General features: G+C 47.8%; 2 protein-coding genes across 6 annotated transcripts; both read right to left on the bottom strand.

Moving 5' to 3' along the window:
• Positions 1-31,559: 31,559 nt before the first annotated feature.
• Positions 31,560-89,293, bottom strand: LOC147673149 (SURP and G-patch domain-containing protein 2-like). 2 transcript variants are annotated; one of them, XM_086946901.1, is made up of 11 exons: positions 89,122-89,293; positions 87,810-87,911; positions 86,223-87,632; positions 84,882-85,197; positions 84,241-84,707; positions 83,165-83,276; positions 61,016-61,422; positions 59,980-60,038; positions 58,637-58,692; positions 38,080-38,137; positions 31,560-31,776 (listed from the first exon to the last, which is right to left on the bottom strand). In XM_086946901.1, exons 2-10 carry the CDS (start codon positions 87,907-87,909, stop codon positions 38,104-38,106), a joined length of 2,961 nt encoding a protein of 986 aa, XP_086803027.1. In that variant the 5' UTR covers positions 87,910-87,911; positions 89,122-89,293; the 3' UTR covers positions 31,560-31,776; positions 38,080-38,103. The 2 variants fall into 2 exon arrangements, 1 of the variants encoding a protein (XP_086803027.1); XR_015302605.1 differs by lacking the exon at positions 59,980-60,038 and having other exon boundaries at positions 89,122-89,261.
• A 21,253-nt stretch (positions 89,294-110,546) lies between these two features.
• On the bottom strand, positions 110,547-240,465 carry LOC147673148 (SURP and G-patch domain-containing protein 2-like). 4 transcript variants are annotated; one of them, XM_086946905.1, is made up of 8 exons: positions 240,376-240,465; positions 208,515-208,557; positions 185,217-185,317; positions 181,878-183,374; positions 165,705-165,816; positions 155,120-155,400; positions 146,222-146,330; positions 110,547-111,750 (listed from the first exon to the last, which is right to left on the bottom strand). In XM_086946905.1, exons 3-8 carry the CDS (start codon positions 185,308-185,310, stop codon positions 111,369-111,371), a joined length of 2,475 nt encoding a protein of 824 aa, XP_086803031.1. In that variant the 5' UTR covers positions 185,311-185,317; positions 208,515-208,557; positions 240,376-240,465; the 3' UTR covers positions 110,547-111,368. The 4 variants fall into 4 exon arrangements, with proteins under 4 accessions (XP_086803031.1, XP_086803030.1, XP_086803033.1 ...); XM_086946904.1 differs by lacking the exon at positions 240,376-240,465 and adding an exon at positions 240,141-240,195; XM_086946907.1 differs by lacking the exon at positions 208,515-208,557 and having other exon boundaries at positions 240,376-240,397.
• Positions 240,466-288,358: the final 47,893 nt, after the last annotated feature.

Below are 288,358 nucleotides of genomic sequence, written 5' to 3'. Positions count from 1 at the left end.
CGAAGCGCCCGACCCGGAAGGACCTCCAGACGGAGCCGATCGGCCCGAAGGCGCCACGGGAACCGACTGAGGAGGGAGGGCCCTCATGGCCATGAGGTACCTCTCGACCTCCTCCTGCGACGCGCCGTGCCCAGGGACCCGAAGGTGTGGGGCAGGCGGCGACGCTTGCGACTCCCGCGGAGCCGCGTGGGCGGTGTCGCCCGAGTCCCCGGCCGCATCGAGCGAGCGTCGGGGCAGGTCGGAGGACCGATGGTGTCGTTCCGACCTCTCATGCCTCTTACCTGAGGACTTGGAACCAGACGATCGGTGTCCACTTCCGGAACGTCGATGACTCCGACCTCGCGACCTGTCCCTCGACCTCCCGTGGGACCGGGACCGGGACCTGGAGCGACGCGGGGCCGAGTGCCTCAGCTCGAGACGCTTGCGGGACCGCTCCCGCCTAGCCTTCGACGTCAGGGCCCGGTAGTCGACGCAGGTCCGATCGTCGTGGTCGAGGCCTAAGCACTTCAGGCACCGGCGATGGGGGTCCGTGACCGACATGAGTCGGCCGCACTTCGAACAAGGCTTGAACCCGGGCATCCCTGGCACCGATAGTCGAGACAGTCGACTAAAAGAGATCAAAAAGGATCAAAAACTTTTCAGTCAAAAAGTGACTGGGGGTAGAGCTTCTTCCGGATCTGCGCTAGCTGGCGCGGAAAAAAGAAGAACTGACGTCAGCGCGCATGGGCGCCGTCTAAGTACTCCGACGACGTCATCCCGGCGCTCACGACGCCGACGACGGACGCGGAGCCGCAGACGACGCCTACCAGCGCGCAGGGGTATTGCTACGCAAAAGTTTCCGGATCCAGTCTGACGCCTGGGGATATTCTAAGGTAAGGAATCTATCACTAACGTGTCTCTTTCAGATGCACAAATACAAGGCCCAACAGGCATCTTCTTTATTAGAGCAGACTTAAGTATTCATCGGATCTGGAGCATTATTATACCTCCTTTTTCAGATGTAGTCTCCAGTGACATGGTTCGTAAAATCAAACGGCTCACCAATGTCAAGAGTGTTATTTCAGATTGGTCCGAAGTCCCAACTTAAGGCGGCTTTTTCGAACTTCAAACACTGAGTTCAGGACTTTAATCAGTAGGTTCTCTCATAGAAGATTTTTTGCATTTTAAGTGTGATGTGAGCTTTTAGCCTTTTCTAGGCTACGCATCATTGCTAGCGGCTAGGAAGATCTTAAGTTTCGATATGGCACCTTACCGCTGCACACTTCAAGCAAAAAGGAACCCACATAGCCATTTGAGTACTGCATTTCCCACGTGCGGATGAATCCCGGTCTAATTTCCTATTTTTCTGTCCCTTTTATGTTCGCCTCAGAAAAAGATGGATTACCAGGTAGACAGGTGGGCTTTAGACCGCACCAAGATGCCTTGCGGCTACCGCGCACGGAATCTAATCAGACGATAACATGCACAGTATCCACATCTATCCAATGGAATTGTAGTGTCAGAGCAAAACCAATTGAATCTTAGGTCTTTGAATTCTAAATTTGGTATTACTAATCATGTGTATGGTCTTTTTTTATAGTTAGTTTTCACCTTTAATTACTGTACACATTGCTTTCACTTTTTACAGAGATTAGCTAGGCTTTGTGCTATCCAGCAGCTATGGCCTCTATATTAGTAGGCAATGCGATATTAGATATAAATACCCATAAGTTTGTACCCGTGATGAGATTTGCAGTCAGGATTCATGTTTTCACATGGTACATTATATTGATGTTTGTGTCTTGCACTATAATGTTTGAAAAACTTTTTCAAGTATTTAACCCCTTCGCCGCGGGAGTAATTCCCCCACGGCACGGGGTGGGGGGCAGGCCCACCTCGTCATGAGGAACAGTGGAGCTGTGCTCATGACGAGCTGGGCAAGACACGACCCCGCCCACTGGGTTGCGCAGGGGTGTGCGTGCGCGGGGTTGTGTGTGTGACAGTAATACTTAAAGCATCTCAAAATAAAGGAACACAGTTTGTGGAAAGAGAAAGCACGTTGTAAGTCAAACGGGCATAAGCAAAGCAATAACACCACAACATGTTCTTTGAACAAGAACATCAAAGGGGTGCCACAAAAGTGATCGCGGGCGAAAGTGAAAGTGATTGCGGGCGCTTAATGAGCATGACATGGTTTGCTCTGCTCCTAAGCGCACACATGCGCTGTAAGCTGTAGCCTGCGGTAGCATTTTTTGAAGCCCTTCTTACTTGAGATCTGGCCAGACCTGCGCAAGCGCTGGGTCAGGCAAGACCTAAGGAATATGCTACTTACCAGTATGCATCTGTTCTTGGCATAGAGGGCTGCAGAGTGGTACATTATGAATAAATCGCCATCTGGGGTTGGGCTCGGATGATTGCACTTGTTTTTCTCTTGGAGAGTCTTTGTAGACAGGTGACTCCTCCTTTGGTTGCTAGTGCGCATGGGCATCGGCTCCATCCTTAGATTGTTTTGCCATAGTAGGGTTAAATGGAGTAGTATGAGAGAATACAGATAGAAATGCCCATGTAAGTGTATCTAAATAAGATGGTGTTGGAACAGACACAGGTTTCCGGGGAGGCTGGGAGGGCATGTACCACTCTGCAGCCCTCTATGCCAAGAACAGATGCATACTGGTAAGTAGCATATTCCGTTCGAGGCATATGGGCTGCAGATGGTACATTATGAATAGACCATACAGCAGTTATCTCCCTAGCGGTGGTCACCCGTGTCTGTTGCAACAGTCTGAAATAAAGTCTTTAACACCTTGGCTGCTAGGCGTTTTCCCCCCCTGTGCTGGAAATTGCTCCTACTATGTATTCATGACGAGCTCAGCTCGTCATCAGCACAGCTCAACTGTGCATCATGACGAGCTGAGCTCGTCATCAGCATCGAAAGGGTTAATACAGCTTATCCCACTCTAGCTTGCTGTGTTGTGTGCACATCTACACAATAGTGTTTTGTGAAGGTATGCGGTGTAACCCAGGTAGCTGCTTTGCATATGTCATCTAGTGGAATATGTAGGAAGGTACATCCTGACTATGGTTGCCCCCAACTTTTTGCCCTGTGTTTTAGCTGGTTTTGGACATAGTCGACCTGGGACCCTGCCAATCAGGACCCCAGGCCTACTGCTCTCTCTTTAAAATGGATTCCATGTACCCTAGGTACATTTCCAATTGGTACTGGGCCACCCTATCAGACCCTGTAACTCAGGGCATGGGTGTACCCAGGGCTGCCAGGGGCTGCAGCATGTATTATGCCACCCCTGGCTGGCCTCTTAAATTTGACACAACTGGCTGCATGACAGCTGGGGCAAAGTCGTGTAATCACCCTTTGCTGTAGGTGTAGTATACCTATACCTAACCCTAAAATGGACACACAGATTCCTATCAGTCACTCCTATGGCAGGCCTTGACAATCCTGAAGGCAGAGTGCTTGGAATCGTGTGAGATGGTGCTCTGGCATGAGCTGAGCCTGTCTGCAGCTTGCGGAATCAAGTCCTAATAGCTGTTCCATGATATCGCATACCATATACTCTTAAGTGCATTATAATCCTCGCGGTTAAATGCTATCTTTGGTATTGCTTTATCAAAACATGTCGAGTAAGGTGTCATACGAATTGGAATACTAACCCCTCGCCAATTCTGGCGACGGGGTTAGCATTCCACCCTTCTAGAAGGACACGACATGTATGTAACTGTGAACCCCGGTTAAAGTTAACTGAAGCCTCAGCTCCACAAAATGGATGCTGCCACCACAGACACGAGTCTGACCCCCTGCAGCTGGGAGTCCTTCCAGCGAGGGGAGCCTGGACAAAGGGTTTCCTGTCAGGGGCGGTGCTAGCACCGTCCCAGACATGGTTTTGTGTATCCTGGGTAGGCAGGGCTTTACAGGAAGGTGACTGCTGAGTGGCACCCCGGTGCTCACTACGCATAGGCCGGTCTGAACCAGTTCCAGGGGCACACCAGCCCCTGGCCTGGGGAAGTCCGGCATGGCTGAGGGGTGTAACCACCCCCCACCTAGTCCCACCCATAGGCAGGACCTAGTCACCGGGTCAGCCCCCTTTTTTAGTATAAAGATGGGAGCGGGCCCCCTGTTAAAATTAGATCATCTTTGGAATCAAGATACCACTTTCTTCGAAAGGACTTCACGATTTCTTCTTCAAGATTCTCCCTTGTGGCTAAGGAGTAGTCACCCTGCATCAAGCGGGCACCATCCTAAAGAACACTGCGGTCTGCTGCAAGTCCTTCATCACGAATCCGACGACCCAGCTCGACGAGACCCGGCTTCCCTGGCACCTCTGACCTCTACTCACCTCTACAGCCAAGCTGAGAACCGTGAGTGCGACGAGACCTCAAGGGACCGACGATCGCCAAGACTGCACGACATCTTTACTGCAAGCCCACCGTGTCCTCCACTGGTGAGTGCTTTGGGGTCCGAGAAGCCCCGACCCTGCGCAGCTCCAGCACCCAAGATCAGCCCCCCTGCATCTCCACGATCGGCGTGGGGCCCTTCTGCTGTTTGCTGTGCACCGCGTTGTTTGGCTACTAGCCGGCTGGCTTGTGGCCTTCTGAACGACGCCCAACGACTTCACGACTGCTGGTCTGGTTGCTCCAGGCTGGCCCTTGCTTCCTTTTTCAAGAGAGGCACCCCGGACCCTCCTGGTCCACTCCAGACGCCATTTTAGGTCCACCGCGTGGGCTTGAATTTGCCAAGGCTTTGTTGCCCAATCCTGGGTCCAGCGACGCCGACAGCTTCCATCTTCGTGGGACAGCTCGATCCTCCATCCTGGTCGCCGACAACGCCTCCTGGTCCGTGAGATCTTCGAGTCAAGCGTCACCCACTCACCTAGTCGAGGTGGCTACCATCCGGCGCCCTCCTGGTGCCCACTGACTACTGGCTAGTAGTCTCGAACTTGGTCCCCTCTGCTTTCAGGTGTCATCTATCTTCGAGATCCAGGCTTGGATCCAACTGAACTTTCTTCACTGGTCACCGGCCAGCATCTTTTCTTCCGGCTCCTGGTCCGTCTACGAGGATTCCCGACGTCTTTTCAGACCTATGCAGCTGCAGCCCCTGGGCTAGGTAACTTCGGCATTTCGGTGCCCCAGCATAGCCTCACTATCCAAGGGTCAGAATCTACTTTCGTTTTCTCCCTACCAGGTCGGGTTCGCCCGAGAACACTAACTTTCTAATTCCTAGCTACCATAGACTTTTGTCCCGCATCTCGCGTGAGAGTGCACACACTGCACCCGAGTCCCCTAGGCCTCCTAGAAGTAATCTAACGATTCCCTAGTCAAGTCCTAGCGATTCCAAAAGCTATTAGTATTGTACTTACCTGCTAGGAATTTCGCATTCCACTTCCAGAGTATATGGTTTTCCGTGCCCCTCGGGCATTTGTATATACTGTGCTAACTTAAGTATTTTTGTAAGAGTTTTGGTTTGTGCTTAGTACCCTGTCCTCATAAAGAGTACAGGGCTGTTGTGATCTTTAAATAAATAACTGTTTATTTTCATAACACTTGTGTGGTGTCCTTTCACTTGGTATTCAAGGGGTATATGTGTGGTAAACAGCTGGCTTAACACGCCCTCTCGAGTCTTTAGCCTTAGACTGCTCGTATCCACGCTACTAGGATAGCTGGTCTATAAGGTTGACTTACAACCAATCATCAATAAGGGTTGCTGGACTGATACATAGTGTTCACTAGAATAGTGAGCACTGCATATCAGGCCACCTTCTCACATTGGTGAGCAGCGGTTGGGATTTGAGCTTGCTGTTTTGCCACACGTATCCTAAGAATATCTTGTTGAAAGATCACATAAGTACTGTTAGGTACATATAACTAAAGCTTAGAATACTCTGAGTTCTACTGAACCAGCTGTTGTAGCTCCTCAAGGCTTAGCACACCTTGGCTGCAACTCTAGCAAGGGACCAGTAGGTAACACATAGTGTAGGTAGGTGCATCACTTACACCACACTAGAAGCAGTATGTCGGTCACAGGAGGAAACACTGAGTCTCCCCTTGTGTCAGTTGACCCTCCACAGGTCATCCCTTCAAAATATACTGCTCTTAGCTTCCATGAGATGAGACAAGTGTGTACTCTCAGGAAACTAAAACAGGGGTCTAACCCCACCACTTCCTTTCTGATTGGTCTCTTAGAGGCCTATGATGCCAGTAGGGCTGGTAACCCAGACCCTTCTAATCCAGAAGGAAGTATGCCCTCCTTACAGGGTCCCTTTGATATCCATCCCCTCCATGAGGCAGATGATGCTGAGGAGGAGGATGAGTTGTCTGGGGATGAGGCAGATAAGGGACAGCTAGAAGTCAGTAGACTAAGCAGGTCCAACTTAAGCAGACATGAGCTTGGTACTGGGGGACTCCTGGGCCCACTCTCAGGTCAGCTTAACATTGGGAATGGACGAGTTAGGTCTCTATCAAGAGGCTCTAGCAGATCCTTTCGAACCAATGGCTCTCTCAACTCTTCTCACAGAGGAATGTCTTCCCCTAAGAGGAGAGTGTATGAAGCTGAAGAAAGGGCAGTCAAACTGAGGATTGAAAGGGAAGAACTTGCCCTGGCCAAAGAGAGACTTGCCCTTGCTAGAGAGCAAGAATTATGTGGGCTAGTTCCCACTGGTGGCAGCAATAAACCTAGCAATAGGGAAAGGAGTTTTGATAAAAAGCACCTGAATAAGATAGTGCCCCCCTTTAGGGAAGGGGATGACATCCACAAATGGATTACTGCTTTGGAGAGAGCCTGCACTGTGCAGGGTGTTCCCCCAAGTCAGTGGGCAGCTATCTTGTGGCTCTCCTTTGATGGTAAAGGTAGAGATAAGCTCCTCACCACAAGGGTGGAGGATGCTAACAATTACCAAGTCTTGAAGAATGTACTGGTTGATGGGTTTGGTTTAACCACTGAACAATACAGGATGCTGTTCAGAGACACCCAGAAAACTCAGACTCAGGATTGGACTGACTTTGTTGATTGTGCCACTAAGGCTTTTGAAGGCTGGCTACTGGGTAGTAAGGTTACTGATTTTAAAGGATTGTATAATCTAATTATGAGGGAGCAAATCTTAAGTAATTGTCAGAACCAGTTATTACACCAGCACCTGGTAGACTCTGAGTTGACCTCTCCACAGGAATTGGGTAAGAGGGCAGACAAATGGGTCAGAACCAGGGTTAGGCCTAAAAACCAGGGTGGTGACCAGAAAAAGGAATCAACCAAGCCTCAAGAGAAGGGTGGGGATAAATCCACAGAGAAGACTTCCCAAGGGCCCCAAAATTCCAACAAGGGTGGTGGGTCCCAGAACACTCCTTCAGAACAGAAGAAACCTTATTGCCATACCTGTAAACAGGTGGGTCATTACAAAAGTGATGCCAGTTGCCCTAAAAATGGTAATAAGGGAAATACACCCCCAGGTAATACTCCTAAACCTCCTGTTACCACTAGTGGTAATCCCCCAGGTGGTGGGAGTGCCCCCAAGAATGTGGTGGGCATTACTCTGGGCCAACAGGAGGACTATGGCTTAGCCAGGTCCCCTGACCACACTCTTGTCTGTGAGACTGGCATGGGGTTTGCCAACTTCACTACTGGACCCCACATTTTGGGCAAGTATAGACAAGAAGTTTTAGTGAATGGTCAGAAAGTTGAGGCATTCAGAGACACAGGGGCCAGCCTCACCATGGTGAGTGACCATCTGGTCCCCTCTGCTCAACTGACCCCTGGTTTTACTTATCAGGTGACAGACATTCATGGAATGAAGAGAAGGCATCCCATGGCAGTAGTCAAGCTCAGCTGGGGTAATGTCACAGGGCCCATGAGAGTGGCAGTGACAGATAACCTACCTGTAGATTGCTTACTGGGGAATGACCTAGAACTCTCAGCATGGGCTGAGGTGGAACAAGAAACTCATTCCAGAATGATAGGCCTATCCAGACAGGTTAGTGGGGCTGTAATAGCTACAGCCCCAGTCCAAGCACCATTCCTCCCTGAAAAGGTTGGAAGGGCAGTGGTAGCCACTGCCCAGGCTCAGACAGACTTTCCAGAGCAGGATAGGAGGGCTGTGACAGTCACAGCCCAAACACAGACTGAGTGCCCTCCTGACAAGGTGGGCAAGGTTGAAATGGTCTCAGCCTCTACTCAGACAGATAGTGAGGTTGTGAAGCCTGAGACAATGGATCACTCCACTCAAACAGAGAGCATTGAGGAGGAAGAAGAGTCTTCCCCCTCCCAGACACTAGGTGAGAGCCAGCCTCCTCAGGGAACTGACTCTACCCCTGTTGAAGGAACTGCCCCAGAGGTAGTCAGGCCTAGCCTGGCAGAGCCCCTGATGTCAGTGGACCCTTCCCAGGTGGGACCCAGTCTGGAGCAGGTAACCTGCACCTCTCTACCCTGCCTCAGTCAGCCCAGGGCTGAAGAGACCAGGGAGGCCAGTGGTGGACCCCAAAGGGCCCCCTGTCCAAAAGAACCTCCTAATCAGCAGATTAGGATCACTGAAGCTGGTAAACCTAGCCAAGTGAAAATAGAACAGACTCCTGAGGGATCCCCCTTAAAAGTAGTTAGGGAACTCCCACAGCTGGACACTGTTGGGCACAGCCAAACATGGGGCCTAAAAACCCCAGACCTGACCTGTCCCTCCAGTAAGCCAAACAGAGGGACTCAGCCTCCAGCTTTAGGTAGCCAGAGGCTGACCCTGAGAGCTCAGTGCATCTCAGCTAAAGAAAGAAAGGCACATATGATGGATGGTGATTGGAGGAAGTTGAGCCCAAAGGTAGAGGAGCCTCACTTCAGTACTCCATCCCAGCATCAGCCTTCTTCTTTCCCAAGACACACCAGAGACAGAGATTCCCTATGGTGGAGACCCTCAGATACCCTTAGGGTGAGGGGTTGCCTAGTGGACCATGACACAGGGGGAAACCAAGCCAGAGCTGGTCCTTCCTTATATGGCCACTTAGGTAATAGAGGCTTACCTGGACAAGGATAGCCTTATCTCCTTTCGTTTGGGGGGGGGTTGTGTAGGAAGGTACATCCTGACTATGGTTGCCCCCAACTTTTTGCCCTGTGTTTTAGCTGGTTTTGGACATAGTCGACCTGGGACCCTGCCAATCAGGACCCCAGGCCTACTGCTCTCTCTTTAAAATGGATTCCATGTACCCTAGGTACATTTCCAATTGGTACTGGGCCACCCTATCAGACCCTGTAACTCAGGGCATGGGTGTACCCAGGGCTGCCAGGGGCTGCAGCATGTATTATGCCACCCCTGGCTGGCCTCTTAAATTTGACACAACTGGCTGCATGACAGCTGGGGCAAAGTCGTGTAATCACCCTTTGCTGTAGGTGTAGTATACCTATACCTAACCCTAAAATGGACACACAGATTCCTATCAGTCACTCCTATGGCAGGCCTTGACAATCCTGAAGGCAGAGTGCTTGGAATCGTGTGAGATGGTGCTCTGGCATGAGCTGAGCCTGTCTGCAGCTTGCGGAATCAAGTCCTAATAGCTGTTCCATGATATCGCATACCATATACTCTTAAGTGCATTATAATCCTCGCGGTTAAATGCTATCTTTGGTATTGCTTTATCAAAACATGTCGAGTAAGGTGTCATACGAATTGGAATACTAACCCCTCGCCAATTCTGGCGACGGGGTTAGCATTCCACCCTTCTAGAAGGACACGACATGTATGTAACTGTGAACCCCGGTTAAAGTTAACTGAAGCCTCAGCTCCACAAAATGGATGCTGCCACCACAGACACGAGTCTGACCCCCTGCAGCTGGGAGTCCTTCCAGCGAGGGGAGCCTGGACAAAGGGTTTCCTGTCAGGGGCGGTGCTAGCACCGTCCCAGACATGGTTTTGTGTATCCTGGGTAGGCAGGGCTTTACAGGAAGGTGACTGCTGAGTGGCACCCCGGTGCTCACTACGCATAGGCCGGTCTGAACCAGTTCCAGGGGCACACCAGCCCCTGGCCTGGGGAAGTCCGGCATGGCTGAGGGGTGTAACCACCCCCCACCTAGTCCCACCCATAGGCAGGACCTAGTCACCGGGTCAGCCCCCTTTTTTAGTATAAAGATGGGAGCGGGCCCCCTGTTAAAATTAGATCATCTTTGGAATCAAGATACCACTTTCTTCGAAAGGACTTCACGATTTCTTCTTCAAGATTCTCCCTTGTGGCTAAGGAGTAGTCACCCTGCATCAAGCGGGCACCATCCTAAAGAACACTGCGGTCTGCTGCAAGTCCTTCATCACGAATCCGACGACCCAGCTCGACGAGACCCGGCTTCCCTGGCACCTCTGACCTCTACTCACCTCTACAGCCAAGCTGAGAACCGTGAGTGCGACGAGACCTCAAGGGACCGACGATCGCCAAGACTGCACGACCTCTTTACTGCAAGCCCACCGTGTCCTCCACTGGTGAGTGCTTTGGGGTCCGAGAAGCCCCGACCCTGCGCAGCTCCAGCACCCAAGATCAGCCCCCCTGCATCTCCACGATCGGCGTGGGGCCCTTCTGCTGTTTGCTGTGCACCGCGTTGTTTGGCTACTAGCCGGCTGGCTTGTGGCCTTCTGAACGACGCCCAACGACTTCACGACTGCTGGTCTGGTTGCTCCAGGCTGGCCCTTGCTTCCTTTTTCAAGAGAGGCACCCCGGACCCTCCTGGTCCACTCCAGACGCCATTTTAGGTCCACCGCGTGGGCTTGAATTTGCCAAGGCTTTGTTGCCCAATCCTGGGTCCAGCGACGCCGACAGCTTCCATCTTCGTGGGACAGCTCGATCCTCCATCCTGGTCGCCGACAACGCCTCCTGGTCCGTGAGATCTTCGAGTCAAGCGTCACCCACTCACCTAGTCGAGGTGGCTACCATCCGGCGCCCTCCTGGTGCCCACTGACTACTGGCTAGTAGTCTCGAACTTGGTCCCCTCTGCTTTCAGGTGTCATCTATCTTCGAGATCCAGGCTTGGATCCAACTGAACTTTCTTCACTGGTCACCGGCCAGCATCTTTTCTTCCGGCTCCTGGTCCGTCTACGAGGATTCCCGACGTCTTTTCAGACCTATGCAGCTGCAGCCCCTGGGCTAGGTAACTTCGGCATTTCGGTGCCCCAGCATAGCCTCACTATCCAAGGGTCAGAATCTACTTTCGTTTTCTCCCTACCAGGTCGGGTTCGCCCGAGAACACTAACTTTCTAATTCCTAGCTACCATAGACTTTTGTCCCGCATCTCGCGTGAGAGTGCACACACTGCACCCGAGTCCCCTAGGCCTCCTAGAAGTAATCTAACGATTCCCTAGTCAAGTCCTAGCGATTCCAAAAGCTATTAGTATTGTACTTACCTGCTAGGAATTTCGCATTCCACTTCCAGAGTATATGGTTTTCCGTGCCCCTCGGGCATTTGTATATACTGTGCTAACTTAAGTATTTTTGTAAGAGTTTTGGTTTGTGCTTAGTACCCTGTCCTCATAAAGAGTACAGGGCTGTTGTGATCTTTAAATAAATAACTGTTTATTTTCATAACACTTGTGTGGTGTCCTTTCACTTGGTATTCAAGGGGTATATGTGTGGTAAACAGCTGGCTTAACACGCCCTCTCGAGTCTTTAGCCTTAGACTGCTCGTATCCACGCTACTAGGATAGCTGGTCTATAAGGTTGACTTACAACCAATCATCAATAAGGGTTGCTGGACTGATACATAGTGTTCACTAGAATAGTGAGCACTGCATATCAGGCCACCTTCTCACATTGGTGAGCAGCGGTTGGGATTTGAGCTTGCTGTTTTGCCACACGTATCCTAAGAATATCTTGTTGAAAGATCACATAAGTACTGTTAGGTACATATAACTAAAGCTTAGAATACTCTGAGTTCTACTGAACCAGCTGTTGTAGCTCCTCAAGGCTTAGCACACCTTGGCTGCAACTCTAGCAAGGGACCAGTAGGTAACACATAGTGTAGGTAGGTGCATCACTTACACCACACTAGAAGCAGTATGTCGGTCACAGGAGGAAACACTGAGTCTCCCCTTGTGTCAGTTGACCCTCCACAGGTCATCCCTTCAAAATATACTGCTCTTAGCTTCCATGAGATGAGACAAGTGTGTACTCTCAGGAAACTAAAACAGGGGTCTAACCCCACCACTTCCTTTCTGATTGGTCTCTTAGAGGCCTATGATGCCAGTAGGGCTGGTAACCCAGACCCTTCTAATCCAGAAGGAAGTATGCCCTCCTTACAGGGTCCCTTTGATATCCATCCCCTCCATGAGGCAGATGATGCTGAGGAGGAGGATGAGTTGTCTGGGGATGAGGCAGATAAGGGACAGCTAGAAGTCAGTAGACTAAGCAGGTCCAACTTAAGCAGACATGAGCTTGGTACTGGGGGACTCCTGGGCCCACTCTCAGGTCAGCTTAACATTGGGAATGGACGAGTTAGGTCTCTATCAAGAGGCTCTAGCAGATCCTTTCGAACCAATGGCTCTCTCAACTCTTCTCACAGAGGAATGTCTTCCCCTAAGAGGAGAGTGTATGAAGCTGAAGAAAGGGCAGTCAAACTGAGGATTGAAAGGGAAGAACTTGCCCTGGCCAAAGAGAGACTTGCCCTTGCTAGAGAGCAAGAATTATGTGGGCTAGTTCCCACTGGTGGCAGCAATAAACCTAGCAATAGGGAAAGGAGTTTTGATAAAAAGCACCTGAATAAGATAGTGCCCCCCTTTAGGGAAGGGGATGACATCCACAAATGGATTACTGCTTTGGAGAGAGCCTGCACTGTGCAGGGTGTTCCCCCAAGTCAGTGGGCAGCTATCTTGTGGCTCTCCTTTGATGGTAAAGGTAGAGATAAGCTCCTCACCACAAGGGTGGAGGATGCTAACAATTACCAAGTCTTGAAGAATGTACTGGTTGATGGGTTTGGTTTAACCACTGAACAATACAGGATGCTGTTCAGAGACACCCAGAAAACTCAGACTCAGGATTGGACTGACTTTGTTGATTGTGCCACTAAGGCTTTTGAAGGCTGGCTACTGGGTAGTAAGGTTACTGATTTTAAAGGATTGTATAATCTAATTATGAGGGAGCAAATCTTAAGTAATTGTCAGAACCAGTTATTACACCAGCACCTGGTAGACTCTGAGTTGACCTCTCCACAGGAATTGGGTAAGAGGGCAGACAAATGGGTCAGAACCAGGGTTAGGCCTAAAAACCAGGGTGGTGACCAGAAAAAGGAATCAACCAAGCCTCAAGAGAAGGGTGGGGATAAATCCACAGAGAAGACTTCCCAAGGGCCCCAAAATTCCAACAAGGGTGGTGGGTCCCAGAACACTCCTTCAGAACAGAAGAAACCTTATTGCCATACCTGTAAACAGGTGGGTCATTACAAAAGTGATGCCAGTTGCCCTAAAAATGGTAATAAGGGAAATACACCCCCAGGTAATACTCCTAAACCTCCTGTTACCACTAGTGGTAATCCCCCAGGTGGTGGGAGTGCCCCCAAGAATGTGGTGGGCATTACTCTGGGCCAACAGGAGGACTATGGCTTAGCCAGGTCCCCTGACCACACTCTTGTCTGTGAGACTGGCATGGGGTTTGCCAACTTCACTACTGGACCCCACATTTTGGGCAAGTATAGACAAGAAGTTTTAGTGAATGGTCAGAAAGTTGAGGCATTCAGAGACACAGGGGCCAGCCTCACCATGGTGAGTGACCATCTGGTCCCCTCTGCTCAACTGACCCCTGGTTTTACTTATCAGGTGACAGACATTCATGGAATGAAGAGAAGGCATCCCATGGCAGTAGTCAAGCTCAGCTGGGGTAATGTCACAGGGCCCATGAGAGTGGCAGTGACAGATAACCTACCTGTAGATTGCTTACTGGGGAATGACCTAGAACTCTCAGCATGGGCTGAGGTGGAACAAGAAACTCATTCCAGAATGATAGGCCTATCCAGACAGGTTAGTGGGGCTGTAATAGCTACAGCCCCAGTCCAAGCACCATTCCTCCCTGAAAAGGTTGGAAGGGCAGTGGTAGCCACTGCCCAGGCTCAGACAGACTTTCCAGAGCAGGATAGGAGGGCTGTGACAGTCACAGCCCAAACACAGACTGAGTGCCCTCCTGACAAGGTGGGCAAGGTTGAAATGGTCTCAGCCTCTACTCAGACAGATAGTGAGGTTGTGAAGCCTGAGACAATGGATCACTCCACTCAAACAGAGAGCATTGAGGAGGAAGAAGAGTCTTCCCCCTCCCAGACACTAGGTGAGAGCCAGCCTCCTCAGGGAACTGACTCTACCCCTGTTGAAGGAACTGCCCCAGAGGTAGTCAGGCCTAGCCTGGCAGAGCCCCTGATGTCAGTGGACCCTTCCCAGGTGGGACCCAGTCTGGAGCAGGTAACCTGCACCTCTCTACCCTGCCTCAGTCAGCCCAGGGCTGAAGAGACCAGGGAGGCCAGTGGTGGACCCCAAAGGGCCCCCTGTCCAAAAGAACCTCCTAATCAGCAGATTAGGATCACTGAAGCTGGTAAACCTAGCCAAGTGAAAATAGAACAGACTCCTGAGGGATCCCCCTTAAAAGTAGTTAGGGAACTCCCACAGCTGGACACTGTTGGGCACAGCCAAACATGGGGCCTAAAAACCCCAGACCTGACCTGTCCCTCCAGTAAGCCAAACAGAGGGACTCAGCCTCCAGCTTTAGGTAGCCAGAGGCTGACCCTGAGAGCTCAGTGCATCTCAGCTAAAGAAAGAAAGGCACATATGATGGATGGTGATTGGAGGAAGTTGAGCCCAAAGGTAGAGGAGCCTCACTTCAGTACTCCATCCCAGCATCAGCCTTCTTCTTTCCCAAGACACACCAGAGACAGAGATTCCCTATGGTGGAGACCCTCAGATACCCTTAGGGTGAGGGGTTGCCTAGTGGACCATGACACAGGGGGAAACCAAGCCAGAGCTGGTCCTTCCTTATATGGCCACTTAGGTAATAGAGGCTTACCTGGACAAGGATAGCCTTATCTCCTTTCGTTTGGGGGGGGGTTGTGTAGGAAGGTACATCCTGACTATGGTTGCCCCCAACTTTTTGCCCTGTGTTTTAGCTGGTTTTGGACATAGTCGACCTGGGACCCTGCCAATCAGGACCCCAGGCCTACTGCTCTCTCTTTAAAATGGATTCCATGTACCCTAGGTACATTTCCAATTGGTACTGGGCCACCCTATCAGACCCTGTAACTCAGGGCATGGGTGTACCCAGGGCTGCCAGGGGCTGCAGCATGTATTATGCCACCCCTGGCTGGCCTCTTAAATTTGACACAACTGGCTGCATGACAGCTGGGGCAAAGTCGTGTAATCACCCTTTGCTGTAGGTGTAGTATACCTATACCTAACCCTAAAATGGACACACAGATTCCTATCAGTCACTCCTATGGCAGGCCTTGACAATCCTGAAGGCAGAGTGCTTGGAATCGTGTGAGATGGTGCTCTGGCATGAGCTGAGCCTGTCTGCAGCTTGCGGAATCAAGTCCTAATAGCTGTTCCATGATATCGCATACCATATACTCTTAAGTGCATTATAATCCTCGCGGTTAAATGCTATCTTTGGTATTGCTTTATCAAAACATGTCGAGTAAGGTGTCATACGAATTGGAATACTAACCCCTCGCCAATTCTGGCGACGGGGTTAGCATTCCACCCTTCTAGAAGGACACGACATGTATGTAACTGTGAACCCCGGTTAAAGTTAACTGAAGCCTCAGCTCCACAAAATGGATGCTGCCACCACAGACACGAGTCTGACCCCCTGCAGCTGGGAGTCCTTCCAGCGAGGGGAGCCTGGACAAAGGGTTTCCTGTCAGGGGCGGTGCTAGCACCGTCCCAGACATGGTTTTGTGTATCCTGGGTAGGCAGGGCTTTACAGGAAGGTGACTGCTGAGTGGCACCCCGGTGCTCACTACGCATAGGCCGGTCTGAACCAGTTCCAGGGGCACACCAGCCCCTGGCCTGGGGAAGTCCGGCATGGCTGAGGGGTGTAACCACCCCCCACCTAGTCCCACCCATAGGCAGGACCTAGTCACCGGGTCAGCCCCCTTTTTTAGTATAAAGATGGGAGCGGGCCCCCTGTTAAAATTAGATCATCTTTGGAATCAAGATACCACTTTCTTCGAAAGGACTTCACGATTTCTTCTTCAAGATTCTCCCTTGTGGCTAAGGAGTAGTCACCCTGCATCAAGCGGGCACCATCCTAAAGAACACTGCGGTCTGCTGCAAGTCCTTCATCACGAATCCGACGACCCAGCTCGACGAGACCCGGCTTCCCTGGCACCTCTGACCTCTACTCACCTCTACAGCCAAGCTGAGAACCGTGAGTGCGACGAGACCTCAAGGGACCGACGATCGCCAAGACTGCACGACCTCTTTACTGCAAGCCCACCGTGTCCTCCACTGGTGAGTGCTTTGGGGTCCGAGAAGCCCCGACCCTGCGCAGCTCCAGCACCCAAGATCAGCCCCCCTGCATCTCCACGATCGGCGTGGGGCCCTTCTGCTGTTTGCTGTGCACCGCGTTGTTTGGCTACTAGCCGGCTGGCTTGTGGCCTTCTGAACGACGCCCAACGACTTCACGACTGCTGGTCTGGTTGCTCCAGGCTGGCCCTTGCTTCCTTTTTCAAGAGAGGCACCCCGGACCCTCCTGGTCCACTCCAGACGCCATTTTAGGTCCACCGCGTGGGCTTGAATTTGCCAAGGCTTTGTTGCCCAATCCTGGGTCCAGCGACGCCGACAGCTTCCATCTTCGTGGGACAGCTCGATCCTCCATCCTGGTCGCCGACAACGCCTCCTGGTCCGTGAGATCTTCGAGTCAAGCGTCACCCACTCACCTAGTCGAGGTGGCTACCATCCGGCGCCCTCCTGGTGCCCACTGACTACTGGCTAGTAGTCTCGAACTTGGTCCCCTCTGCTTTCAGGTGTCATCTATCTTCGAGATCCAGGCTTGGATCCAACTGAACTTTCTTCACTGGTCACCGGCCAGCATCTTTTCTTCCGGCTCCTGGTCCGTCTACGAGGATTCCCGACGTCTTTTCAGACCTATGCAGCTGCAGCCCCTGGGCTAGGTAACTTCGGCATTTCGGTGCCCCAGCATAGCCTCACTATCCAAGGGTCAGAATCTACTTTCGTTTTCTCCCTACCAGGTCGGGTTCGCCCGAGAACACTAACTTTCTAATTCCTAGCTACCATAGACTTTTGTCCCGCATCTCGCGTGAGAGTGCACACACTGCACCCGAGTCCCCTAGGCCTCCTAGAAGTAATCTAACGATTCCCTAGTCAAGTCCTAGCGATTCCAAAAGCTATTAGTATTGTACTTACCTGCTAGGAATTTCGCATTCCACTTCCAGAGTATATGGTTTTCCGTGCCCCTCGGGCATTTGTATATACTGTGCTAACTTAAGTATTTTTGTAAGAGTTTTGGTTTGTGCTTAGTACCCTGTCCTCATAAAGAGTACAGGGCTGTTGTGATCTTTAAATAAATAACTGTTTATTTTCATAACACTTGTGTGGTGTCCTTTCACTTGGTATTCAAGGGGTATATGTGTGGTAAACAGCTGGCTTAACACGCCCTCTCGAGTCTTTAGCCTTAGACTGCTCGTATCCACGCTACTAGGATAGCTGGTCTATAAGGTTGACTTACAACCAATCATCAATAAGGGTTGCTGGACTGATACATAGTGTTCACTAGAATAGTGAGCACTGCATATCAGGCCACCTTCTCACAGAATATTTCCTAAGAATGCCATAGATGCTCCTAGTTTACGTGTAGAGTTAGCTCTAGGAGGAACAGTTAATGTCCTCTTTGCTTTTAAGTAGCATATTTGTATACATTTTACAATCCACCCGGCAATGCCTGCTTTAGAGATGGGATTGCCCTTATGTGTAGGAGAAAATGCTACAAATAGCTGTTTTGTTTTTCTGAAAGTTTGTGTTCTTTCTATGTAGTACAATATTGCCCTTCTGACATCTAATGTAAGTAGGGCCCTTTCTGCTACCGTCTGTGGTTTTGGAAAGAAGACCGGTAGTTTCACTGACTGATTGATGTGGAATGTCGAAATTACTTTAGGCAAGAATTTTGGGTTTGTTCTAAGAACCACTTTATTTTGGTGTAACTGCATAAATGATTCTTGTATTGTAAACGCTTGCAATTCACTTACTCTTCTGGGTGAAGTGATAGCTATGAGAAAGGCCACCTTCCATGTGAGGAATTGTATTTCACACCTATGCATAGGTTCAAAGAGTGGTCCCATTAGTCTGGTAAGTACTATGTTGAGATTCCAGACTGGGGAAGGTGGTAGTCTTGGTGGAATGACTCTTTTGAGGCCTTCCATGAAAGCTTTTATTGCTGGTACTTTAAACAGTGAAAGATGTTGTCTGTTTTGTAGGTACGCCGCTATAGCTGCGAGATGAACTCTGATAGAGGTGTATGCTAGGTTACATTGCTGCAAGTGTAGTAAATAGCAAATAATCTGTTTAGTGGATGCGTCCAGAGGGTTGATGTTATTACTGTTACAGTAAACAGCAAACCTTTTCCATGTTGCTGCATAGCAAGCTCTGGTGGTAAGACGTCTTGCTTGTTTAATGATTTCCATACATTCTGGAGGTCAATCTAAGTATCCAAACTCTATGACCTCAGGAGCCAGATCGCTAGGTTCAATTGTTTGGGATCTGGATGCATTATTTCTCCATGGTTCTGTGTAAGGTGTGTGAGAAGGTGGCCTGATATGCAGTGCTCACTATTCTAGTGAACACTATGTATCAGTCCAGCAACCCTTATTGATGATTGGTTGTAAGTCAACCTTATAGACCAGCTATCCTAGTAGCGTGGATACAAGCAGTCTAAGGCTAAAGACTCGAGAGGGCGTGTTAAGCCAGCTGTTATACCACATATACCCCTTGAACACCAAGTGAAAGGACACCACACAAGTGTTATGAAAATAAACAGTTATTTATTAAAGATCACAACAGCCCTGTACTCTTTATGAGGACAGGGTACTAAGCACAAACCAAAACTCTTACAAAAATACTTAAGTTAGCACAGTATATACAAATGCCCGAGGGGCACGGAAAACCATATACTTGAAAAGTGGAATGCGAAATTACTAGCAGGTAAGTACAGTACTAATAGGCTTTGGAATCGCTAGGACTTGACTATAGAATCGTTAGATTACTTCTAGGAGACCCAGGGGACTCGGGTGCAGTGTGTGCACTCTCACGCGAGATGCGGGACAAAGTCTATGGTAGCTAGAATTTGCAAAGTTAGTGTTCTCGGGCGAACCCGACCTGGTAGGGAGAAAACGAAAGTAGATTCTGACCCTTGGATAGTGAGGCTATGCTGGGGCACCGAAATGCCGAAGTTACCTAGCCCAGGGGCTGCAGCTGCATAGGACTCAAAAGACGTCGGGAATCCTCGTTGACGGACCAGGAGCCTGGAAGAAAGAAGTTGCTGGCAGGCGACCAGTGAAGAAAGTTCGGTGGATCCAAGCCTGGATCGATGGAAGATGACACCTGAAAGCAGAGGGGACCAAGTTCGAGACTACTAGCCAGTAGTCAGTGGGCACCAGGAGGGCACCGGATGGTAGCCACCTCGACAAGGCGTGTGGGTGACGCTGGGCTCAGAGATCTCACGGACCAGGAGGCGTTGTCGGCGACCAGGAAGGAGGATCGAGCTGTCCCACGAAGATAGAAGCTGTTGGCGTCGCTGGACCCAGGATTGGGCAACAAAGCCTTGGCAAATTCAAGCCCACGCGGTGGACCTAAAATGGCGTCTGGAGTGGACCAGGAGGGTCCGGGGTGCCTCTTCAAGAAGGAAGCAAGGGCCAGTCTGGAGCAACCAGACCAGCAGCAGTGATGTCGTCGGGCGTCGTTCAGAAGGCCACAAGCCAGCCGGCTAGTAGCCAAACAACGCGGTGCACAGCAAACAGCAGAAGGGCCCCACGCAGATCGTGGAGATGCAGGGAGGCTGATCTTGGGTGCTGGAGCTGCGCAGGGTCGGGGCTTCTCGGACCCCAAAGCACTCACCCGTGGAGGACACGGTGGGCTTGCAGTAAAGATGTTGTGCAGTCTTGGCGATCATCGGTCCCTCGAGGTCTCGTCGCACTCACGGTTCTCAGCTTGGCTGTAGAGGTGAGTAGAGGTCAGAGGTGCCAGGGAAGCCGGGTCTCGTCGAGCTGGGTCGTCGGATTCGTGATGAAGGACTTGCAGCAGACCGCAGTGTTCTTTAGGATGGTGCCTGCTTGATGCAGGGTGACTACTCCTTAGCCACAAGGGAGAATCTTGATGAAGAAATCGTGAAGTCCTTTCGCAGAAAGTCGTGTCTTGATTCCAAAGATGATCTAATTTGAACAGGGGGCCCGCTCCCATCTTTATACTAAAAAAGGGGGCTGACCCGGTGACTAGGTCCTGCCTATGGGTGTGACTAGGTGGGGGGTGGTTACACCCCTCTGCCATGCCGGACTTCCCCAGGCCAGGGGCTGGTGTGCCCCTGGAACTGGTTCAGACCGGCCTATGCGTAGTGAGCACCGGGGTGCCACTCAGCAGTCACCTTCCTGTAAAGCCCTGCCTACCCAGGATACACAAAACCATGTCTGGGACGGTGCTAGCACCGCCCCTGACAGGAAACCCTTTGTCCAGGCTCCCCTCGCTGGAAGGACTCCCAGCTGCAGGGGGTCAGACTCGTGTCTGTGGTGGCAGCATCCATTTTGTGGAGCTGAGGCTTCAGTTAACTTTAACCGGGGTTCACAGTTACGGACATGTCGTGTCCCTCTAGAAGGGTGGAATGCTAACCCCGTCGCCAGAATTGGCGAGGGGTTAGTATTCCAATTCGTATGACACCTTACTCGACATGTTTTGATAAAGCAATACCAAAGTTAGCATTTAACCGCGAGGATTATAATGCACTTAAGAGTATATGGTATGCGATATCATGGAACAGCTATTAGGACTTGGTTCCGCAAGCTGCAGACAGGCTCAGCTCATGCCAGAGCACCATCTCACACGATTCCAAGCACTCTGCCTTCAGGATTGTCAAGGCCTGCCATAGGAGTGACTGATAGGAATCTGTGTCCATTTTAGGGTTAGGTATAGGTATACTACACCTACAGCAAAGCGTGTTTACACGACTTTGCCCCAGCTGTCATGCAGCCAGTTGTGTCAAATTTAAGAGGCCAGCCAGTGGTGGCATAATACATGCTGCAGCCCCTGGCAGCCCTGGGTACACCCATGCCCTGAGTTACAGGGTCTGATAGGGTGGCCCAGTACCAATTGGAAATGCACCTAGGGTACATGGAATCCATTTTAAAGAGAGAGCAGTAGGCCTGGGGTCCTGATTGGCAGGATCCCAGGTCGACTATGTCCAAACCCAGCTAAAACACAGGGCAAAAAGTTGGGGGCAACCATAGTCAGGAGGTACCTTCCTACAAGGTGCATGGGTAATAATCTTAGCTTTTGATGTGGCACCTGTGAGAGTTGCAGTAGCGTGGTGAACCACGGCTGTCTTGCCCACGTGGGTGCTACTAGTATCATTGTCATTGAGTATTGTTGCAGTTTCCGAACCACTAATGGAATTAGTGGGAGAGGGGGAAAAGCATAAGCAAATTTGTTGGAGCAATTTATCCATATCGCATTGCCCTGGGACTGGTGGTGTGGGTACCTGGATGCGAAGTTTTGGCATTTTGCGTTTTGATGAGTGGCCAATAGATCTATCTCTGGTTGCACCCATCTTTGGAAGAATGGCTGCAGTATTTGGTCTTGCAGTTCCCATTCGTGTACTTGTTCTGACTCTCTGCTTAGGATGTCTGCTATCTGATTTTGAACTCCTGGTAGGTGTTCGGCTAACGGATAGATCGTTTGAGGAATGGCCCATCTCCAAATGTCCTGTGCTAGTCTGGATAGTTGGAGAAAGTGTCCCCCCCCCACCCCTCTACCCCCCTGTTTTTGAATGTAATACATTGCAGTCATGTTGTCTGTTCTGATCAGGACTGTCTTGTTGGGTATTTGCATTTGGAAAGCTTTTAATGCTAGAAATACTGCTAGTAGTTCCAGGTAATTGATGTGCAGTCTCTTTAGCTGTACACTCCATTTTCCCTGTACTGTGTATTTGTCCATATGTGCTCCCCATCCGGTGAGCGATGCGTCCGCTGTCAGTATCACTTGTAGAATCGGTTCTAGGAACGACCGTCCCTTGGAAATGTTTGTTGTGTTCCAACACTTCAGAGAGCGATGTGTGTGGTCGTCTACCAACACCAGATATGTAATCTGACCTTGAGCCTGATTCCACTGTGTCACTAGACACTTCTGCAGTGGACGCATTTGTAGTCTGGCATGTGGTATAAGCAGTATGCAGGAGGACATCATGCCTAACAGCTGCATGAACACTCGAGCTGGTAGTGAGTGTTGTGGTTGAAATTTTTGGATCAGCGTGATCATTGTTTGGATCCTGATTGGATTGGGGTATGCTTTGGCTCTTTCTGTGTCTATAGTAGCCCCTAGGTATTGTTGAATCTTGTTTGGTTGTAGGTGGGATTTTTTGTAGTTCACCGTAAACCCTAGCTGGTGCAGCAATTGAATGGTCTTCTGCGTGTTGTGAAGACATTCTTCCTGTGACTTGGCCTTTATTAGCCAATCGTCCAAGTAAGGGAAGACATGTATTTGTTGTCTTCTTAGGTGTGCTGCCACTACTGCTAGGCATTTTGTGAACACCCTTGGTGCCGTTGTGACACCAAACGGAAGGACTTTGAACTGATAATGTTGTCCTTCTACTACAAACCTGAGGTATTTTTTGTGAATTGGGATGTGAAAGTAAGCGTCTTTTAGATCCAGTGTAGAAAGAAAGTCCCCTTTCTTCAGTAAAGGAAGTACTTGTTGGAGCGTTACCATATGGAAATGTTCCGAGTTTATGTATGCATTGAGAGGTCTAAGATTGGCCTTAGAGACCCGTCCTTTTTGGGGATTAGGAAGTATAGAGTATAGTCCTGTCCCTTGCTGATGTCTTGGAACCTTCTCTATGGCATGCTTTTGTAACAGTGATAGTACTTCTTGTTTTAACAATGTCAGATGTTCTTGACTCATTGGACGCTGTCGGGGGGGGGGATGTTTGGTGGGGTAGCTGAGAGTTCTAGGCAATAACTGTAGGAGAGTAGGGTCTGCAATCCAATGATCACCCCAGATTTTTGCTTCGCTGGTTTACGACTTCTCTGGCTGTGGGCCTGCTAATCAGACCCACAGCCTTGCTGTTCTCTCACTAAATTGACACTTGTACCTTAGGTGCATTTACCAATTGGTACTGGGCCACCTTATCAGACCCTGTAACTCAGGGCATAGGTGTACCCAGGGCCTACCAGGGGCTGCAGCAAGTATTATGCCACCCCTGGCTGGCCATCTAAATCTGACACAACTGGCTGCACGACAGCTGGGGCAAGGTGGTGTAATCACCTTTTGCTTTAGATATAGTATACCTATATCTAACCCTAAAATTGACACACAGATTCCTATCAGTCACTCCTATGGCAGGCCTTGACAATCCTGAAGGCAGAGTGCTTGGAATCGTGTGAGATGGTGCTCTGGCATGAGCTGAGCCCGTTTGCAGCTTGCGGAACCAAGTCCTAATAGCTGTTCCATGATAACGCATACCATATACTCTTAAGTGCATTATAATCCTCGAGGTTATATGCTATCTCTGGTATCGCTTTATCAAAACATGTCGAGTAAGGTGTCATACAAATTGGAATACTAACCCCTCGCCAATTCTGGCGACGGGGTTAGCATTCCACCCTTCTAGAGGGACACGACATGGATGTAACTGTGAACCCCGGTTAAAGTTAACTCAAGCCTCAGCATCACAAAATGGATGCTGCCACCACAGACACAAGTCTGACCCCCTGCAGCTGGGAGTCCTTCCAGCGAGGGGAGCTTGGACAAAGGGTTTCCTGTCAGGGGCGGTGCTAGCACCATCCCAGACAGGGTTTTGTGTATCCTGGATAGGCAGGGCTTTAGAGGAAGGTGACTGCAAGTGGCACCCCGGTGCTCACTATGCATCTGCCGGCTAGAACCAGTTCCAGGGGCACATCAGCCCCTGAGCTGGGGAAAGTCCGGCATGGGAGAGGGGTGTAACCACCCCCCTTCCTGGTCCCACCCATGGGCAGGACCTAGTCGCGGGCCAGCCCCTTTTCCTAGTATAAAGATCGGAGCAGGCCCCCTTCCAAATTAGATCATCTTTGAATCCTGAAACTACTTTCTACGAAAGGAACTCTCGACTTCTTCTCAAGATTTCTCCTTTGTGACTAAGGAGTAGTCACCCTGCACCCGCAGGCACCATCCAAGAACACTGCGGTTTGCTGCACGTCCTTCCTCCGGAATCCGACTGACCAGCACGACGAGACCCGGCTTCCCTGGTACCTCTGACCTCTACCTACCTCTACTGCTAAGCTGAGAACCGTAGGTGCGACGAGACCTCGAGGGACCGGCCATCATCAGAACTGCACGACTTCTATCCAGCACGACCGCCGAGGGATCCTCGTGTGAGTGCTTTGGGGTCCGAGAAGCCCCAACCCTGAGCAGCTCCAGCACCGAAGTTCAGCCCTCCAGCATCCACCAGATCTGCGTGGGGCCTTTCTGCTTTTTGCTGCTCACCGCGTTGTCTGGCTACTAGCCCGCTGGCTTGTGGCCTTCCCGACGACGACCGACTACATCACCACTGCTAGTCTGGTTGCTCCAGACTGGCCCTTGCTCCCTTCCAAAAGAGGAGCACCCCGGACCCTCCTGGTCCACTCCAGACGCCATCTTGAGTCCACCGCGTGGGCTTGAATTTGCCAAGAATTGTTGCCCCAATCCTGGGTCCAGCGACGTCGACAGCAGCAACCATCGTGGGACAGCTCGCACCTCCATATTGGTCGCCGACAACGCCTCCTGGTCCGTGAGACCGCAGAGCCCAGCGTCGCCCACTCACCTGGTCGAGGTGACTTCAGCCGGTGCCATCCTGGTGCCCATCTAATCACTGGCTAGTGATTCAGAACTTGGTCCCCTCTGCTTACAGGTGTGAAATGCGTTACTTACCTGTAACAGCAGTTATCCAGTATTGGTGTCTTTCATAGATTCACATGCCTGAATCATTCCCCGTCGTCGAGACGGGAGCCTCCGGTACATAAAAAAGTAATGTCCTATAGACATACATAGAGAAAAAGGGTCTAAGGGCTGCCCCTTAGTAGCCTTTCCTTGTCCTTATGTAAAAAGGACCAAACTCTCACAGTCAGCCAATCAGCTCCTACCTCCCTCTAGAACCTTCCTGGGAGGAGATCCACCGAACAATCTTCACTGGTCGCCTGCCAGCAACAACTTCTTTCAGGCTCCATAGACTGCAACGAGGATTCCCGACGTCTTTCCAGACCTAAGCAGCCGCAGCCCCTGGGCTAGGTAACTTCGGCATTTCGGTGCCCCAACATAGCCTCATTATCCAAGGGTCCAGATCCTTTTTTCGTTTTCAGCCTAACTAGTCAGGTTCGCCCGAGAACACTAACTTTGTAAATTCTAGCATCCATAGACTTTGTCCCACATCCTGCGTGAGAGTGCACACTCTGCACCAGAGTCCCCTAGGCCTCCTGCTAGTAATCTGAAGGTTCAGTAGTCAAGTCCTAGCGATTCCAAAGCCTATTAGTACAGTACTTATCTGCTAGCAATTTCGCATTCCACTTTCATAGTGTATGGTTTTTCGTGCCCCTCGGGCATTTGTGTAAATTGTGCAACTTAAAGTATTTTCGTAAGAGTTTTGTTGTGTGCTTAGTACCCTGTCCTCATAAAGAGTACAGGGCTGTTGTGATCTGAATAAATACACTGTTTATTTTCATAACACTTGTGTGGTGTCCTTTCACTTGGTGTTCAAGGGGTATATGTGATGGTATCTTCTCACAATAACCATGTTGGATAATTTGTCTCACCCACTTGTCTGATGTGATGTTTTCCCAGACAGGTAGGAACTGTGATAGACGTCCCCCGACCGGTGTTGTGGTCTGGGGGGAGTTGTATTAAGTTACTGTTTTGGGGTTGGGGAGTTGCGGTTGTTATTATTTCCACGACCTCTACCCTTGTTGTTGTTACCTCTGGGTGATGTTGGTGTAAAAGAGGTAGATTGCTGACTTGTGCCTGTATTTTTTGAGCCCCCTCTATAGGTGGATCTACAAAAGGAACCCCTTTGAGTTGGCTGTTGTAATGCTCCCATTGACTTAGTCGTTTGTGTCCTTTTTTATCTTTTCTAAAGTCTCATCTGTACCCGAGCCGAAAAGTGTTTTTTGATCAAAAGGTTGGTTCAATAAAGATGTTTGTACTTCTTGTTTGAACCCTGAGACCCTAAGCCATGCATGTCTTCTTAGCACGATACTGGGGTTGATAGATCTTGCTGCAGTGTCAGCCGAATCTAAGGCGCACTTAATGGAAGTGTTGGTTATTATCTTTCCTTCCTGTATAAGCTGATCTGCCCTTTTTTGATGTTCCTTAGGAAGATGTGTGATGAGTTTTTCTAAATCATCATAATGCGCCCCATCATAGCGTGCAAGTAGCGCTTGTGTATTAGCTATGCGCCAGCTGTTTGCTGCTTGGGATGCTACTCTTTTGCCTGATGCATCTATTAACTTTGACTCCTTATCAGGAGGAGGGGCTTCTCCTGTAGATAATGAGTTAGCTCTTTTACGAGCGTTTGTAACTACAAGCGAGTCCAGAGGTACCTGTCCTTTGATAAATATTGGGTCCTTTGGGGCTGCCTTATATTTTTTATCAATTCTTGGGTTTAACACCCTAGCCCTCACTGGGTCTTTGAATATGTCTGTTGGGTGACTGAGAAGACCCTTTAGCATAGGTAGAGTGCCTGATGTTTGTGCAGCCGGTAATGTTTCTAATAGGAAATCTCTATTTGAGGTTCTGTATGTAGATCCACCTTATGGTATTTTGCTGCCCTATTAATCAACTGTACAAAACCTGTGTTATCATCAGGAGGTGAAGGTTTTGAGGGGTATAACTCTGGGTCGTTATCATCTGACCCTGCATCATAAGTCTCCCATGGGTCTTCCTCATCTGGGATAGTGTCATCATCCCCATGAGGTTCTCCCTCCCCTGTATCACTGTCTACATCTGTCTGAGGTGTAGATGGTCTTCGTGTAGAAGGTGGAGGAATAGCTGGCATAGTGTGAGGGATAGGAGAAGAGGGTGTGACTCTAGGTCGAGGAGGAGGAGTTGTATTCATCCCCATTGTTCTCTTTTTAGGAGGAAGAGCTTTGTCTAGCTGTTCATTCTTCCTCTTTTTCGGTGATTTTATCCTACTTTGCCAGTTTGTGGATCGATAAACAAAGTCTTTTGTTTTGGATCTGTTTGCTGCTCCTGTGTCGGTACCGAAGTCTTTGGTTCCGAAAGGTGCCTTTGCTTCTGACCGTCAATGTCTTGTGTTTTCGGCACCAAGGATCTGCTAGATTCCGATTTTTTCGGTGTAGAGTGAGTTTGATGTCGAAGTATGTTTCGGTTTCGACATGGAATGTTTCGATGCCGAGCTTTCCTTTGTATGAAGCTTCGGTGTCGAAGTAGATGTCGACCGTTTCTCGGATCCGACATGGTGGGAGGCCGAGAGTTTCGGTTTCGTTGCCGGGCCCAAAGGCGGGGCGTCGGAAACTTTCTTCGGTGGTCTGACCGGGCTCGAAGGCGGGGTCGGTACCACACTGGGTCGTTTTTTTGGTAAGGGGACGTAGTCACTCACGGTTTGTTGAACGGCGATTTCCTCTACATCAGACTCGTCCCCTTCCGACCCCGACTTGTCATGTTCCTCTTCTTCTTCGAGGTGTTGGTCTTCGAACACCTCCGGGATTGCCTCCGACTGCATTCTTGAAACCTCATGTCTTCGAGCTTGACGGTTTCTAATAGTCGACTTGGAGGAGAATGCTGCGCAGGCTTCGCAGTCCCTGGATTAGTGTTCAGGTGACAGGCAGAGATTGCACACCTCGTGTAGGTCCTTGTGTGGGAACTTCGCACCACACGTTGCACATTTCTTAAATGGAGTCCTTTCCATGGACTCCGGGCTGGACTATGTTGGAATCGAAACGCGTCGGAATGGAAATGAAGTCGCGTTCGATAACAGTACCGTCGAATTGGAAAGGGAATACGCGCCAAAATATCACTTCTTCTCGAAGTCTATCTGGAGCGCCTCAATCCTCATCCGAACCAGATGGCGGAAAAAAACAATCTAAGGATGGAGCCGATGCCCATTAGCAACCAAAGGAGGAGTCACCAGTCTACAAAGACTCTCCAAGAGAACAACAAGTGCAATCATCCGAGCCCAGCACCAGATGGCGATCTATTCATAATGTACCATCTGCAGCCCATATGCCTCGAACAAACAGTTATTGCCATCCTATGGGAGGATAAACATACACAGCACACATACTTGCAGTGTATGTACAGAGGTGTCCCCTATGATTTCACCTGCTTTGGTCCGAAGTACAACCTGTAGTTTGGGTTTATCTGCCCTGGGGTGTACAGGTGCTGGTCAGAATGGTAGCCTCTAGCTCCAAACAAATAGTCTATGGTACCTACAACAAAGGGGCTACATAGGGGGAACTTGGGGACAAGCCTGGGAGAACTCAAAGAGGGGTTTGGGTTGTGCCAAGGGCACACAGTCAGAAGTCATGAACTCAGGCTATGGGGGCACAGGTGCAAAGGTGTTTGGCTGGCTGGCCACTTGTATTTGAGGCTCTCATGGTTCTCGGGTCACCTGGAGATGGGAGCAAAAACATCCAGGCCCCTATCATCACGAGACTCATCGGTCCTGAAACCCTTATTGTGCAGGTCAGATTACACTGCAGTAGTCTCTGGGTAGAACACAAATAAGCCTTGATTGACGAGAGTGCCCTAGTGCACGGGGTAGTGGAGCAAGAGAGCTGCTGGAGTGCCTAACATCTCAAAACTTCAGAGGCACAGGGCTGACCTACAGTAACTAAGACTTACTCCTGACGTGCTGCTCCCTCAGTGGTCCAATGCCCAACATAGCATTGGATAAGTGAGCATATCAAAGGTAGCAGAAGCTTTGAAGCCTCTGGCCTAGATACGCTAAATTCACTAGCCACCATGCTTGATCACCTGCCAGGCAGGCATTGTTCCTGGCCGCCGGTGACCCATGCGGTCACCTGCAGGGAGTCAAACTATTCTGCGGGCAGCAGGCTGGACAATACCAGTCAGCCAACACACTAATTGACTAGTAGGGATAGAGCGAGCACCTCTATGGCGCCCTCTGGGTGCATGTCTTCATAAATGAGACACCAGCATCAGTATGGATTTATTAAGACAAGATGTTGGATACCAAACACCAGCATTCTCAGTGAAGCCATGACGTAGTTCGGTAATTCTAAATGACCAGGGCCCAGTATATACCTTTAATTGGTGGCGACTAAGCCCAACATGAGTACAAAGTAGTGCAGCTAGGTGGTTACAAAGCTAAACATGTGAGTAATAGACAGTTAATACACTGGTAGTTAGCAGCTCTATGTAACTTACGCTGTTGTCCAATGGAGAAGGCTTAGCAGGATACAGGTCAGGATCAGTCTGTGGGGGAATTGGTGTTATAATTTAACCAGGGGTCTGCGGGTATTGGCTCATTGTCCCCAGCCTAATCATCTTCAGGTGTATGTGGTGGCGAGTGCTCAGGAGAAATTAGTACGGGTTGAAACTGAGGAGGATTAGTTCCAACATTTTTCCTTTTTACAGGAATATGGTAGGCCTCTTCGGTCTCAGGTTTCTGTTTTGTCACTTTTGTGGTTATATGTCCAGTAGTTGGAAGGATACATAGCTCCCTTTGTTTCAGATCCGGTTATTAAGGTGCAGCATTGAAATGTTGTTCCTTAGATTGAATCTGGCACATCTGTTTCAGTGCAGACACTTTCGGATCCAAAGCGGTTCAGTGTTGAAGGGGTAGGGACGGAGCCTGTGACTTCGATCCCATAGCTTTCGGCTTGGTGCCCATTTTTGGACAGCTGTTAGGAGCTGGAAGGCTTTTGGATGTGTTTTGGTGCCAAGCCAGAATATGGGGAGTCGGAAACATGCTCTAGGTGCAGACCGTGGCCCAGAGGCGGGGTTGGACCGAAGCCTTCATGGGCGGAGGTAGACTTTGGGGGAGGGGAGTATCTATATTCCCTGTATGCTGCCCCACTGAGAGCCGTAGCCTGAGGTCGGGTCTAGTTCCTCCTCTGCTCCCATGGAGTCTCCAGACTCTAGTTCCGAATTTTCCCCCGAGAGGTCCGGAATGGACCTGGTGTTGGCTCTGCATGTTGCAACGTCAAGCCAGAAGGTTGCGAAGAGTCTCTCAATCTGAAAGCCTTACACATGTAGCAGTCCCGTTCTCTGTGCTCCGGACACAAGCAAAGGTTGCACACTTCATGAGTCGGTGTGCAGATACTTCACGTGCCACAGAGGGAAGAATTTTAAATGGAGGCAGGAGTATGCAAAGCATGTGATCTACAGCTCACATGCCTCGAACATTATTCTCCATCTTATTAGCCTCCCAACCTAATAACAATGATGCAGTTGTAAAATATGAATCAAGGTACACAGCCAGGGAGGCCAAATGCTCCATGCTGTTCAGTTTTAATGCACTTGACTTGAAATTTGCTAGAGAAAGCTTCAGGATCCAATCACATGGTGAGTCATGCTGAATATGGAAAAGTTACTTTCTTTTCAACTAATAGATCTGAAAGCTGAAACGGTTTAGAGGCTATGCTAAGGAAAGCATTCCAATCTGAATTAGTTTTCTGGGTTTAACCTGGCATCAGCATGAAAGGCGATAACCCCAAAGAGTAGTGCCCCACAACATAGCCTTTAACTTTGTAACTCCTGTACGCATATTGCACATGACCAGGCACCTAGATATATACCGTAATTGGGTTACATATAGGTGGTGTGTGATCTGGTGAAAGCCTTAATACCCTTCATGAAGAGTCAATTGTTGAAACACAAAATAAGGGGCATCCCATAGACTTCAAATATAAAGAGTAATAACATTCACTCTAATATGAAAGGCAACAAATATCAGACTTTCCCTTAGCGGATTGCTTAACCCCTTCCCAGCGGATGACAAAGCCAGCTCGTCATGGGCGTTACCTGCTCTGCGCGGATGACGAGCTGGCTTGGTCACGTTACGCGGGATTTTTAAAAATGCCGCGCACAGCGGGAAAAGCCGCCGCAGCGATGCGGTTAACAGCGCAGTTAATCTTGAACCAGATGCATATTTATTAATGGAAATAGACCCACAAAATGCTACCTATTTGCTCCCATGAACCCAACCACTACATGGTAGTATGAAGACTATGCAAACCTAATCCTTTTTAGTGGACATACTGTACTATGCATCAGCAGGTGGAAAAGCACTAGTAACACCACCTGAAGATGCTGAGGTTTTCAATTCTTGCTCTATGAGAACCACACCAGCAGTAGGAACTTTATGGCAGAAATCAGTTGCTCTCAATGTGACTAGCGTATGAAAAATGTAATTGGAAGAAAAAAAATAAGCTCACAATGTAATTGATGACAAGATTTATTATAGTTATGGACACAACTTTTTACACCCATTACAAGGATAGGTTTCTACTTAACAAAAACTTCCACAGACTATTCAAATACTTGTCATTTATTTAACAGAAATATAAAAAAAGTTAAACCAACAAAAGCGGACATTAAAATACATTTATTACACCATTGACGGAAGAACATTATTCAGAAGAAGTCTTCTTGCAGACTGAAAAAAAGAAAAAAGAAAAAGTAGTGTTAGTTAAAAATTACAACACATGCATTAAAAAAAATTGTTCTATTTAAAAACCAGAGAAAGCCAGTGAAAATGTATATTTTAGTAGGTGTGCTAAAAATATGCAATACTCCCGATTTTTCAATGTTTAATTATTCACCAGATAATGCTACCTCTCCCTAAAGAATTTTTTTTACCCCCGACTAGAGTCAGTCCGAGTCCTAACGGATTGTGGATCCCACCATATTCAATCTCCTCTAAAAAGAAATGAAGTCCATTTGCAGGTTATGTATATTAGATAAACCTTCGAATTCTTATTAAAAATGTGAAGCCTGGTACAAAAAAACCTATAAACTGAACAAGTTCGACTGATCGCTCCATTTACAACAAATTACTGCCAAAATCATTAGGGACCAATACACTATGGACCTCTTATCGCTTAGTGCAGGAGCAGATGTAAGAAGTTGTGGAGCTGCAGGATGACCTTTCACATACCAGTCGAAGAATTGGCAAACTGCTGGCTATATAAATATGGTGTGAACAGACTAATGGAAGGGTGAACACCCAACCTATATCAGACATGGACTTCCTAATGCAATCATTCACTTAGGCTGATTAGGTTTGCTGGAAAAACCTTCAAAATTAAAAATAAATAAAAAAGAAGGCAACACTTAGGGCAATGCTTTGGAGACTTGAGCGGATAGTCCAAACGAGTGAAAAGTCTTACTGATAAATGATTTTTAGTGCAATTAATTTGAGTTAAGCAACTATTTTGGCATGTTCAAGATTGACACATTTTGAATCATATCAGTCTTAAAAGCTTTTTTATAACTATCAGAAACCACAAGACCAAGAACACCACAAGACAAAGCAACTCAATGTATCAATCTCTTGTGATCTACGAGTTTATACTTTGTATTATCAACATGGTTACTACTATTGCAAGCCACCAGATACCAGCATTTCTTAAATGGTCCACAGTGTTTTTTTCCTTTTGACATGGAAGCTTTCTGCTATACCACCTTGGAAAGGATTACATTCCAAGCTATTCATGCCTGGGTAATGCAGATCCCCCTCAGAAGACAAGGTATAAATACCATGTTTGCATTCACTCTAAGCGACAATCAAGACATCGCCAGGAAAGAAACAGACCTCATGCTAGTACACCGATTAAGGACAACATGGTCCAGTCCTTTGATCTTTGGGAAGTGAAACTCCTGCCTGCTCCACGCAGGGATTTATAGTCCTTCACACTATTCCAGACTTAAGTGGTCACCCAGTCCATTGGGCATACGAGCAGTTATGCTGGGAACCTTCATACCTGACCAGTTCTAAAAGCAGAAAACCTACTGAAGGACACTAAACCTACCATTGAGCCAACCACAGCAGCTGCAAGACAAACTATGCTGTTAAGACTATTCTCTGGAGTATACACACAGAACAAAAATGGACCCCACTGGAGTTAACAATAAAGCAAACTTGATATGTTCCTGCTATAGCCTCGCTCCTCTATTGGCCCAAAAAACTTGCTGGGATCACATAGAAAAATATTGAAATGAAAAATGCATAGTCTATTGTGTGCCTAGGTTTGCTGAGGGACAGCAGTTATGGGACCCTGCAGTGCCCAGGCACTCAAAGGAATGAAATGAACGGCCCGATCCATCAGCACAAACTTATGGAAACAGGCTTTTTGCAGGTTACCACTTCACCTTTGTACGCCTAATTTGGCTTATAGGTACTGTTGTAATGACTGAAATGCCCCAATCCCAGCTAAATAAAGACTGTCTGAGCTCTAACCCTTCAAAAAAGGTGTCTGTTTAATTGGCCAAGACCCTATTGGTGTATCCTTTCTTGCAAGTCCCTAGTATCAACTACTTCTATATGGGGTTTAAAGCAGGATCAGCAAGGTATCAAAAGATTGAGTGCATTAAAAAGATTAAACCATCAAAGTTGCCAATTTAGTTGTTCAAGATTTCCAGTGTCCGTTTACAGACGTTTACATGGGATCTGTCCTGCAGAGAGCTTTCTGCCCTCTTGAGTATACATGCCAACAACTTCCAGGAAAAGTAACAATAGATGACTGTATGGGAGAGAGGAGTCCACTATCAGGAAAAGAGGCGAAGTAGCAGTTGAAGGGCAAATAGTAAACATTTGTGAGAGGGCTGCTCTATTGTTTAGAAACACAGCCTGGCACTGGGATGGGAAAGCCAGTTGTCAAACCACTTTTTATCCGGATGTTTAGCCCCCTTGGTAGCCACACCACTGGACTTCGGAGCTCTGGATGTAGACTGGTTACAAAGTAGCCAATTAGTTACCAACCATATTTACCCTAATAGGGAATGGGACCACAATGCGTTTTTAGGACACCAAAACAAGTAGTGGCGACGCCTGAACCTGCATAAAGAAGCTAACTGGGAGTCAAATCTGACTTCCAGATTATGCACAGGATCAACTGGGCATGGTGGTGCATCCACTGGCCTGGACCAGCCGGGCCGCCGAGGGACCAAATAGGTATCCCCGCAGAGGTCACTCTTAAAAAAAAAAATCATAAACGGGAGTTTCTCTACCCCGCGAAGAATAAAACAGTAGGTAAGGATTCCCAGAGGTATCGTTTAATATTCACCTTCATCCACATCACACGTTTGCACGACACCTGCTCCGCTGTAGTCAGGCGTAGAAGCTCAACCAGGCGGCATTCGGCTGCCTGGTTGGACCCCGATGATGAAGCATGACACCAACCAGGTTGGTGTGTGAGGGGTTTATAAACAAGACCCATCGGGTCCAGTCAGAATTCCATCGTTGAAAGTGACCTAGAATATCAGTGAATACTTCTATACATAGTGGGCCAGTCCGCATCCAATTGCAGGCCACCAATCATTCGAGCCAAAGAGAGATTCAGCAGAATGTGCTGTCCAGAAGCCACATTGTGTGGTATCCAAAACATTGGCAACAAGATGTTATGTTAATATTTGGTAGAGCGCGACAGCTGCCCCAGCAAAGAGGCGTCCCGGCGCTAAGGAACCACAAGGAGCTCTACAGAGGAAGAAGATGGAGAGGAGGCCTAAAGAGGGGAACAGGTGGGTTTTGATGGCTTTCCGGAAGGCGGACAGATTGTCCAAGGAGCGAATGTGTAGTGGCAAGGCGTTCCAGGGTTAAAAAGTAGTCTTACGCACCGGAAAATATGGTAATCATTTCAGAGAGAAAGAAGTTGATTCCAAGATAGAGAATTCAGCTTTTTTCTTTCATCTTATACCAAGGTCTAGTAGGGCCAATTCTAGTTGTGTGACTACCAATATATCACCTTAATTGTGAAAGGGATCGTCAGATCCGACCAGAGAGTAGAAAATGGGTCAGATGCCATCTACGAGCACATCATGCTGTTAACCGAAATGGTTACTGTACCTTGGAAAGTTGTTGTGCATCTCAAACTCTGTGCCTCATTCTGCCAGCTATTGGTTGAGCCCGGACTTTAATTCCTACCTTTTCCCAGATAGGTACCACCACCTCTATTACCAGGTTGTGTTGGGTCTCTCCACTAGTAATGTCAGAAGTAACCACTTCAGATGTTCCTGTGTGGTCACCATCTTCTGACTTTCTTTCCCCTTTGGTAACTTGCTCTTCCAGTTTTTCTCCTCTTGCTCCTTTGGCATCCCTGGTATGAAATGCACATTTATGGAGAAGACCTGTTGCATGTGAACCCAGAAACTCCAAGCTGTTAACCTTTTGCAGCACGAATCCTTCATTCACACGCGCTTTATTAATTTTACAGTGGTATTCTCTTAACAATGGGAGATGGATTTAAAAGACAGTTTGCAAACAAGTGCTTTAAAAACCTTCTGTCTCATCGGTGCTTCCTCAGACTTGAACGTCCATGCAAGTGTGTTTCGTGAAAGAGTATGAAGTAGCATGTTGCTACCTTGCTTATGTCCTGCAACAAGACGAATTGAAAGTTTTACTCCCTCCCTGTGGAAGGAGCCTGCGGCCTCTCCTGCACTGGTACACCTGCTTTCTTGCAAAGTCTGTATTACTAGTGCTAATCACTTCTAGTGAACCCCTGCTAGCTGCTGCAAAGGACAAGAACTGCGTTCAGTTCAGGATTGGTTTTTGTTTATGGTAAGTAGTACATTACCACCCTCGTTACATCTAAGGTGTGCAGGAACAATTGGTGTCCTTGGGTGTTGGGGAAAAACAGGGGTAGTTGGAAGGACTGATCAACATGAACATGCGAGACCTTGGAGAGAATGTGGGTTTGCTCTCTTCGCCACCCTGTCGTGAATTTGAAGGTAGGATTTCTCTATTGCCTGAGCTTGCAGATCATGGACTTTACACAGCAAGGTGATAGCCAGTATGAATAAAGTCTTTATTAATAGGTACGCAAGATGCATGGGTTCAGATGAGTACCAGATTTTAGTTCCACGTGGGTGAGGGTACTGCTCAAGGTGGAGCTATTCTCTCCATCTAGGAAATGTTTGATAAAGTATGTGGTAAATGGGATTCCACTTAATTTTCCCTTAGTTTAAAGGACCATGGCTACAAAGTACACCTTAACAGATGCCCAGGCTGGGTATTATTTCGCACCATCAGGATAAATGGAATTGGGGTGAAAAGTATGGTAGTTTCCTAGATCAGTTTATTGATAGGAGATTCCCATTTGACCAGTGGTGTGGGTACCTGGACGCAAAGTCTTGACTTTTCGCAATTTCTGGTTCTGTAATCAAGTCAATCATTGGCTTGCACCACTTTTGAAACAAATTCTAGCAGTTGTGGCATTTGTCTGGATGTTTTTGCCCTTGTGTGAGAAAGACCTTCAGCACCAGGAAAACATTCCTCTGTCCCAACCGATGTACTTTACCTTTTCTGTAGGACTCCAAGCCCCACCAACGTTTAGCTGGCCCATGGGACGTATCCATTGGAACGGTCACGGTTCGAGTTGGTGTCTTGAATGGTCTCCCTATTGGTACGTTTAATAATTTCCACTATTTATTAGTCTTTTGCACTACCTATGTGACAATCACTAGATCATCCAAAACTGTTGCTGGTGACCATTTGTTGGAAAGCCACTCCTGTATGGGATGTTTGACCAGTGGTATTGCAGGATGCCATAATGTCCTCTAGGTTTATTACTGTGCTCCCTGTCAGACAGGGAATCATGTAAAATCTTGGACTTCTGGTAGAGGAGAATTTGGTCTTCCAGAGTCAAGGCTCTTTTGTATACCAGGGTTGCCTGTGCCTCACTAGAGTTAAATTTGGTGCCAATGATGATTTTTCCATATTCATAGAGAACCTCAGTTTGTGCAATGCAAGTATGATCAGATGTCCATCGGACATTGCTTTCGCAAATTTACCTTTCCTAACCAGTCATCTAGGCAGGGGTATATATGAAACTCTCCACGTAAGTGGGCAGCCATCACTGCCAGCCACTCTGCATGCACTGGGGAAGACTACCGCAAAGGGCAATCCCCTGGTTTGGTAAAGAACATGGTCTATGATAAACCTCAGGAACTATTTGTGCTGGTGATTAATGGAGCTGTGCAGGTAGGATTCCTTTAATCCACCTTGGTTATTAAGTCTATTTAGCAGCGGTATGACCTACTGCTGCATAGTAATCTTGAAGCACCGTCTATGTACTTTTTCAGTACCAGTAACTTTGGTACTGTAAAGGGCTTCTCCCTACTCTCCCAAATCCAGTTGTATGGTGGTGAAAGATGGCCATTTTTGTAGTGTCCTGTGTCTTCGCTAGGCCAAGGGATTGTTCAGTCTTCGGCCCTGTAGCAAGCTTTTAATTGGTACATGATTTTAAGTCTTCAACCCGTAGGGTAGGTTTATCGGATTCAAGTTGAGACTTTTTTGACCCTTTGATAACAGTTTGTTTGGCTGGAATAAGAGCAGAGTGCTCGATTACCTAGTCCATACCCATATTTTGGGCATCAATGGTTTAGGTCTGGTTTTCATGAAGTGAAGACTTTTTTCCCCATTGTATCAGGAAAAGCTTGTGACCTTTCTTGCCCTCCAAAACGCATGTGCATGAGCAAACATGGTCGCATTTTTAAAGATTTAATAGAATTCTGAACCCATCTACTAGATGGCCAAATGCACACCATGTGACTCTAGAAAAGGTTCACGCCTCTTTTTTGCTAACCAATAAACAAAATACTACTTTTGTAAGTTAACTAAGATGTGCCCAGACACCAAAGCCCTCGAGAAATGTATCAAGGATATTAAAAAGTGTCACGTGGATTGGTGTTGTGTAAGCAACGCATCGAGAACAAGGACCCACAGCTTCATGCACGTAAATACCTTAGGTTGTAACTTAACGCATTCTCATTCATCCCCTTCATCTCCGGAGGCATCTCCCCTGTGAAGGAAATGTAAAGTTAGTAAATACCAGAACTAGCAATCAGTCATGCAAAAATCGCAGCTTGTTTGAACTAATGAATGCAACAGATTTGCACAGAGCTGAATGGCTCGGGAGCAGCCTTTTTTTTAGGTAAGCTGTGCTACATACTTAACACTATTCTCTGAATCGCACCTTATCTTTCGATTTTGTTGATTTCCAAAGAGATTAAGATTGACAGGTGGGGGATTTAGCAAGCCATGAATTGTTTTTCTATGGGAATGGTCATTATTAGTTGGAGCAGTAAAGGAGGGACAGTTCATAGTCCTAAAAAGCATGTGGGCTCCATTATTAAGCAATCAGATTGGTAAACTCTATGCAGAAAGCTATGAAATGTCATAATTGTTCTGAACTATCAGAGACCGGGGTCCAGTAAAAGTAAATATTCTCAAGAAATGCTATTTTCTGTTAAACTGTACTCAAAGTAGCTATGCCCTCAAGGAAGAAAAAGTTTTCCTCCACAAAGCTGTATGGTCTAGATTATACTGTCCTTCAAAAGGTAGTTTAGTTGTGGGCAAACTGTTGTGTTCGACAACTGAATACGATCCTGGTCTAGGATTGTATTATTGGACTTAAAGTAAGGCACTCCGTCAACTATTTGACGTCAATTTGATCAGGAGGTAAAATGCTTGATGTTTTTAGGCTAACGGCAGCTACCTAATAAAAACCAGCAGTTGATTCAAGGCCTAATTAACTGCGAGAACCAGAGGCCATATTTAAATTCCTGAGCAAATGTCCCAGGGTGGTATCTTGCGAACTGCTCCAATAATGACCATCAGTATGTTGTGCCAGACCTCACAGTAGAGACCTATTTATGAAATACATTTCTAATGTCATTTGTTAAATAAAAAAAGGAGCATCCATCATAGAAATGCTGTGCAGCTTTAGCATAAGCTTCCCCTCCTCAAGTCTTATATTACAACTCCACTGTAAGGATAAGTTACTTACCAGTAATCCTAGTTCTTTTCCAGGGGTATCCTCAAAGTCATAAGCACTGAATATTCCCGCCCATGTGCGGGACCCCAGAAACAATATTAAAATATATATGTAAAAAAACATATATCCAACACTACATATATGTAGGTACATATATTATTTTTCTCACACCAATGCAGCCCTAAAGAGGCTAAACCAATGTAAAACTTTGTACATGTACTGCAATTATGATGGAAACAAAACACACATTAAATCAAATAACCTTTGAATTTTGTGTTTTAATGAGTAAAACCACTCATCATTCCTGAAAATTGCTCATCAAAGACCTTGTTAGCCTTAAGTTGCATTGAAAAGCAATAACATAGAAAATGAAAGCATTTTCAACCAAAAAACTGGCACTGTGCCTTTAAGGCAGCCCTGAACTCCAGGCTTCCCATCATGCCTCAGGGGTGAGTCAGTTCTTTGCATAACCCTGATGTCAGGGCTAAACACAAATATAGACAACGTTAAGCTCTCATTTACCTGGGGAGGCGGGTGGGTTGCCTAGGACTTTGATGAGGATACCCCTGGAAGAGAACTAGGATTACAGGTAAGTAAGGAGTAGTTTGTCCTGTAACTCCAGTTCTGTAGTAGGGGTATCTCTGTTATAGCCCTAATCTAGTGAATAGTCCCGCCCATGTGCGTGGACCCCGGCAATCAAAAATAATCTCTTAAGTGGTCAAATCATGCAGACCCTGCAAGACACTCAAGAGAGAATTTAAAGACAAATAATGCAGCCTATATCCACAGGCTACACTGTCCAGTACTCCAACTAGAAATTCCACCAAACACCACACCCACAACACAGCCTGCCCAGTTTCTACCATAGAGAAACTTGCCTCTACCAGTAAAAGACTCTGGAATGATAGAGAGGAAGGCATGGACAGACAAGCCCCATAGGCTGCCATTATGTGGCTTAAATAGGATACTGTGCCTGTAAGAGAACTTTCCAGAACTTTCTCCCAGTATCCCAGAATGCACAGCAGGTCCCTTTTACTTTCAGTTCTTTTTTCCGGCTCCTGCAAACAGGACCCTGCCATTGAGCTCTCCCTTTTTTCAAGGGTTTATTAGATTTTTTGTCACTTTTTGGATAAGTGTTCGAGTTTATATTCCTTGGTGCTTCTCTTCTGTGTGTTTGTTCAGGCTTTTAGGGTTCTAAAATGCCTGGTCTTTTCGACAAATGCCCAACATGTGGAAGGAAGAAGGCCAAGAGTGATCCACACGACGTCTGCATAGTCTGTCTAACCTGAAGCACATGTCCCTGAAGACTGACATCTGCCAGCAACTGTCAGCAAGGAACCCGAGGGACAGGCTGAAGATTAGGCTCCAAGGCCTTGAAGAGAGAAGACTGCAGGCGGGTCTGGGCAGGCTGGGAAGGTTCCCTCTGCTGAGGCCTCTGGGGGGATCCCCAGAGGCAGGAAGACAGTCTTGGTCTCGTCGACTGGATAGACACGACGCTGAGGGAGGACGACGGTGTGTTCCCATTTCCCCGGGGCTCCGGGTCGAGACGGCGTGGGGATTAGACGTTGAAGGGCCTGGATAGTCCTCCGTCGAGACCACTGGCGACTCCATCTCCATAGTAGTAGTCGAAGTCAGCGTCGAGCTATCGACGAAGGAGCGACAGGCGTCTGCGCTCGCCGTCAAGGCGACACCGCCGGTCGGATCCTCGTCGTCGAGGACCTCTGAGTCGACGATGCCCGTCGTCGAGAATGGAACGGTCGACGTCGCGGAGGCGGCGTTCGACGCCAGAGTCGCAGAGGCGACATTAGACGCCGGATAAGCGACGCGCAGCGTCGAGAAAGAAGAGATCGGCGAACTCTCCTAAACGGCGCAGAAGGAGTTCTGGCGCCAAAAGGCAGGCTGGATCTAGTGGAGGGCACAGGAGAAAGCGATCACCTGCTTGAGGGGCAGGGTCGCAGTCCCCTCTCCCGAAGAAGTCACCTGGCTCGGTGTACTCGGGGGTATATACACCACCTCGGCCTAAGTCGCCCCCTCCTCCGGTACCTAAGGAGGACCTTCCCACCAGGACGACCACTACCACTGCATGGGCCCGCCCCTCGGTCGGAGATACCTCCTGTTCCTCCGCCAAGGTCGGCGTCACTACCTCCTCTTCCTACACCACCTAAGGGAACTCCTAGACCAAGGCCCCAGAATGTACCACGGAAGACACCCTCACGAACCTGCGGAGCGTCCACGTACCGGGAGGTCACGCTCTCGCTCCAGGAGGAAGGAGCGATCGCGCAACATGTCGTCCACGCGGTCGAGACACCACCATAGGAGGCACAGGTCTCGCACTCGCAGGAGGTCCTCGGACTACTCTCAGACTTGGTCGGGATCGCCGGACACAAGGGTGTCTCCGGTTGATGACCTGGTGGCATTTCATGATGTCCTACTGAGAGGCGCTACCACATTTTCTCAAGTGTCTTTGCAGTTTCTGCATGACAACGAGAGATTATTTTTGATTGCCGGGGTACACGCACATGGGCGGGACTATTCACTAGATTATGACTATATACAGAGATGCCCTACTACAGAACTTATCCTTCTCTTCCAGGGGATCCTCATCAATCGTCATAAGCACTGAATAGAATAGCAAGCCCAACAACCACCTGCAGGTAAATGAGAAGTACATTCTCTATCTTATAAGACCCAACATCACAGCCAAGACTGGCTGCTAAACAGATTCCGCAAGGAGGCTTGGCCTACTTGGGTATCTGCTCTCGTGTCAGAATCAAGACAATAATGTCTGGTAAATGTATGGACGGACCGCCAGGTCGCCGTCTTACAGATCTCAGACATGGGCACATTATTGGGAAAAGCCGCAGGGAGGCGTCCGTGATCAGCGTTTGCACAGGAGGAGGTTGATTGAACAGGACTCCCACCTGCATATTCTGAGCTTTTGTCTACCATGGAATAGAAGCTAGAGCTGCTTCTGAGATGATGTGATCGTCCCAGCGAGCCGATTGCTGGTCCCATTTGTCCTCCAGATCCTGCTGAAGAGGACGCATTCGAAGTCTGGCATTCGGGACCAGGAAGATGCAAGAGGCCATCGACCCTAGCAGGGAGGCAATCCTGCGCCCTTTCTAAACCCTGTCGCGAAGAATCAGCGGACACTTCTGGGCGATTGATGATTGTCTCTCCTCCGAAGGAAACACTTTTCCTGCTTCGGAGTCTAGCATAACTCCCAAGAAAATGGATCCTCTGAGTGGGCTGACTTCCTGAAGTTGACATGGAACCCTAGCCTCTGGCAGAGCTGTATACAAGTCTGGAATTGCTTCCTTACGCTGACTGGGGAAGGACCTTTCACCAGCCAATCGTCCAAGTATGGGACAACAAAGACCCCTCTGCGTCGAAGAGAAGCTGCCACCACTGCCACACACTTCGTGAACACCTGAGGAGCAGACCAACCCAAACGGTAGGACTTTGAACTGATAGTGGGAGGTCCCCACCCTGAACCGAAGAAATCTTCTGTGACTGGGGTGTATTGGAACATGAAAATAAGCATCTTGAAGATCCAGCGAACACATCCAATCCCCCTTCCTGAGATGTGGATACATTTGGTGAAGCGCCAACATGTGAAATCTCTCCTTTCGGACGTGCAGATTCAGCGATCGCAAGTCCAGAATGGGTCTGTATTCTGCCTTTTGCCATTTCTTCTTGACCAGAAAATAACAGGAGTACACCCCTTTTCTCCTCTGAGCGACTGGTACTCTCGATAGCCGACTTTGAGTAGAGTGGAGACTTCCCTTTGCAGCAGGTGCAGCTGATCAGTATGTTGACATTGGGGGAACCGGTGGAGGCAGATGATTGAAACGAAGACAGTATCCATTCTGAAGCGTAAACAACACCCATCTGTCTTTTGCGATGCTTTACCACTTTCAATTTTTTGCCAGGCTCCTCCCCCCGCTGGAGTGGTCCACGGCGCTGGGGGAAGAAAAGACTTATTGTTTGGATTGAGTCTTGACGGTGTTACCTTGGCATTGATCTTTTCCTCCCTTGTAATTACGCTTCCCTTTGTACTGGGACTTTTGCTGCCCCTGCTGATCTTGGCTCTTTTGCCAGTTCGGGGTTTGAACCCGCTGCTTTGCCGAGCCCTTGTTAAAGGAGCGAAATTTTCCCTTGAACTCCTTCTCAAGACCCACCGCCTTCAGGGGCCCCAGCTCTGCCTTCATGCGCTGCATCTCTTCGTCCGCACTTGTGCCGAACAACGATGTGCCAGAAAAAGGTAAGTTCAATATACGCGCTTGGGCTTCTGGTTTCAAAGCAGCAAGTCGCAACCATGAGGACCTCCTCGCCGTTACCCCATGAGCATATTTATTTATTTTATTTTATTTTTAAAGTTTTATATAGCGCGAACAAGATCTTTGCAGATAGAGCGCTTTACAAAGCAGGGATACAAACAGTAGAGTGAATAACAGGCCATTAGGCATAGCGTAGTTGTAGGTAATAAGTGGGGTGGGGTAGGTACATGAGGGAGCATAGTAAAACAGGTACATCAATAGTGATATTAGTACAAATAAATGGGAGCATCGACAGTCAGGTAAGTCAATAATACAAGTAATACAAATAATCAAAGGGAGCGAACAGATAATACAGATCAATGCAGAGTCTTTAAAAAAGACACAGTAATAGTTCAGGTATATTTTGCCATGAGGATAGCTTTTACTTCTTTCTTAAAAAGTGTAGTGGAGGAGATGAGCCTGGTTTCAGGAGGGAGTGAGTTCCAGATCCTGGGTGCCATTCCTGAGAAGGAGCGTTTATAAGTTCTCCTTCCGGAATCTTCGAGGTTTCAGCAGAAGATTGTTTGTGCCTCTAGTGTTTCTAGAGCCGCCAGAAATTGTCAGCTTCCGGGTGAGCTCAGGTGTATAGCCTTGTGTGTCATGCAGAGAATCCCACAGGGATCGGTCATACCACCCCAAAAGTGCTTCCGCATTAGAGTGCGAAAAGCCGCTGATGTATTGCAGACCCGTCTTCCTCACGAGTCTTGCATCTTACTGCCCTTATCCGGAGGAACAGTGGAGGATGAGGAGACTGCACTGGACTTCTTTGCCGCTACAATAATCACCCGGTCCGGGGGAGGATCAGCTCTGAGGAATAACAGATCGCCCTCTGGAGATTTGTACTTTTTCAGTATCCTCGCCGGAGCAGCCTTGGCCGTCGTTGGGGTTAAGAAGATGTCCATAACAGGCTCTATAACCCCCGGAGCCAAAGGCAGAAGAGGTTTGGGAGCAGACCTATGTTGCAGCGTTTCAAAAATTGAGGTCTTGACCTGCGGAGCTTTTAAGGTAACTCAGTTTAAGAGCACCCCTACCAAGTATGTCCTGAAACGTAAAGATATCATCAATCGGTGATACCCTCGTTGAAGGAGAGTCTGTTAGGGTAGGAGAGTAGTTTCTGTGAGAACGGGTAGAGGAAGAAGTAGTAGGAGTTCTTCGCTCTCTCCTTGTGCTCCTTGATCTTTACCTACGCCTGCTTGTTCGCACCCTGGAGCGTGAACTTTCCCTTTGCCGAACTGGGGATCATGATCTTCCTCCCTGTAACTGGAGAGCGTGACCTTTCTCTCCGACGAACTAGAGAGCGTGATCTTTCTCTCTGGCGAACTGGAGAGCGTGATCTTTCTCTTAGTCTCATCGGAGAGCGTGGGACCGCTCTAGGCCTAGAGAGAGTTGCGGCATCCGATACGCTGTTTCTTTGTCTTTAGCCCAGTGATGAAGTGGCCTATTCCATCTAGGTGAAAGCCTGATAATAGGCGACTTTGGTACTGGATCTTGCACTGGGGAGTGTGAAGGAGGCGTTGCATCCCTTTGCAAATGCCTGGATTCCTCGCTGGCAGACTTATAAATAATCATATCGGGACCAGAGTCTGAACCAGAGCCAGCCGCAGATCTGGAGCGACAGAGGATCTCTCTGTTCTGGAGATCTCTTCCGCTTGGCAGCGTGACTGACACTCACTTGCGAGCCCTGGTCATCCTATGCAGCTGAAGCGGATCCAGAAGACCTCCGAGACCGCTTCTCCACTGGTTGATGCTGAACCACTGGATTTCCATGCCTCGACGTCTACTTCGGAGGAGGTGAAGTCCATGAAGGCTTTTCCACCGTCAAATCTTGCTCCTCTCGAGGGTGAGTGTCCTACCGACACTTGCGAATGCCTCGACGTCAAGCGGTGTGACGCCGACGGAGGGTCCTTTGACGACGAGGAGTGCCTCGACGTCGAATTGATCGGAGTTTCGACGTCGATCGCCCATGACCTGGTGACGACGGAGGATGCCGTGACGTCGATAGCTTCTTTAGTGTCGATCGCCGATGACCTGGCGACAACGGAGGATGCTTAGACGTCGATCGCCGATGACCTGGCGTCGACGGATGCTGCTTAGACGTCGATCGCCGATGACCTGGCGACGACAGAGCATGCCTCGACGTCGAGGACCAGACGTCGACGGAGGCTGCCTAGACGCCGATGACTAGGCGACGGAGGCTTAGACGTCTCCCTGAGACTTCGACGACAGAGGTCTCTACATTGAGCCGCCCGGCTTCAACCGTGACCTTTCCCTCGACGCTGCACATCGCCCGGTTTGTGGCAGCGGATAGAGACCTAGACGCCGATGGAGAGCAGGTAGGGACTTTTTCGACGTTGACCGCTTCTTAAGTCTCTTTGGAGACCTACCTCTCTCTGAAAGTCCATAAATCCTGCTTCTTTCTCTGTCCTTGATAGTTCTGGATGACAAGGACTGGCAGTGGACACAAGTTGCTACCTCATGAGAGTCAGGTAGACAGCGAATACACACTGGATGTTTATCTGACGAAGCCTTCTTATGCCCACAGGCAGGGCAGGTGTCAGAGAGCTTTAGGCATTTTGACAAAAAAATGTACCTTTTTTGAGCCCAAAAAAGGTAGAACTATCTAGGGTAAAAACCCGTCTAGTGAAATCCAAAAATAGAAGAAAACACCAAATATTTCTGACAGAAAGTCAAAGAAAGGTGGGAGCTGTTAACCAGGGTCCTCCTGACAGAAGGAGCCGGAAAGAACTGACCCAACTGTCACCCCTGAGGCATGATGGGAAGCCTGGAGTTCAGGGCTGCCCTAAAGTCACAGTCCCAGTTTTTTGGTTGAAAATGCTTTCATTTTCTATGTTATTGCTTTTCAATACAGCTCGAGTCTAACAATGTCTTTTATGAGCAATTATTCAGGAATGATGAGTGGTTTTACTCATTAAAAACACAAAATTGAAAGGTTATTTGACTTAATGTGTTTTTTGTTTCCTTCATAATTGCAGTACATGTACAAAGTTTTACATTGGTTAAGCCTCTTTGGGGCTGCATTGGTGTGAGAAAAATAATATATGTACGTACATATATGTTATGTTGGATATATATGTTTTTACATATATATTTTTATATTGTTTCCGGGGTCCCGCACATGTGCTTATGACTTGACGAGGATCCCCAGGAAGAGAACCTCTAAGATTCAGATTCGGCCACAGTGGTGAAATCTGCAGAGAAAACCAAACAGGATCTCCAATCACATAGGTGACAATTGCAGATGTAAACAATCCATCTGAAAAGGTTAGCGTAACCCGCCATAGAGACAGGCCAGTCACAATGAGACCGCTTCACATGAATGATCCCATTAATTGTTAGTTAACATTGTGAGGGGTTAAAATAGTCCTACTGTGGCAGTGCCATCCTTCTATGAGTAAGGTGGTCATCTTAAGACCAATCATCCATTCATTATTTTAATTTTCTCCGGGTTCTTCATACCAGATCATCACTTTCCACAAACCTTGCCAGAATCTTCACAAATCGAATGTCCTTTTATGCTCCATTATAGGGATTTCTGAAAGTGGCATCTTGAGATCCAAACTGTATTTGAATGCTTTTGACAGTGTCACCTAAAGCATTTAGCAGTCTTATAGAAAGACCTATTTGGGCCATTACCAAAATCTGGTGCGGTGTGGGTTGACCCTTTGAGGGCTTGTTCATATTGCTCCTTTTGCAATGGCTCTGATTTATCCTCTGCTGGTAAATAGCTTCTTTATGATCCTTTAGAATAGAGGACTAGTGACTAGTAGTATCCTTCCACTTCCTAAACCTTTATTTTATTTTCAGCACACCAAGGAATGCATGTTCCTCCTCTTGCAGGTCTGCTCCATTCTTGCCATGCTGCTCAGTTAAAAAGTAGTATCACTGTTGATTTTCACATGGGATTATTATTAATTAATTTATTTATAACATTCATAGAGCGCGCGGTTACCAAACGGTGTCCTGGCGCTGTAATGAAAGCTCCCCTAGCCTAAACCAACTATTTAGGTAATGAACAGCCAAGTTTTCTTGCATGAGTAAGTTGCTAAGACAGTCACCTATGCTGTTTCACTACAGTTGCAACTTCAGTACAGGGCCGTCTGCTGCAAGGGTAACCACAAACCCATTCATGCGCATTTTCTAACTGTGGTGTGGAGCTTGACTCTGTGGTGCCCTTTTAAATCCTTTTTGCTTGCATCAGCTCCATGTCATTTTGAGATTAGTGGCTATCCCCAGGCCATTGCAGCAAGCAGATCCATTTCTGTAGCGACTTACAGTAGATCTTGAGTTTGTTTCACTTTCTGCTGTGATTACTCTGAAGTTCTGTTCCCAGTAACTCGTACAATATTTTATAAATAACTGCCATGCTCAAAGCTATAACATCTCAATGACACCCAACTGCTTTCTGTATAGTTGGCAAACTGAAATTATGGAGTATCTACTTCATGTCTAAACAAAGGCCTTTCTTGCATCTATATAAAACTAGGGCCACCGGCGTAGCTCAACCATGGAGGCAGAAGGTTTTATCTCCAGAGGACCACCGGTAATAAAGGCAAGGTGTCTACAAAGGATAAATTGGCAGGTCAATGGGTATCTTACGCAATACTTGGGAGACTTATAACATTCACTGGAACCTGTAACTACCATCAAATAGCATAAACAGACCACAAATTGTGTCTTGCATACGAGTCTTAAAAAGTCTGAATGTATTAAACCATCTACAATATTCAAAGAGACCGGATCTTATAGGAGACCCTTGTAGAGACCACTCCGTGAATTAGAAGCTCACCCAGCCCCCTCCGCTCTAGAACTCTATAAACCCAACATGACCTTTCACAAGAAGGCTCTCTATTTGTTGCTTCTACCCAATACAAAGGATTAGAACGTTTTTTTTAAAAAAAACATGCAGTTATTCACAGCTACAAAGCAATTATTAACGTACATCTATGGCTTCGAATTCAGCATGTGCTTCGCAGGTTACTAATACTCCATTACCTTATCTTACAGCTCCCTTCCTGAACCCCACAATGCAGCAAGACCGAGACTACCTCAGACTGAACTGCCTCCACAACACTGATAGGTCCTGGGTTGCAAGTCTCTAAAGCCTGTGATTAAACTTTTTCAACCCGAGGCTCCCTTGACCCACAGGCCATTGCCTGTTGCTCCCCACTGGTACTTTTTTGGGAGGACGGGGTGGATGTAAGCCCGGCCTCGGAAGTAGGTTCATTTTCTCCCTGAAAATAATTGGGATGAAGCGGACAAAGGCATTATAATCATATGCAGGGTGTTTCGTATTACTAAGTAAGGAGCCTCTAATAAAATATTCCTTGTTACACCTTTGCCATGCTTTCTTAAAAGTACCCTCTCAAACTTTATCCCACTTAAATTGCTAGATAGCACCCCTATGAATGTAGGGCTCATTGCTTAAGTGTTTGAGCTTGAAGAATATTTGCATGCACTTTCATTTCTACCCATGGCATACATGCCAACACACCTGCCTCAGCAGGATGGCTCACGATTTTTTAAACCACATGCAGCTTTTTAGCTATCTCCTTCCTAAAACTGTCTCCAAACCAAGGCAAGTAAAACAAATGCTGATTTTTTTTTAACATACCTTTTATCTTGCTTCCAAATGTTGGCATTATGCCATATATCTGATATGCTACTTACCAGTATGCATCTGTTCTTGGCATGTAGGGCTGCTGACATGCATAGATCGCCGCCTAGTGTTGGGTCCGGATGATCGCACATTGTTGTCCTGGAAGAGTCTTCGAAGTATCAAGAGATAGGTGGCTCCTCCCCTGGACTACAGTGCCCATGGGCATCGACTCTATCCCCAGATTGTTTTTAGCCATTGTGGCAAAGATGGAGTGAAACTTTGTGAATGATGACCATGCTAGAAGTATTCGTGAGTGCTGCAGCCTCTACAGGCGCCGGGGAGGAGGGCGGGCGATATGAATGTCAGCAGCCCTACATGCCAAGAACAGATGCATACTGGTAAGTAGCATATTCGGTTCGAGGCATGTGGGCTGCTGAATTCATATCTGTGCATAGAATACATAACAGTCCCTCCATTAATGGCGGCCACCTGTGCCAGCTACAGCAGTTTGGAAAAGAGTTTTTAGAACAGCCTGCCCTACAGCTGCCTGCTGTTTGGAGTGCACATCTACACAGTAGTGTTTTGTAAACCTGTGTGGTAGACCATGTGGCTGCTCTACATGTCTTCTAAAGGAATATTTCCAAGGAAAGCCATGGAGGCCCCCAACTTAACGATCCACCTGGCTATACCAGCCTTGGCAATGGGGTTGCCTTTGTGTTGTGGCGAAAAAAGGCAACAAATAGTTGTTTCGTCTTCCAAAAATCTTTGTTCCTATTAATGTAGTACATTAAGGCTCTTGAAGCCAAGCGTGTGGAGCATTCTCTCCGCAACTGAGTCAGGATTTTGGAAGAACACAGGTAGTTCTATAGTCTGGTTGATATGTAACTGTGAAACCACCTTAGGAAGGAACTTCGGGTTAGTGCAAAGCACCACCCTGTTGGAATGAATTTGAATAAAAGGCTCTTGGATAGTTAGTGCCTGGAGTTCACTAACTCGTCGTAGCGACTTAATCGCTATCAGGAAAGCCACTTTCCATGTTAAGAACTGAATCTTGCATGAATGCAGTGGCTCGAAATGGGGACCCATCAGTCTCGTGAGGACCACATTTAGGATCCATTCAGGAGCTGGTGGGGTCCGCAGAGGAATGACTCGTTTGAGTCCTTCCAGAAAGGCTTTGATAGCAGGCACTCTGAAAAGGGAGAGGTGCTGCCTGTTTTGCAGATAGGCCGCCATTGCGGATAGATGAATACGAATGGAAACATAGGCCAGATTACATTTGTACAGATGTAAGAGATAACAAATGATGTTCTGAATAGATGCGTCAAAGGGGTTAATGTGATCTGCACAATAAATGAAAAACCGCTTCCATTTCGCCGTATAGCATGCTCTGGTGGTGGGCTTTCTTGCCTCCCTGATTATGTCCATACAGTCAGGAGGTAAGTTGAGGTAGCCAAACTCGAAGACCTCAGGCGCCAGATCGCCAGGTTGAGCTGTTGCGGATCTGGATGCAGAATGTCGCCATGGCTCTGCGTCAAAAGCTTGGGTTTGAGGCACAGCCTTTGATGCGGTACCACGGATAGTTCCAGAAACGTGGTGTACCATGGTTGGCGTGCCCACGTCTGAGACACCAGGATGAGAGTCAGAGTGTTGCTTCAGCTTGCGTGCCACCAGCAGTATTAGAGGTGCTGGGGGAAAAGCGTACGCAAATTAGCCTGACCAGTTCATCCATATCGCATTGCCCTGCGACTGTGGGTGTGGAAACCTGGCGGCAAAGCTTCGGCATTTGGCGTTTTCCTTTGTGGCGAACAGGTCTATCTGGATGACCCCACCGTAGGAAGTACGGGTGGAGTACTGATGGATGTATCTCCCACTCGTGCATTTGGTGGCTGTACCTGCTGAGCAGGTCCGCCATCGGATTGTCCTTGCCCGGCAATTGCTCCGCCATGAGGAAGATGTTCCTCTGAATGGCCCACTTCCACATGCGATGAGACAACTGTGGAGTGTGTACCTCCCTGCTTCTGGATGTAGTACATGGCCGTCATGTTGTCCTTCCGGATCAACACGACCTTGTTGCACAGATGTACCTTGAATGCTTTCATTGCCATGAAGATAGCCATCAGTTCTAGAACGTTGATGTGCATCTTCCTTTGCTGTGGTGTCCATAGTCCCTGCACTGTGTAGTAGAGTACATGAGCTCCCCATCCCCGGAAAGATGCGTCCTTCGTCAGAATAATCTGTGGCACAGGCTCCTGGAACGTCGTCCCTTGCAAAGGTTTTGTGGATTCCGCCAATGCAGAGAGTTGTATGCACGACCGGTTATCAACACTAGGTCTTTTAACTGTCCGTGAGCCTGAGTCCACTGATGTGCTGAGCACTCCTGAAGCGGACGCATATGTAGTCTCGCGTGCGGGACTATGGAGATGCAGGAGGCCATCATGCCCATCAACTGCATGAACACTCGTGCTGGAAGAGAGTGTTGAGGTCTGAATTTCTGTATCAGAGATTGAATGCTGCTGACACTCACTGAATTTGGCTGTGCTGTGGCTGCTAGAGTGTTTATCGTCGCACCCAGATACTGCCGTATGTGGGCGGGCTGCAGGTGGGACTTTGGGTAATTCAGTGAGAATCCCAGATCGTGAAGAAGGTGAATGGTGTGGGACATGTGGGCGGCACACTGCTGGGCTGACTTTGCCTGGATTAGCCAATCGTCCAGATAAGGGTAGACGTGAATGTTCTGTCTCCTTAGGTGTGCTGCCACCGTCGCCAGGCACTTTTTTAACACCCTGGGTGCCCTGGTGACTACGAAAGGTAGAACCTTGAACTGGTAATGTTTGTTTTGGATGGTGAACCGGAGGTATTTTTTGTGTGACGGGTGAAGCGGAATATGAAAATAGGCGTCCTTCAGATCTAAGGTTGCCAGAAAATCCCCCTGACTGAGCAACGGTAGGACTTGCTGCAGTGTCCCGACAGAATGTACTGATTGAGGGGTCTGAGGTCCAGCATGGGTCTGAGGGACCAGTCCTTTTTTGGTATTAAGAAGTACAGTGAGTAAACTCCTGTGCCTCTTTCTTCCACAGGCACTAGCTCGATTGCCCCTTTTTGCAGCTGGACGAGTACCTCCTGCTGCAATAAGTGCAAATGCTCGGCGGACATAGGACGGTGTCTTGGGGGTATGTTGGGTGGAGTGGATGTTAACTCCAGATAATAACCGTACTGGATAAGCTGTGTGACCCACCCGTCTGTGGTGATGGACTTCCAGACTGGCAGGAACTGTTGAAGTCTCACCCCCGACAGGTGTTGCGTGGTCGGGGGGCAGTGACAAGGTGTCACTGTTAGTGGCAGAGGATCTGGAGTTGTTGTTTCCACGACCTCTGCCCTTGGCGCTGTTTCCACGATGTCCACCTCTTTGTTTGGTGTACGTGGTTTGCGCGCCGCCTTAATAGTAGTGTGTGTTCTGGGAATGCTGGCCTCTGGAAACACCTCTATTGCTTGAGCGACGAAAAGAACCACCCCTTAACTGCTGCGACTATAGAGCCCCCATAGACTGCAGTCTGTGTCTTTCTTGATTTTTTTCCAAGGTGGTGTCCACCTCTGGGCCAAATAGATGATCAGGGTTTACTGTCTGATTTAGAATGGGGGTCTGTATCTCTGGCTTGAACCCGGAGATTCTGAGCCAGGCATGTCGTCTCAGCATGACACTAGTGTTTACAGCTCTGGCCGCGGTGTCTGCTGTCGGTGTCGGCTGTCTTCGGCGCCGATTTGTTCGGGTCGACTGCCCTGACCTTTGCCTTCGGCATGCTAGACTTCGTCTAGACTCACTTGAGCGGTTTCTTAGGGTCAATAACGGTCTTCTGCTTTGTCGGTGCCGACAGGTCCGAGGACTTAGTGCCGACCAAAGCAATACGCACTTTTGGTTTCGATGTAGTCACCAGTGCTTTTGCTTGCGTCGATACCGGAGCTTTTACTTTCGGTTTTGCAGCTCCTTAGATATGTCCGAAGGCGGGACCGTAGAACTTATTGGAAGATCTTGGGTAAGACCTTGTGGCGATCCCTCGACCTGAGCCTTATGAAGCGTTTCGGCTCCAATGTCAGTTTGTGTGCATAGCTCCTCGCTCAAGCTATCTTCCATGGCCCCAAAGGCCCAGTCGTCGTCTCCTACCTCATCGATGACTTCTTTCGCTTCGAGCATCTTAACATCAGCGTCGTAGTTGGAGTCGACCTCCGCCTTATGAAGCGTTTCGGCTCCAATGTCAGTTTGTGTGCATAGCTCCTCGCTCAAGCTATCTTCCATGGCCCCAAAGGCCCAGTCGTAGTCTCCTACCTCATCGATGACTTCTTTCGCTTCGAGCATCTTAACATCAGCGTCGTAGTTGGAGTCGACCTCTGACACGGGATTAGACAGGTTCTCTCGAACCTCCCGGTCTGCTACTTCATCATCCCCGGTATCGAAGATGTCCACAGGCTCCGGGGCAGTCTGCTGGGCTTTTTTGCGCGCAGCGCGTCGTTGCAGAAGTGTCTTCTTGGATCGAAAACGGGAACAAGCCATGCAGCTGGCTTCATCATGATCCGGCGACTGACACTTGTTGCACACCAGGTGGACGTCGATGTGGGGATACTTGGAGTTGCACACGGGACATCTCTTGAAAGGGCTCCGTTCTATGATGGTTTGTCGATAAGGCCTCTGGCGTCGACCGGGCCTTCAGCATCGAAAAGCACGCTGCATATCCGGCTCGGAACTGAGCTGGAAAGAACTGGGCACCAACTAAAGGCCTTAAAAAAACCTTTATATCGATTCCAACTTGAGTGAACCAATATGCAGCCGAACCCAATGGCGGAAAAAAACAATCCGAGGATGGAGTCGATGCCCATGCACACTGAAGTCCAGGGGAGGAGCCACCTATCTCGTGATACTTCGAAGACTCTTCCAGGACAACAATGTGCGATCATCCGGACCCAACACTAGGCGGCGATCTATCAATCACGGCATTTGTATAGCGCGCTACTCACCCGGGAGGGTCTCATGGCGCTGGGGGAGGGGTAGGTTACTGCTCGAACAGCCAGGTCTTGAGCTGCTTCCTGAGGGAGAGATGGTCTTGGGTTCGTCCCAAGTCTTAACTGCCAGGTAGGAGAAGGATCTTCCTCCGGCGGTGGCTTTGCGGATACGTGGTACGGTGGAGAGTGCGTGGCTGGTCGATCGTAGCTGGCGGGTGGGCGTGTATAAGGTCGTTGAGGTACTTGGGGCCCAGGTTGTGGAGAGCCTTGTGGGTGAGGAGTCTGAACGTGATTCTCTTGCTGACGGGGAGCCAGTGCAGGTCTCAGGTGTCCGGTGATGTGGCTGTGTAGGGGGATGTCGAGGATGAGTCGTGCGGAGGCGTTCTGGATGCGTTGGGAGTCTTTTTTGAAGCTTGGCTGTGGTTCCGGCGTAGAGGGTGTTCCCGTAGTCTAGTCGGCTGGTGACGAGTGCCTGGGTGACGGTCTTCCTGGTTTCCATGGGGATCCATCTGAAGATCTTGCGGAGCATGCGCAGGGTGTTGAAGCACGAGGATGAGACGGGGTTGACTTGTCTGGTCATTGACAGGGAGGAGTCCAGGATGAAGCCCAGGTTTCGTGCGTGGTTCGTTTGTTTGGGAGCGGTGCCCAGGGCCGGGGGCCACCAGGAGTCGTCCCAGGCGGAGGGTGATGATCCCAGGATGAGGACTTCGGTCTTGTCTGAGTTCAGTTTAAGGTGGCTGTTTCTCATTCAGTCGGCGACGTCTTTCATCCCTTCGTGTAGGTTGGCTCTGGCGGTGGCGGGGTCGTTGGTGAGGGAGAGGATGAGCTGGGTGTCGTCGGCGTAGATGTTAATTGTGCTGGCGTGCGATGACAGCGAGGGGGCTCATGTAGACGTTGGAGGGTTGGGCTGAGTGAAGATCTTTGTGGTACGCCGCAGATGACTTCGGTGGCCTCGGATCTGAACGGAGGGAGGCGGACTCTCTGGGTTCTTCGGGTGAGGAACGAGATGATCCACTCCAGCGCTTTCTCTCGGATTCCGACGTTGCTGAGGCGCTTCACTAGGGTGCGGTGGCAGACTGTCGAATGCTGCGGAGAGGTCCAGGAGGATGAGGGCCGCTGTTTCCCCGTTGTCGATCAGGATTCTGATGTCGGTGGCGGCGATGAGGGCGGTCTCAGTGCTGTGGTTGGCCCGAAATCCAGACTGCGAGGGGGGTCGAGGGATCAGTTAGTTTCGAGGAAGGCGGCAAGCTGTTTGTTGACGGTCTTCTCGATGACTTTGGCCGGAAACGGAAAGAGTGAGATGGGACGGTAGTTCTTTAGGTCGGAGGGGTCCGCCGTTGGTTCTTCAGGAGGGCGGTCAGCTCGGCGTGCTTCCAGCTCTCCGGGAAGGTGGCAGTGTGGAAGGAGGAGTTGATGGTGTCTCTGAGATGGGGTGCGATGGTGGCGTCTGATGTTGAAGACGTGGTGTGGGCATGGGTCGGTTGGTGATCCGGAGTGGATGGAGTTCATTGTGCGGGTGGTGTCTTCGGTGTTGATCGGGGTCCAATTGCAGAGTGTGGTGGTGGCGGGCGCTGGTTTGGTGATAGGGTGCGTGGTCTGTGCGTCGAAGCGGTTGTGTATGTCGGCGATCTTGCGGTGGAAGAACGAGGCGAGTGAGTTACAGAGTTCTTGCGAGGGAGAGATGTAGTTTACGGCGCTGGGGTTGGGATCTATGCACAGATATGAATTCAGCAGCCCACATGCCTCGAACAGTGTTTTACTTCCCTGTGCTCAAGGAGAGAGCAGGCCTGCCTAGAAGTGTGTGTACTGAAAGAAATGTGGACTGGAATGACCTATGATTCAAGTACAAATATCAATACTTAATACTTTGTGTTTAATAGACAGGACAACTGTACTTTCCTGAAAACTTGCATTGGTGTAAAATGCATTTGGAACAAAACGAAACTACTGAGTCCAAAGTAAATCAGGCATCTTTTCTTACTTTGGGAGTGTTGGAACGTGGGGATGCAGTAAAATATGGAGGTCATTTCCCTAGACAGGTCACTTAAATAATCCACATCATGTGTTCAAGTCGAATTAGTTTAAGTTAAGTAAACAGACCCTTCAACATTAAGTGCATTTAAAAGTGCTTGGTGCGCGGTTCCCCAGGCTAGGTTGGACCGATCCCCCAGCGAGCCACAGTGCAGTTTGGGAACCACTGCCCTAAAGTAGTCGTCCACCCCCACCAGAATCCATGCACAGCTGTATCTGACTGTAAATCGGCTAGTCCAAGAACCTTTGAACAAGGACAGACCACAGAGGTAAGTTCATCTCCCTCAACCTGTTTTCAGAATGTATTACAGGGTGATCATGTCCAGCTCCACTAGGATTGCCATCTGTATTGCAGCCTAATGAAGGAGTCAGATGTGCTAATTTTTTTTGTGCCAAATTATGCTGTACATATATCATCCAGAACCGGCGAGTGTGCACCAAAGATGCACTGCACCATTGCAATACATTTGGTCAACATTCTTGGTGCCGAATATCAAGTAGCAACCATGAGCAAGTTGTCATTTGAAATGTACCAACATTATGTACGATCAAGTGGCCTGAAGTGAAGGAGACTACAGGATACAGTCCATACCCTCACTGGTGCTGCATTATGGGGATTTTTTGGAAATGGGGTGCAGAATCATTGGCCTGTCACTGTTTAGCAGCGGAGGTGGGCTATCCCAAGCCAATTCTACCTTGCCCGAGTCTCTTGTTATCGGTTTAGAATACATCTATGGCTCTGGATGGGTCCGTAATTTGTTTTTTCCAGCATGGGGTCAACCCCAAGGGCCGAAAAACACGATCCTTAACAAAAGGGACATTGAGATTGAACCAGTGCAACACAAGTCTGTGGAGAATTGTGCTGTTAAAGACCTAGGGAAGCACTTAAGGTGCTTTTCTTTCTGCCCCAGCCCCCCTCCTATCTATCTCCCTGTAGTATACAGGATGGTGGTTTGTAAGTTGTTCCATCTACGCCTAATGTTCTCATCATACCATGGGGAGACTAGAGTTGGTGATGCACCATTGTGTTGCTGCCCCATTAGCAAAACGTTACCCAGCACCAGCTCTTGTAGATTTAACTGAAAGGGGTATGTCACATATATCTTGCATACAGTGCACCACTACAGACTGGCGCAACCGGACCTCCACTGCACAGTGCCCTCAGAGGTTGCCTTGTATTTTTTTTCTCTGCCAACAGGGAATCCTGGTTTTCACTGGCTGCTCTCCTGCTGCACACTCAGTTATGCTTTTAAGCATATGCAGAAGCTGTGTAGACGGGGGAGGAGCCATGGTTGCGACTGGTGCAGGAGATGTTACACCATGCACCGGTTGTCTGACAGTTATCCCAGAGGATGCCTCCTCGATGGCCATCCTTTTCTTCAAAGGTGCCAGTGCCTGGCACCTGTAAAGGTGGATGACACAGGCTATGATCTTGCCTCTTTAACAGAGTATTAAAGCTCAGTGTCTGAATCCATAGAGAATAGTACTCTGTCCTTCAGTACTGTACCATCCAAAAGCCTTTTGGACATTTAAGACTTCAGCATCCTAGCAGGCGTGAACGTCTTCCTTAGAACAAAATATCCTCAACAAATGGAAGTTTAAAATTATTCAAGCCAAACCTCTACTGGTCTGGTTTTTCAACAAGGACAGAGTGATGCAGGGAATTTGGGTATACAAATAACTATGGTGGACACCCACTTCGCATATTATCATTTTGAAGCCAACCACGGGTCAATGGAATTAGATAAAGGATGTCAGATTTATTTCAGCTCCATAACTATGAAGGTTTTATGCTCTTAAGATGGTCCTGGGCAGTCTAATGTGTAATGATGCTGATGTTCTCTTTAATCAACTTTTGTCTTTATTTGTCTTCATGATATTTGATGGTTTTTGATTTTGTCAATTCTTCTCCCCAAAGTTTTGGAGCTCCATCACGGTTGATCCAGACCAAACAGCGGAAAAAAGAATCTTTAGATGGAGACCAGTGGGAGCTTCCGGGGGAAGCGCGTCTATGTAACGAAGGAAACCAAATGGTGGCATGTCAACCCCCACTTGGGACACACACAAAAAAAGGGAAGAAATACTGCAATTCCAGACCCAACAACTAGATTGCGGAATAATGCACAGCATTGTGAATCCAGAAAGATTCACGCTGCAAAACTTAGTCAACTAGTATAGCAAACACAGGGCTTCAGATCCAAGAAGCTCCTGTTGAGCAGTAGCATCACTATCAAACAAAAGACTGTTCGTCCATGGAGAAGTAGAGGATTTCTCTCCCCTGTGAAGCAGATTAGCTACTTAATGGCTCTACAAAGGTTCATTACTCCAGATTTGTTGAATGGATAGGAGTTAAGAGGCAGAGATTTAGACTACAAGGGGAAAATAGACCTTAAATTAAAGATCATCCAAAAGTTTCTACTCAAAGGCAGTGAGAGACAGGATTTCTGTTATGCAGCCAAATCATGGCAGCATATGGACATGGGAAAACAGATTCAAGCATTCCCATAAAAATGTACTTGATCGCAAAAATTCATAAATTACAACAAACAACTTTGGAATACTTACAGTTTAATACCATCATCTTCAGCACTTAATTCAGCTTCCTTTTGCTTGGTTTGTTTCTGCATGTAAGACGAGGGAAAATTAATCAAAAGGTTTAGATGCAGATTTACACTTAACTGAATTCAATGACAAAAGGATTAAATAGTCAGATTTCCGCATTATAGCAAACCTTTACGCAATGAGCAGCAAATCATGTTCTTTTAAAAATAAAAACTGGGAGAGAAAAAAAAAAAAAGGATAAAATGGGGCACAGACCACCAAGGTGGTTTTAGAAAGCTATTTGCAAAGAGGCAATTACTACCTAAAGAGGCGCACGGGTTAACTTTCCATGTGGTCCAGAACATTTTTCTTTTTAATTTGAAGATGTAACCGCTTCTCAATGTGTCAAAATGTTCAATATCTGGGCCATATCACTATTGCTACTCTAGACACAACTGCCACTGAAGACTCATGCCATCAAGGCAGAGCTGTTATGCGATTTGCATGCATAGACTGAAACCTGGCATACTGCTCTACTGCTCACATGATCTCATGCAACGATGATCGTCGCACTAAACTGGCCTGTCTTAATTCAGGCAGGTGAGGCATTTTAGGTGAATTAAGCAGCAGATATTGGGTAGGCATCACAGAACATGGAAAAACACCTTCCATAACCCAGCACTGGGATATTCCTCGCTGCACTGAAGGACGCTTGGTTTTGCAAGAGCTTGTAAAATGCAGAGCCACCGCAGCGCAAAGATTTGAGTGATGGTTCAAACCACATGGACCAACACATAAAAGCAGTTTTCATGGATGGAATTGGGAGCTGTTGGTGCAAATGGTCCAGGCTGAAAGTTAGGCAGGAGGCTTGGTCTCCATACATTGTGCAGTTTACTCAGGATGGTGTCAGTTCAGACCAGGCTGTAACTTGGCACACAGAAAAGTCAACAGAAGAACACAAGTGCATACTTGCGCCAGAGGGGGAAGGAGGTAAAACATAAGTATGTGTGCGGCACCACGGATAACACTGACCTGTATTACATGAGACAAACAAAACGCTGTATTCGAGTGGCTAATGCCAGAGATGGTGGCCTTGGCCTACCGCACCATGAATCAACTCTTAAGGCCTGAAGCCTCAACCCAGGCCTTAGTCTGGCTCAAAGCTTACATCACACTTACAAAGCAACCAACTAACAGAAAGTCTCTGCACCATAGAGCCGTCATACAGTGCACTGCATCACTGCAGAGCAAAGAGGCTTGAGTAATAGGATCCCTGGCTCCAGATGAAGCACAACAATGTTGAAGACTTTTCATGCCAGGGCTCTGACGTTTTGCCGAACAGAGGGGTGACATTTGTTCCACCTCACCTTCCTTAGAGCTGGTCGTCCACTTGGCTTTTCATTACCAACTCTGTTTGGTTCCTCAACTAAAAAGTTAAACCGAAGACATAATTAGGAAGGAAGAACATTCAATGACAACATTAACATTTCTCAATCATGAACAACCACACAATTCTCTGGCTTCAAGTCGGCTCTTTTGCTCGACTGGCGTGCGGTGCGAGGCCATGCAGGTTCACGGTTTGATTGCCCTGTATCTAAGTCTGTCGGGCACGCTTCAGAAGGTTCCTCACATCCCCAAGGGGAGGGGCGTTTAGAAAAGGAGAAGTGACCAGTGCACCAATCTAGTGCATGGACGCGGATACATAAGTGAGATTTTGGTTCGTCATTTAAGCACAATTGAGAACACCGTCGATATTTTCAAGGCAGGATATTGCATTGTGGCACAAGAACATCTTTGTGTTGGGGCCCCGTCACAGGTCCCCCCTACAGTAAACCACCCAAACACCAATTATCCCCAGGCTAGCACTGCTCTGGGGAGGGGTTCCTGAAGATTGTATCAAAGTACATTTCACCTAACTGGATTCTTCTTTGCACTTTCAAAAACTACAATTTGTTCATGTGAGCAACATACATTGAAACATTTAGGCTGCTAAAAGGTCCAATTTAATAAAAAGTTTGGTAATAAAATAGATCCCTGCCGCCAACAGGGAACAGAATTTAGTGATTTAACACCCAAAAAAACAATCCAATTCAGGATGCCAGGTCTCATTTCAGACCACCTTTGCATTCTGAACAATGCAAATGCCTTTGCAGTAGATGCTAAATTTGGGCAGTCAATTTGAAAAAAATCACGAATATGTACATAAAAATTGGTCTCGATTGTTTATAAAAACGCTTCGGACCGCAAGTTTGTAATTCGTTAAAATTACAACAGGACAAATGCTACTTACATTCTCAAACAGTGTTATGGCTGTAATGACTCAGAGTAGTTGAAATTTATTCCAATGAACCAGAAGCACAGCCTAACAAAAAGCTCTGTGGACACTGCAGCCTTAGTACTTACCTTTCGGCTCCTCTGCGGGACACGCCCTCTTTGCCAGGCCTCCCCGGCCACCCCTCATGGGTCTGCCCCTCTTGCGGGTTAGTGGGGAGCGGGCAGGGGTAGAAGTAGCACTTTGTGAGGCCCCATCAGAACCAGCGCTTTCCGTTGCATCGCACTCCATTTGATCTTCATTATCCTGAGATTCAGATACCTCTACTTCTAGCGCTTCAGAAACGTCAGATTTATCTTTTGATTTGGAGTCTTTCGTCTTTTGGGGCGAGGGGTCTGACTTTTCACTTTCAGAGTCTTTAGATTCAACATCAAGTTTGACAGAATCGGAAGACTCTGCCTTCTCAGGCGACTCACGAAATTCCGTGAGCTTGGTTTCATAGAATTTGAAAGCTGCACTTTCTTCCTCATTTAGAAACCTATAAAGGGAAACAAATTGTCAGAAATGAACAGGTTACAGAAGCAGTCAAAAAGGTAACAAGGTCGCAATATCGCCCCAACATGCAGCAGATAATTGTGCACGTAACATTTACGAAAAACTGAAGTTGGAAATAGGCCAGGTATAGAGAATATGGAAGAATTGTTTTATTGACAAGTAATTAAGTATACATTTGGATTTTGGCACTGTTGCAAACTCACCCTGTGCACCCCCCAACATTATGCTGACTGGAACTGGTGGTAACGGACTGACTGACCCTGGGCTCTGTTTAGCCAGTGCCAAGCTAAAAGGAACACATTATAATACAGTTAAGATATCCAACATACACTAGGCAGACCCCTCCAGCTTATCGCGATTTGCCACAAAAAAAAAAAAAAATCACGAAATTTGCATCTTTGTGCAAATCCCGCGATTTTTGGCAAACCGGCAGCGAAATCCGCCGATTGGACGGGACGGTAGCCAATACAAGTCTCTCCTCTCGTCCTTCTCTCCTTAAATTGCGGCGGCGCTTCCAGGATTTTGCGGCGGACATAGGACACAGAAGAAGCAGAAGAGAAGCAGCAAGGGAGCAGAGAAGACACCCACCCGATCAGCAGGAGGCAGGGGAGGGGAGCAAGTACCTGACCGGACACGACGAAGACGAATGAGACAAGTCGTCGAGACCCGATCAGGTACGCTAGCTGCTTCTGTGCTGTGGGGGCCCGCCGCAGAGCAGACGGCGGGCCCCGGGGGGCAAAATTGCCATCTGTTGCCTTTCCTGTGGGGTCCCGCCGCACAAGGGGCGGGCCCGAAGGGGGGGGGGGGTCATCATTTCATGTTTTTTTTGCTGCTGTGGGGGCCTGCCGCACACGGGGCACGCCAAAATTCTATGTGTTGCCTTTCCTGTGGGGGCCCGCCGCGGGCCCAAACCAGCAAAAATTCTTTAATTTTTACTTTGTTGTTGGGGCCCGCCGCACACTGGCCTGGTCTAGATTTGGAGGGCTCGGAATAACTGAACGTACATGGTCAAGATTAACATGCCTTTTAACCAAAACAAATGGGCTGAATTGTAAATAAACAAAATGTACATAGCTTCATGTTGTAAAATAACTCAAACAATAATATATGTTTGTAAAAAAAAAAAAAAAAAACACGCTATATCCTGGGGGGGTCTGACCAGAGTACACTATGGTATGGTGGGGGTACTCCTGTAATTGGCATGACCTACCCCATAAGCCTGAGGTCAGTTTAAAAGCTGCACTGGTTGCCAGGACAGCTTTTAAACCTTAAATTATGCCCAAACTCGACTTTGGGGGTAGGGGCCCTTAAAATTAAAAAACCTACCATGTTTTGCATATTAGGGACCCAGAGGGTCACTTCTAGGTATCCCAGGGGTGGAGGGTTTGTTATCTATAAGGTATGCCCTTATAAAAGGAATATGCTACTTACCAGTATGCATCTGTTCTTGGCATGTAGGGCTGCTGACATTCATATCTGTGCATAGATCGCCGCCTAGTGTTGGGTCTAGATGATTGCACTTTCGAAGTATCACGAGATAGGTGACTCCTCCCCTGGACTACAGTGCACATGGGCATCTTCTCCATCCTCAGATTGTTTTTCGCCATTGTGGCAGATATGGAGATAGTAAGGCCATGCTAGAGATAATGCTGCCGCTGCGACAGGCACCGGGGAGGAGGGCAGGCAATATGAATGTCAGCAGCCCTACATGGCAAGAACAGATGCGTACTGGTAAGTAGCATATTCCGTTCGAGGCATGTGGGCTGCTGAATTCATATCTTGTGCATAGACGGTTTAGCAGTATCTCCTCTAGCGGTGGCTACCTGTGCCAGCTGCAGCAGTTTGAAAAAGAGTTTTGAGGACAGCCTGGCCCAAAGCGGCTTGCTGTTATACTTGCAAGTCTACACAGTAGTGTTTTGTGAAAGTGTGTATGGTGGTCCATGAGGCTGCCTTACAGATGTCTTAAAGAGGAATATTTCCTAGGAAAGCCATGGATGCCCCCATTTTCCTTGTAGAGTGTGCTCTTGGGGGGGACGGTTAAAGTGCGTTTTGCCTTTTGATAACATATTTGAATGAACTTAACTATCCATCTGGCTATTCTTGACTTCGAAATAGGATTTCCCTTGTGTTGTGGTGCAAAAGCAACAAATAGTTTTGTTTTTCTAAATGATTTAGTTCTGTCCACATAATAAAGTACAGCTCCTTTTAAATCTAATGTGTGTAGGGCTCTCTCAGCTACTGACTGGATTTTGAAAGGAAACTGGCAGTTCTATTGATTGATATGGAAATTGGATACAACCTTAGGCATGAACTTCGTGTTGGTTCTAAGAACCACCCTGTTAGCATGTACCTGCATGAAAGGTTCTTGAATTGTTAGTGCTTGTAATTCGCTCACTCTTGTGAGTGAGGTAATTTGAACCAAGAATGCAACCTTCCACGTTAAGAATTGTAGTTCGCATGAGTGTAGAGGTTCGAAAGGAGGGCCCATAAGTCTGGTAAGTACTGTATTTAGATTTCAGAATGGGGGAAGGGGGTGTCTTGGAGGATCACCCTTTTCAAACCCTTCATGAAGGCTTTGATTGCTGGTACTCCAAACAGTGAAAGGTGTTGCCTGTTTTGAAGGTATGCTACTATAGCAGCGAGTTGTAGTCGTATAGAAGAGTATGCTAAGTTACATCTTTGTAGATGCAGCAGGTAACAATGTTTTGTATTGAAGCGTCTAAGGGGTTGATTTGATTGTTGCAGTAAATAACAAATCTCTTCCATTTAGCTGCATAGCACGCTCGTGTAGTTGGTCGTCGTGCCTCCCTAATGATGTTCATGCAATCTGGGGGCAAGTTTAGGTATCCAAACTCTAAGACCTCAGGAGCCAGATCGGTAAGTTCATTTGATTTTGTTCTGGTTCCCAGTCCGGCCCTGCCCAGATCCCAAACAGCCCCCAAGGGGCAAAAACCGGCCCCAACCATGGGCCCACCGGGGGATCACCCGGTGCCCGCAACAGCCAGTCCAGGCCTGGATCTGGGTGTCTGATTTCTCCATGGTTTTGAGTTAGAAGATGGGGTGCAAGGCACAGTCTTTGACGAGGAACTACTGAAAGTTCCAGGAACGTTGTGTACCACGTTTGTCTCGCCCATGTGGGAGCAACTAGGATTAGCGTGAGTGTTGCCGCAGTTTGCATGCCACCAGCGGTGCTGGGGGAAAAGCGTACGCAAATCTGCCTGAACAGTTCATCCACATCGCATTGCCCTGTGACAACGGATGTGGGAATCTAGCGGCAAAGTATTGGAGTTTTCTTTTGTGGCAAACAGGTCTATTTCTGGGTGACCCACTCTTTCAAGATTGGCTGTAGAACTCGGGGGTGAATCTCCCAGATGGGACAGCTGTGGAGTGTGCGTTCCTGGATATAGTACATTGCAGTCATGTTGTCCGTCCGGATCAACACAGTCTTGCTGTACAAGTATTTCTGAAAGCTTTCAGGGCTAGGAATATCGCTAGCAATTCTAGTTGGTTGATTTTTTTGTTTGGTTGTCCAGAGCCCTTGTACTGTGTATTGAAGGAGATGGGCTCCCCAGCCAGTCAGCGATGCGTCCGCTGTTAGTACTAATTGTGGAACCGGCTCTTGGAACAGTCGCCCTTTGGAAAGGTTTTGTGGGTTCCACCACTGCAGAGTTGTGAGCGCGACTGTCTACCAACACTTAGTTGTCCTTGAGCCTGGTTCCATTGCCATGCTAGGCATTCCTGTAATGGGCGCATTTGAAGTCTGCCATGGGGGACACTGAATATGCAGGAGGCCATAATGCATATGAGCTGCATAAAGACTCAAGCTGGCAGAGAGTGTTGTGGCAGGAATTTGCGAACGAGTATCTGCATGCTGGCTATCCTTGCTGAGTTTGGATATGCCTTTGCCACTGAGGTGTTTATAGTGGCTCCCAGGTATTGCTGTGCATGGGATGGCTGCAGATGAGATTGTGTAGTTGATTGAAAATCCTAGGCTGTGTAGCAACTGAAGTGTTTGAGATGAGTGTGCTGCACACTGTTGGTACGATTTTGCTTGTATTAGCCAATCGTCCAGATTAGGCTACACATGGATGTGTCGCCTTCTGAGATGTGCTGCCACTGTCGCTAAGCATTTTGTAAACACTCTTGGAGCCGTGGTAACCCCGAAGGGCAAAACGGTAGTGTTGACCTTCTATTGTGAACCTGATGTATTTTCTGTGGGCTGGATGGATGGGTATGTGAAAATACGCATCTTTGAGGTCCAAGGAGATCTCCTTGTTGTAGCAACGGGAGCCCTTGTTGTAGTGTGATCATATGGAAGTGCTCCGACAGTATATATTGATTTAGGGGTCTGGAGGTCCAATATTGGTCTCAGGGAACCGTCCTTCTTTGGAATAAGGAAGTATAGGGAGTATACTCCTGTCCCTTGCTGGTGGAAAGGGACTTGCTCTATAGACCTTTTCCAGCATGCATTTCACCTCTTGTTGTAGCAGTGATGTGTTCCGTGGACATAGAACGATGCCTGGGTGGTATGTTTGGTGGTGTATAAGTCAGTTCTAGGCAATAACCAAACTGGATAATTTCTCTCACTAACCTGTCTGTGGTAATTGCGTGCCAGACAGGAAGGAACTGTTGGAGTCTGCCCCCGACCAGTGTTAGGTGGTCTGGAGGTAGCGTAATGAAGTCACTGTTTTGTGGCAGTGGAGGCTCTGGTGTTATTGCCTCCACGTCCTCTTCCCTTATTGTTGCCCCTAAAACCTTCTCTGTTTGTGTTTTTGTTGAAGGAACCTTGTGTGTTACTTTTGAATGAGGCAGATGTTGCGAGGTATTTCCTCGTGTAGTTGCTCTGTATGAGGAGCGTCGAATGAAGCCTCTAAGTTGCTGAAATTGCAATGCCCCCATTGATTTTGCGGTTTCTGTGATTTTTTTCATTTTATCCAAAATGGTGACGACAGCAGGCCCAAAAATAAAACCCTGATTGACAGGTTGGTTAAGAATGGTGGACTGCACCTCATTCTTAAAACTGGAAATATGCAGCCATGCATGTCTGCGTAGTAAGATGGTAGCGTTAATTGACCTAGCTGCGGTGTCTGCTGCGTCAAGTGCGCATTTGATGGAGGCGTTTTATGAATTTTCCCTCCTGAGATCAGATTGTGCTTTAAAAGGCTCAGGTAGGTGTTGCATTAGGCTTTTGAGCTGATCATAGTGCGCCCTGTCTAGACGAGCCAGTAGGGCTTGTGTATTAGCAATTCTCCATGAGTTGGAGGCTTGTGCTGCTACCCTTTTGCCTCCAGTATTTTTGACTCTTGATCAGGGGGAGGTGCTTCCCCGGTTTGGGAGTTGGCCCTTTTACGGGCATTAGCCGCTACCAGTGAGTCTAGTGGTAACCGCCCTTTGATGTAAATAGGGTCTGTAGGAGCTGCCCTATACTTTTCTATTCTGGGATCGATTACCCGTGCACTGGCTGAATCCTTAAATATGTCAGGTGCATGTTTTAGAACTCCCTTTAACATGGGAAGTGTTCTACACTTTTTTTGAAGTAGGGAAGTTGTCAAATAAGAAGTCTTCCTCAACAGGGTCATTATGCATGTCTACATTGTGCTGCCCTGTCTCCGAGTTGATTGAAGACTATGGTGTCATCAGTTGGTGACTGCTTAGTAGGATAAGAGGGTACATCAGGGATGGGATCGGTATTGTAAGGGTCTGTTGGGTACTCCCAAGGTTGCTCTTGTGGGAAATCATATTGAGGCTGTGGCTCATCCCCCATGTTACCCTCATTGTCCCCGTGGTGAGGAGAGTAAGGAGCAAAAAGATGTAGTAGGCATGATAGGCTGAAAAGGGATGAAGGGTGTAGAGGGAGAAGTTTTAAAGTCCTTTTTCTTTAATGGAATAGGGGAATGAGAGCCAAATTCAAAAGGCCTCTTTCTGTGCAGGATGGTAACTTTCAGTCTCTGGATTAATATACATCTTTGCCTGGAGGTCTGATGGATCTGGGTGGCAGAGTTCTTCCTCTACAGTCCTGGGTTGAGTGTTAGGAAGGTCTATGGGCGTGCGTTTGTAAAGCTCCCATTGATTTTGCCGTATCTGTATTTTTTCCAATGCACAGTCTACATTTGGACCGAAAGGATGTTGGTCAAATGGCTGGTTTAATATACTGGCTTGTACTTCTGGTTTAAACCCAGCCATGCATGTCTGCTAATCAGTACCCCTGTATTTACTACTCTAGATGCTGTGTCTGCAGTGTCTAGTGCGCATCTTATGGCGGTATTTGTTATTACTTTGCCCTCTTGTATTAAGTCCGCAGCCCTGGCCGTATATTGTTCTGGCAGGTGTTGCATGATAGACCAACTCATCATAATGAGCCCTGTCATAGCTTGCTAACAGAGCTTGAGAGTTAGCAATCCTCCATATATTTGCAGCTTGTGTGTTTCCATGAAGCATCCAAAAGCTTAAAGATTCTTTGTCAGGGGGTGGAGTATTCCCTGTTGTCTGAGAGTTGGCTCGTGTTCTCGCATTTGACACAACCAGTGCATCTAGTGGCAACTGTCCCTCAATATATGCTGGATCAGAGGGAGCCACTTTGTATTTCTTTTCCAATCTGGGGTTAATGAGCCTAAGGACCCAATAGCGCAGTTGGTCCCGACAAGCGCTGGAATCGACAAGTGGAACCTTTCGACACAGGCGACCGGAATCAGTGCAGAAGACTATATTGATGTTGTAGATTGATTTATGGATTCAAAAGGAGATCGGTAACGAACTGAGTTTTTATATGCCCGGGTAATGTGAAATTTTACATTTCACTCCCCACATTGTATTAAAGAGCTGCTCAAATTAGACTTTGAGGTTAGAAGAACTGGGTATGGAAGATCTACAATGTGGGCTGCTGAATTCATATCGAATATGCTACTTACCAGTATGCATCTGTTCTTGGCATGTAGGCCTGCTGACATTCATATCTGTGCATAGATCACCGCCTAGTGTTGGGCCCGGATGATTGCACATTGGTGTCCTGGAAGAGTCTTCGAAGTATCACAAGATAGGTGGCTCCTCCCCTGGACTACAGTGCGCATGGGCATCAACTCCATCCTCAGATTGTTTTTAGCCATTGTGACCAAGATGGAGTGAAACAAAGTGAATGATGACCATGCTAGAAGTATGTGTGAATTCTGCAGCCGCTACAAGCGCCGGGGAGGAGGGCGGGCGATAAGAATGTCAGCAGCCCTACATGCCAAGAACAGATGCATACTGGTAAGTAGCATATTCGGTTCGAGGTATGTGGGCTGCTGAATTCATATCTGTGCATAGGACTATCTGTGCATAGAATACATAGCAGTCCCTCCATTATCGGCAGTCGCCCGTGCCAGCTGCAGCAGTTTGGAAAAGTGTTTTTAGAACAGCCTGCCCTACAGCTGCCTGCTGTTTGGCGTGCACATCAACACAATAATGCTTTGTAAATGTGTGCGTGGTAGACCATGTGGCTGCTCTACATAGGTCTTCCAAAGGGATATTTCCAAGGAAAGCCATGGAGGCCCCCAACTTTCTGGTGGAGTGCCCGAGGTGGAATGGTGAGTAAGTTTGGCTTTCATATAGCAGCTCTGAATACATTTAACTATCCACCTAGCTATACCAGCTTTGGAAATGGGGCTACCTTTGTGTTGTGGCGCAAAGGCAACAAAGTTGTTTAGTTTTCTGAAAATCCATGGTCCTATTAATGTAATACATCAAGGCCTTTTTGACGTCAAAGGTGTGGAGCATTCAATCCACCAATGACTCCGGATTTTGGAAGAACACCGGTAATTCAATAGTTTGGTTAATATGGAATTGAGACACTACTTAAGGAAGGAATTTAGGGTTAGTGCGAAGCACCTCCCTGTTGGAATGAATTTGAATAAATGGCTCTTGTATAGTTAGTGCTTGGAGCTCACTAACTCGTCGCAGCGATGTAATCGCTATAAGGAACGCTACTTTCCATGTTAAGAATTGAATCTCGCAGGAATGCAGCGGTTCAAAGGGGGGACCCATCAGCCCGGTGAGGACCACATTGATGTTCCATTCCGGAGCTGGCGGAGTCCGCGGAGGAATAACTCGCTTGAGCCCTTCAAGAAAGGCTTTAATAGCAGGCACCCTGAAAAGGGAGAGGTGCTGCCTGTTTTGAAGATAAGCAGCCATCGCAGATAGATGTATGCGAATGGAAGCATAGGCCAAATTACATTTGTACAGATGGAAAAGATAACAAATGATGTTCTGAATAGACGCATCTAGCAGGTTAATGTTGTGGTCTGCACAATAAATGACAAACCGCTTCCACTTCGCCGCGTAGCATGCTCTAGTGGTGGGCTTCCTTGCCTCCCGGATGATGTCCATGCAGTCTGGTTTAGGTAGCCAAACTCGTTTGCGTGCCACCAGCGGTATCAGAGGTGCTGGGGGAAAAGCGTACGCAAATCTGCCTGACCAGTTCATCCATATCGCATGGCCCTGCGACTGTGGGTGTGGAAACCTGGCGGCGAAGCTTTGGCATTTTGCGTTCTCCCCTGTGGCGAACAGGTCTATCTCTGGATGACCCCACTTTTGGAAGTACGGGCGGAGTACTGATGGATGCAACTCCCACTCGTGCATTTGGTGGCTGTACCTGCTGAGCAGGTCAGCCATCAGATTGTCCTTGCCCGGGAGGTGTTCTGCCATGAGGAAGAAGTTCCTCTGAATGGCCCACTTCCACATGCTCTGAGACAACTGCGGAGAGTGGGTACCTTCCCGTTTCTGAATGTAGTACATGGCTGTCATGTTGTCCGTCCGGATCAACACAACCTTGTTGCACAGATGTACTTTGAAAGCTTTTAGTGCATGAAGATTGCCATCAGTTCCAGAACATTGATGTGCATCTTCCGCTGCGGTTGCGTCCATAGTCCATGCACAGTGTAATGGAGTACTTGAGCTCCCCATCCCTGGAGAGAAGCGTCCGTCGTCAGGATGATCTGTGGCACAGGCTCTTGGAACGGTCGTCCCTTGCAAAGGTTTTGTGGATTCCATCAATGCAGCGAGTTGTATGCACTACTGGTTATCAACACTAAGTCTTTTAACTGTCCGTGAGTCTGAGTCCACTGACGTGCTAAGCACTCCTGAAGCGGACGCATATGTAGTCTCGCGTGCGGGACCATGGAAATGCAGGAGGCCATCATGCCTATCAACTGCATGAACACTCTTGCCGGAAGAGAGTGTTGAGGTCTGAACTTCTATATCAGCAATTGAATGCTGCTGACCCTCACTGAATTTGGCTGTGCTGTGGCTGCCAGTGTTTATCGTCTCACCCAGATACTGCCGAACGTGGGCGGGCTGGAGGTGGGATTTTGGGTAATTCAGTGAGAATCCCAGATCGTGAAGGAGGTGAATGGTGTGGGAAACGTGAGCGGCACACTGCTGGGCTGACTTCGCCTGGATGAGCCAGTCGTCCAGATAAGGGTAGGCATGGATGTTCCGTCTCCTTAGGTGCGACGCCACTGTTGCCAGGCACTTGGTGAACACCTGGGTGCCGTGGTGACACCGAAAGGCAAAACCTTGAACTGGTAGTGTTGGTTTTGGATGGTGAACCGTAGGTACTTCCAGTGTGACGGGTGCAGGGGAATGTGAAAATACGCATCCTTTAGATCTAAAGTTGCGAGAAAATCCCCGACTGAGCAACGGGAGCACTTGCTGCAGGGTCAGCATATGGAAGTGCTCCGACAGGATGTACTGGTTGAATAGTCCGAGGTCCAGAATGGGCCGGAGGGACCCGTCCTTTTTTGGTATTAAGAAGTACAGGGAGTAGACCCCTGTGCCTTTTCCTGCACGGGCACGAGCTCTATTGCTCCTTTTTGCAGCATGACGATACCTCCTGCTGCAATAAGTGCAAATGGTCGGCAGACATAGGACGGTGTCTTGGTATGTTGGGTAGAGTGGATGTTAACTTCAGACAATAACCGTATTGTATACGTTTTTGACCCACCTGTCCGTGGTGATGGTTCTCCAGACCGGCAGGAACTGCTGGAGTCTCCCCCCGACCGGTGTTGCGTGGTCGGGGGGAGTGTTGCCTTTGTTGTACTGCGTGGTTTGGGAGAGCTGGCCTCTGGAAACGCCTCTAGTGCTTGAGCGACGAAAAGACCCACCCCGAAACTGCTGGGACTGTAAGGCACCAATGGATTTAGCAGTTTCCGTGTCCTTCTTAATCCTTTCTAAGGTGGTGTCAACCTCTGGGCCAAACAGGTGATCTGGATTCACTGTTTGATTAAGGATGGTGGTTTGTATCTCTGGCTTAAATCCAGAGATTCTCAGCCAGGCATGTCGTCGTAGCATAACACTGGTGTGGACAGCCCTGGCTGCGGTGTCGGCCGCGTCCAGAGCGCACTTAATTGAAGCATTAGAGATCAGCTTCCCTTCCTGAATAAGCATCTCAGCTGCCTCCATGTATTCATCAGGTAGGTGCTGCAACAGGGTCTCCAGCGTGTCATAGTGTGCCCGGTCATACCTCGCCAGAAACGCTTGTGTGTTAGAAATGTGCCACCCTTTTCCCTGATGCCTCAAAGACCTTAGATTCTTTGTCTGGGGGAGGAGCATCACCCGTTGTCTGAGAATTAGCCCTCTTCCGGGCATTCGAGACGACAAGAGAGTCCAGATGCAACTGTCCTTTGATGTAGGTAGGATCAGTAGGCGCTGACTTATACTTCTTTTCGATCCTAGGGTTCATCACCCTCGCCCTGGTAGGCTCTTTTAAAGATCTCTCCAGCATGTTTTAAGACACCTTTCAACATCGGCAAAGTCGACAGTTCTCTCAGACTGAGAAGGTATCAAAAAGGAAAATCAACGTCAATAGGGTCGGCATGGAGCTGGACGTCGTGATTTTTAGCTGCGATGAGGGCTTTGAATGCTGCAGAGACTTCTGTAGGAGACAGAATACAGTTGAGGGTCTTGTCCTGAATGAGGATCACCTGGGTCAGCAACAGCGGCCTAGGGTTCATTGGTATCCTCAGGGTCTGTACAGACGGGATAGCTGTACTCATCATCATCATCGCCCTCCCCAGCATCCACATCAGAGTAAGTGGGCGAAACATGAGTCTGTGGAGAAAGTTGTTCCACCAAGACAGGAGTGGAAGCAGAGTCCTTTTTCTTCAGAGGAATCTTGTAGGACTCCATTGGTTGTTCTGGGGCAATTTTCCGCTTGTGGAGGGAAAGCCTGCCCGTTTTGGCATCAATAAAGTGTTCTTGTTGCTCCTTTACTGAACGTTGTCAGGGCTTTGGGGTGGGGACAACCGTCGATGACTTCGGCACCGAGGAAACTCTCGGGGACGCTGGCGACCGCTTTAGGAGTGAAAGCCTTCGGCGCCACCTTTGGCAGCAACGTAAAGTGAATGAGCGTTTACGCCTTGAGGTTTCTCGACCGGCTTCGGAGGCTCCTTTGGTCCGACCGATGAGGCCTTCTCCCTGATGCACTGTAGGGAGTCCATCGCCTTCTTGGTGAAAGCGGCGGACGGGCGCGCCGGTTCGACGGGATCCTTCGAGGCCTCACCAGGAGTAGACTCTCTGGGTGCGCCGCTCTTGGCCCTGTCCTGTTGACACGGAGTCTCGAGAACCTTTGGGCCACTGATTCCTTTCTTCGGGTCACCAAGAGCTTTCTTCGGGTCGCCGAGTCCTTTGCCGGTGTCGACCGTCTTCGGCGCCGAAGTACTCGGCTTGACCACCTTGACCTTAGTCTTCGGCGCGGTAGACTTCGTCTCGACGCCCTTGTCTTGAGCCTTCGGCTCGACAACACCCTTCTGCTTCTTCAGCTCCGAGGCCTTGGATCAGACCAAAGTGACGCGCACTTTCGGCTTCGAAGGCAGCACCTGCGCAGTTTCTTGTATCGAGACCGTAGGTTTCACTTTCGGTTTCGATTTGCCAGGGTGTGGCTCAGCAGCAATGTCAGTGGCCGAGCCCAAAGGCGGGGCCGTAGAACCCATTGTAAGATCTTGGGTAAGGCCTAGTTGCGATCCCTCGACTGAGCCTTATGAATTGGTGCGGCCCCAGTGTCAGTTTGAGGAAGCTCTTAGTCCGAGCTATCCTCCATGGCCCCGAGGGCCCCGTCGTCGTCTCCTACCTCGTTGGTGACTTCTTCGGCTTCGAACATTTCCGCGTCGTAGTCGACGTCCGATGCGGGGTTCGACTCACTGAGGTCCCTGGTAGATTCTTCCTCGACATCCCCTGCATCGAAGATGTCCACAGGCGCCGGTGCAGCTTGCTGGGCCTCCTGGCGCGCAGCTCGTCGAAGCTTAATTGTCTTCTTGGACCTGAAGCGGGAACAAGCCATACACTTGTTATCTGTTTCCTTGAATTTCCCTGGCTTTGTTTTTACCAGTTGTGTTGTGTTGCTACTTGTCAGGTGCCAGGACGCTCCTTCGCTGGAGCAGCTGTGCGCCTAATAAATGAACTTAACATAACATCATGGTCCGGCGACAGACACTTGTTGCACACCGGGTGGACGTCGATGTGGGGATACTTAAAGTTGCAGACGGGACATCTCTTAAATGGACTACAGTCCATGATGAACAGTTGATAGGGTCTGAAGCGTCGACTGGGCCTTCTGCTCCGAAAGCACGCGGGTGTATGGAATCCGGCTCGGAACCGAGCTGGAAGAACTAAGCCCGAACGCAAGACTATACCGACGAAGAAAACTAAAGACCTTTTGGCCCTAAGAAAGTTTATCGATTCAGACTAGAGGGAACCCAAAGACATCCGAACCCAATGGCGGAAAAAAACAATATGAGGATGGAGTCGATGCCCATGCGCACTGTAGTCCAGGGGAGGAGCCACATATCTCGTGATACTTCGAAGACTTCCAGGACAACAATGTGCAATCATCCGGACCCAACACTCGGCGGCGATCTATGCACAGATATTAATTCAGCAGCCCACATGCCTCAAACCTTAGCATAGACTGTAGAGCAGTACCTGCATAAACAGTAAGAATCCAACTTTGAATAGAGAGTGTTCCCTACAGTGGTGGGGAGCACACAGTGTGTGTAAAAGACCCCTTACACACCAAAAAGACCCGTGGTGTCATGCTTAGTCATTGGGGTCTTTGCACCCCTCTACTGGATGCGGCGTGCTGCAACCTGTGGCTACACGGGAGCACTTGTGTGGTGCATGTGAGGGTTTAAAAAAAATACAATGTGCGGGAGTAGTGGGGTTATCAAGTGAGTGATAGTAAAGATTATAAAGGACCTGGCTCGTGGGGTAGACAAAAAATAATTTTTAATGGTCCCCCGGGCTGGGACCACTTTAAACGTGAAGTTGGAGGTATTTGTGCAATATAATGTGCATTACCTCCTGTGTGCGTCGACATGTTTTTGAGTGTAAACTCCTTCAGGACGGGGTGCACAAATCCCATACGCTACTCACCTATCTTTACAAAAAAAATTGTTTGAAAATTATAGAGAAGTGCAATGTAATGCAGGCTAAATGTACCTACGACTTGAAAGTCGATGGTTTCTGCCACTTACAAAACCTGAAATCAATCAATCAATACATTTATAGAGCACGCTACTCACCCGTGAGGGTCTCAAGGCGCTAAAGGCAGGGATTCGGTCATTGTTCGACTAGCCAGGTCTTGAGGTGCTTCCTGAAGGTGAGGTGGTCCTGGGTCAGTCGACGGTGCGCAGAGAGAGAGTTCCATGTCTTTGCAGTCAGGTAGGAGAAAGACCTTCCTCCAGCGGTGGTTCTTTGTATCAGTGGAACGGTGGCGAGGGTGAGGCAGGCTGAGCATAGCTGGCGGGTGGGGGTGTAGAACGAGAGGCGGTCGTTGAGGTAGATGGGTCCTTTGTCGTGGAGCGCTTTGTGTGCGTGGGTGAGGAGCCTGAACGTGATCCTCTTGTTGACGGAGAGCCTACATGTTTCTTAGGTGGGCGGATATGTGGCGGAGGCATTTTGTATGCGCTGAAGTAGTTTCCGTAGTCCAGTTGGCTGGTGAGGAGGGCCTGGGTGACGTCTTTCTGGTATCTGTGGGGAAGATTTCAGAGCATGCGCAGGGCGTTTAAGCAGGATGAGGATACGGCGTTGACTTGCCTGGTCAGCGAGAGGGAGGAGTCTAGGATGAATCCTAGGTTACGTGAGTGGTCCGTGGGAGTCTGCGCGGGGCCCAGCGCTGTAGGCCACTAGGTGTCATCCCAGGCGGTGAGGAATTGTCTGAGGATGAGGACCTCCGTCTTGTCCGAGTTCAGCTTCAGGCGGCTGACCTTCATCCATTCTGCGACTTTTCATTCCTTCCAAGAGGTTGATTTTGGTGGTGGCTGGGTCCTTGGTGAGGCAGAGTATCAGTTGGGTGTCGTCGGCGTAGAAGATGTTGGTGTTTGCGTGCGATTGCGGCTAGGGGATCATGTAGATATTGAAGAGGGCTGGGCTGAGTGAGGAGCCCTGGGGTACGCCGCAGATCTTGGTGGCTTCGGAGCAGAAGGGAGGGAGGCGGACTCTCTGGGTTCTGTCTGAGAGGAATGATGTGATCCAGTCCAGGGCCTTTCCTTGGATCCCAGTGTTGTAGAGGCGGGTTATTAGGGTGCGGTGGCAGACTGTGTCAAAGGCTGCCGAAAGGTCAAGGAGAATGCGGGCGGTTGTTTCTCTGTTGTCCATCATGGTCCTGATGTTGTCGGTGGCTGCGATGAGGTGTGGTTTGCTCGGAATCCGGACTGGGACGGGTCGAGCGAGTTGTTAGTCTCGAGGAAAGCGGTCAGCTGTTTGTTGGCGGTCTTCTCAATGACTTTGGCCGGATGGGAAGAAGAGAGATGGGGCGTCCAGGTCTTGAAGTCTCTGGGATCCGCCGTGGGTTTTTTCAGTAGGGCGTTGATCTCTGCATGCTTCCAGCTCTCCGGGAAGGTGGCTGACGTGAAGGAGCTGTTTAGGATTTTCCGGAGGTGGGGTGCGATGATGCAGTCTGCTTTGTTGAAGAGGTGGTGAGGGCATGGGTGCAAGGGGGATCCGGAGTGGATGGTGTTCATGACGTGGGTGGTGTCTTCCATGCTGATGGATGTCTATGCGTGGAGGGTGGTGGTAGGGGTCGTTGGTTCTGTGATTGGAGGCAGAATTTGGAGTCAGAGGCTGTTGTGTATGTCAGTTATCATACAGTGGAAGAATGTGGCGAGGGAGTTGGAGGTCCTGTGACGGAGTATTGTCGTGGTTGCTGGCGTTGGAGAGCTCTTGGACGATGCTGAAGAGTTCCTTGCTGTTGTGGGTGTGCTTGTCCAGTCGCTCTTTGAACGATGTCCTTTTGGTGGTGCGGATCAGCCGATTGTGTTGTCGGGTGGCGTTTTTGAGGGATGTCATGTTCTCTGAAGTTCTTTGAGGGTCCAGCAGGATTTCTTTGATGTTAAGGGTGTCTGTGAACCTTGATGTTTTCCTGTTGCCGGTCGTGTCATGGGCAGTGAGGCGAGGTTGTCGGCACAGTTGGTGATCAATTGTGTGAGGTTGTGTGCTGCGTTGTTAGGATCAGCGGAGTCGGCTGGCAGGTTCTGGCATAGTGATGAGAGGAGCTGGTCTGTGGTGATTTTGCTCCAGCATCTGCGAGGGATGTGTTGTGTGCGGTGGTGGGATGTACTCTTTTTGAAGGTTAAGTGGATGCATCTGTGGTCGGTCCAGTGTAGTTCTGTGGAGTGGCTGAAGGAGACGTGGTTGCTGGCGGAGAAGACGGGGTCGAGCGTGTGGCCTGCGTGGTGGGTGGGTGTCGACCTGTTGCTTGAGTCCGAAGTTTTTCTCCAAGTGGAAGTTCAGGTCCCCTAGGAGGATGTATTCGGGTGAGGCTAGGGCGTGCGGGCTGGTGAAGTCGGCGAGGGTGTCGCTGAATTGTGTGCGCGGGCCCGGGGGTTCTTTAGAGGAGGGTTCCTCTTAGGGTGGTCTTTGGGTCGGTGTGTATTTTGAAGTGTAAGTGTTCGGCGGTGGAGAGTGTCTTTGGCGTTGGTCGTGATGTTGATGGAGTTCTTGTAGATTAGGGAGATTCCTCCTCCGGATTGGTTGGTGCGGTCCTTCTGGGTTATCTTGCAGCCGTCAGGGATTGCTATGGCGATGTCGGGGCCGAGAACGTGTTCATCCAGGTCTCCGTGAGGAAGGAGAAGTCTGGTGTTGAGTCGAGGAGGTCCCACAGTTCGACAGCGTGCTTGTGGACGGAGCGGGTGTGGAGGAGGATGCACTTCAGGTGGTCGTCATTGTTGCTTGGCAGGCTGGGGGGGCGGGGTCAATGGCTGGTGAATTTACAGGGGTTGACAGGTGAAGGGTCCGTTGGTGCATTTCAGGGTGGCTCGGTAGCAGGCGGGTGGTAGTCTGGAGTGCGTGGAGCACAGCAGTCTTATTTCAGTCGGGTACCCTGGCTCCGGCGGGGGCCAGGATCTAGCGCTGGGCACGGTCCAGGCACAGACAGGCTTGCCTTTGGCGCGTGTCTGCTGTGAGGTCTCCATTAGAGGGGGTTGAGGGAGGGAGGAGCAGCAGGGAGGCGGGAGTGGGTTGTCGAATGGGGATGGCAGGGGCGGGGCCGCAGCGGCGGGGAGAAGGCACAGAGGGGATCGGGTGAGAGCGTGGGACAATGCGGGGAGTGGGTCACAAGGCAAGCAAGAATCACAAATACAATAACCACGGAGCGAGAGTCACAAAAATGAAATGAAAGCGGAGCAATAAAAATCCAATGCGGGGGGGGCCCTCACGCGGCAACCAGGCAGCGGGGTCGAAGGAAAAAAGTGGTCTGGTGATCCGTTCCCCATAGTTTGGGAGGTACAGTGACCTGTAAAAACTATATATGTTTATATATAGTGTGGGCTGCTATCACTAGACACATTGTGTCATACTATCCGTGATGTCGTGCCCCGTAAAAAAAACCACATGCATACAAAAAACATAAAAACACACGCTCTAATGGTGGAGGATAATTCAGTTTGTCATAATTATATCAGGGGTTTGATCTGATAAGTTGGTTAGACCATCTGGAATGCCTCACGAGCCTCTTATTGTAGGGGTTGTCGTGCCAAACTGGCACCTGTAAGGAATACGCATTTTTAGAATCCCAAATTACTCATAGTAGTCCTCCTTTGTTGTACTGCTACCATACTCACGATCTGGAGGAGATTCGCTCCTTCCTGCCCCGTACGCGGCTCCGCTGTGAGTACGGTGTCTGTACGTGGGCCTAGCACTTTTATTGGTTAGTTCATTAGCAGGGTAAATTGGTAGCCAGCCCATATTTGGGTAGTCTGGTTTTTGCTTGTGAAAGTGCAAACTAGTGGGCTCGCGCTGAGACGAGAGCCGCTGCTCTCCTGCCGGCGCACGTGTCAGTGCAAGATGCTTCCTTCTAGCGCGTGCGCTCAGAGACCCGTTGGGATCTGTAAATTGTTGGACTGGAGAGTGCGCCTGCGCGTACACAGTTAATACCATTACAGTGCTAGTTTCTTGGTAAAGAGGTCTTGACAGGATAGAAAAAGGTGTTCTCTAGAGATCCCCTGGTCTGCCTGTGTGTAGACTGAATACTATAAATAATGTTCGTGTTTTAGAGAGCACTTGGCATATAACAGGTCTATGACTATGAGTAATTTGATTATGCAAGGCATGTAGTGTATCAATTCTAAAGGCCCCAAGGGATCTCATGATTGAGGCCTATGACATGTGCACCAAAGCGAACACCCAGCGCTGTTCTCTCTCGAAAAGGCCTCTCTCACTCTGCAGTTCACATCACAGTCCATTTGAGGTCATTAATAGTGTTTAGCCTCTAAAAAATGGGTAGCCATTTTTGTGGTGTTTTTTTTGCAACGCACGTTGCTTTTATGTTCACTGAGTAGTGTTTTTACAGCTCGTGTGGTCATGCCTATATATTCTAGGCCACATGGGCAAATTACCATGTAAACTACATTTTTTGCCATTGCAATTAGTCAGTTTACGTTGGTCCCACTTGGTTCCGTTCCTGAATGTCAGCTGCTTACTTTTCTTTGTCAAATGGCAACTGCTGCAGTTGCCACATGGAAAATGCAGTTGTATTCCATGTAGAGATGGTGTGGCTAGGTGATTATCCAAATATTAACAATTCAAGAGCCAGCTCGCAAAGTTGAGACTTAGGATCTGGGATCTTGAGCCACGGTTCTACTGAGGAATACCAGAAGGGTGAGAGACTGCTGCTGAATCTTCCAAACCACAAACTGAAGTAGCTGGAGAGGAGGAGAAGCGTAAGCCAATATCACGGACCAACTCATTCATAGAGCATTGCTCCTGGACTGTGGGAACCTGTACCTGTAGGTGAAGTTTGGGCATTTGAAGTTTTCTGGTGTGGTGAAGGGGTCTATGTCTGGTTGACACCAGTGCCAGCCCGGCAAGTATTCTGCTGTGTCCGAGTGCCCACAGCCAGATGCTCAGGCTAAATAAGAGCGCTACGGTGATTTGGTGCCCCCTTGCTTCTGAAGGTAAAAGGAAAATGCTACTTACCAGTATGAATCTGTTCTTGACCTGTAGAGCTGTAGATCTGCATTCTTTTGCATAGGCCCACACTAGCTTGTTTTGCTTGCACAGCTACACAGAAGTGTTTTGTGAAAGTTGCGGCTTTGCAAATGTCATCCATGAGGATGTTTCCTAAGAATGCCATGGATGCCCCTAGTTTGTGTGTGAAATGCGCTCTAGGGGAAATGGATAATGTACGCTGCAAAGAGTGTATTCCCTCCTGTTTTTGTATATAATACATTGCTGTCATGTTGAGGACAGCTTAGCCTATGAGATGTTTCTGGAATTACTTTAAGGCGAGAAATATGGCCAGTAACTCTAGGTGACTGACGTGGATGGTGTGGCTTAAGAAATAAGCTCCCTAACCAGTGAGCGATGCATCAACCAGGTCGAAGAAAGGCAGCCCTTGAAAGATTTTGAGTGTTCCACCAATGCAGAGAGCGATATGTGCAGCTATCTACTAACACCAGTTCGGAAAGTTGACCCAGAGCCTGGTTCCATTGTTATGCTAGGCATTCCTGTAATGGGCGCATCTGGAGTCCTGCGTAAGGATGCAAGAGGCCATCATCCCCATCAGCTACATGAACACGAGCTGGTAGCGAGTGCTGTGGCCGAAATTTTGTTGCGAGGGTTTGCATACTGGCTAGCCTGGTTGGCTTAGGGTATGCAAGGGCTTTGGAAGGATCTATTGTCGCAACTAGATACTGTTGGGTGTAGGACCAGTCTGATTCCGTGACTTTTTTTATAAGCCAGTCGTCTATGTAAGGAAACATGAATTTGTGGTCTTTGTAAGTGGGCTGCTACGACCGCGAGGCATTTTGTAAAAACTGGATGCTGTTGGGACCCCGAATGCTAGGACCTTGAACTGGTAATGTGGTCTGTCCACAACAAACCGTAGATATTTCCTGTGAGCAGTGTGAATAGAGATGAGTAAGTAGGCTTCCTTGAGATCTAGAGTGGCAAGGAAATTGCCTTGTTGAAGCAGGGGGAGGATCGTTTTAGAGTGACCATGTGGACGTGGTCCGATTGTATGTACAGGTTTAGCGGTCTGAGGTCTAATATTGGCTTGAGAGTGCCGTCCTTTTTTGGAATGAGAAAATGAAGGGAGTAAATCACTGTGTTTTGATGATGTATAGGAACTGGTTCTATTGCTTGTTTTTGCAAGAGGGAGAGAACTTCTTGCTTGAAAGCGCAAGATATTCTGCGGACACATGATGCGGTTTAGGAGGTATATGGGTGGAGCTGGATAGTTTCTTACCCACCTCTCTGTGGTGAATGAATTCCACACAGGTGGGAACTGTGATAAGTCATCCCCAACTGGAGTGTAATGGTCTGGGAGAGTGGATGGAAATCACCGTTTGTGGCAGTGGAGGTGTGGGTATTAGAACCACACCTTCTCCCTCTGTTGCCTCTATAATTCCCTCTAAAATAACCTGTTAGGTGAAGTTTGAGAGGGGCTTTTATAAGTGAAAGAAGTTGATGTACCAGCGGTCTTGGAGGCGCCCCTTAAGAGGAGTGACGTTTCGGTGGTTTGTTGAAATTCTATCCACCTTTATCAAGACAAAGATTCAATTTCTGTCGTAGGATAGATACATACGTTCCTTATCCAGAGATTGGTCAGAGTTTTCAACTGTATGAGTCAGATTCGGTATCCCATGTGGTTCCTTCTGTCATGGCTTCTATTTTTGCCTTACCGATAAGACTACCTGTTCAGTTCGGAGGCAGTGTGATGCCAGACTTTGAGTTCACAGCGCTTTACTTTCAAACGCGTTGTGTGGGACCAGAGGCGCCTAAGGTCATGCCCCTGAGACGCGAGTCTTCGTTCCCTCTACGTCTGCTGGCGGCTGCACGCTTCTCTGGTCACAAACATTCATTGGATAAGGAACGTATGTATCTATCCTACGACAGAAATTGAATCTTTGTCTTAAGGTGGATAGAATTTCAACAAACCACCGAAACGCGCCGACGCCCTAGTACAGTGTGATTCTTGGTTCAAACACTGATGTTGACACATTATGATCGTAAGAGTGCATAACATCGGTGCCCCCAAAAAAATATTAGAACACACTTGTATTGCACAAACTGTGTCCTACTGTTTTTCTGTCTGTTCTTAGCAATATTGCAGGTCAATATTGAATGTGGGATTGTTATAATCATTTTAACCTGTGTTAAGCAGTTTACTTGGTTTCTGCTTTTTTAACTCTACTGTATACAATAAATTGTCAGTTTTTTAATCTGTAATAGTAATTGCTTTTTCCATTAATGGTGTTTATGTACATGACCTTGCTCAAGGGAATGGTTATTTTATATTCGTCCTAGACTCATCATTTACGAAAAAAGTTTGCCATATGGGAAACAAACCGGAACTATGCGCTTCTAGAGTTTAGCATGGTGGAGCTTGAATAGCCTATAGTGAGCCACTAATGAGGAGATTCTTCCTCAGACGGAGGCAGGCTTTTTAGCCAATGGCTTTTGTTTAGCAACAAGTTTGTCTCAAAGATGGGTGAAGGATAGGTGGATGAAGGATAGATGTAAGGATGAAAGGGTGGCCGGATGGATGAAAGGGTGGATGAATGGAAGGATGAAAGGGTGGACTGATGAAGGATGGATAAAAGGTTGCATGGATTAATGATGGATGTGTGAAAGGGTGGGGGAAGGGTGGATGTATTAGATGGACGGATGAAAGGATGGATGTGTGAAAGTGTGGGTGGATGAATGAATGTGATTAGGTCTAACAGGCGCATTTATGGTTGTCAAAAGATGAGGAGTACCAGTTTCTAGAAACTTTTGTCGGAAGGGGGTCCTTACCCCTAAAAAAGGTTTTACAAGGGGGTCTCAGCATCAAAAAGTTTGAAGACCTCTGAAGTAATGTCCAAATTAGTCTAAAAACTGAAGCTTGAAACAAACACAAATAACCGTGCTACCACTGCACCTCAACTATGCGTCTTGTCACAATGGGTTTGGAGATTGAGATTTTTTTCATTGTCCCCTTATTAGGTCTCACATGTGAATGCGCCGATTCGCTTCTGAGACCATTGCTGCAGCTTTCTGCTGTCCCCGGAGGCTTTCAGTTTTCCTCCCCCGACATGTGGCTGTCCCACGCACCGCTGGGGCGGCAGGGCTATCATGACACACCCCGTCCCGAGGGTGCCCGATTAAACCTACCAAGGGAGCGAGTAAAGCGAAAGGTAGAACAGTAGCGAGTAGTGGAGGAGCCTCTGGCAGCGACTGGGTTATTGAATATATTCACAGAAAATGAATAAACCACGTACCAGAACTCAGGATTACTAGTGAGGCTCTCCATGTTGAAGTCTTTCGCTCCTGTGCCCATCTGAACAATAAACCTTGCCAGATTCTCAGCAGTTTCCTTGGTTTTTGCATCAACTGAAAGAAAAGTATTTTCCTTTAAGAGTGCTTTTTGAAGCATCACAGTACAACCCTGCTGGTTTTTGTCCTACAAATTAACCAGCCAAGAAGCTAGAAACGACAACATAAACTTTCCACACATTTAAGAATTGTGCCACTAAGTTGATCTGGAATTAACCAAGACCTTTAAAATTCTCTCATCTCTCTTCATCCAGTCAATCGTTTCCACTCATTCACAAGGAGTAAATCTGCACACAACATTTTTTTGTTAAGTGCAATGGACTACTGTGGCAAGGTGTGCTTTTTGAGACCAAAGAGATCATTGCTTTTTGCCAATTTTTGTTATAATGGTGAGGGCCTGGAAGTTCCCACAAAGTTTTACAAAAATATCAAAACAAAACATGCACTGACAAAACCAAAAGGCTGACCACCAATCTCATACTTGTTGGCTTTGCCAATGGCCGTTTATGTTCATGTTTTCCCAAGTCGAAACTGATTGCACTAATTTCCCATTATGAATATTTTTTCACAGTACTTGTATACAAATTTTTCCTAGTTGCATTATGTTAACAGTTTAGTTTAAAAACAAAGAATCAATCTTGCTTTCAAGGTTTTGCAGATATTTGCATCTAGAGAGCATTCCGGGAGCATTGTAGGTATCACTAGAAAAGGTTTTGTATCCATGAACCGCAAGTTTAAATAGCAGTAACATGGATACAAATTCGACCTTCTATGCAGATAATTATCTTTCCTTATCCATAATGTGTAGTGCAAACTGGCAGCCAAAGGGTTTGTGCTGCAGGGGGGGTTGGGGCCTACTTGTCCCAAGGACAAAAACATGAAAACGTGTTGTCCTTGACCCCAAACAATATGTTCTGGAAGTCGAACTCCGAATTCCACACCCTTGTTCATACTCTATTAGTACCAATGCAATAGACCTAGGTAAGCTTTGGCACCCCATGGCAATGCGATGGCTGCTTACCTTCCTGAGAATCATTAGATTCGGTAGACGCGGCTGCCTTGGTTTTCTTGAGAATGCCCGTCAGGGCCTTCGTGGCAGCCTTCTTCTGCTTCTTTTGCTTTGCAGGGGTGACGGTCTTGGTAATTGTTTTCTTGACCGCTGGCTCCTTGGCAGCCTTCTCTGTCTTTTCAGATTTCTCGGCGGCTGCTTTTTCAGCAGCTGCTTTCTGGGCTGCCTTCTTCTCTGCTGCAGCTTTCTCGGCAGCCTCCTTCGCTGCGGCTTTCTCCGCTGCTTTCTTCTCGGCTGCAGCTTTCTCAGCTGCCTTCAGCTCTGCTGCTGCTTTTTCTGCTGCAGCTTTCTCGGCTGCCTTTAACTTCAGTTTTTCAGCCTTTAACTTCGCTTCTGCAGCATCACGCTTCAGTTTCTGAATTTCTGCAAGCTTTTGTTGGTAATATTTGAACTCTTGGCTCTCCTCGTCAAACAAAAACCTAGGAATTAACAATAGAACGGTTATAAAGTCAGTTAAATGAATTGTACAAGTAGCTGTAGAATGGAAGCACACTCTTGCAACAAACCACACAGGAATAATTTGAACTTAAACGGTGAAAACGCCACTCTTCGCATAGATGTAACCTGAATATGTAAATTGCAAATCTCCTTACCAAAAATCTGGCTTTTCTTTTTCAGGCTCCTTTTCAGTTTCAGTTTCCATCTCAGTTTCCTTCTCTTTATCAGTGTCGGATGTATCCTCCTCCTTTTCTTCGTCTTCCTTCACTTCAGCAGCAGCCTCCTTTTCGTCGCCATCATTTGCTTCTTTTTTGGGTTCTGCTTCCTTTACAGTCTTTTTTTCTGCTTCTTTTTTAAGTTCAGCTTCCTTTTCTGCTTTCTCTCGCATAGCCTCGTTCTCCTTCCATGCATTAACGGCATTCTCCAAGAGCGAATCTAATGTTTCTTTCACTTTAGGCTCTGGTTTCAGACCTACAAAATAAAGCAGGTTGTTAGTTGTTTATCCATTTCACGGAACGAATTCGAGTGTTGATAACGCAGTCTGGTCCAAGCGCAATGAAAATAGGTTGTTACTACAAAAGGTTAGATGGGTTGTGAATGGTTTCACATCTGAGACAACTCGCAAACATACTGGGACCTAAATACATGCAAACACGCTGAGCACAAACTCCAGACACCCAATAAACAGGGAGAAGGTAGACCTTAACTCTAATGGATGTGAAACCCTATGATTTACATCTGGTTTCAGGGTTCTTTTCAGACAACTAGTTTAATCGCCAGGACAGATAGTTTCAGAACGTTACAATAATGATCCCCAAAAGAAACCGAGTTAAAGGAAGCATCCTTTCAAGCATGGACACTTGTCACCAGGGATAAACAAAGTCCAATGCAATTGCCATGTGGGGCTGGGTGTGCTGTTTCTTGCAGATATAATAATGTTGCAGCCCATTCTACTATAGCATACAATTTGGACATCGGACTATACTAGCTTAATTCGTGCAATTACCTTGGATTGCCTTAAAGTGGGCTCGCCTTAACATATACCCTGGCTGACAGCCAACTTTTTTCCAGTGATCTGTGGTATCCTCATTACGAGAAGCCCAAATCTGAAGACTGACCACTGAAATATTAAACCCTAGCGTATTACAAAGACCATGCCACCCTAGCCACGTAAGAAATGCAGCCATATCTTGAATCCATTTTAAACTAGGCATAGATTTATCCTCACCTGCATTTAGATGGATACTTCTAGTTTGGTCCTCGTGAAATTAACGAATGGTCTGCAAAACTAATACATTGCCACTATGATACTCTGACGGCACAGGAAGCATGTAGTTCTTTTCTGCACATTTTATAGTAAATTATAAGACCGCTCAACTTCACAATGCTGCACTGTCAACCAACAATCTGACTAACATGGAGAGAGATATCCTGAAGTATGAAGTTTAGGACTAGTTTAAGCTGGAAAGAAAACATTTGAATAGCCGCCTGCTCACCTTTCTGCGGCACCACCTGGTCAGACTTGACCTTGATCTTGTGCTTGCTCTCCTCCAGCCAGGCCTTCAGACGGGTCATGTACTCTTTGCCGAACAGAAGCGAGTCGTCGAGGTTCGGGTAGTCGGACGGCTTTGGAGCTTCGTCGAGCAGACCCGCAGCTTCTAGGATCTTCTCCTGCCTGAAAGCTGTCACCACGGCAAAGGTCTGTCCCAGAAGCACCAGCCCCTTCCGGCACAGGGCGACGCTCTTCTCGATGGCAGTGACTTCCTCGGACGGAGTCTCCGCCGCCGCATCCTCGCCGGCCTTCTTCAGGTTGAGCTCGTGTTCATTGCAGGCCAGGAGAAGGGGGTGGGCGCTCTTCAGGAGATAGGTCTGAAAGATGGTCAAGTGTTTGTCGAGGGGGTTTATTGTCTTACTGAAAGAGAACTTGTCAGTCACGGCCCCTTTGTCCATCAGCAGCTGGAAGAAGTCTCCGTCTATCTTGGGCTTCTTCAGAGCGGAGTGGTTTAGAGTCCGGACAGCCAAGAAACAGAAATAGCGGAGCTCGGGCTTGAAGAAGCAGCGGAAAGAGGTCAGCGTGTTGATGCAGGTGTCCGTTTCCAGCGTGCTGTGAGCCGGGTTCTTGGGCGTGAACTCGGAGTCGCCCACGTCCAGGAAGCCTGCCCATCGGATCACTTGACTCTCGCAGTTGGACACGGCATCCGCCTTCTCCATCAGCGCCTTCAAACTCTGCTCCCGGACTGGCGCCTTCTCGTTGGCCGCGCCGCCTCGGCTGAACCCTTGCCTGCCTCCACGCCCCCTCTGAGTGATCGGCCTTCCTCCACGTGTCGGGAATCCTCTGCCTCTCGGAACAAAGGTCGTGCCGCGCCCTCGAGGTGGGAATGTTCCGCGACCCCGTAGGATGGGGCCGCTGCCGCGCAGCGATGGACCCTGGCTGGAGCCTCGGGCCCGTAGTCCCTGGCTGGGACCCCGGCTTCGTGGAGCCCGGGGATCATCTCGCGGGCTTGGCACCCACCCACGCTGGCTGTAGCCCCCGCCGCGCTCCCGCGGAGACACCAGGGCACGCTCCCTGTAGGCACCGTGATCCGCATAGTAGTCGGGCTCCTCGGCCCAGGACGCCTCGCGGGACCTGGAATAGGTGAAGTCGTGATCTCGGTGCTCGGGGTAGTAGCGATCCCTGCTGCGGGAGGGGCTCCCCGATCGTCGGCGGTCCGAGTAGGCATGGTGCGGGTCTTCTTCGTACTCGCGCCGGTGGGGCCCAGGATACGAAGACCTCCTCGACTCGGGGGCTCTGCTCCGGTAGTCATCCCGCGGGCTGCGTATGGTGGCTTCGCGATGATACCTTCCGTTGTCACGGTAATCCTCCTCGTACCTGTAGGACTGCGACCTCGGAGTGGATCTGGAAGGCCCTGTCGGGGAAAAATAAAATAAAAGTTATGGCTGCAATCAGCCCATGGGGAAAACTTGTGACTTTCACATCAAAACACTCCACATTTGACCCTCCCCTCCCCAGAATACCACCCTTCGAGCGAGTATCGTCTCCTAGCCATACTACGAGAGTAAAATAAATTAAATAAGATCCTTACCGGAACGTCGGGGTTCGTCGTAACGATCTCCACTGTAATTTCCAATCATTTCTTGCATCATAGCGTCAAAAATCTCGCGTGAAAGTTGCTCCTTTGCCATATCTGGGATACAAAGAAATTGTGAAAGACCTTAGCGCGTACAGTGCATAAAAGCTTACCATCACATTGAATCTCAACTACAAGCTAAACAAAGCCTCTGTGGAATCCCTGCAGCGTGCACATGAGCTGCTGCCAGTGACCCGTTCCATCTACTCTTACATTAGATACACGTTAACATAAATAACTCCATACACCCCATGCGCATCCAGGGCCTTCCTTGTGCTGTGGCAGAGTGGGATGCCAGTTTTACCAGAGAATTAGGCGGTTCGCAGCTCCACAGATCCCATCACAGAGTTAGGGGAAACGGGACTCGTAGTGTCCACCAGCAGAATCATGCGGGAACTGCATGAGAAAGGAGATGCGCGCAGGGGAATTGAGCATGCCCTCCCTCCCCCCTATCTGCGAGACAGACTCGCTACACCGGTCGCACCACTGCCAATGATTACATTAGACACAAACATTCCGTTTCAGAGCAAGTAACCTGCCGTCCTCGTGCTGTGGGGGGCAACGCAATAACACTAGCCAACATTTGATCAAATACCCTCTACAAATATAGCCAAGTCTGGCACTCTTCTGCTGTGTTGAATATTTCCCCCCCCCCCCCTGCGCAGTCTTGACCCCGACGATGGGAATCTAACACATAATTCGCATGAGCAGCAAAGTAATGCTAGACCGTGCAACAAAAGGCTGGCTTCCCCAGGTGGCATCTGCCTGACCTCAAGATGGCCGCCGGGGTCACGCGCACATGCCGGGACGGCAGGCACGAGCTCCCTCGGGATCTTCGCACCCAGCTCCAGACTCAAATCTAAGGCCTCGCGATCACCCAGGGGATTCCTTCCACTGCGGCTCGACGCCTTGGAAACTGTGACAGAGGCGTCGCGCGCTTCGCCGCCCTCTGGCGGCCATTTTGTGAGCGCGCGCGAACAGAGGCCGCCATTTCCCCGAGGCTTCCTGCGACGCGCATACCCTCCCCCGCCCCCCCAGCCGGTGAAAAGAGTGGAGGACTGTTGGCGGGCAAAATAATTGGTGCGGGGGCGCCATCCGCGCGCGTTAAGCACAGATGTCTGCTTACGTCAAAACATGCTTTCTTATTTCCGATAAACTGTACCCAATAGACATGGCGCTCACTGCACGTTAACCTCGTACGAGCCGACGGCGCAGCACAGACGAAGGGGCTCGTTATTTTGCTGCCCTCACGCCGACGGTAACTCACCGGGTTGGACGCAGCTGGAGAACGGTCCCGCTCACGGAGCCGCGCGCGCTCACTCAGTCCAGGCCGTCCTTCGACAACCTCCTCCGTGCAAATGCGACCGCGCGCGCCGCCTTTCCTTTAGAAGAAGCCAGCGAATGAGACTTGGCTACTTCCGGCGACGACGCCCGCACGCTTGCGTCACCTCCGCTTTCGCCCTAACCAATCATAGACAAGAGGCAGTTGTCCTTCCCCAGAGGCCTCAGTTAGTGTTTCAGACTGGTAGCATTCATGTTCCGTATAACAACTCAAACTTACACGATTTACAAAAATAAATGGATGAGTGTGTAAGACTTTAAATACAATTTAAAACAAGCATTTGCAATGCAATAGGTCTCGCACTAGGAAAGTTTGAGCTATTGGTACTGTAAATGACACATTTTTTATTTATGTGTTGGTTTTGAAAATAGCTAAATTAATAGCTTTGTCATTTACAATGCCAATAGTTTTAACTTTCGCAAATGTGACACCTATAGCATTTGTAATGCAATATGTGTTGTATTTATGTGACCTAGATGTATTGATATTACAAATAAAAATGGCTTTTCATTTTTTTAAGAATTAATACTTCAATAAAAGTTATTGTAATTTATAATGGCAATAGCTTTTGTAAATATTTAAAGATTATGTTCATTGTATTTTATTGTGACGGAAATCCAAGAACAGAAGTGAAATATGAACATCTTTTTTTGACATCTGGGTTGTGAAATAACAAATAAAATACACGTGCAACCAAGCGTACACATACAGACAGATGCGCGTGTGTGGAAACAGACACGAGAACAACAGAGGATGCAGAAGCATAGTTTGCGGCAGGAGTGGACAACGGACTCAAAGAATAAAAAAAAACAAGCAGACTGAACTCCTTTCGCCTGCATAGGGCATCATATTCAACAAAGGCCAAGGACTTAAATGCCTTGCACACTGTATGCAGAGGCTAGTAATGGATTGTGCACGGAGCAAGGGTGGCCTCATCTTTCCAGCAGAGAGGCCACCCACTGAATGGACACGACACCATCCTTGCAGCTAAAGAGACTATGGGCTGAATGTACACTGGATTCCTTGCCGTGCAAGTAATCCCTTCAGAGATTTATACGCAGCCTGCCCGTCGCTAGTGTTGAATAAAATGTCATCTTATTATTTTTTATGAGAATATTCGCCCACGAAATTGGTGCCTGCCTCGCGGGCGGGCTCGGGCGCAGTCTCGGCCTCTGTTTGCGCTCGGAGCTCTGACGGGCCTCTCTCTGCACGGGATCAGGTGTGACTGCAGCTAATAAGCTTTGGTCGCACCGACCTCGGTCCATCCCACCCCCCCGGCAGCCCATCTGTGCACCGCATATGAGGACGGCGCGTGGACACGGGCATCCCTGGCTAATGGAGGCAGAATTCCCCGGGAGTTGGCAGAGGCTGCGTTCATTTCAGTAACAGATTGGGAGCACCGTTTCCTTCCGTCAGAGTCAGACCATCAGCCTATCAATGTAACATGCTCTTTTCTTATAGCGCTTAATGCATTTGCTGTCTCACTTTGTAGCGCTGTGCATATTTTATTGACTTGTATCTACAGCCTCACACAACTATACAATCTATAGACACGACCCTTCTTTTCATGTAGGAAGCCCTTTCTGTTCTCTTCCCACTCTTACCTACACAGAAGTAAATATTTGACATTACCCAAGGCTGGAATTCACAATCGTTTGTAGAAGAACATACACAAGAAACCAGCAACTTATGGGCGTTTGCCTACTTTCAAGGCATCACATCACCTACTCCTTTCCACTGTGTGTAGATATTCACACACTTCAAATGACAGCATGCTCTCATAAGTGTACTAGTGAGTAAATCCATTTGTCTGTGTAAAGTCACATCTTTTAAATAATAAAATACATTTTATACTTGTACGAAGAGCAGCTGTGCATCTAAATTCAATTTAAGTGCGTTCACATGGTACAAGGAAGAGGCCTAATGTACATAATCCCAAATTAATTACGATATAGTAATGTACTTTTACAAATATGAGATGTGCAATTCAAAAGAAATCTGACGGAAATGAAGGAAGGGAGCACAGTTTTGAAGCGTCCCGACCTGTACCCTCTGGAAGTGTCCCTGCAAAGGTGGTTCACTGAATCTAAAGAAACATCCATAACAATTAATGTTGATTTGACCCATACTTTTCAATTAAACGTACTATTACACATGAACGCAGATGTTAAATTTTGTTTGCACCGGACTCGTTTTTTTTTTAATGGAAGATACAGTTCATTTTCCGAGTGTCTCCCCAGGCCCTGTCCTGCAGCCAGGCCAGGGTCTGTTCACACAGGCAGCAACAGGGGGGGGGCGGAGAGGGGGAATAGTCACATAAAGGCGTGCTGCTTAAGTAACTAGAACTGAGCACTTGTCTTTGCGCAATGATCTAATGTTTTCATACGAGTGCAGTCCTGTGGGAAAAACAGCTTGTTATTGTGCTGAAAACTGTCAGGAATCATAAGTGGGTGCACATTTAACACTAAATAGGAATCGAAATATTCTAGTTGAAACTTAATGTTTTCACCGAATTCAAAATAAATAATACTGAAAACTAAAAAGACGTGCATTAAACTTAATGTAGACAGATACTGACAGCATTGTTTAAAAATAAGAAAGTCCCATTAAACCGAGCGCAAATGCCCTTCTCAGTTATATAGCGCTCTGAGTCCTTTAGACGCTGATATGAATATAATACATCACTGCAGAGTCGGCCGTCAGCCACAGATCTACCGAACAGTCCGGAGAGCACAATCTATAGACGTGCTACTGCAGTGATGACTTTGTCAGAGACTGCGGCTCTCGAGGACATCTTGCTGTCTTGCTCCTCATGCTATTGAATGTAGGGAGCAGTTAACATACAGTAGCTATCTACGGGCTGGGAAGGGTTAGGAGATATTCAGAACATAATGTGTGCGCAGACAGAGGCATGATGGCCCAAGGCAGGCCTTGGACTCGCAGTCATCACTCCTGGTTCACATCACACTCGCATTTTACACGTTTACTTCATGCGAGTCCATGGCCTGCCCTGAGCAAACTTTGCTCCGGCTCGGGCACAGGGCATCTGACTGCGTGCAAGTAAGTACAATGCCACTGCGCGGCCCCGGATAGAAGGCTGCAAGAAAGGCTGGGGCCGGTGCAGGGCCTTTAACTTAACCCCGGAGGCCCGGACTTCAATTATATTCTTTCCCAGCCGGAGCTAATCTACCGCCGGTGACCATAACGCTGTGTCACGCTAGCCAGCACTCTCAAGAAGAAAACAAGTTGTAAAGCTCAATGCAATATTATAATTGTTTCATCATGGCTAGGACCAATAGGGCATTACTAACAAATGTGTCTTGCTTCAAACTTGTCTCCTGGGAAACGCTGAAATATTATCCAAAAATATGCATTTCTCATTTTAGCTCTGAATAGGCAATTTTGCTTTCTAATACTGAATAAACCACATAAATTATCACCGCCGACGGGCCCGTGATTCCAGAGGAAACGTTGTGCCCGCCTCCCTGCTCAGGGCCGCGCTGCCATTGGCGGACCCCTGAGGCAGGAAGCCAGGCAACGGGAGAGAAGACGTAGGCCGGGCCAGAAGAAAGAAGGAAGTCCCGCCTGCTGCTGGGCTATGATTGGCTGCCCGCCGGGATGGAGCAAAGAAGCCGAGTCCTCCCGCGGCCCGGGGCTCCCGTGAGCTAGGGAGAGACCCGGGGCCGCCCCAGAGAAGAGAAATCCTGCGTAGCCGGTGAGTGGGGTCCGGTGCTGGTGTGTGTGTATGTGTGTGATTGTGGCGGCGGGGGAGGGGGGTCTTTGTATGTGTGCGTGCGTTTGTGTGTAGGTGCGCTGGTGTGTGTGTGTGTAGGTGCGCTAGTGTGTGTGTAGGTGCGGGGGGGGGGGTGCCTGTGTATGCGTGTGGCTGTGATGTGCGCATGCGTGAGTGTGGGTGCGCCTGCACGCAGCTGAATCCAGCCTGAGAGAAGCGCGTGGCAGTTTCTTGTCCGTCATTCCACCGCGTCAGCTAGCTATAGTTCTCCACCTGGACCGCATCCTTCGGATGCGTGTTCCCAGGCTCGACCTAAAAATGGGGGAGGGGTGTTTTAATAGGAGTTTCAGTTGAGCACAATTATAGATTTAATTTTTTTGCGATTTTTTTTATTATTAAACGTACATCGGTTCAAAAAACATTACAGAGGACTCAAACCATCCAAGCACTACAATATACTGATTGAATTATGGTACACCATCACATGGAAAGGGAATGTCATGGGGAAAGTGGATCATCATGTTCAATACAGCGAGGTGGCGAACATATTTCTCCCCGGTACGTATTCCAAGGGCCTCAAACACGGGTCCACTTTTTGGGGCAACCCCTGGCCAAGCACACCATCTTCTCCCTGTACATACACCAGTCGAGATCTTTTTCCCAAGCTTCTATTGTGGGTGGTTGAGTTGCGCCACATAGCTATGCAATATTTTGTTTCGCAAGCATGAACCCCTGTGTGGCCCATTGTGTTGATACGTGTTCAGGTCAGGTGGCCCTCAAATGTTTAGCAAGCATCTGCACGCCTCGGGAGGAGACGAACAGAGAGCACTGAATTGATGGTGTTGTTTACCCTGCTTCAGAAGGAGCTTACGGAATCACACTCCTAGATTATGTGCATAAAAGTTCCTAAGTGCCCACAACACCTCCTGCACGCCCCACTGTCCGCCCTCCCCATATGTGTCACAATTATATTTTTGTTTTGATTGCTCGTTGTGTAAAAGCTTAGTCTATTGTTAGTATATGGGTTTGGGTACAGTGAACCCTAAAGTTTTACGATTCCGTTTAGTTCTACTGGAATTCTTTCTTCGAAGAACGACCTCCGTGTCATTCAAAAATAGACGCCAGAGAGTGAGATTTGTTTAATCCTTCTTCAGTAGCATTGCCAACGAGTATGATGTCAGTTGGACATGGACTTGGCAAGACGCTGCAGCATGGCCCTATTCACACACTCAAGTTATCATCTCATTCAGCAAGCATCCCATTTTGCATGCAACATAATATCAAATACATTCCATTTACTGAATATAGAACATCCTGAAAACAGCAATGAATCAAACTGGGATTCCAAGTGTGTATCTTTGTGTGACTAAACAATTAAACATTTCATACGTTTAGGCTAGCAAGATCGCCAAACTTGTCCACATAAGAAGCCATTTTTTTCCACTTTGTTCACAAATATTCAAATAGTGTTAAACTGTAGCACTCCTAAACCAACAAAGTGTTAATAATAATTCCAGATTTGTAAAGCACAACTTATCAGCCCCATGGGTATCCAGGAGCTGGGGGCCATCAGGGAGATTAAGTGAGCTAATGCACATAGGCACATAGTCACACGATTCTGAGCTGCCGCCGAGAATATAACTGTGAGCCCAGAGGTCCTGAGTCAGCCGCTCAGGAAGATCCTTAGTAAAAAAAAACTGCCGCAGGTGCAGTTAGAGAGGCTAGCTGAAGTAATCCCACGTCTGGAGAGGCAAGTTGGATAATGAGGGGGGGTGGATGCCGGGACACAGTCAGTTGGGTACTCCTAGTCCTGGGGGCTGCAGGTTTAGGGGTGTCTTTAGGCGTCCGGCTTTCCTCACCAGGTCCAGTTGAGGTCAGGGAGAACCCTTCAGGTTGAGACTGCAGGCTTCAAAGGGGAGGTCGTATAGCACTGGATTCCAGGTTAGAATCGCCAGGGAGACTACTCTGGGTTGGTGGGCCACCTGGACTCGGGCTGTAGGCATCAGGTGCTAGTGTCACACGGATCAACCTAGAGGGGTGGATTACCTAAGCCATAGGCAGTAGATTGTATACATGGCACACAGGGATGTGCGCCATGTCGACTCTTCACTTTGCTCTGCATCAAAGCACGCAGCCTGCAAAGGCAGTATGTGCGTCTGTGTTAAGGTACAGGCCTCTAAGGGTGCCCAATATGTGCTACAGTCCTTAGAGGTCTTCCCTGGTCACAGTGCCCTTGGTACCCATGGTAACTTTTACAAGGGTCTTACATGTGGCCATAGAGTGGCCAAATAGGGTTGCAACGGTACAGTTTTAGGGAAAGAACATAGGCCCTGGGTACCTGGATTACAGAAACTAAGGGCACACTTAATCAAAAAGCATCAACATCAGGCAAAAAGAGGGGTGGGGGGCCACATTGCAAAAAGGGACACTTTCTTACTAATACATAATGGGTATGAAAACATACATATGACCTAATAATCACACAATTCAAATTAATCCCATATTGTTATCAACCAGGCTCAAGGAAAAAAAGAAGTTTTTCCGTTTGTTTCACATTGAGTCTTTACTTCTGGCTGTATGAGTATGGAATAATTAAATAGTGCTTTACATAGTTATTTAGACAGGGTGTTTGCACATTTAAGGTCACTATCTAAAGCTGGTGGTATTGTGTTAGCACCTTGGGAAGAAATTATCAGAGGCACTGTTTGAAATGGGGTCTCTAATTAGTAATGGTTTGCACCTTTGTCCAAGTACGGACCCTTCCTTCTAGTCAGGATAAGGGAGTTACACTCCTAAAATAACACCTGCTCACCCCCTTGGTACGGGAAACCTCACCCGGCCCGGACACGGAAAGGATTGACAGATTGATAGCTCTTTCTCGATTCTGTGGGTGGTGGTGCATGGCCGTTCTTAGTTGGTGGAGCGATTTGTCTGGTTAATACCGATAACGAACGAGACTCCTCCATGCTAACTAGTTACGCGACCCCCAGCAAGAATCGCAGCATAATTGCATAAGCGAGAAACATGTTGACCTCACAGAACGCATTGTAGTCCTAGATCGTGATACGGAACCTTTATTTCTGGTGATCATAGGCTACCCACAGTTTTTAACATATAGCATGGGAACCACCAGAATAAATTGATCTCCGGTACCTCGTGCTATATTTTAACGCACCCACCTACACTATCCACCTCTTACCTGGCCCCTCACTTACACTTCACCCACAGGCTGTTGGAAAAAAGATCTCCGATAAAGAGCCCCTCCTAGAGGTGAGCCCGTTGGACATTGCACCGCCTGTCCAACGAGGAGCAACGGCCGATGATGAAGCATGACACTTGCAAGAGTGTGTGAGGCCATTAATTCCAACTAATGGGATGCCCTGGGTAGCCCTCCATTGAGCACTACCCCCTACTAATATTCTTCCCTCCTTGACCTTATTACTCTTCATCTATTTTTAGGAACAACTGAGTCCCTTTTTGTCAGGTATTGTGTTAGCACCTTGGGAAGAAATTATCAGAGGCACTGTTTGAAATGGGGTCTCTAATTAGTAATGGTTTGCACCTTTGTCCAAGTACGGACCCTTCCTTCTAGTCAGGATAAGGGAGTTACACTCCTAAAATAACACCTGCTCACCCCCTTGGTAGCTTGGCACGAGCAGTCAGGCTTATCTTAGAGGCGGTGTGTAAAGCATTTGCACATAACCAACAGTAATACAGTGTAAGCACTACAAAAGGACACCACACTAGTTTAGAAAAATATCCAATATTTTTATATACTTGAGACAAGAGCACAAATGATAAAAATCCACAATATAGTATTAAGAAATATTCAGTTATAACCATAACCTTGAAAGACATTTCCTTGAAGTCGATAGCTCTCTCTGGGGCTATCACAGTGTCAGGGGGCCACGGACGAAGTCGTCAGACGGGGTGAGGACTTCAACAACTGTTCGTTTCCACCCTGTCCACAGGACTCCTACGGTCCCTTTAACACTGCCTGGGCTTCCCCTGAGGAGGCGGAATCCACAATTTTGACATCACCCACCGCAAGCCAACCAGAGACTGAGGAGGAGGATAAGGAAACGCTGTTACTATCTGAGGGCACGAAAGTCTGAGTGGAGGAGTCCCAGCGAGAGGCGAGCCGGGAGGAGGTAGGAGGAAGAACGGATCAAGAAGGAGACGGCGTGGAGAAAACGACCGAGAAGCCAGGAGGCCCACAATACTGCGATTCGCCCCGCCACACTTCGGGAGAAGTGTAGCTGGAAAAGGTATGGAGTCGCATACGTAACTTCACTTTCTCACGGGGAGGGGCCGGGTAAAACTTTACGGGGAGGTCGCGGGCTGTATATGTGAACTTCTGGTACCTTTTTTCCACTCACCACTGATACCTATACCCTCAGGGTTAGTTTATTTTTTTTGTATGGTGGCAGCCTTCGGTGACTCCTCACCCCCGTTCCCCTTAAAGACTTAGGGTCCAGAAGCCCGGCATCTGAAACCTTTTTTTGTTTTCTGTTTCTTTCCTGTATCACCGGAGAGGAGACGAGACTGGCCCCCAAGAAGAAGAGTCAGTCGGAAGACCTTTGAGAATTTTTGAATTTCCCTTACCTACAACTCCCCTGAGGCTTTGAGCACCTCTAAGGACTCTTTAACCTTTGTTTTGAACAATAACCTTTGAGAATTAAACCCCCCCTCATCCAAGTGGTTCTTGTATGTTTCCTCGATAACCCCCGCACCCCGCTGACCAGTCTCATACACAGCATTGTGAACAAACAAATCGAAACAGTTCTAGCTGACCGCAGCGTCGCAGGCCAGCTACGGTGTCGGCAAGACCCACAAAACAGGGTATCAGCGACTTCTCGTTGAGCTGCCGAAAGCACATCGTCTGCAGGAGTCGGTTCCGGAGGTCGGTGCAGGAGTAGTCATACCCTTGAAGTCACATGCGTTGCAGATTGAACTCCTCGTGGTTGAACTTAGGAGCACTGGCGTCGGGTGCTGCGGTGCAGCGTGCAATGCCCTCAGGTCCTGGTGCAAGCCCCCGTTTATAAGCACTCTGGCCTCTGGTTCTTTATAAAAGGGCTTTAACTGCGCCAATTAATTGTTCTCCTATCCCTTTCCTGTGCATAGAGGCCCATAGAAGCTGCCAGGAGACCCTATCAAATGCTTTATCAGCATCTAGCAAAATTGCGGCCATAGGATCTCCTGACACCTGCCTCACATCAAACAACGTGATGATCTTTCTAATATGTTCTATGGGGCCTCTGCCCAGGATAAAGCCATGTTGTCTCGAAAAGACAACCCTATGGATAACCAGTGATAGACGAGAGGCAAGGGTTTTAGAGTAGATTTTCACATCCCCATTTATTAAGGTTATTGGTCAATAGGATCCCAATTCCTCGCTAGGTTTGATTTTCTTTGGAAAGACAATCTTTGCCATAGGGCGTAATGATGGTGGATTCATGCCTTCTGAGATCTGCAGAAACGGTCATCGTAATCTCCTTCAGTTGTTCCTGAAAAACCTTATAAAATTCTGTGGGGTTCAGGTCCGTTCGCCTTTCCTCTTGGCAAAATCGACATATCTACGACAATCTTGTTCCAACTTACTGAATGATCAAGCTGGTTCCTCTCTTCCACTGATAAAGACACTCCAGCAGCCTGCTGCAGATATTTCACTATTTGCTCTTCCATCTGACTCTTTCCCCCTGATCCTCTGTATATAGACCCTGATAGAACCTGAAACAGGCTGCTCGGATTTCACTTGCATCTGCGTTAATTTCACTCCGTGTGAGATCTTGCCTTGTCCTAACTGAGTAAATTGCAACCCTTTCACTGCACTCATGCATGTCCTCTTGATGCACTGTCACTCTATCTATGGCCTTCTTAAAGAATTCCCCCCCAATTGCTGCTTTATTAAGTGCTACATCTAGTTGAGCTTCCTCTACAACATCTTTCTGCTGAAGGGCCGTAATCAACTTGACTTCAGCCTGGGCCAAGCTTAGTTGTAAGGACCGAAGGCCCGCTTTCTCCATTTTGTTCTTTCTGATTGCTTATTGAATAGTATCCCTGTCTTTAATGTGTCCCAAACTATGTCCACAGAGGCTGTTCCTACATTTCTATGTATGAATTCCAGGATCCACTCCCTCATATGTCCTCGTCCACCAGCAGCGCTCTTTCAAAAGTCCAAGAGGAGGCCTTTTCCTGGAGGCCCCCACCATCTATCTCTAATACTAATGGACTATGATCTGAGAGATATCTGTGAAAGCTGTCAATTATACCCTTCTGTCTAATCCGATGTGACACAAAAAAGTAATCCAGCCTCACATGTTACTGGTGAGGGGCAGAGTAATGTGTGAAACCATGTTACATGGGTTTCATTGTAGCCCAAGCATTTGTCAAGCTGTGCACCTGACAAAGATTATATGTAGCTTGGAAAACTTGGTTTCCTTCCAGCGTAAGCTTCACCCTGTCCCCAACTACTAGCAAGATTGATATTAAAATCCCCACACATTACTATAGGAAATTGCCAATGTGATAATTCATTTGATAGCCACACTAATAAAGAAGGATCATCCACGTTGCTGCCATAGAGGGATCATAGTGAAAAACTAGGGAGGCCTGGGTTCTAAACTTGCAATAACCCAGCGCCCAGATGAATCTGTCAGAATTAGAGGAAACTGTATTGCTTTATTGCAGGCCAAAATTGCTCCCCCCACCCCCCCCCCCCCCTGTGCTGGTTCTTTGGGTTCTAGCTCCCAATATGCTATACCCTAGATATTTTAAAAGAACCTTTTGTTTACCCACATGGGTCTCTTGAAGGCAGACAATAGCTGCCTATAGCAAATGCAGCCCTTGGGATACCATCTGCCTCTTTTTCAGTTCATTCAAACCGCATATATTGATCGATGCAATTCTTAATTTACCCATCTTTTTAATTCTAAAGTGCTACACCACACTATAGGTCTACTCACTCCACAATACCCACCCATGCGCCTCCCAAGTGAAGACCTGTGCACACATACCACACTACCCAGTGCCTGCCCCCCCTTCTCTCCTCCCCCCACTCTTCCCAAAACACATAGGCAATCAGGCATAGCCTGAGCGATGTGCGTCTCACAAACTGCTCCACCGTCCCCCTGGATATAATAAAAATACCATATCAATATCGACTGCCCATACTCATTTGCTTTCTACATAGTCTTGCACAGTCCTACGGTGAGTAACCCATTCACTTCGGGGTCTCCCTCCCTTTTTCTTTCCTTGTTATTTCTTCCAGGAAGCCCTGTGCTTGGATCTTAGATGAAAAGTTAAATAAGGTACATTTATATTTAATTTTGAGTCTAGCCGGGTTCTGGAGAAAGACCTCTGTCCCTACTTTTTGAAAGGGAGAAATTAACTATCATGGACACCAACGTCATTCCACAGTTGCATGCGCAAAGTCCAGCTTAACAAAAAAAGTAGACTCAGTTATAAGACTTTGGAGCTGCAGCAGCCCGCGAAAGCGATGATTCTCGTAGGACGGCAAATGCGGGCACTCAGCGGCCACAGCTCCTCAGCTGTGGCGGCCCACAATAGCGATAATGAGGACTTTGGTAACACAGGCTAATGCAGGCTCTTAGCAGCAACAGCTCCTCCGCTGCGGCGGCCCACTATAGCTATAACAATGACTTTCAGCCCGCGTTCCCCGCAGTAGAACCAGAGGCTCTGGAATTCTCAACAGAGGCCTCACCTGCGAGGAGAATTCCCCTCAAATAGGAATCCGGATGGCTGATGGGTGAAGTCTAATGTCCCCGAGACTTCAGCAGGACGCAAGCTCAAATCAGGCCCTTGGGTAGTTGCTTCAGCAAGATGAATGAATGTTTCAAAGTCCTTTTCCTCTAGTTACACAGACAGAGGTTCGTCTTGGCATCCAGAAGTAACACGTTTTTCCTCCAGGAAAGAATTAAAATGTAGCACTCACAGGGCACAGGGAACCATAGTGCCAAAAGCAAAAGTCCTCAGCAATCAAGGGGGGCAATGCAGGGCCCATGGAGGCAAGTCCTCATGGCAGTTCCTCCTGGCCCCCCAGCAGCAGCATGCCCCCAGAAGGATAAGGAACAGCACATCATTCTAGAAGAGCACCATGGAACTGAACCATTTCATGGGGTCACAGTCCCTTTACTTATACCACCAAAAGACTTTGTTCTCAAAAGTCACAAGTCAATCAATCAAGTAATTTATAAAGTGCACTACATACCCGTAAGGGTTTCAAGGCGCTCAGGGAAGGTGGAGGTCTTGAAGGAGAGGTTGATGATTTTGTGCAGGTGGGGTGCGATGGAGTTGCTGGCTTTGTTGAAGATGTGGCGTGGGAGAGGGTCGGACGGGGATCCGGAGTGGATTGTGCTCATGGTCTTGATGGTGTCCTCGATGCTCACGTTGACCCAGGGTGTCCTGGGCGGTGGGGTGCAGTGGGTCCGGTGCGGCGAGGTCTGCATCGGTCGACCGGGGTTTGAAACGGTCATGGGGGTCAGTGATTTTCCGGTGAAAGAAGGTGGCGAGGGAGTCGCACAGGGCTTGCGATGGTGGGATGTCGATGGCACTGGAGCTGGGGTTGGAGAGTTCCTTCACGATTGTGAAGAGCTCCTTGCTGTTGTGTGCGTTGTTGTCAAGGCGGTCTGAGGAGGTCCTTTTGGCAGTCCTGATGAGGTGGTGGTGGTTGCGGATGGCGTCTTTGTGGGCAGCGCGGCTGTCTGGTGTCTTGTCATTGTGCCATATGTTCTCCAATTTCCGGCAGGTGCGTTTAGAGTCGAGGAGTTCTGGGGTGAACGTCAAGTCAAGTCATAAAATTTGTATAGCGCACTACATACCCAGAGGGTTTCAAGGCGCTTAGGAAGGGGAGGAGGATTATTTGTCAAATATCCACGTTTTAAGCTGCTTTCTGAACGCTAGGTGGTTCTGGGTGAGGCGAAGGTAAGCGGGGAGTGAGTTCCATGTTTTAGCAGCCAGGTATGAAAAGGATCTGCCTCCCATGGTGGTCTTGTTGATGCGAGGTACATTGGCGAGGGCTTGGCTGGAAGAACGTAGTTGGCGGGAGGGGGTGTAGAAGGACAGTCGAGAGTTGAGGCAGTCTGGTCCGATGTCGTAGAGTGATTTGTGTGCGTGGGTAAGCAGTCGGAAAGTGATCCTCTTATTGACGGGTAGCCAGTGGAGGTCTTTAAGGTGACCAGAGATGTGTTCGTTGCGTGGGATGTCTAGTATGAGCCTGGCTGAGGCGTTTTGGATTCGTTGGAGTTTCTTCTGGAGTTTAGCGGTGGTACCTGCGTAGAGGGTGTTTCCGTAGTCCAGTCGGCTCGTGACCAGAGCGTGGGTGACTGTTTTCCTTGTTTCGGAGGGGATCCAGCGAAATGTTTTTCTGAGCATGCGAAGAATGTTGAAGCAGGAAGAGGATACGGCGCTGACTTGTCTGTTAATTGAGAGTGAAGAATCCAGGATGACGCCAAGGTTCCGTGCGTGGTCTGTCGGGATGGGTGCTTTTCCGAGGGCTTCCGGCCACCAGGAGTCGTCCCAAGCAGAGGGTGATGTACCTAAGATGAGGACTTCTGTTTTGTCTGAGTTCAGTTTCAGACGGCTTAGTTTCATCCATTCGGCAACTTCTTTCATTCCTTCGTGTAGGTTAGTTTTGGCGGTGTTGGGGTCTTTGGTGAGTGATAGGATCAGTTGGGTGTCATCCGCGTAGGAGATGATGTTGAGGTTGTGTTGGCGTGCGATGGCCGTGAGGGGGCTCATGTATACGTTGAAGAGGGTGGGACTGAGTGAGGATCCTTGTGGTACGCCACAGATGACTTCGGTGGCCTCGGACTTGAATGGTGGGAGGCGGACTCTCTGTGTTCTTCCGGAGAGGAAGGAGGTGATCCATTCAAGTGCTTTTCCTTGTATTCCGATGTTTCTGAGGCGCTGTAGAAGGGTGCTGTGGCAGACTGTATCGAATGCTGCAGAGAGGTCGAGGAGGATGAGGGCGACTGTGTCTCCATTGTCCAGTAGAGTTCGAATGTCGTCTGTTGCTGCGATGAGGGCGGTCTCAGTGCTGTGTTTTGCTCGGAAGCCAGATTGTGAGGGGTCGAGGGATTTGTTGGCTTCGAGGAAGGCGGCGAGCTGGTTGTTGACGGCTTTCTCGATGACTTTGGCCGGGAATGGAAGAAGCGAGATGGGGCGGTAATTTTTGAGTTCGGTGGGGTCCGCTGTTGGTTTTTTCAGAAGGGCGGTGAGTTCAGCGTGTTTCCAGTCTTCTGGGAAGGTAGCGGAGTTGAAGGAGCAGTTGATGACGTCTCGAAGGTGCGGTGCTATGACGGAGTCTGCTTTGTTGAAGATGTGGTGAGGGCATGGGTCTGTGGGGGATCCTGAGTGGATGGAATTCATCAGGCGGATTGTGTCCTCAGTGGAGATTGGATTCCAGGCGTTAAGGGTGTTCACGGGGGGAAGATGGTCAGCAGATGGTAGGGTGGGTTGGTTTCCGGGTTGGTTGTCGAAGCTGTTGTGGATGTCTGCAATCTTGTTGTGGAAAAAAGAGGCTAGGGAGTCGCAGAGGGTTTGAGAGGGGGTGATGTCGTTGGAGTTGGCCGAGGGATTGGAAAATTCCTTGACGATGTTGAAAAGTTCCTTGCTGTTGTGGGCGTTGTTGTCAAGTCGATCCTTGAATGCTGTTTTCTTGGCTTTTCGGATCAGTTGGTGGTGAGTGCGGGTGGCGCTTTTGAAGGCGTCCTTGGTGCTGGTGGTTGGGTCTTTTTTCCAGGCCTTTTCAAGGGAGCGGCAGAGTTTCTTGGACTTCTTGAGATCATCGTTGAACCATGAGGCTTTCTTGCTGCCAGGTTTGCTTTGACGTTTTTTCAGTGGTGCTAAGGTGTCGGCGGTGTTGGATAACCATATGGTGAGGTTGGCGGCGGCTTCGTTGGCGTTAGAAGAGAGGGCTGGGGAGTTTCGAAGGAGCGATGCGGAGATTTGGTCCGTGGTGATTTTGTTCCAGTTTCTTTGCAGGGTAGGTTGGGAGTGGTTGATGGGTTTCGGCTTGTTGTAGGTGAAGTGAACGCAGCTGTGGTCGGTCCATAGGAGATCCGTAGTGTGGCTGAAGGAGACGTGGTTGCTGGAAGTGAAGATGGGGTCGAGTGTGTGACCTGCGATGAACCAGCTGACTTTTGCTGGTGTCTCTGTTGGTAGGTTTTTTCAGCGGGGCTACGGTGTTAGTGCAGTGGTTCATCCAGCGTTCAAGTCACTGAAACCAGCCAGAACCAGTTCGGTGTTGTCCTGGAGCACTTTGTTTACGAGGCTGCATCCTGCCTTTGAGGAAGAGGGGGTCTGCCATCAGCCGCACAGTTGGAGGTGGAGCCATCATTCACCCTGCCAGTCACATCCCTGCTCAGATCAAAGGGTCACCCCTCCCCATCTCTCTATTCTACCCCCTTCTGGCTCGGCCTGCCGTGTCCCTCCAAAAGCAGACATGCAATTTACATCAGGCAGGCAGACACATAGCACACAGAAATGGCAACTTCTAAAAGTGGCATTTCTCACATAGTCATAATAAATCTGCGCACACCATTGCGCAGCATTTATTCTCACCATTTCATACATACCAGACTTGACCATACTGCTACTATCATAACAGGAATTACCACTGACACACTGAGCAGGGAATACCTCATGCATTCCTATGAGAGGGCAGACCCCTCTCACTAAATGTACCTCATAGCGCACACACTTTACACTAGACCACAGGGCTAAAGTGCCCAGAGGCCTAAAACCACTACCACTACACAGAGAAAAAGGCTGGGAGGAATGCAAAAAGTTTAGGGGTGAACCTGCAAAAAGGACCAAGTCCAACATGCCCGTCCAGCCAGTATCTGCTTTTCCCACTCGTCCTCATTTTTCATCCAGCGAGACGCATGCTGCAACTGGGTGGCAAAGTAGTACAGGTAAAAGCGTGGGGGCCTCAAGCCCCCCTCTTCGTATCTACATGTCATAGTAAGGGCCACTCTACTGCGCATACCCGACACAGTAGTGAGATGAGTAGTGTTCAACTGCTTGAATATTTGTGTCAGAATTGTGCAGAGTGAGTTTTGAAGTGCTTTAATGCACCTCAGAGGCATTACCATCTTGGATACAGCGGGTCTGCCCATTAAGGACAGCGGTTGGGTGTTCCAGAGGGTCACTGATCGCTGCAAGGCCTCAGGACCCTATCTAAGTTTAGAGCTATTAACTGGGCACGGTCTAGCCCAATCTGGACTCCCAAGGCATCAGAAGTGTGCGTATTCCCATCTGAAATCCAAGTCTGGAACGCCCCACAAGGGTGTGGTGGTCATACATGCCGGAAGGAAGATCAGCGATTTATTACGGTTGAGTCCAGGCCAGAGACCTCACTAAATCTGTCCAGGTGGTTCAAAAGACAGGGTACGGCCATGCAGGGATATGCTAGGTAAAAGAGAGCGCCATCAGCGTATAGAGAAATTATGTGGGTCATGTCTCCAACCCGGATACCCCAGTGATCCAACTAGGCTCTCATCCACACTGCCAAAAGCTCAATGCCAGGGCAAAAAGGAGAGGCAAGAGCAGGCATCGCTGTCGGGTGCCTCGTCCCAGCAACCACTTCTCGGACCAAGCCCCTCCCTGTCTCACCAGAGTTCAAGGCTCAGTGTATAATATTTTGACCCACCAGCAGAAAATGGGTCCCAGCTCCACGTCACCGAGGACCTCTAGGTAACTCCAGTTGACTGTGTCGAACACCTTGGCTAGGTCTATAGACACGAGTATCATTTCCTCCTCCTGATGTTTCACTTCCTGCGTAGGCGGCGCAGGTTCATTGCTGTGTTGCGGCCCGGTATGAAGCCAAAATCCTCGTGTACGAGATGCGGCATATGGGGTCCCAGGCGGGAGGCTAGTAGTTTACATAGTATTTCCACGTCAGCATTGATGATGGTGATTGGGCAATAAGAAGAAGGTTCACAGATGTCCCCGCTCGGCTTCAGAATTATACATATTTCGCCCTGTCTCTTAGCAGGAGGGGGAATTCCCTTTTTAAAGGCCTCCTCATATACCTGCAAGAGGGTCCGGGTCTACCTGCCAGCGTAAGTCTGATAGAACCCAGGTGGGAATCAATCGTTACCTGGGGACTTAGCACCTGGGAGCAGTAGGGATGCAGACTGTACTTTCTCGATGAGTGGAGCCTCTAGTTCCTCCCTAGCCTGGTCAGGGAGTTTGGTCAGGTTCAGGGTTGCAAGTATGGAAGGTAAGCGTCTTCCCCCACTGACAGGTCCAATGTATAAACAGTCTGGAGGTGACACTGGAGCCCCTGTAGTATTGAGGACCTGGTGTGTGCCACTGCACCCGTGGGTGTACATAGGACCACTATTGGGGAAGGGGTTTGTTCCCTGCGGCGGATCCAAGCCAGTAAGCACCCTGAATTGCCCCTTCCATGTGAAGACGATGTCGATATTGGCTAAGGGTGTACTTACCTAGCCTGTCCCATATATGGCTCATGAGTGTCCGTATAGCCCATTCCATGGCCACTGATGCGTCCGTCCGGTCCCGGGTTTGTATCTCCGCCAACGCTGCCTCCGGTTCTTGCTGCAACTGCTTGCAGACCACACACGTCAGACTCAGGCATTTCCCTCTCACCACTGCTTTCAAGGCCTCCAAATTTGGGGCCCTGGATAGGTCTGAACCTTCTCAGTTGATTGTCATGTAGTCTGCCAGTGCTTCCCCTATATGTTGTTTCCCCACCGGGTCTTCCAATACGTCAGACTGCATCCGCCAGGCCCATGGATGGCGGATGGGAAGTTCCCAACAGACCGTACAAGTGACCGGGGAGTGATCGGAGAGGAAACAGGCCTGATGGGTCACCTCAATAGTCAGGTCGGGATCTGAGTTTGCTACCAACAATCTAGCCTGCTATGGGTGTTGTGAATGGGGGAGTAGCAAGTGTATATCTTCTGGGTGGGGTGGCTCTGCCACCAAATATCCTGCACCCCTAAGTTCCCCATTACCTCTTGGAGTTTCTCCGTCATTCGGGGTTTTGAACCTCTTCGAGTTGGGCACATATCTAACTCAGGGTCCAACATGCAATTAAAAACACCCACCCACATAATCGGCATCTCCACGTCCGAAACTAATAATTTCTGGAGGGAATAGTAGAAATCTGGGTTGTCTACATTTGGGGCGTATGTGTTCAGTATTACTAGTTCCCTGCCGTCTATCTTCGCCCTAAAAACTATGTATCTGCCATTGATGTACGCCTCCATATATATTGCAGAGCGAACAGTGTCCCCGGGGTGCACCACACGAGTACACCTCTGGCGTAAGTGGAATGTGATGAGTGAAAAAACATGCCCTATCCATTCTCTCGCCAGTCTCTGGGCTCCTGCCTCATCCAGGTGAGTTTCTTGTAGGCATAACAATGAGAAGACCCCATAGCGCTTGGTGCATGTGCCTAACCTTCTTACATTCCAGTTCATGAATTTCGTTCCCACTGTCATGGTAGTGTACTGTTCTGATGCGTCCGAGCCCTCATGCCCAATCATCCTGCCCATCGTATGCTGCATAGCAAAAATGTGAACGTAAAGTGTGAACATACCCTGAAAACGCCCACCCCACGAGCAAATGATCGGCAACAGTGCATGTGGTTAAGTCCTCCCCATGCTTGTGGCTGGACGTGCACAGCCTCCCCTCCAGTCCAAATGGGGCTATGAAACTTCCCCTGAACATTTTGGTCGCCAAACCAATGGAGCAAGAGAGCCAATCCTGCAGGCGCCCCCCTGAAAGAGGGGGTAGTCCCCTAGTGCGTATATGTATTCTAGTATGCTTCCCACTCATCCGCGGGCTCTCACCCCCACGATCACACCCCCAGGAGGCTCCCTCCCTTTTGCTCAGCTCCTGAAGCTCCTCCCCTCCCGGCCAAGCACTGCCAATACGGCTAGGTGACCTTTAGGGTGTCCGTTTGTGCCCCCCTATCGGCAAGGATCATACTTTTATTGAGACAACCTGTTCACCCAGGGCCTTGTGGAGACCAGGCTGAGTCTGTGATGGTCTCTGGGATCACTTCGTCTGTCAGGAGTAGTGTTGTAGGGACAGGTGCCGAGACTGGGCTCCTCTCCGTCACCTCGGGAGAGGAGAGACACGGGTCCAGGAATTCCACCTGCATAGTTCAATTGTCTCCCACAGTGATTCTCTTCTGCCTCGCCGGGTCGCTTTCCGTAGAGCGGTTCCTGTGACAGCCACCATGGGTCCTCGGAGGCCTTGTTCCCCACTCTTTCCTATGTCCTTTCTGCTCCCACAGGGCGGAGGAGCATCACCTTGGATCTCCAGCCACTCCCATATCTCCTTAGGGGTCTCGAAGAAGTGGGCCTTCCCCTGCGTCATCACCTTCAGCTTGGCTGGGCAGAGTAGCATGTACTGTAAGTGCAACTCCCGGAGCTTCTGCTTCACTCCCAGGAACGTTTTTCTTTGCTCCTGGAACTGACTGGTATAGTCAGGATATAAGGATACTTTACAATTATCATAGAATAGGTCCGGGGCCCCCTTGTGCTGCTTGCAGGATGCAGTCATGTCCAGGTAGTTCAGGATTTTGGCGATTATTGCCCGGGTGGGAGCCCCCAGCAGCAGGGGGGAAGGGCAAGGCCTGATGAGCCCTCTCCACCACAAACACATCGGACAGACCCATGGGACATAGCTTGGTACATATCCAGCTTTCTAAAAAGAGCTCGGTCTTGCCCTCCTCAGCTCGTTCCAGTATCCCCAGGACTCTGATATTACTGCGACATGAACAACCCTCTGCCCCCACAGCCCGGCACCCAAATGCACCTGTGGAGTTGGTCAAATGTGTCACCTGCTGGTTTAAAAGGGTAAGAAGTGCCTCCAAGGGAGTTTGTTCCAAAAAATATTTCAATATTTAAACAAAAATTTTGGGAAGGACAATTCAATGGTCCTAATAAAGATTAGTTTAGTCTATCATACGTATTGACTAAAGTAATCTTTATTCTGCCAGCGTTACCGGCCTCTCTCCATACAGGGGCTGCTCAGCCACCCAGCGCAGCCCCCTCACGTCTTCAGCTCGGGGCCCAGCAGCTCAAAGCGGGGCGATCCTTCTGTGGTTCGCCCACAAACAGGAACCTCCAGCAGTAACTGCCCGGGGCTCCCAGGCCCAAGTCAAGCCCCTCCGTTCCGGCCAGTCCGCAGGCCCACCGCAGCTGACCTCTCGTGTGTTTTCCGGCCTCGTCAGATCCCGGGTCACACGTTGATCCGGCAACGAGTACAGGGCAGCCTCAGAAGCGGCCAAGATCGGCCCTGTGGCTCAGCAGTCTACCACCATGCCCAGCAGAGCAGGCCGGCCACTGCACAAGATGTGCAACAGGATCCCCAGCCTCCGGGCCGGAGCGTGCTCACAGCCACCAGCCGACTCCTTGGTGCCTACGGTCAGACAACGCAAACCGGGTGGCCCCGGATGACCCCCGCTGCTCAGGTAAGGGCCGCTGCTCAGGTAATGGCCCCTCTTCAGCTAGTTCCCCCACAGTCAAGGGTCGTTGGCAGCAACACTTATGCCTCACATCGGCAGACTCAGGTTACGCACGCCTTGAACCAGGCTATTACCGTCCGCGTTGCCTCCCGCAGTAGGTGGTGACTCGTCCAGATGTCAGATGGTACCCAGGGGTGCCTACTTGCAGGAGCTCACGTCCTGTCGGCCATGTTGCGTGGCCACGACCCGTGGGATGCCATATTAACTTTAAGGGAAATTTGGAAAACACTGCCTCCATATCTTGAGAAGGAGGGGACCTGCTTCTGCTAAAACAGGTTATTTGGTTCATCTGAATGCACACCCAGAGAACTGAGGCTTAGTCTGTATTTATTTGCTTAGGTTTAATTATTTAAAAAATACCTATCATACATAACACATCAAGCTAGCCAGAACGAATTAAGAATACATTTTAAAGAACAACCCAAAACAATCCTCATTGAACTAGGGAATCATGATGATGAAGGTTTTATTTCTCAAGTGGCGGATCTGCATGCGGAGTGGTAAATTCCTGTGCCTCTCTTATGCTTCAGGTGCTCAGAGTCTGCAATGTGGAGTATAGCATAGCGCAGAAACATAAAGGCCGAGATCTTGGGTACAGGCACTCAGAGGACGAGCTGTTTGGTACGGTGTACGTTTTGGCTTGTCTTTGGGTACAGTTGGTTGGAGTCTGTACTGTTTGGCATTAGGCATTGTACCACACGGCCTGTGATCTTTGGCTACGTGCACTAGGAGTTTAGCGTGTTTGGAATGAGTCAAACAACGTGACCTGTGATCTTTGACTATAGGTGTTCAGAGCCTAGTGTTTAAGGCATCCTGTAGATAAACATAAGGCCAGTGATTGGTGGCTAGAGGCCCTTGGAATCTAGGGTGTTGTGCATGGCATTTGTTAGAAACATGAAAGCCGGGATTGATGGCTAGAGGAGCCCAAAGCCTAGCGTGCTGGGCGGGGCATAAATCACAAACACCTGCTGGACACTAAAGAGATCAAGAATTTTCTACCAATAACGAAAGAGAAGATGAGACCGCTATTCTGCTGTGTCAATCCCGAGACAGAAAAGTGCAATTGTAAGGACAAGACAGTCACAAAACTAGGTAAACAGTAAACATTTTAATCGAAATTTGAACTGTTTTATTCAAATATAAATAGAAACATTTTGAGCATGTACCCCTGCATCTTGGAACATCAGTGCTCTTAATTATTCTGAGATCCATCATGATAGTTAACACAGTGTGCAACATCACAAATTAGTGGTGCACAATGAACAATTCTTAGCTTTCCAAAAAATTAAAAAAACAAATCATTCTAAAGTCTTGCATTTTATTAACATGCTCTCAAATATGTTCTGAAGGAGATGTAGAAGGTAATTGTGTCAATATATAACCTACAAACCATACTTACCAGATGGTTCCTAGATGGACCCCTGCAATCATCTACGACATTTACCTTAACCGCGACCCATATCAAAAATTGCAGGTTTGAAGGTAAAATGTTCTCAGAACAGGGGCCGATAAAGTGGCAAATAATTTGCGAAGATCTCCAAAATTCACAACAGTTTAGGCAGCAAAGTGATCGACCTCACAGGAAAGTAAATAAATGAATATTTTCCATCGTGCCCCATGATGTGTAAAAACCTCTCAGTTTCCATTTTCCATTCCTTACATGGTCAGCCACAAATCTCTTAGCACACCGAAGGAGGCTATAGGTGTTTCTGGCACTTTAAAAGCATCTTAAAACATGGTGCGCTATAGCGCGCTGAAGCCATCGAGGGTAAACTTACAACTAACTTTGCACTTCAAATAAATTGGGAAAAAATCTTCTGGTCCAAAAAAATCCAGAACAGAAAAATATTGAAACATTGCTGAATTTCTAGTGCATAAGCATCCCTTTGCTGAGAATTAAGCAAACTGTATTTATAGCAACCTAATACCAGAACGCGAATCACGCCTGGAAGACGTCCACCTTGTGTCTCTAGATGCAGAATCAGTTTGTGACCGAGATTTATGGCGTCTACTGCTTTGATGCCTGCTGTTTTTAGACACCTTGTCTTCAGACTGTGAATCTTCCTCGTCCGAATCGTACAGCTCAGACAGCAGCAGCAGGGCACTTTGATGCTCAGTAGTTTGGCCAGTAGAAGTTTGGGATCCGGGGCTTGGAGAGTTTGTTTTGTCTGTGTCAGTATGCACAGGGGATTTTGGACTAGAAACATCATTTGGTGCTTGCTTGGCCTTGCTAAACTCTGTTAACTTCATTTGGTAGAATTTATATGCTGGGTGGTCTTTATGATTTAAAAACCTGTGAGACAAACACAAAATGTATTTAGAAATGACAAATATTGAGATTAATTCAAGCATTCCACCCCTTACTTTTTGAGTATTCACAAGCGTGATAGAAATGTCCAGAGATAGGCCTCACAGCTCACTGTGCCATGGGGCTTAAAAGCTGCACCTTATGAGATACCTCCAGCAAAGCAGAAACTGGTCAGAGAGGCTTTTGTCTCCCTCTGCACGTTGAATAGCTTGGGGCTATAGGAGTATTAGGACCTCCTGAGTGCTCCCTTCGAAGCCATGGCAGGGTGGTGGAGGTGCCTGGGTGTTTAGTGTAGTGTGCAGAGCTGGAAGACAGGAGGTTGAAGAGAGAAAAGTAAGCAACAGGGCAAGGGGAGAGCACGAGAAAGAGAAAAAGTGGGAGGGAGAGAGATATACTGACCAAATGTTGGCAGAAGTAAAAAGAGGAGGAAAATTAAGAAATGAGCGACTGCTGAAAATTACCACTCTATACGTAAGAGTTTAGCTTAGTTTTATTTTATTTTATTTGCATAGTTATAACAATCATTGCAATGCGATAAATCAACAAGATCATTTGTACATATAATATTAAATAAAACACATTTACTCATTCATATTTATTTTTTAAACAATGGCAACTGAGAAGTAGTTAATTGTAACCAACCTGTTTTTGCTTTAGCCCAAATTTTGAGGGAGCAATGTTCTCAGTTCCAGTCCACTACTTCCCATCGCGCTTGGTGCCAGATTTAAACAAAGTACTTCTTTAGTGCAAAAAGTGCTTACGTTTTTTTTTAAAGCGCTAATCACAAATTTCAACTCGGCATTATTTATTTGTCGTAGATGGTTTTATCAGGACTGATGTAATAAATGAAAGCTGCCCCCTTCCAAAAGCCTGATCTGCGTATATAAAATGAAGATGTTCCTAAGAAACTGTCCTTGGTCAGGTTCATGTCCTTGGTACTGGTATTTTTTTCCCCACCAGTCTCAAGAACTTCACTAGACGGCAATTCAGCTTTGGGTCACCAGGTGCAAAACAGGCCAGCACTGCTGGTCTTCGAGTGCCTATACCTAAGAGGGTGACTAACATGCAGTGCTTTACAAAACTGGTCAGTAGTATTTTCGTCGACATTACACATAGAGCCACCTACAAAAAAAGCTATCCACACAGAGCCACACACATACACAGAGCCACACACACACACACACAGAGCCCCACACACAGACAGAGCCCCACACACACACACAGCCACACACACACACAGACAGAGCCACACACAGACAGAGCCACACACACACACAGACAGAGCCACACACACACAGACAGAGCCACACACACACAGACAGAGCCACACACACACAGACAGAGCCACACACACACACAGACAGAGCCACACACACAGACATGCTGCACACCACTCCTGATGCTGTGTCACACACGCCAACCTAGCTTATTCTGCAGGGATGCATGTATGCCCCAGTGCAACGGAGTCCTCGACCTAAAAAGGGGGCACACACACGAGAATTCATTATGCCAGCCAGTTTAATGAGGTTAGGTACCACCACACTCTGCAGAAAAATCACTGAGACGCGTTTCGGCTGTGAACATCCTTTATCAATCAGCGAGTCATCAGATTAAACACTGCTTTTAAAACCACCCTGATCATGAAAATAAAAACCGTACTAACATTGATTTCACCGAATGAAAATAATGAACAGGAGGTGTAAAAATGAATACACTTTGCAATCATGCGTATAAATATTTTGCCTTGCATGTATATTGTAATACTGATTTTGAGCCACAGTGACCTTTCAATGAAATACCGTTGCCTAACGTGTAGCGCAATTGCAATAAACTCAATCCTGCCAATACTACAGTCCAAATGATCTAGATATATACAAACGGAAGATTTGTCATTACAGTCTGTTCGTGTGGCGTGCTCCACCAAAATTTGAAAAGTATTAAACATATATTTGCGCTCTTTCAAATGAATGTTTCTGTTGCGTGAAACGCAAGTAGCAAGTTACACAAACACTTCTTAGTACCTATGCATTGAAGCGCTATGCAGGAATAACTGTGAGTAACATAATGTTGCCACATTGTTGCCAATAGGATGCGAAGTTCTCAGAGAACACCAAATGCTGATCACAGCACAGCAAAGGAACAAACAGTAATATGTGGCATATGGTCTAACAGGAAGGGAGCAATTGAAGTCTTATGCCGGGCATGGAGGCACAGTCACCAACAGTATTGAAGCTGTGAATCCTCACCGTCAATCAACAATGTAGCACGTTGCCCAGCACCAGGGAATCCTCGGCACTTTAGAGTGAGGCAGCCAGCTCATAGTGGGAGGCAAGAACTATGCGCTGAAAACCTCCAGGGTTTCCTCACACTCAGTGTGTATGTGTATATATGTATATATATATATATATATATATATATATATATATATATATATATTATCCACCAAATTGTTAATTTTAGCAAGTGCACACTTTGCACGGCCGGTGCAGGACAGCGGAGATGAACATCCCCACAATTATATTTTCCACCAAGAAAAGATTAATGTTCGCACTCGCTCAATCCATTAACTTGGGTTTATTTAACAAGAGACTGCAAGCAATCCCCTTCACCTACGCGTTTCGACCACAGGTCTTGGTCACAGTGTTACACTGTGACCACGACCTGCGGTCGAAACGCGTAGGTGAAGGGGATTGCTTGCAGTCTCTTGTTAAATAAACCCAAGTTAATGGATTGAGCGAGTGCGGACATTAATCTTTTCTTGGTTGAAAATATATATATATATATATATACACGCATGCACGCGCACACACACGCACTATAATCAATATCAATATCAAAATACAAAAGTGCAGAATCAGAGTGCAGAATCAGAGTGCAGAATCAGAGTGCAGATTCAGGGTTTTTTCCATCTCTCAAAACTGAACATGCTGGAATAAATTAATCCTTTCTTGCAACTTTACGTGGATGTGGTAATTTTATCGGAGCGGAGTGCATTTGCAGAACGTGTTTTTGCTGTGAAACTTGTTATTGACACAGGACAACCTCTGATCCTGTTCCTTGCACCGCTGTCCCGGCAATTTCAGAGGAGGTGTATATATATATATATATATCTATATATCTATATATCTATATCTCTATATATATCTATATCTCTATATATATCTATATATATATCTATATCTCTCTCTCTCTATATATATATATATATATATATATATATATTCATTCCAAATGCCCACAAGGTAGGATTGCACACAAACAGCCGCCTGGATTCAGCGGGTAAAGGACCTCCGTGTGCGCCAATAACTGCAGCTCCCCTGTCCTGGATGAAAGCCTGACACGTTTCTGAGCCGTGTTGCTCGTCTTCAGAGGCTCGACCTGGGAAAGCGTTTCTAGGGACACACCCACGATTTGTAGTTAAGTCAATTTCCTGCCCCCAGATGGGCATACTCAAATGCGCATAACGCCAAGATTTGTGGGTAATGTAGTCCGTGTCCCTAGTCCATTGGGTACAGTAATACATTCAAAGCCCATAGATGGGCCTCAGCGCACAGGCGGTCCATTAATCCCTTGCTTCTGTTGCACGTGACAAAAGCCTGTGCCCCCCACTATGGAGTGGTGCAACCCTAGCGGCTGGACTGCCGCGTCAAAATGAATGCTCCAAATGCCCACAAGGTAGGATTGCACACAAACAGCCGCCTGGATTCAGCGGGTAAAGGACCTCCGTGTGCGCCAATAACTGCAGTTCCCCTGTCCTGGATGAAAGCCTGACGCGTTTCTGAGCCTAGTCCATTTGTCACGTGCAACAGAAGCAAGGGATTAATGGACCGCCTGTGCGCTGAGGCCCATCTATGGGCTTTGAATGTATTACTGTACTTTAGGAGTCGTTTGTAGGAAGGTATAGGACCAGGTGTTTATGAGCTGAATCGAGGTTTCTACTGGTAGTGGAATGAGGGCCAGTTTTGTGTATACAACTGATTGTTTTCAGGGCTGTTTTTTTATTTTATTTTTTAAACAAAATGTATTTGTTTGAACGCACATGCAATGCATAGCTCCGACATCCGGAGTCTGCTGCAAACATTAGTGGAACAACAATAGCATCTTCAGACTTTTACAGAGAACACAACCCCCCCCCCCCCCCCCCCCCCCAAACCCCCCCTATCCCTCCAAAAAAGACATGCCAAGTCCACTGAAACACATCATGGGTATTGCCAAAGATCCATCTGTTAAATTGTCGGGAGGGTGGCCCTCTCAGGTGGAGGGTCCAGGTCCAGTCCACGGTAGTCGGCCCACCTCTTCCAGATCTTAACGTGCTTACGGGGGCACCCCCTGGCCATGAATATAGGTTACTCTAGTCCCATGCAAAAGTCCATGCCATTCCTCCAGGCGGCCAACGGCGGGGCTTGGGGCGCCTTCCAAGCTTTGGCAATGTCTCGTTTGGCCAATGTATGGCCTAGTAGTAACAGATGACGCTTATACCTATTGCCCCCGACCCCCTCCATAACATTTAACAAAGCCAATTTTGGATCACGGGGAAGCTCCCAGGCCAACACCTCAGATAAGCACCTAAAAACCCCATTCCAAAATCTATGTAGCGCTGAGCACACCCAGATAGTGTGTAGAAGTTTACCCTCCTCTGATCCCCACCGGAGACAGTCGGGGCGATCATACCCGCCCTCCATAAGCGCTCTCGGGTGAAGTAGGTGCGATGTAGGTACTTAAATTGTATCAGTCGCAGGCGCGTGGAGATTGCTGCCCCCCTCGGACTCGCCAGGGCTTCTGTCCAATCCTCTTCCTCCAAGTCCCCCACATCCCTCTCCCACGCGGACTTAAGTCTGTGCAAGTCGGAGGAACAATGGTAGACCAATGTCTGATATATACGTGAGATTTTCTTATCCGGCAATTCCCCCATGAACAATTTGGCCTCTAGCGGACTAAATTCGGGAAGATCCTCTAGGTCATTCAAGAATGGCGCCAGTGCATGTCGAAACTGAAGGTATTTAAAAAACTGGAAGCGGGGCATCCCAAATTAGTCTTGTAAGTCCTGAAAGGACTTAAGGGAGCAGCCAACATCACGTCACCTAGGGAGGAGATTCCTTGAGTAAGCATGTTCAAAAACTCCATTCTGCGCAGTGTTTGCCTCCAGACGTTGAATACTACCTGTGTGGCAGAGGGAAGGCACCTCTGAAGCGATGCAGAGTACAGCAGCGTATATACGGACGCCAAGCCCATAAAATACCGCTCGACCGCGTAGGCCGGGTCGCCCCTATCGCCGTACCACCATTCGTTTAAGACCAACAGGTGTGCTGCTTGGTAATAAGAGAGCACATCTGATGTGGCCAGCCCCCCCGTATAGGAAGTTAAAGAGCATGTCCACTACGCCACGCGCGTGATTCCCCTCCCTCCCACAGAAACCCACCCAACGCCGAGTTGATTTGTTGGAACCAGCGGGGCGGAATCCGATGCGGATGATTTTGTAGTTGATACACTAGGCGAGGGAGCGCCACCATCTTAAAGATGGCTGACTGGATGGTTAATAGCATATGGGACCACACCTTCATGTCCTCGCACATGCGATCCCATACCGGGGTGAGGTTGTGATCCCGGGAGGCAGCCGCCTCCTCCGACAGATACACCCCAAATATTTCACCCCTCCTGACGCCAACTGAAGGCCCGACGCCCATGCTCCCACCCGACGCTGTCCGCCGAGTAGCCACAACGTTGACTTACCCGGATTCATATAAAGGCCAGAGGATTCGCCAAAAATCTGTAAAATACGCAACAGCCGCGGCCGATCCAGATCAGTGAGGAAAAACAAAACGTCGTCCGCGTATAACGCTTTTTTATCCGTAAGACCCGAGGACCACCAAAAGCCTTTGAGTTGGGCATCTATGCGCACCCACGCAGCCAGGGGCTCCATAGCGAGCGAGAATAGGTGGGGGAGAGGGGACAGCCTTGACGCTTCCCCCGCTGAACCGAAAATGATCTAGAGACCGCGTCCCCAACTCGTACCGATGCCGTAAGGTCAGTGTACAGCAGCTGTATATAAGCCAGGAAGCGCGGGCCCAAATTGAGGCGTCGCAATAGGGCAAACAAATATGTCCAGCTCAGGGAATCAAAAGCTAGGTCCATGTCCTCTAAAAACAGCGCTGCCTGTTCCCTCAAGCTCCTCCAGGCCGATATTGCAATGTGGGCACGCCGAATATTGTGTTGAGTCGCCCTCTGAGGCATAAAGCCCGCCTGGTCCGGGTGGACCAGATCCGTAATGTGGGACTTGAGCCTTAGCCAGGACCTTGGCCTCAGTATTGAGCAGCGAGATCAGGCGGTAGGACGCGTGACTCCCCGGGGGTCTACCCGTCTTCAGAAAGATCACCACCTCCGCGTGTCGCCAATCCGGAGGAGCACACCGCAGTCGCACGCCTCCTCCACGACCGTACCGGGATGCGGACCAAGCTGCACATAGAACCGCCGGAAATATTTGCACGGGAAGCCGTTGGGGCCCGGTGCCTTACCGGGATTCAGCTCACCCAGGGCCGTGACCAATTCGTTGTCAGGACTGGTTTGTTTTGGTAAAGTTTTCGCAAATACAGGCACATGTTGGTTATGGGTGGTAGAGAGTTCCTTGAAATTAATCCTCTTGTCAGCTGCCAGGAGGATCGGGGGCAGGAGGGGTCTCGGTGCATGGGTCCCAGTTGGAATTATATATACGTAATGCTTAGTTGGTCCCTTAGGTAGGAAGTCCGTTTTAGTTCCATTCATGCTGCTGCACTTGACTTCTTTCAGATGCATTTGATGCGGTTGATTTGCCTGGAGTGTTGTCCAGCTATCAGTGGATTTGCAGATGGCCTGCATACATTTGAGTGCTCATGTGTTTGACTAGCAGCGGTGCCAAACGCCATACATGGAAATTGAAATAAAGTCTTGAGACGGATGGTTATTGGGGTATGCCATGAGCTGTGCTGAAAATTTGGGAGCTCCTAGCCTTATGTTTGTTGACTGTTAGTGGAGATTGATTGTATCCATAAGAGATCGCTCCCAGTTTACCTGTACATTGCTCCAACCTTTCCAGTACAAAGGCGTGATTGAGGGTGTCAAAATCTGGAAGGTTCGGAGACGGGCTCTATCCTAATGTCCACAAAGACTGGCATATGTCACCCTTGCAGATCTGAATCCTGGCCAGAGGTCATGAATAAGATGCTTGACTCCAGCTCAGTCTTGTACCTGCATGGGGATGATTGCTAGTTGTTTATAACTGAGTCATAGGGCTTTATATTTTTTATTTAAAAAACGGAGGTACTCTGTGTTGTGATGTGCATTTAAAGGGGTTTTAGGGATTCATGGTAAATACAATATATGTGCATTTGAATTTCTTTGTTTCGTATTTTTATTTTTTTTAGTTTTATAAAGCGCGAACCATTCCTGAAGATATCGGGTATCAGAGCGATTTACATGAGCACCAGTTTCGTTACAGATGGACACATTCATTTTTGTTAGGCACAGGGAGATTAAATGATTTGCACAGTATCACAGGATATTGAGTCGTTGCTGAGACTCGAACCCGGTTCCCCAGCTGCGGGGTTGGCTGCTCTAGCCGTAAGGCTACATCCTTTCCATTATAACGTAGATTTCCTGTGTAGGCTTTTGTTGATTTTCAAAGGGTCTTTAGATAGCCTCGTCTATGATTTACACCAGTGATGATTTCAGCAATGTATTTTTAATACCACCAGATCATGGTTGAACCACCTCTTGATCACTGTGGTACTTTGTCTGTTTCTCTCCTTCTTGTTTGGCACCAGCTTTTCAAGAGCAATGGCAATGTTATGGTAACTGCTCCCAATTACCAAACTTGAATAGTTTTTCTGAGTTGTTTGGTGTTGTTGTTTCTCCATCGCTTTGTAAGGTATTGAGGTTGCTCACATGCCTGCTGGCTTTGGATGTTTAGTTCGTTCTTATGTGCGGGCCTGCCTGATAGGTTCAAGAGGAGTATAGAGAAGAATGCTTGGTTCAACCATTTTTGTGGGTGGGTCTGAAGGTTGGTATGTTTAGAGCTGTGTGTGAAAATTAGATCAAGTGCTTGTCCCATTTTTTGTGTGAGGCAGTTAACAACTTGAATTAGTAAAAATGCAGTCTTCTTTTTAGTTCAGCCTCGTAGAGGTCTGTTGTTTTGATCGTTAACCAAATATTGGCGTTATCGCTCGGCAGAATTTTAGATGCTAAAGTTTGCATGTGCACGGTCAGTCAAGCCTTTTGCCCAGGAATTTGGCAATATTTTCTTGCAGTCGGTATATCACTGCGGGAATGAAGGTGCTATTTAAATGCATTGTGTGTCTTGCTACCAAACCTTTGAATGTTGGATAGGATTGGGTGAGGGTTCCTTTAGTGAGGCAGAGTATATACTGGGATCCCACCTCTTCGTTTCCAGTTAAATGTTGGTCTTCATTTTGAATCCTGGGTAGATGAGATTTGAAAGGCTTACGGGTGATGCATTATAAAACCATGTCTTGGTGTGTTAAGTAACTGACAAGTTTCTAAATGGATGTCTGTAACTACATTTTGGTGGTCTGAGTGGAAAAAAAGGAAGTCTGTTCCTTTGATGAGTTTCGCACTCTAATCAGTGATGGGTATCTCCTGGAATTTTTAAACAGTTTATCGGAGTGCTTTTTTGTGTTTTTTTTCACTTTTTAGGTCGAGGTACTATCCGGTTCTGCCTTCGGCAGAACCGGAAGTAGAGAGATCTTATGTTTCTTAGAAGGTCTCTTTATCCCGCCTCTAATTTTGGCTCTATCCCATTGGCTGGCTTCCTAAACGGAGGCCAGCCATTGGAGGAGAGAGACGTCCCTCCGAATAGGCTCCGTCTTTTTCGGATTTGGGGGCGTCATTTTTGCTGTTCTTTAGCTCGTGACGTAGTCCGTCACTCAGGACAGCAAAACCACGCCCCCAAATCCGAAAAATATCGAAAGCTTGAGTCCGCCATTTTTCCCGCCATCTAGCCCCCTGTGAGGTCGCCTCTTCAGTCACCTTGTTTGCGTGTCCCCTGGGGGAGGGGAGGGGGGGCGCAATAAACAGGCTATGGCTGGTGCAGTACTCAAAGCGCCCTCTTCCGTCAGGATTTACTGGGACATTCCCGGTTTATAAGTTCTGTTCTGGTAAAGATAGCACAAGGGCCAGTTTTCAGAGAGGGTAGACTGAACGCAGAAGAAAATCGTTCATGTGCTCCAGTGTAGGATTAATAAGCAGCCCTTATCATAAATTGTCAGAAAGCAGTTTAATGAACTCATGACAATATGTGCAAACGCGTCCTTAATACCGCACGGCGGACAGTTGTCCGGTCAGGGTTTTGAATTTGCAACTTGCATGACGTCTGCTGCTAACAGTATCCTAATCCATAGTGAGCTGCAGAACTCGGACTGGAGCAGCTCGAGCCCTCGGGGTACACACGGATCCCTGGAGTGGAGAGACGCGCTCTCGCTCCCTCGCCCCACCCGCCTACTCCCCTTGTTGTGTCTAGAGATGCAGAGCTCGCGAAAGCCCTTGGCCGCCGAGGCTGCCCTTGCCGGCCCTGCCACTTAGGATTAAGTCTGGTGTGGCAACATCTGCTGCTTACGGCAGCCGCACAGGGCTGCGAGGGGAGCGGCAGCGACGCGGGCTGCGGGAGTCTCGCGGAACATGAAGTCAAGAGGCCACTCAATGTTATCTCCTGGTGATACTCGAAGTAGGGCCCTGCGGACGGTGAGTGTGTACAGTAGCGATATCTGCATAAGTGCTTGTGTAGGTTTTTGTCCATTGGTGTATCATTTCTGTGGGTGTCTGTGTTTGCCTGCTGTATTTCTTAAAGCCTTTGTGTTTTCATTTTGATACTTTAATGTTAGTATGTGTTGGAGCCGTTTGTTGTTTATCTGTCTTTAGGTCTCTGCTACAGAGAGTTTTGGCTCGAGCTGACTGTAGGCATACCTATTATTGCCAACGCAAAATATATACTTAGAGTGGACCTTGGGCCTGTCTGAGTTGTTGCTTTTGATCCATGGTTTTCCTCTCTATACATGTGTGTGCCTGGGCCAGGAGCATTCGGGTCTTCCAGTGTTGTGATTGGATGACGTGTATCTTTTCACTGTGTACTTAAAGGACTCTTTTTAGGTATCGCCGTCCAGACAGCGCACCTACCTGGTTGCAAAAGACCTATTGTGTTCTTTCCTTGGTTGGCTTTATTGTCACTCTCAGTTGCTCGCTTCTTCCTTGATCATGGCTTGCATTCTCATTCTTCTGCTTCTACCTCCCCATGACCACAGTCTCTTCCTCATCCTCTTGATTTGATTTCTTGTATCCTTCCACTGCTCACAGTAGGACATCTACTTTTTTTCTTTTTCTTTCAGTGCTCCATGGGTGTCCATGTGCTTTCTAGCTCCCTCGGTTGTGAGCTGCTTTCCTCATCCAAACAACCCCCCCCCTTCCACCCTCGGCGCTTGCGCTCTGTGTTGCTCTCTCCCTCTTGTGCAGGTCTTTCTTATGTGGCTCTTTCCATACACCTGCATTCCATATTGCTCTCTCCCTCGTGTGCTGCTCTCTATCTGCTTCTTCCCCACCACACTTCATATTGCTCTCTCCCTTGTGTGCTGCTCTCTATCTGCTTCACCGCCAACACCACACTTCATGTTTCTCCCTCCCTTGTGTGTGGCTCTCTATCTGCTTCTCCGCCCCACCACACTTCATGTTGGTCTCTCCCTCGTGTGCTGCTCTCTATGTGCTTCACCACCACACTTCGTGTTGCTCACTCCCTCGTGTGCTCATGGTCGGCTTTAGCACTGGCGGTGCTGGGTGCGACAATCATTTTTGGCACCTCCACACCATATGACCACCTCCTCGGACTCTCTCACTACTAATGGGTAAAAGTGCCCCTCGTCTCTCCAATCATAAGTTATTGCTAAAAGCAGCACCCCCCCTTGAGGTAAGCGCCAAGTGCAGCTACACCAGTTGCACTGCCCTAAAGCCAACCTTGCGTGTGTGTGCTGCTTTCAACCTGCTTCGCCACCACCACCACACTTTGTGTTGCTCTCTCCCTCGTTTGCTGCTCTCTATCTGCTTCTCCACCACCACCCCACTTCATGTTGCTCTCTCTCGTGAGCTGCTCTCTAACTGCTTCTCCACCACCACCACACTTTGTGTTGCTCTCTCCCTCGTGTGCTGCTCTCGATCTGCTTCTCCACCACCACCACCACACTTCGTGTTGCCGCTTCCCCTTCCAACAATGCCCTCTGCACACAGACGGTCTCTGCCACTTGAGTCTAGTCTTGAGCTCCGAGACACTTACTATACGTAGATCTAAGATGGGACAAAGGCAAGGGGGCAGTAGGGGCAGTGGCACCAGGGCTGGAGGGGCCCACTCTACACCAGTTATAGTGGTTTGTGGGGATGGGGGTGCATTCCCCTTGCATCCCGGTCTCGCCTCTGGACAGAGTTTGGCCTGTCTCCCTTGCTTTGACTCTGCGACCTACGGGTTACCGACACCAGTCTGGGCGAGAGTTGGAGCCGGTAACACAAGTAATTTCCCAGTTCCCTGATGTTCCATTCATGCAGCTTCTTTCAGCGAAGAGAAACGTTGCTCTCTTTTCAAATATTCCAGGAGAGTTGGAGCCGGTAACACAAGCCCCCACACTTTGTAATTTCCCAGTTCCCTTCGTAGTTTTCAATCTGTCACGGACTTTCCAGGACATCGGGTGCTACCAACATAATTAATATTTCAAAAACAAACAGTCTGCAGCTGGTGCACTCGGTTGTAGCGGGTGCCAGTGTCGAGGTCAGACCATGCCTCGTAGTTAATTTTCCAAACAAGCAAAAAAAACACTGCACTCCAGAAAACGATAAATGTTTAAGAAGCTTGTTTATTCAAGCATAAATTCCGCCACCATCCACCACCCACCAACACTTCGAACAAGAAATTTTCTTTATCACGGTTTCATGAGTCTGTTCTTTGTTTCACCCTCAAATAGTGTTTATCATTGCAACCAGTGAAGTGCATTCTGGAATTTGTATTTCCTAATAGAGTCACAGTTCAGTTCTTATTTGGTTCAAATTCTCTGTATTATTGGCACTTCAAAACGCTTGTCCTTGATTGGATTCTCGCGTTTGTTTTAGTTAGGGGCGTTCGTTAGGAGCACAATAGTGACTGCATTATTAAGATGTTTCAAAGTATTCCTGCAGATCTTTATTACTCGCGCTAGTCACACTGATTAATGCTTTTCTATCAAGTGATTTGTCTAGTAGTCACGCAACTAATTTATTGGAAGCGCTTATTCAGGTCTAGTATCATGCAGTGTGATTTGTATTTAAAAAGTAACAGTTGTGCTCGCATTGTCTCTTTATTCATTACGCGATATTGACAAACAACAGTTTTGAATTTTGATTTTGATATTGATTATAGTGCGTGTGTGCGCGTGCATGCGTGTGTGTGTGTATATATATATATATTCACTGAAAAAACTATAGGTTTCACACCAGTTATAGTTAGGAATTAGCATTTAAAAAACCTATTAAATTCACTGACAAAACCAGTTATAGTTAGCTGGAAATTTTACTGACATAAAACCATTGAAATTCCCACGTTCTAGTTAGTTGGACTCACTATAACTTGCGCGCCTGCAATGCTCTGCTGATGACGTCACATATTACATCACTCATGACATGGTCAGTGACATCACTCATGACATCACTGATGACACCATCCTTGTGACAGAGTGACAGACCTAATTTCAGTGTAATGTAACGCTTGAAACACACATTCAAAAATAGAAACAAACATTTTCAAAAAAATGGAGATACCCAAACCAGTAACAACAACCAATTCAGTAATTCCACCATCTATATACACATCCACTCATTCACCAACAGTTCTATATAGTCACTCATATATATATACTCACTCATCATATGTAGTGATACACCTATACATCCTGTTACACATCAGCAGTCATCCAAAAGTTACTCACACACATACTCACACATGCAAATAAACTATTGAACATCCATTTATTTGCATATACATTTATACACACACTACCACCTTACTTCTAAGGAAACTTACACATACTTACTCTCTTAAACAATCACTTATAGAAACACATACTTATTTAAACAGGAACTCCTACAATCTCTCACTATATATACTATACTCACTTATATACATCAATACTCACATATACTAGATTAAAACATATGTCGTTACTAATGAAGACACTAGTGAGACAGTCATTCACTCACTAACACACACATATACACACTCGTCCACCCATACAGTCCTGCACATATGCTGTCTTCAAAACACATACAAACAGTGAGTCAGTCACCAACCCCTGCAGCCACTTATACACAAAGAGAAACACTGATACAAACATTTAAATATTTAAACAATACTCGCTAATATATGTATTCACTAAGATACACTTAATAAGCCAGTTAACCAACCAATTTTTTTAAAAAAAAACATCCATTTACACACTTATTTAAACATTTATTCTTCCATCGACCTTTACAAATACATATATAAAACACATTTATTTTTCAGAAAGACACACATTCACTGGATGGTGTCATCAGTGATGTCATGAGTGATGTCACTGACCATGTCATGAGTGATGTAATATGTGACGTCATCAGCAGTGCATTGCAGGCGCGCAAGTTATAGTGAGTCCAACTAACTATAACGTGGGAATTTCAATGGTTTTATGTCAGTAAAATTTCCAGCTAACTATAACTGGTTTTGTCAGTGAATTTAATAGGTTTCTTAAATGCTAATTCCTAACTATAACTGGTGTGAAACCTATGGTTTTTTCAGTGAATTTCAAAGGTTTTTTAAATGCTAATTCCTAACTATAACTGGTGTGAAACCTATGTTTTTTTCAGTGAATTTCAAAGGTTTTTTTAATGCTAATTCCTAACTATATAAGACCTGAAAGCCCACCAGGAATCTCCAGTATGGGCCAGGGGACTGCATTGCAGAGAGGTGTAATGAAGCCACAACCCTTTTTACACCTCTCTGCAACGCAGCCCCCGTGCATGTTTGAAGAGGGGGAACTAATTCCCCTTGCATACTGGGGGCACCTGGGGGCCAATTAGCCCACCTGGAACCTCCAGTATGCGCCTGGGCTGCATTGCAGAGGTGTAATGAGACTATGCCCCTTGTTACACCTCTCTGCAACGCAGCCCACTGCCGCGTTTGCAGAGGGGGAACTAATTCCCCTTGCATACTGGGGGTCCCTGGGGTCAACTAGTCCACCAGGAGCCTCCAGTATGCGCGAGGGAGCTGCATTGCAGAGAAGTGTAATGAGGCCACACCCTTGTTACACCTCTCTGCAATGCAGGCCACTGGCGCGTTTGCAGAGGGGGGACTAATTCCCCTTGCATACTGGGGGTCTCTGGATCATATCTGCCCAAACACCGATATTCCGAACGATTGTAAATGACTTTTCTTGAGAAACATTTGGATTTGGATTATCATGTCCTATACTTTGGAATTTTTGAAAGACTGACTTTGAGGATGCTATAAATTACTCAAGTCTGCCCGAATTGTGTGGGTAAAATGGATACCTAGTCACTTTTAATAAGAATATACTTATGTCTCGTCTAACATTTGGAAGAAATATCTAGTTATATGACAACGGGATACCGACATAACTTGAAGGAAATAAGAACGCCCTGAAGAAGTTCTGTTGTACAGAACGAAACCTTTCGGCTGGCTGTGGTACATAAACTTAAGGAAAATAAAAGCATTTGAATATACACCAAGATTCAGCGCTTCAATAAGGACTCTAAGTGATATGATTTGATTGGACTCATTGTGAAAGTGGTGCTGTGCCAAACTTTGGAATATTCTCCACTACTCTCTACTACTTACTCTCTCCTACTCCACTACTCTCAAATACTCACTCTCTACTACTCATTCTCTACTACTCTACAACTCTCTACTACTCTCTCTCTACTACTCACTCCCTACTACTCGCTACTCACTACTCCCTACTACACACTCTCTACTACTCTCTACTACTCACTCTCTACTACTCACTCTCTACTACTAACTCTTTACTACTCACTACTACTCTCTACTACTCACTCTCTACTTCTCACTCTCTACTACTCTCTACTACTCACTCTCTACTGCTCTCTACTACTCACTCTACTACTTACTCTCTACTACTCTCTACTACTCACTCTCTACTACTCTCTACTACTCACTCTACTATTCACTCTACTACTCTCTACTACTCACTCTGCTACTCTCTCTACTGCTCTCTACTACTCTCTACTACTCACTCTCTATTACTCACTCTCTACTCTCTACCTCTCTACCTCTCTTCTCTCTCTACTAATCTCTACCTCTCTACCGCTACCTCTCTACCGCTACACCTCTACCTCTCTACACGCACACATATACACATATATGCATATATATATATGCATATGCATTTATATATATGTATGTGTATGTATAAAAAAAACAACAAAACATTTTTTTTTTAAACAGCTACTTTTAAAACTGTCATTCTTTTTCCCCATGGTGCGCTCCCTGGTACGCTCCCCGGTGCGCGTACCGGGCACTCCCCCCGCGAAAATAAAAAAAAAATTTTTTTTTTGCCCCGCGGGGCCCTTTTATGGCCCCCACATCAAACCTAGGGGGTCAAGGGGGGGTCTACTCTGCCCCCTTATGGTCATTTCCCTCTTTGTTTTGGCCACCTCTCGTGTCTCGATCCTACTGAGACACAAGATGGCAGCCGCTCCGGACTGTTTAGAATGTTTACAGACACCCCAGAGCCAATCAGCTTTCTGCGCGCAAGTCGCGGGCGCGCCCGGTGCGCGTACCGGAGCGCGGCTATAGATATATATATTCTTTTGAACCTTAATTACTCAAAATCCACTGGAGCACATATCTTGAGACATAGCAAAGGCACATCGGGCTACCAGTCCCTACAATTTTGCCAAGTTTGGTGGAAATCCATTCAGTCGTTCGGGCTAAAAGGGAAATCGACCGCCCTATGGAAATTAACGTGGGGAAAACGCGTTTTGGGACCCCCCTTTTATCTCGGCCCCCGCTTGACGAATCCCCCCCAAACTTTCAGGGAAGGACCGGAACGCCGCGAGGCCATTTTGAGAAAATTTTCAGGCAGATTCGTCAACCGGCGCCAAAGTTATTCCAAATAGAATTTTGAGATTTAACATTGAAATAAATCCTAACTATAACTACCTACTGGCGACCGCCAGTAGGATGGATGGATATATATATATATATATATACTCAACGGCAATGGGTTTTGTATCGACAGGGACTGCTTGCGCTCTACTAAGTTACTGACTACTTGTCAAGTTAGAGGTAGTGTTAAACAGTGGTGCCACAGGAAAAGGGAAACCCTCTGAACCCTTTATACGGTGTCCTAACAACACCTGGACTACATACAACGCAATTTCCTATGCACACAAAAATCAATTTAGGTACAAATTGTATTTTGAACAGACATCAATAAATTTCGTCCTAGAAAATAATTTTTTCCGCTTCTTTTGTTTGAGCAATATTCTGCTGTTTTATTGCCCAAAAACCTTTTCGCCAGCCGACACGTGTTTCGTCAGAGTACAGATTGCTCTGACTCTTCAGGGCTGGAAATAAAACAGAAATATATACAGTTTTTGTGAATCCTGTCACTTTACAGAGTGACTTAACATACACATGGCAACACTTGGAGAAGAGATTCTCCTTATATATCTGCACACACAATTGTGCTGTATTTGCATAGAATTAATAAACGAGTAGAGGTTTGTGAAGGGATAACGTATATTAGTTATCTCCTATTGACAAGAACCTCATTTCGTCATATTGTTCCGTCTTATAGGATTAACCTGGATATACTCTATGCCTCTAATAGTGACATGCACATGCTTGGAAAAGTGAAAGAAAAGTGACTGCGCAACAACGCCACGCTGTTCAATCAAAATTTCAATAAAAAATAGGAGTTCCAATGAGTATATACATTGACATTAGAAACGATACATTTCAGAGAACACTCTAAACAGTTTTCTTGGTAAAATAAACTTGAATTGTTTATAGGTGAAATTCATCAACAGTGTGCTCGGTGAGGGTGCAATTCCCCAGATGAATGTGCAAATTTGTTGCAATTTCCATAAGCCGCTGTAAAGAGAAAGACCCTCCACCTATAAGATAATACGTGACTAGTGCGCATATTCCTTCCTGAATCCATGCCAACACATACCTTTCTTGCAATGATGGCGAATATTGTAATCCCTATTGATAGGAGATATGTGGGATTGGTTATTAGAATGCGGAAAAAGACAACGAGTTGGAATAGAGACAACAGTCTTTATAAGTTAGTTTGAAATTCGCTGCCACACTCACCACTTAACCGGTGATAATTCCAACCCGGTAAGGGTATCATGTATGTTCAACGGTTGTAATTAATCCTCCCACGATTCTTCGGTAGCTTTAATTGGGACGCAGTCACAATATCTGAATGCCCATAGAATATACGAGGAAGGAAGAGTAGAAATACACAAAGTAAATGCGCTGAATATTCCTACACATGGCGCCTTAAGAGGCGATAAATGAATTCAGAATTAGCATTGTGGCACTTACATAGATAGGATTGTCATACAATGGGCGGGTCACTTTGGACAATAAGTTCACCATGCGTCCTTTTTACTAAAGGCTGAATGTTAGATGGACTTGGGGGTACAGTCCTAAAAAGGCACAGCAATTGACGTTAATGGATACATCGATTAAATTACGCTTGTCCGGTACCATGACTGTAACTTTACAATTGGCACAGTTGCATGATGCACCAATGGTACTGCATAGGAGCATATCTTTTACAACCCATTTAGGTTTTATGGCTAAGTGGTCTTCCATGTGTAGGAATATTCAGCGCATTTACTTTGTGTATTTCTACTCTTCCTTCCTCGTATATTCTATGGGCATTCAGATATTGTGACTGCGTCCCAATTAAAGCTACCGAAGAATCGTGGGAGGATTAATTACAACCGTTGAACATACATGATACCCTTACCGGGTTGGAATTATCACCGGTTAAGTGGGGAGTGTGGCAGCGAATTTCAAACTAACTTATAAAGACTGTTGTCTCTATTCCAACTCGTTGTCTTTTTCCGCATTCTAATAACCAATCCCACATATCTCCTATCAATAGGGATTACAATATTCGCCATCATTGCAAGAAAGGTATGTGTTGGCATGGATTCAGGAAGGAATATGCGCACTAGTCACGTATTATCTTATAGGTGGAGGGTCTTTCTCTTTACTGCGGCTTATGGAAATTGCAACAAATTTGCACATTCATCTGGGGAATTGCACCCTCACCGAGCACACTGTTGATGAATTTCACCTATAAACAATTCAAGTTTATTTTACCAAGAAAACTGTTTAGAGTGTTCTCTGAAATGTATCGTTTCTAATGTCAATGTATATACTCATTGGAACTCCTATTTTTTATTGAAATTTTGATTGAACAGCGTGGCGTTGTTTCGCAGTCACTTTTCTTTCACTTTTCCAAGCATGTGCATGTCACTATTAGAGGCATAGAGTATATCCAGGTTAATCCTATAAGACGGAACAATATGACGAAATGAGGTTCTTGTCTATAGGAGATAACTAAGATACGTTATCCCTTCACAAACCTCTACTCGTTTATTAATTCTATGCAAATACAGCCACAATTGTGTGTGCAGATATATAAGGAGAATCTCTTCTCCAAGTGTTGCCATGTGTATGTTAAGTCACTCTGTAAAGTGACAGGATTCACAAAAACTGTATATATTTCTGTTTTATTTCCAGCCCTGAAGAGTCAGAGCAATCTGTACTCTGACGAAACACGTGTCGGCTGGCGAAAAGGTTTTTGGGCAATAAAACAGCAGAATATTGCTCAAACAAAAAAAGCGGAAAAAATTATTTTCTAGGACGAAATTTATTGATGTCTGTTCAAAATACAATTTGTACCTAAATTGATTTTTGTGTGCATAGGAAATTGCGTTGTATATATATATATATATATATATATATATATATGCTCCAAATGCCCACAAGGTAGGATTGCACACAAACAGCCGCCTGGATTCAGCGGGTAAAGGACCTCCGTGTGCGCCAATAACTGCAGCTCCCCTGTCCTGGATGAAAGCCTGACGCAAGCCGTGTTGCTCGTCTTCAGAGGCTCGACCTGGGAAAGCGTTTCTAGGGACACACCCACGATTTGTAGTTAAGTCAATTTCCTGCCCCCAGATGGGCATCCTCAAATGTGCATAACGCCAAGATTTGTGGGTAATGTAGTCTGTGTCCCTAGTCCATTGGGTACAGTAATACATTCAAAGCCCATAGATGGGCCTACATCGCACCTACTTCACCCGAGAGCGCTTATGGAGGGCGGGTATGATTGCCCCGACTGTCTCCGGTGGGGATCAGAGGAGGGTAAACTTCTACACACTATCTGGGTGTGCTCAGCGCTACATAGATTTTGGAATGGGATTTTTAGGTGCTTATCTGAGGTGTTGGCCTGGGAGCTTCCCCGAGATCCAAAATTGGCTTTGTTACATGTTATGGAGGGGGTCGGGGGCAATAGGTATAAGCGTCATCTGTTACTACTACATTGGCCAAACGAGACATTGCCAAAGCTTGGAAGGCGCCCCAAGCCCCGCCGTTGGCCGCCTGGAGGAATGGCATGGACTTTTGCATGGGACTAGAGTAACCTATATTCATGGCCAGGGGGTGCCCCCGTAAGCACGTTAAGATCTGGAAGAGGTGGGCCGACTACCGTGGACTGGACCTGGACCCTCCACCTGAGAGGGCCACCCTCCCGACAATTTAACAGATGGATCTTTGGCAATACCCATGATGTGTTTCAGTGGACTTGGCATGTCTTTTTTGGAGGGATGAGGGGGGATGGGGTTGTGTTCTCTGTAAAAGTCTGAAGATGCTATTGTTGTTCCACTAATGTTTGCAGCAGACTCCGGATGTCGGAGCTATGCATTGCAACATGCGTTCAGACAAATACATTTTTTTTAAAAATAAAATAAAAAAACAGCCCTGAAAACAATCAGTCGTATACACAAAACTGACCCTCATTCCACTACCAGTAGAAACCTCGATTCAGCTCATAAACACCTGGTCCTATACCTTCCTACAAACAACTCCTAAAGTGCTTATTGAAGCGTCTGAGACATGGCTGCTGATCTTGGGTGTTTAGGCCTCAAACTGAGGAGCGCTCCAGGTCCAAAGACAACTACATCTATTTCAGGAAATATCTTAAACTGCACTTTGCGCTGTGCCTACTAGTACTATATGTTGTTATGCTACACTTATATCTGTACAATAGTGCTTTGAAGTTATCCAAAGATGATAACTAGCACTTTACAAAATACCTACATGAATAAATGTAAAAATACTGAAGTGACTGATTGCCTTGTAAAATCGACAAGAACCATGATGAAATGGTACTCTGTAAGAATATTCCTCAAAGCTGTATACAGTAAATGTTATGTTTTTATTATATATGAATTGTATCTTTTATGGTATTTTTATATGCCGAATAAAGATTTTCGACGACAACAAGAACCAGAGATCTATTTTTGTATCAAAAACCTTATTTCGATTTAGAAACGTATTACTTTTTTCAAATAGCAGTATGTTTATTCACAGCAGTAGTTTGAAAACTGTAAGGTCAGATAGCCTAAACTACACTGGAAATAACCCCAAAAATGTTGATTTAAAAAAAAGTCTTTTTTTATAACATTTATTGCCATTTTCCAAATTTTGTAAAAAAAAAGTTTTACTTGTCACAGCAGGCACCAATTGTATAAACTATTTAAGTGCTGGGTTTATACTTTGTTCCATCAACATACCATCTCAAAACTGACTGATTAAACAGGATGATTCGACAAGGACATCTTAGGCTATAAATATTTTGCACAATATTTGCAGCGGTTACACCCCCAAAGTCAGGAAAGGTTTGAGCAATATCCCTATCAGAGATTTAGATACCCAATTATGTCTGAACTGGATCAGGAGACAGATAGTGAGCATATAATGTGAGACTCTAAAACAGATATTAGAGATTGGGGTATTAGCATTATATGTCCAGACAGTGGTTTTAGGAGTTATTCACCAACTTGCTGCCGGGTCACTGTGCATGCCAAAATACCCTTTGCACAAGTAAAATGTAATTTATTTAATTTAGTAATCCAAATAGCGTCCAATGTTTTGCAATGGCTGAGCTGTAAAAGTATACAATCTAGAAATTCATCTTCCTTCATGACATCAGTTTTAAATGTTCACAGCGTTTTGTTTATTTTTAACAGCTTTAAGGAAACTTTATTTCCAGCTGACAATCCAAAAATCCCTTTGCTGCATCCAAAGGCAAAGCGAAATAAAAGGGGATGATGGACGGAGCGTTTGAGCAAATCAAACACTCACCCCCAGTCTGGGTTTAATCCATCACCATTCTTTAGCTCACTCAGCCACCCCAGTTCAGACATGGCCATATGCAAATCAGTCTGACCCTGTGCCTCATGGGAACAGTCCAGCCCAAACTGCAAGCCAGGTCTTTCCTGGACCGGAAACAAGCATCCTGAGACCGGTTTCGGATTCATAATCCTCATCAGCCAGGCTATCTTGAATCCAGTGGCCAAGTGAGCAAGGGACTCACGTCTGAGAATACCCTGCCAACTTAGGGCGAACAAAGCAAAACAAAAGGGGATGATGGACGGAGCGTTTGAGCAAATCAAACACTCACCCCCAGTCAACTGATCTGGGTTTAATCCATCACCATTCTTTAGCTCACTCAGCCACCCCAGTTCAGACATGGCCATATGCAAATCAGTCTGACCCTGTGCTTCATGGGAACAGTCCAGCCCAAACTGCCAAGCCATGTCTTCCCTGGACCGGAAACAAGCATCCTGGGACCGGTTTCGGATTCATAATCATCATCAGCCAGGCTATCTTGAATCCAGTGGCCAAGTAAGCATGTCTGAACTGGGGTGGTGTGGAGTGCCAAAAAAACGATGGATTTAGGCCCAGATCTCTGTACTGGGGTGAATGTATGACATTGTTCTGCATTCTGTTCATCAATTGTTGTTTTTGCATCCAAAGGCAGACATACTGAATTTCGGTTTGATTTGTAGAGCCTTTTACTCCATCCCCTTGTGGTGCTAGTTTGCCCAATTGTAAGATTTTTCCTTCAGGAAGGTCAGTGAAGCGGCACTGGTCAGATTAACACTGGTATCAATTATTTGACCTCTCTGGAGGGAGACGTGCACAACAGCAGCTTAATGTCAGCAGCCCTACATGCCAAGAACAGATGCATACTGGTAAGTAGCATTTTCCGTTCGAGGCATGTGGGCTGCTGAATTCATATCTTAGCATAGACTGTATAGCAGTTTCTCCCCTAGCGGTGGTCGCCTGTACCAGCTGCAGTGGTTTGAAAGAGAGTTTTAAGGACAGCCTGGCCTACAGCAGCTTGTTGCTTAGCTTGCACGTCAACACAGAAGTGTTTAGTGAAAGTGTGTATGGTAGACCATGTAGCTGCCCTACATATGTCTTCTAAGGGAATATTTCCTAGGAAAGCCATGGATGCCCCCATTTTGCGCATTGAGTGTGCCTTTGGGGGAACTGTTAAAGTGCGCTTCGCTTTTTGATAGCATATTTGAATGCATTTAACGTTCCATCTGGCTATTCCTGTCTTTGAAATGGGATTACCTTTATGTTGTGGTGAAAAGGCAACAAATAGTTGCTTTGTCTTTCTGAATGATTTTGTTCTGTCAACTAAATATAGCAGAGCCCTTTAAACGTCTAGTGTGTGTAGAGCTCTTTCAGCTACTGATTGCAGGTTTTGAAAGAAAACTGGCAATTCTATGGACTGATTGATGTGAAAAGATGAGATAACTTTTTGCATAAACTTAGGGTTTGTACGGAGTGCTACCTTATTGTGGTGTATTTGCATGAAAGGTTCCGGAATGGTTAGTGCAATTAAAAAAGCCACCTTCCATGTTCAGAATTGTAGTTCACATGAATGAAGTGGTTCGAAGGGAGGTCCCATGAGTCTGGTAAGTACTATGATCAGGTTCCAGACTGGAGAAGGTGGATGCTTTGGAGGGATAATTCTTTTAGGTTCCTCCATAAAAGCTTTGATAGGTGGTATTCTAAACAGAGAGACATGTTGTCTGTTTTGGAGATATGCTGCTATAGCAGCAAGGTGTAGTCTTATGGATGAGTATGCTAGGTTACATCTCTGAAGATGTAGCAGGTAACAAATTAGGTTTTGGATGGAGGCATCTAATGGATTGATTTGATTATTATTACAATAAATTACAAATCTTTTCCATTTAGCTGCGTAGCATGCTCTGGTAATGGGACGCCTTGCTTCCTTGATAATGTTCATGCAGTCTGGAGGCAAGTTAAGATATCCAATCTCTAAGCCCTCAGGAGCCAGATCGCTAAGTTCATCTGATTGGGATCTGGTTGCCTGATTTCTCCATGGTTCTGTGTTAGCAATTTTGGCGAAAGGCACAGCCTTTGGTGGGGGGACTACAGAGAGTTCCAGGAGTGTTGTGTACCATGGCTATCTTTCCCAATGTGGGAGCAACCAGGATCATTGTGAGTGACTGTTGCCTTAGTTTGCGTGCCACTAATGGAATCAGTGGGGTTGGTGGAAAGCGTACGCAAATCTGCCTGACCAGTTCATCCATATAGCATTGCCCTGTGACAACGGGTGTGGGAACCTGGAGGCAAAGGACTGGCATTTTGAGTTTTCTTTTGTGGCAAACAGATCTATGCCTGGATGTCCCCACTTTTGGAAGAATGGGTGGAGAACTTGAGAATGAATCTCCCATTCGTGTATTTGCTGATAGTGTCGGCTCAGTAGGTCTCCTGTCTGGTTGTCTATTCCTGGGAGGTGTTCCGCCAGGAGATAAATGTTTTGAGGAATTGCCCACTTCCATATGCTCTGTGCTAGGTGGGACAGTTGTAGAGAGTGTGTCCCTCCCTGTTTTTGGATGTAGTACATGGCTGTCATGTTGTCCGTCCGGATTAACACAGCTTTATTGCTCAAGTATTTCTGAAAAGCCCTCATTGCTAGGAATACTGCTAGTAACTCTAAGTAGTTTATATGTAGTGTCTTCTGTTTGACTGTCCAGAGACCTTGGACTGTATATTGAAGGAGATGGGCTCCCCAACCTGTCAGTGATGCGTCCGCTGTTAATACTACCTATGGAACTGGCTCTTGGAACAGTCGCCCCTTGGAAAGGTTTTGTGGGTTGCACCACTGCAGAGAGCGGTAAGTGCGACTGTCTATCAACACTAGGTCTTGCAAATGTCCTTGAGCTTCATTTAACTGGCGTGCTAGGCATTGTTGTAAGGGGTGCATGTGCAGCCGAGCGTGGGGGACGATGAATATGCAGGAGGCCATCATGCCTATGAGCTGCATGAACACTCGAGCTGGCAGGGAGTTTTGTGGCTGAAATTTGCATATGAGAGATTGTATGTTGGCTATCCTGTTTTCGTTTGGATATGCCCTTGCTACTGAGGTGTTGATTGTTGATCCCAGATATTGCTGTATGTGGGAGGGTTGTAGATGTGACTTTGGGTAGTTGATGGAAAATCCTAGCTCGTGTAGTAGCTGTATTGTGTGAGAAATGTGGCTGGCACACTGTGCGTATAAGTTGGCTTTTATGAGCCAATCGTCGAGGTAGGGGAACACGTGAATGTGTTGCCTCCGTAGGTATGCTGCTACTACTGCTAGGCATTTTGTGAACACTCTTGGTGCCGTAGTTACTCCAAAGGGGAGTACTTTGAATTGAAAATGCTGACCTTCTATTGTGAACCTGAGGTATTTCCTGTGAGCTGGTTGTACAGTAATGTGAAAGTATGCAACCTTGAGTTCTAGTGTGGCGAGGAAGTCGCCATGCTGGAGAAGTGGGAGTAATTGTTGTAGAGTGATCATATGGAAATTATCTGAGAGTATGTATTGGTTCAACGGTCTGAGGTCTAGTATTGGTCTGAGAGAGCCATCTTTTTTGGGAATGAGGAAGTATAGAGTATACTCCTGTCCCTTGATGTTGTAATGGGACTGGCTCTAAGGCACTTTTTTGGAGCATAGAGAGCACCTCTTGTTGTAACAGCGTAATGTGTTCTTTGGACATTGGACGGAGTCTGGGCGGTATGTAGGGTGGTGTAGAAGTGACTTCCAGCAAGTAACCATACTGGAAAATTCATCTCACCCACTTGTCTGTAGTGATAGCATTCCAGACTGGTAGGCATTGTGTTAACCTGCCTCCGACTGGTGTTAAATGGTCTGGAGGGAGTGTGAGCGAGTCACTGTTTGTTGGTGGCGGAGGCTCGGGTGTTACCACCACCCCGTCCTCTGCCCTTGTTGTTATTGCCTCTATAACCTCCTCTGTTGGCACTTTTACTAAAGGTGCTTTGGGTATTACCTTTGAATGAGGAGGAAGTTTGGGATGTGTTGCCTCTACCTGAGCCTCGAAAGGAGGAGCGACGAAAGGAACTCCTAGATTGTTGAAACTGAAGTGCATCCATGGACTTAGCGGTATCTGTATCTTTTTTCATCTTTTCGAAGATGGTATCTACCGCAGGGCCAAACAAGAAATCTTGGTTAATGGGCTGGTTGAGGATGGTTGATTGCACTTCATTCTTAAAGCCGGAAATGCGTAGCCATGCATGCAGGCAAAGTAATACGCTAGTGTCGATCGACCTGGCGGCTGTGTCAGCTGCGTCAAGGGCGCATTTGATGGAAGAGTTAGTGATAAATTTGCCTTCCTGTATTAGGTCGTTTGCTTTAGTTTTAAAAGGTTCTGGTAGGTGTTGTAGTAAACCCTCCAGTTGGTCATAGTGTGCTCCATCGTAACGTGCTAAGAGAGCTTGTGTGTTGGCAATTCTCCAGGTATTTGCTGCCTGGGAGGCTACTCTTTAACCTGAGGCTTCTAATATCTTTGACTCTTTGTCAGGAGGGGGAGCATCTCCTGTTTGCGAATTAGCTTGTTCTCTGGCATTCGATACAACTAGTGAGTCTCATGGTAATTGAGATTTAATATACGAAGGGTCTGTAGGGGCTGGTTTATATTTTTTCTCAATCCTGGGATTGAGAACACGCGCTCTGGCTGGGTCTTTAAATATGTCGGGCGCATGCTTTACTACCCCTTTTAACATAGGAAGTGTACGTCACTTTTCTCAGATGTTGGAAAGGTGTCTGTTGGACTTGGCCTTTTCCCCCGAAATTTTTCGCTTTTGACCCCCTTGTCTAGGATGTCTCCCCCATGGTAATAAACCTGTATAGGCCATGTGTGGTAGGAGTTGCCCTGTGTTAAAATGTAATGTTATGTAATGGTGTGAGCACTTGTAAATTTCCCCCCATTTTAGAAATGCACCTGACTAAAATGTTCTGTGTTTAAAATGGATGCCATGGCCATGGGTTTTGCCACTGGACTGCCATAGGTCAGCGGTCTAGATATTATTACCCAGCCACCCCTAGGTTTTGGAGGGAAAGCCTGGCACCCAGGGTGCTCACCCCCTCCCCTTGAGCCAGTTTAGGCCAGCTTTGCCAACATTCTAGAAGGTTCTGGCACTGCCTGGGAGGAGGGTATAAGTAAGGGGGATGTGCCACCAGAGAGTGAGTCAGAGGTGGGACAAGAAAGAGAGGGGACCTGCTGCGAGGTGCTACCGCCACATGGGCCTGTGAGCTGGGCCCTAAACCCCCCCCCTGCTGTCTCCCGGGCCCCTGACAAAGGAGGGCCTCTACCCAGGACACTGACGCTGTTTGGACCGGGTACCACGCCAGCACTGCGTGAAGAAGCGCCCAGGAGGTGAGGAGTGTGCCCCTGAGGAGCTGTTGTGGGACTGTCTGCCCCTCCCTCTGGGGAAGCTGTGGCCCCTTTGGAAGCGCTGGGCTGTGAGGTGCCTATGGTGAAGGGCTGTGGACTGCTGACTGGCGTAAACTGCAGTATTGCCCCCTAAGCGCTGCGAGTCCAAAGACTGTTGCTGCCTGTGGAGCTGCCCGGGGAGGATTGTGCCCCCGAGGTACTGTGGCATGCTAAAGTACTGTGCCCTGTGACTGGTGTGGCCCCCGAGGTGCTGGTGGCCCTGAGAACTGTGTGGGCCGAGGGAGGAGCTGTGCTCCGTGAATAGCGCCCTTTTTCTGAGTGGAATAGCGCCACGGGAGCTTACCCCGCGTTTTGGCCCCGTGATCGGGGCGGATGTCTACCCCGCAATATTAATAATTAAATAAAAGGGAGCCTACCCCTTATTGCCGCCAATATCACCGCCGCAGCCCGAGGAGTGTTGGCGCTGCCTTGCGCAGGTGGTAAATGGTCGAATATCACCGCCGCGGCCCGGCGCGGTCGTGGGACCCCCCCGCTGCGGTGGGCACCGTTGCAGCGGCCCCCGGTGCCAGGAGAGGGCCGCCGAAGTGGAGAGAGGGCCGCGCTAGGCCCTGAAGCCTTCCTCACCCCCATCACGTGACGGGGGCGCCTGGCCGAGTCATCGGCCCGCCCCAGCCACGCACGGATTGGCCTGCGCGGCCGTGCCCAGAAGGCCGCGCAGGGATTGGCTGCCGGCCGGGAAGGCAGGAAGAAGCAGAGCCTAAGCCCTGGGTCCCCGTGAGGGAGGGGGACCCAGGTGAAGCGCCGGTGCGGGGCCCTCTTGGTCGAAGGGGAGCCCTGAAGAGAGAGCGACCGGAGCGGGAGCCCAACCCGCCGGTCTGTGCCTCGGAGTGAAGGGCTGGCGGAAGAGGTGGGGCCGGGGCACACTGTTGGTGCCAACTCTGCTGCCGCCGGACCTGAGGAGCTCCGTGGTGATGAAGGAGCCGCCTCCTCCCACGAAGGAGTGGGAAGCTGTCCCAGAGCCCCGGGTCCCAGGTAGAGGCCCGGGTGAAGAGGGAGCCCGGCTGTCGAGAGGAGGGGGGCTGCAAGGCACGGGATCGGTGCCAGCCCTGTCTTTGCCTCAGAAGCCACGGTGAAGCGCTGCTGCTGGCGGGGCTCTCCTGAGCTGAAGAGAGCCTCGAACGCCCAGGCCAGCCGCAAGACTGTCCTGCCTGACTGTGTTCCCACGAGTCCGGAGCAGCCACTCTAGAGGCCCCGGGTCCCCGTGAGAGAGGAGGGGCCCGGGTAAAGCAGGAAGAGTTCCGGGACTCGAAGAGACATCCTCTGGACTGCCGGTGAGTGGGGCCACAAGTAGTCTGCGTGGGATGGGGGAGAAGGCAACGGGGCACAGGATCGGTGCTCGCCCCCCCTTTCTTTTTGGACACTGGGACTGGCCCTGCTGATCGAGGAAGTACACAGGAGAACCTTAGGCTGGGCAACCCCCCTCCACTGCGAGAATTGGAGGCCGGGTGTGTTTTCATAGGTAGAATTAAACCCGGGAGAGGGGACGGTAACGGTCTACCCCTGCTTACTGACATGGTGATCCCTGGTTAAGGAAATGCCGATTGCCTACAGTTAAGTGTGTTACCGAGATCACTGCTGACCGCCTGAAGTCCCAGGTCATCTCCTTGTGTTCCCGGCTGACTGCGATCTATGCTAACGCAAGTTACCCGGTGTGTTTGCCAATCTGCATGTCTAAGCCCCGGGGAGGGATTGCCCCATGTTGAGGCTCACAGGCCTAGAGTCAGGCACATGTTAAATGCATAAATGCCCCCAGGTTCAATGTGATTTGGGCCTAGAGTTAATGTGACTGCTACCTGTATGACCTCCCTGAGTTAGGGCCAAGACTTATGTTAATGCTGGGTTGATGTTTAGGCAGATGGTTTAGCGCCCAGTGTGCTGATGGCCTAGTATTAATGTCCCCGTTAATGGTGGGCATCCCCGTGCGTTAGGCTGTTGAGAAGACGCCCATAGGTCAGGCCTACTGCCCCTACGCGGAGGGTTGTCCTAAGGGTCGCGGAGGTGACAGGCACCAGGTTACTGCGCCCCCTGACCATAATTGGGTGCCCTGTGGCTAAGGTTACTGAGGCCCAGGTATACTGTGTTTGACACCTGATGAGTGATTGTATGCTTTTGTGCCCCCAGGGCAAGTGAATGTGCCTTTTCTTACAGGTTTGGGCCTGGTGAGCCCCTATGCTGGCCGGATGTGTTATTCCTGGCCCTTGTTATGCCCCATGTTATTAAGCAAGCCTTGCAGATTTATTACAGGTGCTCCGGTCTGTTAATATGTGCTGTGATATGATACCATGAAGTTCTTCCTTTACAGAGGTCGGGTTGGAGTTATTCTGCATGGGGTATCCTGATGCTAATGTTGTACTTTAATGGCCCCGCCATAGTGACCCCAGGTTTAATGACAAGTTTAATCACCTTCTTTATTACAGCCACGGACTTACAGACTCAGCCCTTCCTTCCCATGTAAATAATCCCCCCATATACACTTGGATCTGGTGCCAGTTGGTGCTGTGTTGTGATACCACTGTTGATGCATTTTGCCTTGCAGGTTGGAGATCTACTAAACTACTTATTGATTTTCCAACTCAAACTGGTGTCCTGCCTCTTTTGTGGTGTGCCTGGTGTGTCGTCTGTGGGTACTGCGTGAGTGCTTCACATGTCCTCCGAAGTTTGGCCTGCCCGCTTGGTTCCGTGCTACCCCCCTGGAGATTTGGTAACCCCATTTCTTACAGTGTCAAATAGGAAATCCTCTTCTATTGGGTCAGTGTGCATGTCTACACCATGATACTTAGCTGCTCTATCGACTAGCTGGTTAAAACGATAGTGTCGTCAGTAGGAGACAACTTTGTAGGGTATGAAGAGGTATAAGGGATGGGTTGTGGATCGTATGTATCGTAAGGATCATTATGGTCACTCCATGTGCTATCTTGGATACCCTGATCTTCAGGTTCTACAAAAGCATCCTGAGGATCCTCCGCTATGTTGCCAGTTTCATCATAACCTGAAGGTGTAGGAGAGTAAGGCACATAAGGCATGTCAGGAAAGAAAGGAGGAGGAGTAAAAGGCCTTGAAGGAGATGTTACAAAGTCTTTTTTCTTTGGAGGAACAGGAGAAGTGTCCGTGCCCAATGATCTTTTCTTCCTTACGTGTCGTGTTTCAGGGTCTATATACAGTTTAGTTTGTTCTTCGCTCACTGGATCAGGATGGAAAAGTTCTTCCTCAACTGTCCGTGGCTTTGGCGCTGATGTTTTTTGGCTTGGTCGCTTGTTTGTGGTGAGTCTTTGGCTCGAGGGCCTTAGGCTGTGGAGCTTTTTTCAGCTCAACTGGATTGGTCGGGTCGGGAACCTTTTTTGGTTCGACAACTCATTTTGGTTCGACGTCCTTTGTTGGCTGTACTGCATTTTTTGGCTTGACGACCTTCTTTGGTTCTACGACCTTTTTCGGATCGACCGATTTTTTCGGTTCAATAGTCTTTTTCGGTTGGACTCTTTTTTGGGCTCGACGACCTTTTTCGGCTCGAGGATCTTTGTAGACTCGACAGCCTTCTTCGAGTCGACAGGCTTTTTTGACTGATCTGCCTTCTTTAGATCAACACATTTTTTCGGCTCAACTGCCTTTTTCGGGTCGACTGTTTTTTTCGGATCGACGACCCTCTTTGGTTCAACGCCCTTTTTTGGATCGATGACCTTCTTTGGTTCGACAACCCTTTTTTGTTGTTCTGAAGGAGTCTGTCGATCTCGGCTAAGGCCTTTAGGCGATGCTTCGACCGGAGCCTTGTCTTGAGGTGGAAGCGGGGTAGGGGCTTTGGTACTCACGGTTTGCCCTGGTGTGATCTGGTCATCGGAGTCCGACTGGTCCTCTGCGGTGACTATTTCTAGGTCGCAGTCCGCCGCTTCTGGGAGTTCATGTTAGTTGTCGAAAATGTTCTCCGATTCTGGTGCCCGCCGCTGCATCTCTTGTCTAGTGGCCCTTCGGTTCCAGATAGTTTTCTTCGACCGGAACTGAGCACAAGCTGGACAGTTTTCCTTGTTGTGCTCCAGAGACAGGCACTTGTTGCACACTGTATGTTTATCAGTATGTGGGAATTTGGAGTGACATTGTGGACATCTTTTGAACGGGGTCCATTCCAACAGCAGGAGACCCACATGGTGTCGAAAAGGCCCAATGGCCCGCGTTGACGACCGGATCGAGATGGAAAGTATCATCAAGTGAAGGGGTACCGAACGTGAACAATACCGTCGAGGTAGAAGGCCTTTTGGCCTTAGAAAGTTGCAAACTTTCGGTTCCGAAGTTGAAGATGAGGAACAGCATCCGAACCCAATGGCGGAAAAAAACAATCTGAGGATGAAGAAGATGCCCATACGCACTGTAGTCCAGGGGAGGAGTCACCTATCTCGTGATACTTCGAAGACTCTTCCAAGACAACAAAGTGCAAACATCCGGAACAAACACTAGGCGGCGATCTATGCTAAGATATGAATTCAGCAGCCCACATGCCTCAAAAACAAAGTTTGGGCGAGCTCAGAGGAATCCTGGGTTAGTGTTTTTAAAAAGAGATAATATTTTTTCTGAGTTTAAGGATGGGCCAAATAAAAGCCTTGCTTCAGAGAATGCAATGACACTCTTCAGAATTAAAGGAGAAGGCATTTCAGAGTACCTTCAAGTAGCAATGATACCATCTGTAAATGAGGAAAGTTTGATAAACAAGAGAGTTTGCACCATGTTACATGAATCTTGGGAAAGGAAGGAGATAAGTGGCTTTGCAATGATGGATGTTAGATTGAACTCGAAGGGTGGTTGGTGATTATTTTGAAGCTAATATTCATGACTTTCTCAGAAGGAAGGTGACAAGGATAAAGGCAATTACATCTCATAATCCGGTACACAATTCAACCAAATTTTGATCGTAGAGGAAATAGCTCTTGCTGTTTACAGTTTAAGTTTATTTCAGGTAGATAGTAGAAGAATTTGCCTTGAATGATCAGAGTGGAGTTTCTATACTCCAAGAGTCGGGGAAGTTAAAATTCAGATTAGCTCGGTTCGCTTTTAGATTTGTTAATTTCAAAATAACATTTTTGCTTGACATTGCATGTTAGGGGTTTGTGAACTATTGGCAGTTCTGTTTCATCTACTTAAAGGATAATGTAGCCAAGATTCAACAGGCAACAGAGTAGAGCTCAGAGAGTACAGTCCCTGCTGTAAAGATGTGTAATACTGTGGTCCTAAGCTGTAGTGCCATTAGGGTTGTGCAAGGCCTCATTCAGAGTGTGGTGAAAGAAGTCAGCTGCTGGAACTTAGCAACTGTCCCTTTCTGCCTAGCATGTTTCTCCCTGCCTAATTTAGATTCAGTAGAACCAATGAATTTATGACAGCAGAGCCTCGACAGGTTCTACTGTCAGAAGCCGGTGGCCCTTCTGTCAGGAAGCCAAAGCCCAAGGTAAGCTTAATTAGGTCCAAGTAGATTACTCTTTAGTCTCGCATGACAACTCTCCTTCTCTTGACCCACTGGACATCCAGTTAGTGATACCCACAGCGCTACTACTTTCTTCAAATTTAGGCAGGGTATTGAAACTACTGGGATAATTACCCAGAGTTATGGGAGGGCTGCTAGTACCCATGAACCTTATGGCAGAACATCTTGTGGCCCACTAATTTTCCGGGTTCGAACAGAAGGATTATTTCTCTAACGCTGTTTATAGCAGAGGCCATCTTGGATCTTACGAGAGCAGGAAGACTTGCAACATCTCACTGAACAAGGGAACGGTCTCTCAAATCGAGGCATCACCCTGAAACGGATCACTAGTCAAAGTAGTAGTTTCACAGCGCAGCAGCATCAACATATATCTCCCAAAAAATACAACAATTTGAAGAGTCATCAAGAAGAACAAAAGCTTTCAAAACATATGTGCAGGTCTGAATGATTGCGAGGTAAGCACAGTAAGATTTTTTGTCTTCCAGGGAACGTCTGCACAAAGCTATTGCAAGGTAAATCTTTCAGGAAGAAAGAGATTTTCAACTGATGTGGTTTGTTCTTGTTAGCTAATAAGGAAGCATCAACTTTTTGAGTATTCGTGAACATATGTGAGCATTACAAACTGAGACCTTGTTCATGGGTGCGTAAGAATTATCAGTGGGCTGTGAAAATGATAAACTGTGTGGAGAAAGGATCTTGGAATTGCAGAGGTCGAAAACTAAGGAAGATCCCATTACCGAAGGATCGAGCAAACTCGAAAGCTAGTTACTTTCAGGCTGGCTGTTTGACACATTAAAGGACTCAACCGGAACACTCTCCCACTGGAGATTCCTAGAATTTTCTGTCGTTTTGTTTTTGTACATGAATATTTTATGTTACATAACATGTGATTTACTGTAGATGAGTGCATTGGGTAACCCCGTAATTCCTGTAGTTGGTAGTTCAGTCTACTTGATGTTGAGTGGTTCCAAGGGCTCTCCACTCACCCAGTTGCACCACCTGATATTAGCTAACTAGTATCCAGTGCGTTTAAATTAGGCTGTGCACCCGGGTGTATTTCTGACAATAAGCCTTTCGGGATCCTTATACTTTCAGTGACTATTAGCATTGAAGAGAGACTACGAGGATACTAACGCAAACATAGTTTCGCATAGCATCTATTCCCTTTCCAGTTTCAAACATGCATCACCCGATTCTCAACTTTAAGTCAATGCGTCCAATTAGGAGCCTTACTTAATACCAGATTCAGAAAGGAGAAATCTTGGATTAGGCTGTCAAGTGATCTGATCCCTCGTCAACAGAATCTATTCCCTGGCGCCCTCCCCTAGATTCCTACTATGCCCAATCATGCGTTTTTGTCACAGATTGCTATTTAGGAGCTCTCAATGGCTGCTGTATCACGATAGGGGTGGAGAGTGGTTGCATTCTGCAGCTATGTAAATAGATGGGTTCTGGCAACAGCTACCACTGATCCATCTGGTTTCAGGATCAGTCAAGTCACCCTACTAAGGGAGAGATTTTCAAAGATGATTTTTACTCTTTGCATCTATGACCAGGCACAAAGCCAAAATGTCCCTAATGCATAGAGGGACCACCTTCTGAAAGGCATTGCTTTTTTGATTTTTCAGAACCAAAGCCACACTTTGGGGGCTTACTTCTGAAAAAAATAAGAAGTGCAGAATGAGCCACCATGTCATGGAAAACCTTCTGACATTATAGTTTTTGGCAAAAGTGATCCTGCTGTGGCTGCAGCGGCACTTCTGGTAAAAAAAAAAAATCTTAGCCAGGATGACAGGGACTTATATATGTAGCTGTCTGAAGAAGCAGGGCCTCCGCTGCCTCAGCGGCATGGTGGCCAGCCCACCAGGGTCTAAATTAGGTCCATGTCTTTGATGCTTCCTAGGACAAAATAAACGTCTAATATTAACATTTAAGTAGCAACAGGGAATTCACTGTGTGTATAGAAAAGAGAAGCTCAAAATTATGATACTGCCTAATATAGGCCATATTTTATCATAAACCCCCCACTATTTGTCCATAAGGAATACATACCAAAATTCTGGCTTAGAAGCTTCAGCCATGGTAAATCGTTCCATTTCTGGTCCCATCGTAACAACGAACCGCGCCAATGTTTCTGCTGCGTCTCGTGTTTTCGCATCAACTAAAAAGAATTAAAAAAAAAAATAATCAAATATTTTTAAGTCTTTTCAAGGTGAACCAGCAGCAAAGTCAGGGGATTAGCCACCAGTCCCATGTGAAACTGTTCAGAAACCTGACACTGGTAAACAAGATACTGAAAGTACGAGGCTTTTACAAACGCTCATGCTCCTCAGCCTCTGAGCTGCGCTTCAACAAGGTGTAAGAGTGGTCTGCTTAATTCAGACACTCTGTTCATCACCACCCCCTTTTTTGAATCGTTTTTGTCCACCACAAGTGTGGCAGGGTATACTCAGACATGAGTCCCTTGCTCACTGCACCACCAGGATTCAAGCAAGCCGGGCCGACGACGGCTGAAATGCCAGAAACCGGTCCCCGGAAGCTTGTCTCCTTTCCGGTGAAGAATTGGCTTGGTAGTTTGGTCTGCCCTGTTCCCATGAGGCACTGGGTCAGACTAATTTGCATATAGCCAGGTTCTGAACTGGGGTGATGCAGTGAGCTTAATAACGGTGATGGATCAAGCCCTGATCTCTTGACTGGGTAAGAGTGGTCTGCTTAATTCAGACACTCTGTTCATCACCACCCCCTTTTTTGAATCGTTTTTGGCCACCACAAGTGTGGCAAAGTATACTCAGACATGAGTCTCTTGCTCACTGCACCACCAGGATTCAAGCAAGCCAGGCCGACGACGGCTGAAATGCCAGAAACCGGTCCCCGGAAGCTCGTCTCCTTTCCGGTGAAGAATTAGCTTGGTAGTTTGATCTGCCCTGTTCCCATGAGGCACTGGGTCAGACTAATTTGCATATGGCCAGGTTCTGAACTGGGGTGATGCAGTGAGCTAAATAACGGTGATGGATCAAGCCCTGATCTCTTGACTGGGTAAGAGTGGTCTGCTTAATTCAGACACTCTGTTCATCACCACCCCCTTTTTTGAATCGCGCTTCAACAAGGAGCTGCTGTACTCAGGCTGCCCAACTTCTGTAAGTGCTCACTGTAGTAACTGTTGAGTTATATTCCAGAGTCCCACCCTCCAGACTGGGGTTATCCAGTCTAGTAGGCCACAAGAAACAAATCAATACGTGCAGCAAACAAATCAAAGCCTGGCCCCTCTTAGCAGCCCAGGCTCCGAACCCCTGTACCACGATGTGCCTCTCACAGCTCCAGTCTCTCCTTCCTTCCAGAGTAGAGAGCAAAGGTCACTGAGACAAGCAGAGGAGTTTTGAGGAGAAAGGGGGTCTGAGATTACAAATAAAAAGGGTATTTGCTGTCATTGACTCATACTTACTGGTACATTCAGTACCCCTTCTTCAAAGCTGCAAATCAAATCTCACTGTAAGGCAGATAATATGTTCTACCATGTAAAAATTATCTCAAAGCATTACAAACGTACCAGTGTTGAACTCCAACTGCAAAGATACCTGTGGATGAGCTCGAAGCATAAAATTGCAGCAAAAGCAAGCGTGAGGAATAAAAAGAAAGGGAACCCAGAATCAGACAGAGATAAGTTAAGCGCTCCCATCTCCACCTTAAGGGCAGCACAAGAGAATCTTCTGAACTGGAAAGGGGTGCACAAAAACGTAAGCAAATTATCCCTCATACCACACTATGGGGTAGCGAGCATCAGGTGACCCAAGAACGTGGGACATATGAACTGGGTGTTCACTAAAAACACTGAGTCCAAGATAGTGGTTTCCTGTCAGGCTGTCTAAGGACTGGCAATTTGCACATTCTTTGTAACCCATCTTGAACTGTGCCCTGCTGTTTACTGACTACCGGACACCCAGTATCTCCATTAAGCAGATTTGAGACATAAGAACTTGCCTTTTGTTCCCAGGCCACTGATTGATCTGGGTGGGGGTCTTTGTTGTAGGAATACTCTTCTGATTTACTGTTTTTGTGTGCTTCTGCTGGGTACCAGACCGTAGGGTCTTCAAACTACTGAGTTTCCAAGTCTTGAACTCCGAGCTGCAGAAACATTGAGGCGGAGTGTAGTTGTGTCTTTTTCAACTGAATATAATATATATATTTTTTTTCTTTAGAGAGTTTGGCACCTTTGTCCCAATGACTGCATAAAAGCAAATAAACTGAATCAAAATCTGAAGAGCACCATGTGTTTCTATGAAGACGCAAGCATTTCTCCATATGTTAAAGTTGGCCATTGGGTTCCATGTTATAGAATATCTAGGGCCTAGCTCGTAAAGGTTATTTCTTAGTGGTCTCGCCATCCGTTTCTGGATGAGGTGTGTCATTTACATGGATACTTGATGTCTCAATTGTAGGAAGCTGGCTCTTTATATGGTATACCAAAAAGAGGTATACTGTGCAAAGAGTCCAGGTATTCCATAAGGAGTCGACGGGGCTTGATCTAGCAATCTGAAGGTGGTCTCTTAGGGGGCAGTGTGGTCGAGCAGCCTTAGGCTTATCAGAGAGGAGTGTTAGACATCTGTAAATACACATATAGCCAATCTATGATGCCACTACTTAAATAAGGAGATCCACACCAATTAATACAAATAAAATATATTTATATATATTTAGGCACCAGAATCAATTTGATCAGGTAAGAACATATCGAGAGAGAAATACTTTTACATTTTAAAAGTCGACACTTTTCAGAGGCTGCAATGTTATCCTATGGAGGAAAAACTAATATGGCATACATGTATAGTACTGCGACTTACAAGACCAATCTCCTGGACTTACAGTAAGTATGGTGAAAGGTCCAAGGCAGCACCAAGAGGTCACACTGGGAGGCACCGAGGCGGCTGGGATCAGAGATGCAATACAGCGTCTGGTGCCCAATGATAGTTTATGGGGATCGGTCGTCGGGAAAATAGACTGCAGGTTTGGAATGGGAAGCCAGGCGGGCTGATTCATCAGGAGGGCTCAGCCCTCGCAATGCTCATGGACAACTTTGGTCCTCTTCCCCCGCAGACCATGGACGATGTGTGTAGAGGAGTCTTTAGGTGTCAGGTTTTCATCACCAAGTGCACTAGAGGGGGCCTGCACACAGAGGCTGCAGGTGGCATTGGAAAGTCCACAGTGGGATTTGTCTCTGGAGAGCTGGGGGACCACGCTGGTGCCATTAAGCCACTTCAACTTGGGCGTGGAGCGACGGGTGCAGTGGTGCTTGCCCGGGTCGGGTTTCCATGGTCTTGGAGTCCTCTCAGGTCTTTCTTGGGTACCTGCAAGGCGCAGGGGAACAGCTCTGCTGATCCACTGGAGTTCAAAGCCTGGGAGGACTGGCAACACTTCTACCAAGACTCAAGGAGGCACAGCGGCCTGCAGGGTTAGTTGACTTTGGCGCAATTGTCAGGAACAGCAAACAGGCCAGCAGGGTTAGCACCAAGTCAGCTGCTTCTTCCACAATTCTTGCTTTTCACTGCTCTTTGGTCATTCTTATTCTTTTGGTTGGCAGGATCGGATTTCCAGGTGCCAGGGGCTCCCCTAAATACTAGATTTAGAGGTGTTAGGGGAGTGTAGGGTAGTACACCCACTATATGACCACTTTCTGTGGAAAGTGGGCATAACGCTGTTCCAGAGTTCCTACGTTTGCCATCCCCTAGATGGCGGACTCTGTAAAGTTGTATCCATTTCAGGTAGCCCACCTTAGGGATGGTACTAGCCTGAGGGTGGATACGTCTAGATGACTACTAATTTCCCAACCTGTCCCGGTGCCAAGGGTCTATGGACAAAGAGGGTCTGCATCCTCTCCTGTGAGGGAAGCCAAATTTGCATACCAAAGGCAGTGTAATGATAATTTGCAGGTCATCCTGTAGGAGGGGGTGTAAACACACTCTGCCCGAGCAGGCTTTGTTTCTGACCTCTGAGAGCAAATGCCATCACCCCTGGGTTCAGAAACTAGTCTGTGCTGGAAGGCTGGCTAAGACCAGTTAGTCAGCACACTAGTAATACGTAGGTTTTCAAGGGGCACCTCTAAGATGCCCTTTGTGTGCATGGATTAATAAATCAATCACTGGAATCAGTTTGGGTTTATTAATACGAGATGTTTGGTATCAAACATCCCTGATTTCAGTGAAGCCATCATGTAGCTGGGGAACTCGTGTTTATCAGTGTCAAGCACATGCTTTAAAATGGCTTACCTGATCATTTGTCCTGGAAGTGATGAGACTGACAAGCACATGGCCTATCTGCTCATGCAGGTATGTCCTCACATGTAATATGGGGAGAGGAGTTGGCCTAATGGCTAGGGCGGTCTACCTCGAATCTGGGGAACTGGGTAATGACGCTGGACATTCTGTGATTCTGGAAAAATCACGTAACCTCCCTGTGCCCAACATAAATTAATGTGTCCTTGTGGAATACAACTGGTATAATGTAAATCGCTCTGATACCCGATACCTATGGCTCAAGTTCACGGTATATAAAACTCTGTTAAAAAAATATATTTAATGCATAGGGCTGTATGGCCTACTGTGGGGAGTGGAGAAGTGTGGCTCACTGGTTAGAAGCGGCAGACGCTGAAGCAGAGATCAGGCCTGGGACCAGGGTTCAAATCCCGACGCGGCAGGGTCTTGGGCTCAATGTCCGCGTACTTGATAATTCTCGCCTCAGCGCCTACTCTAATTATGGGTCCGACGCTGCAACTCTGGGCAATAGCTTGCTTAATCTCCACAATGGCCCCAACAACACTGGGATGCCTGGCTTCACCTTGGGGGTGCCTAGGAGGGGCAACTCACAGGGAGAGCCAGGAAGGGTTCCACAGCGTTATACAGCGCCGGGACGCCCCGTTGCGGGGGCAGCTGTGCGCTTTACAACTGTACTACATTTACAAGTGTATAAGTGGGCGGGACTTACAAATGGGGATGCGTGTTGTATTTTCACTTTAGTGTGCACCAAAACACGCAGCCTGCAATGACAGTTTTGCATGAGTTAGGTTAGGGGGTCCCATAGGGTGGCACCATACATGCTGCAGCCCATAGGACTCTCTTAAGTAACTCAGGCCCTAGTTACCTGGGGTATTATTTACTAGGGACTTACAGAAAGTGCTAAAGGTATTGCCAATTGGGGTACAACTGCACAGTTTTTGGGAAAGAGGTCTGGCACTGGGGACCTGGTTAGCAGGAATCCAGTGCACTTTCAGTCAAAATCACATCATATACCAGACTGAAAGTGGGAGGGCTATGTCAAAAAGGGGCACCATCCTACATCAATCTGCAATGAAGCATGGCAGGGTTAAAGAAGGAAAGTCCAGGGTGAAGCTCTCTAACACGAACTACACTGTGTCCAACTTTCACAAGGAGGCTATCGTTGAGGATGTTTGGAAAGTAGCTTCCCGCCTCCATTTGTAGTCTCATGTTTTGGATTAGGGAGGCTGTATGGTTGCATGTGAAAATTTGAAGTATACCAACGCTGAAGAACTATAGCATCACAAAACTAGCGTTCACTCTTTTTTTTTTAACCTAATGCAAGTACAGTGTCCCAAAGTGGCATATTGTAATGTGCTAAATATAATGTAGGAAAGCGGCTCTATATATACTGGACCAAAGTAAGGTACAGTGTGTATAGAGGCCCCAGTCCCCAGAGGTTTGGCAGAGGCTAAGGTTAGATATAACCTTACTCTCTAAAGTGGTAGCTTGGTCAAGCAGTAAGGCAGTATCAGAGGACAGTGTAAAGCATTTTTTGTACACAATCAGTCAGCAAATGGTCTCATACACTCCAGAACTGAACTCTAGGCCAATTGTTTTGTATCAAAAGATATACTTGTTTCATTTTAGGTATCAAAATATACTTTCTCAGAATGAATTACTTTTGTTAAATGCTTTTCAAATAGGCATTAGACTTTTGGAATGCAATAGTCACAGGTGGTTGCAATAGGCAACACAATTTAAAACACAATGCAACATTGAGCTCAATGGTAATGTTCAGTTAAATGCAATAGATTACTTTGTGGATTACTTTTCTAACCACAAGAATGGATCCTAGATTCAGTCAGGGAACACGTCCTGTAAACAGTTAAGTAACAGCGTTTTGTTTATAGTAGTGATTTTTAAGGAATATTATTGTATTTTAAAAGTTGACACTTCGAAACCTTTTCAGTAGAAATTACCAATGTTATCCTATGGAAGGAAATTCAAGTTGCAGGTAAGGTATGTTTGCGTTACTTTTGTAATCCAGTTCTGGACTCCTAGGTTCAGCACTGGGACATCTATCTAAGGCAGGTAAATAATTAAGTTTTGGTAGTAAGATTTTTAAAGAATATTTGTAGTTTGCAAAAATCGACACTTAAAAAAAATTTCACAGAAAAGCAGACAATGGTTTCCTATGGAAGAAAATTCAGGTTACTGGTAAGTACGGTACAAATTACTTTTCCAGGTTTGTGCTGGGCTAAAAGATGCAGCACTAAGATCTCTCCTGATAACAGGTGAGTAAATCGAAATTCGTTGTTTGGCTGATTTTAGGTGAATATTTTAAAGTTCCAAAACTCCACACAGAAGAATGTCTGAGTGAAAACCAGTCAATGTTAGCCTATGGAAGAAAAGTGAGTTATTGGCTTTTAGGTAAGTGCTCGACTGGCAGACTTAAGGTTCTGGGCATAGACTCGGCGGTCTCCCAGGGTCAGGTAGGTACAGTTGGTACACCCTCAGGGGCGGCCGGGTGCAGAGGTAGTTAGGCCCAATGTTATCCAATGAGAGGCAGAGGGCCTTCGGTCGGTGGCTGCTGGCTTGCAGGCCAGGGGCTGGCTCCTGGTCACTTGCTCAGGACAAATTGGGAAGTAGGATAGGGCAAAGGCTGCACTGCCAATGGCACTCGGGCTGCAGGGTGCTTTTGAGCCGTCGGGCGCTCAATGTTATGCAATGGCAATCTTGGAAAGTGAACAAAGGCTACAGGCTCGGGACGGAGATGCTTCAGGTGCGACCACCAATTCGAGAGGTAAGTTGGGAAGCTGGAGGAGGGGTGGACACCCAGGAGTTGGGAACAGGAGGCCGTGGGGCGCAGGGGTGTCTTTTGGCGTCGGGAAATCTTACCCTCAGCTGGTCCCGGTTGGGAGTGTGGGGGGGTCCCTGGTTCCGAGGCTGCAGGCATTGTCTGGGTCATCGAGGAGGGTCCTTGGGGACTGGATTCCAGGTCAGAATCGCCGGGGGGAGGTCCTCAGGGTCTTTGTCTGCTTGGGCACAGGCGGGGCTCGGCAGGTGCAGAGTGGGCTGGGTTTGCGGTTCCTGGCTGGCACCAGAGGTATTGTTGTTTGAGCAGAGCCACTGCTCTTGGGAGTCCCAGTCTCAAAGAGGGTCAAGGCAGGCAGGTCCTTCGGGGATCTTGAGGTGAGACGCCGGGATGGAGCAGGAGCAGGTTCAAAGATCAACAGGCCGGTAGGGCTGGGGCCAAGTCAGTTGGTGTCGTCCTTTTGTTAGCAGCTGCACGGCAGGTCTGTCTTGGTCTTCCTTCTTGCTTCAAAAATCGGGATCTGAGGAAGAAAGGTTCAGGGTGCCCCTAAATAGTAAATTTAGGGGCGTTACAGGTAGGGTGAGGGCAGGGACCAATAGGTCCCTGCCCTGGGGTGGGTACACGCCCTAACCTGCTCTTCTCCTGTGGGAGGGGGGCAGGAGCCCAGCTGTGAGTGGGTAGGGCTCGCTATCCACAAGATGGCAGTAGCCCAGAGTTGTGCTTCACCTCCCCTCTCCCACCTGAGGGGTGGAATTGGCACAAGCTGGCACACCCCCTTTCCTGACGTAGGGTTTCCCGCCAGTCTTACTGCCAGAGTGGGGTTCAGAACTGGTGGGGGCCAGTTGCAGAGTACAGCAAGTGGCCTGGAGAAGCTCACAAAGGCGGCATGCCTTTGAAGCTTCCCTCCTGCCCATCCTGGGGGAGGAGATCTAGCACCTCGCCCAGGATATGCATTGTTGCAGGCCCTGGAGAGCGGGGGGCTCTCCACCCAGGGGTCCAGCAACATGTCTGCTGTGGGGCAGCCTAGGCAGCCTCTCATACAAGTCGTGGATTGTATGTTAGGTTTCAGTGGTCATCTCGAAGATGTCCTCTGCAGTGCATTTTACATTAAATCCCACACTGGCATCAGTGTGGGTTTAATGTGCTGAGAAATTTGATATCAAACTGGTCAGTCTTCAGTGTAGCCATTATGGTGCTGTGGAGTTCGTAATGATAACCTCCGAGCAGCATATACTCTTAATTGCATCACTGCACTTACAGTGCCCAGGAATGGCCTGGGTACTGTAGGGGCACATGGCCATGAACCTGTGCCCTCACCACTTGTATAGGTCACCCACCTAGAGGGGTGGCTGATGTACGCCAGGGCAGTGGGTTTGTGGGCATGGCACACAGGGATGTGTGCCATGTAGACTCTTTGTTTAGTTCTGCACCAGGACACTCAGCCTGCAAAGGAAGTGTGTGTGTCAGGGTACAGGGCCCATAAGGGTGGCACAAAAAGTGCTGCAGCCCTTAGGGATCTTCTCTGGTCACAATGCCCTGGGTACCATTTACTAGGGGCTGACATGTGGCCAGATATGCCAATTGGGTTTTAGTTTCAATACAGTTTTAGGGAAGGTACACAGGCCCTGGGCACCTGATTGGCAGGAGCCCAGGGCACACTCAGTCAAAGCACATCAGCAATTCAGCAAATGTGGGGGCATACCATGCAAGAAAGATGGCACTTTCACACATAAGCATACAGTAAGCATGCAGGAGTGGCACTACAAAGCAAAAGGGACATTATAAGCAGAATCTGGAGTCAGAAAGGAAAATACGGGACACACAAGTAATGTATCAACAGCAGAGGTGCACCAGGCATTCGTTTTGTTTCGGTATGGAAATACTTGCCTTTCAGGGTCTCGTCTTGAACAATCTTCTTGGTTGGTACAGGGAGATCATTCTGTCCTGATCTTCTTTTTCGTGGAGGTGGAAGGAGTGGGGCAGTGAAACAGTCTGTTGATAGGTTGTCAGATGACCCAGCGTCATTGTGAAATGGTTGTGAAGATGCCGGCTGTGATGGTTTGGTATCTTGTTGCTTGCCAGACTCAGAGGAGTTAAACATTTTTCTAAATTCAGCTAACTTTGTTTGATACAGAATGTAAGCTGGGCTCTGTTCTTCATTTAGGAACCTGTGAAACAAGCACATGGAAGATGTGTGTATATTTTTCTTTCATATGGTGCAAATCACATCGGTGTTTATGTGCGCTGTTCAGTAAAGCAAGTTGTTAGAAGTTACTTAACTAGAACACTCAAACAGTAAGTAAAGAAATACAACAAAAACAGATCATCACCTGAACTTCATGCCAGTGTAGAAGTTGGAACAAATTTAGATTAAAGCAATGGCCTCAAGTAAAGAGAATATGACGACAAACGAAACAGGGTCCTGCAAATCTCCTTTCTATAAAGTGAGAGGATAGCACATAGTTTGCAATAACAAATTTGAAAAACAAAAGTCTAGGTATATAGATGTTGCATATCAATGAACGTGGTGGATACCCTGTTTTCATTGGCATCAGATCAGAAGTGAGTTCTATACAGTTTGGAGGGAAAATAGGAGTTTCCACTGAAATCAGTATTACAAGAACTGCTTAGGTATGATCGCAGGTGCTTCTAGAGATAAATCCACCAGGTCAAATCAACTGGAATTTGTATCAAATGAAAGGCATGGAATTTGAGAATACCTCCCAAAAACTGGTGTGTTAACACAGACATATGTATGTGTTTCCCCATTCCATAGGAGCCCTATGAAGGCTTTCTCATACACCTGCCGTAATACTGCACCCTGGGGTTACTTATACCCAAAGAAACTGTAATGATGGTAACAAATGGGAAAGGAGTAACTACGTACGAAGATGTAGCTTGAATAACTGGCTCCACTAATCCTATTTCACTCCCGATTCCTGCTCTGAATAGGGGTCTTAAGGCAGATGGACTCAAATTGCCATTGAGAGAAGAATAGATTCTAGTGGGAGTATAGTAGCACTGTCATATGATGCCAGGACCATGGTCAGTATGCACATGCAATGCAGAGGTTGCATCTGCAAGATCTAAAATTATCCTTGGATGTAGAGATAAACAGATGTGCATTTTTCTGATGGGCAGGCTGATGGATGTGCCTGAAGCACCATACAAATTAAGAGTCTCTCTGGAATGAAGTATGGGTGAAGTGAGCATGGTCTGACTTAGTAAGCATGACTTGGTGGAGCTGGAATACCAGGACCTGTTTATGAAGCATGGGTGAAGTGAGCATGGTCGGACTTAGTAAGCATGACTTGGTGGAGCTGGAAACCCAGGACCTGTTTATGAAGTATGGGTGAAGTGAGCATGGTCGGACTTAGTAAGCATGACTTGGTGGAGCTGGAATACCAGGACCTGTTTCATTTTACTGGATCATTAGTTTCTCCTGGTAAACTCCAAGTCCACTTAAGGTCCTCAGTGACTTTGTGCAATGGTCAGAAGGGAGTGCATCCAAAATGCATTTTCACCCACAGTTAAGTGTGGCTAGGATATGGGATAAGCAGCTGCTTATATGCAGGGATTGAAGCCTTACTGGATGGACTTTCTGCTTTACTTTTCTGCAAAATAGCTCACTAAACTCCACTGTTCTGGTTACTTCGTTCAAATTAGAGAACTGTCTAAATGATACTTGCATAGTGAAATAAGTTTACTTTTTAACCTACTCTTTATACCATATAAGATGACTTATGTACATTATTTATTTTCTACGTTTTATATGAAAATGATATTCTATATCCTTAAAATGTTAATTGCAATTATATATCTTTATATATATGTATTTATTGCAAGTGTTTTCAATAAAAAATGTCGACACAAATTAGAGAACTGTTCTATATATGTTGGCTATAAAAATATGAATAAAAGGTTATGTGAACACACATCTGGCGCACTTCCAAGAGCAGATCAACTTAGTGCTGCACCAAAAACAAATGAATGTCCTCTTTTACTTAAAAGGGTATATTCTCATTCTTATGACTTTTTCCATATCCTAGCTTGAATTTAAATAAACTACTCTAAATACACTCACAGCTATAAAGTCAACCAGAAATGCATGTTATTTATTAATACAGCCAGCCAAAAACCATACAGTAATTATAACGATGCTCGCTAATTGCTGGTTTCTTTAGCTGATCCAGACAATCTCAAGCCTTTTCAATGTATGCAAATAGCCTTGCAGTGGCTGGAATTCTGCTTGGAAACTGAGTGATGTTGGAAAGTGGATTATTATTTGGGTGGAAAAGTATCCACCTCAAAGGATAAGGCCATCACTTGCTAGATGTCACACAACTTAAATCAACTAAACCTGTAATCAATCCTTGTTAACGTGACGAACAAGTTACTTACCTTCGGTAACGATATATCTGTAAGAAACATTAGTTAGTGTTAGATTCCTTACCTTAGAATATCCCCAGGCGTCAGTCTGGATCCGGAAACTTTTGCGTAGCAGTACCCCTGCGCGTCGGTAGGCGTCGTCTGCAGGCGTCCCCTGCGGCTCCGCGTCCGTCGTCGGCGTCGTGCGCCGTGATGACGTCGCTGGAGTATATAGACGCCGCCTCCGCGCGCTGACGTCAGTTCTTTGCACACAGCTTTTCCGCGCCAGGAGACGCAGAGCCATGAGAGAACCAACACTGGTGCCATGTAAAAGGGATGTCCTTAACCCTAGGTATCAGTTCGCAGAACGGGGAGGATGGGTGGGTTCGGTAAGGAATCTAACACTAACTAATGTTTCTTACAGATATATCGTTACCGAAGGTAAGTAACTTGTTCATCTGAAAGAAACACGTTAGATTCCTTACCTTAGAATACATACCCCAGCAATACCAACCCCGGTGGTGGGTCTGCGAACCAATACAAAACTACACCAGAAAGTCCTGGAGGACAGAACGGCCAAAGAAGCCATCCCTCCGGACTGGACTGTCCAGGCAGTAGTGCCTCGCAAATGTGTGCAGCGAGGCCCACGTAGCCGCCTGGCAAATGTCCTGCAAGGGGACTCCCCGGCCCAGGGCAGTGGTAGCCGCCGTGGCCCGAGTGGAATGGGCCCTCAGCCCAACAGGAGGCTCCTTCCGAGCCAAAGAGTAGCACGCTTTGATGCAGAGAACGACCCATCGAGAGATGGTCCGTTTACAGACCGCCCGTCCCTTCTTCGCACCCACGTAGCCAACAAACAGTTGGTCATCCACCCGGAACTGGCGTGTGCGATCCATGTAAAATGAAAGCGCACGTTTTGGGTCCAGACGGTGGAGCCGCTCTTCATCCTTTGAAGGATGCGGAGGCGGGAAGAAGGAAGGGAGGGTGATGGACTGCCCGATGTGAAAGGCCGAAACAACCTTGGGCAGGAAAGAAGGTCTAGTCCTCAGAACCACCTTGTCAGGATGGATGGACAGGAAAGGAGGTTGGACAGAAAGAGCCTGGAGCTCACTCACTCTCCTGGCAGAGGTGATGGCAACCAGGAAAGCCGTCTTTAAAGTCAGGAGACGGAGAGGACAAGAATGAAGGGGCTCAAAGGGAGCACACATCAGGAAAGTTAGAACCAGGTTCAAATCCCACTGAGGCATCACAAACGGAACAGGTGGAAACATGTGAGTGATGCCTTTCAAGAATCGAGTTACAATCGGGGGTTTGAACAAAGAAGGCTGATCAGGAAGCCTCAAAAAGGCTGAAAGGGCAGAAAGGTAGCCCTTGATAGTGCCCAGAGCAGAGCCCTGCTGGGCAAGAGAAAGAAGAAACAGAAGAACCTCCGAAAGAGGGGCAGAAAGAGGATCCACAGCCTTTGCTGTGCACCATGCCACAAATCTGTTCCACCGACAGGCGTATACCGACTTAGTGGAGGGACGCCTGGCTGCCAGAATAACATCACAGACTTCAGGAGGCAAGTCAAATGGCCTCAACTGCCGCCGCTCAATCTCCAAGCATGGAGGTGGAGACTGGACAGGTTCGGGTGAAGGACCGTCCCCTGCTGCTGCGACAGAAGGTCCTCCTGAAGGGGCAGGCGGATCGGGGGACCGACTGACATGCTGAGTAGCTCGGGATACCAGTACCTTCGAGCCCAGTCCGGAGCCACAAGGATAACTTGGGCCCGGTCGCGCCTGATCTTCTTCAGCACTCTGGGCAGAAGTGGTATAGGCGGAAAGGCGTATAACAGACCGCAACTCCACTCGCGCCGAAAGGCGTCGCCGTGCGAGTGCCGTCTTGGAAACTCCAACGCGCAGAACTGATGACATTGCGCGTTCTCTTCTGTGGCGAATAGATCTAACCAAGGCTCTCCCCATTGCAGAAAGATGCCTTGCGCCACGTCCGAGTTCAGACGCCATTCGTGATCCATCGAGCACCGACGGCTGAGTTCGTCCGCCCTGGCGTTCAGGGAACCTGCCAGGTGTTGAACCGTCAGAGTCACGCCCTGATGTTCCAGCCATTGCCAGAGGCGCAGAGCCTCCTGGCAAAGGGTCCACGACCCCACTCCGCCCTGTTTGTTGCAGTACCACATGGCGGTGGTGTTGTCGGTGAACACCTGCACTACACTCCCGTTGACAAAGGGGAGGAATGCCTTCAGTGCCAGACGAATCGCCCGCAGCTCCAACAGGTTGCTATGGAGCCGGGACTCCGCCGGAGACCAGATGCCTCTGATCTCTGCCTCTCCCAAGTGGCCACCCCAGCCCTGGAGGGACGCGTCCGTCACGACAACGTGCTCCGGTTGGGGAAGGGAGAGGGATCTGCCTCTGACCCAATCGCGGTCCGTAAGCCACCACTGCAGTTGTCTCGCAGTGCCCTCCGAGATCAAGACGTGGTCGGACAAGTTGCCCTGATGCTGGGCCCACTGAAACTTCAGGTCCCACTGCAGAGCCCGCATCCGCCACCGGGCGTGATGCACCAGAAGGATGCAGGAAGCCATCAGTCCCAGCAGCCGCAGCGTCAACCTGACCGAAACCCGGGATAGCGGCTGAAAGATGGGAATCAAAGCCTGAATATCCCGAACCCGCCGTTCCGGAGGATAAACCCGAAACTGCGCCGAGTCCAGAACCGCTCCGATGAAAAGGAGCTTTTGAGAGGGACACAGGTGTGATTTCGGCACATTGATGGAGAACCCCAGGTCGTGCAAGAGGTCTGCCGTCATCTGAAGGTGGTGGACGACTGTCTGGGGCGAGCCCGCCTTCAACAACCAGTCGTCTAGGTAGGGGAAGACTGAAACCCCCAACCTGCGCAGATGGGCTGCGACCACCGCCATCACCTTTGTGAACACCCGTGGGGCGCTGGTAAGGCCGAAGGGAAGCACGATAAACTGAAAGTGCTCCTGGCCTACCGTGAACCGCAGGTAACGCCGGCAGGACGGGGATGTGAAAATAGGCATCCTGCAAGTCCAACGCTACCATCCAGTCTTGTGGGTCTAGAGCAGCCAAGACCTGAGCTAACGTCAACATCTTGAACTTCTCCTTCCGGAGGAAGCCGTTGACGTTCCTTAGATCCAAGATAGGACGTAGGCCCCCCTTGTCCTTCTTGGGTACCAGAAAGTAGTGGGAATAACAACCACGCCCTACTTCTGGCCCAGGAACGCGCTCGATGGCCCCCTTGGCCAAGAGGGCCGTAACTTCCTCCTGCAGAAGTGTCAAGTGGTCCCCCGACACACGGTGGTTCTGCGGTGGCATGGCTGGAGGAGTGGTCTCGAAGGGGAGGGAGTAGCCCCTTCGGACGATTTGCAGCACCCACCTGTCCGAAGTGATCGTGCGCCAGTGAGCGTGGTGATGGCGAACCCTGCCACCCACTGGCGTCACATGGGGCCGAAAGCACGGACTAGGAGGATTTTGAGGCAGATGCTGCGGGGGGAGGTGTGGTCTGACCCCGCCGTTGTCCCCGACCGCCACCACGGCGGTTTCCACGGCCGCCACCGCGTTGAAAGGATTGTTGCGGCGCGTGGCTGGCAGCACGTGTGGGGGCGCCCCTTTCTTGGCCACGAAAGGGACGAAACGAACCCGTTTGCTGACGCTGGGTCGAGAGACCCAAGGACTTGGCCGTGACCCTGGAGTCCTTGAAGCGTTCCAGCGCGTGGTCCGCCTTGTCACCGAACAGGTGACAGCCATCGAACGGCATGTCCATCAATGTACTCTGGACATCGGCCGAAAAGTTGGCGGATCTCAGCCAGGCGTGGCGACGAATCGCCACCGTCGTTGACATAGCTCTGCCCAGCGAGTCGGTCGTATCAAGACCACACCGTATCGAATATTTCGCTGCATCTCGGCCCTCAGCCACAGCCTGACCGAGTTTAGCCCGCACCTCCATGGGGCATTCTGGCAGCAGTTCCGCGACCGTATCCCACACAGAGTGGGTGTAGCGGCCCAAGAGGCAAGCGGTGTTGCAAGACCGCAGGCCCAAACTAATGGACGAGAAGACCTTCTTGCCAAACTGGTCATACCTCTTGGATTCCCGGTCGGGCGGGGCCGACGGGAATGCGGACTGGGAGGTCGAGGCCTGGATCACCAGACTCTCAGGAGTGGGGTGGGTAGACAGGAACTTGGGGTCGTCCGGACAAGGACGGTGGCGCCTGGCCACGTTCCGATCAACAGGCGCACCTGAAGCGGGCCTGGACCACGTGCCCAACAGAACGTCTGACAAGGCTTCATTAAACGGCAGCAGTGGCTCCTGTGGGCATGACTGCGGTTTGAAGACCTCGGTGAGGATGTTAGGCCTCACGGCCGCGACGGGGAGCTCAAGGTGTAAGGCCTTGGCAGCCCTCATCAGCACCACAGAATAGGCAGCTCCCTCCACCGATGCCACGGAAGGAGGAGAGATCAAACCAGGGTTAGGAGAGTCGTCCAGACCACTGGCATCCCCCAAGTCACCTGTCCAGTCCGGGTCATACTGGCACTCGCGTGACAGAGGGTCCTCGGACCCCTCCCAACCTTCACCGAACTCTTCATCTTCTCCGTATTCGGAGTCAACGATGTAGACCGGCTCCTCGGGGTTCATGGGCCCCATCGGCGCCGGGACCGGCGTCGAGCGACGCCCGTCCGGCGCCGCGTCCGGCGTCGGTGAAGGTAAGGGGACGGCACCGCCCGGAGCCGGCGCCGGAACCCCGCCGCCGGCCGGAGCCGGCACCGGAGAACCGGCGCCGCGCGGGGGCGGCGTCGGGGGTAACCCCGATGGTAACGGCGCCGGGGAGGCCGGAAGACCAGCCGGCGCCGATCCCGAAGGCCCTTGCGGCGCCGGGGTCGGAGCCGTCGGCGGCGCCGGGGCCGGAGCACCCGACGGCGCCGAGGCAGGGACACCCGAACCGCCAGGGCCCCCAGACGGTAGCACTGGGCCCGAAGGCGCCGTAGGCCCCGTCGGAGAAGCGAGCGCCCTCATGGCCATGAGGAACGCCTCGATCTCCTCAGGCGTCGCGCCGTGCCCAGGGACCGGAGGGTATGAGGCAGGCCGCGCCGGCGACTCTCGCGGAGCCGCGGGGTTGGGGTCACCCGAGCCCCCGGCCGCATCGCGCGAACGTCGGGGGGGGAGTCGGGGGTACGATGACGACGCCCCGACTTCTTGTGCTTCTTACCTGATGAGCCTGACGAGTGGTGTCGACTTCCGGAACGCTCGGCGCGGCTCTGCGACCGCTCCCTCGAACGCTCTCTCGACCTCCGGCCGGACCGGGACCGCTCCCGGTCCCGACGTGGGGCCGACACCCGGAGCTCCAGTAGCTTGCGGGACCGCTCCCGCCTAGCCTTGTTGGTGAGGGCCCGGCAGTCGACACAGGAGTCCACGTCGTGGTCGGGGCCCACACATCGGAGACAGAGGCGGTGATGGTCTGTGACCGACATCGTGCGCTCACAGTCATCACAGTGCTTGAACCCAGGCATCCTATCAGGCACAATTAGAGAAATAACAATCGAAAAACTTGGTCAAAGACCGGAGTACTGCTCTTCAGATCTGCGTCCACTGGCGCGGAAAAAAGAAGAACTGACGTCAGCGCGCGGAGGCGGCGTCTATATACTCCAGCGACGTCATCACGGCGCACGACGCCGACGACGGACGCGGAGCCGCAGGGGACGCCTGCAGACGACGCCTACCGACGCGCAGGGGTACTGCTACGCAAAAGTTTCCGGATCCAGACTGACGCCTGGGGATATTCTAAGGTAAGGAATCTAACACTAACGTGTTTCTTTCAGATACAAAGCGGTCATGTCTAAATCAAAGACAGCGTGTAAAGTCTTGAAATAGTTCATACACAGCAAAAAAAAGTCACACAGAGCACACTAAAATCCTGCAACCAATTTCAAATAATGATAACAATGTTAGGGGTAAAATAGGTCAAAAACGACAAAAATCTAAAAAGGGGAACCAGAGATGTTAATTTGTAAAGGTTTTTGTTGAAATAGCGTACAAAAAGCACAAGATAGTCTATGGATGCAGGAGACTCAGACCTAGGCACAATTTGAGGCTACAGCGACAGAGCCCTGGTCAGATAATCAAGTGGATTGGTCCCAGTGAAAGTCAGAAAGTAGGAACACGTTTTAAAGTTCTAAACTAAAATGGGAAATAGCTTTTTTTTTGTTGTTGTTAAAGAAAAACATGTCTCCTTGTAAGACAAGCCTGAAACTGTAGCCGCCGCTATGGAATTGCTGATCGGATATGTACAGAAGGTTGGTTCTCTTAAAGCTCTGGAGCTCTTGAGGTTTTGTTTTCTAGTTCCAAAACAGAAAGGAACATTCTGGTGTTTCAGAGATGCTGGGACTTTTCAGGGAAAGAATCTGATATTCAATGTGATGCAGTGGAACTGCTGTTTGGGAACTTTTCAACGTAGTTCTTACTGGAGCAAAAATGTGTAAACTTTTTCCTGTCAGCCCAAGCACCCATGGGAGCACACTTCTAAGCACCCAGGTCCTCAGGGTGAGCATGCAGAGACTCCAATGGTGCTAGGCAGAGGTCACTGGCAAAGTCTAGTCTAAGTTTCAGTTGCTACTGGTCAGCTGGGAATTGTAGGGACAAAGGCCTCTTGCAACTATTTGTGACCCTTAAGCCACACAGTAGGTCTGCCAACGGACCATCGGAGTCCATTTCTTTGGCCGGGGTACGAAGGGGAGCAGTTTCAGTCCTTCCGAGCTACTCACAGGTCACAAACAGCAGGTCCAGTCCTCTTCTATTGTTCAGCAGGTCCAGAAAGTGTCCTGCTGAAGGCTCGGTGAGGGTTCACCAGCATGTGGGTGGTGGATACTCCGAGGTAGTATCTACTTACTGGGCTAAATGTTCACAGTGGCAACCATACCTAATTTCAGTATTCCCTGTATGCCCATCACTCCCAAAATCCAAGACTCGGAAACTTCTTGTTAAACTTCTTGTTTTGTGTGGAGCATGTGTGCCCACTGAGAGGTGCAAACGGGTTAATGAGCAGTTTAATTTCTTTGTAGCCACTCAAAACTGGTTCTGGGATAGCTTTGATCCTACTTGGTTTGGTGTTCGATTTATTATGGGGACAAAAGCTGGGGCCTTTTCAGATGCCACCTGCCTGCTGCAACAGAGGGTTTCAAGATATTGACAATTCTATCAGATTAGGCTTTAACTGTTTTTACTGTCACTCACAGCCAGATTGGGGCTGCATATAAATAGCTCACTCGCTTGTCCTCAAGATATTACCCCAGCGTTATACTCTGCTCCTCAGCCCATTACCTGCTAATGACCTTGAGAACCTACAACAAATCATGTGGCAATCGCAGGTTTTTAGTGCTTGGCGTAAAACTTGTAATCATCTTCTGGCTTATTTTATATGAACTCTCTCGCAAACCCTTTTAAGGAAAAAGCTGAAGTGATGGCTTTTTTGTGGTTCGCCCTCCCTACAGAGTCTCCGCTGTTGGATGTACTTTCACCTGAGTAATGAACAGAAGTGTTGTTAACATAAATAAATAACAACTCTTCAAGAGAGAAGTAGTTTCATACCCTTTTCCAGCTTCAAGTTAGGCCGCACGCTCCTGACCCTCTAGCTTGTCTTGATAGTGTTCGGAAATGTTTCTTCATGCAATGAAACCAATAAACCATCTACCATTAGATTTGCTCTCTTGATGCTGGTGTTTGTCCCGTGGGGATTGGCGTTATCTTTTGGATTTTTTTTTTTTTAACAGGGGCTTTCTACGTACCCTTGCTCCCTTTCCCAACCGGTTGACAAACATTTCACCACCTACAACAGCAGAGCTATTCAACCAGGTGCTGCTTTGCAGGCTGTGAAATGTCCGTCAAGAAGAAGGCAGCCTGAAGACTGCAAACCCTACAATTATACATAGAGCTACATAGAAAACCGGTTTCACACAAACTAATGATTAGCAAATATTTGTGGTCTAAACGGTTACTGCAAAGCTTGTAGCAGTGCTGAGATAAAAAAAATTGATTTAGAGCAGAATCCCTTACATACCTCAATAACTGATCACAAAGGCACGCAACACTGTCAACTTACCAAAAATTCGGATTGCTGGCCAATTTGTCAATGTTGAATGCTTCCATTTCGAGGCCCATCTCAGCCACAAATCGAGCGAGTTTCTCAATGGAAACCTGGGTTTTTGCATCTACTGTAGCTCATTAAAGGAGAGAAAAAAAAGAAAAATTACTTTCATCCTGTTTGGTGCCTTACCACCCCAAAAAAGCTAAATAATATGACAATTTATTTAAAGAAAGAAATTGTGGGCAATTGTTTTGTCAATGGTGCAAAGCACCTCCTAATAGGTGCACCCCCTTTCTCAAAGCACTTTGTTGTTGTTGCGTAAAACACACCAAATTATCCATCTTTTGTTTGAATCAATTAGGAATGGTTTACTTGATACAGTACACTGACATACTGATAAGGTGCACAGGGTCCTCAGTTGCACAGACAGCTCACAAGTTTACAAAAAGTGCTGTACTTTGAGACAACAGGACAAGACGCTTCTCCCACATAACACTGCTGCACAATTCAGCCTGACAGTGAAGGTCACTGTGCACTTTTTTCAGCGTACTTAATAGCGTATTGCTGGATCAGTGTGTCCAGCATAAATCCTGCAGAGCCAGATCCATGCCAGATGTTCAGGATACGTTCTGTCTATGTAATTTAGTTCCATTTAAAATTACTGTATGCACATTCATTATGACAACTGGAAAATCTGTCACTGGCAGGGTCCTTCTTAACATATTCTGAACAACCCGAGCCAGACGCATAATCCTACACTGCCTATTAACCTCCTTTCTATATTCTCTGCTTGACTACTGTGCTGCTAAATTCAGAATCCAGTAACTCTTGTCTTTTAGCATTGCTGATGGTTAATAAAATAAAGGTCTCCCATTTGTTTGGCCTACTTTTGGTGTTACTTGTGTCATCATCAGAGTTTCTGAGCCATGCTGCATCAATTTAATTCGGTTTACAATCTGTGTTGTCTTGGAGCCCTTTTTTGCTGTGTACAAGAAACGGTATGAGATTCACAGCAAGCTATCACCGTTATCACCATATTTATATTTGTCTCCTGTTCGTCTTCCCCAGAGGTAGCTTATTTGAACAGACCCTCCTGCAGCAGATATACTCTGCTATCAGACTGTGTCCATGATTACTTAAAAGGATTTTGTCATTATCCGAGGCTTTCATTAGAGAAGGCTGTCAATTTCTTTACGGTTAGTGCTATGCCGTGGCTTTTAGCATGCAGCTCTGAATCATTGGTCAGCCATATTGCAGTGTAGATCGATCCTGCCTCTGTCTTATCGGTCACTGGATGCCTACACTGACAGAAGCAATCAGCTTGCTCACAAAAAGGTTTTCATTTGCGAAGAATCTTAAGAGAATATGTACAGGTTCTTTGCCTATGTGTAGCTTAGGTTTTGCATGCTCATAATAGTTTCTGGGAAAATCAATGCAACCGTAAGCAATTCTCCCAATCACTCTGAATGATGCCTCGAGTTTCCTCTATGTAGGTTTCAAAGTACCACCTGTTCTGGTATACATTTGCATTTTATCACATTTTAAATAATTTCACTGTTTAGTTGTGCATGCATTGTAGATATGCCGGTACCATTACAATAATGGTTAATGAGCGCTGTACCTCACGATATAGGGGTTAGGTGTAAACCTCCGTCAGTGCCTTATAATACTGCTTTACGTAAGGGTGTGTGATTGGACCACTGGGTGGTTCCTGAGGGCTCAGGATATGCATTTATGTCTAGTTTTTTCACGACAACCAAGAATGAAACCTGGACTGACACCAAAAGGTCAGGAGTTGAAACCCTGGGGTTGCAACACTGGGTTCTTCCTGAAGAGAGGACAAAGAAGAATGATCACCCCTTCCCTCTGCAGATGGAGACCCCCAAAGGAGTAGGAGTTCTGCGTTTTGAAGCAGAATATGCACATGTTGCTGTACAGCCTCCCATTCTGAAAGAGGGACAGCAGTGATTGGAAAAATAGAAGGAGGTGAAGTCCTCTGGGGGAAAAAAGGTAGAATAAGGCTCCTACTTAAGCCTACTAGAGGAAAGGATATTAACTAAAAAGCTATTAGATCTCAAGTGAGGATACAAAAAAAATAGATTCTATGTCAGGACCGGAGGCTCAGATTATGGCTCCTACTTAAGCCTACTAGAGGAAAGGATATTAACTAAAAAGCTATTAGATCTCAAGTGAGGATACAAAAAAAATAGATTCTATGTCAGGACCGGAGGCTCAGATTATGCCATATCTCTCTTCGCTTTATTATTTATCAAATTTCATAGCAGCCCAAAACAACAAACTCAATCCAAAAAACATCAACTCTCATGAGCCATAGGGAGATCCAACAATATAGTCCTTCTACAGTGTCTATTCATTGTGTCATCGCCTCCTCTTCCTTTGTTGCTTCGCAGCCAGTTAAGTATGCTTACCTTGTTCTTCCATATAGAATTTGTGCCGTTTGTCTTTTCCGCAGAGGCGTGTTTAAAAGCGACCTCCGGGGAATGAGAATGAGTGTTTAATTGTTTAAATTGCTAATTTGTTCTTGGCAAAGTTTTTTCTTTTCAAGGTTCCCTGACCGCGGGAGCGCTTTTGCGCTCCTCATGCGGCCTCAGCCATTGTAATTGCGGTGCTCTGTAAGCCCGCTAGGCGGACTGTTCCATCTCGTTGCTCCCGCTGCACGCGTCTCTTCAAAATCGGAGAGACCGCGCTGCGGGAGATGCGCTGTCGGAGCCTTGTCCACCGCTGCACTGGACTAGGAATTTGTTGATTGTGTTGACTCCATTTACAGGGAGGTCCATGAGGTCGTGGGACCCATGGAGCAGCGCCTATCTGATAGAATTGTCAAGGAATGCGCAAAATTGGCACAGGCCCACACAGTATCCCCTGTTTCCCCCCCCATGTCCCCCCGTGGGGACAAAGCCCCGCCACCTAAGAGAAATGCGCAGAAGGAGTCGACAAGGATGCGTTTTTGCATCTTAAGAACGCTTTTTTGGTGCAAGGGAATCCCAATCCCCCCCCCCCCCACCTCATTCCTGTCGTTTCTCCGGAACTCCCTGGGACTCCTGACGCGGCTTCTCCCAAGCACATAACATATTTCTTGTGGACAAGCCCGATGGCAGCCGCTGGCCAGTCATCACTTTCCAGGACCTCAACTGGTGGGTGGTTTATCGCCACTTTAAAATGGAAGGAATCCACCTAAGGACATCCTACTCCTTTCGGACTGGATGATGCGTTTAGATTTAAAGGATGCCTATCTAGTGGGCCCAATACATCCTTCTCATAGGCGTTTTCTGCAGTTCTGTGGGAGGGATCGGATCTACGAGTTTACCACCCTTCCGTTCGTTCTTTCCTCGGCACCATGGTGTTTTACCAAGGTGCTCCACCCGGTGGTGGAATTTCTCAGAGCGCAGGGCTTTCGAATGATCGTATTCTTAGACTATGTTCTCCTCATGGCACAATGCCCCAGGACCCTAAACTCCTATCGTCATCATGCATTGAAACTTTTGCAGGGATTGGGGTTCGTCATCAACGAACCAAAGTCGGTCCTCATTCCCTCTCAGAAGTTAATTTTTCTGGGTTTTATGGTGGACTCGGTCCAAGCCTCTTTGAGACTTCCGTCCAGGAAGATGGCCAAAATCTGCTATGAGTTGCGACAGACTATGGCCAGACCTTGAACTCCCCTGAGGCAGATTGCACGGCTGGTGGGACTTCCTTCTTCCTCCATCCCGGCAATCCTCCCAGGCCTCCTACAATATCGGGCGCTTCAGCAGCTAAAGGCATATAATTTGCAGCAGGGTAGGTCTTATGCCTAGTCAGTGCTGCTTACTTCAGAAGCAAGAGAGGAAATAGCATGGTGGCAGACCCACATGGAGGCATGGAACGGCTGGGCGATTTCAGGCTCAGTTCCAGAACTCATCATAGAGATAGATGCCAGCAGAAGCGGATGGGGAGCTTGTTGTGGGGAGTTCTCCACCGGCCGAGTTAGGTCGTCAGACGAACAGGCCCTGCATATCAACTGCCTGGAGCTCCGGTGCTCCTCAAAATGGACAACAGGTCGGCTGTCCGATACGTCAACAATCTCGGGTAACCCCGATCCCGGGCCCTAGCGAACCTAGCAAAAGATTTCTGGGACTTTTGTCTAGCCCACCATGTCTTGGTGATGGCGGAGTACCTTTGGGCAGGCCAACCAGGTGGCAGATTGGCATTCGACAAACCTGCATGACTTCAGCCTGTGGAATTTGGCCCTCAGGTTTTCCAATGGCTGGCGGATCAGTGGGGTCCGTTTGACAGACCTTTTTGCATCACGACTCGATCATCAAGTGATGTGGTTTTTCAGTTGGAGGCCGGATCCGCTGGCCGTGGCCGCTTTTCTCCAGGATTGGAGTCAGGAGAACAGAGTTTTTCCTCCGTTCTCGATGATCACGTAGGCGGCGCCCCAGATTCGCTGACAGGAGGCGGAAGGGGTAATGGGTACTCCATTTTGGAGGTCTCAGGTCTGGTTTCTGGTTCTACTGGAACTTTCTTGGGATTCTCCAATCCGACTCCCCTGGTTTTCTCATCTTCTTCTGAACCCGGATCGGGTGCCGCATCATCTCACTGCTCAAGAGTCCCTGCGGTTGATGGCCTGGTGACTTTCAGTCAATGCTGGTTGCTCCCAGAACTATCGCAACCAGCTGAAAAATTCTTGTCAGAGGTGTGGGTAGACAGTATGGCCAGACACTATCGTTCTGCCTGGACAAGATGGGTTCATTGGTGACTTCAGAGGCACCTGGATCCCGTGACTGCAGACGTCGTTCAAATTCTGAATTTCTTGGCTGATCTGGCAACAGAAGGCTTGGCGTACCGTTCAATTAAAGCAATCAGGTCTGCAATTTCCGTGGGCCATTCTCCGGTAGATAGGATGCCCGTAGGGGAACATCCTTTTGGGAGTAGACTACTGCGAGGTATTTGCCTCTCCTTGCACCCAGAGCAGCATTACGCTTCCCTATGGGATGTCAATCAGGTCTTGAATCTCTTTCTATCTTGGCAACCGAATAGGTACCTCTCATTGAAAGAGCTCTCAGCTAAGCTGGCTATGCTATTGTGTTTGAACTCCTGCAGGAGAGTTTCGGATTTCAGAGCATTAGACGTTTCTGCAAGAGTTTTTCCCCCGAATGGAGGAATGGAGTTGTCTTCGCAGTGGGACGCCGCACCAAGTCGCTCACCAGCACGGTTTCTTATCCGGCTTTTCCAGACACTCCGAAATTGTGTGTTGTGAACTGCCTTAAGGCGTATAAAGATCTGACTCAAGTGCTACGTCCTCTGGGCGAATGCCAATTGCTGTTTGCTCTAAAAAAACCGCACAAAGCTGTTTCTTCTCCCCACTATAGCCAGGTCGGTGCGCTTGGTCATGCAGGAGGCGGGCATTGATACGAGGAAGTTTGGAGCCCACTCTGCTCGGGAGGCCATGGCCTTAAAAGCTTTTTCTTTGGGGGCTCGTATAGACGACTTGATGCGGGCAGCAGATAGTACTCAGACTCCACCTTCAAGAAGTTTTATTTCAAACCGGTAATAGACGTCGCTCAGTTAGTTAGCTTTAAATTAGTATAAACTGAGCCTCCGGTCCGGACACAATAGAACTTTGCCTGGCTCCGTAACAGTAAGTTTCAATTCTACTAAGGACACAGAAGTGAGGATTATCCCGCCGATGCACTTTCGGTGCAAAACTGTATGGTGGTAAGTAGCTGGTTTATGAGCTTTATAAATGTTCTACGATTACACACTTTCAGCTATAATTATAGTGATCTTGCAGTTTTGCTTGTGAAATGTAGATAACCGTTCAACTGGTTTGCTTTAGTGCCTCATGTGGTCTTTATTCTTCCTAGGAAACAATTGTTTGAAACAGGATCGATGATTGTGCCCTTGGCGTACTCCGTGCTAAGAAAAACAAGCATTTGCAATGCAATAGGACTCGCATTAGGAAAGTTTGAGCTATTGGTATTGTAACTGACAACATTTTTATTTATGTGTTGGTTTTGAAAATAGCGAAATTAATAGCTTTGTCATTTACAATGTCAATAGTTATACCTTTCGCAAATGTGACACCTATAGCATTTGTAATGCAATGTGTTGTATTTACGTGAGTTAGATGTATTAATATTACAAATAACAATGGTTTTTATTTCTTTTAAATAATCAATACTTAAATAAAGTTATTGTAATTTATAATGGCAATAGCTTAACTTTTGTAAATAACTTTTGTGAAGATAATGTTCAGTGTATTTTATTGTGACGAAAATCCAAGAACAGAAGTGAAATATTAACTTTTTTTGTGACATTTGTAATAAAGCTTGAAACATTGAGAGAACATATTTGAACCAGTTGTTGTTGAATGGTTGCACAGATTAATGCTGTGGTGGCGCTGAGTGATGTTGTGGTGACGAGTGGGGGCTAATGTGTGAGGGGGCAGTGTGTGAGGGTGCAGTGTGTGAGGGTGCGGGGTGTGATTGTGCTGTGTGCCCTAAAGTAGTGTGAGTGAGCAATGTGTGAGTGGGCAGAGTGTGAGTGGGCAGAGTGTGAGTGGGCAGAGTGTGAGTGGGCAGAGTGTGAGGGGGCAGAGTGTGAGGGGGCAGAGTGTGAGGGGGCAGAGTGTGAGGGGGCAGAGTGTGAGGGGGCAGAGTGTGAGGGGGCAGAGTGTGAGGGGGCAGAGTGTGAGGGGGCAGAGTGTGAGAGGGCAGAGTGTGAGGGGGCAGTTTGGAGTGGGCAGTATGTAAGGGGGCAGCCCTATAATACTGAGGTCTAAAGTAACTATTGTTTAGATGTACTACAGTTTATTTATAGTAGTAATTATTAGTTATGTATATTATCAAATACTTAACATTATGTTAGGACTGTCCAAAATAATATTTCAGCCCAATACTTTTCTATAGCGAGTTTTATTGGAGCCTCTTTACAACGTTGGCACGTTTAGCTATCAACAGTGCCCGACCCCTTCTCTTGTGCAGTGATCTCACCAGCATGCCAATTATTGAAAAGGAAGCCTAGTCACCACTGCAAACATCCAACAATTTCTATGCCAACTACCATCCAAGAGACATGTGACGCATCAGAGACTTGCAGTACAGGCTAGCATTCAGCTACTCCAGAAGAGGGAACCCCTTTATCCGATTAACATGACAGCAGGACCTCGGGACACTTAATGACAGCTGTGGAATCTTACATCCGATTACAAAAGAGGAAGTAGTTGTGGTGCTTTAGACCCACTTCAGTTACATTTTTTCTTATTAAGGACCCAATGCATGTGTAACATCGTAAGCCAGGTCTGCCATGCATTGCATCTCACCTCCTTAATAAGCGCGAGCCGGCAGTCCGGGGCTCACGCCCCCCACTTGCAGTCTTCGTCCAGCCAGTACTTCGCAGCGCTAGAGCCCAGCCCAGAGGCCTCCTCCGTCCTTGGGCCCCTACACTCACATCCACGGAGCACAGCGCAGCAGCAGTTTCAGGACACGTTTCCAGGTACATTCCTCCCTCTTCCTCTATCAGTCACCCCCGCCCCAAACCGGGAGCGCAAATGGTGTCTGAGAAAGTTGCGTAAGCGGAATGGAGGCCTTACGCATTTCAACTACCCTGCTTTCTAAACACCTGTACATCTTGAAAATACATACATGTAATGTGACTGTGTACCGCTTACATTTATAACCTTTGTCTATGTGCATAAAAACACAGGGTTCCACATACTAATAACAACGCTGGCAGTCACGCCATCGTGACATTTTTCCGTGATCCTTTTTCAAAACAGCCACGGGCACAGTGATAGTTCTCCCGCTGGCAGGGCCGCTTTCAGCACGGCACTACAAATCCATCCGTAATTACTCGGAGAATGCTGCTTTCACCTCTTCTTGCAGCGCGTTTTAAATCCCAGGCCTTTTGTTTGTTAATATAAAAATACACAGTCACCTACCAGTGCTGACATCAGCTGATTCGTGCATCAGGTGCCAGTACTGGCATCTCCCTTGCCAATGCACGGGAATTCCTGTTTTTACTTCCGGGAGAGGGCATAGCAGGGGCAATTGGAGTGCGCGTTCTGGCATAGAAAAGAAAAACCCTGCACCGACAGCTGTCTTATAAACCAATCTGCACTGGCAGAGGGGGGGTAGATGGGAGGTCGTAGCAGGAAGTTAGAGGTAGTAGGGTGGGCATGGATAAAAAAGGCTGCCGCATTAAAAGCACACACAAAACTCGAGGCACTTGTCTTTATGTTCAAACGGCTTGGAGTGTTTGTCATCACCGATTAGTCTTTTGTGGAGAAAGCTGGGACGACTGTACTATGCTCACGTTCAACCGTGTTTCACAAGAATTTGCTCAAATGCGTTCTAAACATACCAAACCATGTTTAGATTTGTTCCAGTGGAAATCCTTTTGATTATGTTATACACATTAGCGGGTGGGTAGCAATAGGGTGCTCCGGACAAGTGTTAAGTGCTCCAGTAGAAATGTCTGCCCCCTCTGTCTTCAAATATTCGTAACCCCACACTGCATGGAAGCTCTTATTAGTTTGTCCTTTGTGGGATGGGTGCTTGGGGGTATGTGTTCTTGTGTGACGTGTGACTGTGGGATGTGTTCTCGTGTGATGTGCGCTTGTGTGAAGTGTGTTCGTGACATGTGTGCTTGCGTGTCCTGCTCTATGATGGCCCTCTGCAGACATGTGGTGTAACACGTGCCTCTCCCTCCTGCCACCCCACACAAGCCCCTCTGCCGTGCTCACCAAGGACACCATGCCGCCGACCTACAAACGGAAGCGCTCCTGGTCCCGCGCCGTCTTCTCCAACCTGCAGCGGAAGTGGCAGGAGAAGGCTTCGAGATCCAGAAGTAAGTCACCAAGCCGGACCGGAAGTAGCTGGGGCTCACCGACGCGCAGGTGAGAGATTCTTGCTGCGTGGGGCGACCTGTGTGCGCCACACTGGAGAGAACGAGGGCCTCGCAAAGGTGACGCACTTTCTCTTTGGCCTTAGCACGCCACGCCCCCCCCCTCCACTCCCCACGGCCGAGGCTGAGCTCGGCCGCCAGAGCCGGAGCTGCTCGAGCCGCTTCCCCAGGCTCCCGCACCCTGGTGCCGCCTCCGCTGCTCCCAGGCCCCAGCATGGTGATGGCCGAGCCCCCGGGGCACCCCCAGCGCGGCCCGGTGTGGGTGGCCTTCTACAACATCGAGAGCACGCTGGGGAAGGGCAACTTCGCCTTTGTGAAGCTAGCGAGACACTGCATCACCAAGAGCGAGGTGAGTGCCTGTGACGACCTAGAGAGGGATTCCTATGCAAGCCGGGCCCCTGGATCACCGAGAGGGAGGGGAGTACACGTGGGGAGCGAAAGAAACAAAAGCGGACACTTTGGGGGAAATTAATAGACATGTGTGAAAGTTGCAGGAGGTGTGTGTGCGTGCGCGGGTGTCTGCGTGTGCACGTGTGTGTGCTTGCCTTCGGCCGGCCTGCGTCGGCGCGTCCACAGACCCTGGTCGGCTCGTGCACAGCTCTATCTCCCTTCAGAGCGAACTCGGTGACAATAGGTCTACGAGACCTAAAATAAGCATTTACAATGCAATGGTTTCGCCTTTGGAAAAGTTAGAGCTATTGGCATTGCTCATGACATTTCTTTTTTTTTTTTACTTATAAATAAATGGCATTGTTATTTACATCGCCAACAGCTCTCTCAGCCCTCACAGCTCTCTCAGCCCTCACAGCCCTCACAGCCCACACAGCCCACACAGCCCTCACAGCCCACACAGCCCACACAGCCCACACAGCCCACACAGCCCACACAGCCCACACAGCCCTCACAGCTCTCACAGCTCTCACAGCTCTCACAGCTCTCACAGCCCTCACAGCCCACACAGCCCACACAGCCCTCACAGCCCTCACAGCCCACACAGCTCTCACAGCCCACACAGCTCTCACAGCCCACACAGCCCACACAGCCCACACATCCCACACATCCCACACAGCTCTCACAGCCCACACAGCCCACACAGCTCTCACAGCCCACACAGCTCTCACAGCCCACACAGCTCTCACAGCTCTCACAGCCCACACAGCTCTGATGACCCATGGAATGATTCTACAAAAATTGACCCAGTTAAGAGTCCTCAAACATGCCCAAAATTCTCTTTCCAATTCTGTTTGAATGGAAGGCCTTAACCCAGAGAACCACTCTTTAGAAGATAGTCACGTGGTCAGCAATGGGCAATTTTGATGATTACAATTTGACAATGACTGAACTCAAAGAATGTTAAGTTCTATGAATAGGAGCAACGCCCGCAAAAATCGGAGCATGGCGACTGAGTAGCAAAATCGCTTAATTTTAATAGCACACCACCTCCTATTTTGCATTCATGCTATCTTGAAGCATAAAAATACAGGTTATGAAGATCTGCAAAGAACACAATATTGGCATTTAATACAATATTATTAGTCTTTGGAAAATGGTACCTTGAGCTTGACGAATCAGCTCAAAATATGTTTTTAATCTTTGGCTGACTTAAAATAAATAACCACGATGCACAATATAAAAAACTGAATCATCATACAGCTTGTTTAATAGTGAAGTAAGTTCGTAATTACCTGTCTAACACAGTCTGGGGCAGTCTCACACTCATGATTCCTGAAGATCGTCTTCTGATGCCAAATCCAGTTTGACTGTCAAAATTGTACTGTATAAGGATAAGACAGTGTGGCAAAAATCATTTGCTCTCCGGGGCAGATGAGGTTTCATGAACCTGGCAGCTGCAGGGTCATTCTCATTTTTAGGGTTAACATGGTCCGTTTCTTACTTTACCGCATAAAATGAGACGGATTCAGAAATAAAAAAGAAATAAGTTGCCTTCTCCGTACGAAAAAGGGGAGGGTGCTGTGTATTTCAAAGTTACTCTCCCATACTAAAAAAATAAATGCATGAAATAGTGGTGCTCTTCAATATTACACTCTTAACAACAAACCACAAACCCAACGTAACCTTTACGGCACTGTTTAGGAGTGGTCTTTATTGCTGGGAAGTGAAAAGCAAAGGTAAAACATAAATATCGGTTTTAGGAATCGCCTTAATGCTCAGTTTTACCCTGAACAAGAAATAGACATGCATTTATATAGATGTATGCAGGTTTATACCAAACACGTTGCCTACAGCCGTTTTACAAGTAAATAAATTAATAAAATTAACATATGTACATATCCAAGCCCTGCAGCTAAAATATTTACGCTTAAACCACTGAAATGGGACAGAATTCTCAAAGTACTTCTGAAAACTTTAACTCACGAAAATGCCTGGGTCCAATAAAAACATACGTGCTAAAATCCCTGAAAAACAACGTTATTTTACTTCCAAAAGTACCCGCTCATAACCAAGCTTCCAAATTACTGATGACAATATAACGACAATTCTATTTATATTTTTAGGCAAGCAAGAATACATTTGGCTATCTAGAAACGTTAGGTGCCCTTCAGCTGCTATCTACAAACTCCAGAATGGCAAAACCATTTCCTTTTTATTTCGCTCTACCCCCCATGCAGAGGGAGAAAAGGGAAGCCGCAGTGTCCCAGCTGACGCGTGTGCATCCTGTTTAAAAAAAAATAACACACAAATTGAATCTAGAACCGACCCACCCTCCTCTCCTCCCTGTAACCTCTCCCAACCACAATAACCCAGTGTTCAGGCCTTTAGAATCCCCAGCCTTTCCTAGTCCGGTATGCCTGGCCCAGTGGCTCCCCTCCCTGGCTCGCTCCCTCCCCCTCTAGCTCCCGTTAAACACACAACAGAGAACGAGGGAGAAAAAACGGAGGCAACGGCAGAAAACAGCACCCTCAAAAATCCCAGAACGTAAAAACGAAATCAAACCAAAAAGCAGCACAGGTTGTCCTTGCAGTCTCACCAGGTACATTGCTCCTCTTTGGGCATTTTTTCTCCTTTATTGTGTAGTGCAGACTGGGAAGATACAAAAAATCTCAGGGCTTTTTTTTGTTTTTGTTTGAGGCTGTCTCTCCCTCCCCTCTCTCTCTCTCTCGCTCGCGCTCAATCCCCTCCTCCTGGCTGCAGTTTCCCCTCCCCCTGGGTGAACACGACATCGAGGGGGACTGACCACGGCCTGGCATAAACACAAACCACACACTGCTAAAGGAGGAGGAGGAAGAGAGGCGGCCCCTGCCTTCTCTGTCAGCCAGAGCGGCATCCAGTGCTCTCTCCCCCTCCTGCTCCTTCCATCCCCTCCTCCTGCTTGTTTCTCCCTTCCAATCTCCGTCCTCTCTTCCATTCATAAAAGGGGCAGCAAAGAGTTTTAATTGAATAAAAGATTAGAATAGTTTGCCGAGGGTACTCAGTTGTGTCCGTGGGCTTTCTTCGCTGCTCTCTCTACCTCACTCGGACCGCACAATTAACAAAATAGACACCGAAAGTAGAAAGTCGTCACGAGGGACATTTTTTTTGTGTGGTGAGGGGTGGGGGCGTATGTATGCTAAACAAACAAGTGAACCAATGCTAACAGTCAAAACAATGGGTGTTGGGAAAGTAGACGCAACACATAACAAGCAACGGAGAGTGAAAGGGGAGGGGGGCGGGAACGGGCACACGGGGAGGGGGGCGGAACGGACCCGGACAGCGGGAGGGGGGCGGGAACGGGCACAGGACAGCGAGGGGGGGGGGGGGGGGAGGACAGGAACGGCGCACGGACAGCGAGGGGGGGGGGCGGGAACGGGCACAGGACAAAATGCATAAACTTACAAAGTGAAAACACATTTATAAACAAAATGCTCCCTACCTGATCGCCTCGTGGGAACTCGAATCTTGCAGCCAACTTCAACAACAGACACTTTTAAAAGGAACAAAACAGGCCGACTCGAAAAAAAAAAATAACACCCACCCACCGCCGTGATGACAACAGAAGTGGGTGGAGAGGGAAATAAATGCAGGAACGCCCACGAATCTGGTCCGGCCATGACGGACAGATCTCTGTTCCAATGGCTAGCCTCCATTTATGGAGCTAGCCAATGGAACAGAGGGCGTATTCAAGTCCCCCATACTGAAAACTAAAGATTTCTCCTGGGCTGGGGGCGGAGCTAAAGCTCTGTGCCCCAGGCGAAACCTAACAAGCATTTACAATGCAATGGTTTCGCCTTTGGAAAAGTAAGAGCTATTGGCATTGTAAATGACAAAATTTGTATTTATGTGTTGGTTTTGAAAACAGATAAATAAATGGCATTGTCATTTACATTGCCATTAGCTTTTGCACTGACTAACAGACTCACATGTCCACCCCTTGAATTAACAACTTATATTTCCCTATACTAATATACCACTAACCCTTTTTTGGGCTCCAGAGTAGCATGCTACTTGCTGAAAAAGCGCTACAACACCGGGTCAGGAGTAGTAAGCGCTACATGAATGCAATTAAAATTATATTTACCATACATGGCCAATTTATGCTGTTGCTAAGTACACATGTCCTGAATGATGGCTTGTCTATTCAGCATCACTGCTTACTTATCCTTCGGGGTGGACAGTGGAGCACTTTTAATGAGATCAGTGCTGTCTGGAGAGTTCTGAGAATCCTTGATTTCCAAAGGTTCCTAATATGAGCAGTCAAATACACATATATCTTCTCTATCTAGAAGTTGCAACTACGATACTAGTGACCTAGCTTGTAAAGCAGGTGTAACCAAGGTTATAACTGTGGACCTAGAATTGAGACTGAAAGATATCACACCTGAGGGATAGCTTTTGGTGTTTAAGGCCTGAACTTTTAAAAATGCTGTCACACAAAGAGACATGCATGATAGCTCCTTCGTGTCTATGAACTATGTTACCTGTAGAATAACACTTGTGTAAATGGTCTAAACATATTACCTGTTTACACCTTGATGAAAGACTATGCTTTCTGAAGTCTGCTTGTGTAATTCTTTTTGTAATCAGGATAGCTTTGCCCTGATGGTTGGACTCCAACCTAACTGAGCCTCTCGAGCTCTCAAGGAACTGCAGCCAACGTTGGAGCCTCTCAGGGCTCGAGAACAAGGTGGGGGGCAAGTGGAGCCCCTCTCGGGGGACTCAGCGTCACTGGAGGTAGGCGGAGCCTCTCTCGGGGGACTCGGAATCACTTGAGGCCTCACGGGCCTCTCAGCACAACGATACTCGCTCTGGAGGGGAGGGGCGGGCACCGGCAATGTGCCCCGACGCCCCTCCTCTCCCTCAACACACTCACCGGTTCTGCCGGTGCTCGGCGGCGGTTCTGCCTCTCGGGCGGCGGTAGCGCTTTGCGGGGCTCTCTCACTACATGAGAGCCCCGCCTTTCCCATGCGCCCGGCCGCTCTTCACCCGGTCCCCCATCTCGGGACCGGGACTCAATCAGGAGCCTTCGTGGCTCCTCGGGCAGTAGTTTCTCTCTCTCGCCGCGATGGGGCGGGACTTCCGGTTGGGGCCGCGCTGGGATTGGCCGGCTGCCCAACCGCTTCCGGGTCGTCGCAGGCAGCGCGGCGGCCCGGCGGGGACTTGAACAAACTCCTGGGCTGCGGCGGTGAATTAGAGGCACACGAGGGGTGGGCTTCCTCCCTAATTTAAATATGCCGCGAGGAAGGCACTCGCTCGGATGCGATCTGGCGGCAAATGCCGGGTGGGCTCCGGCTATGAACAAAACAGCTCTCCCAGGCGCTAGGTCAGCAATACATCACTCCCAGCGCTAGGGCAGATGGAAGTGAAAGTGGAGCGCTCCCAGCGCTTACAACAAACAACTAAAAAAAAAAAAACGAAACTCCGCCCGATGACGAGGCAAAAAGGGTGGAGAGGGAAAAAATCTTGGGAACGCCCACGAATCTGGTCCGGCCTTGACGGACAGATCCGGCTTCCAATGGCTAGCCTCCATTTATGGAGCTAGCCAATGGAAGAAGGGGCGGATTCAAGTCCCCCATACTGAAAACTAAAGATTTCTCCTGGGGGCGGAGCTAAAGCTCTGTGCCCCAGGCGAAACCTAAAAAGGAGAGGACACAATTAAAGGACTATATGAGAGTTAATGGACACTGTAGAAGGACTATATAGTTGGATCTCCCCATGGTTCATGGGAGTTGATTTTTTTTTAGGATTGAGTTTGTTGTTTTGAGCTGCTATGACATTTGTTAAATAATAAAGCGTAGAGAGATAAGGCATAATCTTCGCCTCCATGTCCTTAATAGAATTTAAACTTACAGTTACGGAGCTTGGCACATTTCTATTCCAGACCAAAAACCAATATGAAAAAAAACAGCAATATGAAGGAATTTCTTGCTTAGTGAGCAGAAAAAAAAAAACAACCTCACCGATCCAACTGTGCCTGATGCTTTAGGTGCTGCTTATAAAATTCCTAAAAGGCATGCTACTAGGCACATAAAAGCCTTTCCTGCTTTTTAATTAGGGAGGCTGTGTTTTGTTTTTATGATTTCAGACTAACATACAGTATTAGACTAACCAAATTTAAATGGCTATTAAAATAACAAACAATAAAGACATAAAATGTTACCTCCTCTAGGCCTGTTTTCCAGGTTCTTCAAATTCATTCCAAATTGTAACTGTATAGGGTCGTGTACACGTATGGAAATATTCTACTGTTTATAAATTCAGAGTGGGACAATTGAAGAAAAGTGTGGGGGAAAATAGTGCTGAAATCATGCCAGGGAAATGAGAACACAGGAGTGCGGGGAAGAAAGGAAGATCTGCCTTTCACATAAAGAGATGAAACAATCCACCTTTAAATTTGCTTGGAAGTGTCAGGTATGACAGCTGCAATATGGACAATGGTTTACAACCCACCATCTCCCTAAGTAAACATCATGATAGATGACCATGTTGTTAGATCAACTGAGAGAAACACCTGCAAGGCAGAGGATTTGTTGTACCCTGCTTTTCAAAACTTTGCTTTTCTTTTCACCAGAGCCCATAAATGTTGTTGCTAAAAGAGCAGCAACAAAGATTAGTGAAAGCGAATATATGTATTTGTTATGTGGAAAAGGAAAATTGTGGGTTCCTTGAAGTTTTGGTGTTTCTGATTCTTCTGTTATGCAAGCTGGAGACAGTACTTTCCGCTAGAATAATCAAAGTGGGACAATGATGATGCAGTAAACTAGCATATGGATGACCACAAAAAATTTCCTATTTTACATATGACCAGTTTGAAATTATTTAATTCTGGAGCATGCAAACTTTGTTTACCTTGTGGCTCAACGTCTTTTGAGTTGGCTTGGTGGGCTTCCTCATCTTTTCTGGACAGTAGACCCTTTTTCAAGAACAAATCAAGCTTGGCGATGTAGTCTTTCCCAAACAAACAACCACTGTCTAAATTTGGGGAGTGCGAAGGTTGGGGAGGCTTGCCATGTACGCCAAGAGCTTCCAGGACCCTTTCTTGCCTCAAAGATGAAATCAGACAAAAAATCTGCCCCAAGAGCACCAAGGAATGACGGCATGGTAAAACTGTAGTCCGAAGGTCAGGCTTGGGCGACGTGGCACTGCTTCCTGCTTCATATGCATTGCAGATCAAAAATAAAGGGATTGTGGCCTTCATAAGCAGGTACTGGATCTTTTCCAAGTCCTTATCAAGAGGGTTAATCTTTTTCAAGAACTCTCTGGCCTCTGAGTTGTTGCCCTTTTGACACAGTGCCAATAGCTCAATGTCCAAGCTGGGTCTCTGAAAGGCGGGGTGGCACAAGTCCTCTCCAACTTTAGAGAAGAAGTACTTATGATGCTCCGTGGTAGGTCTGCATTTAAATGCAGTTATGAGATTTTTGAAGGTTTCAGTGTATAGATTACCACGGACCATGTCACTTTTGATGTCGTGCTCTTTGGCTAATTCAACCCATTTAATCAGCTGCTCCCCACATATGAAAAGAAAATTTGGATCATCCAACTTATCTTTCAGAGTCTGGAAAATGTTATCTCCCTTTTCTGGTTTATTCTTATCCTCTGTTCTGGGTGCCAACGCTGCATCTCCCTTGCTCAAACTCCCCTCACCTTTCTGGTGGTCAGAAATTACATTCTTCTTTTTCTCAGATGAATGGCTAGCATGATCTTCTTTGCTTCTCTCCCGACTGCTCCTGGACTCCAAGCGGCTGCTCGTGGCTGGTTTCTTATTCTCAGTGGGGCTGCGAGATTGCTGGCGGTTGGAATGCCCTGTAGAATGATTATCTTTATTGTAATCCCTGCCCTTTAACCCTGAGCGGCTATCAGAGGTTTGTCCCTTACCCTCAACTGGGCTTCTAGATGGTCGATGGCCGACATGCTTTGGAGAGGAAGCATCTTTTCTCTGATCCGAGCTCGAAGTTATGGAACGGTTGTCTGAGGTTTGCTTCTTAATCTTGGAGGGGCTGCCAGATCGTCTCTGGTCGGTATGCTTTAGCGAAGAAGTCTCTTTTCTAGAATTCAAGCGTGAAGATCCCTTATTATTGTAAGTTTGTCCTTCACTCTTATTATGGCCGACAGATTCTTGACACTTGGAAAGCTCTGGTGAGATATTGTCTTTTGTGCAATTAGAGCTCTGTGACTTGGATTGCTTTGTGGGTGCTTTTTTAACACTGTCAGTGGGACTGGCCGATTTTTGAGAGTCATCATGTGTTGACAAGGAAGGGTGGTCTATTTGAGCATCCGGTTCACAGGCATACTGCTCTTCATCTGGAGAATCCGTTCGGTTTCGTTCAGCCTCTGGTCCAGCTAGATCTGATGGCAAAACAGAAAGAAGGATAGAAGGTTTGAGAATTTAAAAACGTTCATGCCTAGAAGGGAGTAAGCCACTATAGGGATGACATCTCTGCTAGTGAGCAAGTGATGGGCAGTTGCACTGCACTAAATGCCATGCACAAAGATGTAACAAAATCACAATGCATGTTGAGAACGAAGCCTCTGGGAAGGTGTGGTAGTTAAGACAGACACAAAAGTTTCTCTCCAGCAAGCAGAACCAGTAACCAAAATAAAAAATACACAACCCTTTGCAGTGGCAAGTAAGCACAGCAGCCATCCCCATTCTTTTACAAACTCTGAAATAATGTGTACATGGCCTAAAAGGCAATTGCTTGCACAATGTAAGCAAGTTCACTTTTTCATGGGCAGACACGGATGGACATAGATGTCTGATGTTGTGTTATACTGCAAGTACATTCACGTTTTTAGATACCCCAACAGTATCAATAATGGGCTATTTTTACTGGTCAACACCATGCAAGTGATGTTAGCTAAGAGGACAGGAGCAACTGAGGGCACCACACAGAAGCAGAGGCTGCATGGCAGGTTTGGTTTCCAAACTCTTTCACCACCCAGAGGGCAGCATATCTAATCCTTGGAGACATGCTACCAAGTGAAAAGATCACAGATGTCAGTTTGTCACCATTGAAGTGTAATGAAACACAACAGAGGAAAGACCAGCCTTTCGTTACATTAAATGGGATCAATTACTTGGTTCTATGAATTTATAGACATGTCCATTAACCCACAGGAAATGAGAACATTCTATTCAAAATATCAATACCCTTTGAGTCTAAAGAGAATAACTATCAGCAGCAAGCCTGTGTCTAAACAGATTAGGACAATTTGTTTTTGGCATTAATAGTCAATTTTATTGCAGAAATTAAAATGACGAAAGGGATTAAATAAAAACAAAAACATTCAAAAACTTTCTAAATACTTACTAATGTTCAGAGAAAATATCTACTGAGACTTTTAAGCTTCTGCTTAATCATGTTGCTGTATTTTCCAGATGTTTATATAATTTATAGTCTTGGAGGTGTCCCATGCCAAACTACAAAGCCAAAGATGTCAAATATCCAGTTTCCAAACGCAAAACACACTAACAAAAACAAACACATGAGCACATGAAAGCAGAAGGCTACAATACCAAATTTCAGCAACACCAGAGGGACCCATGCTTTAGAACTGCAGATTCATGTGAACTCATTAGTGCATACCAATCTGACAACGACCGCTCGCTATTGACCAAGCCCCGTTTTCCTCCTTTCACAGACCAGAAGCTGATCTCCCAAGTGTATAATCAGGTCAACCTTCTTCCCCATCCAGCCTCTACAGTCTTGCTCCATTCACCCACATGTACGCCCCACACCCGGAATAGATGGGATGGGAAGGGAGAAGAGGGGATGGGAAGAAGAGCATGGTATGGTCAGCTCAGATTAAAGAGCGATCTAAAGAGGAAGAGAGCCAGACACAAGAGTAAGATTTAATCATGCAGAAAGATCCAAACTGGTACCCACTTGAGCTGAGGGGAGGCCTGCCACACCTTCTCCTTTCTTTCTTTTTGCACTTGCTCATGCACAGACACAAAAACTGGATGTGAGAGGAAGAGGCAGTTGAGGCCAAGCAGATAGAGCAAGAAAGAAAGGGAGATAGGAAGCAGGGCCTCCAACATTAGCCCCTGGTGAAGGAGCTGCGCTTGTTTAGAGTAAATCTGGAGTTGTAACAGGCCAGTAATGTTTCTTGCCCATTTACACACCCTGTTACAAAATGCAATTGTCTTGCACAAGTGAGCTAATCAAGACCTGTAATGGACAGTACCTTGCAAGACAGAAGCAGCTATTGGGGGTCCTTTATATTTTCCAACCAGATCAAGCATCAAATCCGTGAAAATATCATTCGGAATAAAGTCCATTTTTCATCTGTGGAAAAAAACAAACTTTACTTACAAAATTCGTAACATTATCAATAATTAAATCACCTAGTATTACGAAGTATTTAACTTTAATACGTTTGTAATTGAGGAAGGATGTTTGATACACATGTCGTGGGGTATGGAATACTAATTAGGTACATTGCAATAATTGGAGCTATTTATGGCAAGTATACTAGTGCCACGGCCACAATCTGGGATATTGACAAAGAAAGGATGTTTCACTAATAAAGGAGATAATTACAGCACTCAGTACCTTCAGGGAAAACATTTACTAAAAAGATAATGCATCTAGGGGGACCAAATGGCACCTTTTCAACAAATTGAGCAACAATAAAAACTGTACAAAAATATGCGCCTTTACTACTATACATTGTCACCTTATACTCACAATAGGAGTGTCTGAGACAGCAGGGGAACGGACAAACAGAAAAGGAGTTTGTCAGCTGCTTTGATTTTCCACGCTTTTTTGATGAAGAAAGCTAGTCAGTGACAAGACAGGAGACTGTTTCAAACACTACTCGGGCAACTCAAATAACCCTCAAGACACTAGGCTAAAATTCCATTTCTTTTTCTGGAACCGAGGCTTCGTTTAGGCCTGTCTTTCTTTACTGTGAAATTCACAGCAAGCAATCCAAATAGTGAAAACATAAAAAAAACTACACATCCCATGTTACCATCTCATACTGTCACAAAATGTCACACATTACGCCACATATTTTGCTTTTGTTGATGAATAATTTAGACAATGCATCTGCTTAATTTGTGCCTACCTTGCGAATAATTCCAGTGCCCTTGCATAAAATGGACGAGCTACCTCTCTAAGTCACATTGAGGTGGGGGCTGTATTTTATAAGGGCTCACACCCACCACCCAGCCTCATGCCACTGATCTGCGTTGAGCAATATTTATTTTATTTTGATAATCTTTTTATTGATACGTAAGATTACTGAACTTACCGTATTTTCCGGCGTATAGGACGACCCGGCGTATAAGACGACCCCCTACTTTTCTTCATAAAATGTAGGTTTCATGCTATACTCGCCGTATAAGACTACCCCCACTTCCAGTGCAGTACTGTATTGCCGGCGGGAACTTTCTACAGTCCCCTTTCAATGCCCATGAACTGAGGAGATGACGTACGGCACTGACGCTCCTCTCCTTCCGATGAACGTGAGATTTATGGCCATATCGGAAGGAGAGAGAGACGCCAGATCAGCGCATGTGCCCGCTGTAGCTCTAGACTGAATACCTACGCGGTTCGAAAATACCGAAATGCCCCGTGAGATCCTGCTCCCATCGGCACTACAGGACTGTAAGAGACTGCGCACTATTGTCATTTTTGATTCATGTGCCGTAACTTAACGTAACGTTTGCTATTGTAATTTGTTCTGTTGTAATTATCTCCTCATGTATCATTACTAGTCCTATTGTGAAGCGCTCTGACACCTTCGGGTAAAGTCTGCGCTATATAAAATCGCATACGGTAAATAAAGTACCGTACCGTACAGCTAGAGGGGATTGTAGTATGACTCACATAAGCACGAATATGGTATGAGGGGGATCAGTAGCAGGGAGAGAGAGATTAGAGAGACGCCAGATCAGCGCAGAGAGAGACGCCAGATCAGCGCATGTACCCGCCCGCTGTGTCTCTAGACTGAGCACGCAGTTCGAACATACCGAAACGTTGCTTCCACTCCTAAAAATTTGGTACCCGGCGTATAAGACGACCCCCGACTTTGGAGAACATTTTAAGGGGTTAAAAAGTCGTCTTATACGCCGGAAAATACGGTACTAAAAGCATGTACATTGCATCTCCTATCTCTGTTTAAGGTTAGATCCATCCTGTAGCATATTACAATAATGCAATATTAACTAACAGTGAACAAAACATTACACGTTTTCCCATCTATTGGACTCAGTATGTCTGCCATGGCTTAGAGCAATATTTAACATCCTTACATTAGCCGTGGCACTGCACCTCCACCCACTAAGACCCTGAGCCCTAGGGCACCTGAAGAAGAGGTGTTGTGCCTCATGGGTCCAGGAGGCAGCGGTGCCCCAGCAGGGGTGCATACAAGGGTGCTAGAACATCCCAGGGAGAAATAGGACCCCCTCAAACGAGTCTAGGATTAGAGCTGTGCTTCCGTAGAGAGGCAGAACTTTAAACATGCCTATTTTAAAGTGGAATACTTTGCTAAAACATTTTCTATTGATTGAAGGCTGAAAATGAACGATTATGAGCAAAATAAAGTGCCGCAAAAATGCAGTTAAATTTCCATATTTGTGCCGCTAAATTTCCATATTTGTGCCGCTAAATTTGCTAATCCATGCCGCAATATCCTCGAGGGTCTGTACACCAATCACCATGGCACATTCCCTTGAAACGGCTTAAAAACCATCTTAATGCCTCTTTCTTTGCTGCTGCGGAAAAAGATAAGAGATGGCTCTCCCATTGCCCCTTTATTGGGCAATATGATCGTACCTTTTAATATATTTTATTATGTATTTTTTGGTTTTATTCATTGGGATAAATGTTCTGTTTATTTAACACATGCGCTCCTTGGTAGGCAACGTGTTTCTGTGTCACTTTTTGCAACAACCCGAAGCAGGTCATGAAACGGCGCGCGCATGCACGTGCTGGGACCATTGTACGGCCCAAGGCACATAGTCCTATTTCTGTCTCAATGCTTCAGAGTACTGTTGTACTCAGCGGCCCGATTAAAACACTAATGGGCATAGCGGCGGCACCCCACACCTGGTCACCGTCCTGGCTCTCACAAACTCAGACTACATAGTTTCTAGTTTATGGAAGAATTGAGGGCACAGTTTATTAGGCATTTATTAACTTACAAGCAGTCCTTCAACTACCATTGTTTTCCTTATCCTTAATAAGCCTGTGCTCGCCTCCCCTAGCCACAAACACTGTACCCTACATTCAGTGCTAGCCAGTCAGCCCAGGAGACCTACCACCTTAGGTGCAACCATTCGGTCCTTTTTAGAAAAAAATGTAAAACACTTTATTCACGACCGTACAGCGATATATTATCATCATATCTTTTTCACACATAATACATTACAGTCATTTTCTCGTTTTCTCCCCAGCCAAATATGTCGGTCATTTACTATGACAGCGTAGTATAAATGTCCTAGGTAAAGAAAAAACAGAAGTACAGAATACCATATCCTTTCCCAACCTGCGCATCTAAAAAGCGCTTGCACATTCATTAGTACGGTGTACAACGTCTTACCATCGTGCCTGGTTGCCACAAATAAAGTATCAAACCCCCGATCCTTCCTCCCACCCCACAACTCCCACCTATCCCCGTGTGTCTCCTAGTCCTGATGAGTCCAAAATGTGACACTCCGTTGCAAAGAAATCAGCCAGCCTCAGCATGTAAGAAGTGTACAGATACTACCCGTGTGGTTTTGAGGGCTTTTGGTCACCTATGTTGCATATACCTATAAACCGTGGATCATCCTCCCTTTTGCATCCCGTCTGCCTGCAGTGTCGCCACCTCCACCCCCTCCAGGTCTAACATCATAACCTCCCAATCCTGCGCTATGAGATGCTTCCTGTGTCCCCTCTCCTCTTCTCGCCTCAACACTGCGCCCTCCGCCCTGCCCCACTTCAGCATATCCGACTGCCACATGGATACACTGGGTGGTCTGGATGACTTCCACCTCATCGTTATAATTCTAATCGCTAGTAACAGGGCCAGATCTACAAACTTCAACCTAGCTTTTTGATTCTTAGAGCGTTAACGGAGTCCCATCAAACAATTTAGAGCCACCTCTGGGACCGGTAGGGAGGTCCCTGTACGCAGTCTGGCAGACCCCTCTCCAGTGACCACCCAATTGTGGCACGCCCACAACATATGGAGAAAGCCAGCTTCCTCCTCTTTGCAACGTGGGCAGCAGTGAGGGGAATCAGGAAACATTCTGTGTAATCTCGGAGGGGTGAGGTACGCCCTATGAAGCACCATGACCTATATGAATTTAAATGTAACATTCCTCGACACCCTCCTGGGATGTTCAAGAACGGTCTGCCAAGTCTTATCTGGAATCACCTCTCCCGTGTCCTGTGCCCACCCGTCTCAGAGTGCGGTGAGTGAGACTGCTGCGTGCTCTCTGACCCCCATGTACAGCCATTGCACCAGGTGCCCGCCCGTTCCCATGTAGTATATCAAGTGGACAAATTCATGTCTCGCAGGGCGACGTCTCTGTGGTGCCCAGGTACGCCGTATATAAATGGGACACTGCAGCATGTAGCAGATACAATCTCTGGGGAGCACCCGTGGCCTGCAGAAAGGAGTCATGGTCCAACAGAGTGTCATCCCCAAAGAAGGCGCCCACGTCCTCCACCCCAGTCTCCGCCCAAGGCCGTAATCTACACTGTGTGAGTCTGCCCTGAGTTGTAGGGATGCCTAACAGGGGAATGTTCTCCGCAAATGGCACTGTGGTCGAAGTGTATGCCAGCGCCTTCCTCCAACACGTCAGGGCCGTGTGCAAGAGGGGGTGGCAATCCAGGGGGAGCCTGCCCCCAGGCAACAACAAGGAATGCAATTCTCCCCGCGCCAGTCAGTCAACCGTGAACTCGATTTCGTGCAGGTTCCTTCCTGCTACCCATCGTCCAAGCCACTGGAGTTGACTGGTGTAGTAATACCCCTTATGATCAGGCACACCTAGTCCTCCCAGTCTAGTCCCCAATTGGAGCTTTCGGAGACTGATCCGTCAGCGTCCCATCCCCAGATGAGGCTTATCAATATCGTATTCAGTGTGTTAAATATCTGCTGTGGGAGAATGACTGGCAAATTGACAAAACAGTATAGCATGCGGGGGAGCAGGACCATCTTAGATATGGCTATTCTACCCATAACGGATAGGGGCAAGGACGTCAAAACCCAACACTGCTACGGAGGCTAGTGATGGCCCTTTTGACGTTACCTTCAATCTGGTCTACTGGGGTTCTATACACCTGTATGCCCAGGTATCTGAACGTATTCTGGGCCACTGGGACCGGATATCTCCCAAATTGGAGATCGGGAGGGTGCGGTAGGTCTTGAAAGTAGAAACCAGTGGACTTCCCCGGGTTTATGGCTAAGCTTGACACCGCTTCAAATCGGCTAAAAACGTCAGCCATGTCCGTGGGGTCCTCTTCAAGGTCACGGAAATATAGTAAAATATCAGTTGCATATATGGATATCAGGTGATGTGTATCCCCCACTGGAATGCCCCTCCGTGCTCCGTGGGCCCGAAGGGCTATGGCTAAAGGCTCCAGGGCTAACACAAACAAGATCGGAGATAGGGGACAACCCTGTCGGGTGCCTCTGTTTATTGGGTAGGTATCTAATATATATGACAACCCGTTCGTGCGCCAGCCGAGGGGTCTGTGTACAGTAGTTTAACCCATTTAAGAGGGAATCTGGAAAACCAAAGCACCGCAATGCTTTGAAATTAAACGTCCATGACAGGGAGTCGAATGCCTGCTTCAGGTCCAGTGCTATACAGCCCCCCTGGGGGTATTCCTGTGGTGTGGCAGCCATAAGGGCATGAAGGCGTCGCGTATTTTGGGATGTGCTCCTTCCCGGGAGGAAGCCACATTGGTGTGGGTGAACCAAAGCGGAAAGGTGGGGCTACTGAGGATTTTGTACTCCATGGAGAGCATGGACAGGGGTCTATAATTGTTCAATTCAAGCGCATCCCTCCCCGGTTTGGGTATAGATATAACCAGAGCTTGCATCGTTGATGTCGGCATTCGACCCTCTTCAAACGCCACCTTATATATCTTTTCTAGAACAGGTACCAGAGCATCAGAATAAGTCTGATAAAACTCTACTGGCAGCCCGTCCAGGCCTGGCGTCTTGTTTCGATTGAGGGACCGTATGGCAGCCCGTATTTCCGGTTGCGGTATGGGGCCATCAACTTCTTTCTGGGCTGCCGCAGATAGGGTCGGAAAGGGTACATCCTGAAGGAACTCTGCTACTCGTACTGGGTCCTCCATGGGGGGGAGGAGCGTATAATGCTTGCAGATGGGCATAGAACGCCCTGTTAATCTCGGACTGTGTGTGGACTATGCTACTCGATCCATCTCGTATCCGGGTAATCACCGGAGTGTCCGGACGGTCTCGCACTACGCGGGCCAACAAGGTGCCTGACCTGTCTGCTTCAGCGTGTTGCCGGCGTAGGTTTTCTCTGTGGTCAATGACCCTCAGCGTTTCCAGAATATCCGCGTGGTGTATATTCCCTGCCTGTAGATCACTCTGTTTCTCTGGGTCAATGCTTGCTTCCCTCTCCAGTGTTCTCAGTCGGGTCTCTACCTCACGTAGTCTTTTACGTATCTCTTGCCGGGCCCCTACCAGTCGCCCGATGGCGGCCCCGCAACCATTCTGTCCTGTTCTGAGCAAGCGTCTTCTTTTCACCCAGCTGGATGACCCTCACCTTCCAGCGTAACACTCGCTTTCCTTTTGGGCAAGCGTCTTCTTCCAGCCCAACTGGGTGACCTTTCACTTCCAGTGCAACCACATTTCCTTCCAGGCAAGCATCTGCTTCCAGCCTGCCGGGTGACTATTCACTTCCAGTGTAACTATCCATTTTCCAAGGGGCAAGCATATGCTTCCAGTCCATGAATGGATTGATATCCTGGGTGAAAGACTACACCGTTCCTTGCAAGGTGACCTGGTCACCTGTCCACTACCTCATCAGGACCACAGGCCCTGTCCTCGGTGGTTTCCTTCTGGTTCAACCAATAAGGCCATTGTGGTAGCCTGCCAGTCCCCCTGTGGCCGGTTTCCTTCCAACCACCTGCCAGGCCACGGATACCAAAAGGACCTCCTGTAGGTCACCTATGCCTCTGCAACAGATATTACTCAATGTACCTAACCTTTACTGCTTGCCTTCTCTTAGTATGGATGGGTGGGTCTTTTTGCCGAATTCCCAGAAGAAAGAGGGTCCCTTGCCAGGCACCTGGCAGTTCAATACCTTCCACTCCAAGGCCAAATTCCCATCAGTAAATTCACGACTGGGCTGAACCAGCACAGGGTCCCCTCCACTGCCCATACCTCTCTCCCGCTTCTTACCCCTGCCCAGTCTGGGTACCGTTCACAGTGGGTGGCCTCCTCTAAGGCCCATGGTCCAGCAATATCTCCCACCCCTTCCCGAACCAAGGGGCACACTCGCTGCCAGAAGAATTCGAGCAGTCTCTGTATGGGCGCTCGGATAAAACACACTCCGACAGGTAAAGCTTCCTTCACGCCCTTGAAGAACTCCCTTAGAATGTACCATATTTGAATACAAGATATTACTGAAGAGCCTGTTATATTGAGGACCTCAGTACACTACCACTAATATTTCTGTGGCATTATTTGGGGTAGTTCCCCACACTCTGAGTACTCCGGTACCATCCTACAATATGGTTACCCCTGGTTAATAAAGGGTGTTATTTACTACCATACTGTCCTAATTAGAGCTTAAGTATAGCACAGTCTGATCCCTATGGTGCAGAAAACTATGAGAAATTCTGCGATGGCCAATATTATATGGAGGAGAGTTTGGTGAAAGCATTTGATAAATCAGTACAACAACCTGTAAATAGAGCCTTGGCTGTTGAACACCAACCCTTCACCAGGCAGCTGAAGAGGTATGCTCAGAACATGACCAAGGAAGATACTGCAGCGAATTCTGCTATACAGCCCAGTGACGAGAGCCTAAAAAAGGTTATGCCCAGGCAAAAACAAATAAATGGCTGGATTCAGAAGCTCTGGATTAACTGTCTGAAGCATACCTCACAGACCAAAGGATAAACTACCGGGAATAAGGATGATGATGATTCAGACATTGGGTCTGATCATTCAACCCATTCTGATAACTGCCACTGGTATTACATAACCAACCCCTAAAAACGAAAGAAGGGATCACCCCTTTCCGGTGCAACTACTCCTTTGGTGGCACCTACAGACTCCTTGGTTTTGTTTGTTTGATCCAGATGGTATTGTACATCCCGGATCTTCCGATCGGTCCCCTTTACACAAGTGGCAAATTATGTTCAATTTTGATTGCATAAAGGCTTCAACAGAAAAGTGAGCAGTTTACTCAAAGCCAAAAGGACACTGTCCTCAATAGCAAGGTAGCTGAAACACTGGAGCTAGAACGTAACATGACAACTTTCCTAAAAAAGTAATGGACCAGTCCAGCGGGCCGGCCAAGATAAATTCTTAATCTCTAGGTCCACTATCACAAATCTTGGAAATGGCAGTGAATTCCAAGGACTCAGGTACATCCATAGTGTGTTGGCCAGTTGGGCACAACGAGCAATCGGTCAACTTGGAACTGCAGATCATGCTCTTGAACAAAGACAATTGGCTCGTATGTGGGCAGACTCAAAGTTCTGTGAAGTTGTAAAGGCAGAGACAGGACCAGTGGCTAATGGACTTTTATTTGGCGAACCCTTTGTCAAGGCTTTGGGGAAATTTGTGCATATATTTACTCTGTTAGATAAAGACCGAGTATCTTTAAAGAAAGCCTTCCAGTCTGCCCATTTTATAAAGGACGGACGATAGGGTACAATCATTGGGTTAATCCAATTACCAAGGTCCTCAAAGAGGTTTTTCAAACTGCAAACAAGGTAGCTGGTTCAATAATGCATGGGGAACCAGTGTTGAGAGTCAGAAATCGTACATCTGAATAATAGGTCAGTAGTACCTTTAAAGTCCTAAATAGGGCTTCTCAACACTGGGACTGGAAAACATCAATTACCACCACTTCTTCTAGGTCCTGAAGAAAGCCCCCAACCCTTCTGGGTGTCCAAAGGGGCTGAAACATGTCGACCACCTATCCGGACTAGTAAGTGCAGTGGACTCATAAACTAGCCAACTACGCACAACACTGTTTTTAACTCTCCCCCTGCTCCGAACTGAATAAAGTTGAAGTTTAGGCAGTATGAGGATTTTTTAAAACTCACTCCACTCGAGCACCCTCACTTTTTCTTTTATTACTGGAATAACCAGTGGTTCCCTCCTGGTGGAGGAAGCATAAAAAGAAACCCAATGATGATGCTATCACGTATCTAATTAAGGCGGAGAATCAAGATGTACTGCCTAACGACCTGTTTAGGCGAATGAGGGTTTTCAAGTTATGATGGCTTGAACTCCCGAACCCTGGTTACAAGTACAAGTGATCCATTCCCCATTGATATTAACTGATTACTAGGAAGCTGAATGGATCACAGCTCCTTCTACCTCCCCCATCCTTGATTTCAATAAGTGGGTGAAAGAAAAACATGAATGACAGGCCACAATCTAATAGACGAAATCTGGTTGGAAACTCCGCTAGAGAATTGCTATACACATAATTTTAATAAAATCAAAAGGTCTTGGATAAAACTAACAAAAAAGTCCATTGGTCTGCTATTGAGCCTAATGCCTTTGGGAAAGAAGGCAAGAAAGAAAGGAGGATGGCAAGAAAAAAAAGAAAAACGAAAAATAAGAAGAAAAGAAGCAAAGAAATCAAGAGGAAGGCGCGAACGAAGAAGGTGAGAAAGGTAAAATGGAAAGAAAGGCAGACAGGCTGGATAGCAAAGATAGAGCGCCCTCACAAGCTTAGATTCAGAGTTTATGTGAGCTGCTGGCATGGTGTTGAAAAAACCCCAGAAACAAAGGCCACTTCAAAATGAATTTACAACGGAATTGGAAGGAGTTCAATTCAGTTCATTCTTTATTAATGTTTAGACACAGTCTTTAAAACATAGTCCTTAAAAACAAGAAATGATATAATTATACCATATAAACAACAATTTATCATAATACACTAAAAACTCCAAACCCCTACTATAAGACACGAATCCAAACATTTTTAAGAAACTTAGCCAGTGCGCAAGCCACATCAAAAAATTCCATCCGTAAGAGAAGTTCTAGTGCATCACTTCGACAACTGATATTATATATTTTTTAAAGAGGTTTTTATATCAAGCAACGTGGCCTTTAAAAATGATGACAATCAATTAAAACATGAACGTTGAGGTTATGAAACAGCAGTCGACATGTGCAGTTATTCTCTTCAAATTTCTCGGCTCTTATATAACGCGCATTTAATCCAGGCCGGAACTTTAGTGGTAATCGTAACCAGGCATCTGGTAATGCCGCTAAATATGGGAATACATTTATATTTTCCTATGAATCTAACATGTATTTTACAGAGGGTATGTTCCTTACATATTTCAAGTCTGCCAATCTAGATTCTTTTTTACAGGCTGTTTTTAATTCTGGCTTAAAAATTGAGGCTTCAGCTTATTTTTTATTCTTGTTTTAAGGTTCCTGCAATGTCTTCCAATCTTTTCTTCACCTTCCTTGCCCACTGTAATTCACTTCTTTCGATTTGAGTATCACAGCAGGCTGATATCTTCTAAGTATTCGAGACCAATAATTTATACCAAAAACGCAGAGTTGATTAATAAGCTAGAAAGTCTTGCAATTTTGCTTCTATTCTTATTGCCTGGGACATTGCACCTTTGTGGAGGGACAATAGTTTCTTCAGACATTTGCTTTCACACCTGTCCCAACTTTCCTCCATACTAATGGTTAACATCTCGGCCCCATTGAGGCACTTGAATGAGACAGGAAGTGATACAGCTGGAATGTGCCCTGTGCTCTCATCTCGTAGAAAGCACTCAGCTATCACACCAGACTCCACAAACAAAGTTAACACTAAAGTAATAATAAAGTAAAAACAAAAACACTGGCAGTGAAAACAAGCATTTGCAATGCAATAGGTCTCGCATTATTAACGTTTGAGCTATTGGCATTGGTAAATAATGCAACACCAATAGCTCAAACTTTAATAATGCGAGACCTATTGCATTGCAAATGCTTTTTTTAAATGTGAATAAAATGTTAATGTGGCTTAAAGAGCGACTGTACGAATTAAGTTGACGAAAGCCTGCAGTTTTGGAGTCTTCACAAACACGGCCATGTAATGCAGTATTGCATTACTTCACACCTCCCCACCTGCTTCTGTTGTGTTATGGCTGTATGTCATGTGTGCATTTGTTAAATATTCACTGCCATTATTTCGGAGTGAAATTAAAAAATACACAAACAGGAAAAAAATCCAAACACGGGTACCAAATGTAGAGTGGGCTTTTAGCCAGCGTCGCTCTGTCCAGCACATCAGACTTACCATCACAAAAACGCACACAGTACGAACACAAGCAGCACACATTCCAACCTTGATGTCATGTTTACTCACAGCAAACTGCAGTTATCAAGAGCATAGATAGTGTTTTCGTACCACACCTCAAGCCTCGAAAATGTACATCCAGGCTAAGCGCATCGACAATATCAACCAAGCTGCTAGAAACAATTTTTTTGTTCTTTTTTTTTTTTTAAACAGAAATGCTGGAGCATTAATCCCAGATATTCGAGATAAACAGCCACTGAATAACCCTATTCCATTCAGAATCGCTGCCTGTAAATGAAATTTTAAGTGGTTATCATAGTGATCTGGCCCTCCTGGACATATCTTGCAGTGCTACAAGTCAAGTCAAGTCAAGTCAAGTCATAAAATTTGTATAGCGCACTACATACCCAGAGGGTTTCAAGGCGCTTAGGAAGGGGAGGAGGATTATTTGTCAAATATCCACGTCTTAAGCTGCTTTCTGAACGCTAGGTGGTTCTGGGTGAGGCGAAGGTAGGCGGGGAGTGAGTTCCATGTTTTAGCAGCCAGGTATGAAAAGGATCTGCCTCCCATGGTGGTCTTGTTGATGCGAGGTACAGTGGCGAGGGCTTGGCTGGAAGACCGTAGTTGGCGGGAGAGGGTGTAGAAGGATAGTCGAGAGTTGAGGCAATCTGGTCCGGTGTCGTAGAGTGATTTGTGTGCGTGGGTAAGCAGTCGGAAAGTGATCCTCTTATTGACGGGTAGCCAGTGGAGGTCTTTAAGGTGACCAGAGATGTGTTCGTTGCGTGGGATGTCTAATATGAGCCTGGCTGATGCGTTTTGGATTCGTTGGAGTTTCTTCTGGAGTTTTGCGGTAGTACCCGCGTAGAGGGTGTTTCCGTAGTCCAGTCGGCTCGTGACCAGAGCGTGGGTGACTGTTTTCCTTGTTTCGGAGGGTATCCAGCGAAATGTTTTTCTGAGCATGCGAAGAATGTTGAAGCAGGAAGAGGATACGGCGCTGACTTGTCTGTTCATTGAGAGTGAAGAATCCAGGATGACGCCTAGGTTCCGTGCGTGGTCTGTCGGGATGGGTGCCTTTCCGAGGGCATCCGGCCACCAGGAGTCGTCCCATGCAGAGGGGGAAGTACCTAAGATGAGGACTTCTGTTTTGTCTGAGTTCAGTTTCAGACGGCTTTGTTTCATCCATTCGGCAACTTCTTTCATTCCATCGTGTAGGTTAGTTTTGGCGGTGCTGGGGTCATTGGTGAGAGAGAGGATTAGTTGAGTGTCGTCCGCGTAGGAGATGATGTTGAGGTTGTGTTGGCGTGCGATGGCCGCGAGGGGGCTCATGTATACGTTGAAGAGGGTGGGACTGAGTGAGGATCCTTGAGGTACGCCGCAGATGACTTCAGAGGCCTCGGACTTGAATGGAGGAAGGCGGACTCTCTGGGTTCTTCCGGTGAGGAACGAGGTGATCCATTCAAGTGCTTTTCCTTGGATTCCGATGTTATTGAGGCGTTGTAGAAGGGTGCTGTGGCAGACTGTATCGAATGCTGCAGAGAGGTCGAGGAGGATGAGGGCGACTGTGTCTCCATTGTCCAGTAGCGTTCGAATGTCGTCTGTTGCTGCGATGAGGGCGGTCTCAGTGCTGTGTTTTGCTCGGAAGCCAGATTGTGAGGGGTCGAGGGATTGTTGGCTTCGAGGAAAGCGGCGAGCTGGTTGTTGACGGCTTTCTCGATGACTTTGGCCGGGATTGGAAGAAGCGAGATGGGGCGGTAATTTTTGAGTTCGGTGGGGTCCGCTGTTGGTTTTTTCAGAAGGGCGGTGAGTTCAGCGTGTTTCCAGTCTTCTGGGAAGGTAGCGGAGTTGAAGGAGCAGTTGATGACGTTTCGAAGGTGCGGTGCTATGACGGAGTCTGCTTTGTTGAAGATGTGGTGAGGGCATGGGTCTGTGGGGGATCCTGAGTGGATGGAATTCATCAGGCGGATGGTATCCTCAGTGGAGATTGAGGACCAAGCGTTGAGGGTGTTCACGGGGGGAAGATGGTTAGCAGATGGTAGGGTGGGTTGGTTTCCGGGTTGGTTGTCAAAGCTGTTGTGGATGTCTGCAATCTTGTTGTGGAAAAAAGAGGCTAGGGAGTCGCAGAGGGCTTGAGAGGGGGTGATGTCGTTGGAGTTGGCCGAGGGATTGGAAAATTCCTTGACGATGTTGAAAAGTTCCTTGCTGTTGTGGGCGTTGTTGTCAAGTCGATCCTTGAATGCTGTTTTCTTGGCTTTTCGGATCAGTTGGTGGTGAGTGCGGGTGGCGCTTTTGAAGGCGTCCTTGGTGCTGGTGGATGGGTCTTTTTTCCAGGCCTTTTCAAGGGAGCGGCAGAGTTTCTTGGACTTCTTGAGATCATCGTTGAACCATGAGGCTTTCTTGCTGCCAGGTTTGCTTTGACGTTTTTTCAGTGGCGCTAAGGTGTCGGCGGTGTTGGATAACCATAGGGTGAGGTTGGCGGCGGCTTCGTTGGCGTTAGAAGAGAGGGCCGGGGAGTTTCGAAGGAGCGATGCGGTGATTTGGTCAGTGGTGATTTTGTTCCAGTTTCTTTGCAGGGTAGTTTGGGAGTGGTTGAAGGGTTTCGGCTTGTTGTAGATGAAGTGAACGCAGCTGTGGTCGGTCCAGAGGAGATCCGTAGTGTGGCTGAAGGAGACATGATTGCTGGATGTGAAGATGGGGTCGAGTGTGTGACCTGCGATGTGGGGGGGGGAAGTGACTAGTTGTTTAAGTCCGAGGTTGGCGAGGTTGTCCAAGAGGGTGGTGGTGTTGCGGTCGTTGGTCTTTTCAAGGTGAAAGTTGAGGTCTCCCAGAAGGATGTAATCTTTGGAGGGGAGCGCTTGTGGGGTGATGAAATCCGTGATGTCTTCACTGAATTTTGCGCGAGGTCCTGGAGGTCTGTAGAGGAGAGTGCCTCTGAGTGTTGTTTTGGGGTCGATGTGGATCTGGAAGTGAAGATGTTCGGAGTTGGCGAGATTGGCGTCAGAGCTGGTTGAGATGCGGATAGATTTCTTGTGGACGATAGCGATTCCTCCTCCTGTGTGGCTGGTACGGTCTTTGCGGGTGATCTTATAGTCTTCAGGTATGGCAATGGTGATGTCTGGTGCGGAGGAGGTATTCATCCATGTTTCCGTAAGGAAGGCGATGTCCGGAGAAATGGTGTCTAGTAGATTCCATAGGTCAATGGCATGCCTGTGGACCGATCGGGTGTTGAGAAGGATGCATTGTAGGTGGTTGGGGTCGGGAATCTGTGGTGTGGTCGTAGCAGAGATGTTGTCGGTGCCGCTGAATTTGCAGGAGTAGCAGGAGAAAGGTCCATGGGTGTGTCCAGGAGCGGCTTGGACGCAGTTGGGGGCGCAACCGGGGTCGAGGGCTAGGAGGGTGGAGGCATCGTAGGTAATGCGGGAGGGCTGGGCAGCGCGAGGGGCAGGGGGCCTGGCGCTGGGCGCGGTCCCGGCGCGGACGGGCGTAGACGGGCTTACCTTTGGCGCACCTTCGGCGTGTACGTAGCGCGTGGACGCTGCGCGTGGGACCATCTGACATTAATGGACAGAGGAGGGGGAGGGGCGAGGGCGGTTCAGCTGGGAGGCGGGTCGGGCTAAGGAGGAGGTCAACAATCACAAAATGGAGGCGGAGGGGTCAGGACGCGGAGAGAGCGCTTGGGGGGAAAACACTAATGCTGACAAATACTCTGAAATCACAATGTCAATAAGCAAAGCGGCGATTTTCAGCACACGCAATTAATCAGGGAGCAAATCTGCTACTAAAGTTACGCTGGCAATGCAACAATTGAAAACAATCAGCAGGTCAAGTATGTAAATGGGCTAAAGCGTTACACAGAGCGCGCAACGGTAATCTGAATGCAAAGCAGGATATAATTGTAGGAAATACTGAAAATCTTGTAGTGAGCCTTCTGCAGCGATAACGCAGCAGCAGGGGAGCGACCACTCTGCACGAAAGCGAAGAGCGAGTCACGGCGCTTCCAGGCGATGGAGCGCTGTTTGTTTACTGTGGGAGGGCGGTTCAGCTGGGAGGCGGGTCGGGCTAAGGAGGAGGTCAACAATCACAAAATGGAGGCGGAGGGGTCAGGACGCGGAGAGAGCGCTTGGGGGGAAAACACTAATGCTGACAAATACTCTGAAATCACAATGTCAATAAGCAAAGCGGCGATTTTCAGCACACGCAATTAATCAGGGAGCAAATCTGCTACTAAAGTTACGCTGGCAATGCAACAATTGAAAACAATCAGCAGGTCAAGTATGTAAATGGGCTAAAGCGTTACACAGAGCGCGCAGCGGTAATCTGAATGCAAAGCAGGATATAATTGTAGGAAATACTGAAAATCTTGTAGTGAGCCTTCTGCAGCGATAACGCAGCAGCAGGGGAGCGACCACTCTGCACGAAAGCGAAGAGCGAGTCACGGCGCTTCCAGGCGATGGAGCGCTGTTTGTTTACTGTGGGAGGGCGGTTCAGCTGGGAGGCGGGTCGGGCTAAGGAGGAGGTCAACAATCACAAAATGGAGGCGGAGGGGTCAGGACGCGGAGAGAGCGCTTGGGGGGAAAACACTAATGCTGACAAATACTCTGAAATCACAATGTCAATAAGCAAAGCGGCGATTTTCAGCACACGCAATTAATCAGGGAGCAAATCTGCTACTAAAGTTACGCTGGCAATGCAACAATTGAAAACAATCAGCAGGTCAAGTATGTAAATGGGCTAAAGCGTTACACAGAGCGCGCAACGGTAATCTGAATGCAAAGCAGGATATAATTGTAGGAAATACTGAAAATCTTGTAGTGAGCCTTCTGCAGCGATAACGCAGCAGCAGGGGAGCGACCACTCTGCACGAAAGCGAAGAGCGAGTCACGGCGCTTCCAGGCGATGGAGCGCTGTTTGTTTACTGTGGGAGGGCGGTTCAGCTGGGAGGCGGGTCGGGCTAAGGAGGAGGTCAACAATCACAAAATGGAGGCGGAGGGGTCAGGACGCGGAGAGAGCGCTTGGGGGGAAAACACTAATGCTGACAAATACTCTGAAATCACAATGTCAATAAGCAAAGCGGCGATTTTCAGCACACGCAATTAATCAGGGAGCAAATCTGCTACTAAAGTTACGCTGGCAATGCAACAATTGAAAACAATCAGCAGGTCAAGTATGTAAATGGGCTAAAGCGTTACACAGAGCGCGCAGCGGTAATCTGAATGCAAAGCAGGATATAATTGTAGGAAATACTGAAAATCTTGTAGTGAGCCTTCTGCAGCGATAACGCAGCAGCAGGGGAGCGACCACTCTGCACGAAAGCGAAGAGCGAGTCACGGCGCTTCCAGGCGATGGAGCGCTGTTTGTTTACTGTGGGAGGGCGGTTCAGCTGGGAGGCGGGTCGGGCTAAGGAGGAGGTCAACAATCACAAAATGGAGGCGGAGGGGTCAGGACGCGGAGAGAGCGCTTGGGGGGAAAACACTAATGCTGACAAATACTCTGAAATCACAATGTCAATAAGCAAAGCGGCGATTTTCAGCACACGCAATTAATCAGGGAGCAAATCTGCTACTAAAGTTACGCTGGCAATGCAACAATTGAAAACAATCAGCAGGTCAAGTATGTAAATGGGCTAAAGCGTTACACAGAGCGCGCAGCGGTAATCTGAATGCAAAGCAGGATATAATTGTAGGAAATACTGAAAATCTTGTAGTGAGCCTTCTGCAGCGATAACGCAGCAGCAGGGGAGCGACCACTCTTCACTTCCCTCCTTAATAAATGGTGCATCAGGTATGTGGACCAACCAGAGACGCCAGCTGACATTATGAAAGAGGCTCCGCCTCAAAGCGTTCTCCATATATTCAAACACCTACTTGAGGCAGGCTTCCCGGACACTAAATGCCAATGTAGCTTCCAAGTAAGTTGTGATATGTTTATTTTTTTTTAATCCTAAACAGAGCTACGATAAGTTAGCTGCAACTCCATTTAAAATTGAGCCTTTTGCGGTGCATGCTAATCACCTGATCCAGGCTAGCAACTAATAAGTGAGCCAGAGCTAACTTTGAGGGACAGTGGCACGCGGTTTACCCGCTCTCTCCTATTCGTCATGCAAAAGCACTTACACAACAGTCATACCGGGAACAATTAGACGAAAGATGAGGCAGACAGCTTTGTGGTTGTACACAAAGAACAAGCATTTACAATACAACGGTTTCGCCTTTTCAAAAGTTAGAGCTATTGGCATTGTAAATGACAAAATATTTATTTATGTCTTGGTTTTGAAAACAGATAAATAAATGGCATAGTCATTTACATTGCCAATAGCTTAATCTCTCACAAGTGTGAGACCTATTTTACCCTACTGGACGAGCTCAGCAGACAGCAATTACTACCACACACACACACACACCCAGAGCCACAGATACCCAGAGCTACACACACACACACACACACACACACACAGCCAGCCACACACACCCAGAGCCACACACAGACACACACCCAGAGCCAAACACACACACACACCCAGAGCCACACACACACACACACACACACAGAGCCACACACACACACACACCCAAAGCCACACACTCTCAGTTCCTTAGGTTTCCAGCAGTGCCCCTGTGGGCCTGACCCTGGGAGGTAGTTTCCAGACACCCCCAGGTACCTGGCTGAAGCATGAGAGCGGGTTGCAGGACCCATGGTATCATTTACCGGTGAAGGGGCAGTAAGGACTCTCCTACACACAGCAGCTCAGCCATAGTTGTCCTTTAGACGCTCGCCACTGACGTCTGATTTCCTTCCCCTCCCAGACAGCCTGGACCCACATGCACACACACACTATGGAGGCGGTGGGCCTGCTCCACACCTACGCAGTGATTAGTAGTGTAGACCCGACCCTACGCTGCCACTCACAGTGTGATGCGCCAGCACCTGACAAGCTGACACACTTAGGAGGAGCCAGCTCATTGAAGCCCAGGGCTCAGTCTTCTGTCAGAGACGCGCACAGCCTGTATGCCCGGTGCCCCTGCCCCTCCGAGTCCCGGACTCTCCCTGGAGGAAGTTACGACACTTCAAAGGAACCGATGTGAAGTGCCGCTGCACCGTACCAGCGAGCGCCGGCCCACTTTAAGCACTGAGGCACACCACCTAGGACACAACAGAGAGCTCTTGCAAAGACGGGACAGGACGTGCGCAGAGGCTGCACTTCACAAACACCCCCAGCAATAAAAGACAAGAACTGGTGACACCTCGCATGAGAGCTGCGCCGGGGCCTCTCCGCGGTGGCGTGCGGGGGCCGAGAATCCCAAATGCACCACAAACACCCTGCCAATGAGGAGGTCTCCCTCCGAGGAGTAGGACTGCTGTGTCCGGCCCTGGAGGTCACACCCCGGCTGTCTACCCCCCGCTCCTCTGCCGAGGATCACAATAGAGGTCAGGAGAGATGCTGCGGACAGCCACCGCGCCAAGGAGGCTCCAGCGGTCCCTGGCACCAGCGCAGGGGGCCGCAGTGTGCCACTGTGTCCTGGGGCCAAGTGCAGAGAAAGAAATGCTACCCCAGGCTGCTCTTTCAGGTATAAAATACAACAATAATCGTGTTGGGGGCCTTGGCCGTCAGAAGGAGGCAGAAGAGGCCACTTTCAGCATTGACCATATACTCAACGGTGAGTTTATTGCCTCTGGGACACGTTACTGGATTTCTTTCTAAACTTCGTTTTCCGGATGGGCCTCCCTCGCTCCTCTAACCACCCGCAGTAGTGTCCCTTTTGTAGTGTCAGGACGCCCCCAAGGCCGGTGGTGGGAGAGGCAGGCACTCTCAGGACACCGCCCCCTGGGGCGGATAATGCGATAATCACTGTGTGCAGATTATAAGCGGGCGGGCGGCGCAGCGCCTCGTTACCCTCTCCGGTTCTCCAGGGGTTGGGGGTGGTGGAAGGAGGACCCCTGAGGTGGTGACGCGGCCCCCGGAGCCTACAGGGCCCAAACACTGGCCCCTGACTGCGCCTCGGCCTCACCAGCCATGTTCTAGTTTGGATAATTATCCTGTGAGAGTTAAAAATCGTGAAAAACGAAAAACAAACTAAATAGAACTAACCAGGTGTGTGTGGCAGCTCTCGGCGGGACAGGTGCAATAAGCATTAAAACATGAGATAACAAATGCGGCAACATCATCTCAAAAGGAGAGTCTTGAAATAGAAAACTACAGAAACCGTCCCGCATGGAGTCTTCACTATAGGTCTCCTTTGTCAAATCAAGGAAAGTGAAATCGCGTAGCCCACCCCTGCAAACGACACTTTCAAAATGGTCAAAACAAACCTTAAAAAAAAAAAACACCGCCCACCGCGCAATGACGATCGCAAAGGGGCGGAGAGCGAAAAAAAACGCCGGAACGCCCACGAATCTGCTCGGGGAATGAGTGACGCATCTCTGTTCCAAGGGCTAGCCTTCATTTATGGAGCTAGCCAATGGAACAGTGAGGCGGGACAAAGCCCCCATACTGGTAAACAAAAGTTTTCGCCTGCGCGAACGCTGCTGCGCAGCGGATCGCCAGGCACAACCTAAAAAACATGGATTGAGGACTTGAAAGCTCTTATGGAACAGCATTTCAGAGCCTCACCCCTTTACTTAAACCTGCAGTAAGAGTGTGAGGTTCACAGGCAACGTAAAAGGCAAGGCAAGAGTGGCAACCCAGGGGCAGTCACAAACACCCACCGGAATTTGATGGATATGAGGAAGAAAGACCCCAGTGGGGGGGGCACACCAGAGCTCAATGGCGAGGGCACCAGGCGTGGCGCTCACCTATGTCGTGAGGGTCGAAGCATCAGCCAGGGCCAAGAAAGACCCAAACAAGAGCCCAGGAAAGGAGCAAGGCCTGTTACGATCACCACCTCACGGAGATCCGCACTATTCAGCTCGGCGGTCAGGCTTGTGTAGCCAGAGAGTGCCGGGCAGCACAGATGCAGGACTGGTCAGGAATAATACCCAACAGCCAAGCCACGACAGGCTAGGGCAGTAGGAGGTACTTCCTACACTGATGCACCCCTGCCTCGTCCAGGATGCGTCATTGTAGCAGCTCCAGCAAGCAGGGTGCTCCGGAAAGCTAGGGCGGGTGATCCAACACGCTCGTCTCGGCCCACCTTATTCCTGTGTCAGCTGAGGCGTTATAGCAGGTAGCATGGCACCCAGTGCGGATCAGCAACAAGGCTTGGTGGTCGGCATAGAAGTTCCAAGCTGGACTTTCTGGACTGGCTAGAGCGGGTGGGCGGGAGACACAACAAGCTCCAACAGACCCCAGCCTGGTCTGGTAGCGGCGTAGGCGGTGCAGCAAGTGGCATGGCGACCAAGATGGGGGTCTGCACAGGACCCTGTGGCCGTGGTGGGTGCAAATCCTGCTCAGCCCAAACTGCCTTAGAAACGGGCGAGCATAGAAGAAGGGGGTACTTCGCCATGGTCGGGAGCGCGGGAGGCAAGGAGGAGGGGGGTCGCCTCCAGTGCCGGAGAGACTAAGCAGCGTTTAGCCGTCACAACCCCGGAAGAGAGCAATACCTGGGTCGGTCGGAGGGAAGAGGACGAGATCTCCACCAAAGAAAGATCGAAGTCAGAGGTCATCATGATGAAGGATCGTCTGTCATTGGATACTCAGTCATGGGGCCATGGGAGGGGACGGGGACAACAGGAGGGGGTCAGGAGTATGTTGAATACAGACAACGGGAGGAGGGGCGGGAGCAATGGGAATGCGCACAACAGGAGGGGGCGGGAGCAAAGTGAAACACAACAGGAAATTCAATAAAGAAGAAGCGCGAGCGCGCGCCACTGTAAGGCATGTGTTTCTATTATCGCGCCTGTGTGTGCAAGCAAATAGAAACCATGTGACTGCCTATTGGTGTCTATTACGCACCAAGCGCGTAATAGACACCAATAGGCAGTGGGTGGAGCAACGCGCCAGCCTTTGGCCATTGCGTGCAGTCTTTTATATATAAAAAGACGCACGCAAAGGGCAATGGGGTAGCACTAAACAAAAAGGCACACGTACAAGCGTTTTACAGTCCAAAGTGACTGCTGAAACCCCCTTTTTCGATTACAAAATGCCTCGCGCTGCGCGAAGCACTGCTACGCAGTGCAACGCTAGGAGCGAGACCTAAAAACGACCTTATGTGTGGTTGTGCTCCTTTTGAAAGAGCTAAGTGCAGTCACTCAAAGTGAAGTTAGCCAGTAGCTGAAGTAGGCTGGCCCATGCTGTAGTGGGCGGAAGCAATATGTGAATGACAAGAACAGACCAACAGATGAAGAAAAATGGCTGAAAGCCCCTTTATGCAAGTATATTATACACATTATTTTAGTAAAATCAAAAAGGTTTTGGCTAACGACAGAACTAAAACAAAACATTGATTTCAAGCATATCGCACACAATCAATCAATGCGAAATGAAGAATTCGAACACGTTTGACAAGCATTGGTGAACAGACTGCAGACAGCTGTCACAGATTTAAAATATAAGAATCAGTGTAAACTTATCCTGCACAGAAGGAACATCCTCAATCTGAAGGGGCATACCCATTCAGGGTAGGAACCATCAGATACTAAAGAGGAGTTTGTTTTTGTCTCCCTGGATGCTGAGGAAGAGTTTGATATTGTGAACTGGGACTTTTTAAGTGGAGTCCTACAATGTAAGAACCAAATATATTAATAGGGTCAAATACTTCACATAAAACTGTTGCATGTGTAATTACCTCCATATATCTGCGAGCTGCACATTAGAGAGAGGAACTCCTCAAGGCTGCCCGCTCCCTACTCTTATTCTCTGGCGACATCATCAGGTAAACCAACATCACAGCTAGACCAGTTTGACGGTGTAAGGACTAGTCTCAGTTTACTCTGTCAGAATAAACTGAGACTAGTCCATACCTTTACTCTGGGCTCTCTGAACTCAGAGGAGCATATTGCCATGCCTCTCAAGTGTAAAATTGACCAAGTGCCTTATTTGAGGAATTACACTTCATATGCAAATCTGCAGAATTCAATTCAGTATTGTTTTGGATCACATTAATTACCAGGGCTAGCAGCATTGGTAACAATGGTTGATCTCCCCTTTGCCTTTGTGTTTCTGAGATGCACACACTTTTATCCCAAGTCTAGATTCAAGAAATTGGGAAAATCCTAAACAAACTGGTCTTGGAGGGGGTTTGGTGGTGAGAAGGGGGGGGGGTGTTATTAAGAGGAGGACTGTAAATTGAAATGCCTACAGTCAACCTCGAAAAGTGTAGCCTGACACTACCAGACATCCAAGCAAACTGGACTCTGTAACCAGCTGGTTCCTACATGTACTGGCCAGTGACAGGGAGCTACTAACGGTTGTAGCAAGGAAGACTGAACTAGGCAAATGGGTATTTAGCCCCATAATTTGGGGCGCCATTGTGTCATACTTTATAAAGTTAGCCACACGCCAATGGGGACAGGTGCAAGAATGTTACTTAGCAATGCAGCATGTGCACCACTGGCCCTCTTTGAGGGGAATGCCCAGCTACAGCAAAGCAGCAGAAGATATTGATATCTCGCATTAGAAAATGGATGGTTGCCACTAAATGCTGACTTACTGATAGCCACGTATTCACCCCAAATAATGTGGCCAGGACGCCTGCCAATTTTTGCCTGAATCCGCCAATCTATGAGCCCATTGTATTCACTTCATTTTCTTCTGTGTGTAAAGACATGTTCTAATATTAATGCAAGGCCTATGTGAACATTTAAACAATAACTTACTGATCTTTAGTAGCATATGGTAAATACAATGCAAAGGCCTGCCAAGTAAATGGGGGGGGGGGGGTACAGATACTGCACCATAAGGTTCGGAACACCGACAAGGATGAATAAGCATCAAGCTCTCAAATAAATCTGCAGCAATCCCTGGCTGTAGGGAAACGGATGCTGATCCTACTGCACTGGAGTGACAGATTGTTGCACAAAAGGCCTGTATTAAACAGGTTACAAAAAAATGCAAACAAAACAAAACTGCAAAAGCAGCATACCTGAAACAGGATGTGTTCTGCTCAACTCTACCAGCAAAGCGGTCTGTAAAAGAGCAAAAAGAGTAAGTACAATTATTTGATATGCTCCATTTGCTGTACATCAACATAGCCCGGGTGAAGAATCAAAGTATCACCATGGTTACATGTAGCCTAGTAGAGGATGAGGATCATGATTTACATCAAACACTACCATCCATTGAGAGTCCTTACACTTCACAAAGAAAGGAAGGATTTGTTGGGTACTGTAGCCATAAACAAGAGCCGATCCATCATCAGCTTTCACTGGTGCAGACATTCCTTTTGATGCACCTGATACTTTACTCTGGGAAAACCGCCAGTAGACTACAGAATTACAAAAAAATCTGCTTCTTCTGTTTAGGTATTAGCATGTCAATCGATACCAAGAGACAATCTGCAGGAATAACACGAGAAAATAATTTATAGCAAAAATACCAATCAGAAGTCATAAGGGCCAGATCAGTGCCTCATATTTAGGATATACACATAAGATACATTTATATTGTTAAAAATCTAAATGGAACGCATCGGCATACTGTGTGGTAATCCTCAGAATGTGGTATAGATCCAGCCCTCTTGGGTTAGTTAACCAACCTATTTCTCGAGGCCTCAAAAGTCGATTTAGATGTACAGTTGTGTAAAAAACTATTTTAGACAGAGTAAAGACACAAATTAGACTGACGGGGTTGTTCTTTCACTCAGCCTATTCTTGTGAATTCAGGAAGCAGACTTAACAGTGTCAATAGAAAGCAATTCAGTTAACAATCCCTTTCATCAAGTCACTTCTACAGATGATCCACGGTTTAACGCGCCCCAGTAGGTCAGGTGGCCCCGTAGGTAGAGAGAGACTATGATACCGTTCATTCTTTTGTTCATTCTGTAAATTGTGCTAAATTACTGCAGCATGTGTACTCGTTCTCCGTTATAGGATCTTTGTGAATGTAAAAATACTATATCTTTGTAAACACTGCATTTATTTTACTCCCACCTTTCCTATTACTAAAATTACCACATTGTAATCAAAAGCTCACCAAACTAAATGAAACAAAGTTGTTCCAATCAGCATATAATACCCTGGATGATTAAAAAAAAAAAAATCACTGTCACTTTCAGGCTGCCAGATGCGACCACAATTCGAACATTTATCACTCCTTCGGTTCATAATTTTTTTTTTAATAAACTTTATAAACATTTTCATCAAGACAATGAGACATGACCTCTTCCAGCAGAATGACAGCTTTGAAGCAACATAAATTGAATACAATATAGTGGTGTACAATTAGTCATGGCCATAATTAACATGTATTAAACATTATCAGCCTGTACCTTCTCAGGTAGCAACGTATCAGGTAGCCTGTGTCAAAGGGTAAACGCTTCTTATCAGGGTACATGACTTTCAAGATCATATTCAGTCTTTTCTCCGCCTTATCGAGCGGTCAAGTAGTACATTCTTCCATTGCCCTTTTATTGTCCTTCTGGAGATATTGCTCTTCCTCCCTCCCCCGTGTTTCGGCAGCTCTGCCATCAGCCTCACCTTTAGTCAGCAGATGACTGGAATAGCGTCCAGAAATGTTTTGGACGACTGCGAGGGAGAAGAAGCTCGCTATAAGTCTCTGTTTGCGTGCTACAGTATACTATGTCCCTACTCTAATCTGTATTAGTGGGGATCGGGCCCCGTGACCAACGCTTTGCCACACTACGTCGAGCTATTAACAACCCCATATCCATTAACCTGCGAATCGCCTTTGGGAGTGGTTTAGAGTACTCCAATAAAGCCAGCATAGGGTCTGGCATAATTTGCATGTCCAAGACAGCACTCAATTCTTTAAACACCAGGGCCCAAAAATTGCTAATCCCTGGACATATCCAGGCTAAGTGCAGAAAATCCGCCTGGGTTTCTACACAGTGATCACATTTAGCTGTGTCTCACCGTCCATATCTACACAGTCTCTCCAGCGTGTAGTATACCCTGTTTAGGAACTTAAAATGGTATGGATAAGCCTGTGTTTCTCATCCCTCGGTTCATTATTTCCCACTCAGCAGTAAAGAGAAGACTTTTTAAAACGTATTTGTGTTAAAAATGACATTGTGAAGCAATTTTTGCACTTTATTTGTTGTCTTTGACTTCTTTCTTAAATTTTTTTTTCCTGGAGTTAAGTTTTATTTTTACATCCTTTCCTCGTGACATCCTTCTCTGACTTATGCAAATTCGGGTGATTGTGTCCGCACAGGATGGTCTTCCCTGGTTTGGAGCATTCTTCAGAACTGGACTCTAGAGTCTCTTCCATGTGAGAAAGGCCTCTAAATGGAAAAGGACATGCATTCAGAGAAGACACCAAATCTGAATTAACTCTACGCTTAGCCACAGCTTTTTTTTCCCCTGCATACCATGGATGCCTACTTACGCAACACTGAAAGGTAAGTGAGACAAAATGCAGAAATACCTCAGCATTGTAAAATGCCCCATACCTGAAAGGTTTCTTTTGAAGGTCAATCAATCTGGTATTGAATAGAATGGCTAATCACCTGTGAGGTTATCCTGGGACTGAGAGTGCTGCCGCAGGGGGGCTCAGTTGGAGGTGGTCCAGGAGTCAATAGGGTTTCTAATAACATGGACTTCACCTTTAGTTTTGTAGGAACGTGGGTTTCTATTGCAGTACCCCCACCCCCCCAATTCTCACATTTTTTACCAGATTGCTGATGCACTTTGACTGCATGTGCCCGGGTCCCTGTCAATAAGGTTCCCAGGGCCTGTGGTCTTTCCCAGAAGAGTATCTTTGTTTCCACAACTGGCACACCTCAGGCCCACATACAAGTCCCTTGTAAAAGGTACCCCTGGGGCAAGGGCCTGTGACCAGAGAGGGTCTCTAAGGGCTGAAGCATGTATTGTGACACCATCACAGACCATTCATCAAACACACTCACACAGCCATTTCAGCCTGTGCATTTTAGTGCAGACAAGATTTGACATGGCATACAAACTTGTGTGCCATGCTCACAACCACTGCCTGTGGCATGGGTAAGTCACTCCTCTAGTGGGCCTCACAGCCCTAAGGCAGGTGCACTATTCCACAGGTGAGGTCATAACTGCATGAGCAATAAGCGCCTACAGTGTGAAAGTCCATTCTTTGTCATTGTAAGTACAGTGAAACCATATTGAGTACTTGGACTTTTGAGTTTGTCATTATAAACTCCACAGCTCCATGATGGCTTTACAGAATACTGGGAAGTTTGGTATCAAACTTCTATGCACAATAAACCCTCACTAAAGCCAGTATGGGATTTATTGTAAAATGCACTCTGAGCGCATCTTAGAGATGCCCCCTGAAAAACGTCTAATGCTCTCGTGAACAGCTGACTAGTCTGCACAATCCAGCCACACACACACGTTTCTGAACCTGAGGTGGGAGCCCTTCTGCTCTTGTGGGTCAGGGACAAAGGCTGCTTGGACACCTACCCCAAAGCAGGAACAGTATTCAGGGCGGTGAGCCTCAGAGACTTCCTGCCCTTTGATCTGCTAGCCCGGGCCACTCCAACCAGTGGCGATGCCCGCACCCTTAACTAAACCCCACTTTTGGCAGCAATGTCTGCGGAGAAATAGTCATCAGGAAAGGTGTGTCCCCCCTCTGCCAGGGCCACCCATAAGGTGCCCTCGGCCGAGGTGATCCCCCTCCTTAGGAAATCCACCATCTCGAAAGGAAGGATTCTACCCAATTAGGTTAGGGGATGCCCCATCTGTAGGAATGTAGGATCTGCTTTTATGGTTACCCCCACTTTTTACCTGGTGCTATGCTGTTTCTGACTAGTGTGACAGGGATCCTGCTAATCAGGACCCCAGTTTCCCTGCTTTCTCCCTAAATTGGTATGTTAAGTACTTAGGTACATCCCAGATTGGCCACTGGTGTGCCCTTATCAGTCCCTAGTATATGGTACTGAGGTACTAAGAGCGTAGGTACACCAGGGGATCCCTCAAACTGTAACTACAGGCCTGCCATCTCAACCTGTTTAAGCTGGTGCTAGCACCACTTACAACAGATAAGGAGAAGAGCAACATCAAGAAATAAAGCTGCTTGATTCACAAAATAAAATTGATAAAATGGAAAATCAAGCAAGGAGATCTAATCTCCGATTCATAACAATACCAGAAGGGGCGAAGTGCATGGGCAATCACCACAACATGTTTAAATTTATGGAATTGTTGATTAACTCACATATCTTGGAAAATGCCTCGCCAGATCTCTCTATTATGAGGGCCCATCCGATCCCTGCTGGTCTCACGAACTCGAAGTTTCATCGTACTGTTATTGTGAACTTAGTGGATTACCCTATATAAGATTTAATTCTCACCAATGCGATCCACAAGAAATTCTTTATGATTGCGGATACAGTTCAGATAGTTGTATTTTCAGAAATGCCCGCTGTAGCAGCACGTAGACTGGGAGACTTTATTGGTCTGGTGGGACAATTTAAAGCAGCAGGGACACAGGCCTCAATCATTCAACAGTTGAAACTGAAAACGTTGCATACAAGCCAATTTCACTTATGTGCTTCGATGGAAAAGGCATTAAGCCTCTTAAAAAGGCTTCAGGGTGGAAGGGATACTGTGGGTTGTTCTTGAATTTGTATGTTTTTCCTGGTCTCTTCTTTAGGTCTCGAGATGGATTTGCTGAGGTTTGTGGCCTCGCAGCCTCTACCTGAGCTAGCGACACATGAGAGCTAGGTCTTCAACTCAGAGATTACTAAGAAGAAAATTACAAAGGCTATTAACCAAGTGGATTCAAAGAAGATCTCTGCCCCTAACGGGCTCCCACTTGGATTCTATAAGCCGAAAGCTTCTCTGCATGCTCTGCACTTTTTGGTGCTATATGTGGTGACCAAGTAGAAGGACACATTATCCCCTGACATAAAAGAAGTGGCTACAGTAGTACTACCTACACCTGGTCAAGATCCAGATGAATGAGAGTCATATAGACTGATCTCTCTTTTAAATATAGAAACTAAATCATTGCTAAACTAGTTGTGAAACAACACCACTTGAAAAGTTAAGGCTAACAGACCAGGGTGGCTTAATGCCCCGCAGAGCAACTAAACATAGCGTTTAAGACGACTCAACAAAGCCCTGGCCTTACCTAAATACTGTCACTCCCCCACATCAATATTCAAATTGACTTTGAAAAGGCTTTTGATGAACTGAATTGCAAGTATTTATTTGCTTTACTTGAGAGACAACAATTAGGGACTGCTTTCACAGCCTATAGTACATTTATGAACATGGCACCTGTGTCCGGGATACAGATAAACAATAGCATGTCTGAGCCCATTCCCACTTGACAGGGTTGTCCTCTTCTTCCCTTCCCTTTGCCCTAGAAGTGGAACTTTTAAAATCATTAAAACAGATCCGTGGATAACTGGTTTCCAACGAGCAACTGAAGTGGCCTATAAGGTTTCACTAGCAGCAGATAACTTACTCAACTTCATGAGTAAACCAGAAACCGCTGGCCTACGAATAACAGATTCTGAACAAATTCAGAAATGTTACTGGGCTGCAACTTAACTAAAAATATCCTATGTTTACCAAGTGGCTGGAACCAGGGAAGAGAGAGACTGGGAGCTTTGAGCTTCCATTTATTTGACAACACTCAGAATAAAATACCTAGGTATGTGTATTCCTGAAGACCAAATTAGAATATAGCCTTCATGTAAAAAACAAATTACAACTTGAATACTCTACTGACATCTCTCATGCTCATTGTTACATTGTTCAAAAGATCACCCTTCTGAAGAAAAAAACTCTACACCTGTTAAAGTATTTCACACAAAGACAATGCTAAACTTCTTAAACACCTTACATATGCTCAGAGTAAAAATATCTCTGAATTTTGGTCGACAAAGGAGGTCGCTTCTCAAACCAACTAGAGGCAATCAAGAGGAAAGGGATGCTGATAGCTACTACGCTTAAACAGCTAAAGTCAAACCTGAACGGTCCAACTCTTCTCCCACTGCTTCGCATGGCGCAAGTCAAAATAGAGTCATCCATCACGTATGGAAGTGAGGCTCTAAGAGGCACAGACGCGAAACTGCTGGATACACCATTGCAAAGGCCTACCGACTTCTCTTTAACTTGCCAACTTACACCTCACAAGCTCAGATCCGGTTAGAATTTGGACTGACCTGCCAAATGCTTGCAAGAAGAGGGTCATACATAAAGTGCTGTCAGAAAATAAAGAGCTCACCAGAAAACACACTGAACCATCAGCTATGGCAAGACTTAACACCTTGGGTGCTATGGGGTTTTCCCCTTCTGTGCTGACTTTTTTGATTATCATTATACTATGACAAAGCCAGTTCGTCATAAGCACAGCGCAGGTAACACCCATGACGAGCTGGCTTTGTCATCAACACTGAAGGGGTTAAGCAGCTCCTCCAAACTACCGGCGAAAACATTTTTAGAGGAGTCCCTACTGTCACAGGTCTGAAACAATTATGGGAAACTCCATTACCGCATGCGCAATTCAAGCATGTTGTAAACAAGTGCATAAAAAGACTATCGCATGTGGAAGACAAAGCTACCTTTTCTCACAGGCGGCACGCCTAGATGACTGTCCTCATACAAATCGCCGGGGTTACAAGCATACTTTGGTCTGGGGTATGGCAGGAAATCTAAAGAAGCCTTTTTAACACCTTGGCTGCTGTGGCTTTTCCCCTCCTGTGCTGTCATTTTATGAATACCATTGTTCATGACGAGCTCAGCTCGACATGAGCACAGCTCCACTGTGCCTCATGACGAGCTGAGCTCGTCATGAGCATCGAAGGGGTTAAAACACAGGCTAGGAATCCTACCATCTATTCCACATTTACAACTATGGCTGAGAAGGGACGGTGGGACAAAATGCAGGTTGTGTGGTGGAGAGAATGAAGACTACAAACATCTGTTATGCACCTGCCCGAGGCTGAAAGAGGAAAGAGCAGCCCTGCTAAAAACTGCCTTTAATGAACAAACAAGCATTTACAATGCAATGGTTTTGCCTTTGTTAAAGTTAGAGCTATTGGCATTGCTCTTGACATTATTTTTATTTATGTTTTTTTTAACATAAATAAATGGCATTGTCATTTACAATGCCAATAGCTTAATCTCTCGCAAATGCCACACACAAACACCCACAGAGAGCCCCCCCACAAACACACACAGCGCCCCCCCACACAACCACACAGCGCCCTCCACACATACACCCACACAGAGCCCCCCCCACACAGAGCAGAAGTATGCTACATTTAATGCGAGACACAGGGCTTTAGATCTCATCCACAGAGGATACCAGACCCTTCTGGTGTGCATTAGTTATCATTCTGCGCAGTCTGTATTCAATCCATCAATCTCGGCGTCACTGGAGAGCGCGAGATACCCGGAAAAATAAACTGCGCGCGCATGACGCAGCCCCCACCTCCCAATCCTGACAGGAGCCGTTCAACACCCCCTTCGTACGCTGCGCTAGCCTCCGCAAGAGGCTGATGTGGCGTAAAACAATGCAGCATTGCAGCTCTGGTGACCCATAATAACCTCCTGGCTTGCAGGCTAGCGAGGCAGCTCAGCGGGTCAATGCGCCGACTTAAAAGAGGTTGGCGCAACCGGCATGCGAAAAATTCCAGGCCCAAGGGCCGACTCACTCATTATTTTTAATGTAGATGAAATAAGTAAACGCCTGATCAGTTTTACTGCTCGAGAGTTTGATTTTGGACTTGCTTTACAAAACCGGGGAAAGTGCGTCTATATTTATGATCGCTATTTATTGGCCGAAAAAATTTGTTTTGCTAATAAATCTGAAGCCATTTGACAGAAATATATAATTTTACAACAAACACAACCAAACTGTTGTTGTATATGCAGTCAAAGCGACCACGAGTACGGTTACTACGCTTCAGAGCGCTGTGGAGGCAGGGTCAGAGACAAGGACCAAAAAAAAAAAAAACTTTTTAAACATATTCATCAAAGCGCAGATTGCTACAATTCCAATCCAACCCACATAATTCCAGTACACACCACATGCATACACTCCATAACACAATGCTAAAAGACATTGCAATTTACAATGCCATTAGCTCTTACTCAAATAAATCCGAGACCTATTGCATTTCCAATGCTTGTTATTCATGTACTGCAGAAGCAGTTAACCTTCTCTTGACAAAGCTCATTCACCCCTAAATCAAGGACACTAGGAGTTGTTCAATGTATCCATTGTGTTGGTGGAAAAACAATCACGTATAAAGGAAAGTCTTAGGAGTCACAGGGTGGGGGTGAAGGGCAGAAAATCTGTGTGCACAGCGACCTTGCAAGTATTGACTGTATGTTTAGCATTTCCGTACGTGTAGAGATGCATGTATTTGTCCGTCAGTGCAGCAGTTTCTGGGGTCTGTAGTATAGCTTGTGGTTATTTGTCGTGTGCATTATAGCATACTTTTGTTTGTACATAGTGGGGGCCCCGGTATTTACCCATTCATGTAGCAAAGGTTGTGTGAATTTGGCCCCATATGCAACAGAGGCAAGTGATTTCTGGAACTTCTAGTTATTGGTCAGTTATGTGCAGCAGAGCTTGGAGAGGTTTGTATGTCTAACTTAGCTTGTATGCATAAGTCTATATAGCGGAGTTTGCGGTTATTTTGCCATGTGTACAGAGGAGCTACTAGCCTTTGTCCATCTGTGCCGCAGTTTCCAGGTACTTGCCATTGTATATAGAAGAGCTTGCGGGTATTTCACAGTGTGGGCAGCGGACCGACACACATTTGGCACACCATCTCCCATGCCAGAAAAATGGTCTTGTAACACACGTCCGCCCTGACAAGTCCAGACTCAACTCCTCTCTCTATAGCAGCCTCTGCTCCGTCTCCTCCCTGATATAAACTTAACCTTGAAAGAGCTTTGTGAGAGATGTCTGTATACAGCTTGAAACCACCAACTACAAGCCATTATCTGCGACAGCTCACAGACTACAACACCTACCACCTCGCTGCTCTCTCCTTCTCCTTCTCCAATCCTCTGTCTCTCTCCCTCCCTCCTCTTCTCCACTCTCCTACCCAACCATCAAGTCCCTGGAATCATTATCCTCATCACTACAGCCTCCTGGATGCGAGGCCCAGTCTACTTTACAACCGCCACACAGCTCAGGATCCCAGAAGCCCAGGAGCCCAGAAGAACTGAACGTTGCTGGGGATTTTTGTAGCATTTGCTGCAAAACAAAATGCATGTGTGCGCACTTCTACACCGATTAAGTCAGAATAGAAGTAACTGCCAGAATGCTCGGGCAACGGAAAGTGCCACGGGCCAACTTCCATGAGACTGGAGTGCACATAGCGCTTTGAAGCGCACTATGGAATGACTTGGGTATGGGTAATTTTTTTTTTAATTTGCCTGGTACAAAGGTTTGAAAAAAATACAGGTAAAACACCAGCAGTTTGAAAAAGAAAACCTTTAAAGCCCAAAAAAAGCCAGCAAGTAAACACAAATTAAGATGCACGAGGGTGGTGCTTACAGTCTAAATTTGACTAGCATACCTTTTGAGGGCCACGGAAAGCGAATACATAATGTATTTCGACGCGCTCGGCTTAAAGCTCAAGGCAAAAGGAAGCGTGTAAGCCACAGTAGTTTTATTCATGTTCTGGAAGACTGGACACCCACAAAGCCCGCAATGACGTCCAGCATACACAGTGAACAAGTGACTATTTGAAAGCTTCTCACCACAAAATACACCTACAACACAGAGACTTTCCTCAAATTAGCAGATCCCCAAGCACACACGGGCATATAGCTTAATAATATACTGTATAAAGTAGTAGCTACCAACATAAAATAAAAAAGGCATCATATTTTAAAGAGTAAAACACCCACAACTCACGTGAACAGACGAGTCTCTCAGACAACCCACGCACAGCACAAGCAGGGCACAGGCATACACAACACTTACAGGCCCACACGACTCTCAAACACACAGACAGTGCAACACTCGCAGAACATAGACAGACACCACAAAAAACAGCACACCCCACAGACCCACATACAGGACCATCAATGGGAGGCAAAGTGGCTGGGTCAGCTCAATCTCGAGGATTCGGCAGAGGGTGGCCCGCCATTTATGCTTTATTTTCTGCACTAAACTGAGTATGACTTTACCCTTTCGGGTACAGATAGTCCATAAATGTTTACGTTGTGCCTTATATTTCACCAGGCAAGTGGTACCATATGCGTCCACGATACCACTCCTAGGAATGCAGAGGGGTGGGGCAGAGTCGGTACAGCTGAACTTGCAGTTTGGCAAGAGGCTGATGTGCACACTTCTGGGGACCTGTATGTGAAGGGCACATTACTGCCGTTCCACTCTCAGGTAGATGAGGAAGGCGTTCTGCCGGGGCAGTTCCTAAAGCACGCCTCCTGGTTAGCTGCATTAGGGGGATATTTCGCAGGAGCTCCCGAAACACCTGTTGGTACAGTACATCCACGTACTGGGCATGGGGAGACACCTCATCAAATGGTTTGCAGAAAACCATTAGAGAATACACCTTTACTGATTTAACACACTTGAGTACTAAATGGGAAATAGACCTTGCACGCCCATACACACCCAAAGAATGGGGAACGTTGCTGGAGAGCCCCAGACAGATCTCTAGGAATGCAAGATTTAGGCTAATTCAATTCTACATAGTCCATTGGGCGTACTTATCCCCAGACAAAATCAATAAGTTATTCAATAGGGTGGATGCTTGTTGCCCAAAATGCAAATTGGGGGACGCTGATTTATTGCATATAATATGGTCATGCCATAGATTGCAGAATTATTGGCTTGGAGTGATTAGTTTATTAACCACCAGCACAGATAGGGCAATACCGAATACATGCGGGGCTTGCATCAGGGGTATATTTCCCTGAGATAAAAAATACAGGGCCACCTCTCGTTTTCTTAATTTAGGGCTGGCAGTAGCCAAGCGATTGGTCGTCCGCTGCTGGCAGACAGTTGACCACCCTTCACTCATAGCCTGGATTCACTCGATGTTATATTGGGCTAAAGCAGAGGCAACTTTATTGTTAAGAGAGGACAGACACGCTGTTACTCTGCAAGTATCCCATTTCGGCAGCATGGGGAGTGATGCTGACGGCATTACACGTGGCATCGGCCCCAGAAGACTCTTCCACTGCATCCGACACCAATCAAACTAGTCCACACACTAGGCACGGTGAGTCCAGTCATTAACGAGCTCTGCACCTAGTGCGCCACATCACCTCCGATATAGTTTCTTGAAATGTACCTTTTCTCCACGCTTGGTGCAGCTCTGCGTTCCACGGTGTCCAGGGCAATCTGACCACGCACAAGCAAACTCCCCGCAGCAGCGCGTGAGTGAGGACGATGGTCCAGGCAGGTCTGGGAGGCGAGCAGCGACAGGCTGGGCAGCCCAGACAGAGCGGCAGGTTGGAGAGGCACTTCTCCGGTCTCCCCGCGGGCGCCGCCATAGTGCTTTCCGTCTTCCTCTCCTTCTTCCCCGGGCTGCGGGGGGCGGGCACTTCCGGCCGGCCGCGCTAGGATTGGCCGGCCGGCCAGCACAGATAGGGCAATACCGAATACATGCGGGGCTTGCATCAGGGGTATATTTCCCAGAGATAAAAAATACAGGGCCACCTCTCGTTTTCTTAATTTAGGGCTGGCAGTAGCCAAGCGATTGGTCGTCCGCTGCTGGCAGACAGTTGACCACCCTTCACTCATAGCCTGGATTCACTCGATGTTATATTGGGCTAAAGCAGAGGCAACTTTATTGTTAAGAGAGGACAGACACGCTGTTACTCTGCAAGTATCCCATTTCGGCAGCATGGGGAGTGATGCTGACGGCATTACACGTGGCATCGGCCCCAGAAGACTCTTCCACTGCATCCGACACCAATCAAACTAGTCCACACACTAGGCACGGTGAGTCCAGTCATTAACGAGCTCTGCACCTAGTGCGCCACATCACCTCCGATATAGTTTCTTGAAATGTACCTTTTCTCCACGCTTGGTGCAGCTCTGCGTTCCACGGTGTCCAGGGCAATCTGACCACGCACAAGCAAACTCCCCGCAGCAGCGCGTGAGTGAGGACGATGGTCCAGGCAGGTCTGGGAGGCGAGCAGCGACAGGCTGGGCAGCCCAGACAGAGCGGCAGGTTGGAGAGGCACTTCTCCGGTCTCCCCGCGGGCGCCGCCATAGTGCTTTCCGTCTTCCTCTCCTTCTTCCCCGGGCTGCGGGGGGCGGGCACTTCCGGCCGGCCGCGCTAGGATTGGCCGGCCGGCCAGCACAGATAGGGCAATACCGAATACATGCGGGGCTTGCATCAGGGGTATATTTCCCAGAGATAAAAAATACAGGGCCACCTCTCGTTTTCTTAATTTAGGGCTGGCAGTAGCCAAGCGATTGGTCGTCCGCTGCTGGCAGACAGTTGACCACCCTTCACTCATAGCCTGGATTCACTCGATGTTATATTGGGCTAAAGCAGAGGCAACTTTATTGTTAAGAGAGGACAGACACGCTGTTACTCTGCAAGTATCCCATTTCGGCAGCATGGGGAGTGATGCTGACGGCATTACACGTGGCATCGGCCCCAGAAGACTCTTCCACTGCATCCGACACCAATCAAACTAGTCCACACACTAGGCACGGTGAGTCCAGTCATTAACGAGCTCTGCACCTAGTGCGCCACATCACCTCCGATATAGTTTCTTGAAATGTACCTTTTCTCCACGCTTGGTGCAGCTCTGCGTTCCACGGTGTCCAGGGCAATCTGACCACGCACAAGCAAACTCCCCGCAGCAGCGCGTGAGTGAGGACGATGGTCCAGGCAGGTCTGGGAGGCGAGCAGCGACAGGCTGGGCAGCCCAGACAGAGCGGCAGGTTGGAGAGGCACTTCTCCGGTCTCCCCGCGGGCGCCGCCATAGTGCTTTCCGTCTTCCTCTCCTTCTTCCCCGGGCTGCGGGGGGCGGGCACTTCCGGCCGGCCGCGCTAGGATTGGCCGGCCGGCCAGTCACGGGGCGGGAAACGGGGGAGAAGAGACGCAGTAGTGCCGGCAATGCCGGACCAGACACGGGGGCGTTCCCGGCGTCCCGTGACGTCGGCAAAAGCCAAAGAATGTCGGGAACGCCCCCGTGTCTGGTCCGGCATTGACGGACAGGCCCCTCGTCCAATGGCAAGGCTCCGTTTACGGAGCCAGCCAATCAAGGACGAGGGCCGAACAAAAGCCACACTACAGTTCTCAACAGGATTTCGCCTGCGCGGAAAAGCTGCGCAGAGCGCAGCTTCCGCTAGGCAAAACCTAAAAATCTGCACACGTAGACAAGCAGTACTCGCTTGTTTCGACCCAGGTCTTCCGCCATTAAATGGGAAGTTGGTCAAATTCTTGAAATTATTAGCACTGAAACTAAAAATTCATGAAATCGGCCTTGACCAGATTAATTAAACTATGGCCAAGACATGACGCTATGAATACGTTCCCATATCAAACTATTTTAACACTACTACTTTTTTAACCAAAGTTTTCTTGTTTTTAAAAAAAAAATTCTTATAATCTTTTACCTGATGATATGAGCCAATATATTTTTTTGTAATGGTTTTGATTAACCTAAGACAATAAAAATGTACTTACTTACTTACTTACCTTACATCTCTGGCCAGAACTTGTGTGGCAGTGGTATTCCAAGGGTCAACATTGCCAAGTGCTGAAAGTCTCCATTTGAAAGTGGTCTGGGAATATCAGACCTAGAAGCATACATCCGAGCTTCTCATCTGGAGATTGGTAATGAATGAATTTTTTAAACTGGCTCTACTCTGCTCAGGATAATCAAAGATAAGCCTTGGGCAGGAAGAACTTCCTGCGTTTTATACACAGTAAGAGGCTGCCAAATGTCGTGCTCCTCACACTTGGACAGTAATTCATGTTTTAGAGACACATTAAGTTCTAAGGGGAGGAATGAAGAACATAAACTCCCTTGTGGGTGGTGAAGAAGTTACTGGAGTGATAAATCTTCAGGGATTTACAAGATGGGACAGCCTAGGAATTATACTGTTGGGGTGTAGTAACTAACACAGGAATGTAACTTTTTTTAACTTTAGAATTTCGGACAACTTTGGACTTAGTTCTGCCATTCTTTACAGGTCACTATAAGTGGGGTTGTGTCCTACACTGTGGCCGGGTAGGACAACATCTAAGAGTTGGAAGAACAAAGGACCCGGTCACTGTTTTGTTCTGCCGCTTTTTTATTTTAAGCAGAATCTCACCCTAAGGTGATTAATCCTTGGGTGCTATATACACTTTTTTTTAAATAATACAAGTTTCAATACTTTCTTTTCAAGTTTTTGAAAAATGTCTGAGGTTTGCTCGTTGCCATACAAAAAGACATATATACATTTACTGTGAACAATTATTGCAATACAAAAACATTGAAGTACATTTATCAATTAAACAATACATTTGCCAAACAACATCTTTATCTAGCTTCACGGTTGTACCCTACCAACTAGTTCAACCAGGCCTACGTGTTGAAGTTTTACTCTAATTTCGACCTGGTCACGCAAAGGCATTAGGCCTAGTATGTATATTTTATTCCATTGCATTCATGGAAGTGTTTTAAAGCCTCTTGCGGAAAAAAGCATTTGTGATTACGACGAATGTGTAAAAAGCAGACGTGTTTCCAAACCCGTATCTCATTTATCGTGCTTTTCTTCAGGGCTTTAAGTTGGGTACCTGTATGAAGATAAGCGGGGGACATACTTTAGTGTGGGATCTTCACATACAGTGTCACTGATAGGAATTTATTAAAGCTTATTTTTACCTTCCTATCATGTGTGTGCGAGTTTATTCAGGTTAGTTCAGACTCTTGACTGACGTTTTGGCTTTGTTCTGCAATATAAAACAAAACAATTGTATCTTTTTTCTATCTTGGGGGACATTGCGTCACAAGTTGTTTTGCATCCGAAAATTGCCTACCGTGTAACCTACGTTTTTTTTTGTTTTTTTTTTAAACCTTTATTTACGAATGCACAATACACAGCGTCTGCCTACAACCCCGCAGGGCCGGCCGCTATGACATAAACAGGCTGAGTGAACAGTACATTCCGAGACAGTACGTCGCTGGAGCAATCTATGACGTCCACATTGTCCGCAAGAGCATAGCATCATACAAGTAGGATAAGAAAGGTTTAATTTTATGTTTTTGTCGAAAAGAACACAAACAAACAAACACATGGTATCATAGTGGCAAGGGTTGCTGGAGGTGGGGGGGGGGGGGAACAATGTAGGAGAAACGACAATGTCAAGGGGGGGTGGCGCGCGCGGGAAAGCAAAACATGTGGTAGGATTAGGAGAGGAACGTAAATCACGGAAAGGAGGGGAGAGGGACATCATAATCAAGCGGAGGAGAACAAATGTCTCCACGATAAGTATTCCAGGGAGCCCAAACTCTGGACCACTTCCCTGGGCGCCCCCGAGCCTCATATACCGTCTTTTCTCGGAACATGGACCAGTCCATGTTCTCTTTCCATGCACTTAGCAATGGTAGTCTAGGGGAGCCCCAAAGCTGCGCGATATCCCTCTTAGCGACCATGTTGCCTAGAGTAACCCAAAGTGTCTGGGCAGCATTGCAATCAGACGGTTCCCACACATTCAGCAGGCAACGACGTGCCTCAGGAAGTAATGGGATCCCCGTGACACGACTCATAACATCATGCACCCTGGACCAGTACGCTGCAATCATCGGACATTCCCACAGAACGTGAAGAAAGGTACCATCCATCCCACACCCACGCTTGCATCGTCCATCCGAAACCAAACCCATTCGCACCAGACGCACTCCAGTAAGATAAACACGGTGGAGGATCTTCAATTGGACAAAGCGAAGTCGCGCCGGAATAGCCACCTCCTTAGGGGAGGACACAGCTGACTGCCAGTCCTCATCGTCCAATTCAAGTCCGTCAGCCGTCCAGGCGGCCCGGAGCTTCTCAAGCTGGTCAGCTCTGTTGTTAATATGTTTCTTGTAGATTAAGGAGATGGTACTATCCGGGACGTGGCCGTCCAGAACTCGATCCTCCAAGGGGGAGGATTGCGGAATGTCTGTACCAGAGGGAAAGACAGAAGCCAAGGCGTGTCTCACCTGCATGTACCGAAAGTGCTCCCTATCGTCGAGTCGGTATTCAAGCTTCAATGACTCAAAGGACTTAACCGCGCCCCGCGCCCACAGGTCCCCCACAGTGCTGATCCCGATCATGTCCCATTTCTCAAACCCTTTCGTCTTCCACAGGTTGCCCATCCGTTCCGAATCATACAGCGGTGTCTTACGTGTCAGTCTACCACCCCAGCCCGTGGCCACCGTAGCATCCCTCCATGCCCGCACTGCGCATTTCGTCGGGCCCGTAAGAAGGCGGTAGGGGGCCTTGGAATACAGTGCCCTATTAAAGTTTCCACCAGGCAGCAATAGTTTATCCAAGGCAAAGGCGGGAGCGGGCTCCGGAGAGTATGTCGCATGGTTGATGGCGCTCAGGTGTGAGGCCCAGTAGTAACGTCTAATATCCGGCAACGCAATACCCCCGTCGTACCAGGAGAGCGTGAGCTTGGATAAGGCAATGCGGGCACGACCATCCCAGATAAGTTGTCGTTGTAAACTCTCGACTTCGCGGAAGTAGCGAGCTGGAACGGGATCGAAGAAATTTTGCAGGGCATAGAGGAATCGGGGGAGCGACATCATTTTAAAGAGCGCCGCCCGGCCCAATGGAGATAGAGGCAGATCGCTCCAACGCCGAACGTCTTGTTTCAGTCTGCGGAGCGGAGCATACAAATTCCGCTCGTAGCGGACCGAGGAGATCGTGGATACATAGACCCCCAAATACTTAAAGCCATCGGCAGCCACCAGGATGGGGAACCTGCGGGGAAGAGGCGGCAGAGTACCGGCTATGGCATAGACACAGGATTTGGTCCAGTTAATGACAAGTCCCGAGTTCTTACCGAAGGACGTGAGAACGTCAAAGAGAACGTTGAGCGACTTCTGAGGGGAAGTGAGATAAAGGAGGATATCATCCGCGTACAAGGAGACACGATCCTCGAGGTCAGGGGACCACCGGATCCCTTTGATCGAGGGTTCCCACCGGAGCCACGCAGCAAGGGGTTCGAGTGCCAACGCGAATAGGAGCGGGGAAAGTGGACAGCCCTGACGTGTGCCACGGCCCAAGGGGAAGGGGTCTGAGCATCTACCATTCACCGCGACCTGAGCTAGTGGCTGTTCGTAAAGAAGCTTGACCCACGCGATGAATTTGGGGCCAAAGCCAAATTTAGCGAGGGCTGCCCACAAGTAAGGCCATTCAATAGTGTCAAACGCCATTGTGGCGTCCAGGGAAGCGACCACTGCTGGCTCGGCGAGAATTGGAGCTCTCGCGAGAACGCTATGGAGCCTACGCAAATTAAGGGCCGTGTTCCTGTGGGGGATGAAACCGGATTGATCCGGGTGGATCAGGTCACAGATCACCGTAAGTAACCGATTGGCCAGCACCTTAGCGAGGATTTTGGGTTCCGCGTTAAGGAGGGAAATGGGGCGGTACGAGGCACAGCGGTCACGAGGTTTGCCGTCCTTATATATGACCACTATGGTAGCGAGGCGCTGCTCAAGGGGGAGGCAACCAGCCTCAACCGCCTCGAGAAACATGTGACGCAGGTGGGCGGCCATCTTGTCGGGACAAAGTTTGTAGAGTTCAATGGGGAGTCCACTGGGGCCCATTGCCTTTCCAGAGCGAAGGGATCGGATTGCGAGGGCAATCTCATCGACAGTAAAGGGGGCCTCCAGGGCGAGGCAGTCCTCTTCAGACACAGCGGGCAGGGCAATGTCACGCAACAGTAGCCTGGAGTCGGCCTCATCTCGATCGCTAACAGGCGTGTATACCGTCCGGAAGTGGTCAACAAAACAATCAACAATCTCACCAGGATCAGAAACACTCTCACCAGATTCACGAACAATGGAGGGAACTACACGACTCGCACGTTCAGTTTTATCCAGCCACGCAAGGAGCTTGCTAGCCTTGTCACCCACATCATAGAGTCGACCCAGTTGATTAGACCGCATCAATTTAGCCGCATCCGTGACACAGGCTTTATAGTCTGCTTGCTTCAATTCCAATTCGTGTAACAATGCAGGCGTGTCATTCCCACCCAACTCACTTTCAAGCGCAGTGATTTCGGTTTCAAGAGCCACAACAGCCTCCCTCTTGACCCTACGTTCAGTGGCAATGAGTGACAGGGCGGAACCTCTAATAACCGTCTTGAAGGCCTCCCAGAGAACAGTGGGGGAAGTGACCGAGCCCTCATTCTCAGAAAAGTAGCAATCTATTGCCTTAATCAAATCTGAGCGGAGCCGGGGGTTTCGGAAGTGCCAGGGGGGGATCGGGGGAACTCTGTTACCAGGTAGACCGCCCACAGAAATCGTAATCAACAAGGGGGAGTGATCCGAGATACCCCGGGGAAGATGCCGAATCTCACGAACAGTGGACAGAGTGGAAGCTAGCATAAGAAAATAATCTATACGGGAGAGGCTGCCGTGCGCACCAGAGTGAAAAGTGTATTGTTGGAGTGTGGGGTGTAGTGAGCGCCAGACATCCACTAAGCCAAAAGTTTCAGCCATTTCACTGAGCCACATCTGGGACTGCGGCAGTACCCTAGGGGGAAGTCGGTCACATTCGCCGGCCATGACAGAATTAAAGTCCCCACCCAGGACCAGCAAGCCATCCGGAAGCCCAAGGAGAGTCCTGCCCAGATCAGCATAAGTGGTAGCTTGCAGTCCCGGGGGGATATAGACAGCAACAAACACAACCTGCTTACCCTCCCACCTCCCCGAAACAGCAGCATACCGCCCACGATCATCAAGGATAACATCGTCAATAGCAAGAGAAAGGGAAGACTTTACCATAATACCCACCCCCCGGGAACCTGAGGTGAAACCAGCATGTGCAACCAGGCGATAACCCCGGCGGTCTAAGGCCCTGCAAGCATTTCCGATCAAGTGGGTCTCCTGAAGAAACACAACATCAGGGGCGTGGCGCCTCAGGAATTGCAGTACAATGCCCCGCTTAATCCTGTCACCCAAACCATTTACGTTCCAAGAGAGAATCCGCATTTCACCCCCCCCCCCCATTGCGACAAAGACATTCTACCCCCACCCCCCAGCAGGACCCACGATTCAAAGTCATTGCAAGATATGAAATACCATGAAAACCAAAACAGAACAAGTTAAACGAAACACAACCCAGTCCCCTTAGACCAACCCCAAAACCAAAACCCGTTACAACACCCCCCTCCCTGCACCCCTGCTGACTAAAAAGCCACCCCCAACTGCAGTGTGCCTGTCGCCCCATATTATCTACACAAAGAACCCCCCGAGGAGGAAGGGAGAAATCACCCGTTACCGCACCGCCACGGGCAGTGTCATGAGGAACTAAGTCAATTTACACAGTACGTTGCATAGTCTCAATCGGAACCTCCGGGGCCCCAATTACTCCTGGGCCGCTGCACCACCTTCAGCACCACCAGGGCCACTGCTCCCAAAGTCATCTGCCGGCAACGAGTCCAACCAGTCGGCCGCACGTTCAGGTTGATCAAAGAAATAGGCACGCTCTCGATATTCGATCCGGAGCCGGGCCGGGAACAGCATGGCATATTTCAGTCCCCGATCTCTCAGACGACGCTTCACTCCAAGGAAACCTGATCTTTGTCGCTGCACTTGGGGAGTGAAATCGGGATATATGGAGACAGAGTTATTGTCATATTTCATGGGACCATGCTTACGGGCGGCCTGGAGGATAGCATCCCTGTCCCGGTAGTGGAAGAGCCTCGCAATGATAGGCCTCGGCGGGTTCCCCGGCTTCACTTGTCCTCCTGGAAAACGATAGGCGCGCTCCACGGCAAAGAACTTACTGAGTCCTGCCGGAGCAAGTTGGGCTACTATAAGTTCCTCGACCAAAAGGTCGGTCGATACAGCACCATCACATTCCGGCACCCCGACCAGGCGTATGTTGTTCCGCCTGGCCCTGTTGTCATAGTCCTCCATCCGCTTGAGCAGCAAGTCGTGCGATGCACGCAGATTACCAATTTCAGATTGCGCCTCAGCCATGTCCGTCACCAGACTCGACGCTTTAAGATCCAGTGCCTTCACCCGCTCATTTGTTTTGGCCAGATCGGCCCGTATAAGAGTCACGTCCACCGCCACCGTGTCTATTTTGGACACTACGGCTTCGAATTGCTGACTCATGTCGGCCTTGAGTCCAGTGATGGCAGCCAAAAGATCCTGGAGCGACACCTCCGAAGCAGACGGTGTGTCCGTTTGAAGTCCTTCAGCACCCACGCATACGGCCCCGGGGGAGCCTCTCGGCTGGGTGTAGCGTTCGATCATGTTAGACTGGATCGAGCCCCCCCGGGTCGCAGCCTTACGGCGTTTTTCGACCTCCGCTTTCGTTGCCATCACGCATTCAGTGTCGGCCGGATAGCCAGGGGAAGTGACGAGAAGGCAGAAAAGTCTCGAAACTCCGAAGTGCCAATGAGGCAAAGGTGTCGCGGCCTCCTTGCCAGTCCAACGGGGGAAGAGTGTAGGCTGAGAGGGCAGCAGGCGAAGGCAGAGTAGGAGGAGACAGGAACAAAGGGAAGGAAACCGAAAGTGAAAGCAATACACCTCCGGCGGGCCCGACGCCAGGCAGCCGTTGTTGTTCAATTACAGGTCGGCCACAATGGGCAGCCGAGTCCCCGGTCGCGCCCGTGGGCAGGCCAGAAAGTTGCAAATGTCAGAAAAATGGTCCCCAGGGTCCGATTTCGACCAGAGTAGGATCGTTAGCATCAGAGATGATAGCGCTGCAAAAGCCCGTCAAAACGACCAGGATAGGTGAAGGATGGATAAAGAAGGACGGTGCGGGTCTCGGGAGCTCTCTGCTCACGCGACCATCTTGGATGCCCGCGTAGCTCCTCCCCCCGTAACCTACGTTTTTAATGAATTTCATTGAGTCGGTACATGTCATCTAGTCTGCAATTATTGCGGCTTGTGCTGATGGGTCACCGAATTCTGTAACATTAAGGTGGAGCGGTTTTAGCTAAGGGGTCTGTTTGTTTGTTCAATTTTGTTGATGAAGTCAGCCGTGTCTTTAATATACGACTTGACCTCACTCATGAATGGCTTTAGGACAGTCGCAGCTGGTGACATTTGAAAGTGGCGGGGCGTGATGATGACAGTATCTATTCCCACTGGTCATCCCTGAGGACCGCGGCCGGAAAAAGAGATAGGAGTGCCGCAAACACAGGAACTGTAGAGTGCAGCACAAACACAAAGGCATACAAGACTGAGGCACAGATAATGTCGGTCTGACTCGAAGGGACACGGAGGGAAAGTGAGATGGAAAGGAAGACATATTTGCTCTAACAGCAGCAAAGTGGGTTAATAAACTTAACTACTTACCTTACCTTCCGGCTTCCCGCCTTCAAGTTAGCTCCGACCCCCGCCGCCGTCCTGTTCTTGAATTCGTCATCAGACTCGTCATGCAGGAAGCCAGGCAGCCTCCCTCCCCTCTGGCTCCACCACAGCATAGCGCTGTGATTGGTTCGGCCGGCTGCCCCAACACCACGTGATTTCTTTGTATGCTGCAGCATACAGAGAACCGGGAGAGTGGGAGGGGTTACCCGAGGGCAGGGCGGAGCGGCTTTCCCCGCTGTTATGAATACAGTTAATACTGTCTGTTTGGACAGCCTCTCAGGCTGCCAAACAGACTGTATTTACAACAGTGGGGAAAACCGCTCCACCCTGCCCTCGAGTAACCCCTCCCACTGAAAAAAAGCAGGAACTTCTGCTTTCTCTCCGTGAGAGAAGGCAGAAACAAATGGTAGTTCTCTACTATTTGTTTCTGCCTTCTCGCACGGCGAGAAAGCAGTGGGGCGGCGCCCAAACGCCCATTTGGAGGATCCGCCACTGCTTTAGGAATACATCTACATACTTTGCAATCGGCTCAAGGATTGACTCACACCCGGAGACTATCGGCCTTCCGTGTGGGTTCTGTAAGTTTTTGTGCACTTTTGGTAGGAAATAAATTACTGGAACACGTGGATTTTTCTTGTTCAAGAAATCAAATTCCTTTGGGCCTGGGGGGAGGAGCCAAGATGGCGACCTGAACAGACGCTCGATTCCCGGCTCCGCTGGCTAGTGCGTTCTGCACCCACATCCTGCTCGCATATCCGTGATTCTGCAGCCGCGGACAGTAGCCGCGATCGCGCTGATGCTCTGGGTGTTTTTCCGGAGTCCCTGCCTGCCGGATTCCCGAAGATAGCACCGTGCCGGGCGCTGGGCTCCATGGCTGCGCTCTGAGACCGGCGCCACTCCCTGCCGTCGCGGACTTTCGGGACGGCTGCCGCCTGCTGCGACCCTGGGAATGAGATCATCCCAGATTCTGGAGCCGGTGCTGGGGGCCTGGGACGAAATCTTAGCGCTGCACTCAACAGTCCCGTCTCGGTGAGCCGAATTGTTGAGGAGCGGTGTTCACTCTAGTCCTCGCTCCACTGGCCGACGCTGTAACCGGCCCGCGGCGGCCATTGGGCGGGTCGCCTCACGATTTGTCCCCTGCTTGCTGCGCAGCGGTGGTGTCCCCCCTCCGTGCGCCCCTCCTGTCTCACTCGGCTCCCACGGCTAGCCCCGAGCTCCCTGGGTCCACTTTGGCTTCCTCCTGGAGGGCAGCCCCCTTCTTCCTGGATGACCGAAATGGCGGCTGCCTCTTTCACAGCGCCGATGGCTAACTCGCCCACTGGCATTATCTCGCCGCTTGACGGTGACCTGGAGGCTCCATTACGACACCCGCCGAGTACGGAGCGGCAACCTAACGCTCAGAGGGAGCTGACACGCCGGGATATTATGGATGCACTCGTTGCACTTAGGGTGGAATTGCGGTCACTCTCTGCGCGGCTTGAGGACCGGATGGACGGTGTGGTGCAACAGCTGCAACGGGACTGTGTGGCTGATCCCTGGCGCAGTGCGAAATCGACCTTCCCAGCTGACACGGGCACGGAGGATACTGTGGTGCCGGCCGCTGCAGGCGACGGGGCGATTGTTTCCCGGAGCTGTGATTCCGGCACGGGACTGCTTGGTGACTCAGATGGGGATACACTGTTGCAGTTCCCTGCGGAACTTGGAACTTTGCTTCTAGGATTGGTGCTGTGCCCCCGACCCTCATTGCCGCTACATAAGTATCCCCCTGCGTTTACTGCCTCCCGAGTGCCCTTTCTCCAGCATTGGCCCGGATCTCTACTCTGGTACTCGGGGATACTTTTTCTGATGGTTTGCTGCTCGGCTGCTACTGCAGGACGTCCATTTTGCCTCTTCTTCCCTCATCCTCATCGGCGGCGGCCATTTTGCTTTCAGGTACTTTGTGGAGCTGGCCCCCCTCGGTTGCCGAGTTTGAAGGGACGCTCGCGCTCTGGCCAGGGCTGATATGCTGAACTTTGTGACCGGGACTGAAAGGTTGGCGGGGACTCGGAACGGAAACTAGTGAATATATGCTGAAATGTGTGATTTAATGGGCCTCGCCCCGTCTCAAGTTATACCGAGATTGTAATTGCTTACTAGAATTTCCGGGGCGGTGGCGGATTGTATGGCGGGACTGTTCGGTAATATTTACAACTGGGCTTTACTCAATGTGTTAGATACAGTGGCGGGCGGTGACGGGTTGGGACAGTTTCGGTTCCCCTTGCCCACTTCCTTAGAATCGCTCCTCCTCTCCTGCATGACGCTGGTTGTTTACTCCGCAAGGCACTAGGGTTGCAGATGACTGGGAGTCCGGGAGATCGGTTACTGGGTGGGCTCCTCCCCGCCATCTTCCCCTATTTGGGAGTGGTAGATTAGCTTGTTCTTTTCTCCCTCCCTATAGTCAAAAGTGACATTTTCCTTTTTTTTATCTTTCTTCCTCCTTTTGGCGTTTCTTGCTGTCTCCTTTTCTCTCTTCCGACTTTTCTTCTTCCTAAATTTCGGGTTTATAGGGCGACAGGCACGCTGCTTGAGGGGGGGTAGGCCATAGCCTCTGCATGTGTGTAGGGTGGGGGGTTATACTTCTTTTTTGTTAGTTTCTATGGGACCTGTTTTATTCCTCTATGATTTCACCTTTTTGCCCATGGTAGGAAGTGCTGGGTGGCAGTGGTAGTGTTAATGGGTTATAGCCGCTACTTTGTAGCATGGATATTGTGTAACCATCCTGCCTGGCGGGGTCCTGATTGTTGATATGCGAATTGCTTGCTATAGTTGCTAATGTCGTGTCCCACCTACATGGACCTTGTTCTTCTTTCTTATTTTGCTAGTACGGAACAATACGGCCTGTGCGATAGTCGCATAACAAAAATTTTTAACATTTAACCTTCATTCATCCTGCGCCACGGTGCTGCGATATCCTCCAGTTTTTCTTTCTTTCAATGCATACGGTTCTGATGCAGTACTGGGTCGCCATAATGTATGCTTTCGTGCTCAACTGAGTGTTCGTGGCCGGCCGGATGGTTGTAGGCCCGTATTTGTTAATTTTCCTTGTGCACAATAAAGGTTTTCAAAAATTTAAAAAAAAAAAAATAATTCCTTTGGGCCTAATATGCCGAGTGCTATGCATGGCAAACAAGTGCCCTAACTCGATCTTTTTCAACTCTTTAGCGCAAGCGGCAATTTAGAAACACAGGAAAAAGGCGGCGCCCTCCTGTAAATGACAATTCGGCATGCCGCGTTCATATTGAAAACCTCAAGTATGTCAAAGTTAATCAAAAAAACCTTTGGCGATATGAACAAACAAACAGACCCCTTAGCTAAAACCGCTCCACCTTAATGTTACAGAATTCGGTGACCCATCAGCACAAGCCGCAATAATTGCAGACCAGATGACATGTACCGACTCAATAAAATTCATTAAAAACGTAAGTTACATCGTAGGCAATTTTCTGATGCAAAACAACTTGTGACGCAATGTCCCCCAAGATAGAAAAAAGATATAAATGTTTAGTTTTATATTGCAGGACAAAGCCAAAACGTCAGTCAAGAGTCTGAACTAACCTGAATAGACTCGCACACACATCATAGGAAGGTAAAAATAAGCGTTAATAAATTCCTATCAGTGACACTATATGTGAAGGTCCCACACTGAAGTATGTCCCCCGCTTATCTTCATACAGGTACCCAACTTAAAGCCCTGAAGAAAAGCCCGATAAATGAGATACGGGCTTGGAAACGCGTCGGCTTTTTACACATTCGTCGTAATCACGAATGTTTTTCCCGCAAGAGGCTTTAAAAAACTTCCATGAATGCACTGGAAAAAAATATACATACTAAGCCTAATGCCTTTGCGTGACCAGGTCGAAATTAGAGTAAAACTTCAACACGTAGGCCTGGTTGAACTAGTTGGTAGGATACAACCGTGAAGCTAGATAAAGATGTTGTTTGGCGAATGTATTGTTTAATTAATAAATGTACTTCAATGTTTTTGTATTGCAATAATTGTTCACAGAAAATGTAAATATATGTCTTTTTGTATGGCAACGAGCAAACCTCAGACATTTTTCAAAAACTTAAAAAGAAAGTATTAAAACTTGTATTATTTTTAAAAAAGTGTATATAGCACCCAAGGATTAATCACCTTAGGGTGAGATTCTGCTTAAAATAAAAAAGCGGCAGAACAAAACAGTGACCAGGTCCTTTGTTCTTCAAATTCTTTACAGGTCAGACATGTTCCCGTGTGCAACTGATATTAAGGACATCCCGAGTTTAGTCCTCTTGCACAAAAGTCACGCAAGCATCTCTTCCTGATAAAAGAACATCCAGAATATATAAAAAAAACAATAAGTCAATCCCTGCATGCATTCCCAGAACTCAGAAGAGAAAGGGAGGTGAATGTGAACAGATGAATGATATGGAGTTGCTATTTCCATAGTGCCTTAGATAGATATATTGGCGCTCTACCGCTTAATATAGTTTAATTAACTTAACCAGATTTGATTCATTACACCACACAGAAATTGTAAAGATTAGTTTGGCAACAGCCTCCCACATGCCTACCAGGTGTAGGACATCTCCTACCTTCAACTTGTGAATGTCATGTACTTCCAGCATTTTATAAAGAGGTGGGGAAAACCTTGTCTAAAGCTGCGCAATAAACTATTTCTCTTAAGCTGAAAATACCTTTATCAAATACTATAGATGATACTGAAATAATAGATATTCGACGGATTTGGGGGGTTAGAGCTGATCATCAGTAAGACACAAGGGTTAGACTTGGAGGACAACCGTGGGCCCCTGAATTTGCTCAGAAAAGAGAGGTGGATCACTGTAGGACCCTGGAAAAACAGATTACGAAATGAGGGACTGCCCCAAGAAACATTTTTGTATATTGGGAAGATAGGCAGATTGAGCAATAAGGATACCCCTTGTAATGTAATAATAAAAATGTGAGAGATGTCATGTTAATTCACATTTGATAAGGTGATGTTCCTGATAGATACTGATGTGCAACTGTATCCAACTATATTTTGTTCTACTTTTCTTCTTATTCCAAGATGCCAATAAAATGGTTTATAGAATAGGAAAAGAAAAGACAGAAGTTACTTTATACCAAACTTCAGTGCACACTTAGGGATGGTGTTTCTGCCTGCGGAGAGAGCAAAATGTCTACAAAACTGTTCAAACTTCATTGCTGGCCGGGTCTATAGCTCCTGTACATCTATGGTTGGGTGGTCTGGAACACATGGCTTCATGAGTATTTCTAGGCCAGTGGGCACATCTCCGTCTATGTCCTTTGCTAATTCAGCTTCCAAAGTATTAGAGGCCGGCAGCCCAAGACTTCAAGAATCTCATACCAGAGAAATCCTATCAGTTCTACATCAATTGTGGCTGAAGCAAGAGAACACGACACATTTTCCTCTGCATCCTAATGTTCAACCGTTAATGACAACGGATGGCAGCTCAAAACAAGCATTTGCAATGCAATAGGTCTCACATTAGGAAAGTTTGAGCTATTGGTATTGTAAATGACAATTTTTTTATTTATGTGTTGGTTTTGAAAATAGCAAAATGAATAGCTTTGTCATTTCCAATGTCAATCGTTTTAACTTTTGCAAATGTGACACCTATAGCCTTTGTAATGCAATATGTGTTGTATTTACGTGACTTAGATGTATCGATATTACAAATAACAATGGCTTTTATTTTTTTAAATAATTAATACTTTAAAGTTATTGTAATTTATAATGGCAATAGCTTAAACTTTTGTAAATAACTTTTGTGAAGATTATGTTCAGTGTATTTTATTGTGACAAAAATACAAGAACAGAAGTGAAATATTAACATATTTTTCATAAGAAAGCTATGGTAACAGGGAAAGAAAGATAGTATCCAAGCCGAGACAGAAAGACTGACTAGCCTGTCCCTTAGCGTTCTTTGCATGTGGTGAGACTCTAGTTATGTTACAGGAACTTTAAGTGCACATATGCCAATAAGGTCCCCTTGGAGCCAGGAAGATAACAGCATCAGACTTCCAGCCTCTCATAAATAATAATCGGTACATTTTGATCAACATAAGTGTCAGATCTACAGCCTCCTCATAGGTCAGGTTCCAGGCTCTAAGAATATCAGGCACGAGCACCCACCCATCCGACTGGACTCTAGCTGCCCCTTTCTATTAAAATGTACATTGGTATCTCCTCAGGTGCCCTGAAGTAATGGCAAGATAACATGTAGCAGTTTACAAAACTTCCAAAAATTCTAATAGTCAGCTGCGTGCTACTCGACGAAAAAAGCGCTTCGACGCTTGGTCAGGGTTAGTTAGCGCTATATTAATGCAATTACTATTACTGCAAAAGAAATAGCCTTTCGTCTCTCCCACACACACTACAATGTATCTGTACTGAAGAACCCGGATTCAAAGATGCTAACACAATCAAGTAAAACAAGTTCAGATCTCAGGCCAGCGTTGCAAAAAAACGAGGCAAACCGAGTGACGGGCGCGAATGCTTTTATCCATTCGTTTTCCTGGTTACCTGCCTGCTGCTCGTAGGGTGTTCTGCGCTGAGCGAGGCAGTGTCGGCCCGGCTATGCCTGGCTTGGCTGTCCTCGGCCACCGCGCCTCGTCTCGAGGAGACTTTATCAATACTCTGTATGCCGCGCGCATACTCCTGATGGATCTGAGGTCCTATTCTGGCAGACTATAAAGCGCCGTGATTTGGTGAAGTGAAAGCTCTATGTTAATCTGCTGCCTCCAAAACATTGCAAAAGCGGCTGGAAATGAATGGGGATCTGTGCCCTGGATTTGTTTTCCCTTACCTGGTATGGCAGACATTGTATATTTATATACACTAGTATATATTATAGCGCTAACATCATTGCAGGGTTAAAGGGCACATCCCCTGTCTCACATTCCCAGGAAGTAACAAAAGATGCTTCGCACTGCTTACACCAGCTCGACCTAAAAATAAATGGGGTGTGTAACTTTTACTGGAATTTAGGCGCAAGGAAGGAAGATGGATCTTGAGAGAAAGTCATCTTTCATTCAACTGGAGGGAGCAGTCTGCAGTTTGTCATTCCTTGCTCCTTTTTTTAGTGCAATCTGGAACACCAGCAGGTACTCATCCAAATTAACAAACTGGTGTCCAACGAATACATAGATCATCAAGGCTGGCTTGTTCCAGATTGCTCAATCCAGAAGCAATGCAAATCTTGTGCACAAAGGCATATGCTAGGCAGTACATATTAGGGGTCAGAATAATACCCAAACAGACTAAGCAGAATTATTTCCTGTTCTCAAGATCTGTTCCTCTCTACAGGAAATCTTCAAGTTTATTTGCCAGCGATTCTTGAGGCCATACCTAAATCTATTTGCCTCCTCAGAGAACACATAACTTAACAGAGTCTATCATTTTCCTACTTCGGAATATTGGTGAGTGGATGCTCTCTATCTATAACTTGGCCTTGCTATCTTCTCTATGCCTTTCTTAACTCTCATTCCCCGTCTGCTATAAATTCAGGAGAAGGCAACAGAAGTAATAGTGGAACTTCCCTTATGGCTTTGCAGATTCTGGTTTACTCTTCTTTGGTCTACATCCCCTTCTCAGTCCTGGAGAATTTTTCCTGTACCTCCTCTCCTCTTCACGTCCCTGCATGTCTCCCACTTCAGTACGTACCTCTGGTGGCCTGGAAATTGAGAATGGTCTGCAGAAAGACATCTCTCAAAACACGTACCCAAAGAAATATTAAAGTATCACTCTAGGCACTGGATGAATTTCCAAAGTAGACGCTCCACTAGGTATCTATCACCTCTTCAAGGTGATGTACTCTCTATTCTTCAAATTCTGTGTTAAGGATTTCAGATGCACTTGGCAATTTCTACACGAAAGGTTAAACAGGAAGCAATATTATTACTAGGTTTCTAAAGGATTTTTGATTTTCTAAATCTTTGGTACATCCTTTTCTTTTTCCTTGGAACATAACACTAGTTCTTAAGTCCAACAGAATTTTCATTTTGAACCTCTTGATTTAGCAGATTCAAACTTTTTGAACATGAACAGGCCTCGAGAAATCTACTCGTCCACTCGTTAAGGCAAGCTATTTTTAGGGCCTACTGCATGGTCTGGCAAGAAAGCCGGAGCTGTCATAGAACAGGTGTTCTGTTCAACCAGAAAGTGAACGAGCAATATAGCTGCCTTTAAATATTGAAACATTTACTGTTTGTTAAAAAGCAGAGGACAAATGTCAGGCTTTTGTCTTCTTATTTTAACCGGGAGATTAGCGTTTACTTTTCTTTCTCTGACTGCAAAGTTAAGAGGATTATGTAGAGTAACTGTCTGACAATCATGGTGGGCACACAACATTTAAATAGCTACTAAATGAGCTGTACACATATTTCAAAATATATTTTAGTTCTTAGGAATGCAAGTTTTTTAATTCTGAAGAAAGATGAAAAAGATTGTAATAGGCTCAAAACAAATCAGAGCACTTTACTTGGCAAATGACAAATATTTGCTAAAACCCGTTTTCCACACATTATCGTTTGTACACTAAGTAGTTTTATCAGTAACATTGCATGCAAGTGGGAAATATCGGTTTGGAAATGACAGTGCGCTACCACATCATGCTTCATTAATATATTTTTGAAAAGCGAGTTTTTAAATAGGAAGTGAGAAACATTCCTAACCCCACCCTGATGAAAATGCAATTAGCGAACTTAGAGACAATTTAGGTGTCATGTGTACCCTATATGTGGGCTAGATTTTTATTATACTTGGAAAAAATCAAACAAAATGTTTTTTTGTACAGCAGAGATGCTTAACTCAAGATTTTGATTCGCTGGGGGGGCGTCATTAACTAGTTTGAAGACCAATGCCTTAAATGGAAGAAGGGCAATTTTGATATTCTAGGATGGTACTAAATCTTTATGTATGTCAGATAACCTTTTTGTTAACTTGGGTAGTACAGGTCAAGGGCATAAGACGTCTTCTATTTCCATCAGCCGCTGGATCAAATCTATTATCTCTATGGCATAATCTCTTGTGTCAACTCCCTTATGTGACACTATTAAGTGGAACAACTACTTCATGGACCGAGATTCAGGTAGTTTCTATTACAGAGACCAGTGAAGCAGCAACTTGGGCTTCCCCACATACACCTGTACATAATTATCCTATTCAAGCTGTGTCTTAGAAGCCTGTTCATCTGGACAGGGGGTTTAAGATTCTATCCGGTCTTACGTTTGTTAAATGTTATATTCAATATTTTTATTTTGATGGAAAACATTATGATTACAGACCACTATTAAGTATATATACCTTTGCAATATTACATGGTATAAAGTACATTTATTATCAGGTGGCTTTTGAAGACCTCATAAGTAACTCCAAGGACGAGGACAACTGATATGGGAATAATACCTTACTTAACGGTAATCTTTATAATCCTAGTTCTAATCATCCTCATCAGTCAATATGACCAGCTCACCCGCCCAGACTGCTAGCCTTCGATTAGACTTGGTTCTGTCAGGAAGTATGCTGGACATTTATATTTATGTCCAAGTGAATGCCTGTAGTCAGCTAGATGCATACATCAAGGTCTTTTCATTTGGCCTGGTGGCGAAGAAACACTTTATAAGTAATGACTGTGATGAGGAGCAGTAGGTCAAATGTTTCATAGTGGGAGCTCAACAACAGATAAAGAATAAACGCAACTATCGTCTGGGCCAAATGATTTTTCATCAGCTTAAATGTATAGATATTTGACTGTAAAAAAAGATACCAAAAGCCATCGTATAACAGTTCTTGTTTACTTCGTCCTTTTGTTTAAAGGAGATAGTATCTTAAATGCAATTTTAAAGTCGTTTCAATGTTCAACAGTTCGTTTCATTACATAAACAATGTATTAGGCCAGTAATGTTTACTTGTTTCTTCAAAAGAAAACAACTTAAGTGGGCCATTCGATAATTTCAACATTTAGTTACAAGCTGGCGCCAGGGCGCTCCACATTGGGAAACTGATGACAAAAACCGGAAGCGGGGGTCTGCGACCAAGGCAGGTCGATACCGGCCCACCAGTACTTACCTCACATGGCCAAACCCCAGCTGCCATGGAAGAGTGAGGTAACAATAGTGCGCCATTGCGTCACGTGCGCGCCATTAGCACGTCATGTTTGACAGCGCCCTACTCTGATTGGCTAAACGCTGCCCATCGATTGACCAATAGGTGTCGGCGCAGCTCTGGCGGCTTAGACAGCTCAGCGCTGCCCGCGCCGCTCCTCCCAACCTCTCCCCAAGATACACGGGGCGCCGAGGCTTACCATCACCGAGCTCCCGGGGTCCGCCGCTCACGAGCACAAAGCACCTCGCTATAATGGGAAGTACCACTTTTCCGGTCTCTAAGTGCTTCCGGGTAAAATGACGCTGTCACCATAGAAACACACAGTGTACGCGACAGGTGTTCTTTGCGTGAGGTGAAAGGTCAGTGGCCATTTTGAAATGAACCCGTCAAGCGTCTGAGCAGCTTCGCAATCTTTTTTTTTCTTATTTCCTAAACAATATATAGATTTTACGGATCAATGCAACACTTATTCGTTTCTTAACTACATTAGATAGAGGTGCCGCCCTTCAGAGACAAAGTGGACGCAAACTTCTACCGCCTTAATACCGATGGTGTGCATAGCTGCCAAGGTTTCAGATTGCTGTGATTGACATTTTCATAATTTCAGTGTAATTATGAGTGACATTCAACGACTATGAGTGACACTTTCTCGTAAGCAAAATCAAGCAATGAAGACGAGGGAAACACATAAATACCAGAAATTGCATCCATTTGAGCAACAAGAAACTCTAAGAAGAACTTAAAACCGCTGAAAAGCAACACCAGAAATGGAAGGGCACTGCCTGGAGACAGCCTGCTGTTATAAGTTAAAGAGGGCAGGCTGGCACTGTAGCTGGTCTGAATATGATCTAATTCATCTGATCATTCATTACGGTGCATCAGAACATCCTTCCTGCAAGCCAGCCTGGGCCCCCTGGCTCCTACCCTGGCATTGGCAGTCAATATTAATGGCATGATAATACATTACAGCACTTTGAACTCCAGGCCGCTCTCTGACAATCGAGTCTGCACTCCAAGATGATGTTCAAGGCCCTGACTATGAGCATAGATCTAGAAAGACTCTACACCGACCTGTATTATTATGTTCGATCTCTATGACTATGCATTTCACCTGTATTATTGATGCTACTGACTATCTATGCACACTTTTAACTGTTATATTTATATTATTGATTTGATGTACTAATTTGCTCCCTCACGTACCTACCCTTCCCACTTATTATGTTTAAATTCACTCTCTTGTTGGTATTCCCGGCTTTGTAAAGCGCTCTGATATCTGCAAAGATCTTGTTCGCGCTATATAAAACTTTCAAAATAAATAAAATAAAAATACAATAAAATCTATAAAGAAGTTAACTTGAAATGTGACTTTAAAGGGAGAAATCGCATTTAAACTAATTTTAGTAGCACGCCTTCTTACTACGAATTGGGCATATAACCATAATTTGAAAATGAACTATTCGTTGGGCTTTGTTTATTTTATGTACATATCGTAATCTTCAGTGAAATAACCCAAAACTTTGTAAAGAGAATAGTAAATCTCATGGCAGTCAGATTTCTGGCTTACCTGACTGGAAAGTGGCGTTCAAACGGCTGACACTTCTGTGCCTCCTCCTTGGCACATGGTTTAGGCCAGTGTAGTGTACCTGGCAGGCCATGTCCACTCTAGACTTCTCCCCAGGGTCTGACTCTGTCCATGCAGGCACGTCGGTGCAACGTTTCACTGCCACCCGCACCTTCAGGGCCTCCCGGGACTGACTGGGTCTCTGCGGCCTCTGGGTTTCTTGAGTCCGACTGCTGACCACAGCTAGTGACAGGGCTCTGGTTTCCCAAAAATGAGCGAGGAGGCTGAGGGCGGTGACTAGCACGATCCAAAGTCCCCTGCGACCAGGATGCATATCGCGAGTGATTCACCCTGGGTATAGGCTCCCCGCCGGTAAAACAGCCAAATAGGTTTCGTCCTCCCGATCTTGTTATATATCCGAATGCCACAGGCCGGGGGTTTTATTGCGGCGCTGCGCACCACTGTACAAAGGCAGACTTATGGCATTCGTTATGCTTGCATTATGTTCTTGTCATTTTGTATGTTAATCACAATTGTCACGTATTTTGGCTTGCTGCTCATGAACAAATGACTAGTTTAGTAAAATATTCGAATAAGCACGCACACACTCCAGTGGCTGGCACTTACTTTGCTTGTAGGCAGCGACTCTCCTCTCCTAATCAAGCGAACTGTCCTCGGCGGCCACTGCAACTGCCAGTCACTGACTCTCCATTACATGAAGCCGATCCTGATGAATAATTGGATTCACCGTGGAACAGCATGCAATACCGGCCCGGGCAGTGCTGCAGGAGCTAAAATTGCTGCGCGCCAGCACACCAGTAGCCAGTCCAAGCCGCTGCCTCCCAAATCAAACTCCCCGCCTTCTCAAGCCGGACATGACTCCCCCCCTCCCTTTGGCGCCAGACTAATGGATCATGTATCAGACTGGCCTGGGCACTACCGCAACGTCGGGCTGTGTGAGAGCCTCGACGTGGAAATCAAAATGTAACATTGTTGCGCAGTGAGACTAACAGCAGCATCAACGCTGCTAGAAGACCCAAGCCTGAAAGTGCAGCAGGAACAGCGAGCGCACCCCAGGTAGGGGTGGGCGCGCTGCCAGCAGCCACACTTTCACTCCATCAGGATATAGTTTAGGCAGTGCTAGGGAGGCAAAGGTATTATGCAAATGTGTGACAATGCATTTCAGTGCGGTGATGCGGATCACCACACTGAAATGCGTTAGTGTCACACGTGATGGGTGATACTTTGCAGGACTGGGTGTGTTTTTAAGACTTCGTGGATGCTAATGTTGCGAGAGGAAAGGACAGATCCTGTCTGCGACAGTGCTAGCTTTGCCCCGTGGGTCGCCCCCCCATTCCCGAAGTGATAGGGATATGCCCCTTGGTTCGATCCCACACTCCCCAAGGGACGGGGGACAGCGGCTGGACCGGGGGCCTTAGTGGAGGGCAACGCCCAGGGAGCAGTGCCCGTACTTTACTGGGTGGAGTCTAAAACAAGAGAATGGAGGCTGGGAAGGAGCTGGACCAGCTGATAACCGCACTGGTTTAGCTCAGTCATACATTTAAGCTTAGGAATTCGGTGGGGGGGGGTGTATTTAATCGTAGGCCCCTTGCACAGGGCCCACTTTCTCCTGGGAATTTCTACAAGAGAAGACCCACCCACCCACCCACTTAGGAACAGGAAGTAGAAGGGGGGGGTACAACCGGGAACATTTGTGGCAGAGGCACAGCTGACTTGCAGGAGGTCCTTTGGTATCAGAGGTTGGGGACAGGTTGCTAAACGGGAACAGACCACAAACGGGACAGTCAGGACCCAGGGCGTACTGGCAAGCTCCCCAATGGCCTTTGTTGACAAGAACCGGGAGCAAACAATTAAGTAAACAATTACGGGCATAGCCTGTGGCATGGAAGAAGTGGCGTACCACAATGTGTATGATCTTTGTGAAATTTTGATGTGGCTCGCTATTTAGAGAGTTATTTTATCTTGAAATATTCCATGTTTTTATTATATGCACTCTTTATATGACTTTTTTGAACTGATTTTACAGAATAAACATTCATATATTGGATTTTTGCAAACGGTCATGCTTGGTTGAATGGTGTATGATTTATTATTAGTTTGTCCAAATACACGCAGAGGGGATAGAGGAACTACTCCTCCTTTCTGATAATTATGGTATTGGTCCCTGGAGGAACACAGGAGTAGGACCTCTTTAAAGATCCGTGCTTCCTTCCTCCTTTTATTTAAGGCTATCCAGAGTAATGGCCAGGAACCCTGTTGAATGCCTTTTTGGTGTCCAATAGGATAAGAGCAGTGGGGTCTTGGGAAACACCCGCAGCATCAACAAGCATTTGCAATGCAATAGGTCTCGCATTAGGAAAGTTTGAGCTATTGGTATTGTAAATGACAAATGTTTTATTTATGTGTTAGTTTTGAAAATAGCTAAATTAATAGCTTTATCATTTACAATGCCAATAGTTATAACTTTTGCAAATGTGACACCTATAGCATTTGTAATGCAATATGTGTTGTATTTACGTGACTTAGATGTATTGATATGACAAATAACAATGGCTTTTAATTTTTTTAATAATTAATACTTCAATAAAAGTTATTGTAATTTATAATGGCAATAGCTTAAACCTTTGCAAATAACTTTTGTGAAGATTATGTTCAGTGTATTTTATTGTGACGAAAATCCAAGAACAGAAGTGAAATATTAACATCTTTTTGTGACATTTGTAATAAAGCTTGAAACATTGAGAGAACATGTTTGAACCAGTTGTTGAATGGTTGCACAGATTGATGCTGTGGTGAAGCGGAGTGATGTTGTGGTGGCGACGAGTGATGCTGTGGCGTTCAGTGATAATGTGGTAGCGCATAGTGATGTTGTGGTGCCCCTGAGTGATGCTGTGGTGATGCGATAGAGTGAGGGCGATAGATAGAGTGAGGGCGATAGATAGATAGATAGATAGATAGAGGGAGGGCGATAGATAGATAGATAGAGGGAGGGCGAAAGATAGATAAAGGGAAGGCAATAGATAGATGGAGTGAGGGCGATAGATAGACAGATAGATAGAGTGAGGGCGATCGATAGATAGTGATGACGATAGAGTGAGTGCGATAGATAGACAGATAGAGTGAGGGCGTTAGATAGATAGAGTGAGGGCGATAGATAGAGTGAGGGCGATAGATAGATAGAGGGCGATAGATAGATAGATAGAGTGGGCGATAGATTGATAGGGTGAGGGCGATAGATAGGTTGAGTGTGATAGATAGAGTGAGGGCAAGAGATAGAGAGATAGATGTGTGCTTTCTATACAACAATCACTTCAATGCCTCAGGGCTAGTACTAGCTATAGAAATGCAATTACAATACAATCTATTTTCAGGTTATGTTGATGTTATGGAAATTGTTGCAGTAAAATAAATCATAGCCGTAAGACTGAAGTAGAAGGGGCCCAATTAACGTGTCTTCTCTGCAAAAAGGGAACACTTTCCTAATTGCCTCCGACTTTCCACAAGTAGGTCACAGTTACTGATGGAAAACCATCTTTTTGACGCAGGTTCTAAGTGAAGTGTCAACAGAGACGGGTAAATGGAATGGGTTGGCTTCAGTCTGACAGCGCACAACTAGAGCATGCCAGCTACATTTGAAATGCAGAGAAGAGATAGCATAGGAAGCCTACAAAAGGTATTAGTCCATCAGATAGGAAAAGGTGACTTGTGCTGTCAAGGGAGGCAGCAACACTTTCAGAATACAGAAGCAGATTAATCACAGAAGTCCAAGAAATATAAATAACAACAGCAGAAGGAGCAGATACCTCTGAACTTAAGAGTTCAGATTTCTCCACCGCAGATGAGAAAATAGTGCAACAAGTGACACATAGTACTATGTAGAAACAGAAAGATGGTAAACAAAAAGTAAAGAAAAGCAAGTAGAAGTTAAAATTTAGCAAAACAAAGCAAATCAATGGAAGGATCACATTTAGCATACAAGTAGAGAAAAACAAAGGGAGGGTTCAATGTAGAAGTGGTTAAAACTTCACCAGGAGACAAGATGAGACATGAGGTACAAAGAGAAAGAAAAACTTAAATAAGTGAAAAATTACGAAGTAAGAAACAATTTGATAGACATTGAACTGCTAATGAGTCACAGAGCAGATTACTAAACCTGAAGATTATTAATATAGTTCCAAAGAGTTCTTGCGCCCAACTAAACAAGTTTTATCAGAAAAATCAGACTGAAAACGAATACAGCAGAGATGTTGCTTTCTACGCCTGGCGATCGCAAGCAATTGTTTAAAGATCAACAAGCAAAGTGGCGGCTGTGGTGACTAACCACATTAAGCCAGATGTGCTACAATGGGAGCTAAGCATCCCTAAAGCACCCCGGGCGCTCCTTATGTACATAGGGCACCGCGCTGCCCCGGGCACCGTGTGCAAAGCGCGAAAAGAGACCTCATTTGAATGCTTACTGAGGAGGAAAGGAGCCCCATTCCAAAGAATTATGCAGACTTAATGTTTTGAATGTTTGCAAGCAGTAGGGGCCTATTCTCTGCGTGCCTGGGAATACTTGCACTAAGCTACTGTGAGAAAGTGCCATCTTTCTTGCAAAGTCACTATAGTTAGGGTAGAGGGTTAGAACTGTCAGGTTAGAATGTCTCAACAGAACCCAGCTATTAGTGGAGATAACATGGACCTGGTTGAGGAGCTCGACCTCACTTATTACTTGCACTTGGATTTCAAGGAATTGAGGTCCCTATGCAAAGTTACAAGAATAGTCGTGGGTCTGCATCCAACCAAACAAGGGCTCCAGGAGCTCCTGGCTGAGTATGCAAAAGGCCACCCCTCTGAACAGGGTGACACCCAGCCAGAGGAAGAAGAGGAGGAGGATGATAATAATCCTCCCACCATCCCTAGGGAAGGAAGGGTCCCCATACCCTTAACTCCAAGAGTCAGCCTCTGGGAGCCTGGGAACCATACAGGTGGACTGGGCCCCAGGGAACACATTGAGTAGAGCCCCAATGAAGAGGACAACTTCTTAGCAAAGTTGGCCAAGAAATTAGACCTAGAGATCAGACTCCTGGCTCTAGAAAAAGAAAGAAAGGAGATGGGCTTAGCCTCCCAATCTCTGGTGGCAGCAATACCAATAATAAGGATAAATAACAATCTTATGATCCTAAAATCCCCAAAGGGATTGTCCCTAAATTTGAGGAAGGTGATGACATCACCAAGTGGTTCACAGCCTTTGAGAGGGCTTGTGATATCAGAAAACTGAAGAAACCTCTCTGGGGACACTCCTGTGGGAACTGTTCTCTGGTAATTGCAGAGACAGACTTCTGACCCTCTCTGGGCCAGATGCAGGGTCTTATGACCTCATGAAGAAAACTCTGATGGAGGTATTTTGACTCACTACTGAGGAGTACAGAATTAGGTTAAGGGGGGGCTCACAAAACCCAGACACAATCCTGGATAGATTTTGTGGACTACTCAGTAAAGACACTGGATGGTTGGTTAACTGGGCACAATGTGCATGACTTTACTGGACTTTATAATTTGTTTATGAAGTTACACATTTTGAGTAATTGCACAAATGAAAAGTTGCATCAGCATTTGGTAGACCTAGGTCTAATTTCTCCCCAAGAATTGGGAAAGAAGGCAGACCACTGGGACAAGACTAGGGTGACAAGGACAGCCACTGGGGGTGACCAAAAGAAGGTGGTTACAAAACCTCCCCAGGGTAGAGGTGGTGAGAACCCCCAAGATAAAAAGTCTGAGTCTTCCAAAGGGCCTCAAAAACCTGTACAGGTGGGTGGGTTCCACACTATTCCCTATGTGCCTCAGCCCTATAGGGGGAAGAACTTTGATCCTAACAAGGCCTATTGTAACAACTGTAAGAAGTTGGGACATTTAACTGTAGAAAAGAAATGCCCCTACAATAAACCCCCTAAGGCACCCAGTACAGCTATTCCAGGGACAGTAACTCTACAGATGGGATCAGAGGATTTGAATACACTCAAGCTAGTCTAGTCTCCTTGGGGGAAATTGAGTTTGCCACTGTAGCTGGTTGGCCACCCAACTGTAAAAAGTATTTGCAATACCCCTCCATTAATGGAACTAGAGTAGAAGCCCTGAGGGATACAGGTGCCAGTATCACTATGGTGAAGGAAATGCTGGTTTCCCCAGAGCAATGCTTGATTGGGAAAACTTACCCAGTCACCAATGCTGACAGCATAACCACCCAACGCCATATGGCTATGGTGACATTAGGTTGGGGGGAGGTTACTGGCCTGAAACTGGAAGTGGTCTCGCCACAATTGCCAGCTGACTGTCTGCTTGAAAATGACCTGGAAACCTCAGCCTGGGCTGAGGTTGAGCAAGTAACCCATGCAGCCATGCTGGATATCCCTAGGCTGGTGTGTGTGCAAACCAGAGCACAGAGCAAAAAGCAGGGTGAACAAGTAGGTTTGGAGCCTGAAAGTATGGCCCAACCAACCAAGAGAAAAAGCAAGAAGACTGGGGGACCAGCTTCTACACAGCAAGCTTCTCAGGATCCCTCTCCTCAGGGAGAGGACTTGGAAACCCTAGAGGGAACTGAGCTCATGGGGCTTGAGCCTTACCAGGTTGAACTCCTGGGCCCAGGGGGACCCATTAGGGAAGAGCTGTGACAAGGTCAGCGAGACTGCCCCACTCTTGAAACCTGAGGCAGCAAGCTGTTTCAGAAGCCCAGGGAGATGTCAGTGGTACCCACAAAGCTTATTGGGAAGAGGGATTACTGTATGCTGAGGCAAGAAACCCCAATCCTGGAGCCACCAGAAGGGTGGTAGTGCCACAGAAGTACAGGGAATTCCTCCTAACTTTAGCTCATGACAGCCCCCTAGCTGGACATCTGGGGCAGACCAAAACTTGGGAAAGGCTAGTTAGCCACTTCTACTGGCCCCAGATGAACCAAAAAGTGAAAGAGTTTGTGAGCTCCTGTGTTACCTGTCAGGCCAGTGGCAAGACAGGTGGCAAACCAAAGCCCCCCCCTGATACCACTGCCAGTGGTGGGGGTAACCTTTGAAAGGGTAGGTATGGACATTGTGGGTCCACTTGAACCTCCCACGGACTCAGGGAACACATTCATTCTAGTAGTAGTGGATCATGCTACTAGGTACCCTGAGGCGAATCCCCTTAGGGTTACTACAGCTCTTGCAGTTGCCAAGGCCCTCCTGGGTGTCTTTACCAGGGTAGGGTTTCCTAAGGAGGTGGTTTCAGACAGAGGTTCCAACTTCATGTCTGCTTACCTGAAACACATGTGGAAGGAGTGAGGTGTGCAGTACAAGTTTACTACCCCATACCACCCACAAACCAATGGTCTTGTTCAAAGGTTCAACAAGACATTGAAAGGTATGATCATGGGACTTCCTGAAAAACTCAAAAGGAGATGGGATGTCCTGTTGCCATGCCTGCTTTTCGCTTATAGGGAAGTGCCACAGAAGGGAGTGGGGTTTTCACCCTTTGAACTTCTGTTTGGTCATCCTGTAAGGGGACAACTTTGTCTTGTAAAAGAGGGTTGGGAGAGGCCTCTCCAAGAACCCAAACAAGACATTGTGGACTATGTGCTTGGCCTAAGGTCCAGAATGGCTGAGTATATGGACAAGGCATCCGAGAATCTTGAGGCCAGCCAGCAGCTGCAAAAGCACTGGTACGACCAAAAAGCTGCCATGGTTAAATTTCAACCTGGACAACAGGTGTGGGTTTTGGAGCCAGTGGCACCAAGGGCCCTCCAAGACAGATGGAGTGGCCCTTACCCTATCCTGGAGAAAAAGAGTGAGGTCACTTAGTGGACCTAGGCACCAGCAGAACACCCAAAAGGGTTATCCATGTGAACCGCCTTAAACTCTACAATGACAGGACTGACCTCACCATGCTGATGGTGACTGAAGAGGAGCAGAGAGTGAACCTCTCCCTGACCTCTCTTCCAGCCCAAAAGATGGGTCAGTGGATGGAGTGGTCTTTTCAGACACCCTCTCTCCCCAACAGCAGACTGACTGCAAGCAAGTCTTGCAACAGTTTGCTAGCATCTTTTCCTTGACCCCTGGTCTGACCAGCTGGTGTACCCATGATGTGGACACTGGTGACAGTAACCCTGTCAAAAACAAAATCTCTCGACAATCAGACCAAGTCAAGGAAAGCATCAAAGCTGAAGTCAGCAACATGCTGGAGCTAGGGGTGATTGAACCCTCTGAGAGCCCCTGGGCTAGCCCAGTGGTTCTGGTCCCCAAATCTCATCAACAGGGTGGAACGAGAGAGATGAAGTTCTGTGTGGAATATAGAGGGCTCAACTCTGTCACCAGGACAGATGCTCACCCCATTCCAAGAGCAGATGAGTTGATAGACAAGCTAGGGGCAGCCAAATTCCTCAGTACATTTGACTTAACTGCAGGGTACTGGCAGATTGGCATAGCCACAGGAGCCAAAGAAAAGACCGCATTCTCCACCCCTGATGGGCACTATCAGTTCACTGTAATGCCTTTTGGGTTAAAGAATGCCCCTGCCACCTTCCAGAGGTTGGTGAACCAAATCCTGACTGGATTGGAGTCCTTTAATGCAGCTTATCTTGATGATATTGCTGTCTTTAGCTCCACCTGGCAGGATCACCGGATCCACCATGGGAAGGTTCTACGAGCCCTGCAATCTGCAGGACTGACTATCAAGGTATCCAAATACCAGATAGGGCAGGGCACTGTGGTGTACTTGGGCCACTTTGTTGGTGGAAGCCAGGTCCAACCCTTACAGCCCAGGATCCAGAGCATCATGGACTGGGCAGCTCCAACCACCCAGACCCAAGTCAGGGCATTCCTAGGCTTGACTGGATACTACAGGAAGTTTGTGAAGGGATATGGGTCCATTGTGACTCACCTCACAGAACTCACATCCAATAAAATGCCCAAGAAAGTAAACTAAACTGTTTGCTTCTTTCAGGGTGTGAAAATGCAGCTTCAAATATATAAGGAGATATCCATAGTGGAGATGTCCTCCTCCACCCAAAATGACTCAGTGGAATCGTGCAATAACATTGCTCAGTATTTTGCTGGTAAAATTAGTAAAATCTATACCAGTTTCTCTAAACAGGGAGCCCCGGCTGCAGATTTTGCTGAAAATGAGAAAATTGTAAACACGCCGGTCTGTCTCAAAGCTTTTGATGTTCCCTCCCAGGAGGCGCTGTCCAAGATGTGCAACAAGATCAAATCAGGATCGCCCCGAGACCCGGCTCCTCCAAAAATTTTAGCTGAAGCTTTTTCAGTACTGGAACCTCACCTGAGGCACCTGCTACTAACTTCTTTTTCAACCTCTTGTCTTCCGGAGGAATGGAAACAGGCAATAGTGCTACCCATTAAGAAAAAGCCCAACATCAGCTTGGACGTAATGGATAATTTACGACCTATATCCCTGCTACCGTATGTGGCCAAGTTGGCGGAGAAAATCGCGAACACCCAACTGATAGAACATCTTGAGACCCATAATGTTCTCCATAAATCCCAGTCGGGTTTTAGATCAGGTTTCTCAACGGAGACAGCTCTCCTGAGGGCCACAGAAACCCTACGTGAGGGAGCAGATGAGGGTAAGACAATGGCCCTCATCATGCTTGATCTCAGTGCCGCTTTTGACACTGTAGCACACTCCATCTTGCTACAGTGTCTAAACAAAGCGGGAGTCACCAATAAGGCACTGGGATGGCTGAAGGCTTTTTTGCTTAACAGAAGCTTTCAAGTCCAAAGGGGGAGTTTTCTCTCCGATAGGGTGAGGCTTGAGCAGGGGGTTCCTCAGGGCTCTGCCCTGAGTCCCACCCTGTTTAATCTATACATGGCCCCACTGGCAGAGGTAGTGCAGTCGTTCGGCGTGGAGCTTGTCTCCTACGCCGACGACACGCAACTTCTCATATCTCTGACCCAAGCCCCTTCTAAGGAAGCTGATAATTTCAATGCCTGCATGACTAAACTTGCCACATGGATGAACGACCACTGTCTGAAACTTAACGGGACTAAGACAGAGGTCCTCATCATGGGAGGCAATGAGGCTAAATGGACGACTGAGTGGTGGCCCAGTTGCCTTGGACCTTTGCCCTCCCCCTCTCGAGAGGCGAAGAATTTGGGTGTGTGGGTGGACAATAAATTGTCCTTTGATAGCCACATAAGAAAAACTGTGGGCAAATGCTTTGGGGTGATGAAAACTCTGAACCGCACCCTTGACCTGTTACCCATTAATTCCAGGCGTACCATGACGCAAGCACTGATAACGTCCAGGATTGATTACGGAAACGTGCTGCTCATGGGTACATCTGAGAAAAATATTAAAAAGCTACAGGTGTTACAGAATTCGGCAGCTCGCCTGGTCCTAAGGCTCCCTCGTCGAGCTCCATCACGCCCATCCCTCGTAGCCCTCCATTGGCTGCCTATTAGGAAGAGGATTGATTTTAAAGCTATGCTTTGGTGCCATAAAATAATTCATCATAGAGCACCGGCCTACATGTCGGATTTGGCTTCTGTCTATGAACCTAGCAGGGCGCTTAGATCTAAAGGTATGAGTCTGCTCAGAACTACATGCCCCAAAAAAGCTAGAATGGGAGGCAGATCTTTCCGGACTTTAGCCGCCAGGAAATGGAACCTTCTTCCTTTGGATATCAGGATGGAGAATAATGAAATCCTGTTTAGGAAGAAACTGAAAACATGCCTCTTTACTCAGTGATGGGTTTCTCCGCTACACCTCTGTTACACTCTCTCCACAGCGCGGGGACACGCCGGGAGGCGTCACCAGGCGCTCTACAAACTCCTTTAAATTAAATTTAAATTAAATTAAAAGCCTTTTGGCAGCTATGTGCTCAGCACCCATTCTAAAAGCACCAGACTACTCCAAGCAGTTCATAGTGCAGACTGATGCCTCAGAGCTGGGGATAGGAGCAGTCCTCTCCCAGATCAATGAGGAAGGCCAAGACCAACCTGTTGCTTTTATAAGCAGAAGGCTACTCCCCAGAGAGCAGCGTTGGAGTGCCATTGAGAGGGAGGCATTTGCTGTGGTTTGGTCCCTGAAGAAGTTGAGGCCTTACTTGTTTGGAACTCACTTCCTGGTTCAAACTGACCACATACCTCTCAGATGGCCAATGCAGATGACAGGGGAAAATCCAAAACTATTGAGATGGTCCATTTCCCTACAGGGTATGGACTTTGAAGTGGAACACCGACCAGGGACTGCCCATGCCAATGCAGATGGACTTTCCAGGTTCTTCCACTTAGACAATGAAGACTCCCTAGGGCAAGGTTAGTCTCATCACCTTTCATTTGGGGGGGGGAGGGGTGAGAAAGTGCCATCTGTCCTGCATTGGTATGCCCCCACTTTTTTCTGAACTGTTGATGTGCTTTGACTGAGTGTGCCCTGGGTTCCTGCCAACCAGGTATCCAGGGCCTGTGTTCCTTCCCTAAAACTGTGTTGAAACTAAAACCCAATTGGCATCTCTGGCCACCTATCAGCCCCTAGTAAATGGTACCCAGAGCATGGTGACCAGAGAAGACCCCCGAGGACTGCAGCACTACTTGTGCCACTCTCAGAGGCCCTGTACCATGACACCCACACACTGACTGGCAGGCTGAGTGTCTAAGTACACAACTAAACAAGGAGTCGACATAGCACACATCCCTGTGTGCCATGCCCACAGAACCCACTGCCCTGGCATACTTCAGTCACCACTCTAGCTGGGTGCCCTATGCCAGAGGTGTGGGCACAGGTGCATGAGCCCTGTGCCCCTACTGTACCAGGGCGATTCCTGGGCACTGTAAGTGCAGTGATGCATTTAAGAGTATATGGTGATGGGAGGTTGTCATTACGAACTCCACAGCACCATAATGGCTACACTGAAGACTGACAAGTTTGGTACCAAAGTTCTCAGCACATGAAACCCGCACTGAGGCCAGTGAGGGATTTAATGTAAAATGCCCCAAAAGGCATCTTAGAGATGCCCCCTGAAAACCTAACTTACAATCCACATCTGGGCTGAGTGGCTGCAGAGGCTGCCACACAGCAGACATGTTGCTGGACCCCTGGGTGGAAAGCCCCGCTCTCCTGTGCCTGCAACAATGCACATCCTGGGTGAGGTGCTAGGTCTCCTCCCCCAGGATGGGCACGGGGAAGCTTCAAAGGCATGCCGCCTCTGTGAGCTTCTCCAGACCATTTGCTGTACCCAGCAACTGGCCCCCACCAGTTCTGACCCCCACTCTGGCTGGAAAAACGAAGTCAGGAAGGGAGGTCTTCCAGCCTGTACCAACCCCACCCCTCAGGTGGGAGAGACGAGGTGAAGCACGACCCCGGGCTCCGGCCATCTTGAACTTGGGGAGCCCTGCCCAATCACAGCTAGGCTCCTTCCCCCTCCCACAGGAGAGGAGCAGGCTAGGGGGTGTACCGACCCCAGGACAGGGACCTATTGGTCCCTGCCCTTGCCCTACCTGTAACGCCCCTAAATTCAGTATTTAGGGGCTCCCTGAACCTTCCTTTCTCATATCCCGATACCAAAAGAAGAAAGAAAATCAAGAAGAAGACTCGCCGAGCAGCTGAAAGACTGGGACTCCCATCAGCAGAGGCTCTGCTGCAAAAACCACCCCCTGGTGCCAGCCAGGAAGCTCCAGAACAGCCTACTCTGCACCCGCCGAGCCCGGCCTGTGCCTGAGTGATCCAAGACCACGAGGACGTCCCCCCGGCGACTGGGACCCGAAGTCCAGTGCCCAAAGACCCTCCTCGAAGAACCAGACGACGCCTGCAGACTCAGAACCAGGCCCCCCCACTAACCGCGACCAGCTGAGGGTAAGCTTTTCCGACACCCAAAGACACCCCTGCACCTGGTGCCCTACAGCCCCCTGTGCCTCCCTTTGGGGTACCTACCTGTGCTCCAAGATCCCAACTTACCCCTCGACGTGCTGGTCGCCCCTGGAGAGGCTCCGCCCCTGAGCCTGCAGCCTTTGTTCCTTCTTTACCTTTTCCATTGGATAACATTGAGCGCCCGACGGCTCAAAAGCACCCAGCCGCCCTTGTGTCGCTGGCTGTGCCACCTTTGCCCTATACTACTTCCCCTTTGCCCTGAGCAATTGATCAGGAGCCCAGCTCCCACAGCTAGCCAGCAGCCACCAACCGGAGGCCCCTGACCCGCATTGGATAACATTGGGCCTAACTACCTCTGCACCCAGCCGCCCCTGTGCCGCTGCGGGTGAACCAACTGTACCTACCTGCCCCTAGGAGACCCCTGTGTCTATGCCTAGAACCATAACTTCACCAGTCGAGTACTCACCTGGAAACCGGTAACTCACTTACCTGCCATTGAATAACATTGACTGGCTTAACTCGAAAAATCTTCTAAGTGTGAAGTTTTGGAAACTAACAATATTCATATAAAATCACCCGAATTCCGAAGTACTCACCTGTGATCAGGAAAGAAGCCAGTACTGTACCTTGTAGCCCAGTACTGAATCGCAAAAGTAATCCTTACCAGGTTTACTAGCAATCTGTATTTTCTCCATGGGAATCCATTGTCTGTTTTTCTATAAAATTTCTTCTGTCTACTTTTGAAAACTTTAAATATACTTTAAAAATCATACGAGAGGGGAGGAGCCAAGATGGCGGCGGTGACGGACGTGTAGTCTCCCGGCTCCCCGAGCCCTTTGTTCCCCGCAGCACTATCCTGTCCCTTCTCCTACGATTGCGCTACCGCGGGAGGTAGATGGTAGCGCGCTGTTGCTGAGGGTGTTTCTCCGGTCTCCCTGCCTGCTTGCTAACCGTGGATATTGCCGTGTGGATCTGTTGGCTTTGTCTAGCCCTGGGACCGGACCCGTGTCGATGTGCACCGCCGGGGGCGGCTGGAGCTCCGAGGGCTGGCTGAATTGAGGCGAAACGGGCGTCTAGTGCCCAGCTGCTTGCTGGAGATAATCCTGCATTGGACTTTGGTGGTACGGGGACATCGACTGCTTGGTGGTTGATCCTGCGGAATCTCCCCCGTGTGAAGGTACGGTGAGCCGCGCTACTTCCCTTCTTTTGTTCGGCGGGGATTTGGCTGCCGTGACCCACCTATATGATTGCCCCTGCCTAGAGTCGCACGGGGGGAGAACCTCACTGGCTGTCGCCCGGTGTCAGCGGACCCTGATTATATCGGGGGATTGGACCCCTGCCACCCATCATATGCTTCGCCTGTTCGTTTGAGTGAGCCCCTTGGTGGACCTAACATGGTGACCGGCTCCTATGGGGTAATGGAGGGTCATGCCTCGAAGCCTGACTGTGTTGCCCTCCGTGGACCCGAGTGCATAGTGGATCATTGTGCAGCGCCTCGGCTGATAGGAGTGAGCGATCCACAGCCTGTTTACACTTGTGCCTCTGTTCTTGCTGCACTTGTTGATTTGAGGGCAGAATGGCGTGCGAGTTCTATGGCGCTGTGTGTCCGGCTGGATGAAGCGGCACCCGACTCAAGGTGTGTGGCGTCTGACTATCCCCCTCACTGCTCTACTCTGCCCGTGCTAAACCGCGGCCGGGATATATTGTTGCCGCACGGTCGCACAACGGAGCAATTATCGGGCAGTGAAAATGCCTGTGGCTTGCTATTTGCCTCTTCCAGCGAGGCTACAATGTTGCCGTTTCTGCCAGACCTTTTGATTTCGACTACAGCTTCGGTATCCCTGCTCATGGTGCCGCTGACGCGGCGACTGGTTCTATTGACTGCCTACGCTCTGCAAGCTACGATTTTATTCCTTAGTGCTATGCAACATCTGGCGCACCTGGGAGCACCGCTCTTTTGGACTTATGGCACTATGTGCGATTGGCGTTGTCCGTGTTGTTTTTGGGGGTCCTCTTACTGCCGAGGGCGGCCATTTTACCCCTTTGTTCTGTCTGGGGCGGGTCCTCCTTTTAGGCCATCCTCGGAGGGACGCTTACGATCAGGCCAGGGCTAGGAGACTTTTCTCCATGGACTGTGTTCGAATGGCGGGTGGTGACTCGAGATGGGACGCTCTCTCAACGCGTGTTGTGGCCTGTGGGATGTCTCTCCCTATTTCACTCTAAACCTGATGTGATTTGATTTTGCAATTGCATATGGGGTGGAAGGTATTTTACGGCTGGGGTGTCCGGGGGACCTGGTATTTGGTGGGCTCCTCCCCACTTATTTTCTCTATTGGGAGTTATAGATTAGAACATTCTTTTCTTACTCTCTATATTTTAGGTGTTATATTTATTCCTTCTTTTTCTTCACTTTCTTTCTTGTTCTATATTTCGGGTTTATTGGGCGACAGACACACTGCTGGTGGGGGGGTAGGCCGTAGCCTCTGCATGCGTGTAGGGTGGGGGTTGGGGGATGGGATTTTCGTTTTGCTTTCAGTTTCTATGGTGCCTTGATTTTCTTTTTCGTTTTCGTTTCTCACTTTTTCTTTTATCTTGGGTCCGTGTCTGATATAGTTAAGGGGTGGGTGGCGGTGGACACTGAGATGATGTTTAATATGTAACTCCTGCTGCATAGACTTCGAACCGCCATACTGCCTGGGGAGCCTTGAATATTGGGTAATTTGATTCTGTGGTTGGGATTGTTGCTACGGTCACGATGAGTCGACACGGACTCTGCTTTCTTTGCCTCTTGTTTATGTGACAATAAAAAAGTCTGATTTCAATAGCTGACATAAAATATAAAACAAACCTTCATTACTCCTAGGACACAGTATCACGATGACCTCCAGTGTAACTCTTTAATGCTTGCTTATTGTACCGATGTGTTACTGTGTCACCGTATTGATTATTTGTGTGCTTCAAATGTGTCCGTGGCCGGCCAATGGGTTGTGGGCCCGTATTTGTTCTTTTACTACTGCACAATAAAGGTTTTCAAAAATAAAAAAAATAAAAAATCATACGAAATACTGATACGCAATTACCTACTTGTTTTAAATTGAGACCCCTGTGCTGGACCTAGGAAACCAATACTGGATTACAAAAGTAACGAGTTCGTACTTTACCTGCAACCTGAATTTTCTTCCATTGGATAACATTGCCAGATTTCATTGAAAAGTGTGAACTTTTGAAACACCTTTATATTTCTAAAAACTCACTGCAATACCTAAAATGTTTTTACTAAATTGGTTTCAGCTTAGACCCCAGGACTGAATCTAGACTCCAGTCCTGGAACTACCAAAGTAATAGACAAAGTAATCAACTGTATTTATATGTTAAAAACCAATTGAATTCAATGCTATAGCTTGTTTAGAATTGTGTTGCCTACTGCAACCCCTGTACCTATTGTGTTCACAAAGTTCATTGCCTCTTTGCAAAGTAATTACATGAGAGTACTCCTATCGAGAAAAGTATATTTTTATGCCTTTTGGTTCTAAAAATAAAACAACTATATCTTTATTATATAAAAACAATTGGCCTGGAGTTCAGTCCTTGAGTGTGTGAAATACTTTGCTGACTGAGTGTGCACAACAAATGCTTTACACTGTCCTCTGGTACTGCCTTACCGCTCGACAAAGCTACCCCTTTTGAGAATAAAGTCAGTCCTGACTTTAACCTCTGTTATACCTCTGAGGTTGGTGGACTCTATACACACTGTCCTCATTCTGGTCCAATATGTATAGATATAAGGAAAAACAATGGTCCTTGACTACTGATCAAAGAAAATATGCGTCTAGAATTAATTTATAATTAGGGATGCAATTAAATCTGCATGCTTTGACTCAAGCAAGTGGGAGACATATATTCAATTTCAAACTGATTTTTTATCGATGCAAAAACAATAGGTAGTACCCAAGGTTAAAGGAGAAGGAACATTACCACACTTCACATTTTAGTTCTTAACCAAATTTACACATTTATTTACAGTTTAATGAAAAACAGTCATAGTAATAATTATAAACGGCGCAAGTGCAGTGAAGGGAGGAAAGGGGTGCTCAAGTGTTTAGATAGAGAAAAGGAAAACGTGTTAGACTGTACAATTACAATATTTACAACAACAAAAAGCGGGGAACCTAATTATAAATTAATTCTAGACGCATATTTTCTTTGATCAGTAGTCAAGGACCATTGTTTTTCCTTATACCAATTGACACCCAGGTCCTTTGATTTTATGCGTTACACCCCATTGATTTAATGGCCAATATGTATAGAGCCACTTTCTAACAGCTACGAATTGTGTCTTAACTCTTCGACCTGTATGAGAGTCCACTCGGGCTTTATTGGCATTGAAATTACAATAACACCAATTAAATACCCACAGATCCTGGAAAGAGTAAAGATCTGATTTGGGACTAATGACGGTAAACATCCCCACCTTTGACCCGTCCTATAAACGCAGCAGCGTGACCTCTGACTCCCTCTTGTAGGAAATATGCCCTCAAATGAAAGGGGTCAATCAATAGCAATATGGTTAAATGATGCAGTTAATGAGGTGTCGAGGGGAGGAGGCAGGGCGCGAGCCCTACTGCTAGATGGGACATGTATGGGTTGTATCCTGAGGTGCGTGCAGACGGGCAGCTTTCACCATTTTCACGGTAACTGTGAGTGGTCGTTGGGAAAAAGAGTGAGGACCCTCCCCCTTCCGCGCCTGGTCAGGGGAAGATGGTGGATGAGTAACTGGCGGGTGTGTGCTGTCTTTATTGGTATCCCACCCAGAGGCATGATCCAGTGCCAGCCATCTGCCGCCATTCCGCCCTCACCTGCTCGCCACAGTTACATGCAGCAGTGAGGAGACAGTGGGCCGTGTCCCGAACAGACGAACAAAGAACTGATTGCACACGTGCCCATTTATGACTCGATGTTAAATAAAATGTACTGTTTTAATTGTCTCTCCCACCGGATGTGGCCCCGCGGCCAGAGCTGCCGACTTTGGAGCTGCCGAACCAGGTTCCAGTCTCTGATTCTGGGCGAATCACTTAATCTCCCTGTGCCTACCAAGAAATCAATGTGTCGTTGCCTAATGTAACTTGTGCTCATTTAAAGTGCTCCAATACCGTTGGGTCGAGTTCTCGCTATATAAAGCTCTTTACTTTACTGTTTATTTATAATATTACATTGTATTGTTTCATATGAGTGCCCCATTTTCACAAAAGCAGTCAGAGGAGTAGGGGAAGCAGGGCACAAATACATGTACACGGAGGACGCGGTTTCGGATTTATCTTGTGCGAGGGAGGATTTTATTGTAATTAAAGTGCACAACATAATTAATGATGGGTCCGTTATTGCTAAAGGAGTAGCGCGGCGTGCCAAAGTGCTTACTGTATAAATTACTGGACTGTAAGTGCTATGGCGTAACAAAGTTACTGTTATCTGTTGCCATACATTGGCAGTAGTGCAAGCTTCCATCATACATTTGCAGCACGAGCAAAGTTGTATTGCGCCCTGATCTCCAACGGGATGGTGTCGATCTGCACCCCTACGCTGTCTGGGTGCAGCCACGACACCCTTGCACCAGAGTCTCAGCGCCTGTGCGGACCCACTTTGTGCTGGAATAGGACGAGGCTGATGTGCGCCCCAAGCCGGGGTGCCGACCTTCGTGTAGCGCTGCGAGGAGGAGGGAGAGAGTGCGCTGTGCATATCAATGGCGAGGGTGGGAGGGTCCAGCGGAGACTGCAGAGAAAGAGGCTGAAGGTGGGAGGGCGGGGGAGATAGCGAAAGGGTGAGAAAAGAGGCAGAGCTGAAAATTGCAAGTAAAACAAGCTCTCAGCATTGCGTGGTGGGGGCGGGGGAGCGGCTTCCTTTGAAGTCTGATGCCGATGGTGTGCTACAGCGATGTACTAAGCAAACATTGTCGACTCTAGATCAACTACAAATACGTTGTAGGATTAACAAGCGATGCAAGCTCTGTGCTGGGGGAGGGCCATTAGCCTGTAAGAACTTGCGGCGGACATCAAAGGAAGGGTGGGAGGGACATTGGCGAGCAAGGGGTGAGGGGGTGTGCAGCCTGGTGAGCTGAAGTAGCTGCAGAGGCGGAGTGCAGCATGCGCGCATGAAGTGTTTGGTAGCAAATGGCAGCTGTTCACCATGCGCGTGGTTGTGCTCACATGCACTGTACCCAATCCGCAGTTTGGGTACACTTTTGAAAGTCTTACTATAATCTTGCCAGCATCCCTAACGGGATTGCTTAGGCGAGACCTAAAAAGGGTGATTACCCGACGGATGTGGTCGGTGGTGCCCCTGCCTGGGACGAGGCCATGCTGCAGCTGAGACATAAGCCGGCTAATATCTATAGATGAACGGCCGGCCGGCCAAGATCTTAGCATAAATGTTTGAGTCACTGTTAATAAGGGTGATGGGCCAAAATGATCCTTGCTCCTTAGGGGGTTTGTTTTTCTTTAAAAATACCACTATTTTAGCCAGTGACCAGCAGGGAGGTGGAGGAAGCCTATCCTGAATCTCCTGGAATAATTCCGTCAGGAACTTGTAAGGCCCCTGTCAATTCTGCAGCTATAAAATCCACGCCTGTAGCCTTTCCCGCTTTTAAGCTATCAATAGCCATACAAATCTCGTCAATCGTAATAGGGATATCTAGGGCCTCTCTACCCTCAGCTAAGAGGGGTTCCTCCCCAAGTTCCCCATATCTGAAAAGTCCTCATTAGTCTCCTTGGAGTAAAGATGTTGGTAGAATTGCTGGAAGGCCGCTCTAATCCCAGCCTGATCAGACCTAATACCAGAGAGGGGATCCCTGATCTCCATTATCTGGCCTCTGGCGATAGACTGCTTGGTTCTAAATGCTTTTAAACTATAACAAGGGAACCCAATTGATACCTATGGACCATGGGCAGACAATCTATTCTAGAGAACAAAGGTCCTTAGGATAATTTAGTAACATGTGCAATGAGATATATAGACTTGAATCAGTGCTATATCTGATTATTCCAGTACCCAGCCGGGCCTGGAAATTTTATTCAATATATATACAAGAGTTGGAGAGACCACGGAGAGGGTCAAATTCAACATTTGATATGGTACAAGCCTGTACTTATCCAAAAGTAAGCTGACAAACAGTACAAGAAAAGAATAGAGACAAAGAAAACAAACAATATCAGGCAAGAGAGACGTGGGAGCCAACTGTCCCTTGCGCTTGAGTACTATATGAAGCAAGTTCGGACATACAATTCCTGCAATAAAATTAGTCACAATGGATATACTGCAGAATTGTTTAGACTGTCGACGACGTTTCGATCCCTGGCTCCTAATGAACCTGGATCATCATCAGGACTTGGTATTAAGTTGCCTGTTTTGTTATTGAAGCGCCTGTGAAAATGAGGATAAAGGGAGAAAGAAAACAAAAACAATATAAAAACATATTTACAAATGGGAGCACCGTACTTCATATGTCAGACCATTTTTACAGAATTACGCATGCTTCTCCTCAGTACTACGTGCGACAGTATCTAGAAAACACCAGCTAACGTGTAACTTTTTGTCGACCGTAGTGGCAGAAACTCGACAATTTTGGCTGGAGTGCCCAAACAACACATGTGGTGGTAGGTTCCGAGTTGGTCCCGAGTTGGTCGGAGTCTCATTACCTAGAGCATATTTAGTAAACGCAAACATGCTGGCCTAAGAAAAAGCGGTTGGTCGGAGTCTCATTACCGAGTGCATATTTAAAGAAAGGTAAACATGCTAGCCTAAGAAAAAGCGGTATGTGAATTAACCGATTTCGAAATAGTGCTTAGTGCGGACGGCAACGGATGGTGAATCCGCCGCGGTGCCTTGGTGGAGGGGAATAATATGCTAACCTGTGGGGGTCCGTAAGTGAACGTAGATAGAAACAGGGACTGTTGTATTACTTCCTCGTGGCGCGAACCAGCTTTGAGGTGGGGACCTGGAGGAATTATGTTTGTGAATTAGTTAAAAAAGGCTGACAGTTGTGCTGGGGTAGTGACTCGGCCGGGTACCAATAATTACCTCAAGCTTCGGATTTTAACAAGAAATAGAATTCACGGACATCCAGATGGGGAGTCCTCTGGTTGGATTAACAGAGAGCAGTGCTCCAGATGAGAGTGCCACAGTTGGCGAAATTTTCGAAGCACGCTGCAAAAATGAGAGGTGTCAGAGGTCGATAACTATAGTGCATTAGGGCCGTTAATCGCATTTCAAGGCTCGGGGGCTTACCTATTTGAAATTATCAGCATCAGTATTGCTCCACAGTCGAGCGGTATACTGGAAGTCGGCGGGCTCGATGGCCAATAGATCCGACAGCAAGGGAATCCGGATGTGGTAGGGAAGCCTGAGGTTTCTGTCGGGTTATGAGGCATGCGGAAAGTGAAGGAGGACTACTGGTTGCCACGGCAGCCATATTGGAATGGGGTCGTAAAAAAGAGAACAGGCAAAAGTCAGGCACCCTCACAGAATATGTAACAATTCAAGTAATAATCATTAGTTGATCGAAAAAAGTTCATTAATAGCAGAAAAACTTCCAAAACACGGATCCAGAGCCAGGTGTTAGACTTCAAATCTTTTTATTTCATAATCATTTAAAAGTAATTTCCAGCTTGTCCTGCCGACACGTGTTTCGTCTCTTTGGAGACTTTTTCAAGGCTGGAAGTATAGAAAAACTAAAATCAATATTTACACAATATACACTGTACATATACAATATCACAATGAGAACATATGTACAAAAGTCTAACACAGACATCAGTTAACAAAAAAAGTGAAGACCACTTTACAGAGAAACCACTGAAACAAAGACAAAAGTGAAAAACAAAAAGCAAAAATGACAATCACCTTGAAGTTGTTCTACGAGATAGCGGAAACAGTTACTATTCATGATTGTTATCATCTTACATTTATCACATGAGGTCATTGAGAAACATCCACTTGCTCTTAATAACTGTCTATAGCTGACATATCCCTGACGCATGATTATTTATTTAAAAAAATCTTGAAAAAAATCTTTTTCTCCATTCTTTTATTATTCAGTGACTTATCATGGTCATCAATTGGAATTAAGAATTTTTGAACTCACCTCCACGAAGCATGGCTTTAATTTAATTAAGTAAGTAGTTACATATGGCGACTGACATTACTCTTGGTTCATTGATTACTTAATTTCTGTAGAGACTATTGGTTTATTATAGTATGTTATTATAATTCCCTGACCCTACTCTTAGGTCTTTCCGTTCTTATTCTGAACTGTTGACTTGGACATCAACTCATACTTTCCAAGATTCCACACCAATAATCCGTACCTCAAAGATTGGGTTCTCAAAATATATCTCCTTAAGGTATGTCTTCATGTAATTTGCCTATTACCATAGGGCATAGACTGTACTTTAACTCCTACTGATTTGGATAATACTTATATCCTAGGATCGATACTACAGATATATCCTTGTAACTTGGCTTCATCTACTGTTGACAATAAGATCCGTGATATTTTGACACCAGTGCTGTACTTCCGTCTTCTTGGGTATGTTGATGTCTACTTTTCTCTGTTCTCTTTAACTCATGATCTAGAATTGAACACCAAGGGACTAGGTACGGCTATTTTAGATATACATACAGTCATTGTTTCTACAAACTCTTTGTAACAGGATTAAGACACTCTACAATCTGGTTCTTGGAATCCTGGCTTGAACAGGGGATTCTATGACTGTTATAGCCTGCATAGTAGTAGTGGATGTTTCTCAATGACCTCATGTGATAAATGTAAGATGATAACAATCATGAATAGTAACTGTTTCCGCTATCTCGTAGAACAACTTCAAGGTGATTGTCATTTTTGCTTTTTGTTTTTCACTTTTGTCTTTGTTTCAGTGGTTTCTCTGTAAAGTGGTCTTCACTTTTTTTGTTAACTGATGTCTGTGTTAGACTTTTGTACATATGTTCTCATTGTGATATTGTATATGTACAGTGTATATTGTGTAAATATTGATTTTAGTTTTTCTATACTTCCAGCCTTGAAAAAGTCTCCAAAGAGACGAAACACTTGTCGGCAGGACAAGCTGGAAATTACTTTTAAATGATTATGAAATAAAAAGATTTGAAGTCTAACACCTGGCTCTGGATCCGTGTTTTGGAAGTTTTTCTGCTATTAATGAACTTTTTTCGATCAACTAATGATTATTACTTGAATTGTTACATATTCTGTGAGGGTGCTTGACTTTTGCCTGTTCTCTTTTTGATACTTAATATTAGCAAAAAAAAATTCCTTTTTTTTTGCTAAGTGTAACACTCCAGGTGGTGGGTGCTAGACAGGTGAACAGTGCACCTCATATTAGGAACTATATAGAAGTGACAATACACGTATACGTGTTTAGAGAACTGTATTGCCTATATGTGCTGACGCTTTCTCAGCTTTGAGAAACACTACCACCATAATTTTGTACTGGAATGGGGTCGTGTTTGGAACCATAGATTAGGACGCGGTGGAAACCAGTGATGAGTGAGTGACAGGGTTGACGAGTGGCACAGTGGTACAGATAAACCATAGATTCGTACATGATTAGGCTAACATTTGACATTTAGAAAAACAAAAACATATTTCATTACTGATCATGGCTCAGAAGTGCAGTCATATTTAGGATATAAGCAGTTAATGTCTTGGACAGAGCGGATTCAGAGAAGTACCGCCCAATCCTCTGTCCGATTTAGTCCATTCTAAATTGTGTCCAACAAAATTATGCATTTAAGTTCCTCCTTATTGAGTAGTTGGGACATGTTTCCTCCTCTTGGTGGCAACCTCAAGACTTTCAATATGGTCCATCGGAGGTCATCTTCCTTGTGATTGGCATTGGTGAAATGTTCCACTAGCGGGGCATTGGGGGTTCGGCATCGGATGCAGCTTCTATGCTGGCAGATGCGTTTCTTGATTTTCTGTGATGTTTGCCCAACATACATTTTGCTGCAAGGGCACTGGATCAAATATATGACATTACTCGTGTTACAGTTAGAGAGGGTGGAACTTTTAAAGGTGACCTTGTTAAAAATCATGGATTTACCCTCAATAGTCAGGTCACACACGCTGCAACTGCCACATTTCACATGCCCAACAATGGGGGACAGACCCCATACAGCCTAAAGTGTGGAAGGGTGAGTAGGACTAGGAAGGGCTGCCTGAACCAGGTGATCCTTCAAGTTTTTGCTTTTTTTGAAAGCAAACAAGGGTCGTTTAATTTCTACAGTGCCTGCATTAATGATTGGCCAGTGATGGAGTATCATTTTTCTCAGTTTGTTTGACAATGGGGAAAATGTGGTGACACAGTGTAACGGGGCACCCGTGACTGTAAGCCCCGTGTCCAGGTCGGGATCAGAACTACGGACCTATGTGCCCAGAGACCGAGAAGCTGTTGTCTCTAACCCCTCTTCTATCCCACAGCAGTCCGACTATCACAGCTCGGGGGAGGACTTTGCCGTGCCGCAGGAGGAGAGCGACTGGCCCTTTAACTGCCCAGGAGATACGGAGTGGGAGGAGTCATGGACTGACCGGAGGCAGTCAAAAGAGGACGTCCGGAACACACAGGTGTGCTTGTACACCCGGAGTGACGAGGAGGAGAGGAAACGCCGAGTGAACCTGGAGAACGTGAAGGAGGAAGCATCGGGACGGGATCGAGGAGCACTGCCGGATTGGGAGACGCCCGGAGGCCAACGACCCCACGAGTCTCCCAGCCACTCACCCGGGGGAGGTGCGTGGCTCGTACAGGTGCGTAACCGGCTCAGGGGCTGGGTGGGACGTAAGGGAGGTACGGCTGTACCTACGCCTGCACTGGGTCCCGGTTTACCCCCACCTTAAGCACCGAACCCTTCCCTTACACACCCTTCACTGTGATTTGGGATAACGGGTGCACGCGTGGTGGGAATCCCTCACTCCTTTTCCCCGACCGCCGGTAGATTACCGGATAGTACTCTCACGAGTTCCCTTTGTGTTTGTTTCTTCCTGCTACCCTCGAGGGGACCCGCTTCAAGACGGAGCCAGAAGACGCCCTAGCCCGACGGAGCCTGACGGGCCATCGGAGGACGACCGAACCAGACCCCCGGAGAAGGAGAAGATCCAGAAGCCGGTCTCCCCGGAGAACGCCAGTAGTGAGACGGACTTGTTCTGACCACCTATTGCTTTCAATAAAACCCCTTGTAACGAAGACCCGCCTCTTGCCCTTCTCTGCAAGCGCCGAAAGCCTAGAAAAGCTCACAGTGGTGGAGAATGCAGGCATAGACGCCATCTGCCAACAGAAGATGGAAACCGTAATCGAACAGCTAGCCAAAGGACAGGAACGGCTAGGGTGGGTAGCCGAACAACAGCTGAGCGCAGCCCAGGCCAATAGAGACTTGTTAAAGGAGGCCCTGGCCGCGAGGGACCCCGCCCCGTGGGTGGACCCGGTATTACCCAGTGGAACAACAGAACGAATTATCCCCCATGGATCGGCGGCAATAGCTCTTCAGAAGTTTCTACCGGGAGAGGATCCGGACGCTTTCCTCCTCAACTTCGAGCGGGCCGCCAGGGCCTGTGGATGGCCGGTGGGGAAATGGCCTTTCTTTCTGGCCCCTCTCCTGGTGGGGGAGGCACAGGCAGCCTATCAGGTGGCGAATCCCCGGGGCGATACCCCGTACCTGGAAGTGAAGAAAATTATCCTGGAGCATCTCGGACTGGACGCTGAGGCCTATCGGCTTCGATTCCGGAAGGAGAGGGGGGCCCCAGGGGAGAATCCCAGAACCCTGTTTGTACGACTCCGAATGGCGGCTGACAAGTGGCTGACTCCTTCGGTAAGCTCCAAAGAGGAGATCATGGACCGCATCTACCTGGAGCAGTATCTAGAGGCCCTCCCTTACCCCACGCAGAGATGGCTGAGACAGCATCACAACCTGACGGCCGCCCAAGCCATCGACATGGCCTCTTCATTCTCCAGGGCTCAGCCCCGAAACCCCGGATGGGAGAGCGAGAAAGCCCCGAGGCCGGCTCCCAAACCGGACAGAAAACCTATCAGACAAGGGGAATCCCCTAGACCACGAGCCTGGCAAACCCCTACGCCGGGTACCTCAGGCCCGCAATGCTTCGATTGTGGTAATTGGGGCCACATTGCAAGACACTGCCCCAAAAGAAGACCTCCAGAGGAGCCGATGGAAGTGGGATACCTCCCGAAACCGGTTCTTTTCTCCGCTGAGATGGGAGGCTCGTACAGAGTAAGTGTCAGGGTAAACGGGACCTTAATATCTGCCTTACTGGACTCGGGGTGTAGGCAGTCAGTGGTCAAGACCCAGCATGTTCCCTTATCCCAATACCTTCCTAGACAAACGGTTAACATTAGGTGCGTCCATGGGGATGTGCGACCCTACCCAGTTGCCAGTATTCCCATACAGATACGAAAAGGGGACACCCAGACCATAAGGGTGGGGGTATTGGCTTCCTTACCCGAAGATCTCATCATAGGCACCGACAACCCTCGCTTTTTGTCCCTATTCAGAAACAGCACTGATTGTCCCTCGGTACCAGGTGCAAGAGAGAATAGTCCCAGTCGCCCCTCTCCGGCTCTACTCACCCCTGAACCCTGGCTAATAGATCGAAGCTTCAGATACGCCCAGTCGAGTGATCCCTCTCTTTTCAATGCCTGGGAACAAGCTCACCAGGGGTTGGGACATAACCCAGATAGGTACCCGCGCTTTACCATCAAACAAGACCTGCTATACAGGGAGGGGAAACCCAATGAGGAGGCCCAACTACTGGTACCCGTCCCCTTTCGTGGTCAAGTCCTGTTCTTCGCCCATAGCCATTTGTTAGCGGGACACACGGGAGGAGAAAAGACCACTCAATCTATATTACGACACTTTTACTGGCCAGGTATCTACAAAGACACAGCAGAGTACTGTCAGGAATGCAGTATCTGTCAGAGGAAGAACATGACCAGGCCCCCTCAGGTCCCCTTACAACCCCTTCCCATTATAGGGAAACCCTTCGAAAGGGTTGGCATGGACATCATTGGCCCCCTACCTAAGACCCGAAAGGGGTACCAACATGTGTTGGTAATGGTCGATTACGCGACCCGGTTTCCAGAAGCCTTTCCTCTAACCGCCACGACCACCAAGCAAGTAGCCGAGAAAATGATCGAAGTCTTCAGCCGGGTCGGGTTCCCTAAAGAAATCCTGACGGACCAAGGCACGCCGTTCGTCTCAAAACTCATGGGAGAAATATGTAAAAACCTGGATATCCACCAGATACGCACCTCGGCGTACCATCCGCAAACGGACGGCCTTGTGGAAAGGTATAACCGTACCCTTAAAACGACCTTAAGGAAGATGCTGGAGGTTAGCGGAGCAGAATGGGACCACCTCTTGCCCCTGGCTCTATACGTCATCCGAGGCCAGCGCCAGAGTAGCCTTGGGGTGTCGTCCTTCGAACTCCTGTATGGAAGGCACCCGCGATCCCTGATGGAAATGACGAAGGACGCCTGGGAGAACGAACTACCCGAAGAAACTGCGACCACTCTGGAATACGCCCAGAGCCTGAAGTCTAGACTGGGGAAGTTACGTGATCTCGCCTATACACACCTCGAAACGCATCAGCAGCGCCAAAAAGCCTGGTACGACAAAGGAAAGAAATGGAGAAGATTGCAGATCAATGATTGGGCATTAATTCTCCTGCCGTCCTCCACCCAGAAATTTCGAGCCGAGTGGGTAGGCCCCCACAAAGTAGTCGCCTCCATAGGAAACACCAGCTATCGACTTCAGGTGGGCCCCCACAAAACACAGGTCTACCATATTAATATTCTGAAGAAATGGTTGGGGCCTGTACCCTCAGACGTCCATATGGTTGCCCCAGGAAAAGGGCATTCTACCCAACACGAACTACAAATCAACGAGGACTTAACAGAGAAACAACAAGAGGAACTGAAGACCGTGTTAACCTCCCATGAAACCCTATTCTCAGGTGTCCCTGGGAGAACCACCCTTGCTGAACACAGTATCGAAACCCCTCCCGGGAAATTGGTGAAAATAAGGCCGTACCGTGTACCAGAATCCAGAAGGAGAGCTATACAGAAGGAGGTGGAAGATATGCTAGATTTGGGAGTCCTTCGGCCGTCCAAGAGCAATTGGTCGAGCCCCATCGTCATGATCCCCAAACCCGATGGGTCTCGTCGGTTCTGTATGGACTTCAGGGCCCTGAATGAGATTTCCAGCTTTGATGCCTACCCCCTCCCGCGCGTCGACGAATTGATAGAGCGACTTGGTGAGGCGCAATATATAACCACGCTCGACCTCACCAAAGGATACTGGCAGGTGCCACTCCGGGAAGAAGACCGATGTAAAACGGCCTTCAGTACTCACGAAGGCCATTATGAGTTTACGGTCCTTCCCTTTGGTCTTCATGGGGCTCCTGCCACCTTCCAGCGCCTCATGAATACAGTACTGAAGGACGTATCCCAGTTCGCCTCCGCGTATCTGGACGATATCGTCATCCACAGTCCATCTTGGAAAGACCATCTGCAACATATTCATGAGGTGTTTAGGGCCCTGGAAAAAGCGGGACTGAAGGTGAATGCAAAAAAAATCCCGGATAGCGTATCAGAAGGTCAAATACCTGGGATATGTATTGGGTCACGGCCTCATCGAGCCACAGATAGAGAAAATCAGAGCTATCGCAGAATACCCATTCCCCACCAACCGTAAACAGCTGAGGGCGTTCCTGGGACTGGTGGGGTATTACAGGCGCTTTATTCCTCAGTTCTCTCAGGTAGCCGCCCCCCTGTCAGATGCCTTGCGACACCCAGGGAAATCCTCTACCCCCTTGCATCCCACTGAGGCCATGCTGGCTGCTTTTTCCGACCTCAAGCGCATCATCACTTCTGCCCCGGTGCTCACCTCCCCTGATTTCAGGAAGCCCTTCATATTACATACTGATGCTTCGGAATATGGTATTGGGGCGGTGCTCTCTCAGGTGGGTCCTGATGGTAAGGTACACCCCATACTGTATGTCAGCCGTAAGCTGTTCCCGCGCGAACTGCGCTATGCCACAATTGAAAAGGAGTGTTTGGCAGTGAAGTGGGCGGTGGAGAAGCTCACGTACTATCTAGAAGGTCATCCGTTTACCCTGTTCACTGATCACGCCCCCCTCCTTTGGATGGCCAGGAACAAATCCAACAATGCGCGTGTAATGCGCTGGTTCCTGTCTCTCCAACCTTACACCTTCACGGTGAAACATGAGAAGGGGTCTGACAATGTGGGAGCCGACTTTCTGTCCCGTCATCCGCTCCCCGATCGTGAGCGTCCTAGGGGGGAGGTCTGTAACGGGGCACCCGTGACTGTAAGCCCCGTGTCCAGGTCGGGATCAGAACTACGGACCTATGTGCCCAGAGACCGAGAAGCTGTTGTCTCTAACCCCTCTTCTATCCCACAGCAGTCCGACTATCACAGCTCGGGGGAGGACTTTGCCGTGCCGCAGGAGGAGAGCGACTGGCCCTTTAACTGCCCAGGAGATACGGAGTGGGAGGAGTCATGGACTGACCGGAGGCAGTCAAAAGAGGACGTCCGGAACACACAGGTGTGCTTGTACACCCGGAGTGACGAGGAGGAGAGGAAACGCCGAGTGAACCTGGAGAACGTGAAGGAGGAAGCATCGGGACGGGATCGAGGAGCACTGCCGGATTGGGAGACGCCCGGAGGCCAACGACCCCACGAGTCTCCCAGCCACTCACCCGGGGGAGGTGCGTGGCTCGTACAGGTGCGTAACCGGCTCAGGGGCTGGGTGGGACGTAAGGGAGGTACGGCTGTACCTACGCCTGCACTGGGTCCCGGTTTACCCCCACCTTAAGCACCGAACCCTTCCCTTACACACCCTTCACTGTGATTTGGGATAACGGGTGCACGCGTGGTGGGAATCCCTCACTCCTTTTCCCCGACCGCCGGTAGATTACCGGATAGTACTCTCACGAGTTCCCTTTGTGTTTGTTTCTTCCTGCTACCCTCGAGGGGACCCGCTTCAAGACGGAGCCAGAAGACGCCCTAGCCCGACGGAGCCTGACGGGCCATCGGAGGACGACCGAACCAGACCCCCGGAGAAGGAGAAGATCCAGAAGCCGGTCTCCCCGGAGAACGCCAGTAGTGAGACGGACTTGTTCTGACCACCTATTGCTTTCAATAAAACCCCTTGTAACGAAGACCCGCCTCTTGCCCTTCTCTGCAAGCGCCGAAAGCCTAGAAAAGCTCACACACAGGCTATCCTCTCCTGATTTTTCTTGGGAGTGGGTGTTAACAGGGTCTCACGAGGTCTATACCAGGCTCGTTAAGAGCGTTTTTACCAATTTTTTACAATTTTTCTGGGGTAACCCCTATCTTTGAGTTTGGTTGCCAGGATAGCACTTTCCTTGAAATAATCCTCCCTACATGAGCAGTTTCTCCGGATCCTGAGGAACTGGGAGAAAGGGAGTGAATCACGTAGAGCTCTAGGGTGATTGCTTAAATATTCTAGCAATGTATTTCGTTCAGTGGGATTTCTAAACAGCCAAGTCAACAGTACTCCCTCTGAGGGAGTACTCTTGACTCGGCTGGAATAATCAGATATAGCACTGATTGAAGTCTATATATCTCATTGCACATGTTACTAAATTATCCTAAGGACCTTTGTTGTCTAGAATAAATGGTTCTAAATGCTAGCTGTTGCCCTATCTTTTCAGTGAATTCATATGCCTTTTTCCACCATACCAAATACTTGTCAGCTGCCTTCTTTGTGGAGATCTCAGTAATTCTTGCCCTGGCGGTCTCAACTTCTAACAGAGCTACATCAGAGCTGTTCCCAAGCGAGATCGCCTCAGCTAATTTTAATTCTGCATTGGTAAGGCCTGTATATAATTGTTCTGTTAGTACTTTTTCATTTTTTTGACGTTCAAAGTTATACTTTGCAGTTTCCCCTCGTAAGCCGGCCTTGAACATATCCCAAACAGTGCACTGCTGAGGTTGTCAAGCATGAACTGAGGAATCCATTCCCGATTCTAATTCACATAATGTAGATCTTAAAGTAGGGCTTGCTCACAAGACCAAGTGTAATTCGTTTGCAGAAGTTGAGACATTCCCATTTCCAGCACAAACGGATTATGGTCAGACATAACCCTTGGAAATCTAGCAACACTGTAGTCTCTCAATAAACCCTTGCAGACAAAGAAATAGTCTAGTTGCATGTGAACCTTGACTAAAATCTATTACTAACGAAAACAGTTTAAATCCTGTGATACAGGGGCAGTGGCTTGAAGCATCAAGATGGCGGTCACACTCCAAGAGTGCTTCGGACCCCTCCGTTCCAAAATCCGCTACAATCGGCAGCCATCCATCCCTCTAACCCATCACCAATACCTCGCCATAATCCACACCCACACATCCGTGGCATGGAGCGCCACAACAACAGACGCAGTGCCCGGCTCCTGTACCAGGTCTCCAGGCCGAGCTGACTCCAACATGGCGGCGCCCATTTTCCTGGCCTCACGGCTGTGAGCTCTGCCTGGCGCCAGCAACGGGCATGCCCCACCTGCGGGCCTGGACCTTGCCGATGCGGTTACCAGCTGTGAGGGCAACGGGTGGCTCACCTGACTACGGAAGGCGGAGATGCTGTGTAGGCACGAGACGATCCTTCTTTAAGATCGCCAGGAGTGGAACATCCTGTGGTGTTGCCTCCCTTCCTTCGGCTGCATCCCTGGGGCCACCGTGGCTGGGTCTGACTGGCGGACTGAGCGGAGGCAGGCAGATCAGCTGCCGTGTCGGGCAGCGGGGTCTCCTCATCTGGGCTCACCCCACTCAGAGTGCTGCGATCCTGCAGGCGTAGGGCAGCTCGGGCCTTGACCTGGACCACCGGGCTCGAGGGTGGTGGTAACCTCTGCGGGCGCCTTCTGGGTTGGTGGGCGTGGAGCGGGTGGACCAGATGATGTGGTGCGGCTCCCGCTGACTGTCCCAGTGAATGCAGGGGACTGCGGCACCTGCGGTGAGGAGGCATGCCTTGGGCGAATTCCCTAACCTGATCTGGCGCGGTCCTGTGTGCACACATCGTGACGGGCCAGCGGGAGGTGTAGATCGGCTGTCTTGATCGGGCAGTGGGGGCCTCAGGAGAGGCTCCCCCTCTGCTCTCCTGCCTGCTGGCCCAGGGCCCGAAGAAACTTGGCACAAACTCAAAGAGGCACCCATACACTGAGGTTGTCTGTGGGATCGCGCGGGGCTGCCGGTCTGCATCCTTGGACACTATGTGGGTCACTATGTTCCACACGGGAAACGCAGAGTCTGCACAGATCATCAGAAATGACATCCTGGGGTCCCAGCTGACGCGGAGCAGTGCTGCGCCTCAGAGCTCTCTGGGTGGGGATAGGACCACTCGATTGCCTCTGCGATCCTGACAGGGTGCAGTGTCCAGGGGCCTGCGCTTGGGAAACTGGCTGCGAAATTGCGCAGCAATGTGCTCCTGGAGGGGGCCGCCCTCCCTGATGAAGTCAAGACGCTGCATGTGCTTTGCCTCACCAGGAGAAGCGCACACTTCCCCCCTGACAGGCCGCTGCACTGCCTCTCTGGAATTGACACCCGGCTGCCCAACAGCTACTAGGCGCAATCCTTAAGTGAGCAGGCATGGACCATCTCCTTGCCTGGCCTTGTCCCCGGTCGCACGACACCTCCTGGCAAACGATACCACAGAGAGACGCCAGGGTCTTAGGTGCAACCAACCCCTGACCGGAATCTATTGCATCTCACCCTTCTGACCTATGGCCAAACATCAGTAGAACGCCTCCCTTCTCACGGCAACCTCACCCGACAGCTAATGCAACTCCACCTGGGCAACACATGGAGTTTTCTCCTCACAGCAAGCATTCACTAATCGCCCACGGAGGCCCTGCACCACCTGCGTGTGCCAGCCACTACCCTCCCCAGTGGGACCGTCTGTCCGATAGCAATACCAATACCTGTCACTGGCCCTCTCTGATCCTTCTAGCCATTGGGAGAGACCGGGCACCAAAGCCACCGGCGACTCAGACCACAATGGACCAATACAAAGTTAATGACATGGGGTCCCAGTACGACGATGCAGAAGGACACACCCCAGTGAACGGGGACCTCAACATGATCTTACAGGCCATCTCCACCTCGCAGGCCTCTGTCAAGAACAAGATTGGAGAAGTCCGAGTCGACATGGCCCTGCTTAGACAAGACCTTCGAAACGCAACGGCCAGGATCACTGAAACAGAATCTTGTTTCTCCAAGACTATGTTGCCAGCCTAAAAGAGCAGATGATTCGCCTGCAGACCCAAGCCAAGGAGCTTCACAGGAGAGCAGAGGATGCAGAAACCGATCCATGCACAATAACTTGCGCCTAGTGGGATTTCCAGAAGGGGCTGAACATGGACAAATGGAATCCTTAGTTGAATCTTGGATTAACTCCTGGATGCCTAAATATTCACTCTCTAAATTTTTTGCCGTTGAGCGAGCCCACCGTTCTCTGGCTCCAGATCCTCCCCCAGGTGCCCCCCACCGGTTCATCATAGCACAAATCCTCAACTTTAAAGACAAAGATTTGAGCCTACAACAAGCTTGTGTCTGGAAAACTGTAACTTACCACAACCACACCATCATGATATTTCTGGACTACACCATGGAGGTCTAAACACAGAGACGCTCCTATACGGACGTGAAACAAAAACTCTGCACCCTCAATCTACAATACAGGCTTCCTTTTCAAGCGAGGCTGTGCGTGGTCTTTCAAGATAAAACAAATTTCTTTGACAGCCCGAGGCTGCCTGGGCCTGGCTGAAAGAGGAACGTCCCCTTCGACTTTAATCCAGGTCTACGGCCCCGGGGGCTCGGGCTACGGCTGCACCTAACTCTGTCCCACAGAGAAGAAGCATGCTGTCCCGCAGAGGCCAGAAGACAGGCAGGGCCAGATCGAGCTCTCCAACAGCTGTGTCTCCAGGATCCCAGCTTTGGGCCATATCATTGAGACCCCAGCACCCACAGGATGCCAGCTCCTGTGATCACTCACCTACGGGGAGCAACTCATCCAAAGTTGTGGCCATAAACTCTACAGACTCTGATCCCTCTCGTAGTCCAACTATGCCGAGTTGAAGCTCTACAGGGTGCCGCAAATGAAACCCAACATAGTAGAATGCACCTATCTAACTGATGACATAGTCGAGACCAGTCAGATATTTCTGCCGATGTACACTCTGATCCTCCAATGTGAGTGGTCCAACATGTTTTACGGACTAAATGTTAGTTTAATTCATCTCAATAGTTATAGGGCGACAGATGCTTCTGTTTTTGATATGTAGGGTGGGATGGGGGAGGGTTGGGGCCATTGTCCCGAGTTGTTGGTTGTTTAGCAACCCAAAGCTCACAGCATTTCAGCTCCACACCAGCACGATACAACCTCACAAAGGCACGCCAACAGATGCCACACAAGGCTAATACATCTCAGCTTCTAAGACATTCACCAAGCATCAGACCCCTGCAGCACTGCAGGCCCCTCCCATTGATCAAGACACAATGACTTATCGAGGTAGTCTTCTCCGTATAATGTCCTGAAATGTCAACGGCTTGCTGAATAGGATCAAACGGATTGCAGTCCTGCGGTACTCCCAGAGACATGCCCCAGACATTCTCCTGCTTCAGGAAACCCATCTCCTGGGCAATCACTGTCCCTTCTTTGCAAGATATGGTTTTGATAGGTCCTGGCACGCAGGCTTCACACGGGGCTCTCGCAGGGTCGCCATCCTATTAAAGCGCACTCTGCCTTTTGTACCTACTCACATTACCAGAGATCCTAACAGTATTTTGTCGCCCTTTCCGGACTTCTGGGTGAAGAAACCCTTAACATCCTCTCCATCTACATTCCCGGCGCCATGATGTTTATGCCTGCCCCAGAGTGTAGTAAAGTCAGAGAAATAAATATCCTCCTTCCGGGCATCTCAGATCACTCACCGTTACTTTTGACCATGGGCTACCCACCCACTGCCCTTCAGCCACTGTGGGGGATGAACGCTTGGTTCCTCCAAGACCCAGAATTTAAAGACTCAGTTAAAGTTGAAATTGAGCAATTCTTCCTCATGAATCAGGGTTCCGTTTTGTCCCCGGGCGCTCTGTGAGAGGCAGGTAAGGTCGCGATATGCGGGCTCTTCAAGAGCGCACTCCCAGAGCGATAGCCCAAGCCTTCGCAGACTACTACTCAGACCTATACTCTGCCCGGAAGCCAGAGCTTTCATTAATGGAGCTTCTCACCTTGGAGGACCTCCACTTTCCTACACTCACTACAATGGAGTCTGATGGAATGGAAGGTCCGATCGCACATGAAGAAATGCAGGGGGGCGCTCTCGCTGGTCGCGGCCGGTAAAACTCCTGGCGGCTACCCGCAGGAATATTATTCCTCCCACTGCAACATACTTACTCCTCATCTGCAAACCCCATACAAGGAGGCCCTAGAAAAAGGCTTGTTCCCTCTAGAGACTGATACGGCCACCATAGCTGTTATTCCCAAAACACAACCCCTTCGTCAGCATGTGCGGACTATCGCCCCATCTCCTTAATTAATACTGAGGTCAAAATATGCGTCACGGTTCTGGCCCAACGTCTTGAACCATACCTCAGAAAATTAGTCCACCCCGACTAATGTGGATTCATACCGGTGCGGAGTACGAGACACTGCCTGCGGCGTCTCCACTTGGCCATGGCCAACCATCAATCGTTGACCCCTTACCTGGCGCTTCTACTCGACTTTGAGAAAGCATTTGACTTGGTCGACTGGGGTTATCTGAGAGACGTCCTTCGGGTCCTGGGCCCCAAGTTTTGCCGTATGGTACAAATCCTATACTCCAAGCCAACTGCATGGGTCCGGGTAAACGGAGTGCTCTCCAACATATTCCCAATTAGAAGAGGGACGAGACAGGAGTACCCCCTCGCACCCCTCCTCTTTGCCTTAGTGCCCCGAGTTGTCGTCAAACCTTGCAGTCCGGTCGAAGTTGAGCCTTGCGGTCAGGATCTCGGGTTGATGCTGTGTCGTTGAACCTCCCAGCCAGGCCTCAGGTCATCGAGCCGCACAGGGCTGTCTCCAGATCACGTCTGCTTCAATCGTGCAGTGGTGACGATGCGTCGACTTTGTAGCAAAACAGCTTCAGAACACACTTCTGAGGCCAAGAACCTGGAGAGGGCACCTCAGTCAAGGGTAGTATTCACAGAAGGCAGAGTCCAGCAGAACTGCAGTACGTCTTCTGTGTCCCTGAGACTTCTGAAAACAGGAGGCAAGCCCTTGGAGATCACTTGAAGGGAAGGCAGAGTCTAGTTCCCCTTCAGTAGAGTCAGGGAGCAGCAGGGCAACACTCAGAAAAGCAGTTTAGTAGAAGTCCATTAAGCAGCACAGCAGTCCTTCAGACAAAGGTTTAGTTCAAGATCCAGAAGTGTCTGATTTTAGGGGGTCAAAGACTTAGTACTTATACCCAATAGTGCCTTTGATGTAGAGGGTGACTTCAAAGTAGCTCTCTGAAATGCACAAGGATCCCTTTGAACGAAGTCCTGTCTGCCAAGCTATCTACGGGGGATAAATCAATGCTTTGTGTGTGAACAGGACACTACCTATTGAGGTTTGTGTCAGACCCTCCCATTCCTCCCTGCCAAGGAAGACCCATCAGAATGCCCATCTGATGAACATCACCTTCTTGTGGCTGTCTAGGGGGATTGTACAATGTGCAGCTGTCCACCCACACCAGGCATGTACTGGAGACAGGCTGTCAGGCACATAGAGCTGTAAAGACAGAGAAATGTCCACTTTCTAAAAGTGTAATGTTAAATCCAACTTCACCATTAAGGAGGAGTTATCATTACTATTCCAAAGCTATGAAACATGAAAAGCTACTCCTCCCTGATCAGGAATTACAGCTTAACAGGGTACTAAGGAATTGCAAATGCTAGCCCATGAGGGAAGTAGGCCTCAAAGTTGTGAAAAACAAAACATGCTGTTTGTCACTACCCGGATAATAGCATTTGAAGTACAGGCCCTGGGCATATGGTATACCACTTTACAAAGGGCTTACCAGTACAACAAATACGCCAATTAGGTATAAACCAATATCATGTTTGGAGGAGAAGCACATGCACTTTAGCACTGGTTAGTAGTGGTAAAGTGCTCAGAGTCCTAAGGCCAACAAAAGAATCAGCAAATCATGGAGGCAAAAAGTCTAAGGGAAGACCATCCTAAATATTCCGAGTCCAACAGCTCACATTATAGCACACCAGTAAAGTGAGGATCTGCCTTTAAAGGTGCTCCCAATATCTGCCTTAAGGCAAAAAAATGGAGAACGTGAAGTTGAATCCTGGCTGATACGAACCAGGAGAGGATGAATCTAGATGCTAGGGCAGAAAATACATCCTCCTACCCAACGTGATGTTGGCTGGAAGTGGCACATTCACATACCCCCCGGATGGGGAACAAACAGGATTTGTGTTGATGTGCACTGGAGATGAGAAACAAATTACTTTTACAGGCATCCTTTGGATGGTAGAGGTGTTGAAATAACAAGCCAATACAGCGCCACGTTCAGTTTCTGGTGATGCACAACTATCTTATTGTAACGAGGTGAGGCTGAGTGGAAACGAGGAGTGGTGGACACCCGGAAATGACCCCGTAATGCCTCCTTCATTGCAGACGGACCCCTGGGATTCAGGACAGGACGAACTTGAGGAAGAGGAACACGGCGCCTTTAATTGGGCGTTCACTGAGGAGGAGAACACTCCTTCTGTACACGTCAGCAACGCCGGATTGGATAAACCACAGGAAGTGTTGTTTGTGGCGTGTGACATCACCCCGGAGGAGAAGGCGAGGAGCGGCGTTAGAGAGTGGGTTGGAGATTGCAGCGAAGGAGTACGAAGGATTCCCGAAGACCATCCCGGAGGAAGCGGAGAAGAGTCCCACGGAGAGCCAGGAGGCCAACGACCCCGTGAGCCGCCATTCCACGCTCCCGGGGGAGGAGTGTGGCTGTCCCAGGTACGGCGGCGTATGGCGGCTTGGGTGGGAAGCAAGCGTGTGTGAATAGTGTATATAGCCCCGTGTTCGTTCTCCCTCGTCTTTTCCCTTACTATCGTTTCCCTTACCCCGCGTTTATTTCTTCACTCTGTAAACCCGTCTCACACCACTGACTTCAGCTTGATGCACGTTGTCACCGGTGATCCCCAGTCTCACTACACACGGTCCCAAGGTGCAAACCCCCAGAAAAAATTGGAACTAACGGCACCCTCGCTGTTGGTCTTCTTTTGCATGGGAAACCGGAGCCAGGGGAGTCGCCTTATAGACCAGACCTTGAAGCGAATAGCTACGACCAGAAAACCAAGAAGGAAACAACCCGAACGCCAAAACGGACCCCAGTCAGTTTGCCAAGGAAAGACTAACATTCAGAACCAGGAGGACTTTGATGTTAAAATCAAAACGTGTGATTCCAATAAAACCATCTTTACCTCCTCGACCCGGTGTCTCTCTCATCCCTGACCCACAACCTGGTGAATCTATCATCCCTGATCCACAAGCCCAGTCCACACTTATGTTGGGACCCGGGCATATTTTTCTATTTAGTAAAATGATGGCAAACGATACTGGAGTTTTTACATGGCATTTTGTCTAAGATATTTATTTGGCACTAATGGTAAACAACTGTGTGGCAGCATCCTATGACAGCTATAAAAACAAATATACTTAGGTAATAGTCTTGTTTATTACATGCAAGAAACTTAGCTACATATTGGTGCTCCCTGTAAGATAAGAGAGCGTTACCCAGACATCTGGCCATGTAAATGATACAACAAATGCCAGGTTGGAATATGAAAGAGACCCTATGAAATTAAAAATAGTTATTTTTCTAATGCTGGTGTTATGCTATCGTACAAAAGATTAAATCACTGTGTTAATTTTTAAACATGGAGTATTCTCCAACTACAATGCCCTAGCAGCACCACCAGAAGAGATGGTAGTTTGTCATATGCAGTATATTAATGCGCAATATTATTGATGTATGTGCAGCAACATTATTCTCTATTACATTTGACATGGTTGAGGATTCTACGTAGCACACATCTTAAACTGAATGTATTCAATGTCTTCTCATTTATGACTCTCAAAATGAGTCACAGTGAAGTAAAGTGATTTACATGCATAGGATCACACAATTTGGTTGAGGGACTTGTAGAGAAGCTGGCATTTGTACCCAAGTTTCTTGGTTACACATTGTGCAATTCCGGCACTGGATATGTACCACCTTTTCGCTCTCTTTTAACATCAACGGATAATGCTTTGCCTGTCTTTTAGGAGCTAAATTACTACACCATGTTCAAATAACATGTGTTACATGCTAAATTGAGGGGAGGGGGGTCACAAAAAGTCTTTATAAAAACACTGAGTTAAGGGAACGAATGGTACTCTTTTTTCTCTTCAATCACGAGACATTATCTTCTTATTGTTGGCAATTATAGATAATAGTAAAACAAAAGTCTATCCTGGAAAGTTAAATGACTTCACAGAGACAAAGGTGAAGTGCGGAGCTCAGTTGCACACAGACCAGTGGTACAGACTGGCTGATAGGGCTGTTTACGTTTTTATTACTTGCGGTTGGGTTGACGGACTGATCATTAATAGGTTTATTAATTTATTTTTGTGATGTTATATAGTGCAGACATGGCCCAGGCGCATCATAGCGCTCTACAAGAATAGTTACCACAGTGGATGTAGTATTTGGATACTGTCCAAAATGGTCTGAATTAACAGGAGAAAATTGCGAGAGTTACCCTTATTAACCATGTAACTGTGTACCTATGTTGATATATAGATCCAGAGACTTTACCAATATATTCAGTTTCCCACTGTTAATAATGTAGTGTATGTGAGTGACGCAAATTGGTACATGATGAATTACCCCCTGTTGGCAATACATGTAACAATGGGTAATCATGTGCTGTTGTTACCTTTAGAAATGTTGAGTTTTCTATTTTATGCAATACTTTTTTGGTCGTGCAGTATGCTTAACTAAATGCTTTATAATTGACAATGTCATTTTTTTCCAGAATTTCTTTGTTGTTGACAATCCTTTGTAAGTCATAACAATTTTTCAGCTGTAACAGTCGAAATATATTTGTCCAGCCCCCACGTCAGGCCTTAACAAATCTTGCGTTTAATATTCTTTTGTATGTTTTATTTATAATGTATTCTTCAGCTGTAACACTTCAGTCAGTAATCATTGCCCTGTTACTTTTTATGACCTTTTAACCTTTCATACCAATTTTCACTAAAGTAACCATTACCCTTGCACAAGACGAGCGCTGCATTGGCCTGTCTAGCGCCCTTGTACCCATGATGATAGAAAGCATGTCGCGGCTGCTCTACGTGCAGCTGAATCACTGCGACTTCCCTGTTTACAAGACAAGTGTGGCATCGGCTTGTCTTAGCGTCCTTGTATCCATGACAATGTAATGCATTTTTAGCGGCTGCTGCAGAGTCACTGCGTGCATGTCAATGTGGTGTTATAATTAGTTCTACTTCCCGGCCACTCATTCTGCTGTGAGACACTCTGGCTCACTGACTCCCTTTGACATGGTACAGCAAGTTGCAGCTTTATTGAGCATTCATTATCACTTGATGCCCTTTCATAGAAGCGCAACTTTGTTTTTTCTCCTCTTCTTGCCAGTGCTGGATGCTCACAGTTAAATGAGACGACACTGCTGGCCTCAGGAGTGTGTATTTATATCCCCTCAAGTATTAACATAGCTGGCTAAATATTACACAATATTTTTCAATTATCGTACCTGGCCTCATCCTTAATATATCTGACGTTACCTCTTTCTGACTTCCAATTCTGTCTTTTTGATGCGCCTCCGCACTTTAAACGGTACCTTCATGTAGGACATTATTATGCACATATAACTTTGTCCTTCGTAGCTTAACGACACTCCCCCTCCTTGACTCTAGAAATACGCTGATTCATTCTACACGACTTGGGATGTTTTGAAGTGCAAATACACTTGTGGTGATTTATACCCTGTGGCCCAAGTAAAATGCCTTCTTTCACTAACTGTTGAGAAACTCTCAACCAGTGAGTATTGATCCCATCCAATCTAAGCCTTGCTACTTTATAATCCATTGAGCACTGATGCTCCCTTTTTTTATTATTTTCAGTTCCATGCTGTACCTGCTGTGTCCCACATTTTCTTGCGCCGGGAGCTACCTAGCCCCACTGTTGACCAGGCAGTGCCTTAATGAGGTGAGAATTGTTGCCATTGTCTTTTAGTCATGCAGCCCCCCCCCCCCTTCCTTTTCACAATGACGAGCCTCTGGTCAGTTCCCTGACTGGTACACACCAGCCAGCCTGCCACCATAAGATGTTTCTGGATCCCTGGGGTGGGAGCCTTCACTCCTTTAGCCCAGAAACAAAGCCTTTCCTGGTCAGAGGTGGTCACACTCCCCCCCAGGCCAGGAAGAGCCATCTGTGGTAGGGGAACTTCAAAGACCTTTCTGCCTTGGTAACACGACCCCAGGTCTCTCCTCCTATCAGGAGCAGGCCCCCTTTCTTTCTCCCCTCCTTTTCAGATGGAAGACAGGCAGGAAATATTAGCACAGCCCAGAAGGTGTGCCCACCTCTGCCAACCCCACCCCTCAGGTGGGGGAGGTGAGGTGAAGCCCACTTTTCATTGCCTGCCAACTTGCAGGCGGCAGGCACTCTCCAATTAGGATTAGGGATTGTGTGCACTCCACCACGTGGAGTGAGCACACCAAGGGTGTAGTTATCCAAAGGTCACTAGCACATTGGCTACTGACCACAAGATCCCTAAAACGCCCCCTAAATACAGTATTTAGGGGCAGCCCTGAACCAAGAAGACAGATTCCCACAACCGACTACAAAAGACAAAAGAAGACCACCAGCAGAGGAGACTACAGAGAAGAACTGACTTGGCCCCAGCCCTACAGGCTCGTCTACAGTTTACAGAGATCCTGTGCCAACAGTCGCCTTGTCCTGCAGCTAGCAACCTCCAGAAGAACCCTGGGAGGACTGACTGCCTTCAACAAAGACCTGATCAACTGTGAACAGCAGCTCTGTTCAAAAGAAACTCCCATGGTAGACTCTTACCCTTCTGAGGACAAAGAAACCTGACACCTGGAACCACCACTGCGTCCGACACCTACGGCCCGTATCCAGGTGCCCACTGTTCCCAGCGAGGTCCCCCAGCGCTCCAGAGTCCAAATCCACCATGTGTTGACCCCTTCAGGACTCCCAGATGTCGCCTGCAGCCTCGGCACGGAGACCCCGCCCCAACTGTGAGTGGCCCGGTAAGGTGAAATCTGACCTCAAAGGACACCCCTGCATCCAGCCGCCCTGCGCCCTGGAGAAAAGAACCCAAGGTATACCTATGTCCCCGAGTCCTACAACTTACTTACCTGTTGCAGTCTTCCTGGACCAAGCCTGCAACCTAAATCGCCACTCCCATTGAAAACAACAGGGCACCCGGTGCCAAACCAGCCCCCGGCTACCACAACCTAGTGGCCTGGCTCATGATCAGCCACCAACCAGAGGCCCCCTACCCCCCATTGAATAACATTGGGCCTCAGCACTCTGCACCTGGCCGCCCTAGTGCTGCTGAGGGTGCTTTGAGAGTGCACCCTTGACTTTGGGGGAACCATGGTTCTAACCCCAGAAAACCAACACCCAAATCTAAGTACTCACTGTTAAACTGATAACATTGTTTTCTTCCATAGGACTGCATTGGCTGCCATTCTTGTGAAAATTGTTCTAAGTGTGGAGTTGGTTTGTATGAAACCTTAAGAACCTGCATATGTACAAAAACTGATTAATAACCGAAAAGTAATTTCAACTGTTTTATGAACAAGTGACTTACCTGTAACCAATCCAATTGCATTCAGACTTTATTTAACTGCAGTTTCCTGGCAAAATACTATTATACTTACCTGTAAAAGGCCTGGCTTGGTTCTAGGAATAAAATACAACTAAATATTTTATACAAGCACATTGGTCTGAGTTCAGTCTTTGAGTGCATGAAATAATTTCTTGCCTGAGTGTGTACAATAAATGCTTAACACTACCCTCTGATAAACCCTTACTGCTCGCCCACACTACCACAAATAGAGAGTAAGGTATTATCTACTTTAGCCTTTGCCTACCTTTGGAGATCCACTACACTCTGTGCACACTATTCCTCACTTCTGTATAGTATATACAGAGCCATTTTCCTACAATAAGGAGCAGGAAAAGTGCGTAACAGACAGTTGAGAGTGTATGAGAGATCACAGATTTAGCCCAAGTGTCTTTCAAAGAGAAGACTCTTCAGTTCCTTTATAAATGTAGCATGGCATTAAGTTATAGAGATGGTCGAAGGGAGGGAGTTCCAGATTCTAGTGGCACTTTCTGAGAATAATCTGTGCATGTACTGTTCTCATTTGAAGGTGGGTGGCTCAAGGAGAACGGACTGTGAGTTTTTAAAATCCCATTTTGCGCCTGGGATTTTCAATTTACGTTGTTCCATTGTTCAAAAATCAAAATGGAAACAACCTTTATTACCTCCGCAGCCTGCCGAGGGTGATCAAAGTCCCATGGTAATATCACCATTACCTCATTTTACATAACGTTTGTTATTGTGTTTTGAGTGTCTGCCATTTATTGCAGTATTATACCTCTACTTGTACTTCGTACGCTTTTGTAACATACACCCGTCACTTTTTAGGTTTCGACCTGGCGAGGGGCACGCAGTGCCCCTCCCAGATCGAAAACTTTTGTCTTCAGTAGGGATGTTTGGACCGCCTCTGTTTCCAATTGGCTAGCTCCATAAATGGAGACTAGCCATTGGGAGACAGAGGCTGTCAATCACGCTTTCTCGGGAAAACGCGATTCGGGGGCGTTTGTGTCTTTTTTTAAGTACCGCCCTCTCCTCTTCCCATTGGCTGGAATTTTACCTTCCAGCCAATGGGAAGGGGAGAGCGCGAAAAACACGCCCCCGAATCTGCCGGCCGGGACACCCCTGTGACGTCATTCCCGGGCCGCGCTGTGATTGGCTGCCGGCCCGGGACCTGACTTGTTTTACTGGCGATGAGGGATAGAAATGAATATTAATAAAAATGAGTTATACGCGTATTCGCCATTATTGTACTGGTGTGACGCCAAGTAAATCAGGCACCTTGCCAGAGGTTCGTCTTTATTCATGAGAAGTACACTTTTCGATAAGTCGGTTCAGTCGGCTAACAAAATACGTTAATTCACGAGCATACGCTTAAAACGGTAGTGTCAGTGCGACGACCATAAGGGATGGACACGCCCTAAAGAAGGCGGGACTGCCTAGACGCCGACTAGACGGGCGAGACCTGTGATTCGTGTTCCACAAGGTTTAAGATGCTTCTTGGGACTGCCCGATTTCGCACGCGCAACACCACCAAATTATCAGTAGCTAGTGGCGGAGCGCGCGCCCTCCAGTCAATGAGCGCCCAGTTCCCGCCCCTTCGCCTTTATCCGCTGTGTACAGAACTGGCAGCTCGGGCCGTTAGCAGCGCGAGGAATTTCAAAAACTCCAGGAGTTCGGAGGGGAGCGGACAGTGACGTCAGCGCTGGGTCTAGCGGCGGGTGCGGGTAGGCCGTAGTGACGTCAGAGAGGGTGAGGGAAGGTCGGCAGCCGGGTGGGGGGCTCGGGGGTGTGAGCGCTCTTCCTGGACCTTTCCGTTTTACTGGTTTGAGGGTGGGATGGTAGTTGGGTCGGGGGACTGGGAGTCGTGAAGCAGCCCCGCCCTCTGATGTAGCCCTTGAGCCGCTCGGTGGTCATGAGGCGCTGCGCCCAGTCACGCGCTTGAGTCTTCGAGGCGCATTCTGAGCATCCGGCGCAGTTGTCCCCGCCTACCCCAAACCCCCCACCCCTTCAGCGCACTCGTGCACCTCCAGAAAAGTGATTATCGGTAGTTATGGATCCAAAAATATACATTGCACCCTTTCCACACACTTTGCCAACTTATTTCATGCTCTTTATGTTCCTGCACGTTTCGCTTTGTTGCTAGTTAAGTATGTCTCTGCGTAGCAGAAACTAATGCCTCTTGGCGCTTGATTAGTGGGTGCCGAGGGAGTCCTACAGAGCCTGATCATGAAATGTCTGCCCTTTTTAATTGCTACATAGGTTTGCTTTTAATGTAACAAAGTAAAGATTATATTTGGTGGGGCTCAGTGTTAACAAAGCGCACCCTCTAGGGACAAAACTACCACATTATGCGCTATACAAGCCAAGAAATGGAAGCTAACATTATTTGGCGGGGGCGTGTGCAGCTATTATTAGTTATTTTTCAGTGTCCTAGGTTTGTTCCAGAGCGAGATATATATACACATTCTGATGCTCGCACATTTGGTGTTTGTGCGTATTTAAAAAAAAAAAAAAATATATATATATATATATATATATATATATATATATATATATATGTATATACACATACACAGTGCACCTGTCCCCATTCCCTGACTCTACAACTATGATGTCTGAAGTGCTTTAGAAATGGCAACCCAGCAGGACCTCGACACCTTTTTTTGATCACTCAGTAACTCTCACAGTCCCCGATGCATGTCATGGGGGTTGCATATTGGCACCCCCACCCCTTCCTACCGGCCTGCTTCCTCCTCCTGCCTTCACACTACTCCCCAGCAGGCCCTTTGTTTACCCTTTGCAGGGGTGCACCAGGTTGCTTCCTGTCCCAGTCCTGCCATGGCACCAGATGGTTGCGGGGGGGGGCAGATTGTCTGCTGTACAAAGCTTGTCATGTGAACTTGCCCTATGCTGGCAGACGGTGCCCCTCGTGACCGGTCCCTAGTGGTCGCCGTGTTTATTTGATGTCACGTGTTACTAAATGTATAGGTACTATTTCAAATGTTGGTGGTCGGAAACGTTTGCAATTGGTGGCTATTAATTTTGTGCATGTCACGAAACCTTTAGGCACTATTTCAGTTGATTGTGGTGAGGATAGGTCACAGATGATAGCTATGTACATGTTATGATGTTGATAACGTACACGAGTATGTTACCCCATTTGTTTTATTCTTGATGACACAGCCGGGTGGCTGAGATTTGTTATTTCCTCATGTGTACATGTACTTTTTTTTGTGGAATTGCTATCCACCGACCAAGGACTACACAGGCCCGAAAGGCATTGGGATGAGATGGTGTTGTAAAACCACACTTTCATTGTTGATCAATAAGATACAAAGTATCTCTACTTCAAATTTAGGTAGGACGATGAACACCACCATGGAAAAATAAAAACGGAGACACCGCTGCTTTTTATCAAGATATTAAATGTGGGCATCCTTCCATCACTTTCTTTTTCTGACCCGCCAGCAGGCAGGAGAGACTGCTTTAAACGGAAATACAGAAGAGCAAGTACTCACTGTTTTGAGTACTTGTGAAGTGCCCGTACTCACCCCCCCCCCCCCCCCATTCTAGTCAGTGCTGAGACTGAGTACCAGACAGTACAGCACCTGTCCATTTAAAGCATTGGGGAGACTGAGACTGCTGTCATTCCTATTGAGGCAGGTTGTCTCTAATGAGCCTCGGGATGTCTGCCTGGTACACGGCGTGACTTTCACTGGATGGCCCTCTGTAACTGCCCGTGTCATGTATAACCATCCTAGATCCGTCCCTCGAC

This window comes from Lissotriton vulgaris, chromosome 12 (genome assembly GCF_964263255.1).
Source record: "Lissotriton vulgaris chromosome 12, aLisVul1.2, whole genome shotgun sequence".
Classification (NCBI taxonomy): domain Eukaryota; kingdom Metazoa; phylum Chordata; class Amphibia; order Caudata; family Salamandridae; genus Lissotriton; species Lissotriton vulgaris.
Note: the sequence above shows the minus strand (reverse complement) of the source record. Positions and strands in the feature narration are given on the sequence as shown.

Bases quoted from the DNA above. Each gene is read 5' to 3' on its own strand.
- LOC147673148 (XM_086946905.1), bottom strand. From the start codon at position 185,310: ATGGACTTTATTCCGAATGATATTTTCACGGATTTGATGCTTGATCTG. The intron at 183,375-185,216 runs GTACTGTCCATT...TTTTGCCATCAG, and splicing joins AGCTGCTTCTGTCTTGCAAG to ATCTAGCTGGACCAGAGGCT. The intron at 165,817-181,877 runs GTAAACAAAGTT...AATGAGCTACAG, and splicing joins AAAAGACGTTGAGCCACAAG to TAGATGCAAAAACCCAGGTT.
- LOC147673149 (XM_086946901.1), bottom strand. From the start codon at position 87,909: ATGGCAAAGGAGCAACTTTCACGCGAGATTTTTGACGCTATGATGCAA. The intron at 83,277-84,240 runs GTAAGCAGCCAT...CTTTTCTTTCAG, and splicing joins ATCTAATGATTCTCAGGAAG to TTGATGCAAAAACCAAGGAA. The intron at 38,138-58,636 runs GTAAGTATTCCA...TTTCCTTCACAG, and splicing joins GAAGATGATGGTATTAAACT to GGGAGATGCCTCCGGAGATG.